The sequence below is a fragment of the Macrosteles quadrilineatus genome, unplaced genomic scaffold, assembly GCF_028750875.1.
Source record: "Macrosteles quadrilineatus isolate MER2022 unplaced genomic scaffold, UCM_ALF_1.0 Scaffold_1__1_contigs__length_201487025, whole genome shotgun sequence".
Lineage (NCBI taxonomy): Eukaryota > Metazoa > Arthropoda > Insecta > Hemiptera > Cicadellidae > Macrosteles > Macrosteles quadrilineatus.
Genome location: NW_026542594.1, coordinates 41,553,631 through 41,801,875, shown reverse-complemented (window position 1 = coordinate 41,801,875; position 248,245 = coordinate 41,553,631). Strand labels below are relative to the sequence as shown.

General features: G+C 34.8%; 1 protein-coding gene across 7 annotated transcripts; it reads right to left on the bottom strand.

Annotated features, from left to right (window-relative positions):
- Window positions 1-34,797: 34,797 nt before the first annotated feature.
- On the bottom strand, window positions 34,798-226,650 carry LOC128982824 (TRPL translocation defect protein 14-like). 7 transcript variants are annotated; one of them, XM_054401846.1, is made up of 12 exons: window positions 226,407-226,649; window positions 206,440-206,507; window positions 192,893-192,930; window positions 168,009-168,046; window positions 107,739-107,795; window positions 94,139-94,267; window positions 81,405-81,541; window positions 74,417-74,557; window positions 73,430-73,625; window positions 58,222-58,447; window positions 43,388-43,625; window positions 34,798-34,973 (listed from the first exon to the last, which is right to left on the bottom strand). In XM_054401846.1, exons 1-11 carry the CDS (start codon window positions 226,450-226,452, stop codon window positions 43,409-43,411), a joined length of 1,293 nt encoding a protein of 430 aa, XP_054257821.1. In that variant the 5' UTR covers window positions 226,453-226,649; the 3' UTR covers window positions 34,798-34,973; window positions 43,388-43,408. The 7 variants fall into 7 exon arrangements, with proteins under 7 accessions (XP_054257821.1, XP_054257816.1, XP_054257818.1 ...); XM_054401841.1 differs by having other exon boundaries at window positions 43,444-43,625; window positions 226,407-226,647; XM_054401843.1 differs by lacking the exon at window positions 107,739-107,795 and adding an exon at window positions 96,959-97,015 and having other exon boundaries at window positions 43,444-43,625; window positions 226,407-226,647.
- Between the last annotated feature and the right edge of the window lie 21,595 nt (window positions 226,651-248,245).

Below are 248,245 nucleotides of genomic sequence, written 5' to 3'. Positions count from 1 at the left end.
TTACTTTATCTTTAGAGTAAAGCATATAAAATATGGTATTTTTTTAAAGCTCTTTAAACGTTTTACAACCCTTTCTATAGGTTGTTTCTGATATATTGTATCAATAAAACGTTGTTAACAAAAATAACACCAAATTATTTTAAAATACGGGTTTTAGTAAAATTACAAAAAATGTACTAATTGTACAAGAAATGTCTAACGGTAAGAAAGATAGCATGTAAACTTATCTTTCAAACAAAAAAAAGTTTTATCCCAATCCGACAAATAGTATGCAAAATATATACTTTAAAAGAAATCCTTTGCAGCCATATTGATGACGTCATAGCCTGAAAACGTGGGGGGTAGGAGGTAAACAACCAGGTTTTTTTAACTCCCTAGACATTAAACTAAAAGGTTTTGCAAGAATATTTAGTATACACAAATTGAAATATAAATCTAAAAAATTATCAAAATCAGCATAACTAGCTTAAGTTCCAGTAAAATGGTTATTTAAAGTGTATGAGTTTGCCTGATCTTAAGACAATTTAAAATACAATAAATATGTGTGGAATTCACCATTTTTTAACCACTTTTCAGAGCCAGCAATACTACAATTTTAAATAACTCAAAGATAAAGCTAAAGAAAACAACACAAGGTAAGTGTTATGCTGTCACTTGTCAGCATAAACAAATAGAAAAAATACCTAAAAACAATGACTATTATCTTAAGTTAATCAACATTAAGATCAACAATATAAAAAATATATAAATTATATAATATATACTGTATATTGATTTGAATGAACAGTATTTTTTTTGCTTTTAGGACATCAAAAACAAAAAAAAGTAAAGTGTTCCCTGGTCCAGTTCTTACCCGCTCATTATTTTCCATATGGGAAATTCGCTAAAAGACATGGTTTTGCTGCTTGTTGTTTTGCCAGTCATACTAAACTCATTGAAGATTGAGCCTGTTATTTACAAGGCTCAATCATCTACCGTATTTATATTTATAAATAAAATTAGAGTTTTGTCTGTACATTGCTCAGAGTTATATATTTTTCTGGTTATTTTTAAGTTTTATACATTAAAGCCGAAAAAAAGTCTTATCTCAATTTCTGTCTTTCTGTCTGTCATGGCCCAGAAGGCATTTTATGCGGCCTACTCCAAGAAAACTAGAGTACCGATCATGATTCTAATAGTTCAATTGTATTTACAGGATTGGCGAGTGTCTTCAGCAACTAAAATATGGCCTCACTATTTTGGTAATAAAGTATTGGATGATCAAAACCCCAATTTTGTGTGATTTTTGTCAAGTTTTATCCCTATGCTTACTTTATACGTCATTTATGAAATACTAATCATCTGTTTAGAGAATACGTCATCTATGAAATTACGGAATACTGTTTGGATAAAGATTTTTTTCTAGCTGTCACTGATATGTTTTCATTAAATGTTGTTTATGAATACTGTGTAACAATTTCCGATGATGTTTGTAAGAAAATCCAAAATTTAAGGGAGATTAATAAACGTGTGGCTTACATAATGGTTTGATTGATCGCAAGTATAATAATATGTAACTGTAAATAAAACTAAATAACTAGCCTTCATCGAGGTCGGGAAGCGGAGATTCTGTGTGTATCAAGTTGTAAGCCTACTGGAGTTTGGATAACCAGGGAAAAGACTGTGAATCAGTGTTGTACAGGACTGGGAAACTTACATTTTTTAAATTATCGTTGCCAAAAGCCTACAATCAAGGTTTCCACTCATTAACTGCGTTTCAATTACACTGGGTGATCGTGGATGTTGCTGCGATCTAGGAAGATCTTTGCGATTTTGTTTTGATTATAACAATCACTTTTCCAATATGTCACTTTTGGTTTCGACCCACCGCTATCGCTGGACCATACCACTCTAGTGTCTACTCTTCCTTCTAGTCTTTACCTTCATGTCTGTTATTTATTAATAACTAAACATTTTACATATGTTGAATTATTATTGTTAATTTTAGCGAATTTCCCATATAGGGAATAAGCTATTACCGTGGTACTCATGGTAAGACCTGGACTCAGGACCGATTTTTTTCCCTTTTGAGGTCCCTAGAGGCCAAAAACACCATCCATTCAAATTCATATTTATATTTTAGCGAATTTCCTATATAAGGAATAAGCTATTACCGTAGTACTCATGGTAAGACCTGGACCCGAGACCGATCTAATTTTTCATTTTGAGGTCCCTAGAGGCCAAAAACACCATCCGTTCAAATTCATATATATATATATATATATATATTTATATATATATATATATATATATATTTATATATATATATATATATGTGTCCGTTAGCGCGATAACTCGAGCAAAAATGATCCGATTTTGATGAAATTTGGTACAAACGTGTAAACCTACGTTTATTTGAACGAGTTTGCGATCCAGCATAATCGGACCATGGGAACGGGGGTTTATGGGGGGTTTTATGGGGTAAAAATGGGTTTTTCCCATTTTTCAACATAAAAACAAAAAATTTTGCGATTTCTTTCTAAACCGTTTTGTAGAGCTTAAAAAAAGAAATAATTTAGTATATTGAAGCGCTGTTGTATGCCTAACGGTCACGGAGAAAATTCAAAAATAGTGTAATTAAAAATTCCCATGTTATTCTTATGGAGAACATGAAAATTGTTGTAGTTTACTTGTTTATGGGTATATATTGATAAAATTTGGCAAATTTATTTATTTCATCCTATACTATTGACGTATGGTCAAAAAACACTTTTTACCTTCCCCGTAGCAGCAAACCTAAGCACTCGTTAAATCTAATGTTACAGTATTTAAATAGGGAATAATATGTCTTATTTATGGAAATATTTTAGTAAAAATGTAATCAGACGAGTTGAAATTCGCTTAGTCTGCAGGTTTGCTGCGGCGGGGGTATTTATATGTTTATTTATTTATATATATATATATATATATATATGTGTTCGTTAGCACGATAACTCGAGCAAAGATGATCTGATTTTGATGAAATTTGGTACAAACGTGCAAACCTTTATTCGAACGAGTTCGCCATCCAGCTTGATCGGACCATGGGAACGGGGGTTTACGGGGGGTTTTATGGGGTAAAAATAGGTTTTTCCCATTTTTGACCCAAAAAACATAAAATTTAGCAATTTTTTTCCAAACCACTTTGTAGAGCTTAAAAAAACAAATTATTAGTATATTGAAGCGTTATTATGCGCCTAATGGTTACGGAGAAAATTCCAAAAAATTGTAAATTTAAAACTCCCATGTTATTCTTATGGAGAATAAGTCAACTGTTGTAGTTTGCTTGTTTATGAACGTATTTTGATCAAATTTGGAAAATATTTTTATTTCTTACTAACTATTAACATTTTACAAAAAAAAACAGTTTCACCCTCCCTGATGCAGCAAACCTAAGTACTTGTTAAACTAATTCTATTTAAATAGGGAATTAATGTTATATTTTTAAGTAGACATTTCAGTGTAAATCCAATCAGTCAAATGGAAATTCGCTTAGTCTGCAGGTTTGCTGCGGCGGGGGTATTTGTTTTTATAAACATTCCAGTTTTTACATTGTTTTTAATAAAACTTTTAATTCCATTCAACTATTGATTTTTATCATTTACTTCATTGGTGACCCCTTATAAGACAACATGAACATTAATGAAGATTTGGATACCCAAGAAATAGCCAACTTGTCTATAAAAGTTCCTCAATTTTGGAAACCTGACCCAAAAATTTGGTTCGTTCAAATTGAAGCTCAATTTCGAAGATCACGAATCGTCTCAGATCAAGCCAAGTTCGACACGGTGGTAAGTTCTATTGACGCTGATATTCTATCTCAAGTCTCTGAGATTGTCACGGATCCACCAGCAGAGAACAAATACATAGCTATAAATACCCCGCCGCAGCAAACCTGCAGACTAAGCGAATTTCCATTTGACTGATTTGATTTACACTGAAATGTCTACTTAAAAATATAACGTTTATTCCCGATTATAATAGAATTAGTTTAACAAATACTTAGGTTTGCTGCATCAGGGAGGGTAAAACTTTTTTTTTGTAAAATGTTAATAGTTAGTAAGAAATTTTCCAAATTTGATCAAAATATGAGTAGGGTAAAAATGAGAGAGCTAGCACCACCGTGTTATTAAACGGCTGAGAGAACTGGCACGGGGAGAACGTACATGGGTGAGAGAGCTGGCACGGTGAGAGAGCTGGCACACGGTGTCGAAAGTTTCCGTCGGCGTGTCGGGGTGGACGGTTGAGAGAGCTGGCACCGCGGAGGCTGGCACACGGGAAAGGTGTCGGAGGTGTGTCGGTTTGGAAGGGTGTTTGTTACCTGATGTCGGGCGTACGACAAGATGTATTATAAATATTTTTATTTAAAACTCGATTTTTAAGGTGGTAACGTTTGACTGACAAACGCTTCTCGCTTCTGCCATTTAGTGTTGAGTGTAGATAGTTTTCCAAATGTGTGGAGTAAATAGAATGTTAAATTGTTAGCCTTATGTAAGAAATAATGGATAAATAATAATATCTTAATAAATTAATTTAAAAACACTTATGGTGGACTTAAAAGCGCTTTTATGGCATGTCATTTAACGATGACGTTGTTTACCATGAAAACAATTTGTTTAATAAGGATATTTGTACATTTATATCTGAAATTCATTTATATCATAAAACTACTGTTTGTATATTTAAATAAATATTTAGCGCTGAGCTGATAATTATCCTTGATGATGCAAGGCTTATCGTGGCGTGCAAAAACTCTTGATAGGGATTATCATGGATGCAGCATTAGTTTATCAAAACATAATAATTTGCGTAACCATTACAAAGTGCAGCGTTGCAGCGTGTGTGTTTAATGACTTCCGACTGATAACGTAAATACCACGTGTGGAGGTTAAGGTCAAAGACGTCATATCTTATCAGTATATATATAGATATATAATTCGCGCACACAAAATCATTATCATCATGTCTTCCTCCAACGCGCTGACCACACCCTCCACCTGGGACGTTTCCATCGTCGAGGGATCAGGCCTGGAGAGTCTTGAAGACCTCTACATTATCTTGAAGGCAGTGTTCCCTCAACCTAATGTTCAGGTAGGAAAAAAATAAAAATATTATTGATAAAAAACTTTAGATTTATAAACGTTATACTTTATATCTTTAAAATGTTTTCAACCAAATTCACCTAAGATTCAATAGTGATGATATGTTATATCACTATCTGATAAATACACTGTATATTAAACTTATTTGCAAGTAATAATACCCTAAATTAAATAATCATACTTATGAATTAAATTATCAATGTCAATTTCTATTTTTATATCTACATTTTGAATTATGATTATTTCAAAAATGATTGCCCAAAAACTAAATTGTCATTGTATGGAACAAGAAGGCTTTAATTTATCGTTTCATGTTCATCATTATTTTCTTTGTTAATTAATGTTTAGGTTGATTAATTATTTTTTTTACCTATAAATTAAACTTATGACTAAACCTATAACTAAACTTTGATATATTTCTAGATAAGGTACAGAAGATAACAGCACTTAATTTATTTTAACACACGTTTAAAAAAATATTATAAATTAATTTTATTTTACATGTTTGTTTAAGTTTGAACGGAGGGATGACCAAACATACAGAGTACGGCTGCCGTATTGTGTGAAGCTCACATCGCTCCAGGCCAGGTTTGGGGAGTATGCTGGGGCAGTGACAATAATCTCCGCGGCGGCAGACCTCACGTTGGCTCAAACCAGACGCCTGGCTGAGCTGCGCTCGAAGATCATCAATAGTAAGAGATAGTGAAAAACCATCAATTACTATAGTACAATACATTGTAGGGACTAGCCAATTATAGAAAAATACATTTTATAATTTGAATAAGAAATACTCCATATCATTGTCAAATATAAATTACTATTCTATTGTAATCTGTTAACGATGCAAAACTATCTTGCAACGATTAAACTCAAATTTTGTAAACCATGTAATACGTGGTACAGAGAATCTGACAATCACCCTGCAAGTAACACTCATTTAAAAAATACATTGGGCTATTTGCCAATTATTGAGACCGAGTCTGCTGCAAAATGTAGGCTTAAAACCTATTACTTAACAAATGGTGAAGGATACATCGATATAGGTAATTTTTTAAAATATCACACGAAACCTTTGATTATTTCAAAAATTCAAGAACACCTTCTTAAGTCGAAAACTCTGAAATGTAATATTATTTTAAAATGTATCTATGCAAGAACTGAAGGAGAAGAAGATGAAATCAAAGAACTGTCATTTAAGACTGCAAACGAGCCCATACTACTAGGTACAGATCTAAACACGTATTGTAAAAACGCTTTTGATAAACTTTTAACAGAACAATCAGAACACCAAGGTAAAGGTTCAGGATGGAGTCTAAAGAGTATTATAGGGCTGGAACTAAGAATTAATAAATACTATCCATTAAGAGGATGTAAACATATATCCTTACCAGCTTTCATTGCAAACAAGAAAGCTGTTGTAAATGTAAAGAATCAGGATGATTATTGCTTCAAGTATAGTATATGGGCGAAAAATGTACCTCGTAATCCACAAAGAGTCCGCAATTATATTGATAATGCAGAAATGAATGCAGCGTATGACTGGGACTGTATTAACTATCCTGTAAAACTTAAGTCAATACCTAAATTTGAACAGATAAACAATATGTCTATAAATATATTTGGAATAGAAAAGAAACACAATAGTGAGGAATATATTGTATATCCTATTAAAGTAACAAAACAAGAAAAAGATGATCACCGTGATTTATTACTATTGAAAAATGAAACAACATCTCACTATGTGTGGATTAAAAACTTTGATAAATTAGTAAGCGCGCAAACCTCTAACCACAACGGAAGAAAATTTGTTTGTAAATCATGTTTAATCCATTTTAATGATAAACCTACCTTCGATGTACATAAACAGCTATGTAACAATCATGAACCTGTTGCTGTAGAAATGCCTAATGAAGATAATTGTAAACTTAAATTTAAAAATTTCAAACACCAACAACAAGTCCCGTACATTGTATATGCTGATTTTGAAAGTATATTAATACAAAAAAGTCCATGTAATAATTGCAATTCTTTTACCTGTAAAAATCCCAATGAATGTTGTATTAACTGTTTCCGAGTCAACTGTAAAAATTTGAATCAATGCTGTTTGAACTGTAAAAGACCGAATTGTAAGAACTCCCACACCTGCAAAACTAAACATGCTACGCAAAATCAATCTACCTCTTCAACTGTTGACTATCAAAAGCACTACCCATCAAGTTTTTGTTATTATGTTGTTTCAAGTAATGGTGAAAAATCAGAACCAGTCCTTTTTCGCGGAGAAAATGCTGTGAAGGTATTTTGCCAAAAGATCAGAGATGAAGCTCTTAAAGTGTACGAGACGTACAAAAATAAGTTGCCTATGGAGTTAACGGATGAAGAAGTGGACATGTTTGAACGTTCATCTTGCTGTCACATATGTGAAGAACAGTTTACTGCCGATAATTTAAGGGTTAGAGATCACGACCCTAATACAGGGAAATTTAGAGGTGCAAGTCATTCAAATTGTAACTTGTCATATCAAAATCCACACTTTTTGCCCGTAGTCTTGCACAATATGTCAAATTATGACCTCCATTTTATTATTAAAAGTCTCGATTATGATGAAATGGAAATAAAGGTAATCCCTAATACAGAAGAACGGTATATCTCTTTATCAAAGAAAGTTGCTGCTAGATTTGAAATTCGTTTTCTTGATTCGTACAAATTTATGTCTAGAAGTCTTGATGAACTAGTCAAAAATCTTGACAAAAATCAATTCAATGAAACACTTTCTTATTTCGGTTATGATAAACTTAATATTGTTACAAAAAAAGGCTGTTTTCCCTACGAATACATAGATGGCTGGGAAAAATTTAATGAGACTAGCTTGCCTTCTATTGATCAGTTTTACAGCTCTCTAAATAAGTCAGAAGTTGCTGTAGAAGATTATAATAGGGCTGTTGAGGTTTGGAACAAATTTAACTGTCAAACCTTAGGAGAATTTTCTGATATCTACCTTAAGACTGATGTGTTACTATTAAGCGATGTATTTGAAAATTTCCGAAAAGTTTGTAAATCCAATTATGGTTTGGACCCAGGTTGGTATTTCACAGCTCCTGGCCTTTCGTTCGACGCGTGTCTTAAATTGACTAAAGTTGAAATCGATTTGTTAACAAGCTATGAACAGTACATGTTCATAGAAGCTGGTATTCGTGGTGGTATTTCTATGTGCACTAAACGTTACTGCGAGGCATCAAATAAGTATTTAGTTTCAGAAACAAATCTTGACTCGGAATCACAACCTGGTGTCAAACCTATGGATCAGGGACTCTGGACAGTTGATAATTCAAACTTTATATTATTCCTAGATATAAATAACCTTTATGGGGCTGCAATGGGAGAAAGTTTACCGTTAAAGGACTTTAAATGGTTAACCCCTGTTGAAATTGATGAAGTAAAAAATAAAATTAATGATATTGGTGAAAATGATGAAGTAGGGTTTATACTTGAGGTAGATCTAGATTATCCGGCACATCTACATGAACAACACAACGACTTACCATTTTGCGCCCAAAGAAAAGTACCACCAGGTAGTAAACATTCAAAATTGTTAACAACTTTAGAACCTAAACGTAATTACATAATTCACAGCCAAGCGTTAAAACAGGCCGTAGAGCATGGATTGGTTTTGGTTAAAATCCATAGAGGTATGAAATTTGTTCAGTCTAAGTGGTTGTATGGATACATCGAAAAAAACACAACATTTAGAAAAAATGCGCAAAATGAGTTTGAAAAGGAGTTTTTCAAACTCATGAACAATTCGGTTTATGGCAAATGTATGGAAAACGTAAGAAACAGAATGAATATGGAAATAGTTTGTAGCACTAAAAGGCTCGATAAGCTTATTGCTAAGCCTAATTTTCGTGATAGAACTATATTTACAGAAAAACTGATAGCAGTTCATCTAAATAAAACTAAAGTAAATTTTAACAAACCCATTGCAGTAGGTATGGCTATTCTTGAACTAAGCAAAATCGTAATGTATAGATATTTTTATGATATTTTTCCTCGTGTATTTGGTCAAGGAAATGTAGAACTATTATATACAGATACGGATAGTTACCTTATAAATGTAAACTCAGTTGACGTATATGAGCAAATCAAGGAGAATATACATTACTTTGACACTAGTGAGTACCCAATAACACACGCTTGTTTCTCTCTCGATAATAAGAAAAGACTTGGTGTTATGAAAGATGAAACTTTATCAGTTCCCCTAAAGAAATTCATTGGTCTTAGGACAAAGCTATATACTACTCTTAGTAAGAATTATGATTGTAAGAAACGTGCTAAGGGTGTAAAGAAAAGTGTTGTTAAAAATGAAATAACTTTTCAGGACTACGAGAGAGCTTTGTTTTGTAATCAAAACCAGTACAAAGAAATGAATATAATTAGGAGTAGGAAACATGATGTATACACAACGAAAGTACGAAAACTAGCGTTATCGTCTCATGATGATAAAAGATTTGTATTAAATGATAATATCCATACCATGGCATATGGCCATTACAAACTAATTGAGAATAAAAAAAGGAAAATTGATTTACACAAAGAACTGATTGCAAAAAAAGCTAAAATGACCAATGATTCTTGTTAAGCTCAAATTATTTGTTAGATTTGTATGTAAGTTAATTTAGTTTTTTACTTTTCAGATAATGTTTTTTTGGAAACTGTACCGGTCAGGTACGAACAACTTTCTGTTGACGAGGGCTTCCTTAATATGCCTGAATACGAGAACATGGGTCGGGTTGCTATACCTCTGCACGCATTTTTCCCTTCCTGTATTTACACTATAACCTTAAATCCTGGAGAAAGAAAAACCATATCTGCGGGTATAAAAATTAGAATACCTGAAGGTTATGAAGGACAAATTCGACCGGTAGCATGGCAAGCGGAAACTTTCGGGGTGACAGTTTTAGACTCTCCAGCGTCTATTGACTCCAACCATACAGACGTAGTCAGGGTTAACCTAATAAATCATGGAAACGAGCCGTTCAGCATTAATTACTGTAGTCACATCGCAGATCTTGTCCTAATAAAGGTTGCTAGGGTGTGTTGGGTCTTAAACGGTGGTTCCGAAGATCACGATGATCCGGACTGTAAATTAGAGGAAATAATTGTTGACAATCATGTGTCTGTCATTGTAAGAAGGGACATTATCTAGTTACAAATAAATCAAGTAATTTGAGCTTTACAGTAAATTTATGTAAATAGTGGAATAATAGAAAGTATTATGACTGTAATGAAAAAAACTGTAAACTTAACTTATCTATTTAGTTTGATTGTTTATGTTTTTAATTACTGTAACCATTGAATCTTCAAATTAATACATAGATTTTTTTTCATAATTTTGTAAGTGTAACAATTATATTTGACATTTGTTATGTATATTTGTAATTTTGATATGTTTGTAAATAAATATAAATTATTTTGACATACAATCTGTGTTCAGTGTTATTTATTACCTACCTTGTTTCAGATTAATTTATCTCCCTTTCATTTATCTGATATAAATATATATTTATACACAATTAAATATTACGTCATGAATAAAAACATAGTTATATCAATCAAAATAAGAGAATAGCATCATTTGATGTTTGACTTTCAAGACGATGAAACCAAGTATCGACAAGTTTGGAGGTTATATAGGTTTTACTTCCAAAGAAAACGTTGTAGTAGGACCTTCAGGAATAGGTTTCAAGCTAACTGATAAACAAAATTTTAATATTGAAAACAAAAGGTTAACAAACGTAGGGGAAGCTGTCGATTCTAGTGATGCCGTTACTTTAAATTATATTTCATCAAAATGTCTATTGTTAGAGGATAAACAAGTTAATTTAAGAAAGAGAAAAATTGTTAATGTCAATGATCCTGAATCAGACATGGATGTTGTTAATAAGAGGTACTTTCAAAATAGTATGGACAAAGAACTACGAGATACTATTAAGTTTGATAGAAAGAAATTTATTATTGATTGCGAAAATCATAATATTAAAAATATATCAAACCCTGTAGATGGAAAAGATGCAATATCTCTCGATTATTTCAAAAGCAATACTTTAATGTATGAAAATGGCAATTTTAATGCTAAAAGAATGAGAATTAACAATATTGGAGATCCTACCGAGTTAACGGATGTAGTTTCTAAACAATACATCGAAAAATATGTTAATTCACAGATTAATTTAAAATGTGTGACTTTTGGTATCAATGATGAAATTAATATGAAGAATAAACGATTGAGCTTTTTTAAAATTGAAAAAGATCCAACCGATGACTCTGATGCAATAAATAAACTTTATCTAGATAAAGAATTAGTTAGGGTAAATCAAATAATTAGCAAGACGGTGGAATCCTTCATTAAACCAGAAAAAGGAGAATTAAACTTTAAAAAGTTTATAATTAATATAAATGAAGCCATAAATAATTATTCTCCCATTACTTTAGGTCAGGCAAGAACACTCATGCAGAAGTATTTATACATTGATGACAAAAGTGAAGTAAATATCAATAATTCAATAATAACAAATGTCAAAAAGCCAATTGAAAGACATGATGTTGCAAACAAAGAATATGTAGATGAAACAGTACGAAGCAACAATACAACTTTAGTTGAAGTGGTACTGAGGGAAATGATAAAGGATTATATTAAACCTGATATGAATGGTGTCATAGATTTAAAAAAGTATAATATTCAATTGGTTGTCAAAGCGAGCGAGAATGAAAATTCACCTGTGACTCGTAAACAATTAGATGCTTTCAAAAACAGGATAAACTCTGATATGTCACGTATTGATGAAAAGCTTAAGGTTTTTTATCCAGCTTCTTCGTTGACTGCAAGGTCCCGAAATAGAGAAGGTAAGCCCATATCAGATGTCATGAGTGCAATGATAAATGACTTAGCTTATCTTAGGTCTGAAATAAAAACCTTGAAAGAAAGTAAATCAACAGAAGATGATGATAAAGACGACTTTTGGGATAGGGTAGGTAAGTTGAATAGCAAGTAGGACTGGTCATCAGTATGGTTCTGAGCTTCAAACGAGGTGGAGGTCTAATTAATAAGCTTATTGATAACCTACCTTTTGAGGCACATCTGTTGGGTGGATACCAATTTTGTGGGGCTGGTACTAAATTGGAGAAACGTCTGGCAAGGGGCGACAAAGGGATCAATCCACTTGATAGTTACTGCAAGGAACACGATATAGCATACGCTCAGAACAAGGATTTAACGAGTAGACACAAAGCTGACAGGCTGCTGGCCGATAGGGCGTGGACGAGAGTATCGGCTCCGGACGCTAAACTCGGTGAAAAGGTAAACGCTTTTTTAGTAACGAACGCTATGAAAGCAAAACTTAAACTCGGTGCTGGTATGAAGAAATCGAAGTCAGAAAGTGTTACAAAGAAAAGGCAGAAAAGGAGTCCGAAACATGACAGTAAGAATGGAAATACACAGAAGAAACACCTCAAGGATGCTATACTGGCGGCTAAAAACGAACTTAAAAAGAGTAAAAGCAAAGAACTTAAGGTATTGGTTCCTGCAGCGTTGAAAGCTGCAAGAAATGCGATGAGGGGTGGTAAAAAGGATCAAATAAAAAAACCTAGAATCATACCCATACCCAAATCTGGAGGAGCGTTACCGTTCCTGTTGCCATTATTTGCCGGACTGTCTGCCATCGGAAGTCTGGCCGGCGGAGCTACCTCAGTGTATAAAGCCATAAACGAAGTTAACAGAGCAAGAAAGGAAAATGTAAGTGACGTTAAGATTAAAACAGGAAAAGGATTGTATTTGAGACCATACAAACAAGGGATGGGTATTTTTTTAGATCAAACGCACTAACCAATCTGGATTTGGAAAGGTATGCTAAACGATTGAAAATACCTTACTTTAGAGGAGTATTCTCTAAGGATAAACTGCCTTTGCATCCATGGAATAAAGAAGCGATAATCATAAACTTAGACGATGATGATGGGCCCGGGACTCATTGGGTCGCTTTACGTAAAGATGGATCACATGCAAAGTATTACGACAGTTTTGGGAACCTCAAACCACCAATGGAAGTTATACATTATTTAAAAAACTGTATTATTTTGTATAACTATGTTAGGGATCAAAATTTTAACACTGAAATATGTGGACAGTTGTGTTTGAAATTTCTGTCTGATTGTAATTAAAATATTCTCCAATAACTATCTCAGTCATTATTTGACCATCGTACAAGCAACATGTCTCACCTATTTGTAATTTCGGGAAATAGTTCACTCTTAAGCTGTGAAATATTCCCCAAAATTGAACTAGAAAATGATCGAGATTACGTGTTAGGGTTCATCAATTTTGAAACATTTAATTCAATTCCAAATGTTGAGGAAGGGTGTAATATGTTTTATTATCTTACCGATAAAAATGAAGAGGTGGGTATAGAAATACCTACTGGATCATATGAAGTTAAAGATTTGCAAAAGTATTTACGAAAGGTTCTTGGAGATAAGAGAGGTGAAACAGAAACTGACATCGATACTAGCTTATCATACAAAAATGCGTATCCCATTAATCATGATGTACTGATAACAATTCAACCAAACAATAATACGTTAAAAAGTGAGATAAAGTGTTCCAAAGACATCGACTTCACTCCTTCAGACTCAATAGGTCCTTTATTAGGTTTCAAAAATAGAAAATTAAACAAGTTTTTCACTCATGTGTCGGATGGAACGGTAAACGTCTTAAAAGTCAATACTATAAACGTGGAGTGTAATATAATTACGTCTTCGTTTGTAAATAGTAATCCAAGTCATGTGATACATACATTCTTTCCCACTGTTCCACCAGGATTTAAAATAGTTGAAACTCCCGCCAATATAATCTATCTTCCAATCAACACAAGGACGATTGATAACATATCCCTTAAAATAACTGATCAAAATGGTAAACCTATCAATTTCCGTGAAGAAACCATCACAGTAACATTACATCTTAAACGTTTGTAATCATGCCTATGATCTTCACCCCAGTTAAGAACATACCGTATTTGAAAACCGTGAACATTTCTACACCGGACACCGTGAAGAGAGGTTCTCTTTCTAAGAGTAATAGAGACTTTTTAGTATCATTAGGCTTAAAAATTAAACATGGCTGGTAGTATATTACAAGTAAGAGAGCAAATTTACTTTGACGAATCGATAAATAAAATAGAAGTACACGCACATCAACCATATGCTAATTCTTCATTCAACAATAATGATGAAATTAGAATACCAATCCAACATCAAGATATCTATACGTATCCCTGCAACAGTACTCTCTACATCGAGGGGGTGATTAAATCAACAAATACAAAATTCATTAATAACGGATATGCTTATTTATTTGATGAAATACGATACGAAATCGGTGGAGTTGAAATAGATAGGGTGAAAAACGTTGGAATTACAAGTACAATGAAAGGTTATCTGTCTTTTAATGATAGTGACATTAAAATGTTAACTAATGCAGGCTGGACGAGTGAAAAAGGTAGTTTATTGACTCTCAAAGAAGACAGTACAAATAAAGGTACTTTCTATTTTAATGTCTGCATTCCTCTTAAGATTTTAATTGGGTTCGCTGAGGATTATAATAAAATTATATTAAACGTTAAACAGGAACTTATACTTATAAGATCAAGAACTGACCTAAATGCTATGCTTGGTGAGGTTAAGACTGAAACAGGAGCTGCAGGTACAAGTACAAGTATCGAGCCAACGATGGACATTAACATCAAGAAAATTCAATGGAGAGTTCCCTACGTATTCCCATCAGATCAAGAAAAACTATCTTTACTCAAAGTTATTGAAAAAAATCAATCAATTTTCATCAATTTTAGAACATGGGAGCTTTATGAATATCCTTTATTACCACAATCAAATAGACAGACATGGAATGTAAAAACATCAACTCAGTTGGAAAAACCACGATATGTTGTATTAGCATTTCAAACGGACAGATCAAACAATATCAAAAAAAATGTCAGCGAATTTGATATATGTGACGTTTCAAATGTAAAACTTTATTTGAATTCAGAGTGTTACCCGTATGACGATATGAACCTTGATCAGTCCAAGAATCAGCTAGCGATTCTTTATGAAATGTATGTAAAATTTCAAGAAAACTACTATTTTAAAAAGGGCGAACCCCTATTCACATATAGTGAATTTGTAACACATGCTCCGTTAATTGTAATCGATTGTTCCAGACAAAACGAATCCATAAAATCAGGACCAGTGGATATAAGATTAGAGTTTGAATCGAAAAGTACAATCGCAGCTAAAACTACAGCATATTGTTTAATATTACACGATCGTGTCGTTGAATACAACCCGATGACAAGTTTGGTAAAAAAGTTAGTATGAGGTGAAAAAAGGAAAACAAAAGGTCAGGAACAAGGTCAAGGGTTAGTAGGTTGAGATTAAACAAGTTGTAACGTGATAATTCACAATTTTTATTCCAGTTGCTAACAAGATGTCGAACAGAACAGTCGTATGTGATATCCAAGGGTTCCGTGGACTAAAAAATGAGTTCATCGTGAAGGAAGCAGCTTTTCTCACAACTTCAGGTAGTAAAGTGCAATCGATTATTTTCAAACCACCTTTTCCATATACAGCGTTACCTGAAACACAACAAAAGGTTGCAACATGGGTTAAGCAATTCTGTCATGGAATTGACTGGAATGACGGTTACACTCCATATTTCGAAATGAAGAATATTTTTAACAGGATATTAGGATCTTACGATGTTGTATTAGTCAAAGGTATGGAAAAAAAGATTTTTATTGAAAATACTTTATCGAATAAAACTGTGTCCGTGCGGGATATGGATGAAATTTGTTGTCCAAGAATCAACGATCTGAGAAAACAGATGAGCTTTAGAAAGTGTTTTTACCATTCTCGAACGACTGATCAATGTGCAAGTGAAAATGTTAGACTGTTGTTACACTGGTATATAAACAAGGTTGAAAAGAAATCCACATTATTGGAGATCGAAGACAAAACAGTTGACAAGATTGGAGAAATTATTGATAAATTCAATACGCTTGATAAATACGGTAACAGAACTTTAGCCAATTTAAAAATACAAGAAATATCTTACCTACCGAAAGAGTATTTTGTACATCACGTGTCCCCGAGTGACCTATGGCACGTGTGGGACCTTCTCCCAGATCACAAAAAAGATAAGCTAAAGGATATAATTTACTGCTATGAACATTACAACTCCTCAGGTGCGGGTACAGATCACATCGACGGAAAACCTCAGAGAAAAGAAAATTGTGCAAGATGTACGCAATCGAATTAGAGCTTTTTATTCAAAGTAATCCACAAATCGTTCAACATTTTAACGGAATATTTCACGCTGAAGGTAGAATACCTTCATACATCAACTATCCCTCATCATATATATTCAATACTGGAGACCGATGGGTAGCCGTTTACATTGACGAATTTCATCGGGGTGAATATTTTGATAGTTTCGGTTTACCTCCACCTTACAAAATATTTCTCTTCATTCAAAATGCTACTGAAAAATGGAGTTACAATCGACATCGAATACAGAGTGAATCATCAGACTACAGTGGATACTACACTTTGATGTATCTGATCCATCGATCTTCTGGGCAAGACATTGAGGGGTTTACATCATTATTTTCAGACTGCACAGACGAGGAGAAAGATAAGCGTATCGGTGATCTGTTTTCAAAAAGCTTTAATAGTTCAAAAATTAAGTCAGTAAAACTTGCTGTAGAAAAAATGAAATCTTTATATCATAGGATGGAAAATAGAACCATGTGGAAATAAAATAGTTTTCATTTATATTTTTTCGTTTATTATTTATATTCCCTTGTGTACTACTTATAAGATTACATAAGAATTTAAGAATGCCGATCAATCTCATTTCTGCATAGAACGTGGTAAGAGAAGGTTATCTCATAATAATGAAGGTGATTAATCAAAAACAAAAATTAAACATTGAAAGTTTTGATTTAAAACCGGTTGATAATAGACGAAGACATAGTGGGCTCCTTCCAAATCAAATCAGATGTTTAATTACAGGACCATCATCTTGTGGGAAAACTGCTGTGATGTTAAGCCTAATTACAGATCCTAATGGATTAAAATTTGAAAACATATATGTTTACTCAAAGTCCTTATATCAACCAAAATACCAGTTTTTGGAAAACGTTTTAAAAAATGTAAAAGGAATTGGTTATTATAAATTCTCTGAAAATGAAGAAGTAATTCAACCTTCTGAGGCTAAGAAACACTCGGTGTTTGTGTTTGATGATATAATATGTGATAAGCAAAACAACGTAAGTGCATTTTTTAGTATGGGTCGACACAAAGACGTGGATTGTTTTTATCTTTGTCAATCTTATTCCAGAATTCCGAAGCAGTTAATTAGAGATAATGCTAATATGATAATTGTTTTTAAACAGGATAATAATAATCTTAAACATGTTTATAACAATCATATTAATCCCGACTTAACATTTACGGAATTTGTAGATATGTGTCAAATTTGTTGGAATAAAAAATTTGGATTTTTCGTAATCGATAAAGAAAGTGATCTGAACAATGGTAGATATCGCAATGGGTTCGATAAATTTTTTATAAGGTAATATTGTATGTGATACCACACAGTCTTCATCCAACTTCGAAAGGAAATGGATGTTAAAAAGGAGTTAATCAAAACAAGTAATACGGTAAGAAAAAAATATTTAGCACTGAAACGAGGTATTGTGGATGAAGAAGAAATATTCAAAAAGAAATTTAAACCTATCGTCGATCCTATTAGTGAAATAGTAAAAAATATTGAAGAGAAAAAGAAAAAAAAGAGTGACAAGAATTCATCAATTCTTGATAGTGAACAAACTCCGTCGTCATCACTTAAAGTTATGAATGAAAGCAAACCTTCACAAATTCAAACCAATGAATCATTATCAGAAGAATCGGATTCCAATAGTGAACATGATGAAAACGAAGAAAATTTTAACGATTATATCAATAAATCTATTAACGATAGTAAAAATGAAATGGATCATACGTATGGTGTATATTTAGGTGATAATGATGAATGGATGATTGGAAATAGTAAAATTAACTACGATCCATCTGATAGTTTCATTAAAATAAAAGGTCAAAAATTTAAACCAACAATTGGTTTGTTGGAACTTATGTTTAAGAAGAAACCAAATAAGACACTTATCACTAAAGATGATCTGAATTCTTTTAAAGATATATTACTGCTTACAAATGCTCATTTAGTGAGACATTCTGATGGAGAGAAGGTTCAAGCTACAAATACATTTAAATACAGAAACTATATAAAAAATATTTTTGAGAAAGGGAGTGGGTTAAAAACTCCCTATTTAAAATTGGATACTTATCCATGTGCTCCAGACTATGTGCATTATGATAATATAAATGAAATTGTGGACAGGCTGCGATTATTGAAATTATCAGAGATTTCAGGTAATACTAGTCACAATAACGAAGTTATAAATATAATATCAGAGCTCAGAGATAAAGGAGTTATAGAGTAACTAATATTATGGGTATAAAAGAAGATATTGCTAACGAGTTACATAAGTCGGTAAGAAAGAATTTTCCTCGACGAAAGGTAGTTGTGAAAGGGTTTGACGACCTTTGGCAGTGTGATTTAATTGATATGACAAAATATTACAAGGTCAATAAGGGATTCAAGTATATAATCACAGTAATTGACGTTTTTTCAAAATATGCTTGGTCAAGACCTCTCAAAACTAAAACCAGTAAAGAGGTTACTTTTGCAATGGAAAACATATTAAAACAGGGAAGGGTTCCAAAAAATTTACAATCCGATTTAGGAACAGAATTCTACAATTCCGAGTTTAAAAAGTTGATGGGTGATTATAAAATTAACCACTATTCTACCTACAGCATTTTAAAGTCGAGCGTGGCAGAAAGATTTAATCGCACGTTAAAAAATTTTATGTGGAAAAAATTTACAATTAATGGTACTTACAATTGGATCGACATACTAGACCAACTAATGGACTTCTACAATACAAAGAAACATTCGACTATAAAAATGAAGCCGTGTGACGTATCAAAGAAGAATGAAATGGAATTACTAAAGACCATTTATTCATATAAACAACCCAAACTACGAATGATACCTAAGTTTGAAATTAACGACTACGTCCGCATTAGCAAATATAAAGGGGAATTCGCCAAGGGATATACTCCGAATTATTCCACAGAAATATTTCGCATCACGCAAGTAGTTCCGACAGAACCCGTCACTTACAAGTTGGTAGATGCCGAGAACCAACCCATTGCCGGAGGATTCTATCAAGAAGAGCTAACTAAGGTTAAACATAAAGACGTTTACTTAGTCGAAAAGATTCTCAAGAAGAAGGATGATAAAGTGTTTGTAAAATGGCTTGGTTTTCCTTCGTCCAAAAACTCCTGGATTCAAAAAGATAATATTGTTTAACATGATATATAATAGACATTTTTTATACTGTAGTACTACTGCTTATTGTGAATAAATATATACTAAACTCAAAAACATTTCTTTTATTACATATATAAATTACAATTAAATATAGTAAAAATAAATTATCCTAATATACTTACCTTCGTCAGTCCCGAACCCGGTCCCGTGGCGTCGAAGCCCGAGACGATAACCGCTCGTCAACCTGAAACATGACCTACACAACCTACCTCGTATCGATATCAGTATAAAGACTTGCTTCAGATTGTAAACAAATAATTGGTATATAAATTAGACATCTTATCTGTTGTTTGACTCAAATGAATTGATGATGCACTCGCAGTTATCACTATCGCATGTTTTCTGCAACGTCACGATAAGCCACGATGCAAATCCATTAAGCGCTTATCTAAATACTATACAATCTGTAAATTGTTTAACTTATTTTAAAATACAACATATGTCAGTCCTAAGATTTTTTAAACAGATGAAACTAATATTTTATATATATATTTTTTTTTAATCACATGGTAGTTTTTAAAATATAAGTTTCGAACACAAATTCCCAAACAAAATATGTCACATATTTGTGGAAACAACCTCAACGTTAAATGATATACGAGCGCATGCCATAAAATCGCTTGCGATTCCACCATAATCGTTTTTAAATTAATCTATATAAACATATTATTTATCCATTATTCCTTACATCAGGCTAACAATTAAACACTCTATTTACTCCACGCATTTGGAAAACTATCTACACTCAACACTAATTGACAAAAGCGACAAGCGTTTGCGAGTTAATCATCACCACCTTAAAAATCAAAATGTTAATTTAAATATTTATAATACATCTTGTCACACCTGTACCCTCCACGGTGTCAGCTCTCTCGTCCGTCCACCACGACACACCACCGACACCTTTCCCGTGTGCCAGCCTCCGCGGTGCCAGCTCTCTCAACCGTCCACCCCGACACGCCGACAGAAACTTTCGACACCGTGTGCCAGCTCTCTCACCGTGCCAGCTCTCTCACCCATGTACGTTCTCCCCGTGCCAGTTCTCTCAGCCGTTTAATAACACGGTGGTGCTAGCTCTCTCATTTTTACCCTACTAATATGTTCATAAACAAGCAAACCACAACAGTTTACTTATTCTCCATAAGAATAACATGGGAGTTTTAAATTTACAATTTTTTGGAATTTTCTCCGTAACCATTAGGCGCATAATAACGCTTCAATATACTAAATTATTTGTTTTTTTAAGCTCTACAAAATGGTTTGGAAAGAAATTGCTAAATGTTATGTTTTTTGGGTCAAAAATGGGAAAAACCTATTTTTACCCAATAAAACCCCCCGCAAACCCCCGTTCCCATGGTCCGATCATGCTGGATCGCGAACTCGTTCGAATAAACGTAGGTTTACACGTTTGTACCAAATTTCATAAAAATCGGATCATTTTTGCTCGAGTTATCGTGCTAACGGACACACATATATATATATATATATATTAATAAATGAAATAAATAAATAATTAAACATTTAGTACCCTTTTTTTAAGTTATTAATTTATTGAATAAACTTACATGTTTCGGCTCTTAGGCCATGATCACAGTTATGAACAAATAGTAAATAAATAGAAATGTAAATAATAAATAAGTAAATTATCATATGATTTTGGAATTTTGTCTAGTATATAGGTTGGCTTAAGTGTTGTTTTCTTTTGATTTATTGTATAAGATTTTTTCATATATTATGTTTTCTTTTTGAATTTGCATTGTATTAAGTATGTTTTCAGGATCTTTTTTATGGTTTCTATATATGTGGAATTCTTCTTTAATGAATAATTTGGCTTTGTTTGGTTCAAATTGAATTATTGATAAATTATTTTCTATATTTTGATGTTTATGATTAGTTTTTATTAGGTGTTCTGCGTAGTTTGATTTCATACTTGTTGAATTTTTAGATTTAAATGCCTGTATATGTTCTTGGAATCTACATTTGAAGCTTCTACTAGTTTGGCCAATATAATACTTGTTACAGTCTGTACAGGAAATTTTGTAAATACCGCTTTTTTTAAATTTTGATGATTCTTCAGTTATTTGTTCATGTTTGGACACTTTTGAATTTATAATCTTGAAGACGTTGTTTTTTGTTCTACTGTATATGTTGCTTTGTAATTTGTTTTAGATAAGGTTTTCCTTATTGCTTTATTTAATTTAGAGTTATGAGGGAGACATATGTATTCTTTTTTCAATTTCTCTTCTTTTTTCTTTTGTTTCTTAATTTTGTTTTTTTATCATATTATCAATAAGATTGTCCTTATATCCATTTTCGGCTGCAATATATTTTATTATCTTCTTTTCTTTTTCAAAATTTGTTTTGTTTAGGGGCAATGTTATTAGTCTGTAAATCATGGAGTGAAATGCTGCCATTTTTTGCTGCCAAGGATGGTTTGATGATTTAGGTATTATTAATTTAGAAGTGGTTGTTTTTCTAAAAATATCAAATGAGTGTTTTTCGTCAATTTTTGAGATTGTTAAGTCCAGATAATTGATTTTTTCTTTTTGAGCATCTTTGGTAAACTTGATATTCTTAGATATAGAATTTATGTATGTTAGAAGTGTGTCACTCTCAGTTTCGGATCCTTCAAATAAGCAAAATATATATATGAATTTGAACGGATGGTGTTTTTGGCCTCTAGGGACCTCAAAACGAAAAAAAAAATCGGTCCCGCGTCCAGGTCTTACCATGAGTACTACGGTAATAGCTTATTCCCTATATGGGAAATTCGCTAATATTCCCTATATGGGAAATTCGCTAAAACAAAATTAATATCCTTGTATGAAGAAAGTGATACAAAGAAAATACAAACCCTTCTGACAGGTATGTAACTTAGGGACCAAAAACCCTCGCAGCTTCTGAGTAGAATGAGGTCACTGGCTCTGAATAAGGTGAGTGACGATTTGCTAAAGGCACTTTGGTTGAAACAACTACCAATCAATGCTCAAACTACTCTTTCAATTTGTGATGAAAACTTATCTAAACTTTCGGAGATGGCTGACAAAATTATTGACATCACAACTAATCATCTAAATTCCACTACCTCTGTTTCTTCCATAGAAACACAGGATTCACGTATAACTAATCTTCAAAAACAAGTATCAGAATTGTCTAATGAAATTCAATCCATCTACAAAAACAATCTAAGTCAATCCAAATGTGTTTCTCACAAGACAGACACAAAGAAATCTTCTCCACAACAGTCTTTGTGTTACTATCACTTTAATTTTGGTGGTCATGCTCGCAAATGCACACCTCCCTGTTTGTTATCTCAGTTACCTTTGGAACGGGAAAACTCCAGCCCCCAGGTTCTTCGGCGACACGACCGAAGGAGGCAGAAGTGAGTCGCCTATTTGTTCATGGTAGACAATCATTGTCCAAATTTCACGTGGACACTGGAGCTGATTTTTCTGTGATTCCAGCTACCGTTAAGGATAAAAATCAACATATGTAAAATATTTAGTTAATAATAAATAACAGACATGAAGGTAAAGACCAGAAGGAAGAGTAGACACTACAGTTTGAAAGTCAACTTTTTCAATCCTTAGGAAAGTATTTTGGATTTAAACATGCTAGTACCTCAGATTATTATTTTGCTTATTATTTCTGTTATTTATTATTCACTGTTTCACGTGTTTAGTAAAAAATAAATAAATAAATAAATAAAAAAAATAAATAAAATACAAATTTTGTTAGGAGATTCATGCAGTTTACTTCATGCATTGAGTTGTGTGAGTGGTTGCATGTGTGTGTGTATGTGTCAGTGATCACGATGTTTGTGTGCCTGCCGTGGCGCTGTGACCCGTAGACCCAGGATAGCTAGTCCACGTCTTCATAGTGCTCGTCGCACCGGCCGGCTTATCACTCCCCTCTCACCCCCCTCCCAGCACCAACTATCAACTGCCGACTATCTCTCTCGCTCCTTATCTCCTTACCCCAAGAAACTAAAGGCGGCACACATCAACGCCCAGTCACTGCACTCCCATATTGATGAGGTTAGGGAGATATTCAAATACAGGGATTTTGATTTGATAGCTGTTTCGGAATCTTGGTTGAAGCCGAGTATTTCATCTCATGAGGTGAACCTCCCTGGCTATATTCTGCAGCGTAATGATAGAACCGGCAAACAGGGTGGAGGCGTTGCAGTTTATATCAGGGAGGGAATCAATTTTAAAGTTATTAACTCCTCACTTTCTGAGTACTCGGCAAAACCAGAATTAATTATTATAGAAATTGGTCTAGCTGGGGCTGACGACCTGTTATTGTGTGTGTGTAAATTTTTTGGATTTTGAAAATGCACTATTAAACTCTTTGTTTAGATACAGTCATGCCTTGATCATGGGGGATTTCAATACTGACCTACTCTCAACAAATCAAAATTATGAATACAGACAACTGACTACATTGTTTAATCAATCAAATTAATCAATCAATCAATAAAATCTTTATTCAGAACGTACAGATACATCGTACATGAATGCGTCATTATGTTATTTTTAAATAACATAAATATACGTGAATACGTGTTATTACATAAAGTTAAAAGATTTATATAACAGCAGTTTTTAGATAAAATAATCTATATATTTAATACACAGTAGTTGTAACACTGTTTTCTCAGTAATTACTGGACCGATCCACAAGATTTATGTCTCAAATTAAAGGGGATAGTGTGTAGATTTGCCGAACTTCATTAGAATTTACGTTTTTTCTAAGGGCTACGACCTACAGCCCTTCAAAGGTCGAGTCAATACAATTCTTATTGAAGAATATAATACACAGTTTATAAATTATTTGTCAGCTGTTTAACGTTTGTCAGATATTTGTTATTATTTTTATAACCTCGTATGTAATTATTAATCTAGGAGTTCCTGTTTATAAACACACAATTTTGATCCAGGAAAAGTGTATTTGTTAGCTTTTTATACCACAATGTATTATTTATAATTGTATTTGAACATTATTTGTATGTTTTGGTGTACATTTTGTATTTTTGAAATGTTTTCATTAGTTTTCCTGCGAAGTGATCTGAAGGAAAGTGGTAATTGAGTTTAAGTTTGAGTATGGAATGTGAAATAATACCCTTAGTAGGGATGGAAACTTATTGTTTTGATCAATATAATTTATTCTCTATTGCCACCAGAACAATCATAGGGAAATGCACGTACAAGTTGTACAGATAATTGTTAATGAGTGGGAAACATACAAACCTTTTATCTTAAGTGATTTATCTTACTCAATATCAGGGTTTGACGTTTAGCAGTACCAAATTTTACCTTCACACACTGACATACGCTGAGATGGTGGTGGTGGTGGTGGTGTGAGTACGCTGGGATACGTGGAACTACAATTTATCAGTGAACTACCCTAAATATTTTTTTTTAGTACACAGGGAAGTTGCTTGAGAAACTGTGACACTTACGATTTCGGGTCTGGCGAAGAAGTATGACTTTATGTTTAATGGCAATGTTGACTCGGGTCATTATAGCGTTATAAAGCTTTATCATTAACTCCAGGGTGTGAAAAGTACAAAAAGAAAAAGAAAAGGTAATCCTTAACCGGGCGTAAAGAGACATACAACACGAAAAAAAAACATGTAGAGAACCATCGAACCAAACAAGTAAAGAGCAGTAATGTTGTTAAATATGCTCTGGAAGTCCTTACAAAAAAACACCAACTCTTTTGAATTGGGTTAGTTAAATTGGATTCGTCACTACACTACAGCAAATCTATGAATTTAGAGTCAGATCAGACTAACAGGGACACAAATATATTCTCATTATGTTGTCACAAGGGGAAGGTAAAATGAGCTCCTTAATCAACATTTTGAGTTTAAGGAAAAGCTTATCAATGGGGCTACAGCGAATGTAAATAAAGTAGTGAGGGTCAAAAGAAAAAACAACTATTTGAATAATATACTATCCCACAACTCTGCAGTTGAAATGGTGAGTTCTGAGTCTCATTTGTATAAACATCTTTCTGGTAGGTAATGGTAGTCTATATAATTTTAAGATCCGGGTCTCCCTTTACCATCGGAATGGACCGTTAATACTCTAACATTGAACCAAAGTATGCCCAACTTTATATACCTATACGACGTAAACACAGCTGTTACTCACAGAATGGGTCAGCGGTTCATGAAATGCTACCAACTGCTGATGCGTGATTTACATGTAAGTGACTATATTTATTCCATACAACAAATGTAATAAACAAAAACCAGTTTAAAGTGTAACTCGAATTAATATAAAAGATTAATTTGGTTAAACTTATATATTAGTTTGATTAACATAAAGCAGTTTATACAGGCCAACTATCAGTTCTATTTCATGTAAAAACTTAAGCAACCCCTAAATAAAATACAAAGATAAACAGTATTTGTTAATTGTTATGTCTTTTATTGCTGACAATATTCCCGTGGCGGAGCACGGGCGGTTAACTAGTCTATATATTTAATACACAGTTGTAACACTGTTTTCTCAGTAATTACTGGACCGTTCTACAAGATTTATGTCTCAAATTAAAGGGGATAGTGTGTAGATTTGCGGAACTTCCTTAGAATTTACGTTTTTTCTAAGGGCTACGACCTACAGCCCTTTAAAGGTCGAGTCAATACAATTCTTATTGAAGAATATAATACACAGTTTATAAATTATTCGTCAGCTGTTTAATGTTTGTCAGACATTTGTTATTATTTTTATAACCTCACTTTTAGTATGCAATTATTAAACTTGGAGTTTCTGTTTATAAACACACGATTTTGATCAAGGAAAGTGTATTTTCCCACAGTCACCCGACAAAGTTGGCTTCCTTGTACTGTTTATAGTACAGAAAGCTGCTAATTGCTGCATATTTATACTTTTCCGTACGGTTTATACTTTGTCGTACGGTTTATACTTTGTCGTACGGTTTATACTTTACCGCACAGCAGGATTCCAACGAAACAACACAAAACAGCGTGGTTCTATTATGCACGTAATCCGTGTACGCTTGGAAATAGGTTGGCAACACTTAAAGATAATAATATACTATGAGCAGCTGATTGACTATTATAACTAAGATTTAACCTGTCATTTCGTGTTTATAGTTTCGGTATTTCTTAACTTTCTGGACTTTTCTTTTAAACGTTTTTAAAACATTCCTACGATCTTAATAAACAAGAAAATACCTTTAAAGCATTTTTTTAAGTGGCGTAAACCACTTTAAATTACAAAAACATACGGAACTATATTCTCAAAACACGGAGCACATTTCTTGCCGAGGAAAAATAGCGGAGTGATACGGACCGCGGGTAATGAAAAATGATTTATTTAGTCAGGCAAAGGTACTACTTTCTCTAAGGCACCATTTGTGTTGCCAGCTGAACCTAAAAACGTGTTGTATAGTGTTTGAAAGACTAATTATTTATATGCTTTATAGTGACTATAGGAAAAATATAATGTGTAACACGAGTGAAAAAGGCCTTTGCTGCACTCGAGATCATTCCACACTCGCCTGCGGCTCGTGCGTAAACATTGCTCTCGTGTGCAGCAAAGTGCCACTTTCACCACTAGTTACACAAATAACTATTGTTAACTTATTTTTGAAATGTTTTAGTTTTCCTGCAAAGTGATCTGAAGGAAAGTGGTAATTGAGTTTAAGTTTGAGTATGGAATGTGAAATAATACCCATAGTAGGGAACGGAAACTTATTGTTTTGATCAATATAATTTATTCTCTACGGCCACCAGAATAATCATGGGGAAATCCGTTTGCAAGTTGTACATATAATTGCTAATGAGTAGGAAACATACAAACATTTTATAGTAGGTGACGAATCTTACTCAAGATCAGTGTTAGACGTTCAGTGGTACCAAACTTTAAACCTTCTCGAGATGGCGAGTACGCTGGGATACGTGGAACTACAATATATCAGTGAACTATACCCTAACTATATTTTTTCGAGTAGGCCTACACAGGGAAGTTGCTTGAGAAACTGTGACTTACGATTTCGGTTCTGGCGAAGAAGTATCTGACTTGATGTTTAATGGCAATGTTGACTCGGGTCATTATAGCGCTATACAACTTTATCATTAACCCCAGGATGTGAAAAGTACAAAAAGAAAAAGAAAAGGTACTCCCTACTCACTACCAACTCCAAAGAGGTACTTTGGAACTCCCTAAATTAACCGGGCGTAAAGAGACATACAGAACGAAAAAAACATGCAGAGAACCATCGAACTAAAAAGGCAAAGAGCAGTGGTGGTGTTAAATGTGCTCTGAAAGTCCCTTCTAAAAAATACCAATTTTTTTGAATTGGGGTCGTTAGATTGGATTTGTCAGTACTGCAAATCTACGAATTTTGAGTCAGAACAGACTAACTGGGACACAAATATTTTTTCCTTATGTTGCCACAAGCGGAAGGTAAAATGAAATCCTTATCAACATTTTGAGTTTATGGAAAATCTTATCAACAGCGACTACAAAAAAAGTATTAAGGGTCAAAAGAGACAAAAAACTATTTGAGTAAAATATAATACAAATCTGCATTTGAAATGGCCAGTTCTAAGTCTCACTTGAATCAACATCTTTCTGGTAGTGGTAGTCTACATAGTTTTAAAATCCACGACCCAACATTTTGAGTTTAAGGAAAAGCTTATCAATGGGGCTACAGCGAATGTAAATAAAGTAGTGAGGGTCAAAAGAAAAAACAACTATTTGAATAATATACTATCCCACAACTCTGCAGTTGAAATGGCGAGTTCTGAGTCTCATTTGTATAAACATCTTTCTGGTAGGTAATGGTAGTCTATATAATTTTAAGATCCGGGTCTCCCTTTTCCATCGGAATGGACCGTTAATACCCTCTAACATTGAACAAAGTATGCCCAACTTTATATATATACGACGTAAACATAGCTGTTACTCACAGAATGGGTCAGCGGTTCATGAAATGCGACCAACTGCTGATGCGTGATTTACATGTAGGCTAAGTGACTATCTTTATTCCATACAAAAAATGTAATGAAAAAAAAACCACGAATATAGGAATATACTTGAGCAAATTATCTAAATAGCATAAATAGCTGCTTATTAGGTTATCAGCATTGCCCAGTTCGTATACTATTTATTTTTCAAATGAAACTCAAATTAATATAAAACATTCATTTGGTTAAAATAATATACCTATCGGTTTGATTAACATAAAATAGTTCATACAGGCAAACTATCAGTTCTACTTCATGTAAAAAAATAAACAACCCCTAAATAAAATACAAAGATAAACAGTATTTGTTAATTATTATTTCTTTTATTGCTGACAATATTCCCGTGGCGGAGTACGGGCGGTTAACTAGTACATTACTTAAAGTTAGATAAAATAAATGCATTACGGTACTTGAAGATAAAAAAATCATCCAGTCTGTAAAAAGAACTTCCTATTAAAAATTGTTTCAGTTTCTTTTTAAATTTAATTGTGCATTGATCCTTCCTTATGCCATCTGGGAGTTGATGGATAAATTTAATGCCAATATACTGAGGACTCTTGCAACTTAGATATACTTCCACTCGACCTTACACATCATGCTGCCGAGTCTGACACTCTCCTAGACTTGATAGTGGTGTCGGATGCTGCAGACAATATGCATCATGGGCAACTTGCAGTTCCAGCAGTATCCAAGCATGATCTCATATTTTGTGTGTTTTCAATTAAGGCTCCTAAGCCCAAGACTAAATTTCTAAAATACAGAGATTTTAAGAACATGAATGTAGTTGACTTTATGCAGACATTTATGAAACACCATGGCACTTTCCGAAACTTACCATCAGTTGATGAAATTGTGAATGAGTTAAACACTACAATTATTAATCTTTTTGACAAACATGCTCCAACAGTAACTAAACGTTTGACTAAAACACGTCCGGCACCATGGATAACCCCAGAAATCCGCAGATTAATGGCTAGACGTGATTGTATTTTTAGGAAAGCTAAACGTTCTCAAAACCAAACAGAAATGGAACAATACTGTTATCTTCGAAATAGAGTGAAACAGCTTTTGAGAAATTCAAAATTAAGACACATTTTGAAAATAAAAACCAATCCTCTAGGGTTTTATGGTGCAATGTAAAAAGTCTTGGGCTTGGGAAGCAGTCTGAACCACAGAGAATAAATGTCCCACTCAATGAATTAAGGGGGTTCCCTACCTCGAACTGTTTTCAATTTTCTGCGACCCTGGTGAGTTTAGTTGGAACTACAAGACGACAAAATATTCCCTAGGATTGCTGTCTGCTGGTCGTGTCGCCTCCGCAGTGGAAGTAGGCCCATCCTAGTAAACCCGCCCCAGCAGTGCACTCACTTTCACTTTCTCCCCTAGTTCCCTCTCTCTGATTTACAACCCTCGGCGACTGGTGACAACGAGCTTACCTCCCTGAACCTATTCACGCCGTTCATTCAACCCTTTTTACAACCCTTCACTACATTTCTAGGGAATTCCTCTGCCGCGCCGCGCCTGCCGCCCTAGGATCACACCACAGCGCGTCGTCGCACAGGTTTTGCATTTGGCAAGGTTGAAAAACGCTACAGCTTGGAACTTATTTGCTCCAGTTCTAAGATTAATTTATTCAAATGAAATATTAATTTGAAACGTTTTTGTTTCACAAGTATGCTACAACCTATATGACTGAACGTTTTTATATTATCAACAGGTTCTTGGCTGTATTTATTTATACTGCTTAACTGGTTTATAATAATTAATATAATGTTATTATGTGTCATGGATAAATCTTGGGGGAAATATTATGAATGATGAGGAATGTGTAAAATTTGTATCCCTCCGTGAGACAGTAGTTTCGATAAAGGCCGCTAGAGTCCGTCAGAATCATAGCACTTTTCGCCGTGCAAGGTTTTACGCGCTTTCATTTTGCACATACAAAAAATAATCTTTTCTTGAAACTAAAAGTGACTTGATATTTTTAGTTAAATTTCGCACTAATATTGCTTTATAAATCGATAATTTCATAAAAAGATATTATTTAACTGTAAAGTTCACTAACTTTGACAAGTCGTTGCCCTTGATTGCGTAAGCATAGACATTTTTTAAAAAGCAAACTTAGTAGAACCACTCTTTATATACAAAATGGTGTTTGGTTCACAATTTAAATGTTAAAACTAGAATTGCTATATGATACCGCACGAAGCGGTTTTCTGACGTTTTTCGGCGGGGGTAGGGAACCCTCTTAAACGCTTTCTTCTCTTCATATGGTCAAAGTATCGACCAACAACATGTTGTAAATTACATCAACGAATTCAGAAACCCCCCTGATCAGGACCTAAGACATCCTAAGTTTACTTTCAGACCTGTAGTGCAGTCAGATGTTCTTAACGCAATTTGTCGGATCGGATGGCATTCCAATTCGTTTTATAAAAGACATTCTCTTTGCTATACTCCCAACTGTCACATGCATTTTCAACACATCTCTAAGGCAAAGCGTTTTCCTTATTTCTTGGAAGTCTGCCCTTATTCGTCCATTAAATAAGATCCCAGCCACGGCATCTTGCCAGGATTTCAGGCCGATCAGTATATTGCCCGCATTATCAAAAGGCCTTGAAAGAATTGTGCACTGCCAAATGACGGAATTTCTGACTGACAACAACATACTTTGCAGCTTTCAGTCTGATTTTCAAACGACTCACAGCACAGAAACAGCACTATTACGTGTGACGGACATTAGACGAGCAATGGAACGTCGGCAGGGTACAATTCTAACACTATTTGATTTTTCGAAAGCTTTTGACTGCGTAAATCATAATCTTCTTCTGGAAAAGTTAAGGGCCATAGGGTTTTCAAATGGTGTATTGGACTCGCTGGGATCCTATCTGTCAGGCAGGCGGCAATGTGTTGTGGTTGATGACGTAAGATCTGACTGGGAGACAGTTACTTGTGGTGTGCCTCAGGGGTCAATCCTTGGCCCTCTGCTGTTTGTATTGTCTCACATTGTCTCACTCTAATTACTTTGTCTCACTCCAGATTTGCAACGTGAAGGCACGAAATAGTAAGCGCGTAACATGCAGACAAGGTCGTATGCGCGCGAAATACGTTGGCAGCACTGGCCGTAAATCAGCTGGTCAGCTGTTGTACTGTTGTTGATCGTGTTGATCATTAAATGTCATATTAAAAGTTCACTTCTGTGTAAAAATATGTCACGTTTCTTTAATAATTTATTTGTTTTATTGTAACTGTAGGAAAAATATAATGTGCAACTCGAGTGCAAAGTGCAATTGCCTCACTCGAGAAATCATTCCTCACTCGCCTAAGCCTCATGAGTAAGGATTTCTCTCGAGTGAGTCAATTGCTCACTTTGCTCACTAGTTGCACAAATAACTATTGTATCAATAAATCTGAATTCTGATAAAATACCTTTCAGACTCTATTAACCATTTGAATATGTCGCCAATGTAACAAACAGAACAAACAGACAGTTTCTTCTACCAATGAAGTGGAGATAAATGGTATTGGTTTATGAAACAGCTAATCTTAGTCAGTAACGAAGCTACACAGATAATCTCACTCCATTGTACACTCACATTGCGTTAATACTTTGATACTTTTAATGTAAATGGCGACCATACAAAGTAGGTATTTTAAGCCAACTATGAATTAAGATGAGTGGTACGATCTTGTAGTCTTGTTAGTGACTAAGGCTGACATATTCCTTAGACACAGCTGTTTATTAATAGCCCATACAGCCAATGGAAAATATGGGACCTACGTTTTATAGTGGAATCCGAACCAAATTTTGCCTTGGTATTAACGAATTGGTCTAATTATCTGGATAGTACTGCGGATAGTCGTAGTACTCACTAGTGCGGACGTTATTCCACAGCAGGGAGCATCGCATCCACAGTGCATTCCTACAAATACCCACAATTTGTGACCTCCTAGTAGCTGGATTACACGACGACCATATTTAGCTTAAAATATGCACAAGTGTGCGTCACTGTCTCAAAGAATTGATAATTGATAGTTATCATCATTTCTGTATACTTTTTCAGCACTTTGTTGAGTAGATACTGTATTGCACATCACACTAATACTTGTTGAGAACTGGCAAGAACAACTTGTAAGAACACAACTAAACAATTTTTTACACTGTTATAAACATATTCTTGAGTGCGGCAGATTGCGTGAAAATATAATAATAATATCTGTGGTTCTTGCCGTCAATGCAATCAGGGGTAATATTCCACTACGGCCGTTTCGGAGATGACTCCATCATCAGGTGCGTGTTGGTACACTAAACTAGAGTCTTGTCACATTTAACACGAACTTTCTTCATTTGCATTGCGTCAGGGGTTGAATAAATAATACACATATAAGCACAGGACGTACACACGAATACACGAAAACATTGTGTGTGCACAGCTTGAAAACCGACGACCATAAACATAAACTTATTTCAATGAGCAATATCTTTAATTATGATTATTGTTAGAAGTATATTGCCGTGAGCATTGTAGATAGGAATGAAGAATCTGATTCTTTAATCACATATTGAAACTGAGATACTACTTATTATCAATAGATCTGGACAAAGACAAAGTAAATATGTAGATTCTTTGCTAGAGTATTTAAACATAAAAACGTGAGTCACACCACTAGAGGCTAGTGGTATTAATCCAACAGTACCGGTAATTATTGTTGACAGTGCTGAGGGAAGGTTCTTGTGTGCATGTGTATCCTGCGTACCTCTCTTGTCTCTTACTCTAATTGAAACCATCTATGTAGGTAATTTATTGTTGACAGTGCTGAGGGAAGGTTCTTGTGTGCATGTGTATCCTGCGTACCTCTCTTGTCTCTTACTCTAATTGAAACCATCTACAGTAGACCCCCTCTTAACCGACCTCGTATTAACCGATAATCGGATTATCCGCCTTCGATCGTAAAATAATACAGTTTGTTTTAACCGACCTTGCTTTGAGAGCAGCTCGGTTTAACCGCCGCTTTCTAGGAATCTCGGCATTTCCGCTCCCACGCTGGGCGATGAGAACTGAACCATACGCTTATCTCCACAGGATATGACTAAGAATAAGTTATTTTGTGTTGATCACAAAAAATATAGAACAGCCTATTGTCAGTTTGTCATCATCGTTCGTAGTTCGAGCGCATCTGATCTGTTTGTTATCTGTGCGGCAAATTTATAACATCATTAAGTGCGTTACGATTTTGAGAACTGATTATCTTATCGCTGGAGTAAACAAACAACGCAACTTGTAGGGAAGGCAGGGAAGGGGGGTTAACAACTCCAAGGTCAAGATAGTTTTTGTGCCTCGAGCCTCCAGTGAGAGGCTATAAATAAACGTCCTGTCTTGTAACAATATGGTTGCTTGTATCTTTTGAAAAAAAAGGTTCTGTACTGTTTTACGATGGATTTGGAAAGCATCAATTAATAAATTACAGTACCTACTAAAGTTATTAAAATAGGAATTTGATTGACTCTTGCCTAGTATTACATTATATTCCACTGAAAGTAGGCCTATTTGACTTAACCGTGTTTTGTGTTTATTTGTGACCTTTCTATCAATACGAAAAAAGAGATAAGAGTAGTTAATTTTTTAAATAATGCAAGTATGATTTCAAAATAATGATTATATAATTCGAAATCAATAGCACTTAATTATGTTATGATTTTAGGGATTGTTTGTTTTATCCGACCTTTTAGGTATCCGACCTAGGTCCGGTCCCATTAGGGTCGGTTAAGAGGGGGTCTACTGTATGTAGGTAATTATTGTTGACAGTGCTGAGGGAAGGTTCTTGTGTGCATGTGTATCCTGCGTACCTCTCTTGTCTGTTACTCTAATTGACACCATCTATGTAGGTAATTATTGTTGACAGTGCTGAGGGAAGGTTCTTGTGTGCATGTGTATCCTGTGTACCTCTCTTGTCTCTTACTCTAATTGACACCATCTATGTAGGTAATTACTGTTGACAGTGCTGAGGGAAGGTTCTTGTGTGCATGTGTATCCTGCGTACCTCTCTTGTCTCTTACTCTAATTGACACCATCTATGTAGGTAATTAAATAAATGCAAACAGATTTTAGTTGAAACATAATTTGGTGTGTTTATTAAGTAGATAAGGTTCAGTCACAGCTCTAAGTACCAGGTTAGAGTCCTCCATTGACTGTTGACTCTGACGATTTTCCATTTACATGACTTGCTAAAGGAGCACTGCTCTCATTGTTGTTTATCTTGATTTTCTCCTTTTCATCACCTGTAGGTAAAATTTACATATACAAACAATACATCAACCATTAAACCCCCAACCAACTAAAACAGCAGTGATTTGACGAGTTATTTAATTTCTACTTGTGCCAAAATATCAGATTATGATTACATTACATTAGATCGTCTCGAGATTGAAAAATATTTAATATTTTGACAACCTTTAATTTTAACAGAAATTAAATTTATTAAATATTTTTTTTATTACTGGTTTTTTTTGTTTTTACCAAAAATTGTAGTTCCTGGGTATGCAATAAATATATTGCAATTTAGAAAATTACCATAAAAAGGGATTATGATGTTACATCTTAGGTCATGAATTTCCCTATGTCGAAATAAGAGATCACCGAAATGAAGGCTAGTAAGATTAACAGATTACATTTTAAACATCTAAGTGTTTTATTTATTTTACAATTAACTAAACCAACTAGTACACATAGTTTACTAAAATTATGATTTGACCTGGGCAAAATTGCTTGTTGCTTCATAAGCCATTGAAGTGGTATTCGACTCAACAAATGTTACTTTACAACATATCCAAAATCCGACCATGGAAAAGTGTCTAAAAATAAATTTTATAATGGCGGCTATTTTTCTTAAGAGTCATTTATTTTAAAACACCAATAGTCAGATGAATATGGGATATGGCCTTAAAACAATGCAAGAAAACATTGTATGGTTTTTTTTGGTATAGTGTTGAGTGTGCAGAGTGACGTACTAAAAGTTGCCAAAAATCTATCTACAGGAAACCCCCTCAAATGACGATTAAAAAATGGCGGTTATCCCCAACACTGGACACATAAAAAAAGATGCATTTTTATGCATATTTTTGAGATATTCACTTAAGATTACCACCGATATTTATTGTGTGTTAGTCCTTTATTTTGATAGGGAACGCATTTTGGCCACCATCTTGGATCTGCCATATTGGATCCGCCATATTGAAGATATATTCAAACGAAAATTCTTCCTCATACATTTCTTATGGACGTTACGTAGTTTGAACATTTTTTAAGAGAATTTTTCTTTTATCTCCAGTTATTACTAACGCTTGCAGTTTGTTCTAGCCTTAAAATATTCGGTGATAAAAGTGTTTTCATTTGAGCTATTGATCATTAAAATCGGACGTGTTATAGACGAGCTACAAACCCTAACACAATATTAAATTTAACTTTTTAGATACAAGTTTTTATTAAAAGATGTATGTCTCGGGTTGCTAATGTCACCAAGTTCTTTCTTGTCTCAAATTACTCAGTGGATGTTTGGCTTTAATTTTATGTATCACTTAATAACATCTGACAAATTTAAAATGAGTCATAAATCTTTATTTAACAATAAATTATTTCTTTTACAAAATTTGTCTTTAGTTTACGACATTTATCCCCAATTCTAATAACTCCCAAAAAGTAATCCATAGCTAAAACAAAAGTCTATAATGTTACTATTTATTTAAGACTGTAAAGATTTTTGGGAGTTATTTAGAATTGGAGATATATGTCTAAAACTAAAGACAAATTTTGAAAAACAAATAATCTACTTTTAAATAAAGATTCATGACTGAATTAAAATTCATCAGATTTTATTAAATGGTTAATAAAATTAAAGCCAAAGATTCCCTGAATAATTTGAGACTAGAATGAACTTGGTGACATATTAACAACCCGAGATATACATCTTTTAATAAAAACTTGTATCTAAAAAGTAAAATTTAATATTGTGATAGGGTTCGTAGCTCGTTTCTAAATCATCCGATTTTAATGATCAATAGCTCAAATGTAAACCCATTTATCACAGAATATTTTAAGGCTAGAACAAACTGCAAGCGCTAGTAAAACTGGAGATATAAGAAAAAATTTTCTTAAAAAATGATCAAACTACGAAACGTCCATAAGAAATGTATGGTGGTACGACTTTTTGTTTTGTAGTCTTTTTGCATTGCCTGCTTTGATATGTTTACTGTTTCATACTATAGTATTCATGTTTACTGTTTCCTATAATAGTTAATTTTTCACATATTTGTTCAAACGTCTAAGAATAATGTCCTTCTTGGTGAAAAACTCGTACTACCGTACAGTATCTGATATACCGCCAACCCTAGAGTGATTATTGAAAATGGTCCATTCTTCTTTTATGACCCATTGCGCAACTGTGGTGTAAACAGAACGGACTGTCTTGTTCTGCTTCTTGAGGGGAGTGCCAGATCAATGAATGTAAGAACATTGAAACAAAATGATAACAGTTATTCAAATGAATAGTTTGTCCAAGAAAACTTATTAAATTTAGTTATTTTTTAGTAACCATGGAAACTAAAATGTACATACAAAAATGCCATTGTCGTTTTAATTAGTCTATTCTTCCTATTTATTTGATATTTCAACATCCAATCTGATATTTAATTTATGTAAATGTGCTTTCCCACTATCCCATACCGCCAAAAGTCTTAAAACAAATGTCACAACAATTTGAAATGTTGCCGCCATTTTGAATTAGATTTTTTAGTAATTTCCCATGGTCGGATTTTGGATATGTTATAAAGCATCATTTTCTGTGTTGATTACCACTTAATCGCTTTTGAAGCAATTTTGCCCAGATTTAAGGGTAATTTGGCTTAGTTTGACTGGACTAACAAGATAAGTCATAAATAAATATTCTTTTAAGGTCTTAAGCAGCATCAAGATTCAATAAGTTTAAAACATGTGATGGATTGTGTCATGATTGATGAAAATGCTTCAAATGATAACTACTAACAACTAATAGCAAATTCTACTGATTACTGCAATATGGCATTGCAGCCTTGATAAATCAAATCCTAATGAACAGTAAAATATTGATCAATCAATTTTTTTATAGTCTGAGTTTTAAATTGCAGATGAGAAAATAAGTATAATAAGAGAAAATTGTACAGTTGAACCTCGTTTGTACGAACCTCGATAAGACAAATTTTTTTAATCCCCTTGACATTTTCATATAGGTCAATGCTAAAAACACCTCTATACAACGTAGTAATTAAGTTAATAACCTCCATAAGACGAATTTGTTTGTGACATGGGCTAGGACTGATTAACCTCTATACAACGAATATTCTTAGCACAAAACCTCTACAAGACGAACGTGACCTCTATAAGACGAATTTATCATAATCTTAACCTCCATAGTACGTAGTTTTCAAAACAAACAGAAGCTTGTCTCAACATGAAAAACCCACCCATCCCTCCTCCTTCCTCAGTCATTGTTTGGAGAAACCTTGGAGCGAGGAGAAACCTCTATAAGAAGAATAACAGCAGCATTAAACCTCGATAAAACGACCCTCTTTATTAACAATACCTCTATAGTATGAATTTTTCCTGTACCCCTTGAAATTCGTCTTATAGAGGTTCAACTGTATAAATGATTTCTTATGTGACAATTTTTAATATGATGTAAATCTAATATATAAAATTCTCGTGTCACAGTGTTTGTCTGCAAACTCCTCCGGAACGACTTCACCGATCGTTATGAAATTTGGTGTGTAAATTCTGTAGGTATGCGAATCGGCCGTAAACTATTTCCCGTTTCGAAATTCTTAAAAGGGCTCCGCCCCAGTGGCTCTGGAGTTTCCCATGTTAACCTTATGAGAAATGGAATTAATGAATCTTAACAGCTGTTTCAATTAAACAAGTTGGTTCTGTTCTATGATGTTCAATAGCATTAAAGTTACAAGGATTACCAACAGGGTGCAGCACTATTATTTCTTTTACATTTATGACAACAGCTAATTTGCAACCAAAAGGTGAGTGAGCGTAGCGAACGAACTTCAACCTGGAGGCGAGTGAGCGTAGTGAACGAACTTCAACCAGGACGTGATTGAGCGATGCGAACGAGATCATCTTGAAAATTAAACGTAACGGTACTTCTTTCCATCGGTCTGTCTTAGGGGAAACCTATAACTTAGGCGATACGAAGTTCGCCGGGTCAGCTAGTATGTATATAAAATTAATGCATTCGATTAAGTTTTTGCCAAAAAAAATTTATCATGCATTTTTTGCTTTTTGTTTTTTAAGATGTTGACATGTCACCCGTTTTACCAGCTGTGACAGGGAGGAAAATATATTGTGACGAATTAAGAATCTGAATCTGAAGTAAACTCTTAAGTTTTAATGAATTTGTTTCACAATCTGTAAACAATAAAAATGTACAACTGAAACTTATAAAGCGTGTACTTTAATAATTTGAAAAATTAAAAATACCCCCGCCGCAGCAAACCTGCAGACTAAGCGAATTTCAATTTGATTTACACTGAAATGTCTACTTAAAAATATAACATTTATTCCCGATTGAAATAGAATTAGTTTAACAAGTACTTAGGTTTCCTGCATCAGGGAGGTAAAACTGTTTTTTTTTTAATGTTAATAGTTAGTAAGAAATAAAAACATTTTTCAAATTTGATCAAAATATGTCCATAAACAAGCAAACTACAACAGTTTACTTATTCTCCATAAGAATAACATGGGAATTTTAAGATTACAATTTTTTGGAATTTTCTCCGTAACCATTAGGCGCATAATAACGCTTCAATATACTAAATTATTTGTTTTTTTAAGCTCTACAAAATGGTTTGGAAAGAAATTGCTAAATTTTATGTTTTTTTGGGTCAAAAATGCGAAAAACCTATTTTTACCCCATAAAACCCCCCGTAAACCCCCGTTCCCATGGTCCGATCATGCTGGATCGCGAACTCGTTCGAATAAACGTAGGTTTACACGTTTGTACCGAATTTCATCAAAATCGGATCATTTTTGCTCGAGTTATCGTGCTAACGGACACATATATATATATATAAAGGGTGCGCCAAAAAAACCTGACGGTTTCTGTTTTGTAATAAGTCAGCTGTTATACTAGCTAGAGACCTCATTGTTGTAGTGAACGATTGCTTAGGTTATGCCATTTTTAGGTTATGTTTGGTAAAACATCACGTCGTCAAAAGAAAGTTACTGTCTAGTGTGGTGCAGTGTGGTGTGGCACTGTTTGTAGTCATCGGACCATATGTTTTTGAGGACGAAAGTGGGAACACCCCCCTGTCACTGTGAACTCGGAACGCTATTTGGAAATACTGAGGGGGTTTTTGGTTCCACAACTGCGGATGTTATGAGGTATAGACATGACTAACACGTGGTTTCAACAGGACGGCGCAACTTGTCATACAGCCAATTATTCAATGTCAGTTTTGCGTGAACTCTTTGCCGGTAAAGTGATCTCATGGTTGGGTGATGTGCTGTGGCCAGCTCGATCCCCAGACTTAATTTTGTGTGACTGTTAGCTGTGGGGATACTTAAAAAGCAAAATGTTTGTTTCGAAATTTCAAACCATCCCTGAACTCAAGCAGTGTATCAGGGAAGAGATTGCTTCTATTCATCAGGCGAAGGTGACTGCAAATATACAAAAAAATGGGATGCCTGTGTTTAGCAGAAGGCGATATAAACTGAGTGATATAATTTTTCATAAATGAAAATGGCATAGTAGTGCGTACAATATAACGTTATTTAATACATGAAATTGTAGTTTGTTCTTGAGTTATTTAGTATTAAAAACCGTCAAGTTATTTTGGCGCACCCTTTATATATATATATATATATATAAATATATAAATATATAAATATATATATATAAATGAATTTGAACGGATGGTGTTTTTGGTCTCTAGGGACCTCGAAACGAAAAAAAAAATCGGTCCCGCGTCCAGGTCTTACCATGAGAACTACGGTAATAGCTTATTCCCTATATGGGAAAATTCGCTAAAAGGTAGTAATAAATAGTTTATGTGTAGGAAATTGTGTGGCTTAAAACATATAACAAAACAAGTTATGGGCAAGAAAGAAAACTGTAAATTACACTGTCTAGATATTCTTTCTTCTCCTGTTAGCGAATTTCGCATATAGGGAATAAGCTATTACCGTAGGTCTCATGGTAATACCTAGGCCCGGGACCAATTTGATTTTTAGTTTTGATGTCCCCAGAGGCTAAAATTACCATCCATTCAAATTCATAAATTTATATATACATACAGAATGTTCATAAAGGGGTGTCACAAACTTCAGGGACTGATACTACAGTGGAGTCCTGATAATCCGAACTTTGGTAATCCGAAAGTCCGCTTAATCCGAAACAAAAAAATACATTTTTTATATTTTTTTTATAAAAAAAATTAAATTTTTTTAAAATTATTTTTTTTTTATTTAACTTTTAACACACTTAGCTGTACCTTGTCAAAGTATTCTGTAGCGGCCGGGCGAGATAGACTTTTTTGTAGAGTATTTTAGTAAACATTTCACCATTTTTGTTATTAACATTTTTTATTTTCGTCCTCTAAATCACAAATGGATTTTATGAAGTGATAATGCTGCATCCACTAGGTCTAGCCTAAGACGAAAAAAATTTTAAAAATTAAAATTTTTTTTTATTAAAAAAAAACTTTTAATACGAAATATTCGGTAATCCGAAATGGGCCCGGTCCAAACCATTTCGGACTAACGGGATGCTACTGTACTAATCAATCTAAACAATAAAGTTCATATAAACATAGGTTGAAAAAAATTCAAATAGCCGCTAGCCACCATTTTGTATTTTTTACAAAACACTTTAATTATATCTCATGAATTATTCAGACTACGGAAACCAAACTTTGCATATAGGCCTACATTTATTGTGTCAAGAGGCAATAAAAAAAATAATGACAGCATGTAATCGTCTTTTAATTTAACGAATTGGCCGCCATTTAAAACTTTGAAACTTAAATTACTAAAATATGGCTGATTTTATGAAAAAATGTCAAGAACACTTAGCATTTTGAATTCCCTATTAAACATTGAATAGCACATCATTATTTGAAGGTACAAAACAGTTGTAAGTAAGAAAAAATAAGCTTGTTATTTAGATTTATTGAAGTTTGATTGATCAAGATTAAGATTCCATTGTAAGAAGTTGATAAAAAAAAAAGGAAATACTAATAAATGTGACATGAAGGACTAATGGATATGAAAATGAGATTATGAACTATGTTTTGCGCTAAAACAATCTGGGTTTTGAATGTTGGCAACAGTTAAGTATGTTTAATTTTCTTGTTGATTTTAAGTTTAGCCAAAAAGCCAAATTTTTGTAGACAAATATTTTAATTTGAAATAACAATTTACTCATTGTAGCAAATTAAATATTTTTATTTTGCAATTTACTAAGTAAATTGGGGTTTTGATGAATAGGGTGGTTGTTAGGTCAACTATTGCATGGATGTTCCAAAAACATGATCCATATTCCAACAACATGTAGCGAATCGCAATTAAGTAATTTGACATATGTTTAAAAGAGTGTTGCACACCCATATTCACTATTTATCTTGCGCAGAGCAACTAATGACTGGGAAATCAATATTTTTAAATATTATTTTCATCCTGTGTGAGTATGGTCAGATACTTCACATTGCAACTGATTCACCCTCATTGGATCTACATGTAGGCCAACCACATGTATTATCCAGCCTAGCAAAAAGAGGACCAGGATGATTGTTTATAATAGTATTTAACAAGATATCAATTGAAATAAGAAGTATTTTAAGATGAGGAAGGTTTTACAACAAGATTTTAAAATATTTTTAAGATGCCTTACTACTCTGTGAGAGTTTTTTAATGATTGGGCCAACAACAAAATTACGACCACAGCACAACAGTGCTTCCTGCAGGAGACTTCCAATTATCAAGTAAGTACTTACTCATACTTATCATTATCAAGCAACACGCTACTAACACATCTATACGCTTGTTTTGATATTGATTAATAGCCGAGTGGCTCCTGTTGAGTTAAATCTCCAATTAAAAGAGATGTTTACGACTCAAAATATTTTCAGTTGCAAAAATAGTGTTGGCACAGCATTGCCAAGGACTTCCCCGTTACAATGTGATCCCTTCTATTGTTACAGGGTTTCAAGAGATGGGTTTAAAAGCTCAAAAACAATTATTTATTGTTAAATATGCTCAAAAGTTAATGAAATAAAGGAATTAACTATTAAAAGCAGCATTCTCCTGGATGGGAGGGGTTCATGACACTGCCTATCTTCGACTTTATCACGGACCTGATCTGTGATATGTCATCATAGAAGTTTCATCAACTGGGTATGGTTCAGGTACATAACTTAAGATTTAATTCATTTAATTCCAAAGCTATTATAAAAAAATAAGAAAAAAAGATAGTGTACTCCTGTCATTCATTCAATAATGGAACTATAATAATTTCTGTAATCTCCAACTTCTAAGATGTAAAAAAGGCTAGTTTAATCTACAAATCATAACCACCATGCGATGACCAGATGATGCTCGCCAATAGCCGTACAATGATCGGACTCCCCGAGCAAGCAGTCGTACGTTGTATCACGTATACCTGGTCAACAGTTGTTCACTTCTAACGCCAGTTCTTACACACGTCCCTGTGGATACCTTGGAAAGCTCTGCAGAACTTGGTGGTGGTGTCCCAGTCCTCGCGGAGGGAGAGGTTAAACATAGAGTATGCTGGGTTGCCAGTCACCTCCTCTACAAGAGACAGGAACTTGGGCAGACACTTCTCCAACGCTCCGTTGTCTAGTGCAGAGTATGTTTCTAGCAGGATCAGACCCTTACACCTGCACACAACAAATATGTCTCTGTATGAGAATGATGTTAAACATGGAGTATGCTGGGTTGCCAGTCACCTCCTCTACAAGAGACAGGAACTTGAGCAAACACTTCTCAACCGCTCCGTTGTCTAGTGTAGAGTTTGTCTCTAGCAGGATCAGACCCTTACACCTGCACACAACAAATATGTCTCTGTATGAGAATGACGTTGATCATGGAGTACACAGGAACTTGGGCCGACACTTCTCCAACACTCCGTTGTCTAGTGCAGAGTATGTCTTTAGCAGGATCAGCCCCTTACACCTGCACACAACAAATATGTCTCTGTATGAGAATGATGTTGACCATGGAGTACACAGGAACTTGGGCATACACTTCTCCAACGCTCCGTTGTCTAGTGTAGAGTTTGTCTCTAGCAGGATCAGACCCTTACACCTGCACACAACAAATATGTCTCTGTATGAGAATGATGTTGACCATGGAGTACACAGGAACTTGGGCATACACTTCTCCAACACTCCGTTGTCTAGTGTAGAGTTTGTCTCTAGCAGGATCAGACCCTTACACCTGCACACAACAAATATGTCTCTGTATGAGAATGATGTTGACCATGGAGTACACAGGAACTTGAGCAGACACTTCTCCAATGCTCCGTTGTCTAGTGCAGAGTATGTCTCTAGCAGGATCAGCCCCTTACACTTGCACACAACAAATATGTCTCTGTATGAGAATGATGTTGACCATGGAGTACACAGGAACTTGGGCATACACTTCTCCAACGCTCCGTTGTCTAGTGCAGAGTATGTTTCTAGCAGGATCAGACCCTTACACCTGCACACAACAAATATGTCTCTGTATGAGAATGATGTTAAACATGGAGTATGCAGGGTTGCCAGTAACCTCCTCAACAAGAGACAGGAACTTGAGCAGACACTTCTCCAACGCCCCGTTGTCTAGTGCATAGTATGTCTCTAGCAGGATCAGACCCTTACACCTGCACACAACAAATATATCTCTGCATGAGAATGATGTTAAACATCGAGTATGCAGGGTTGCCAGTCACCTCCTCAACAAGAGACAGGAACTTGAGTAGACACTTCTCCAACGCCCCGTTGTCTAGTGCATAGTATGTCTCTAGCAGGATCAGACCCTTACACCTGCACACAACAAATATATCTCTGCATGAGAATGATGTTAAACATGGAGTATGCAGGGTTGCCAGTCACCTCCTCAACAAGAGACAGGAACTTGAGTAGACACTTCTCCAACGCCCCGTTGTCTAGTGCATAGTATGTCTCTAGCAGGATCAGACCCTTACACCTGCACACAACAAATATATCTCTGCATGAGAATGATGTTAAACATGGAGTATGCAGGGTTGCCAGTCACCTCCTCAACAAGAGACAGGAACTTGAGTAGACACTTCTCCAACGCCCCGTTGTCTAGTGCATAGTATGTCTCTAGCAGGATCAGACCCTTACACCTGCACACAACAAATATATCTCTGCGTGAGAATGATGTTAAACATGGAGCATGCAGGGTTGCCAGTCACCTCCTCTACAAGAGACAGGAACTTGAGCAGTCACTTCTCCAACGCTCCGTTGTCTAGTGTAGTTTGTTCCAAGCAAGATCAGACCTTTAAATAAATATCTCTTTACTGTCACATTAATGTTAGTCATAATTGTAGCTACTAAACAGGTATAATTGTCAGTCCAGTCAAAATTGCACAGTTACAAGAATCACTACATAGAGGAAACAAGTCATAACGTCACAAAATAATAAATAGTCATTACGTCACCAGTTGAACCTTTACACCAAGAAATAATGGTTTTGTGAGAGAGGTTTTCTATTTTAAGTACATAGATTGTAAAGACATGTGTAGACTTAGCATTTCCATTATGAACGAGTTAATTTTAGATTTGGATGGTTTTTAAGGAAAGAAGACTACTTTTAAAATAACACTGAATATAATACAATTTGAATTTGGGTCAAAATAAAGAGAAAATCAGGAGTCATTTTGTATTTTTAAGATAAACATTTTTTCTTTGAATTTTTCCAACCGATCTCTATGGAACTGTAGAAGAGACCCTTGTTAGAATAAAATTTCATCATGATTAAACTTAAATTTCAAAATGGCGGCCATTTTAATTTTTAAACTTAAATTACTACAAAATGGCTGATTTTATGAAAAAAATTATTGAACACTTTTATTTAGTATTTTTAATTCCCTATTAACTGTTATACCATGGTCAAAAAGATCAAGAAATAGCCGAAATATTGCAACTTTTAGTTGTAAAATGGGGTAGAAATAGTCTAAGCTAGTCAGGTTTTCCCCAGTATACAACTAAAAATTAATATTTCAGCTTATTATTATTTGATCATTTTGAACTTGGTATCGTTTCATATGGAATTAAAAATCTATACTATTATATAAAAATCTAATGGTGTCTGTCTGTATGTGTATTACTAATAGGTGCAAAAACTACTGAACCAACTGAGCTAAAATTTTACAAAAATATAGTTACCATACCAAGGACCATTATAGGAATATTCACATTTTGATACTGACTGTAGGCTTTGCCCCTTTGGCTTTAAAAGTTCTGATGTGAAGAATTTAAAAGTAAATATTGATTGGTCTCCATGGCTGTGATGAGAACACTAACAATGTTTGCTTTGACATTTAAATGTAAACAAGAAGAACTGCTAAACTGCATATTTCACAACTTCAGACAGCTGATACAAAGAAATTAAATATAATATTTTCCATAACTATGAGGTAGGTTTATTTTAATCTAACCTTTTATCATGGATTATTTATTCTAAAACTATGTCAATGATTATATAAAAAAAAGATTCTATAACCGTTGCTGTATCAACTCCTGGTATCAACTCCGGCTCTGCTTTGGATTATTTAAAGCGTCTAAGTTATGAAAATAATATTATTTATATCATTTCATAGAAACAGTATGAAAATTACAATGTATAGATGTTTTATATGAATTTGGAGGCTACTTTAAATAAATTCTAACTGCTTAACATGTGTTAGATTAACTTAACATAACTTGCACATCACATTGTTTTTTTTCTATATATATATATACAGGGTTAGAAAAAGTGTGGAGACCCCCTGTTATTTTTTTAACGGCCCATACTAGAAAGATTAAACTCGACACATCTTTATGACATGTTATGAAGTACCTTTTGGGCATAACCGTCACTTGGTGTACATCCCCAAAATGGGGGATTTTGGGGGAAACTAAAAAATTTCAAATATAAAGACCCATCGAGTGACCCCTCATTTTGAAGGTCCTGGTAAAAGAAACCCAACAACGCATACTAGAGGTCTTTATCTCAATCCAGTAAAAAATGGCAGCCGATCAAAATTCTCAAAAGTTAAAATTAACTTACAGCTTTCCAAGTCTGGAGACCCTCTGTAAATTTTGTAGCGGCTCACACTAGGAAAACTAAACTCTACACACCTTTTTGGCATGTTATGAAGTATTTTTTAAGCCTAATAGCCACTTGCTTACCAAACCCAAAATGGGGGATTTTGGGGGAAACTCAAAAGTTTTAAATAATAAGTCCCATCGAGTGACCCCTCATTTTGAAGGTCCTGATAAAAGAAAACTAACAACGCAAACTAGAGGTTTCTATCTCAATCCAGTAAAAAATGGAAGCTGATTGAAATTTTTAGAAATCGGAAATAACTTGCAATTTTATATTTAATTGGCTGCCATATTTTACTGTGTTAAGATAGAGACCTCTAGTTTGCGTTGTTAGTTTTCTTTTATTATGACCTTCAAAATGAGGGGTCACTCGATGGGGCTTATCGTTTGAAATTTTTTAGTTTCCCCCCAAATCCCCCATTTTGGGTTTGGGAACTTATGAGAATTTCAATTGGCTGCCATTTTTTTACTGAACTGCGATAGAGACCTCTAATTTGCGTTGTTGGTTTTCTTTTACCAGGACCTTCAAAATGAGGGGTCACTCGATGGGTCTGTGTTTGAAATTTTTGAGTTTCCCCCAAAATCCCTCATTTTGGGGATGAACACCAAGTGGCGGTTATCCCCAAAAAGTACTTCATAACATGCCATAATGGTTGCCGAGTTTAGTTTTTCTAGTATGGGCCGTTAAAAAAATAACAGGGGGTCTCCACACTTTTTACTAAGCCTGTATATATATATATATGGTAAATTAAGTTATTGTGTTTTGCTAAACCTATGATTAAATTAAACTAAAGAATATCATCAATAACTAAATTGTACGTCGTTGATTTTTGTTTTTAAAATCTGTTGTATATAGGCTACTGTATTGTGTAACTATAATTAATTTTCAAATGGTAATACAAAAAACTCTTATTTTATCTTAACATAGCTTTCAGGCTTTCAGTTCACATTTACTTTATTTGATAAATTTATTATTTGTGTTTTGCCACACCACTGATTAAATTAAACCAAGGAAAATATCATAAAACTAAGCAGTGCACTGTGTTCCTTTGTTTCTAAAATCAATGAAATATCTGTAACTATGTTTACTTAATGGTAAGTGTGCAATATGTAAAGGCAATGGACGATGGAACTGATTAAAATACCCCCGCCGCAGCAAACCTGCCGTCTAAGCGAATTTCCATTTGGCCGAATTGATTTTCAATTGATCTATTTAAATAACATTATTAGGTTTAACGAGTACCTAGGTTTGCTGCTACAAGGAAACTAATAAAGTAGTGTGTTTTTAGTAAAATATTGATAGCTTACTATAAAATAAATAAATTTGCCAAGTTTGATCAAAATATATCCATAAACAAACAAACTACAACATTTTACAATATTATCCATAAGAATAACATGGGAATTTTAAATTTACCATTTTTTTAGTTTTCTCCGTAACCAATAACCGTACAAAAACACTTTTATATACTGAATTGTTTGTTTTTTTAAGCTCTTTAAGAAGGTTTAGAGAAAAATTGGGAAATGTTGTGTTTTGAGGGTAAGAAGTGAGAAAAACCAATTTTTACCCCATAAAACCCCCCATAAACCCCTGTTCCCATGGTCCGATCATGCTGGATCGCGAACTCATTCAAGTTTATCCCGCCTTACACATTCAAACCAAATTTCATCAAAATCGGATACAAATTACTCAAGTTATCGTGTTCACGGACACATATATATGTGATGACTTGACATCAAAAATGACTTGACAATGGACTTAGTTCCGAAACATGTCGTCATGAAAAATAAAATAATTACTAAAAGGGTACTTTGTTATATATGTTTTAATTTTAATATACATATATAAAAATTTGAACGAATGGTGTTTTTGGCCTCTGGGGACATTAAAATGAAAAAGTAAATCGGTCCCGGGCCTAAGTCTTACCATGAGACCTACGGTAATAGCTACTTCCTTATAGGGAAATTCGCTAAAAACTGGTTTGTATATTAAGTTGTTTGTTGATATTTTTGTAGAGTAGAATCAGAGATGCAGTGAAACATATACTGTATTTTCTGTTACATTTTTTAGTCCTTGATGTTTTTATAATCATATTAGTTTTGTCTACTGTCTTTAATGCTAAATTATTTGTATAAAATTTTTTATAGTACCTATAGATATACTTTCTTTAATATTTCAAAAAACTGTATTGTCTTTAATGCTAAATTATTTGTTTAAAATTTGTTATAGTACCTATAGATATAGTTTCTTTAATATTTCAAAAAACTGTATTGGTAAGGCACAGCAATATTTCTAAAGTTTATAATAGCTGACTTAGTTTTGCTAATGATTTATTGTGAGTGAAGATACTGAAGATGGAAGGATTTGTGATTTAATATAAAGAAGAGTGAAACAAAAAAAAAATGTTCATTTAAATTTAATAATTAGTAATAACTTCAAAATTGAAATTTAAAATGTCAATAATAAAAAAAAGATATGTAATTAAGGGAGATGAAATGGTGGTACCCACTACTTACCAGATTTAAAGTCATAACTTAGACGTTTCTATTAAGGCCATAAAAGTTGAATTTCGTTTCTAAAAGCGTTGGCGGATGTGTAACTATTATATGCAACAGATGTAAAGATTAAAATGTTTCTATTTTGTGTCCTCTTCCCGTTGCAAAGCACGGGTACAACAGCTAGTACTAAATAAAAGTGTTCTTGACATTTTTTCATAAAATCAGCTATTTTGTAGTAATTTAAGCTTAAAAAATTGAAATGGTCGCCATTTTGAACTGTTGAGTTCAATCAAGATGCCTTTTTTTTCTACAAAGGTTCTCTTCTACTTTAACACACATACCAAGTTTCATAAGAATTTGTTGAAAAAATACAAAGGTAAAAATGTTTAGCCTATGTTAAAAATACAAAATGTCAGATATTTGGTTAACCCTAGCAGTGGCCAATGTTAGAAGTGGGGAATGGCCAACCCATTTTGGCGATTTTGCAGACCTCTTTTTGAAAATTCGTAAAAAATTCAACCGTACAAGTAAACCTAGCCAACCTCATATTCATTTTGTTCGGAAAGAACAGGAGAATCTAGAAATACTAATATCATAATGATTTAGACAGTGTATTTTATCGGTTAAGTGAAAAAAATAAAAAAAATAGAATTTTTTTTTGAAATTTCAAAAGCGGCCTCGGTATTTTTTTTTCTACGGATTTTTTATGGGAAATTCATTATATACATTTTGTAGACAATCTAATTCCCTACATAGAAATATATAACATGTTAGGAAAATATTTTTTTTTTTATAAGTTTTTGGGGCGAAATATATTCGCGAAATATATACAAACGGAGAACCGAAAAAATTGAAAACCGTACAGTGTTAGTTTATGTTGTAAAAAGTTCTATAATATATGTGAATACTAATAATGATATATACATGTTTGTAAAGCTAATGAAGTAAGGAATCAAAAAAGTCATAAAGTTTATGGTAAAAATAAGTTTTTACCTATAAACATACGTATATAAAATAATGTTTTTATATTTTAGCGATTTCTCAAGAAAAAAAATTCACAGTATTTAGTATACAACTTTTGTACCAAATTTTTTTACTTCAAACCAACATAATAATCTTGTAGTGTATTCAATTACCTACATAAAAATGTATAACATGTTAGAAATATTTTTTTTTTGAAGGTACGTAATAGGGACATAATAATACAATAACAGCAAAACCGCAAATAAGTGTAAACTATAGCCTACAGTGTTTGTTTGTGTTGTGAAACATTATGTAGGCTGATGATATGTAGCCTACATATTTGTAAAGCTAATGAAGTAAGGAATCCAAAAAAGTCATAAGTATGATGGTAAAAAGTTATTTTCACCTATGATTATGTATCAATTTGAGAACGTTTTGAATTTTTTGCGCATTTCGAGAAAATGGAGTGTACAGTATTTAGTAGCCTATATAATTTTGTTACAAAATTTTTTACACCCAAACCAATATAAACATGTTGTAGTGTATTAATTTACCTTTATAAAAATGTATAACACCTTGGGTAAATCATTATATAGCATATATAGCACCTCTGAATGTCAGAATCGTCATTTTTGGACATGATGCTAACAAAATACAGTATTTAGTATAGGCTATAACTTTTGTACAAAATTTTTTACCCCCAAACCATTATAAACATGTTGTAGTGTATTCATTTACCATTATAAAAATGTATAACACCTTGGGTATATCATTATATAGCATATATAGCATGGCAAACTAAGGTCCGTCTCGTACAACAATCTCTGAATGTCAGAATCGTCATTTTAGGACATGATGCTAACAAAATACAACCTTTTATGAACACTATTTCACACAATTCAGTAATATTTATGCATGAAGATTACTGTTACACACACACACAAACTTCACTAACACTAACACTACGAACTAATAACGTATTTAGTAATAAATCGCGGATAACACGAGAACGAACACTATTACCGGCAACAACACAAACAAACAATGGCGAATACAAGACAGCTGACAGACTGTAGCAGTAATGACTCACTTCCGTCGTCTACATGCAAGCATACAGAAATAACCCTGAGTGCAGGGCTACCACTCTCTGAATCTATATTTCTTCCTCTTCAAAATGACATACTATATGACTAGTAATAATAAATTACACTGTATGTAATTTGTATTTTCCACATCGTCACCTGACGACCATTGGCCATTTTTAAAAATTTCGAAAACAGCTATTTACATAAAATTGTACCGGTTGTGCAATCAATATTTCGTTCTAAATATTACCACCACAATGAAGATAAAATCAATGGCTATCCAGTGGTACCACTCGCAACATCCCACGACGAAAATTACCCAAGCAGGGTAATGCCAAACAAGACGTGTTTTGCCAGTTCCCAAGTGTCGGCTGCAAAAGTCGTGCCGCGTAAAAAATTCATTTGATTTCTAATCGTCGTGACATTGTTATATACCTGCTACAGGGTTTGTTTATTAATAAAATGAAAGTTCAGAATGTGATCTTTCGAATGGTATATATATTATTCTCATCTGAGTTGATTATACGTGTTTTTTTTACCGCTAACAAAATTTCGGCCCACATCGTCACCAGGCGACTATGGCCATTCTAAGCATCAACGTCAGATCGTCACCAGACGACGATCGGCCACTGCTAGGGTTAACGAAGCGATTTTGGAACAAAATTTGAGACATGATTTTCTCTTTATTTTGACCAAAGGAATCACTAGGTAAAATATTTACCCACCTTTTTTGAACACTCTGTATATGTGTCTGTGAACACGATAACTTGAGTAACCTGTCCTTTTTTAGTTGTAAAATGGGGTAGAATAAGGCAGAAGCTAGTCAGGTTTGCCCCATTTTACAATTAAATACCCCCGCCGCAGCAAACCTGCCGACTAAGCGAATTTCCAGTTGCCTGAATTGATTTTCAATTAAATGTCTTTAATTAACATTAATTGTTATGAGTACATAGGCTTGCTGCTACAGGGAGGGTAAAAAAGTGTGTTTTTTAGTGAAATATTAATAACTTAGTATAAAATGAATAAATTTACCAAGTTTGATCAAAATATATCCATAAACAAGCAGACTACAACATTTTACAATATTCCTTATAAGAATAACATGGGAATTTTAAAATAACAATTATTAGAATTTTCTCCGTAACTAATAATAGTACAAAAACACTTTGATATATTAAATTATTTGTTTTTTTAAGCTCTTTAAGAAGGTCTGAAGAGAAATTGGGAAATTTTGCGTTTAGAGGGTCAAAAATTAGAAAAACCAATTTTTACCCCATAAAACCCCGTTCCCATGGTCCAATCATGCTGGTTCGCAAACTCATTCAAGTTTATCCCGCCTTACACCTTCAAACAAAATTTCATCAAAATCGGATAAAAATTACTCAAGTTATCGTGTTCATGGACACACATATATATAAATCTATATATATATATATATATACATATATAAAAATTTAAACGAATGGTGTTTTTGGCCTCTGGGGACATCAAAATGAAAAAGTAAATCGGTCCCGGGCCTAGGTCTTACCATGCCACCTACGGTAATAGCTACTTCCCTAATAGGGAAATTCGCTAAAATCATAATATTTCAGCTATTTCTTATTCGATTTTTTGAACTTGGTATCGTTTAAAAGGAAATTAAAAATGCTAAATTTAATTTGTTAAAAAGTTAATAAGTTAATTGTAAGTTTTCCAAAAAAATTTTTCATAATTTAGCTATTTTTGAGTACCGGGTAATTTCAATTAATAAATCAAAATGGCCGCTATTTTGAAATATTAAGTTGAATCAAAATTGGTTTAACGGTGTAAGGAGGGATAAGTTAAACATAATTGAGTTGGCGAACCAGAATGGTCGGACCATGGGAACAGGGTTTTACAGGAGGTTTTATGGGGTAAAAATTGGGTTTTTGGAGAATTTCCAATATAGGGAATAAGCTATTACCGTAGGTCTCATGGTAAGACCTGGACTCGGGACGATTTACTTTTTCGTTTTGAGGTCCCCAGAGGCCAAAAACACCATCCGTTCAAATTCATATATAGCCTATATATAAACAGGGTGTTCAAAAAAGGTGGGGACATATTTTACCTAATGATTCCTTGGGTCAAAATAAAGAGAAAATCAAGAATAAAATCTTTTACAAACTCGCTTTGTTAACCAGATATCCGCCATTTTGTTTTTTTACATAAACATTTTTATCTTTTAATATTTTCAACCAATCTTTATGAGACTTGGTATGTATATTAAGGTAGAAGAGACCCGTGTTAAAAAAAGTTCATCTCAATTCAACTTAAAATTTAAAAATGGCGGCCATTTAAAGTTTTTAAACTTAAATTACTCAAAAATCTCTGGTTTTATGAACAAATTTCAGGAGCACTTTTATTTAGCATTTTTTTCATCTATCAAACGATACCAAGTTCAAAAAGATTGAATAAGAAATAGCTGAAATACAACGATTTTTGGTTGTAAAATGGGGTAGATTAAGGCAGAAGCTAGTCAGGTTTGCCCCATTTGAGGTCCCCAGAGGCCAAAAACACCATCCATTTGAATTCATATACAGGGTGATTGAAAAGTCTGGGTACGGCTTAATATTTTAAAATATAATGCAGATTGAGCTACAATACTTGGTACAAAGTTACAGGGCATAAAACTCTATTTTAACACATATTCAGTGATTCAATAACCCTTCAGGAGGACGGCCCACAAGGAGTCGGAAGAAAATCTTAAATGGAAGCATAGGTCAATATGCACATCAAATTAAAGGTCTTTTTTAGTAGAATACAATGCCGCAAACCGTACTTCAAAAGGTTGATCCTGCGCAAAATGGCAGATGTTCAAAGATTTCTTGAATCCGCCATTTTGAATCTTTGAACGACTGTCATTTTTTACTCATGCATTCTTTTGAGCTTGAATTTACGGCATCGTAATCTACTAGTGAAGACCTTTAATTTGATGTGCATATCGACCTATGCTTAAGTTAACAATTTTCTTCCGATTCCTAGGGCTGTGCTCTCTGAGGAGTAAGCGTATAATAGCAATGTAAATTAAATGAATCTTTGAACAACTGTCATTTTGCGCAGGATCAACCTTTTGAAGTGCGGTTTGCGGCATTGTATCCTACTAAAAAGACCTTTAATTTGATGTGCATATTGACTTATGCTTCTATTTAAGATTTTCTTCCGACTCCTTGTGAGCCGTCCCCCTGAGGAGTTATTGGATCACTGAATATGTGTTAAAATAGAGTTTTATGCCCTGTAACTTTGTACCAAGTATTGTAGCTCAATCTGCAATATATTTTAAAATATTTAACCGTACCCAGACTTTTCAATCACCCTGTATATAAATATATACTAGCAGAGTACCCGTCCTTCGTACGGGGTTGGCATATAAGTATAAAATGCTCATTGCAGTTATACTCAAGCTTTGCGTTTGCAATGGGAGAGGACACAGTTTGATTATTTCCTTCATTAAATTTACGGCATACCATATTCAGGGCTAGAGATATACATTAGCCCTGTATATATATGTATCCCTGTACCATAGTATTACATATCTAGCAAACCTGCAGACTAAGGGAATTTCCATTTGCCTGATTTGGATTTACACTAAAATATATCACATTTATTCCCTATTTAAATAGAATTAGTTTAACGAGTACTTAGGTTTGCTGCAACAAGGAGGGTAAAAAAGTGTTTTTTGTTGTAAAATGTTAAAAGTTTAGTAAGAAAATTAATGTATTTTCCAAATTCCATCAAAATATGTTCATTAACAAGCAAACTACAACAGTTGACTTATTCCCCATAAGAATAACATGGGAATTTTAAATTTACATTTACAATTTTTTTGGAATTTTCTCCGTAACCATTAGGCGCACAATAATGCTTCAATATACTAAATTATTTGTTTTTTTAAGCTCTACAAAATGGTTTGGAAAGAAATTGTGAAATTTTGTGTTTTTAGGGTCGAAAATGGGAAAAACCTATTTTTACCCCATAAAACCCCGTTCCCATAGTCCGATCGTGCTGGTTCGCGAACTCGTTCAAATAAATGTAGGTTTACACATTTATACCAAATTTCATCAAAATTGGATCGTTTTTGCTTGAGTTATTGTGCTAACGGACACATTATATAAGTTATGAATTTGAACGGATGGTGTTTTTGGCCTCTAGGGACCTCAAAACGAAAAAGAAAATCGGTCCCGGGTCCAGGTCTTACCATGAGTACTACGGTACTCACCATAGAACGGTGAACTACGGTGAACTACGTAGCTTACGGGGAACTACGGTAATAGCTTATTCCCTATATGGGAAATTCGCTAAAACTATTAAAAGTTTGCAAAATACCACAAATTATTCATGAAATTAAAAACATAAACTTAACTGTAAACAATCCTATATTGACAGTTATCTATATATCTAATTCCTTAAGCCCAAAATTTTACAATGAAACTGTGAGCGAACGGGAGGCCGTAGAAAGCTGGGAGAGGTCTCATTTTAAAGGTCTGGGCATGAAATTTTGGGGAAAATTATTAATTTTTCTTAATTATGCACCAAAAGGTTGTTAGGAAATGAAATAATTTACATTCATATAGCACGGGAATCCAATTTTATGTCTTTTTATTTAGTCTAAACACAGCTGTCAATTGAAAAAATGATAACCACACCTGAATGTGCATTATTTTGTTATTGTAAGAAGTAGTAAATAACACAAAGTGAAAATTAGATAGGGCCTAAAATATTTTGAACAAAGAATTTGATACTTTCAAACTTAATACTTAAAAATGGATTGTTCTTTTGCACAGTATTAATGTATAATGTCAGAAGACCACCACGCAGAGGTAGGCCGCCACGCAGAGGTATTGTTCCTCGAAATGAGAACAACAGGCGCCAGATTTGGCGTGATATTGGAAGAACAATAAATGATCTATGGATGAACATTAATTTATTCCTGTGTATTGATTGCTGTATCACTTATAAATGAGATTGCATTATACAGCCTAGGACCAATTAACAATGGGTGCATTCGTGGTGCATTGTCCAATTTGATTTGGTGACATTGTGGCGCAAGGCCGAACCTTCACAAAAGTGGGCATTTGAAAAACCCAGTGTTTACCCATGGTCAACTCTATGTCGCTTTTAACTGGCAAAGCGGCCAGATATGATGTTAAAATAGTACTAGAACCAAATCAAGACCAAGGACTCGACCAAAATGGATACTATACAACAAATGTCGTTTTCAGCGAGATTTTGTTATAAAATTAACATTTTAAAATTTGGATGATGACAGATGACATTATCTCTATGCGTTTTTCTAAGTTAATTTGTCTATATTTATAGAAATCTATATAGATTTAATTAATAGTCATGAAAATTGTTATTGGAAAATGTTCTTTAGTTGTACTGTATTATAATTAGAAAGTTTATATTTAGGGATGGACGAGATTGGATTTTTAATTTGAGACGAGACGAGACGAGATTTTTTATTTCTCTTAAAATTTCGAGACGAGATCGAGACGGGACTTCCCTTCTCATACACAACGGGAAATGCACGTTCAAAATTTTTACCTGATTTAGTAACATTGTTAGATGACTGTTTAAATACAAAAATAATAATAATAGGCAAGAATATTTACAATCTTTTATTAAAAAACATCAGCATAACATTTTTCACGTCTAACTTATTAAAAATGCCTACGATTAGGAAATATAGTGATATCAGTTAGGATAGAGTTCAACTTATCCTAAAATAAAATAAATCATAAAATAAAAGCAATATTAATTTTTATAAAATAGTTACTTGTTTTGACTTTTTATAGTAATAAAACATTGATCACACTGCTTACACTTAACAAAACTTCTCAAATGTTATTAAAGTAATATTATTAAAATAATTAAAGTAGTATTTACATTTAAAGAATTAATTAAATAAGAACGCCTTTGCAAAGGAAACGCAACTACAACACGCTCCTGTATTGCAGGTATTGCATTGACTTTCTGCAGGCGTTTTTAATTTTTTTTAATTTTTTTTAATTTTTTTTTCTCGTCTCGATAAAAATCTCGGCCAAAAAGAAATCTCGTCTCGTGTAACGAGATTTAAAATTTCCCGAAATTTTGAACTTGACCATCCCTATTTATATTATAAACACACCGCATGTCCTTTGGAATTTTTATTTTAAACAGAGCAGACATCAAAATGCATTGTGCAGGTATGTAATAACTATATTATACATATCATAATATACAAAAGTGTTAAATGATAATTCAAATTAGGGTAACCCATGAGACTCATAATTTGTACAATATAATTACTAGAATATATATAGGGGCTATTGCCCCTACAAGCCACTAGTCATTGTGTATCACAGTTTTTTGTTGCTGCTTATAGTTATAAGCTGTTGTTATATAAATGCAAAAAAAAAAAATAATAGTGCTGCACCCTGTTGGTAAATCTTATAACATTTTAATTATTTTGCATATCATAGAACCAACTTTTTTAGTTGAAACAGCTGTCTATGTTCTTTAATTCCCTTTAAATATGAATACTCATAAGATATTTATACTCTTTATTTTATTTTTATTACTACAGTATTCCTACTTTTCACGTGAAAACATACCTAGGATGGCAAGGTTCTCTGTAGATGTCTAATTGGAAATACTGGTTGTTATCAAGAAAACAGCGGCGTCGCTTGAAGATGGTGAAGTGGGAGTCGTCCCTCTGCGCCAACATGTTGATGTAGTCTCGGTGTGTGAGCTGCGTCTTGACCTCAACTACTTGGCCTCGCAGCTTGGGCTTGCGTATGGTGTGGATGTAGGACCAGTGGCCTGCCAACCCAGTACTGTCTGACTCCCACACAGTATGTTAGTGACTCACGCAACAACAACAATAACAACAACAACAACACACCAGTACAACACATCAGCTGATACAATATCTTAGTGTTATTATGTACCCCGTTAATGGTATGCCATTAACCGCCATTAAGGCCGTTAATGCCTTTTCTTCAACGTACATGAAGAAAAGGCATTTGAAGTTCAACCTATGGCCACATAAAGAGGCTTCCTGACAATAGACTTACAAAAAGAATAGGAAAATGTATACAAATTGTTAGACAAATTGAAATTAGCAAAAGTTATTAATAAAGTCAATTTTTTGTAGAAATAATTTTAGAACGAAAATTGAAAAATGGAAAGTTAAACCGGAGACAAAAGCTTTAAAGGCAAAAAAATAGTGATGTAAGAAAAGTGGAATTTTTACTGCTAATGAATAAATGACAGGAAAGAAGCTCCAGAAACCAGCCACAATCATTCAATTTCTTCAAATTTGGAAGCTTTATGTCCAATTTTAATAATGTAAATTAGAATTAAATCACAGACCAAATTCAAATAATACTTTTTGAAGAGGCTTCAAAGGATCTCTAAAATAATAATGTTCTTATTTGATTGACGTAAAAACCCCACTCTCAATCAAACTGCATCAGCTGGTGAGTTTCAACTAAAGCAATGAAGCTTGTGATGCTGACAAAACAGTGCAAACTAACTGTACATACAAGCAAGGCCCCACTACAAAAACAGGCCATGCTACAGCATGAGCAGCGCAACACTACGTCACAGTGGTGGATAGTTGTACTAAACTCTTACCATTAAAATCTTACAAACAGCCAGCTTGTTTATTTACCTAAAACATATGGGAATGGCGATAACAATGAATTTATCAATTAAATCTATCCACTAGTGTGACATCAAGGATCCTGCAGCATGGCCTGTTTTTCTAGTGGGGCCTTGATACAAGTGTCCCAAACTATATTTCAATACAAAACAGAGAAAAACTGGTACAGTAGAGTCCCGCAAACTCGGCGTAATGTGGACTGGAAGGGTGCTGATTTTGTGAAATGCCAGGTTATCGGGAACTAGGGTTAAAAATAAGAACAATACAATTTTTAAGCTTTTTAACCACCTTTTTTATTTATGTTTATAGTAAAAGTCAGTATTAGTCAGTATTACATCATCAGATATACTACAACAAATCCTTAGTACAAGTTGCGAATAATTTGACTTAAGCTGGCTTGAGTCTATGATTGACTCGGACTCAAAAAGTCACTAATTTTCCGAGCCAGGAGATGGCCGAGTTATCCAGACTGCCGGGTTATCGAGTGCCAAGTTTGCGGGACTTTACTGTATATGACAGAAACTAGACGCAAGATGGTGAAAAAACATTAACAAACTAATTTCTACAATACAATAAATGTAGGTTTATTATAGTAACTCAAAAACTGTAATAATATCACAATCAAACCAAACTGTAGGAAAAAATTTAAAAAAACAAAAAAATAATATTATCATTATTTGTTTGGGTAAATGTAGAGCCTAATTAGAAAAAGAAATGAATAAAAAAACATTTTTTTTTAAATTAACTGACCCATTTGTGGTTAGAGATAATATCCTTCCCATTAGAATAATCTAGCAACTAATTTTCAACTACATCATAGCTTGAAAAGACCAAATATACATATTTCTGCCGTTAAAAATTTTTGATCAACTACAAACTACATTCTTTCAGAAGAGACAAGACTTCAATTTTCATTTGTTCTTTGAGTCAAAATCCTCTATCCAACTAAAAGTACAGTTTTATATATTAAATATGGCCAGATAACATTCTAAAACTTGTTATATAAAGTTTAACTTTTATAGTATTCATTCTAATAGCCCCTGGACTACGTATAAATGACTTTATAGTAGTTTGGGCGGATCCAAATATCGGACTACCAGATCAGTGGTGGCGATAGCGGCTAGCTAGCTAGGGGGGCCCGTGAGCCTTGACCGGGATTTTCGGTAAATTTTACCGGCACACGGGCCCGCGATAGTTTGACAGGCTCAGCCACACGGGTCCCCTATCATAAAAATATTTATATGAGAATTAAAATACGTTTTTTATGATGAAAATTTGTTCAAACCAATAGTTCAAGTAGTTTACAACAGCTACACTAACACTATTACTTGACCGATCTATATAAATGATCTACCAACCTAAGTAAAAGAAATATAGTCATACGGGTTGTATGACATTAACTGTCCTCGTGGATTGTATGAAGGCGCAGTCAAAATTGGTTGCATAATAATAGGGCCAAATTTATAACCAATGTGGCCTCTGGCCTAGGAAGATAAAACATTAATGTTAATCATCCCTAGCCCCCAGCGGGTGACACCATAGAGGTTCCTCTATGCTGATTCTACTAAATAAACTTGACAATTTTGTTACGACCAAATCGGCAAATTAACCTAGGTGGCTAGGGCACTAGCTAATAAATAATTCCATTCTTTCATTGATGCTAAAGAAGGATTTTCATTTCATTTCATGTCTTACTATTGGGAGGCTGCCCTTTAGATTTGTTTACTTCACACTTTAGATGTGTTTACATCGAGTCGGGTAAAAATGTTACTTACCTAAGGGCCTCCGGCCAAATCAGATAGGTTCAAAATCGGGCTGCTTTGGAAACGGTTGATTTTTATAATAGGCCTATAATTTCGATTTTCGAGCCGAGCAAAGCCTGGACTACAAGCTCGAGAGATCAAGCACAAAGTCAGAAAATCAAGCTCGAGCCGATTTTCTCAGTATTCAATACAATAATGCACAATTAAAAGTAAAAGCTTTTATATCCGTAAGGATCACGCTCACGAAATTGAAAGATTAGGCCTACGCTTTTGCCGCGATCGCGGATATCAACGAGAACATTTCCCCGCGGGTGACGATGACGATGTCTCCTCGGCCGCAGTTGTTCAATATTTTTCCGCGATTGCAGAAGACGATAATGACGTTTTTTTAGCGAGAAATATATCTAGGATTTAGCCACAATTACGGAAAAATGATTTATCCGTCACCACCGACGGGTCGCGGGGAGATATTAGCCCGTGATATTAGATTGGGCCGTGAACACGGGAGACAATGATGCTGCTATCTAATGATGTCAAAGGTTTGGTTGCATTTGCAATCACGGTAAACTATGATAATGTTTCTTTCATGACTTATGACTACGGGAAGTATTTACGATTTTGCCGCGATCATGGAAGACGATAATGACGCCTCGGGAGATGCCTTGTTAAGTTTACTGCAAAATTGCAAGTTTAGGCGGTAATACATGGGAAAATGTTTTTAAAGATCATTGGGAGAGGGGGGCCCGGCGAACAAACTTGCGGGGGGGCCCGCGGGTTCTTATCACCGCCACAATACCGGATCCGCCGGATCTGAGCTAGAACCGACACCCAATCGGATCCACAAAAAATTGGATTATTATTTTTTTATTCTATCAACACAAAACGTAGTTATTATGTACAATTCACATATAAGAACAAGCGTTTTGTCATAGTGATGTATTTTAAAATAGAATTAATAGTGACTATCTGTGTCCATGTACAAGACTATCCTGTGTCCATATGTAAGACAATCTGTGTCCATGTACAAGACTATATGTGTCCATGAACTGAACATGTACAAGCCTATCAGAGTCCATGTACAAGACTATATGTATCCATGTACAAGACTATCAGAGTCCATGTACAAGACTATCTATGTACATGTACAAGACTGTCTGTGTCCATATACAAGACTATCTGTGTCCATATACAAAACTATCTGTGTCCAATGCAAGACAATCTGTGTCCAAAGATAGTACATGGACACAGACAGTCTTTGACATTACCTAGAAAAATGAATTTTTGATATCAACAAATACTTTGAAATTGCCTAGGCATATTAGTTATTTTTAAAAACCCGCCCTTGGAAAAAAAGAAAAAATCTTATATGGATCCGGATCTGGTGCCGACATTTTCTTGGATCCGCCCATCACTAATAGGCTTACCTCCATCAGCCTCCACATTCCTTACCTCCGCTTACCTACCCGTCAGTAGTCCAAATTGTATCTAACTTCAAATAATTAAGTTGTTCAAAGCTGACATGTTTCGTTGCAATGCAACATCGTCAGAGCTTTACGTCAAAAACCTCAAAATAATTTTTCACATACAGTACATACACATGACACAGGACACAGGACATTTAGACACGAAATAACAATCCGACGATGTTGAATTGCAACGAAACATGTCAGCTTAGAACAACTTTATTATAGACACAATTTGGACTACTAACGGAGGTAAGCCTATAAAGTCGTTTAACTTTTATTAAGCACTGAGAAATTATATTAGTCCATCATTCTTTTTTAATTTTTTTTTTTTTTTTATGTACCGGTTGGTCCATAATAACCACTAACATTTTATTTTGTGAAAGCTCAGCTAATTAATAGGTTAGAGAGATGATTTTTGTGTTGAATAGTTCCTTAACAATTAGCAGTTTTTGTAAGTGTAAGTTGTTCAAACTACTCAACTTTCCTAATGGAGGTGGTATAAAAGTAAATAATGTTTGAAATCTATACAATGTTTTTTTTTTTTGAGGGTGTGAAGTAATAAAGAAAACAAAGCTGTGTGAAATCAAAATTACAGTTTATTAAAATCCAAAGAAATATTATAAAAAAAATCCCATAGCTAAACCAGTTTTACTCATGGAATATGGCATCCCTCACATGATGTACACCAACATCCAAGCAAATTTCCAACCTTTTTTGAAAAATCTACATCACCTGTCGTATCATGGACATTAATATTGCAGCAATTTTATTACTGTTGTGGTTCTTCAGATCTGCAATAGTTTGGAGTTTCGTGGTGAAAACTTAGCTCTTCAAGCAGCCCCACAACCAGAAATCACAAGGCATTAGGTCTGGAGACCAGGCAGCTGCAACCGGGTGATGGCGAGTTTCCAAAAAAGATTGGAAACATGCTTGGATGTCAGTGGACATCATCATTGATGTCATATTCAATAAGTAAAAATGCTTTAGCTATATAAATATTTTGTAAAGATTTCTTTGGGTTTTAATAAACTGTAATGAATTGTTATTTTACACAGCGTTGTTTTATTTTTTACTTCACACCCGAAAAACATCGCATGGATTTCACACATTATTTATTTTTTATGCCACCTCCACTAGAAAAGATTAGTAGTTTAAACAACTTATAATTACAAAAGATGCTATTAATTAAGGAACCATTCAACACAAAAACCATCTCTCTAACGCTAACCTATGAATTAGCTAAGCTGACACAAAACAAAATGTTAGCGGTTGTTATGGACCACCCGTTACTAGTATATACAAAGAAGTATATCCGATCCAAACATATGAGCAAACATAAACTAAGTGAATGGTTTCTTGGGGCTTTTAGATAAAAACTTACATCACTCTTGGCACTACAAAACCACTTTAACTATAGAGAAAGCTACTTCCCTGGTTGGAAAATACACATTACTTTGTTTAATTTGAAGGTGGATTTTCAGAGTTTTAGAGACAGTCTTTAAGAAATAACTTCAAACAAAAGTAAGATAAAATATAAAAAATAATAAAATCAAAACCAAACAAAATACCTGAACAAGTGTTTTAAAAATTAAACAGTATTCTCAAGACTATATGCTGGTTAGTTTGGAAGCAGTAGTATTGTGACATTACAAATCATACAATTAATTAAATAAAACTAGTCAGCTACTACTGTAGAGGACAGACCTCATCACACACAAGGACAAAAACAACTTACTTGGGCAAAAGATTCTTGCTGCTGGTTGTTCCAAGTATGCTTGGATATAAGTTTGAGCATGGGCAGAGGCGAAGGTTGTTATTAAGGAGTAAGAGGGATTTTTTTTATGGATCCTCTTTTAGAAAATAGGACATTTGTTGAAAAAAAGCCACAAAAAATGGTGATTACCGCCTCTAAAAAACTGTTTTTTAGTTTAGACGTGTAAAAAGAAAACTGCCTAACAATATTTTGACTATCCTACATAAAATCTGCTCATGTACGTTGTTAACTCATAACTCATTCTTATGATTTTTTTACTGACTGATAATTTCAGAACAAACTCTTCCATTTGTGCAGAGTTAACCAGGCAATTTTTTCTTGTTCCAACAGAGCCTTTTGATATAGGAAGGGTGTAAAAAACTGTATTTGAGATAGTGAAATAAACAAATGATTGTAAACCTATAAGGAGTGTCCTGTTCAAATACAATTTTTTTGTAACTGTATTATATTGTAAACTAATAGAAGTTTTATATTTGTAAAAAAGTGTTTATATGAATAAATGCATGCTTAAGAACCCTAAACAAAACAAGAACTTTGTAAAATTCAAACAGTGAGAGTGCTAAAGAACCATTATAAGGACTGGAAAAATATCAAAAGTTTTTTGCTCAGATGTGTCTGCCTTCAAATGCCAATCAAATTTTATTTAAAAAATACACAGTTTTTACTTTCTTCCCTCTATACACAGTATATGGTGAAAGAATTGCTTTTGTCAAAGTTTTTGAGTTTGAGTTTTGGGTGGATATATCTGTTTTCAGTTCTCCAGAGCTACAGACCACAGCTGTTGTCTGCTTTCGATAAAACTTGGTAAGAGGGTACTAATCTATGGTTTATCCAGGCTTGTATTTCATATTTTTAAAATTTTTATTTTTAGTGGTAATTTTTCCATAAAATAACAGGAGATCAATTTTTTAAACGGCCCAAACAATTTTAACTAAAATTTAGTATGCTGTAAAATATTGTATGCTTTAGCTCTAAGCAAAATTGTACAACCCCATTGCTATTAGGTTAACAATTTATTGAAACGTTTGAGACTTTTCCATAAAAAAAGGGATCAACCGGATTTTATTAAAATTAATATGTTATTGTCATTTCAACTCTAAACAAAATGGTGTAATCTAGATTGATGTAAAAATGATGGTTCAAATTACAGTATTTCCAACTTGTTTATTTAAATATTGAATTTAAAGATTTATTTATACAATAGGAAAGGAAGTACATTATAAATATGTCAAAGACAAAGGAATGAGACAAATATATATATGTGGTGCAATGCAACTTGTGCCAAACTAATCCCTTAAAATATGTATATCAAATACAATAAACAAACTTATTTATCTTTTTTTTAAAGTTAGGCAATCTGTTGAAAATTATTATAAAATTATACCCCAGTCTACTCTTGGTAATTCAAATACTCGATGAATCAAAACGTTTGATAATTCAAAATAAAAGCTCAGTCCGTAGAGAATCTCTTACAATTTGTATTTCAAAGTCCAAGCATAGGGCAGGCCGATTTGGAATACACATTTATTCAAAGTTTCATCGGCAAAAGACTCAATAATTCGAAGGGAGAGGATTCATACTGTTAGCGCAGTGGTCCGTCTTAGGGGCATTGATGGTGAAAGAATCAACGTCAAAAAAACTATCAAAACAAACTGATTTTATTGTAAATAACTAAAAAATAAGCGGTTTGATTGTAAAATTATGTTCTGTACCTTACATAATACAGTATTTTTTTTAAATGAGCTCTTTGTAATTTGAATGGTTTAAGATCTCCCCATAAATTATTTAAACTCTTGATAATTGAAATTTATTTGCTTGGCCCACTCGTCAGTGTAACACCTTAGCCAACTTAGCTACCATGCCACCGTCGGCTGGGCGTGACAAGTGTCGCAATAAGCACACTAGTACTCGTAGGAAAGATTCAACGCTACACTCGTCAGTGTAACACCTTAGCCAACTTAGCTACCATGCCACCGTCGGCTGGGCGTGACAAGTGTCGCAATAAGCACACTAGTACTCGTGGGAAAGATTCAACGCTACACTCGTCAGTGTAACACCTTAGCCAACTTAGCTACCATGCCACCGTCGGCTGGGCGTGACAAGTGTCGCAATAAGCACACTAGTACTCGTGGGAAAGATTCAACGCTACACTCGTCAGTGTAACACCTTAGCCAACTTAGCTACCATGCCACCGTCGGCTGGGCGTGACAAGTGTCGCAATAAGCACACTAGTACTCGTGGGAAAGATTCAACGCTACACTCGTCAGTGTAACACCTTAGCCAACTTAGCTACCATGCCACCGTCGGCTGGGCGTGACAAGTGTCGCAATAAGCACACTAGTACTCGTGGGAAAGATTCAACGCTACACTCGTCAGTGTAACACCTTAGCCAACTTAGCTACCATGCCACCGTCGGCTGGGCGTGACAAGTGTCGCAATAAGCACACTAGTACTCGTGGGAAAGATTCAACGCTACACTCGTCAGTGTAACACCTTAGCCAACTTAGCTACCATGCCACCGTCGGCTGGGCGTGACAAGTGTCGCAATAAGCACACTAGTACTTCATCTTGTGTATTGCCTTCCGGATTACTTCATGAATTGTATACAAGAGGTTAAGTTACCTTGATTCTGTCCAAGTAATCCTTAAGTCGTCATTAGTGCGACCGGTTTCGATGTCTATGGCATCATTGTCAAGCTGAACGTAAAAATCGCTCCTAGGAGGTCGTCATGAGTCTTGAAACACACGTAACACGTAACATATAACACGTACACAAACAAAAAACGATAAAATGCATGGCCACACAACTAATTTACAACACAGCGGCGGGTACAGGGTGTAGGTCTAGACTGACGCCGTGTCTTCCTCTCCCCACCTTCCCCCTCGAGTTATCAGCTGTTGATAATATTTCGTCGATGTTTAAAGCTGTCTCATAAATTATATTGGATTCAAATGAGGATTTATCATTTAGGATGTGTTGGGGGTGTTTTTTGCCGGCCTTGTAAATTTCGTATTCCTCAATAGTATCTAATAACCTTCCTCTTCCTTTATGGGATCGTAGAACTTCTAGATTGGTGTTAAAATCTGTATATTCATGGTTGTTATTAATTAAATGTTCAGCAAATGCGGAGTTAGGTTGGTTAACAGATGGTTTCGGGAGATGTTCTTTAAAACGTGTTTTAAATGACCGTGAAGTCTGACCAATATAAAAGCTTGGACAACTGTCACAATTCAGTTTGTATACACCTGAATTTTCTGTTTGGTCGACGAAACATCGACGAAATATTATCAACAGCTGATAACTCGAGGGGGAAGGTGGGGAGAGGAAGACACGGCGTCAGTCTAGACCTACACCCTGTACCCGCCGCTGTGTTGTAAATTAGTTGTGTGGCCATGCATTTTATCGTTTTTTGTTTGTGTACGTGTTATATGTTACGTGTTACGTGTGTTTCAAGACTCATGACGACCTCCTAGGAGCGATTTTTACGTTCAGCTTGACAATGATGCCATAGACATCGAAACCGGTCGCACTAATGACGACTTAAGGATTACTTGGACAGAATCAAGGTAACTTAACCTCTTGTATACAATTCATGAAGTAATCCGGAAGGCAATACACAAGATGAAGTTAGAAGCTAGTCAAGCATCTCTTGCCTATAAATACAAAGACGTAAAACTGAAAGTCTTGAAAACTAACGAAAACATCAAGTTTAACAAAAAATGTTTAGAATGTGGCCTGATACCAAAATACATATCAGTCAAACTAAAATCTAAATCTTTTGCTGCATTGAAAGCCAAAGCAATAGCCGAAAAAGCTTGGTTGAAACATGAAATTAAATTCTTACATGCTAAGAAAGACATGTTAAATAAATTACTATTTAACATACATTTGAAATTAATAAGCACATTACATGCTAGCCAAAGAGATGACATCATCTACAACTTAGATTCACAGATTAACAGAAAAATTGTAGCTAAAAAGAGAACACAAAGTAAAAAAATCAAAGATCTCTCAGACACCCAAATACAGAAAGAGATGATTAAATGTAATCACAAATTTCACCCTGTAGTATTGAACCATACAAACATCGAATTTAATGATGACGAAATTGCTCTACTAAATAAAGGACTTAATTTTAATTTTTCTAATGGCAGAAAAAAGTCCCTGGTTTCTGAAATTTTACATTCTGAATCCGCTATAAAAATGTTAAAAGACGAAAATTCCAGAACATTAGCTCGAGCCACAATTGTTAAAAAAGCCAGGAATGTAGCAGGTAGTCAATTTGACAGGGCTGAACATGTCAAACATAGGTCACTGAGGAAAGTAGCTACACGCATTAGAGATAAGGTCGCGGAGAACCATGCCGTGATTTGCAAAGCTGATAAAGGAAACTCGATAGTTATTCTTCCCAAGCGTGACTACTTAAACAAAGTTTACGCATTTTTCGAGGCTAACGACATAAACCAAATGAGCAAAGACCCGACAGCTAAATATTCTAAAGAAATTAATAAACAAATTAATGCTAGCACAAAGCTACTGACAAAAACTGAGATGAAAAGTCTAAAAGTAACCAACCCACAGGCTCCTATTTTTAGAGGGTTGCCAAAAATTCATAAGCCGGACATACCCATAAGGCCACTTGTAAATTTCATTCCATCCCCAGGATACAAAGTTGCAAAGAAATTGGACTCCATAATACGACGCGAGGTCAAGTTTGACAAAAGTTCTAGTCTAAAAAATAGTATTGATCTTGTAAATATGATAAATCATGTCACACTAAAAGATAGTTACATTCTAGCATCATTCGATGTAGTTAATCTGTACACAAATGTACCAGTAAATGAATCCCTTTCAATACTCGAAAAGAACTTATTAACAAACTCATCTTTATGCAAAGAAGCAATAACCAACCTCATAAGACTCACCGAAACTATTATGAAACAGAATTATTTCCAGTTTGAAGACAAAATATTTTTACAAAAAGAAGGGTTAGCGATGGGTTCTCCACTATCATCCATATTAGCAGAGATATATTTAAACGACCTTGAGAATAAACATTTATGGTCTGATAAAAACCGCCTGAGAGAAAAAATGGTATTTTATCATCGTTATGTAGACGACACTATTGTCCTGTTTAATGGCACAAAGCGACAGTTGGGAATGCTACTAACTTACATGAACAGCTTACATAAAAACATAAAGTTTACTCTCGAAACCGAAAGTAATAAAACACTGAATTTTCTAGACCTTAGTATCTCAAGATGTTCTGATGAAAACAAACTCGTTTTTAAAATCTATAGAAAACCTACAACCACACACCAGACCATCCATAACAGTTCACATCATCCACAAAACCAGAAATTGGCAGCTTATCACAGTTTTGTTAATAGATTACTATCAATCCCGATGTCTGAAGAAAACTACAACGAAGAGGTCAATACCATTAAATATATTGCAATAGCTAACGGTTACAGGAGCAATATCATCGACAAACTAATCTTGAAACATAAGAACAAAAATAGCCGCATAAAAACAACCTTAGACAGACCGAAATACGTTTCCACCGAATTTGGCAGCTATCTCAACCATACATTAAGCAGAGAAATGTCTAAAAACCAAGTTATCGTCTCATTTAAAACTTCAAATAAACTTTCATCAGTATTAAAAGATAAGAAAACAAAACGTGACGACCAAACAGAAAATTCAGGTGTATACAAACTGAATTGTGACAGTTGTCCAAGCTTTTATATTGGTCAGACTTCACGGTCATTTAAAACACGTTTTAAAGAACATCTCCCGAAACCATCTGTTAACCAACCTAACTCCGCATTTGCTGAACATTTAATTAATAACAACCATGAATATACAGATTTTAACACCAATCTAGAAGTTCTACGATCCCATAAAGGAAGAGGAAGGTTATTAGATACTATTGAGGAATACGAAATTTACAAGGCCGGCAAAAAACACCCCCAACACATCCTAAATGATAAATCCTCATTTGAATCCAATATAATTTATGAGACAGCTTTAAACATCGACGAAATATTATCAACAGCTGATAACTCGAGGGGGAAGGTGGGGAGAGGAAGACACGGCGTCAGTCTAGACCTACACCCTGTACCCGCCGCTGTGTTGTAAATTAGTTGTGTGGCCATGCATTTTATCGTTTTTTGTTTGTGTACGTGTTATATGTTACGTGTTACGTGTGTTTCAAGACTCATGACGACCTCCTAGGAGCGATTTTTACGTTCAGCTTGACAATGATGCCATAGACATCGAAACCGGTCGCACTAATGACGACTTAAGGATTACTTGGACAGAATCAAGGTAACTTAACCTCTTGTATACAACACTAGTACTCGTGGGAAAGATTCAACGCTACACTCGTCAGTGTAACACCTTAGCCAACTTAGCTACCATGCCACCGTCGGCTGGGCGTGACAAGTGTCGCAATAAGCACACTAGTACTCGTGGGAAAGATTCAACGCTACACTCGTCAGTGTAACACCTTAGCCAACTTAGCTACCATGCCACCGTCGGCTGGGCGTGACAAGTGTCGCAATAAGCACACTAGTACTCGTAGGAAAGATTCAACGCTACACTCGTCAGTGTAACACCTTAGCCAACTTAGCTACCATGCCACCGTCGGCTGGGCGTGACAAGTGTCGCAATAAGCACACTAGTACTCGTGGGAAAGATTCAACGCTACACTCGTCAGTGTAACACCTTAGCCAACTTAGCTACCATGCCACCGTCGGCTGGGCGTGACAAGTGTCGCAATAAGCACACTAGTACTCGTAGGAAAGATTCAACGCTACACTCGTCAGTGTAACACCTTAGCCAACTTAGCTACCATGCCACCGTCGGCTGGGCGTGACAAGTGTCGCAATAAGCACACTAGTACTCGTAGGAAAGATTCAACGCTACACTCGTCAGTGTAACACCTTAGCCAACTTAGCTACCATGCCACCGTCGGCTGGGCGTGACAAGTGTCGCAATAAGCACACTAGTACTCGTGGGAAAGATTCAACGCTACACTCGTCAGTGTAACACCTTAGCCAACTTAGCTACCATGCCACCGTCGGCTGGGCGTGACAAGTGTCGCAATAAGCACACTAGTACTCGTAGGAAAGATTCAACGCTACACTCGTCAGTGTAACACCTTAGCCAACTTAGCTACCATGCCACCGTCGGCTGGGCGTGACAAGTGTCGCAATAAGCACACTAGTACTCGTAGGAAAGATTCAACGCTACACTCGTCAGTGTAACACCTTAGCCAACTTAGCTACCATGCCACCGTCGGCTGGGCGTGACAAGTGTCGCAATAAGCACACTAGTACTCGTGGGAAACTCGAGCTATACTCTGGCTTAGGTTTTAAAGTGTTAAATATTATCTCTCTCTTAAATGAAGTTAACAAGATTTATAATACTTTTGTCACTTCTAACAGAACAGAAGGTTGAAAAGGTTCCCATATTAAGATATTCTTATCATTAAAATGGTTTCAACAGTGGACAATATTTATTGGTGTTGTAGATTCAGTTTTAAACTATAGATATGGCTTACTATCAAAAAAGAAATGATTAATAGCAATACAAATGCCACCTTATCAGCTATATCAGTAATATATTTATCACAAACTTATCTTAACTGGGCCAAATATTAAGTTTATATTCTTACACACTTGATTTAATATGTTACGTAATTTAATGCGTAAAAGGAACAAAATGATATCTTAACTTAGAAAAATCTATTTTCTCGTGAAAACGAACAATTTTTATGAAGCGTAATACAGAGTATATACAGTTTCATAAACAAATAATATTCCCTTGTCTGTTTAGTATTTAGTCGCTTCTTCTTTAAAAACACATTGACTTTAAATTAGGTATTTGACTGAAAAAAACTTTAAATCACTATCTTTGTGGTGAGGTTTAAAAATTTGCTTCCTTTCGTATACACACAAGACTATTCATATGCAAATAAATAAATATATAAAATAAAGGTGTTTAGGACAAATCCATCAAATTACGAAATTGTATTTTCAAAATATTGACATTTTGCAGCAGACAAATCTTGAGCATATAAATTAGTTGTCACAATAAGATGAATGAGTAGAAATTCCTAAAGAATACAAATGTTGATCTTAAGATAAATCCTTAGGGTGATGAACTGTCGACAGTATATTTGTCATTTAGTGTAGTTGGTTACTCTGCCTTTGAAGAGAGATTATTGTTAAATGTAGTGCAATTGTTATTTCAATGTTATACCACTTGGTAACTAAAATAAGGAAGAGATACATGTTTGTACAATGCACAATATTGGTAGAATTAAAGTGAACCAACTGATATTAGCTTCGTATGAATGATTTAAGAGTGGAAATAACTATCCATGTGCTTTAATAACAGTTGTCTAATTATGATGGTAAGAGGACCAAGGAATAGGTGGGACTAACAGTTGCAACACTATGTAGCTTTTATAGACATTAACCACGGTATAAAACCTATTGATAAAAAAAATAGCAGAGATTGATTGATAATATTGTACTATCAAACTAAACAGTTTAAATAGCCACAAAATAAAAATTCTCAAATTAACTTTAAAAGTTTATTTACACAATACAAACCAACTTTAAAACAATATTTATTAAATCTCGACTTTCATTACAATAAATAATTATTACTTGAAAACAAATAAAAAGAACAAATCTATTTTTTTAAGACTCAACTGCTCTATTGATGTAATCTGATTATAACTAACATATAATCAGATAAAATAATAAGAGAAAACAATAAAAGGATTTCGTCAATTGATAAGAAATGAGATTAATATAGCATTATTAAACCTTAGTATTGTAAAGAGTGGAAATAGATTCTCTTCATGTTCTAACAGAACTAAATTACTCATGGCTGTTTGATAAAATTAACATAAAATCGTTGATGTTGACGGCCTAATTAACGTTGGGCTTACTGTACAATATTTTTTTTTTTAATTAGCTAAAATTTTTATGAATGTATTTTCTACCTTTTCAGTGTGTGTTATATTCCTATTATCAAATAAAATTAAATAAAAATGCCAACACTTATCCGCAGTAAGGAAAATGATTTATTCTACAACAACATTTAGAGGCTATAAAATCCCTCTCTTCTTACTACCTTTCTGACCACGTTTCCGGAGTCGCGCCTGCATGTTGGGGGTTGACGTCTGAAGGTAATTGTGGACTACGTCAAAGTCTTGGAACGGTGGGAATATCGAGTCGTCTGACAGCGGACCTCGGACAAGGAACTTGCGTTTGCGAGAGTTGGTCGTGAGGCGGTCTCCAGTGTCAATGCCTAACTTCTGGCAAACGCTCTGTGGAACAACAAGTAGTATAGTAAGGATTTATGTCTACTTAATAAAATGTCTACTGTTGAAAGTCGCAACTAGTTCATGATTTTTATAAAGGGGTTTTTTTTACATCCTAGGTTTGACAGTTTATATTACAAATATGGTTTTGTTACAATTATTTCATGTTATTATTATTATCTATATAACTAAATCTATCTATATATATTTGTATATTAGAAATGTTAAAATTATAAACATCGGCTTTGCTCTGGAAGTAATAAGTCCTGCAGTCTGGGGTTAACATTAAGAACTAATTCATACCATGTCCATATGTTTAGTTTTAAACAAAGTGAATTGAGTTTGATCCAATGTCGACGAATAGCGCCACCGTCCCGAAACTTTAGCCCTTAACTGTACTTAAATTATGCCTTTTCTTATTATTCTGAGACGTATTTGCACATCTACGTGAAAATATCTTTAATTTGACACCTGAAACGTTAGAATCCGTCGAGCCGCTATCGAGTTTTAACTGTGAAAAGAAAACTGCTTGCGTATTAATATATAGATAATACTCTTTATGCAACAAAATGTTTACAACATCTGTTGACAACAAGTATTTTGATATATTTTTACAACAAGACCAAGATTAAAATCAATGGTAAAACCTATACAAGCTGTTGAAAATTACAAAATACTATGAAACCCCCTGCATTAGCACATGCTGCTAGATTGACCAACCAGTGCATTAGGACAGCAAGTAGAGGCATTTGATATAAGGTTTAAGTAAAAGTTCAATTTGCTACTGTGCTACGTACTGCGATCATCCTGCAGATCTTGGTCTCAAAGTCTGTAGAGTTGTCAATGACATCGAAGTACGGATGACCGACCCAAGCAGCCGCAGCATTGTAATCCAGCTCCCGAGCCAGGACCACTCCTTCACTGCGACACGCGTGGTCCTGCGCACACAACACGACAATGACATCTGGCGATAGGGTGTGAGGACCAAAGCAATGTTTATTTTTTGTTTCAAAATTATGAATTAATCAGAATTTTAAATATTAGTTTCAAGCGGTGTGAGAAATATTATGGGAATCATTGGAAATTTAAGCTTAAGAAATTATTTAATTATATTGTCTATTGTAAGTGTACATGAACATTTAAAAACAACTGATTCAAAATTAAAATTTAAAGGTCACAGAAACTATCATTTTAAACAAGCTTACGGCCTATTCTTGCAGGGATAAGGTGAGGAATTAATTTTTTGAGGGGAGAGGTGTACTGTTTTTTTTTTCAGTTTAAAATGTGCTTATTTTGCATGTTAACAAACATGCAAACGATTGGGGATAAGACTTAGGGTAAAAACACACATACAGCGATTCAGAGCAGAGCAGGATCCAGAGCGGAGCAGGATCCAGAGCGAGCTGTAGATTATAGCGAAAGCGACACGAACGGGAGCTCCATCATTTCCAAGATATCACATAGCAAGTTCGCAGCAATTTGCAGCACAGCAAAAAGGCAGCGGCCTTCGAAGTGGCAACATCGCAAGCAGGGTTGTAACAGCTGTTTTGTTTTGGAGGCAGCTAATAGTATTTGTGTATTTTTTAAGAATATGAAAGCTTGGTTACTGGGCTATGAAAATATGGACTACACTGTAAATGTACAAAAATAGATTTTCAATTTTTATATCTTGTTTTGGTTTTCAATTCTCTTTGTTTTATTTTCAATCTTTGAATACATTTATGTTCATAAATTTAAATTTAAATGGATAACATGCGAATTAATGAGCTGGTGTCATCTGTTTGCCATGTTATCTTATGGGATGTCTGGGGCTAGACAAGTTAAAGGTGGCCGTGGCAAAAACATTTGGCTAAAAACATTAGGCCTACGAAGTGACTATTCGCACATCAAAATGATGTCACAACCCGTTCCTGTTCCAGTATTACAAAATAATGAAAAGGGAGCAGTCACTCTAGACCCCATTATGAATTACTTACTCGCTCATATTAAATTTCTGTGAAGATGGAGGTTCTCTTAACATTTTTCTATTTTGAAGGGAAAGACGAGCATAATCAGTTAAGGATTGAGCATTCTAGAACAGTCGATTAAGCGCGAAAGCCATTTCTGCTATCAAAAAGAATTTTTGAAATGTTACAGAAAGTTTGGTTAGGTTAGGTTAGTTAAGAGTAGTTTAATTTCAGAATTCTACTATCAAGCGGTATTTTGAAATGTTACAGCAAGTTTGGTTAGGTTAGGTAATAGTTTAGAGCAGTTTAATTTCATAATCAATATTATAGTTGCGGGCAGATAAAGTGAAGTTGATTCCACCCATTTTGGCTAATGAGTTAAGAGACACTACCGTTCCTATACTAGGTTTTCTTTGAGTGCAACCTGTTATGAAAGAGTTTTAAAAGTAACTGGATTAGGAACGTATAATGTGGCGTCATTTGGAACAGACATGTGTGGTAGGAGACGTAGGTATTGGCTAACTCAGGAACCCGCTAACTCGGTCGTGTGTCGGAACTGGCTAACTCTGGAACTGGCTAACCGTCTCAGTCAGGAATTGGCTAACTCCGGAACCCGCTAACTCGATTTTGTCTCGTGGCGGAATTCGCTAACTCTGGGAGTCGCTAACCCGGCCGCGCCTACTGCTCGGAGCGTTGCCAAACTTGTACGACAAAATAATCGTACACTGCCGTATTTTAAAATGTCAGTGTCTATAAAGATACAGTAAATGTTATTGTTTTTTGTTATCAATTCCACTTTTAACAGATAACTAGCCCAAAGTAATTAAAAGACAATTAAAAAATCATGAAAAAGTGTTTATTTATTAAACTGTACAATGGCTAGTTAAATGTTTATGATTTCGATCTTAAATATAAATGCCATCAATATAAAAAAAATATAGGAATATGAAAAATATTCAAAATTTAGTTTAGTTGGTACTAAATAATTAAACCTCTACGAAATTAAGCTAAAATACACGCAAGTTCTTAAACACGGAAAACAGATTTAATTGTAATGTCGTAATAAACCAAAACCATTAATTAATACAGTCATCAACCATCGTAACTTTCGCAACTAATTCATAGATTTTAAATTAAATGTTCGTCGTTGAACCGTCCAACTTACGTGTACAGATATGATGACATAGACTAAGTTTTTATCTAGGCCTATTAGTTTGAACCAAAGCATTGTAGGCCTACTAGTAAATAGTTGCCTAATTCTAAAATGTGTTGAATTTTTTAGCAATTACATGTTTTAAAACCGTTTTTAGATTGTACACCTAAGCACCACTAGTAAAAAATAGGAGAAGATATAATATTCATATAATAAAACGTGATAGGGTTATTTTAATTCACGATTCTTATTAATAAACGAATTGACGAATTTTCCTGATTTGAGTGTTGGGTTTCCTTTATATTGCTTTCACAATCGATATAAACTATACCAAGCCATTGCTCGGTTCACCGTTCCCCAGTACTGAGCTACACAATAGACAATAGCTTTGTTTTGGGATAAGATCAAGTAATTTTAGCTATGGCCACCATTCATAAGAATTGTAACAAACAAGAACGCCTGGGTCCATTTAGAACCAGCCTGGAGAAAAACTCCAGACTTTTAAAAAGTAGGCCTACTGAAAGACGTAAAATTAATATTAATTCAACAAAATTAAGAGGATGACCCGGGTTCTACACTAATAGCCTACGATAAAAGAAATTTACAAGTTGTATTTATGCATAGACTAACTTTTAATGCAGTCCATGAATACATTAGGCCTACCACTTTATAATGTATTGATAAATATTTATTTAAATTCAATAGCTCTATTTAAAAATACATTACCACTAAAATGTAATTCTGTAATGATGTTTAACGTGTAAATTTTATTATTTCTACATCACATTCATTTAAATCATTTATTTCTAATCACAACTAATAACAAGTCCCCTAGTTATATGACCAAACGGTAAAGAACAAATCATGAAGTTAACTATAAAATAATAGAAACACAATTTTGTCGACACTGACGATCAGTGTCACCGGACATGAACTAGACACGAAAAACGAGCTTCAAAGTTTACAATGGGATGTAAAGTTTACTTGTGTTGGTTAGTCTATGTTAAGACTATAATGCATTTTCCACCCTAATAATCATAAGAATAATGAAGGCTAAGAAGTTCTGTCCTTTACCGGGAAATAAAATAAATCTACAAAAACGTTGATAAAGCACTTTTAAAACACAAACCCCGATTTACCATGAAAACTGTAGCAGTATAGTAACCTTCTCTCTAGGCATCCAAGCCCAAAACAGAAGAGTAACCAAACCTAGGTGCGACTCCGCCATTTTGTTTTTGGATTCTTATAATGAATCATAAGAATTTCAAAAAAGGCTCTAGGTCAGATATCAACAATTACCGTCCAATATCAGTTTTAAGCAATTTTTCTAAAGTCTTTGAAAAAGTTATAAATAACCAATTAGTTTGTTTCTTTGAACATAATAATCTGTTTTATCAAAATCAATTTGGTTTCAGGAAAAACCTTGGAACAAATACAGCTCTTGTACACTTTATTAATGAGGTATCGGAGGCTTTGGATGGGTCAAGGAATGCAGCTGGTGTCTTCTGTGATCTATCCAAGGCCTTTGATTGTGTTGATCATTCGCTTTTGCTTCAAAAACTACATGACTATGGAATTTCAGGAAGTTGTCTTTCCCTAATTAGATCATACCTTTCAGATCGGAAACAAAGAACTGTAATTTCTGATGAAGGAACTAGGCATTTCTCACATTGGAAATGTATAAAGCTTGGGGTGCCTCAAGGCTCCATTTTAGGTCCCCTTTTCTTTTTAATCTACATAAATGACCTCCCTAAAGCTATTAATAGAGATTTGATTCTGTTTGCTGACGATACTACTGCAATCATTAAAGAAAATAGTAGAGAAGAGCTTCTTACATCTCTCACAGAAGTTATGAAAGAAATGGAAAATTGGTTTAAAATAAATGGCCTTAAACTAAATGTGGATAAAACCCAAATTATAAAATGTTCAGCCAGAAATGAAAGAGAATTAAATAGTTTTACCAATATAGTCCATACAAATACATTCCTAGGCATTCATCTAGATGAAAATATTAACTGGAAGGTGCATCTAGATGCTATAAAGAAAAAAATTAGATCTGCATCATCTGTCTTTGTCCACTTGAGAGAATGTGTCACCATTGAAGTACTTAAAATGGTTTATCATGCCTATGTAGAATCCATCTTGAGGTATGGTGTGATTTTGTGGGGACAGGCAACTGATGCAAAAACTATTTTCAGACTTCAGAAAAGAATCATCCGAATTATGACTAATTCCCACCCCAGAAGTCCTTGTAAATTACATTTTCAAAATTTAAAAATCCAAACACTCACAGGACTATACATATTTGAATTATTAAACTACATACACAATATAAAAAATAACCTCCCGGATTCATTCAAATTCACACACAACTATAGTACAAGAAACGAAACAATTTTCAGATCACCGTTTGACCTTATTTGAAAAAAGTCCTTTGTATGCAGGTTTAAAAATGTATAATAAACTACCGATATATTATAAAATAATGAGTTCAAACAAGTTTCAAGAAACATTGAAAAATGGACTCCTTGAACGTGCGTTTTATAAAATAGAAGAATTTTATAACCATCCCTTGAGTTAATTTTTTGTTTTTAATTTGCTTAACTACTGTACTGTATTAACATTATTTGGCTAGGTATTTTTTCCTGTTACTTTGTACTTTGTATTTTTCTAGTCTAGGCTCAATTTTGACAATGCACCTGTTCTATATGTTATCACATCTAAAAGAATGTTATGTGCAAATAAATAATGTCTAATGTCTAATGTCTAATGTTAAACATACTTCTAAATATATTTATTTTATCGACTACGTTGCTCTTAATCCTAATTAATCGTAGGATACGACATTATGGTACTGATACGATATAGGTACTACACTTTTGGCAACACTGGCCAAAAATATTCGTGCTTGGCTCCCATTGGACGGCCCGCGAGGCTTCTGATTGGGAGTTAGCGATTTCCGCCGAGGGACCGAGTTAGCGACTTCCGTACGAGGACGGAATTCGCTAACCCGGCTCTAGAGCGGGTTAGCAGGTTCCGGAGTTAGCCAATTCCGAAATCGAACCAGTTAGCGAGTTCCTCTCATCGACCAAATTTGAAGATAGGGCGTTTAACATGGGGTTAGCGAGTTCCAGAGTTAGCCAATTCCGCGGACCCTGTGGTAGTGGCGCACGTCTGATGTGCGAATAGCCTCAGCCAAAACATAAATTTTGCGTGCTTCAAACTGATCGGAGTGGTTGCATGGAGTAATGAAGGAAGGGAGGTACATGGTGAATATCACCATTTGTTCCCAGTTCTTAAGAAGCATTAATCGTGATTTATGCAATAACTGTCTACCTGGACCTTTGAATGCTTTCTTTCAAAAAGAGAAGGTTCTAGAACGCTCTGGGTATGTTCCGTTTAGGGTAGAATGGGCATACAGAGCAGCCTACTGGAGAAAGTGGAACTAAAAATGTCCACAAAATCGTTGCCCGCTCCGCTCCCAAACACTAGAAAAACAAACGAGATTGTTCTAAAGTTAACCGCTCTGCTCCGCTATGCTCGCAACAGCGATTTGTGTGCGTGTTACTACTTGATTGTACACGTTTGATTTTGTCACTCCAAATCGCGCTGTTCCGCTTCGTTCCCAGTCGCTGTATGTGTCTTTCTACCCTTACTAACAGGTAAAAAATTGTAAGTTAAGAGTTGTGCCATTCAATTAGATATTTAAAAAAAGTCTTGAATGTCAGATTCAAGAGATATTCAATTCTACAGGAGAGGAAAGAGGAACAGGAGATATGGATTATTAAAATAATTAAAATCACGAGTGTGGATTGTGGCATCAAAACAATTTCCCTCAGAGAACTTAGTAGTTTATACTTTTTAGAAATTGGACAAAGCTGTATGATTATTTAACAAATCAAACCTGGTATAATTAGTATTTTACAAGTACAGTAGAAACCTTGCATTTATCAGGAATGAGTCCTGTAATTATATGATAGCCAAAATTTCAGTTTTATTACTACTAGTGTGATGAGACTTTTAGATTCAATCTGTCACACTATCTTCAGTGATTCTTCACAATGTAGAACCTATTCATTAAACCAACCTTCTTCATTCTTTAATGTTCATTCAAATTGAAGGAATTTTCCTCTTCTTCTTAAAACACCCCTTCGATTACATCTGAAACTATGGCTAAAATAATGCATTACTGTGTCTTTTAAAACAGTTTATAGTTCCATGTATGACGGAATCAAGTTATTCCTAAGGTGAACCTAAATAAAAAAAAAAATTTGAGATATAACTTGGATATATTCTTAAATGTGTGCAATATTTCCCTCACTCTATAATGAATTTTATAATTTATTGTTTGTTTGCTTGGATTAACTGTTGTGATACCTAACTCTTAACATTAATATTGTTGTTAACATGTAATGAAGATATTAAGTTCAAAACCCTTAACTAGATCATAGGCTCAACATTTTATAGTAAACTGGACTATTTTTTGTTTTGAATGAGGACCAAAGTGTAACATAGTTTATTTGTTTTGATTTCTAGCATTCTATATTATATGATATCGGATCCTAGTGTTGTAAAACAATAATGAAACCACAGTTTGGATAGTAAAAATCGTTTAACCATCAAAATCTAACAAAATCAAATAAATATAACATAAAATAAATTTACCATAATCATCATTAGACTAACCTCAGTGCTGTAGAAGTCCTCTGCTCCGTTGGCAGCGGACACTAGATGTACAATCTGGTTGTACCGGTTGTCTCTCAGCTCTACAGAGTTCCAACCATTGGCTGACATCATACGCTCCCACTTGTCTCGAGAAATGACTGTAAGTATCACTCATAAATGTTGGAAACATTAGTAATTGGAGTCTTTATCAAAGTAAATCTTTTATCATTCAGGTAAATTCATGTGACTTCCAAAAGTAAGATGATGGGCAACCACTTTGTTTCACACAATCTTCGCTTGTCCAAGCATAATTTCAACATACTTTTTATTTCTATACAACTGTTCCCTCTCTTTGCTTTTTAACAACTTGTTTCTACATAAACTGTTTTATTATTTCCTCATTTCTTCTGAAATTATTGTGCTTTCTCCTACTATATATTTATAAAGCATACAGTTTGTTAAGGTACCAGATAAACCAGTGACTGGCTCCAAACTACAGAAGACCCCCTCTTATCCGGCCTCCACGGGACCGAGCCCCTAGCCCGGATAATGTTTTGGCTGGCTAAACCAAACTGTTATAAAAACGATAATTTGCATCTAATAACAACTTGTGATTAGTCAAAAGTAGTGTTTAAGTCTCTTTTGGGATTGTAAAAAAAAAAAATACAAATCTTTACAACCAATATAATATTTATTGATAAGTCAAGTGTTAAAATAATTGACAAAAAAAATGTTGAACTTAGATAACATTAATTATTGATTTTAAATAAAGATAGAGGAATAAATTACTCACAAAATATGACTTTGATGATTACTAGACCTTAAAAAGTCTGTTATTTTCTGTTAAACAATTTTGTCCGTTGTTGTTTTTTTTTTTTTTTTTTTTTTTTAAGCATAGTCTCTTCACTTTTTAAATAACACCAAGTCAACATATGTTAAAACGTCTTGTTGCTCTATATAGGCCAGAGATGTCTGAAGGGCATTCCTCTCCTACTCGTGGCTTATTTGATCTTACTTGGATTCTTGGAGAATTCCCACTGGTATCGCATCAGCGACGTGGTCGTCAGGTTTTTATACATTTCTTGATATTAATTTATATAGATGGATTCATTTCCTCTTCAGGGATGTACATGGCCTAGACATATATTTCATCAACACTGTAGTAGGCCGCTTGACTTAAGAATGTTTTTAGCAGGTTGTTGAATTTGTTGATAGAGGGCTCTTGCGTTATGTACTGAGGCAATTTATTGTAAATTTTTATACTATTGAAGTAAGGGCTCTTGCTTGCAAGGGTGGAATTTACTTGAGGTACATGTGGATTTGTTGCTCTTCTTGTATTGTAATTGGGGACCATGCTGTTTGTTACAAAAATATTGGGATTCTTCTTAACAAGCAATGCGGATTCCAATATAAAGAGGGACGGAAGTGTGAGAATGTTCAGTTCTTGGAACAAAGGTTTACAGTGTGTCCGTCTATGGACTCCACATATTCTTCTAATTGCACGCTTTTGAAAGATGAAGATGCGTTTTGCCTCACTGCAACCACCCCAAAATACCGAACCATATGAAATTATGCTATGAAAACAGCCATAATAAACCTTAAGGAGAATCTCGATGTCAACCAGCTTTTGTAGTCTAAACAGCAGGTAGGTGACAGATGACAGTCTGGGCGCTATTGCATCGACATGTGTTCCCAATTAAGGTTCTCCGTAATGTGTAGGCCCAAGTATTTGGTTTTTTCTACAGGTTTCAAGTGGCACCCCGTCCAAGGTCAATATCGGAGGTGGTTCAGGCTTCTTCCTGTTATAAAATTCCATTAATTTGGTTTAACTAGAATTTAGGACCAGATGATTTTTGCTACACCAAGTTGACATTTCAAGCAAGCCAGTTTGGGCGTTTTCAATCGTGATGTTTTGATTTGGGCTTGGGACTAGGTGACAGGCGTCATCGGCAAAAAGCCATAAATTTCCAAAGGATATGGAGCCAGGCAAGTCATTCACGTATAACAGGAATAGGATGGGCCCAAGGTTTGATCCCTGGGGGACACTGATGTTCAGAGCTGGTGATGGAGACGATTTATATGTCCGGAGGATGTTGTCAGGGCCTCTGTACTTCAAGGATACAATCATGTGCCGATCTTTAAGATACGATGAAATCCATCGCAGTGGGTTTCCAGAAATGCCAAGCATTCGCAGCTTATCCAGAAGGATCCTGTGGTCAAGAAGATCAAAAGCCTTTGTCATGTCGTAAAAGAGACATAGTAAGCTGTCAGATATGTCAAGGTAGTTATATACTTCCTTTAAAAGGGCGAAAATGGCATCACAGGTAGACATGTTTTTTCTGAACCCAATTTGGTTATTTGACAAGATGTTATTTGTTTCAATAAAACTTAGCAATATTTTAAGAAAAATAATCTCAAAGATTTTACCAATACAAGGCTGGACAGAAATAGGCCGGTAGTTACTTGCGTTAAGAGGATCATTATTCTTAAATACAGGGACAACCTTTGAAGTTTTCAACGAATCAGGAAAGCAACCAGTTTCAAACGAATTGTTAATAGCGCAGGCCAATGCTTCAAAGATGTTTTCATTGCAAAGTTTGAGAAGGCTGCATGGGACTTCATCAATGCCAGAACTTTTTTTGATCCTATTAATAAGACGACTTCACGAACCTCAGACACAGAAGTAGGAGACAGTACAAAGCGGCCCGCTTCGAGATAAATGGGCAACACAGGGGCTACATTATCTTTAGCCAATGTACATATTTCCTGGTGAAAAGATTTACAGAAATAGTCTACTATTGTCTGAGGATTTTTGACTTCCACGTCATCGATCATAAGAATCAGGTTTGATTGGGTCTGATACTTTTCATCGCACAGTGTACGGACCACTGCCCAAGATTCCTTGCTTGTGTTTTTGGAATTTAATATTTTGTTACAAAAAAGGCCTTTTTTGTTTTGTTAACAAGTGCAGAGTGGTGACGTTTAGCTGCGCGATAAGCATTTTTTCCGTCGACAGAACAGTGAGGCGACCTAGTATTCCAGTACAGATCCAAAGAGTGCTTCATGCGACTGCGATACCTCATGACTGACCCAAGAAGAGCTATGTTCATTCTTTGTATTTGAAGTAGACACAGGGAAACTTACATTAAAAACATACATGAACAAATCGTAGAAATGGTCAAATAAATCATTAGAGGTAATATTTCTTAAATAATTAGGTTCTGGCATCCAAGCTTCATTGCTAGATAAAATTTTGAAGGCTTCAAAAGTCGAGGCCGTAAATTTCCTCTTCACTGTCTTATTTACATTTCCCTCTCCAAAACGTTCACACAACAAGTGTACTGATAGCAAATGGTGGTCAGAAAAAAAAACAGGTTTGGCACTGGGGGCACGAAACATATGTGCAACACACGAGTCAACAATAAAATAGTCAAGCTGAGTTATACAGTCAGGTGTTACTCTCGTTGGTCCTTTAAATATAATGTTCAGGTTATTACATTCTAACAAATCCTGAAGCAGCTGACTTTCCCAGGATCTCTCAAGATTGTTTATATTTAAGTCAGGGCAAATAAGAAGCGGGATATTAAACTTATCTCTGAGGGTAGAAACCAACAAGTCGAAACGATCAATAAAATCGATCACATCAGCGCTGTTGGCAGTCCCAGGCCGATACAATACCACAACAATAATTTGGAATTTGTCTAGCTGCATTAGTCCCAAACAGAACTCAAATACACCTTCAGAACAAATGTCTTCGTCAATAGATAATGTCATAGGCTTAAATTTAAGCCTAGAGTCAGTTTTAAGCAACTGAGCAACTCCACCCCCTACTCGGTTAGGTCTAGAATATTCAGAAATGGTTTTGAATCCATTTACTTTAAAACAATTCAGCTTAGATTCATTAAGCCACGTTTCAGCAACACACAATACTTCAGGGTTTTCATTATGTAACAAAACTTCTAGGTCTTCTATCTAAAATTTACATATGAGTATTCCCTCAGGCCAGAGATTACTATCCAACAGCTTGTCAATAGAGTCAGAAGGTACACCTACCTTAAAAGATAAGTAACCCTGGTACTTAGTGGGAAGTTGTTCACACTGGATTTGCGAGTGTTCAATAGGGCACAAGTTCCTTATATACTCCACTAGGCTTTCAGGTTTCACACATGGGTCAAATCTTGATAAAAACACCCAGGATTTCCTCTGTGCCACAACAAGAGGTCCAGTTTGTTTGGCTTTGCCAATTATAGCTCGGTATCGTTGCACTTTAGATTGAGGACGTACTGAATTTGACTTCTCTCTGTCACCGCAACTATTTACATTAATCCTTTTCTTCCTAGTCACTTGATTCCAATTGCCATCAGCACCAGGAGACATACATAACTGAGGCGATACCACAACACTGGTATACATATTGGAAGTGTTTTTACCACGTTCCAGTACCTCACTATAACATTCACTTAGCAAAATTACTAATAACGTCAGCGTCATCACCACGGCCATCTTGATGAGGCGTGACGTCATCGTCAGTGCTGCCAGTCTTACAGCAATTATTAAAACTAAGTTCATCATCTCCATGCAGTGGAGAGTACGTCACAGAATTATTTCAATTACTTCCAACTACTTGAGTCAAAGTAGAGTCAGAAACAGCATTATGTACTTCGTCATTGACTTGAACTTCCGGTGGGCTCACATTGCTTTTTAACCTACAAACGTCACTGGAAATATTATCTAGCTTTGCTTTAATCAAACAATTGTCGGCATATCTTCTTGCATATCTTCTTTTGAAGTGTAATCATCCGATTTTTATGCTTCTTCATTTTCTATATAGGTTAATTATGAGTCATCGTCAGAGTTGTTGGCAGTATGTTACTAGTATTACTAGGCCCTAATGTCTCCCAAATGCAAATTGAGCCAGTCTAAGGAAGTATTAACCTGCAATCGATACTGATTATCTATGCCTATCGAGTTTTACATTTTTTTTCTTTTTTGGCTGTTCTTGATAATATTTGTCAAATGACAGGAGATACAGGGTCCATAATCGTTGTCAAGATGAAACCTTCGTGTTAGACGAGCATTGTTGGTAATTGAACAGTACAACATTCTGCAGGATTTTTTCATCACTCAAGTACTCGTTTTCTAAATCATCATCACCAGTTAGTTAACCACTTCTAAGATTTTGTCACCGGCAGTTTATGCTTACTTTGTCAGTTCATTTAAGAGTTCTACATTACAGTTATCTGTGTGTTCATCTGTTACCTAGATCAAATCCTTATTCACTGAGCCGTTGACTAATTTTTCAATATCTAAACCTTCTAGACCTCCCTCCAAGACTTGCCACTGTATGATTCGGCAGTCATGTAGATCGTTTATGTTAATTTCTTTCAGAGCCGAGACAAGATCCACAAAATCAGTGTCCATTTTCCCTTAATCTCTGACAAAAGTTTGTGCTGCCATCGCCTTTTAAAACATTCTATTACACCCTGATCCATAGGTAGGATAAGACTTGAGACCTTGGTAGGCAGAAAGAGCAATTTTATTCTTCTCTCTTGCAAGAACTACAGCCACAAAGCATCATCAACCATCTCTTTTAAAGATTTGTGTAAGTAACATCTTGTTAACAAGTTATTCAGATAAAACCTTTCAGGTTCGATTTAAGTACAAAAGTCCATCAAAGTTTTTCGATTACGACACCAGTCATTAATCGTGCTTGTCTCCAAATTTAATTCATGACATATTTTTTCCACAGATTCACCTTTATCAACGTTTTTGATTGTGTTTAGTTTTTCTTCCACCGTCCCCACATTTTGTTTTCGTTTTGACACACTCATTTTTTTTATTGAATAACACAGTACACATCACTTAACAAAACAACACAATGATTATACTGTACTAACCACACTGAAAATAATCAACTAACTGTTTACAGGTTGAACCTACTAGCTCAACTAAGTAACCCGAGTAATCGGAGTGAACCCGATAAAAATGTATACAATCAGGAAACAGATAAACCGTGAGAACGTTCAAATCATAGAAACTACAAGTACAGCCAAGGGAAATATTTTTGCTATCGATTCCAGGAAGGAACCAGATACACCATGGACTGGAAAATCCGAGGCCAGATATAACGGGTTCTACTTTAGTTGTTTCGTCATAATTTTTGAGAAAAAAATTCTTCTCTTTTTTCGTTTCTAGGTAATTGGACAGAGCATTTTCTCAGGTCAAAAGATAAGAAGACAAAGGGAAGATGAGTGAAACAATATAACTGATCGATCATAAGATTATTATATTTGTGTACAATTATTTGATTTGTCTTAATTTGTTTAAACTGGAAATAAAATACCTACAGTAGAACCTCTTTAATCTGAACCCCTGTAATCCAAACGTTTACTATTCCGAACGCCTCATTGCTGTACTCTATACACAGTACAGTAATTTTTATTGTATACTGTATTTAATGTACAGTACTGTTTATTCACTATGTTTACTACTGTATTAAATAAACACTGTTGATTGATTCAGAGAATGGTATTAGTATGGGAATAAAATATGATTGAGAGAGTGATGAGAAAAGAGAATAATGGAGATAGTGAGATTAAAATGAGAAAGAGTAATGGTAAATATTTTGAAGGACCAGAGGGGTAATATGTAGAGAGATAGAGATATTGAGATTAATGAATATGAGAGAGAGAAAATGAACACACTTATAAGGTTTACAAGAGGACAAGAACACTGTTTTATTTACATTTTTAATACAACATATGTTAACAATATAATAAAAAGGAATAATTTAATATGGCATCAAACACATGTTGCTAAGAAGAGAGTTAGTTTTAAGTAAAACAAAGAGGACGAAATAAAATGTTCAAGTTTACTGAACATACCGGGGGCCTTGAATCCCCAGTGGATTCAACAAAACAGTTCACAAATCCACAACTGGTATAAATAGTGAAACTATGTTTTTGAACGAAGAACAACAGTAGTTCATGATCTGTGTTACTAAGTGGACAGAGCAGAGTTCCAGTCGTGGGAGAGTCACCTTCTTCAGAGTGGAAACTCTAGTTTTGGATAAAACCAGGCGTATAATCACTTCTCCTTTGGGTTGAGGACATCTTATGTAGACAAAAGCTGGAACTTCATGATCAGAGGTATCTGAGAAGCAGTGAAGCTCAAAACTAGAACTTTGGAGAGAGAAATTCTTAGAGATGTTCAACGCTCGAGGGATTTGGATATCTGCAATAGCTGACGTTGATGAGATGAAGTTACTACAAATAGCACTGAGTTCTTGAGGGAGAAGTTCATCCCACTGTAGACTGGTCGTCCAGAGAAGTTGAATAAAACATTTGGCTGTCATAGTACATGGGCTAAGAAATCCACATGGATGATATATTTTAGTGACTAGACTGAGAACGTGATGTTTGGTTAGTGAATTTGGTGGTAGATTGAGATGAAATGAAAAATTGTCCGAGTCTGGAGACAAGAGTAGGCCAAGAATTGAGAAATGGGGATCAGGTGTATTTTCTCTTTGTGAGTGTCTGGAAGAATCTCGGGAGAATTTGAAGTCCATTTTCGAAGTTCAAAGTGGCCACGGTTGAGTAGTTTAATAATCTGATTTTGAAGGTTCTTTGCTTCATCTACCGTGTCTGCCCCAGTTACGATGTCGTGTACGCGAGTCTGAGTGCGCGAGACGTTTTCTGCTCCAGGGAAGACTTTACCTTCGTCTTCAGCTAAGTGGTGGAGGGTACGGATTGCTAGGTAGGGTAGGCTATTTAATACAAAAGGCTTTTGAGTGAGTAGGTATGTACATAAATCTTGAGAGGGGTTGTCTCGCAATGAGATGAGTGGGGAGAGTTGATCCGAAGGTTTAATTGAGGTTTGAAGATACATTTGGTGAATGTTGCTATTGGAAACTATGTTGTGTGTTCTTGAGTGCAACGATACATCACAAACGTTAGTCTGCAATTTAGGACTAGCCATGAGAGAATCATTGAGAGGGTGTTGTGATTCAGTGACGATTGAAACGTTTTTATTGAGATGGCTGTTTGAGTTGAATAAGCTGGTGGAACTTCCCCAACTTGCATGAGAGTCATCAAAAATGAGGTCTAATTCTGGGAGTCTTACAGAGGATGAGGTTAAAATGTCACTTATCCGTGTTGAGTTTTCATTTTCCTCTGGAACATCCTGAGGCTGCTGTTCCAGTCGAACTTCAATGCGGAATTTTGCCTCGATGAAGAGCAATCATAGTTTATGTTCATTATCACTTACTTAATCAAAATCCAAGTCCTCTGGGAAAAGTTCTAAAGCTGTTTCCAGGTTTTCTTCATAGGTTTTGTCTCCCTGGTTTAACTCGTTGAGAAGTTAGTTAAAGTCTTGATTTGTGTCACAGAGAGAAGGGAGGGTGAATGGCTTTCCAGCTCTTGGACTGATTTAAGAATATTTTCAAAGGACTTTTGGATGACTAGAATAGATTTTTCAAAGTTCGGAAGTGTAATTGGTTTGTTGGCCATGTTGGACGAAATAAAGGAAGAGAAAAGAGAAAAATTGTGTTAAGAATGAAAGAGAGTTTGGTTAACTGTGAGAGTGAGCAAAAACAATAGGAAATTAATTGGTAAAAATAAGAAAATTCGATAGCTTGAGAGGGTGTAAGAGAAATAATTAATAAACAGGGAGCAAATGCGAAATAAGAGGTGTGAGAGTGGATGGAATCTAAGGACTGATATTCAATATCCGGCTCGAAGGACCAATGATTAATTAAGAGAATGGTATTAGTATGGGAATAAAATATGATTGAGAGAGTGATGAGACAAGAGAATAATTGAGATAGTGAGAGTAAAATGAGAAAGAGTAATGGTAAATATTTCGAAGGACCAGAGGGGTAATATGTAGAGAGATAGAGATATTGAGATTAATGAATATGAGAGAGAGAGAAAATGAACACACTTATAAGGTTTACAAGAGGACAAGAACACTGTTATATTTACATTTTTAATACAACATATGTTAACAATATAATAAAAAGGAATAATTTAAATGGCATCAAACACATGTTGCTAAGAAGAGAGTTAGTTTTAAGTAAAACAAAGAGGACGAAATAAAATGTTCAAGTTTACTGAACAACTGTATTTTATTTTATAAAGCATTTTTTCACTTTCCCGAAATAATTACGATCAATTTTAGCCATGTTTTAGCTAGGTACCGGTATTTTTATGTAAAAACAACAATATGTTCTGTAATCTGAACTATTCAATAGTTCGAACTATCCCCGGTCCCAATTAGTTCAGATTAAAGAGGTTCTACAGTATCCCTTTTACTGTTTGGTAAATAATTAGGTTTCTATGTACAATTTCAATACAAGAGTAAATTTGTACCCAAAAAACAATCCACATCCTGCTTGATCTGTCACGGATTATTGACTTTCTGTGTATTGTTTTTTTTTTAATTACATTGAATTTTAGCCTCCTGGTCAAAATTTAAATAGGCATCTATAAATTTGTGTAAATACCTGCATTTATGCGATTCAGTTTGTAGCTGATTTGCTACCGGTCCCAACTCACATAGGAGTCATCTTCAGGCTATTAAAGATGTCTTCTCGCTTCATTCGAAGGTCGTCAATTGATAATAAATAAATAAACAAAACACGAACATGTACACAAACATTTAGGATTAAAAATACTGAAACGGTAGGCCTACCGGACACGACAAGATCGGACGGGAGTTATGTCTAGACTGCCAGTCAGGATCAACGTAGTCAGTGATGACGTCGTGACAGATTTCCTGATCAGCTGACAATTTCATTCACAAATGTCATTCGCTTTAGTATCTTAATTTCAGTGTCGTATATGTAATTTGATTTGAACAAAATCTTGTCGTTGATGATGTTTTGGCTGTCAAATTTAACGGCCGTAATAGATTTTGAATTCTTCCAATATGTTTCTATTGAATCAGTCGTTTGATAGGTCCAGGATTTTCATATTAATATCAATTACATATTGTAATTGTGGTTGAGAGAAACCAGATGTTCTGCGAAGGTTGAAGTTTGTGCAGCTGTAGTTTTTTTTTGTAGATGTTCTTTAAACCTTTTATTAAAAGAACGGGATGTTTTGCCTATGTAATATTTTGGACAATCACTATAATTGAATGGTGCACACTTTTTTTAAGGTTGCAGTAGGTATCTAGGGAGGTTTTTTTTTAGCAAAGATCCAGGTTTATTATCAGTTTTGATTGAGACTGTTATTCTACAGGGTTATTTCAACAGAATGGTGCAAAACTAAACGGTTGGTTTGTCTGTTTCCGTGATTCAAACAGATGATTGTTGCAACAATGGAAAGGGGGTATTTACAAGTTTATTTTGACAAGGTTATGTTTGTTATCAGTTGCTTAGTTGAGTACCATGGCTACTACAAAACTTAGCCTCGAATCTCTTCACAGCGCCTGGTAGGGTCTGAGGACGGCCCAAACTCTTCCTAGCACACAAACATCCAGTTGTGTTGAATTGCCTCACCCAATGAGCTATGCAGTTCCGATGAGGAGCCTCCTTCTTAATTTGTGTCAGAACGTTCGGCTGGACACAAACAATTTGTACAAATGTGCATTTGTACGAGAAACTCTAAAACATAAAATGCGTTTTCTTTTTGTAGTATCTATTTGTGGACAGGTTTCATGATACTTAACTAAGCAACTGAGACAAACTTAGAAACACACCTTTTCCATTGTTGTAAAAATTAGCTATTAAAAATAACAGAAATAGACGTACCAATCGTTTATGTTTTGCAACATTCTTATTGAATAACTCTGTATTGTTATCCATTATGTTTTTAAATTTGGTGCTGAGGAATAAACCATACTTCGCAGAAACATAGGTTTTTTTCTCTTTGGTTTTAGCTTTTTTATTTTTATGTTTAGAAATAAATTTGTCAATCAAGTTGCTTTGGAAACCATTAGAAGCAGCTACCTATATGTTTAATTGTATTGAGTTCTTCTGTGAAATCTATCAAATTCATTGGTACGGAGTCTGTGAATGAAACTGTTGTAACTGCTAATTTTTTTGGATGATGGGAATTGAATCTTATGTGAGTTGAAACCGGTAGCAACTTATCTACAAACTAGGTTGCATAAATGCAGGTATTTACACCAATTTATAATATTATTTTTTTATTACATCACATTATAGTTAATGTAAACAAACTAATTCAAATAGTGAAATAATTTTAATTGTAATTATACTATTTATAGCCATGGTCTGACAAATCAACCAACAGAAAAAGCAAATAAAGCGATTCTTAACAGAAAAAGAATTCAATATGATCAAGACATGTGGCAAATGAAATAGCTGTGGCTCTTCACACTTGTGAAAAATAAATATATCTTGTAAGGTGTTATCAATTAATTGTCTAGTTTATGTTTCTTATTTTAGAAATTTATTTTCAGCAGGCAAGATAACAAATTTAGTTTTGAAATATTTATTGGTCAACAATCTTTTGATGATATTGTTAGAGAATATTGAGGTGGGGGAGGGTGTTGCATAATGTTCAACAATAAATTAGGGAGTCTCATAAGTACAAATCACATAAAACTAAGATTCTATTTTTTGATGTTTTAAGATGCTCTTTATTTGTTTAGTTCTATAACACATAAATTGTAATTATTATTGTAAGTTAAAAGAATAAAAAAGAATGACAAAAACCAAAAATCCAGAAAGGTCCCAGCTGATAATGTTCAAAGAACAGTTGTGAGAGACACAAATCTAGGACATAACAAAATTCACTCAAAATGTTAATGATAATTTATCAATGTATTTGTTTATATATATCCCGATGAAATTTTGTAACCAGATATTTTATTAGGGATAGCAATTATGTAAAAAATAAATAAAAGATACCAAGTGAAGGACTACTCATATGCAGATGCGTCCATGGTCCCTTGGTCACATGTTGTAAAAGATGACAAGTTGAAGGACTACTCATTTGCAGATGCGTCCATGGTCCCTCGGTCACATGTTGTAAAAGATACCAAGTTGAAGGACTACTCACATGCAGATGCGTCCATGATCACTCGTCACATATTGTAAAAGATACCAAGTTGAAGGACTACTCACATGCAGATGCGTCCATGATCACTCGTCACATATTGTAAAAGATACCAAGTTGAAGGACTACTCACATGCAGATGCGTCCATGGTCCCTCGGTCACATGTTGTAAAAGATACCAAGTTGAAGGACTACTCACATGCAGATGCGTCCATGGTCCCTCGGTCACATGTTGTAAAAGATACCAAGTTGAAGGACTACTCACATGCAGATGCGTCCATGGTCCCTCGGTCACATGTTGTAAAAGATACCAAGTTGAAGGACTACTCACATGCAGATGCGTCCATGGTCCCTCGGTCACATGTTGTAAAAGATACCAAGTTGAAGGACTACTCACATGCAGATGCGTCCCCATGGTCCCTCGGTCACATGTTGTAAAAGATACCAAGTTGAAGGACTACTCACATGCAGATGCGTCCATGGTCCCTCGGTCACATGTTGTAAAAGATACCAAGTTGAAGGACTACTCACATGCAGATGCGTCCATGGCCCCTCGGTCACATGTTGTAAAAGATACCAAGTTGAAGGACTACTCACATGCAGATGCGTCCATGGTCCCTCGGTCACATGTTGTAAAAGATACCAAGTTGAAGGACTACTCACATGCAGATGCGTCCATGGTCCCTCGGTCACATGTTGTAAAAGATACCAAGTTGAAGGACTACTCACATGCAGATGCGTCCATGGCCCCTCGGTCACATATTATGAGACAATCTCTGTTGCAGCTCTCTCCCAGCTCAAAGAATGTGTTCTCTATCTGTAACATTGTCTTGAGGAGGTTCTCTTGAAACTTGTAACCTGCAACAAACCACCAAAGTCACCTCAATCAACTGACATTCCCATTTTTAACTGCTTCCTGTCAAAACAATAATGAGATATTATAACTATGATATCAACAATGAAAAATACTTCAAATACATATAGACTTCCATATTAATCATAGGCAAAGAGTTGTGAGTTTATACTGATTCTGAGCTGTATGAAAAATCAAGTTTTGCTACATAATAATAAATGTTTTGTGTAGCCAAAATGATTATGATGAATAAATATGAAGATTTTTTTAAATAATTGGGTTTGACTCAGAAATATATTTAGGTTAATATATAAAATATTTTATGATGGTATAGGCTCGAACCTCTCATATATGGCTGTGAAGATGGCATGCATTTACAAAACAATACCAGTAAAACCCGACAAGGACTCATCTGCATTCAAACCATTCTTATAATAATAATAATGTCTATTTATATTTACCCGTGTAACTGATGTATTAGTTGGACATAGACACAATACATTCCACCTTTTTAATGCTAAATGTTAAGGAATTTATTTTCCCGATTCAATCTCATGACAAATCTTTATATTAACCTCGTTCGTATAATGAATTAATTAATTTATGACCTAAAGCTAATTATAAGTTAAAACTGATAAATGAAAATAGTAAGAGGTTTAAGGTAATTTAAATGGTTAATCAATGTTGTCTACTGAGCATTCCATATACAACTTTCCAGTCAAAATAACATTAATACAATGTAAAATTATTTTTTTTAAATTTGAAACACCATGTAGAATATTGATTAAGGTAAATAAAAACATTTGAGTAATTATACATGCAATGAATTTCACCCAGAATGTGAAACCTTTATTTATCATAACAATATTTTGGTCTTTATTATAGCTATCAATCTCCAATATAATTATCAACTTTGAAGGATTTAAGAAAGGTTTCCATGAATATTTTAACTAACCTTATGGTTTTGATGTACAGTACATGTTTTGGTTGCCCATTTATTTAAGGTAATAATAAATATCGACACACAACACCTCCAGAATCAGTTTACACAGATAAGATTACATGAGCTACTACTTTGTAAAAAATGAACCAAATTTATGAGTGCAACAAAAAATACTATCTGACATTACTAGTCCAAAAGATAGGCATTTACCCAACGACTGTGGTTTTCCTGGTGCGAGACAAAATCAAATGAGGGATTACTATAGGTGTACATTGAACACGTGTCGAAAGAGTGACCTACAATATTTTTTCCAATTACTGAGGTAAAAGTAAATTTACTACTGATTAAATCAATCCAGTTGATCATCCCGTTGGCTTTAAGAGATATGTATGACATCACACAAGTGAGCTGCCAACCTTTGGTTTGTAGGAAGAGTAGATGTAATACGTGAATAACCTTTTTGTACTATGCCATTTATGTACTATAGGGTTAGATTAATTATAATGCACATCATAAAAATAAATCAAACCCTGTCCATATTGGGTATTGAAGTTATAAAATACAAACACCAGAAGTAGAACTTGATTAAATTACATGTAGGTAAGGTAGACCAGAAATATCAAGATTAAATAGAGGTAGAAACTACTTAAAGCTTTTTACTTTGATATTATAACAACTTTAGCACAAAACAAACATAAAATATAAATTGATACAACTAACAACAGTACTTTATCGGTAATGTGCACCTAAAAGGTGTATTTATAGGAGTAACATAGTCTGTGCGATGTAAGGGGAGAAAGTACTTTCAAATAATTACTAGTGAAAATAGAGATGCAAAAGAACAACATAATATATGATTGGTATAGTTTGTTTGTTTTGATTTTTCTCACAAATACTTTATTGTTATAAATTATGTATAATATATGTTTTCTAGTTGTAAAAATAAAATGATTGCCATATTTAACTTAAGAAACCATTTACATAGCACTATGTTTTAGTTACAATTAATTGAATTAATTTGTAATTTGCAAAGAATTATTTTTTTAGTGTTGCTACCTTTGATTATAAATCAATATCATTATAAGGTTTTGCATATACAAAATAATAATCTTAAATTTGAGCCGACATGTTTTGAATTGTGAGATGATGAAAAGCCTCTGAAAGATAAGTGGATCAGTTGTTTCAAGAAACCCCTAATTTTCAACACCAACTACAAAACAATTGACTCGACCAATAGTGAAAAGTAGGTAGAAGACTGTGACACCTACCTACAGAAGATTTGGTGCTACTGGGGCGAGTTCCTAAAGTGTTGTTTAAGGAGTGTTATTGACAGAAGCTATAGGAGAAAGGTTTGTCCTAGAACTGACAACCATTGACAAGAGGGGAAATGAAAACCATTGAAAATGTCAACCTATAATTTCTCCTCACAGGTTCTGAAAACATTTTTCACTCTATTTACTGTCAAATTTCAATGATGGTTAGAAATTATTAGCCTTGAAATAAAAGTAAAACTTGAAAAGTAAGGCATTTCAACAGAGCTTGTATAATTTAACTTAAAATCAAATAAATGTATTATAAAACTTGTTACAAAGAAGATAGGATTATTACTATAAATATGTAATAATTGAAACATTATTTAGATGCATTGCACTTCTAGTTTTTTTTTTATCTTCTCGTGTGGCAACAGTATGAGGATAGAGTTAGTTGCCAGTTCCAGGGTGGGAGTGTTAGCAACGTTGCACCCTCTACTCACCCTCACTGAGTACATGGCATCGAGCACACGCATGACTGTCTTTAACCATCTCCGAGACTACAACAAACACATCTTGAGCAAGGAAAATGCCACCCCATAATGTGTGACAAAGAAACATTTTACACTCATCTCACTTGGGTTTTAATGATGCAGTAGAAACTGAATTGAACCAAAAAGAACACGACTAACAGTGTGAATCCTCCAAAAATGTTTAAGTTGAAGTCACTAATAGTTTTTAAAAATCTGAAGGTTATCTTAGAAAAAATTAATTCGGCCAAGGGACTGCGATTATGTGGTTATTACAGAATGATGGCTTTTAATACTTCTATCTACTGTCAATTAATGTTTTTCTTTAGACAAATATTCAAGCTTAAAATCTTGGTATTATTAAAATGACGCAAACAGGTCTTATTGGTTCTATTGAATGTAGTCCATTATCTAATTTTATAAAAAATTCTTCTTTAGCTGCTAACCTTTTTAAGGGTGATTCTTCTTTAACTACTAACATATTAAAATCAGGAGATTGTCATTAATAACGTTTCACTGTGATTGTCCTAGAAGAACACAATGTCAGCTAGGAATGTATGGAATTGTGCCAGATAAATGTACTGCCCCGCCTGACTGTCATTTGTATGGTTAGGTCACCGCCGATCACAGCTCAGGCAGCAGTTATAATTTATGATAAATGGGGAAAGAAAAGATAATCTGACGTAAACAAGGGGGCTGGTGCGCAAATTACACTTTGTAATATGTTTTTGAATATTATTGTATTCTGTATGGATTTCATGTTTTAGTTGATTTACTACAGAAAACAAGGAAAACAAAATACTGAAGAAAAAAACACTGTGAAATAAGATAAATTATAATAATTGCTGCAGACAAGGCATTAATGGATTTTGTAGCTAAATTGTATGAATTTGTACATTTGTATATTTTGGAATAAATTTAAATTGAAAATAGGGTTAAAAACTCATATCCAAGCATTACAAATAATTTAACCCCTTTTTAATCGTTAAAAATTTCTTCTTATTTGAAAACAATTGACATTGAAGAAAAAATGTTATCATTAAGATGATACGTTTGTTGATGGCAAAACTACTAATTTAAAGTATTACAATCTATGATGCCCTGCCTCCTATGATGTCATCCCGACCAATGGTGTTAGTGAAGTTTCAAGTGCTATGGGCAATAATGTGAATGTGAGTGTCAGTGTGAGTGTGACTGGTGATGATCAACCTAGTTTTTTAGGATAACAAATTATGTAAAATGTGATTCAACAATGATACAAAATCACAACATTTAAAAAACCTTTTAGTAAAACCTCCAATCTCAGTATTTTTCACCAAAATGTTCAACATCTAGAATCATGGATCGGTGTTTTAGAAATTCTATTAGAGCACATAAAAACTTATGTGTTAGTTCTTACAGAGCACAAAATGAAAGATTAGGAAATTGATAGGTTAAATATAAAAAAAAATCTTAATGTTAGTTCTTTCTATTCTCGCCATTCAACTTCAGGTGGTGGAGTTTTAATTTTAGCCAAACCTGAATTGCAAATTAAAGAAATGTGTGTACCTGCTGTTAATGACTTAATAATGGATTAAGAATTTGAATGTGCGCTTGTTGAAATTAAAACACAAAAATTAACTTTAGTTCTTGCTTTAGTTTCTAACTTTAGTCTATAGGACTCTGCAACAATGTTTCACACATACTTTCCTGGACAAGTTAAACACTTTACAGTTACTTGAAATTCTAAACAAAATGTATCCCCATGTTGTTGTTGCTGGGGATATAAATATCAATGTTTTAGAAAGTAATAGTACAAGCAATAGACTAAAAAATATGTACTGTTCTGTGAATTTCCCTACGAGAGTGTGTGACAGACACCAAAGAAAGTTCAATTGATCAATTTATAACAAATATTAATAAAAATTAAATTCTTGTTACAGGACTTATGCTGTTATGTTATGTTACAGGATCGGGCGTATGCTGAGACGCACGTGTGTATGTGTGTGGGACATGCGTGGGCCGGCATGTCACAGTTTTCGAAGCATGCGACACAACTTGGGTGCAAGCACGAAACACAATATAGATGAACCGATTCCTCAATTTCCTTGTCGGACTCGGAGTAGTAGGTACTTTCATCCATCTTGACAACTAACCAGCTGTGCTCTCTGCAACTAAATGCTTGTGTTGCGTGGCATGTATCAGTTTGTAGCACAGACACAGATTTTCAGACACACTCAACATAGCTCGTGTGAAATATGACAACAAACAAACGAGTGTCGATTGAGTTCCAATGTGAATTATCTGTGGTGTACGAAGTAAACCATGCAGTTTTGAAACGTCATGATAGGACTATCGGAACGGAGCTTTATAATTTAAAAATATTGTTATTTCCATGTTTGAATCCACACAGCACATTGCACTTGTTCTTAAAATCCTGTTTAGAGCTGAAAATCCAAATCAAAGGTTCATAAACTAAACTTAATAACTACGGAGAAAATAATAGAAAAAATACTCCTGCTGCAGCAAACCTGTAGACTAAGCAAATTTCCATTTTCCTAGTTGGATATTCACTAAAATATATCCTTAAACAGGTTATATTTTTTCACTATTTAAATTGCATTAGGTATAACGAGCACTTAGGTTTGCTGCTAAAGGGAAGGTAAAGATAAAGTGTGTCAGATAAAGTGTTTTTAGTAACATATTCATAGCTTATAGTATACAATAAAAAAATCAACCAAGTTTGAGTCCATAACCAAGCAAACAGTAACTTATTCTCAATAATAACATAATATTTGGAATTTACAGCTTTTTGAATTTTTTTTGTGGCTAGTAAAAAATATCCCCGCCGCAGCAAACCTACAGACTAAGCGAATTTCCATTTGCTTGATTGGATTTATACTTATGTCTCCTTAAATCACATTTGAATAGGAGTAGTTTAAAGAGTACTTTACTGCAACAGGGATGGTAAATGTGTTTTTTTAGCGAATTTCCCATATAGGGAAGCTATTACCGTAGTATTCCTGGACCCGGGACCGATTTAATTTTTCGTTTTGAGGACCCTAGAGGCCAAAAACACCATTCGTTCAAATTCATATAAATATATATATTTTAATTTAGGTGTTCATGTAATAGGGCTGCTGATATATTAAATTATTATAGTAAACAAATGGACTTATGTCCGAAACATGTCACTTCTTTTAGCAAATTTCCCTATAGGGAAGAAGCTATTACCGTAGGTCTCATGGTAAGACCTAAGCCCGGGACCGATTTACTTTTTCATTTTGATGTCCCCAGAGGCCAAAAACACCATTCGTTCAAATTTTTATATATCTAAATATAGAAATATATATATATATATACTAGCTGACCCGGCGAACTTCGAATCGCCTAAGTTATAGGTTTCCCCTAAGACAGACCGATGGAAAGAAAGTACCGTTACATTTAATTTTCAAGATGATCTCGTTCGCATCGCTCAATCACGTCCTGGTTGAAGTTCATTCGCTACGCTCACTCACCTTTGGGTTGGAGCTCGTTCGCTACGCTCACTCACCTTTAGGTTGGAGCTCGTTCGCTGCGCTCACTTGCCTTCAGGTTAGCTCGTTCGCTACGCTCACTCACCTTTTGGTTGCAAATTAGCTGTTGTCATAAATGTAAAAGAAATAATAGTGCTGCACCCTGTTGGTAATCCTTGTAACTTTAATGCTATTGAACATCATAGAACAGAACCAACTTGTTTAATTGAAACAGCTGTTAAGATTCATTAATTCCATTTCTCATAAGGTTAACATGGGAAACTCCAGAGCCACTGGGGCGGAGCCCTTTTAAGAATTTCGAAACGGGAAATAGTTTACGTCCGATTCCCATACCTACAGAATTTACACACCAAATTTCATAACGATCGGTGAAGTCGTTCCGGAGGAGTTTGCAGACAAACACTGTGACACGAGAATTTTATATATTAGATATATATTGTGTCCATCCGCAAGATAACTTGAGTAATTTTTGTCCGATTTTCATAACATTTGGTTTGAAGGTGTAAGGCGGGATAAACTTGAATGAGTTCGCGAACCAGCATGATCGGACTATGGGAACGAGGGTTTATGGGGGGTTTTATGGGGTAAAAATAGGTTTTTCCCATTTTTGACCCTAAAAACACAGAATTTCACAATTTCTTTTTAAACCATTTTGTAGAGCTTAAAAAAACAAATAATTTAGTGTATTGAAGCGTTATTATGCGCCTAATTGTTACGGAGAAAATTCAAAAAAATTTTAATTTTAAAATTCCCATGTTATTCTTATGGAGAATAAGTCAACTGTTGTAGTTTGCTTGTTTATGAACATATTTTGATTTATTTTGGAAAATACTTTTATTTCTTACTAAACTATTATCATTTTATAAAAAAAACTTTTTTACCCTCCCTGTTGCAGCAAACCTAAGTACTCGTTAAACTAATTCTATTGAAGTAGGAAATAAATGTGCTATTTTTATGGAGGCATTTTAGTGTAAATCCAATCAGGTTAATGGAAATTCGCTTAGTCTGCAGGTTTGCTGCGGCGGGGGTATATTATTTAAAAATATAATATTCAGGGTGCTCAGTTGTACTTATTTACTACAATAATTTAACATATATATGTATATATATATATGTATATATATGCATATGTATAAATATGCATATATATGTATATATATGTATATATATATGTATATCTATATATGTATATATATATATGTCCATTAGTGCGATAACTTGAGCAAAAATGATCCGATTTTGATAAAATTTAGTACAAACGTGTAAACCTGCGTTTATTCGAACGAGTTCGCGAACCAACATAATCGGACCATGCGAGCGGGGGCTTATGGGGGGTTTTATGGGTTAAAAATGGATTTTTCCCATTTTTGACCCTAAAAACAAAAAAATTTGTAATTTCTATTCAAACCATTTTGTAGAGCTTAAAAAAAGAAATAATTTAGTATATTGAAGCGCTCTTGTATGCCTAACAGTCACGGAGAAAATTCAAAAATAGTGTAATTTAAAATTCCCATGTTATTCTTATGGAGAAAATTAAAATTGTAGTTTACTTGTTTATGGATATATATTGATAAAATTTGGCAAATTTATTTATTTCTTCCTATACTATTGACTTATGGTCAAAAAACACTTTTAGCGAATTTCCCATATAGGAAATAAGCTATTACCGTAGTACTCATGGTAAGACCTGGACGCGGGACCGATTTTTTTTTTCATTTTGAGGTCCCTAGAGGCCAAAAACACCATCCGTTCAAATTCATATATATATATATATTTATATATTTATATATTTATATATTTATATATATATATATGTGTCCGTCAGCACGATAACTCGAGCAAAAATGATCCGATTTGGATGAAATTTGGTACAAACGTGTAAACGTACGTTTATTCGAACGAGTTCGCGATCCAGCATGATCGGACCATGGGAAGGGGGTTTACGGGGGGTTTTATGGGGTAAAAATAGGTTTTTCCTATTTTTGACCCAAAAAACATAAAATTTAGCAATTACTTTCCAAACCATTTTGTAGAGCTTAAAAAAACAAATAATTTAGTATATTGAAGCGTTATTATGCGCTTAATAGTTATGGAGAAAATTCCAAAAAATTGAAAATTTAAAATTCCCATGTTATTCTTATGGAGAATAAGTAAACTGTTGTAGTTTGCTTGTTTGTGAACATATTTTGATCAAATTTGGAAAATGTTTTTATTTCTCACTACCTATTCACATTTTACAAAAAAAAAAGTTTTACCCTCCCTGATGCAGCAAACCTAAGTACTTGTTAAACTAATTCCATTTAAATCAAGAATAAATGTTATATTTTTAAGTAGACATTTCAGTGTAAATCCAATCAGTCAAATGGAAATTCGCTTAGTCTGCAGGTTTGCTGCGGCGGGGGTATTTACCTTTCCCGTAGCAGCAAACCTAAGCACTTGTTAAATCTTATGTTATTTAAATAGGGAATAAATATGTCTTATTTATGGAAATAGTTTAGTAAAATGTAATCAGACAAGTTGAAATTCGCTTAGTTTGCAGGTTTGCTGCGGTGGGGGTATTTATGTTAATAGTTTAGTAAGAAATAAATGCATTTTCCAAATTTGATCAAATACTGTCCATAAACAATCAAACTACAAACAACAGTTTACTTATTCTTAATAAGAATAACATGAAAGTTTTAAATTTACAATATTTGGAATTTTCCCCGTAACCATTAGGTGCATAATAGCGCTTTAACACATTCGCTACTGAGAGTCGCATATATGCGACACCGCGGTCATTGTCACAGACCGAGGTATACATTTGAATTTTACACATAGACCGGCTGTCACTTGGTTAACAGTACACACAGACCACGGACGAATACCTGTAAAACAGTGATCATTTACATCGTAATACGCTACAATCGTGTTTGTAAATAATTTATTCTTGTTTTTTTGTATTTTTTATAACCTTTTGTAATGTCGCATATTTGCGACGCCCGGTCTACAGCAAAGACAATAGTGAAAATTATCATAGTTTTCTTGAAATAGACCAAACGTCGCATATATGCGACAGTTCATTTTTGTTTGTGTTTTGAGGTTAAAGTAAGTAAAAAAATACAGATTATTCAAGAACAGTTTATAACTGAACAAATATAAAAGCTACATAGGATAATGCAGCATACATACTGCATACATACATAGAGTGATGCAGAAAAGTAAAGACCAGTTTTCCAACTATCATATGACGTCACCAATCATCATATCCACAGACCAAGCGACGCAGTTGTGCGTCAGACATCTCTGTAGACCACAGCAGGGAATTCAGTGCCTTCAAATAGACCGTTACAAAGATATAAGCATTTTAATAACATTAGAACCATGACGCAAATATGCGACGGCAGTCTATTTTAATGTGACTAGCCGTTGCATATATGCGACGCCAGTCTATGGGTGGAAACCGGCCGTCGCATATGTGCGTCGCGAGTCCATTTGAATGAAAAATTTTGTACTATTGCAGTAGCGAACGTGTTAATATACTTTTTTTTTTAATCTCTACAAAATGGTTGGGAAATAAAATGCTAAATTTTATGTTTTTTAGGTCAAAAATGGTGAAAACTAATTTTTACCCCATAAACCCCCATTTCCGTGGTCCGATCATGCTGGTTCGCAAACTCTTTCGAATAAATGTAGTTTTAGACGTTTGTATCAAATTTCATAAAAATCGGATCATTTTTGCTCGAGTTATTGTGCTAACGGACACACACATATATTAGGCTATCAATTTGAACGGATGGTGTTTTTGGCCTCTAGGAACCTCAAAAACGAAGATGTACAACTCGTCAGGTATAGCATGACCGGTGGCCTCGGAGCCCACTGCCCTCCCTCTAACGCACCCCACCGGTCATGCTATACCTGACGAGTTATAAATCGGTCCCGGGTCCAGGTCTTACACTTAATTTTTTACAATACATTAAAAATATTGATTCCATTGATTTAAAAGTGGCCCCCATTTGCCTAAATTGGCAACTAACTTTAAAATTGAAACACTCTGTATTTTAAGGTATTTATAGATGATATTTTAAGTACCAGGGTGTATCTAATCTTTGCATTTCCTCTCAAAACTTACTCGTTTAGGAGGTACAGGAGCAGAATGCCCTTTTTTCTTAGGTGCAACCACAGACAATAGACCACCATTAATTGTATATTGTCTGTAGTGCACGCATGCTGTTACTCCTAAACGAGTAGCTTTAAAAAAAAAATTAAGATTAAAAACTTGTATAAATTACATTAATTTATTTTCTAAAACAACAGATTGTAAAAAAAAAAAATTGTCGGCCACATTTAACCAAAATATATTGGATTGTATAATTATAACTGGTGAAACACATCTTAAATTGAAGTAAGAATTTGAAAATGAATCAAATTATGTTTTTCGGTCAAATAATACAGTAGGTAAATATATGCTGATGCATTTACTTCAATTGTCGATGCTTGATGTGAAATATTTGTGTGTATGCCTTCAATTTAAGACCTCAATCATGACCATCGGTCGGGTAGAAGAGCCAAACGCACTCGGCAAAGAGAAACCAAATTTAAGTCCCATAAGAAATACATGGGGAGCAAATTTTGTTTACGTATATGCCGAGTGGGATTAAAGATACATTTATGCTGATTCTTGATGGCAAATCTGTGTGTGCAAACCTTCAATTCGAGACCTCAGTTATGAAAATCGGTCGGGTAGAAGAGCCAAACGAACTCGGAAAAGAAAAACCTAATTTAACTCCCATAAGAAATACATGGGGAGCAAATTTCGTTTACGTATATGTCGAGTGAGGCTATAGATAATTATATGCCGATGCTTGATGGCAAATCTGTGCGTGCATACCTTCAATTTGAGACCTCAATCATGAAAATCGGTCGGGTAGAAGAGCCAAACGAACTCGGAAAAGAAAAACCAATTTTTTTAATATATAAGATTTTCCTGAACTGTTTTGTCCCTTTTCGTTTACGATCTGACTGGGGTTAAAAATTCAACTGAAGACTATCAGCTGTCAAATTAAAACTCTACAGAAAGTCAATAGCTGCACTGGACCTTTGGTAACACTCTCTAGAAATAAATTAAAGTCTAGGAGGCAATCCTTGCACTATATCATAAGTTTGAAAATGACACTTTAATCGTAACAATCGGTTTAGTAGATCAAGTGAAAAAGGGATTTTACAGAAAAAAAACTTTAATGTATTAAATAGAATAATAGAAGACTAAAAAAATTTTGATCTGTAATTTTTCTAGTTGCCAGTTGGTATTTGTTTTATTTCAAAGATGAACTGAGAAACATTTAAAAAGATTATTCTTAGGAAATTTGCCAAAACATATTTTAAAATTTAATTTAGAGCCTTTCTAATTGAAGGCTGAGTTTTCCATCCTACAACCAAACAAAACCAACATTCTACTTGCTCAATAACACTGCAAATTATCTCATTGATAAATCAAGGCTTTAACCAAACAACACTTAAGATATTTTAAACATTTGAACAATAAATATGACACAAAGCATTGGTTTTTGTTTTGTTCATTAATTTTTTTAGGACCTTGAGGGTAGTCTAAAATATTAAATACTAGCTGTAACCCGCGGGCTGGCCTTTAAAAAAATGTATTTTGTTAAAATTGTGTCTCCAATGACATGATAAAGGCAAGATTTAGTGGCTTTAATCCCGGCCTCCTAGATTCCACCAAAGTGAGGTGCTAAGGTTGGATTCAAGTGCCAAGTTATTCCTTTGTTACTTAGTTGATTAGTGACTTAGTACACAAACTCAGAACCACAAAAGTTGGTAAAGATCATCAATAACAATTTTGCTCCTACCAGGAGTGGCTCTATCAGAGTACCGGTACACATCAGTGCAAATGTACCTCTTTGTGCGATGAATCGATCAAATGCAGCGAGAAAGGCATCTGTCGAAAGATATGATGAAGGATGTTCGAGATGAAGGTCTTTAGTCGTATAAATAACATATAAATAAACAGAAATAGGCTTTCTTAACTTGGGATTTTCAGCCTTAATTAAGAAGGGTTCTCCACAGTCAATACCAACTTTTAGAAAAGGCCTGTAAGCGTTGACTCGATAAGCAGGAAATCTGACATACTTAGCTTTCATTCTTGTACATGTTATGCATCTTAAGATTCTTTTTCTTATAGTACTGTGGGAAGATAAAATCCAAACAGATTTTTGAAGAAGCCACTGTAGTGTTCAGGGTCCTGCGTGGTAAGGGTCATCGAAAAAGGTGTCCGGGATTTCATATTTTACAGGAATACCAAGCGAGTTATCTGTATGAAATAAAAGTGAAAATGTGTAGTAACTCTCAGAGTTTTAGTGTCACTCTGGGTAATAACCTTTCAGCTCATTTGACTTGTGTGCCTATGCGCATTTGTACTTCAGGCTCCGCGCTTACAGCGATGACTGCTACTAGCAGTAGTGTAGTGGCAGTCATGGCTACTGTACAACAGAAGGCGCAGTGTGTTTTATGGTATGCGGAATTAAAATGAGTCGTGTTAGTGCAGCGGCGTTTTCGTTTAACTTATGGATATTTAAGCAATATTGTCCCTGATGCTCTGAACATCAGATTCCCTGGCCGTTGGATTGGGAGGAATGGCGCCATTTTGTGGCCACCTAGAAGTCCGGACTTAATGCCGTTGGACTTTTTTTATGGGGTTACCTTAAGAATATGCAACTTTAAGTCATATTCATTAACATGTCTTAAACCTGTCACTGCTTGGTGCCTTAGGTTCATTAACAAATTGTAAACTTAAAATCAAATCAACATATTTAAGGTCCCTTATCTCCCCAAGAACTGAACAAAACCCTCTATGCATTAAATTAGTTCAAGATCAAAGTTTCAGAAATGAAAAATCAAACATATTTTATCCAGTTACTTGGGGTTGCTTATTAGCTCGTAGGTAAAGGTGTATCACTAGACAAACTTAAAATTACAATTAAATGTTAACATTTATATTCTATTGTAAGTGCCCAGACAAGACAATATTAACACTAGTACATAATCCAAAGACATAATATTCCACAAAATACATGCAAATTACACTGATTTTCACAGTTCATTCCAGTGGGATACAAAAAGTATGTTCCCAATATGTCTTGCATCCTCGAAATATTTTAAAATCCATGTAGTAAGTTGTTGCTTGTCCCAACGTTAGCCCCGGACGGACACGTGCGGCCGTGCGCTTGTGGTACACTACTCACCTTGTCGGTGGTTACAGATGCCAACACAGCGCTTACGACACTGACACTCTTGTGCTTCTACAACACAACATGACTCTGAGCACAATGATAATGAATAAGTATAATGATGGATAACAAAAGTCAATTGAATCACATGGACCGAGTGTGAGGTAACACTAAACCACCAGGTAACTCAATCACTGAGAATATTACTCAATTTTCAATAACTATTAGGGCTGTCTTGAGAAGTCCATCTCCTTAATGTATATGTATATCAACTATCAACAATTATACCTTACATTCAAAACACAGATGATCAAATAATAGTAGTTATAATACTGTAGTATCACCATTCATACCAGATCTCTTGAAGAAAATACCAGAACTAAACAATGTAAAATGTAAGAACCATTAATGCCATTGATTGATTGCTATTAATTTTACAAAACATTCACACTAACCTTTGTATACCTTTATGTACATGATATTATTTAGGAGATATGTATAGCTAATCATTCTTATGTCTAAAAACTCTCAAACAACAAAGTTCAAACTCCTTCATGAGCATTATTATCATTGTGCAAGAAATGCATCAACAGTCATAAAGATGCACTACCTTAGTTACAAACAAGTAAGTTTTCAAGCTGACCATAACTAGCCTACCTTAAGATATAGACCAAAACAAACAAAAAAAGTTGTAATAGCTTCAACACTAAACACATTGAATCAGACTCATAAAATACATGGTTGGTCAAACCGAGGTAAAATATTTAAACTAAAAATATTTTGGCTTAGTAAGTTACAAGATCATTGCAAGAGAAAGAAAGTATTATTGATTTTAACAAAGTATGTGCTCTAAAGTGAATCATAAACATTTCTTTTCATAACATTTTTGTAAACATAAAAACCACTTATATGAAATACAAATTGCCATATATGAAGATAGCTAAAAGTAATCGTTCTTTCCATAATTATCTTAAACAAAGAGATTTCATTATTATGTCTTGATTTACAAGGTACAAGATAAATCTTTTATCCTCTATTAAAGATTCGGTTGCCAGATTACGGATAATTTTACCCAATGATAACCCCGTGATTTCATGGTGGCACTTTTCAGAGTATTTAACTGTACAGTATCAGCAAATTGGTAAGTCATTTCCAGGAATAAGCCAAGTGCATGGTTGGTTAGGCCTACTCATTGCTGTCCACTACTTGGACAGAAAAGAGGTTTTTGCAATGACCCATGGGAACTACAAGGAAAAGTTACATTCTGATATTTTAAATAACAAATGGTTTAGTTTCATTCATGTTATAGTTCCAACAAAGTAATATTATAGTTTGCAAAGTTGCCACCAAGGTCTAAGTAAATGGGATTGCCCCTCCGACAGTGGCAGTCTGAGTCATACAAGGTTTCCCTGCCCTTACACAACTGTGGTTTACTTTCCCTTGCTCCACAAGCAGCTTGTGTCCTATACTATGTATGACAAAAATGTAAAATTAGAATCCGATTGTTATAAACTGATATGAAAATACCTCTGCCGCAGCAAACCTGCAGACTAAGCGAATTTCTATTTGCCTGATTGTATTTACACTAAAATGTATTCATTTTTGCAGAGAAGGCAATAAATAATAATAACATTCCTACAGCTGTTAGTTAAAACCATTTAAATGAAGCTACAGACAGTTTCTTCATGAAACAGTTGCTTCATATTGATTAATAAACTATTTCTTGCCATGGAGCCTAAATAAGTTACATTGAAAAAATGCATTTTGTTTTGGTTACTATAAAAAAGGTATTTAAACGTTTGACCTGATTTGTGTATGATTCTGTTTTGAGTATTGAATGTTCTGACTTATAAAAACATAGTGAATAGCTGTATGATATTGACAATTTAAGGTGTATTGTGAAAACCAAAGCATTCGTAAAAGAGGTCCAAATATAAATTAGACGCAATTATTCCTGAAACGACATAAGAGGTGTGAGATTGCATAATCTTCAATCGTCTTAAAAGTGTTAAATATTTTAATTACTAAACGTGCATTTGAAGATGTGGAATGTTTATTAATATTCTTCACTGTCAATAATATTATGCCTGCTTCGGAAATGGGAAGCTGATTTGCAATTTCGACTACATCTTGAGCAAACAAAACCACCTACCTCTTACACCACTTTTAGCTGAACCAATCTTTCATGTACGTATTTTTCAAAGGTAATATACGTGACAACAACCGATTTTCTACTTTTAAGAGATTTTTTAGTGCTGGTAGCTGAGGAATAACTTTCTTATTGTTCCAAAAGGCTTGAGACCTTACTGTATTTAGTTTTATAATGTAGAAGTACACCAATTGCAGGAAACGAAGATTTCTGGCATTTCAATGTCTCTAGGAAAGACATTTAGTTTTTCATTAGGCCTAATGTAATGGACAACTCTTTGTTTTTTTGTTTTTTTAAGGAAAATCCAAAAATGTTAATTTTTATACCCATTGGTTATTTAACCTGAACAGGTGACTCGAGCAGTTTAAAAATAATGATTATTCTGTGGCACTTTTGATTGTTTCAAACAGTTTTGCTTATCAAAAAACTTCAAGTAATTAATATATAACAAATTATACAGTCACTAAAAATCATGAAATAATTTATTTTTGTAAAAAAATACAACCGACTTCAAATGCTCTAAAAAGAATGAAATAATTTCAATAAAGTAAACTTTTGTATTAGTCAAGCTCACGTATTTAAATCGCGCACGGCTCTAACTGCAAATACGAATAAAATAAAAGATATTGAGAGTGTATTTTGAAAATCAATAAATTGTAGCTGGATAACATAAATATATAAAAAAACATACTGAACTGTTTTGTTTATATATCAAAGGAAGTATTTTCTTGTATTTTATGTTTACTTCAGAATGATTGCATAGTGAAAATAACACACACAAATGTTCTATATAATAAGGAAAATAATTTTTTTTTATATTATGATAGGGAAAAGAAGCTAGTTTAAAATTAAAACGTTACTTTTCCAAGTTAGAAACATGTAAATACATTATAATCTTTTTAAAGATATTCGTTAATACCACTATAAGATTATAATCACCTTTAGTTATAGATAGTCACCTGCAATGTGGACATCCTCTTTAAATTTTGTATCAAAAATCATCATAGAGCCGCGACTTAAAATACGCGAGCTTGACTAATACAAAAGTTTACTTTATTGAAATTATTTCATTCTTTTTAGAGCATTTGAAGTCGGTTGTATTTTTTTACAAAAATAAATTATAAGGTGTTGTATTGCTAGTTCTATCGCCATTATTGAATAAATCCCGCAGTCGTACTGTTAATCTGATTCTGACAGTCTATAGCTAGAAGTTCTGGTGTCAGCTTGGTCACTTCGAGATAAGCTGTTATTTTCTGTAAAACGGCATTTGCATGGTCAACATTATGGTTAATTAAAGAGTCATAGTGAAAGAATTTTTTCGCCTCCTTGTCAAAAAATAAAACACTCCAGTGTGATCCTTCAAAATCATTCAGATGGTTTGCATCGTTTATTGGCATTATAAAAAAGTTCTCAACAAGGTTTCTCTACATTACAAACATTTTAAGTATATGGTTCATGGGGGTGTGACTTGTAGTTTTCTCAAAAGTTCATGGATACTTTGGGATTATATGGATTTATCTTGTCTTGGACAAATATATAGTTTTTTAAATCGTTAATCTAGTGGTTTTATATATTGATTTCGTCTTAATTCTTTGATATTTTCAAAATTAAGGATTTCAAAATTATATATTATTAAAATTAAATATATATTATTTTGAGAGCAGTCAACTTCTGGCCGATTCAAAGAGCATATTCAAGCAGTAAAATACAACAACATAACAACTCAAAAATCAATGTACGCTGAACACGTTTTATAATACAACCACAACCATAATAATGGGAAAATTTAAATTTATTAAAATTTAAATGGGAGTGTCAAAATTCTACGGTATGAACAAAAAGGAGAAAGGATGAATGTAAAAGAAAAATTACATAGGCCTATATATCTAGCAAGAAACAATTAAAGCAACTTCCTAAACATAATGCAACCACAAAATTTAAACCAAATATATTTAAAGATCAAAGATTAAGACTAAATCAGTAAATAAAACCATTGGCTTGATTTTTAAAATTATATATTTTTCCGAGACAGGATAAATTCAGTTGAAAATTCCCACAAAGTTTAGGTTTTTTTTTTAGGTTTATCATTGTCAATGTTTTTGAATAGCAATTTTTTGGGATCGAATACTAAAAAACAGTACCTTTTTTGAAGTTACCAATTTACTATAAGGCTTATGCAGTTTTGTATTGTAAATTCATGTATTGTGCCAAGTAATAAATAAAAATAAAATACTGAACTGGCTCACTGGGTTAGCATCTAGGAACTGCATCCATATTAAAATATATAGTAATTATAAAATATTTAGTGTTTTTTCAGACATTTAGTGTTGTTGTTGATAAGACCTTTGACTATTAATACAACAATACTTCTGTATCCAATAGTCAATGATAAGACTTAACTGACATAAGTTGAAGACAAAGATAAGGTGTTATCAAGAGCTGCCTGCAGTCTGCACTGAGGTGAAGGTTAGATAAGACACCTGCCAAGGCCAGCTGGTGATGTGAGATCTGGCCATCAAGTCTAGGAAATGTTGATAAAAGTGTAAACAAGACAAAGTCTTTGTGTCAGCAGCTATAGCCTAAGAGATAGGAGTACTGAGCACTGGGCAGACTTTTAGTGGTAGCTACAATGGGGATAGCTAAGCTCAAATAAATTAAACAAAATTTAATAAATGGTACAACAGAAGCTAGACATTAAGCAAGCTTAACAAACTTACAGTCCTAGGTTTGGTTTGCCACTAGCAACAGATTTCTTAACACTGGCATAATCTGATTCAGGCATGGGTTTATTTGGAAGGCAGCAAATATTGAACAGTGTATACAATGCAACAAAATATATTTAGGGATATTTTAGTTTGTGATAAAAAATACAATTTAGTAACATTTTAGCGAATTTCCCATAAAGGGAATAAGCTATTACCGTAGTACTCATAGTAAGACCTGGACACGGGACCGATTTTTTTTTTCGTTTAGTGGTCCCTAGAGGCCAAAAACACCACCTGTTCAAATCCATATATATATATGTGTGTGTGTGTGTCCGTTAGCACGATAACTCGAGCAAAACTGATCCGATTTTGATTAAATTTGGTATAAACGTGTAAACCTACATTTATTCAAACGAGTTCGCGAAACTGCATGATCGGACTATGGGAACGGGGGTTTACGGGGGGTTTTATGAGGAAAAATAGGTTTTACCCATTTTTGAGCCAAAAAACATAAAATTTAGCAATTTCTTTCCAAACCATTTTGTAGAGCTTAAAAAAACAAATAATTTTGTATAGTGAAGAGTTATTATGCGCCTAATGGTTACGGAGAAAATTCCAAAAAATTGTAAATTTATAATTCAAATGTTATTCTTATGGAGAATAAGTTTGCTTGTTTATAGACATATTTTGATCAAATTTGGAAAATGTTTTTATTTCTTACTAACTATTAACATAAAAAAAAAACAGTTTTACCCTCCCTGATGCAGCAAACCTAAGTACTTGTTAAACTAATTCTATTTAAATAGGGAATAAATGTTATATTTTTAAGTAGACATTTTAGTGTAAGTCCAATCAGACAAATGGAAATTCGCTTAGTCTGCAGGTTTGCTGCGGCGGGGGTATTTATAATGATTGTAAAGGTTTATGAGAGGCTGACTGTGGTTGTTGGGATTGGCATCAGATATTTTGTAATAACCTACAAGAACATTCATCAGTCCTTGTGGTGACCATGGCAGACAGTGAGTAGGCTACATCACCTCAGTTTTGCTACTACATTCTCCACACTGACGACAGAGCAGAGCCTATGTTCTCTTATCATTGTGTTACTAAAACCTAAAACCTTATATTGAACAAGATATCCCTTAAACAAGGAGATACTCAAATGCTTTCAAATGTTAATCATAATTATTGAGACAGAAGCAACGAGTGGCCATGACTTTGCATTGAGCTCTACGCCTAATTAAATCATACTGGATAGAAACTGGTTCTGCACACTTTGAATCTAGTTCTGTTTGGTGGGTACAATAATGAAACTGGTTGTATTTGTTACTAACAAGCCTACCCAACTTATCCAAACTTATACCAACTTATCACTGAGCTCTCATGTCTGCAGTAGCAAAATTAGCAGATGGAAGTTTTGATAGATAATAATAAACAGAAACTAAAATAACTGTCTGCATCCAAAATAATCTAGGGGTCTTGCAGGTAGAGTACAGAGTCGCTTGAAACATCCGACTTGAAATCGCCTCAGTACATCACGCAAGAGCCTTCTATCAACAATTTCAAGAACATGCTAAAAACATATTTAAGTCAAGTGGCCAACTACAGTGTTGATGAAAAATATGTCTAGGCCGCGTGCATCCCTGAAGAGGAAATGAATCCATACATATATTAATAGCAAGAAAAGTACAAAACCTGATAACCACGTCGCTGATGCGATACCAGTGGGAATACTTCAAGTATCCAAGTAAGTAAATATCCAAGTACAGTAAGCAATTTGATCTGTGAGCGGGTCGTGAGGGAAGAAAGGGGGTCTTCTCCCCACCTTTAAAAAGGTAAAAATAAAACATGATGGATGAATAATATATTGATTATTTCTTTATGACTGCAATAGGTACCGTATTTTATTGTCTTGCATTTACTTTAACTTAATTTTAGTGTTATTATCAGAAGAAAATATCTATATATAGTTAATTTGCTAGGGGACATTTTGTGAGTGAACATAAACCTTTATTGACGTGTTTGGTGATATTTTTAAGAGCTCACTCTTGATTTATATTTCTAAAAAAAATTAGCTCAAAGTGTGTTAAGGGTTTCCTTATTGACTCTCAATGTTGTCACGTTAATCTCATGGAATGTTATTCATTTGTATATTTTTAATTTGAAGTGTTTACTTTCACTTGTTATTTTTTTAAGCCCTAACCAACTTAAAACAAATCGAGGGAAAATAAGTTAGTAAAAATAAAAATGCTAGACACCATAACAAGTAGGCCACACATTTTTGAACATACTTATTTTTACATGAATAAAAAAATTTGCCTATCTAACATTTGAAATTTGGGAATGCATTTTTGTAACACCCTGTGTGATCACTACTGCAGATCAAGTTACTGAAACGTTATACAGAGTGAGTTTTAAATGAGTTCCCCCCCCCCCTTATTGTTTCTACATTTCTTAAAAAATCATCTCCGGACAGGACCACGTCAGATCATTATGGAGTAGTAAGTACTTAATTTTGTCTGGGTATAAATTTTTGGCCGCCATCTTGGATCCGCCATATTGGATACAACGTTTTTTTTTCTAATGTAAAGGTTGGGTTGTGACCCATCGTTTCAAGCTAGATTTTTAGGCTGAATATGATGCTTCAATCCATTAAAAAAAATCTTGATCCATTCTAAAGTTCGAAGTTTGAAGTTAGAAACTAAGACCATAATCGCAAAATAGTGCTAGATAAAGATAAGTATACACCACCAGTCATTGTCAACCTATTTTAACCTGGTTATGACGGATGTATCCATCTTGGATCCGCCATTTTGAAATGAGATAGATTATTTTAAGTATGAAGGTGGAGTTGTGACCATAGAACTACAACAAGTTGTTGTACAGTAGTTATATGGTTGAGACCCATCATTTTGAATTACTTGTTTATACTGAACTCAATGCTGCAATCCGTTTTTTTTATATCAAGCTTTCTTGATAAAATATGACAATTATTTTATTTAAAATGTCAATATTTCAAAAACAAAATATGAAGATGAAAAATGGATTGCGGCATTAAGTTCAGCATAAAAAACTAATTCAAAATTATGGGTCACAACACCACCTTCATATCCACCGAGTGTCCATAGTTTAGGCCTTAATGTCCGCCTATTTTTGGCACATTTGCAAGGTTTTATTAAAACGGATCTGAGAAGCTTAAAACAATGTTAATTCTACTGTTCTATATACCATTTTGTTTCGAAAAATAATGGGCTTCAATATCATACATAAAACATAAGGAATATTTGTTCCAAAAAAATTTTTTAGGTAAAAAAAAATTATTTTGGAAAAATTAAAAAAAAATAAGTTTGTGCTCAATGAGATTGTATAAATTATAGGCCTATAAATATTTAAAAATAGTCACTTTGTTCTAAATTTTATGAGGATTACAAATAGATAATAATATAAGGAAGTAGAATTGCAAATAAATGAGTTATGGGCAAAAAACAGATTTCAGGACATAGCGTTTAGCTAAGAATGCATAGCCTAACCATAGTTAGGAATCTGGCTGATAATTAACATCAATATCTCTACCTACTTCTTCAGGATCATCAACCAGCCCTTCAAAATCACTTAAATCTTCTTATAATGCACCACGTATATCACTACTTTTGATTTTTAACACTAAAACAATGATAAACGTAATAAAACACATCAGTCATCGGTCCGAGGTTAACCAAGCTGTTTACAAATACGCACGTCAGCTGTCTGCTACAATATTCTCGGAACTAAAATGAATAGCGCTTAGAAACAGACCTCTGGAGAAAGCTTAGAATCTAACAAAAAGAACGATACCTAACTCGATCCAGTTCAATCCGATTCAGTCAGTCATAGAGCCTTCGCCGTAAACGATGTTCGTGTGTCGAAAAATCGACAAGTGACACTACACAAAGTGTGTCGTGAGTCGATTTTTCAACAAGTGACGCTCGGAGGGTTAAAATAATTTATCTCATTTCAAAATGGCGGATCCAAGATAGCGGCCGAAAAAATACATCCGTCATAACCAAGTTAAAATAGATTGACAATGACTGGTGGTGTATACTTATCTTTATCTGGCACTATTTTGCGATTATGGTCTTAGTTTCTAAATGCACAATTTTAAATGGGCTAAAAATTAAGTTATAAAAAGTTCTCATAACTTAAGAATGGATCAAGATTTTTAAAAAACGGATTGCAGCATCGTATTCAGCGTAAAAATGTAGTTTAAAACGATGGGTCACAACCCTACCTTTACATTTGAAAAAAAAAAACGTATCCAATATGGTGGATCCAAGATGGCGGCCAAAAATTTATACCCAGTCAAAATGAAGTACTTACTACTCTACAATGATCTGACGTGGTCCGGAGTTGATATCTTAAGAAATGTAGAAAAAACTTGGGGGGGGGGGCTCATTCAAAACTCACCCTGTAATAGTTGATAGAATGCTGGATATCAGCCAGCCTATGACAAGTAAAACCTTCATAATAAAACTGCTATCCTTTTCTGACCCTAGATGTTTACTCTTGTTTTAAAAAACGTAGCTACATCTCTACATTTGGTTTGGATTGGTACAAAGTCTAAAATCAAAAGCTAGGCTATAACCAAATATGATGAATTGGCTATTGTTTGGTAGAGATAAGGATTGCACTATGGCACAGCCTGGAGCGAGCGTTGAGCGCGTGCCTCTTATCAACAGACCGAGATAAACATTGAGCTGGCTGGGGTGTGAACGTGTTCATGATTCATGTAGCGTTTACAAGCAAATAATTACCAAGTATTCATTATTATTGCTATTATGGTTGTCTGAATATTTTCAAATACGGTTGGAAAAGCTGTCCAGCCTTTAAAATCATAAATTTGTAGCTGCCTATAAGACAACAGGTCGGTTTGAAAGGCTATAAACCGTGACTAAGTGACAACGAACAGTGGTTTCTGTTTTAGATGTACAGTAGATTTTCTGTTTGACCCTCGTTATCGCCTCCTAGTCGCCGAAATTGTGACCACGTATGGCCTATCCCTTGACCACAGTGTGATCGATTTCATCCAGATTCAGGCACCGTTATTTCATACGCGAGAGGTCTTGAGGTATGGGCGAGACGGTGTCAGATAACAGCCAGATTAGTTTACAGTGAACGATTGTCAAAGATTGTACAGTAGCTGTAGCGCTGAAGCGATAAAAGCGTCCACGAAAAAAAAAACATGAGAGACTGCGATGTTTTAAAACCTGGTTGATATGATAACAAATTAACAAAGGCACGCGATCTTCGTAGATCTCCACACACAGAAAACCAGCGCGGTAAGTAATAATAAGTAAGGCACCCGAGAAGACAAATTTATTTAATTGTAAGTAAATAAGTTTGACAACATTTGTAGGAAAGGACAATACTTTTTTTATCACTAAACGATAAGGCGCAGTAGTTGAGAGCCCACCACAGTCGACGTTACTGTAGGCCTATTCCAGTTGTGCTCTCTGTCCAGTCTATGTTATGTATAATTCAGCGACAAAATTTGAAGTAGATTTGGAAATTAAATTGATTATTTACATAGCATTACAAACAAAGTTGTATATCAAAAGAAACGGCGTTAATCCGAGTAAACGGCGATTTACGGTTCCAACGATTGCTCTAGATAAAACACTTGGCTTGGCCTCAACTGGCCGATGTAGTGAACACGACAAAGGGTGACAAAGTCGCCGGTTGCCGGCGCCGGCAAACCGGCAGCTTGCTCCTCGTGCTTATAAGCGCGGCAAAAGCTTGAAGCCGTACATAAAGAAAGCTGGTAACAAGCGCGACAAGTCAGTTCACTTTGAGCAGTGTCCTTCGTCTAGTGATGACGTGTTTATGGCGGAGAGTGTTCATGTAAAATTATTGCAAAGGAGGAAAGTCGGTGTTCATGTTATTAATAGACATAGGAAGAAACTTGGTGAATACCATCACTTGTTTCCGCAACTAAAAGGTGACCCACAACGGTTCTACACATACATGAGAATGGAGCTAGCGACTTTCGATTACATATTAAGAAAAATTGAAGGGCGTTTGCTTAAAAAGTGGTCAAACTGGCATAAACAACCAATAGAACCAGAAGAGAAGTACCAATAGAACAACAACAACCAATAGAACCATATACTCTGTTCGCGTGCAACTTCTCCCGTTTATCCCAAATCGCCTTATTTTGATAAACTTTGGAAATTAAATCATCTGTATCAACCATCGCGCTATGACACCCACCAACTGCACAGTACAGAGACCACTCGCGGACTGAGCCCGAGCCGGTTGCCGGAACCGGCTTAATGTTCTCTTCATACTTGTTTGCCGGTTGACGCCGGCAGCTCGCGCTTGTTGCGCTTGTTGAGCCGGCACCGGCGTTTACTGTGTACGGGCACACTTGAAACCATGTTCTTCTCGAGCCGGGACGCGCTTACAGCGGCCGGTTTGCCGGCGCCGGCAACCGGCGTTCTTTGTGTACGCACCCACAGCCGCCCCCGCCTGCTCGTCAAGAGAAACTTTATAAGTTGTAAATATTATCACATCTAATTTTTGGAATGTAATTACTGGTTCTATAAGATAAAAATAATGCGTTTTTAGCGAATTTCCCTATAGGGAAGGGCCGTAGGTGGCACGGTAAGACCTGGAGCGATATACTGTTGCATTTTGATGTCCCTAGAGGCCGAAAACACTATTCGTTTAAATGTATATACACCAATAACCGTACAAAATTGGCATGATACATTATTTGTTTTAAGCTCTTTAAAACGGTTTAGAGAGAAATTGGGAAATTTTGTGTTTTGAAGGTAAAAAATGAGAAACCCCTATTTTCATACTTTGTGGTTGGCTGACCAGGATTTGCTTTTTAAATAATATAAGTCTAAGACTTACCGTCTTGAAGCAATCCAATTTTTGTACTCAGTGTACAGCTGTTTCGGCTTTATAAAGCCATCTTCAGCACATTTTCTAGAGGTCAATTCATTATAAATATGCAAACATTCTGGTTCTAGTCAACTTTTTACAACACATTTTACACAACACAAAAGACGAAAACATAAACTTTGGTAGGCCTACCCTACTTGTATGTCGCGACATAACCTCACTTTTGACATGTGCTCAACTGACAGACAACAGACGACAGGCAATTTTGATTTTTTCTAGTTGCTGGAGCATCAATGCCTTCATGATCATTTTTTTGTGTCTTCATCCGTTCTGACTATTTTTCATATATTACGTTAGCTGTAAAATTGGATTGGACATTGATGAGGTTTTGGTTGTCATATTTGTGAGCGCGATATATTTCCACTTCCTCTAACCTGTCAAGCCTATATGATTTGTTGCATGTGTGCAGAACCTCTAAACAATCTTCAACTGGTTTATAATCATGCATTGAATCCTTGATGTGTGCCGCAAAGTTGGATCTTTGAAGGCTGGGCTTGGAACCAATTGCTTTTATGTGCTCCTTGTACCTTAACTTGAATAATTTACGCCCTGTTTGGCCTATATAGAAGGAATCACAACTGCCACATCTTAGCTTATCTTAAAAACAAGGAGTTTATAAGCTAAGATGTGGCAGTTATGTTTTCGTCTTTTGTGTTGTGTAAAATGTATTATAAAAAGTTGACAAGAACCAGAATGTTTGCATATTTATAATGAATTGACCTCTAGAAGAATGTGCTGAAGATGGCTTTATAAAGCCGAAACAGCTGTACACTGAGTACAAAAATTGGATTGCTTCAAGACGGTAAGTCTTAGATTTACCCTATTTTCACCCCATAAAACCCTATTGCCATATAGTGCAGGCTCATTTGTAATAAAATAAAGATTCGTGTTTTTTTTTTTTTTTTAAAGGCAAAAACTTAATATATTTGGAAAGAAGATATAGTAATCTCCAAAAAAAATTAGGGTGTCATTTTTTCCAATCCAAGATGGCGTCCAAAATGGCCGCTGTTAGGTACCATTTTTAGGGTTTTCCTAAATATCTCGAAAACTTTCAACATTTTGTATACTATACTAAATTAAGAAATTAAAGAAGATTAAATTTCCTACAAGTAAAGTATATGATGTAACTATTTCCGTTCAACCATTTACAAGATATAATAAATAACTTATTCAAATACTCCTTCCATAAGAAATACATGTAAATTTGTATGTATAATAAATGCTAAACGTGGCAAAACCTATCCACCTAAGGTCAATATAACCGATATTCTTGAAATATTGACAAATTTTCCAGCAATTTGACACTTTAATAATAAAAATTTCATCAAAATCTGACAAAAATTACTCAAGTTATCGCGTTCACGGACGTATATTATATATATATATATATACGTATGTATACATAGATTGAATAAAAAAAATCTAAATCTATAAGTATAAAAGAGGATGTTTGTATATATATATGTATATGTATATATATATATATATATATATATATATATATATATATGTTTGGCAGTGATAAACTCAGACACCGCTGAACCGATTGCCACGAAACTTGGTACGGTACATACGTGTAGAATTTCATGGAATAGGTTTATACACCATCAATTTCGTGATCCGTCCAATCGGCTCCGCCCCAGTGGCTATGGAGTTACCTATGTTAACCTTATGAGAAATGGAATTAATGAATCTTAACAGCTGTTTCAATTAAACAAGTTGGTTCTGTTCTATGATGTTCAATAGCAATTTAGTTACAAGGATTACCAACAGGGTGCAGCACTATTATTTCTTTTACATTTATGACAACAGCTAATTTGCAACCGAAAGGTGAGTGAGCATAGCGAACGAACTTCAACCTGGAGGCGAGTTAGAGTAGTGAACGAGCTAACCTGATGGCAAGTGAGCGTAGCGAACGAGCTAAACTGAAGGCAAGTGAGTGCAGCGAACGAGCTCCGACCTAAAGGTGAGTGAGCGTAGCGAACGAGCTCTAACCTAAAGGTGAGTGAGCGTAGCGAACGAACTTCAACCAGGACGTGATTGAGCCGAATAGAAAGACCAAAAATATTGTCTACCCACTAGCATTAATATAAGTATAAGAGCAATAATAAAGAATCGGTTATCCTTTGTACTATATGTGTTTCATTAGTTGTCGTAAGTATTTTAATTTAGTTATAAGCACTTCATATATAATAATACAATTAAACGTTACGGTACTTAAATTATAAATAGTCAAAGGCAAGACAACGTCTGCCGGGTTCAGCTAGTTATAAAAAAATATATCCTGGAGATACCATGGATTAGTACCTACATACCAAATTTCATCAAAATTGGACTACAGGTGTGGTCTGTAACTCTGTACACATCCACACACACACACAGAAATCACTTCGAAAACCACTTTTTTGGATTTAAGGGGACCCAAAATGGATATATCCACTCAAAACTCAAACTTTTTGACGAAAACAATGCTTTTACCATAATATGTAGGCCTATAGAGGGAGAAAGTAAAAAGCAAATTTAAAATTCCCATGTTATTCTTATGGATAATACTGAAACATGTTGTAGTATGTTCATGGAAATATTTTGATCAAACTTAGCAAATGTATCTATTTTATGCTAAGCTACTAATATTTTACTAAAACACACTTAATAAGCCACCATGTAGCAGCAAACCTAGGTACTCGTTAAAAATAATGTTATTTAAATATATTTAGGTCTAATTGTAAATCAATTCAGGCAAATGGAAATTCGCTTAGTCTGCAGGTTTGCTGCGGCGGGGATATTTTATATTTGTCAACTTAGATTTATATCGACTTCTATGACGTTAAGAGGATATCTATACAAAACTAACCAACACACGCCCGCATTTGCTGATTTCACAAAAGTAGGCTAATCGAGTGTAATCCATATATAAATCCCATAAGTACCCATGAACTTTTGAGAAAACTAAAAGTCACACCCCCCATAAACCATTGTCGTAAACCATATACTTAAAATGTTCGTCATGACGTACGTAATTCCTTTCTAAAGGGAACTTTCCATTATGTTAAAAATACCTCAGCTGTACTTATTTGTTTGTGTTACTGTATTCTGCCTTTTTTTATCCAAGCCTTAACCAAACAATAGTTTTATCAAAGACTAGCTGTTGTACCCGTGCTTTGCAACGGGAAGAGGACACAAAATAGATACATTTTAATCTTTACATCTGTTGCATATAATAGTTACACATCCGCCAATGCTTTTGGAAACAAAATTCAACTTTTATGGCCTTAATAGAAACGTTTAAGTTATGACTTTTAAATCTGGTAAGTAGTGCATACCACCATTTTGGTTTAGATTAATTTTAAATCTTGTGTAGGCTGGTATGAGAAAAACTGACCAAATCTTCGAATAAAACTTTGACATACATGATTTACCTTCATCTCCCTTAGTTACATATCTTTTAATTTATTATTGACATTTTAAATTTCAATTTTGAAGTTGCAAAAATACTAATTATTAAATGTAAATTACATTTTTTTATTTTACTCTTCTTTATATTAAATCACAAATCCTTCCATCTTCAGTTTCTTCACTCACAATAAATCATTAGCAAAACTAAGTCAGCTGTTATAAACTTTAGAAATATTGCTGTGCCTTATCAATACAGTCTTTTGAAATATTAAATAAACTATATTTATAGGTACTATAACAATTTTTAAACAAATAATTTAGCATTAGAGACGGCAGACAAAACTAATATGATTTTAAAGCATCAAGGACTAAAAAATGTGGGTGAGGTTCATAATGTCCAAATTTCACAAACTCCAACGTCTAAAATATTAAATAAACAGTGCGTTTCATAACCTCCAAACTTCATAAACTCCAAAACTATAACTTTCAAATAAGCACAGTTTCACAATGTCCAAATTCCACAAACTCCAACTTTTAAATATCAAATAAACAGAGCGGTTCATAACCTCCAAGTTTCATAAGCTCCAACGGTACAGTCTCTGCCAGAAGTCGCTGCAGAGGTTGCCGTGGTTCGGTATGTAGGCGCTACACGTTCTACTGTTGTAGCGGCGCGACACGAAGCATCATTGTTGCTCCGTAATTGTTTTCTTAAGAGTCTAAAGTTGTGGTATTAATACCCTTTCCGCAGCAAACCTGCAGACTAATCGAATTTCCATTTTCCTTATTTGATTTACACTATCAATGAAGTTATTAGTTTAAATATTGTAACATGGATAATCGTTAATATAACCGTACTTCCTAACTGATATTATAAATGTGAAAGTTTGTGTGTTTTTTTCTGTTTGAAGTCCAATAACGCATTAACTACTCGCGAGATAGGTCTTAAATTTGGCATGATGATAGCACATATAACCAATTATCATAACGACATATTCTTATCACAAAAATCCTTTCAGGCTGGCTGTGGAGATTCCCACGTAAACATGATGGGTATTCATGTTTAAAGAGTAATAAAATAATTTCCAGCTAATACAGATAAACAAGTTGGTTAAATTATATTTAACAAGTTTATTTAGTGTGGCGTTGATTTAACTAGTAGCTTGTAGGGACATAAGTCCCTAAACAGCAAAACAAACAAATTAACCAAATTAACTTTAATTAAACAAATTATTGTAATATATAAATTAACTCGTAATCAAATTATGTATGTGTAAAGATATATATTCCTGCACACTACTTTTGTGTACCTTTTGTTTGAAAAACAGTTTCGTTAATTGTTATTATTGATGTTAATTTCAATAAATAATATTCAGAGGGTTAACTTTGCTAAAGGCTGCAAACCAAATTTTTTTTTGTAAATAAATACTGGTTTACTTAGGTTATCTTAGCCCAGTGGTTTCAAAATGATACTATAAATGCTTCCCCGATTGTAATTTCGGATATTGTCTTGGTGAAATATGAAAAGGCATATCAAGATATGGAGATAATTTAAGTTCTTGGTAAACCTCACTAAATTAGCGACCTGACCCAGTTATTATTTCTACTTTCATACTCCTTTCGTTAAGGTAAACTAAATTGGTGTAAATGCATCCCTTTGACTAAACTTTACCCTAGATTTGGTTCTGGTCAAAATAATATAAACAAAAATAGAAACTACTCTTATTCTAAGTTTATGTGGTGAAATTCCTGCTAAAAGTGCGATTGACTTTACATTCTATCGAAATAGGCCTATTTAAAACGTTCAGCGGGTTCATATTTGAGACCATATTAAAGTACCTATTTATTTGCTTCTTCATCCTCTTTAGCCATTTAGTTGTTAAATAGTATTACATGTTATATCCAATGGATATGTTATGATTTTATTTTAAAACATTTAACAAGTTTATATTCATCTATATTTGAAAAAGCTAATCAACGGCTCACGTCTAACATTTTTGCCACTGCAGTGCATGGTTAGGGTTTGATTGCCCATTTGTCGAAACCAATCACGAAATTACGTTTCTCCACCATTGACATGCATATAAAGAAAATGAAACTACCTCAAAATATTACCGTTATAGGTTTTCCCTGTACTTTATTCATACTATGCATGCTAGTCTATATGATTTTAACCCATTTTCCTTTGAGAAACAGAATGTACCTGGTACCTGGAATGTACCTTCTCCAAACAAAATTAATAAATCCCGCTCATTGGAACTTGTCATAGTAATTGCTTAATAGTGAAAAAATATATTGTCTCGACGAATTTTTTTTTAATTCTCATGTTAGTTCCAGAGTAGCCGTTGAGGTCGTACCACTTTAAACAAAATATTGATTAAACACTAAAGTAAGCGTCAAATGTTTACAGAAACGTTTAGAATATATAATCTCATTATAATGTTTTTGAAATAAAAACAAAGCAGGAGTTTTCCATTTAATATTGAATCCATAATTAATTAGTGAAAGTGGTTATTGATCGTTAAACATTCCTTCAACATAATAATACGCTTGAGATATGAAGACATGTAAACAAAGTAAAATACCCCGCCTTATAAAACATATTTATATGTTTTAAAATTTGTCATCAGTAAAAAAATCTCTCACGATATTTGTAATGTAATAATTGGCTTTTTAATTGAGAAACGGAACAGTTAAGAAACTCAGCTGAAAGCTTGAATTAAAGCTATTAAAAATATAAAAATGTAAATTTGATTTGCACATGGTGTGCTAACACATATTTGAGTCACACAGATGAGTGTTCTTCAATCATAAAATGCACGTATAATCAGTAGTTGAGCGCTGGCGAACGGTGCCTGCTATCTGACTGTGGCAACCACTGTAGAGACTTCTGGCCCAGAGTGTACCGTTGGAGGTTATGCAATTTGGACATTATGAACCGCACTGTTTATTTGGTATCTTAGGCCGGTATTACACTATCATAGTTCTATGACATATTATATTATCAAATATATGATAATATGTTCTCTCAAGGAGAACATATTATCATAGTTCAAAACCATTATAATAGTTGGTACATTACACTGTAATAATTTTCATCAAAGACATATGATAATAGATATATGTCATAGAACTATGATAGTGTAATACGGGCCTTAACGTTGGAGTTTGTGAAATTTGGACATTGTGAATCAGTGATTATTTGAATTATATAGATTTGGAGCTTATGGAATTTGGAGGTTATGAACCGCTCTGTTTATTTAATATTTTATGCGTTGGAGTTTGTGAAATTTGGAGTTTATGAAACGCTCCCATAAATTTAATAGCAAATACAGTATAGGTTTCATTGCATCTCTGATTCTACTCTACAAAAATATCAACAAACAAATTAAAATACAAACCAGTTCTTTTAATCAGTTCCATCGTCCATTGCCTTTACATTTTCACACCATTAAGTAAACATAGTAACAGATATTTCATTGATTTTAGAAACAAAAGAACACTGTGTACTGCTTAGTTTTATGATATTTTCCTTGGTTTGATTTAATCAGTGGTGTGGCAACACACAAATAATAAATGTATCAAATAAAGCAAATGTGAACTGAAAGCTATGTTAAGATAAAATAAGAGTATTTTGTATTACCATTTGATAATTAAATATAGTTACACATATACAACAGATTTTAGAAAACAAAAATCAACGACGTACAATTTAGTTATTGATTATATTCTTTAGTTTAATTTAAGCTTAGGTTTAGCAAAACACAATAACCTAATTTACCTAAATATACATATAAAAAACAATGTGATGTGCAAGTTATGTTAAGTTAATCTAACAAATGTTAAGCAGTTAGAATTTATTTAAAGTAGCCTCCAAATTCATACAAAACATCTATACATTGTAATTTTCATACTGTTTCCATGAAAACATATCAATAACATTATTTTCATAACTTAGACGCTTTAAAAAATCCAAAGCAGAGCCGGAGTTGATACAGCAACGGTTATAGAATCTTTTTTTCTATAATCATTGACATAGTTTTAGAATAAATAATCCATGATAAAAGGTTAGATTAAAATAAACCTACATCATAGTTATGGAAAATATTATATGTAATTTCTTTGTATCAGCTGTCTGAAATTGTGAAATATGCAGTTTAGCAGTTCTTCTTGTTTACATTTAAATGTCAAAGCAAATGTAAACAAACATTGTTAGTGTTCTCAGTTCTCATCGCAGCCATGGAAACCAATCAATATTTACTTTTAAAATGTTCACCTCAGAACTTTTAAAGCCAAAGGGGCAAAGCCTACGGTAAGTATCGAAATGTGAATAGTCCTATAATGGTCCTTGGTATGGTAGCTATATTTTTGTAAAATTTAAGCCCAGTTGGTTCAGTAGTTTTTGCACCTATTAGTAACACACATACAGACAGACACCATTTGGTTTTATTAATACTTATGAAGTCAAACGGGGTGAAGCCCGTCTAGTCTGTAACAGCTAGTAATTGTTTAACGTCACCTATCTGTATTGCCTCAATTCATCACTCATGGGTATTGATATACAGTACAGTACTTATCCCGAGGTGTGTATACTCATACTCAATGATATAACTAACGCCACGCGAGCTGAATAGTGTGATGTGGCCATTCTGCCGTTACTCATCAGTTGTCTGTCTGGGGTTACGTCACTGTACGTGTATTAGGCTATTATAGATGTAACATTACATTAACACACAAGACGTCGCGTCGTATCCTTATCAGCTCGTAGTTAGGGACTGTCTCTATGTACGTTGCAACTATAGGAGTCAACTTGTCTGTTATTTATTATTTCGATAAAGACTAGAGTTGTTGTTTATATCGAGTGTCGTCACGTCTTGATCGCGGTGCACGGTGAGATGGCGAACGTCACACACAAGGCGCCTTATCAGCGGCTGGCGACTGGCGGCTGGCGGGCGTGGCGATGTTTTATCAATACTGAGATACGGTAGTGAGAGTGAGAAACAACTGCCTACACAGATACAGATCATCATCATCGCCGATATCTCCGTCTCCACGTGTTGTAAAATAAATACTGTAGGCCCTACTTAGGTTGTTAGGCATACTCTGTTATGCAATAATTTACATTTTCCATCCGGGACCTCTTCCGTTATAACTTCGACTGTTTTCATGTTGATCAGTTTAAAATAACATAATTATCCATTTATTCTATTTAGGGTTAGGTTAGGTTATGTAATGACCGAGACATAACCTAAACGTCAAGTTGAAATGTTATCTAAACGCAATTTATAGCCGAATATCTAATTCTTGTACTATAATTAAACGTGCAAGTCTACATTGGATAGGTGTGCAGTGTACACAGATGTTGGTGAATAATTGACTTTTGTTCGGTTGTTGAAGTTTGCAGAACAACATTACACTTGGTAGATTTAACTTTGCCGGCGTAAAATCGCGTCTTTTTTAACTGAATAACCGATAACATAGGTAAATCCAGACAATGATGACTTGGAAAATTCCATACTAAAACAATTCCTGAGTATCTACAATGAATAAGGTTTGTATTCATTGGTATCTATACTTATAAAAGGCAAAGCCCTCACTGACACACTCACTCACTCATCACTAATTCTCCCACTTCCCATTTACCTAGGAGGCTGAAATTTGGTAAACCGATTCTTTAGGCATTAAAAAGGAAAACTAAGTTGTTTTTATTCTGATCGGACTCTCGGGCTCCGCCCCAGTGGCTCTGGAGTTTCCCATGTTAACCTTATGATTTTTCATATTCAAAAGGAATTAATGAATCTTATCAGCTGTTTCAATTAAACAGGTTGGTACTGTTCTATGATATTCAATAGCATTAAATCTACAAGGATTACCAACAGGGTGCAGCACTATTATTATTATTTATGACAACAGCTAAATTTGCAACCAAAAGGTGAGTGAGCGTAGCGAACGAGCTAACCTGAAGACAAGTGAGCGCAGCGAACGAGCTGCAACCTAAAGGTGAGTGAGCGTAGCGAACAAACTTCAACCAGGACGTGATTGAGCCATGTGAATGAGCTCATCTTAAAAATTAAGAAGTTTAACGGGGCAAAGCCCGCGGGTGCAGCTAGTCTGTTATAAGCGTAAAACATTATTGTGATTGTATATTGCTATATCTCAATTTTCGCAATTCAGAACCGACAAATTACTTAAAAACAGATTTTCATTTGCATGGACCACGATGACAATGTTTCAAAGACGCGCAATCTTGCCTGCAGCATTCCGCAAATAGACGCAAGAGAGACAAAGCAAGTTGGCGTCGGCCCAACCAAACCTGTGATCTACAAGTGGATTTTCATTTTCACATAGCCGTACTTCGCTTCTGTATTTCATTATATAAAAGTGGAGTTTGATTATTTTAAGTTTTATGATTGTCCATGTACAATTGGAGTTCGTGCCTTGTCAGTAGGACTACGCAAGGTGTGACTCAAACAAGGAAAACTTAGTTCTTATCAATTAGCTCTATGTAGATTCAAGGTCTCTATGTAGGAAATGATATGCCATAGGACATTTTGTCGTATGCGAAAATTATATACATTTTTAGTTTGGGTAGATTAAACGCAATTGAATATTCCTGATTTTCAGAAAGATTATTTGTCATATTTTCACTAAATATATATGTTAAAGCCAGAGTACCTTACACTAACTTAAAGGGAATTCTACGTAATATTTCTAAAAACGCATATGAATTTATATACTTGGTGGATTTTTTGTAGTAGATCTCGGGACCACCACACAAATACTGTAACAATGTATTCCTTTATAGCGTAGATTTTATTATTTAACTTAACAAATGAGTGAACTTATTTTTAGCGTTTTCCTTGAAACTTACTCTCCATTTTCATGTACCAAAAACACTATTTGTTATACTATACATACAGCCAATATATTCACTCTCCCAAAGAAGTCATAATGTGAATGTAAAAACCCCTTAAAAAAGATCTAGGAAAACCTTACTTTTCTATGTGGGTTTTTAGTGAATGAAGGTGGCACGGAAAACCCTAGGCCAGGGACTTGGTTACTTTTTCTGGCATGAAATTTGGCAAACATGTAGGGCTGTAACTTGAATAAGTTCACAAACCAGCAAGATCAAGTCATAGAAATGGGATGTTGTGGGGGGTTTATTTTTTTTAAAATTTTAACCCTTAAAATGAAATAAAATCCAAACTTCAATAACATAAGATTTAACGAGTGCTTAGGTTTGCTGCTACGGGGAAGGTAAAAAGTGTTTTTTGACCATACGTCAATAGTATAGGATGAAAGAAATAAATTTGCCAAATTTTATCAATATATAATCCCAATTCAAGGCTTTTCAAATCAACACAATCGCTGTTTCATTGTAAAATTATCGGACCTAAAATGCATATCGTATTGGCCTATGATAGGATGAAAGAAATAGGTGGTCACGTGATTGTTTACAAGATGATTTTCCCTATTAAAACTGTCACAATTTTCCTCTATGCGTTAAAACTAGCTGTTTTGAATTATACCCAGTTTTAATCGACTACTTGATTCCCGTACGTAGGACGGGCCAACAGCTAGTAAGAATAACATGGGAATTTTAAATTAAACTATTTTTGAATTTTCTCCGTGACCGTTAGGCATACAACTGCGCTTCAATATACTAAATTATTTCTTTTTTAAGTTCTACAAAACGGTTTGGACAGAAATTGCAAAATTTTTGGTTGATAGGGTCAAAAATGGGAAAAACCTATTTTACCCCATAAACCCCGTTCCCATGGTCGGATTCTACTGGATTGCGAACTCGTTCGAATAAACGTAGGTTTACAAGTTTGTACCAAATTTCATCAAAATCGGATCATTTTTGCTCAAGTTATCGCGCTAACGTACACATATATACATACACACATATATACATATATGAATTTGAACGGATGGCGTTTTTGGCCTCTAGGGACCTCAAAATGAAAAATTAAACGGTCCCGGGTCCAGGTCTTACCATAAGTACTACGGTTATAGCTTATTCCCTAAATGGGAAATTCGGTAAAATGTTACTAAATTGTATTTTGTTTTCCCTTCCTCGTAGCAGCAAACCTAAGTAGGCTACTCGTTTAATGCAATTTGATTTAAATAGGGCTTGTTTGTTCATGGAAATATTTGAGTAAAAATCCAATCAGACTGATTTAAATTAACTTAGTCCGCTGGTTTGCTCTGGCAGGGTATTTTATTACTTATGAACATTTTTCAGCACTAACAATTGCGTGTCTCAGTTTTATGATGTAGCCTAATGAGAATGACATTATTCAACGTGAACGTCGCGTGACCTCAGCTACAATTGATGACAGACTGACTCTACAATGAACATAATAGTTATTGTGCCTGTCCCTAGTAAAACCTTTATATAAAGAAAGATTGTTTCAATTTCCATTGTACTCTATGTCTACTGTACGTCAATACAGATTGTCATTGCAATGTTACTTTGCAATAATGATAACTAATAAAGTGTGTTTTAATTAAAATATTAATAGCTTAGTATAAAATAAATAAATCCACCAAGTTTGATCCAAGTTTTGACCAAGTTTGATTGGCATAAACAAGCCAACTACAACATATTATAATACAGTATTCTCCATAAGAATAAAATGGGAATTTTAAATTAAATTTTTTTTTAATTTTCTCAGTAACCAATCACTGTACAAAAACACTTTCAGATACTAAATTATTTGTTTTTTTAAGCTCTTTAAAAAGGTCTGGATAAAAATGGATAAATTATGTGTTTCAAGTTTATTCCGCCTTACACCTTCAAAACAAATTTTATCAAAATCTGACAAAAAGTTATCGTGCGGATGGACACATATAAATATAGATATAATATATGGATATATATAACAATTTTAACGAATGGTGTTTTTGGCCTATGGGGACATCAAAATGAAAAAGTAAATCGGTCCCGGGCCTAGGGCTTCCCATGAGACCTACGGTAATAGCTACTTCAGTATAGGGAAATTCGCTAAAACCAATAATTTTTATAGATGGCAAAAATTGGTTTTCTTTGATTAAATGTTGTTGTTAATAATTTTCATTTGTGTTTAAAGTGTGTTCCTTATGTTAAGTGTGTGATTCTAATGTTAAGTTTGTGATTCTAATGTTATGTGCTTAATCTTTACCATTAATATTAGTGAGTAAAGTGGTGTATGAATTTCATAACCATTATTTTACTAGAGACCGTTGGGTTCTGTTGCTAGTTGCATATAAAAGTTGAAATTTAGTTACTGTTATTTTATTCACTATACATTACTCAACAATTGAACAAAAGCATACATCTGTACAAGATGTAATGATAGATGATAGAAAACATGGCGATAGTCAGGACAATATTTCACAACAAATTTGTGGTTAGTATGTATGACATTTCAACCATATTATTTTTTGTGTGTACTGTAAAAGTATTTGTAATTTTTTTTATCAGAGGGAACTATTTTTTGTACAGGTATTGACTATAAAATGCATTTAAATTCACATGTATTATAATTTAAAGAAAACATTCTTTTAATTTGTATTAGTTTAAATTAGTAGTTTAGTAAAATTGTCACGAGTTCCAATATTGTCTATTTGAAATCACTAAATTTTTATGGAAGTTTTCAATAACTTTGAGCAAAAATAAATTAATGGGGTAGTTTTAATTTTTCAACTACTGTAGTAACTTCTTTCAGAAAGATCTTATAAAAATAGGCTATAGAATACTAGCTGTTTGGCCCGCTCTTCGTTCGGGCAATAAAAAAAATATTAGCAATACAGGTGTAAAAACTTTGTGTAGATTCTTATACAGTACAATCTCGTGTATGGATTTATTTCTGTCAAAATTGCTCCCATTTCCTACAAAATCGTGTGATCTAACTCATTAGAGTGGCTCATTTATGTTGGAGCTCGATCGCTACGTTAACTCGCCTCCAGGTTGAATTTTGTTCGCTACGCTCACTCACCTTTAGGTTGCAAATTAGCTGTTGTCATAAATTTAAAAAAATAATAGTGCTGCACCCTGTTGGTTAATCTTGTAACCTTTTAATGCTATTGAACATCACAGAATCAAATTGTTTAGTTGAACCAGCTGTTAAGATTCTTTAATTCCATTTGATTTAAATATACAGTAATTACTCATAAGGTTAACATGGGGAACTACAGAGCCACTGGGGCGGAGCCCGGAAGGACTTTTGATATAAGAATATGCCTAAATGTTAATCAGGAATGTGAGCTATCATCATGCTAAATTTCAGCCTAATCCGTGCCGTAGTTTATGCGTGATTGAGCAACACACATACACACAAACTCACCAACTTTCAGATTTATAATATTAGTAGGATAATAATTTAAAAACAAAATTAGGGGTTTTCATTACTTTTTATAATGATACAAATATGTATTGCAAGTTAAAGGAATTAAACCTGAAAATATAAATTAAAAGTGAAAGCAGTAGCAAAATGACAGCTTGCGTTTAAAAAGAGCAAAGTGTGGTGACACAGAACTAAGTTAATGCTGATGCAAATTGAGCTAGATACTTGGAAGGTGTTGTCAGCAAAAACTAATAGGACAGTGTTATTCCGCGATCTAATGAAAAAGCAGAATGTTAAAAGCTTGACAAACTAATAATTCGGCCTTTGAATCCAGTAACCTATGCTTACATACAAGATTTTCTTCTGACTCCTAGCAAGCTGTCCCTCTGTGTGGGTAGCGTAGAACTGAATAATGTGTTAAAATGGTTTTAATGACAATAACTTAATACCAAGTTTTGTAGTTATAATGATAAGTTTTTTTGTTTTTTTTTTATATTTAACTGTTCTTGGACTATTTGTCCACTCTGAATATATATCATTATAATTTTACTGCTCCCTTTGCAGAATAGTTATTTGTGTAACTAGTGGGCGAAATGAGTGCAGCAAAGGCAGTTTGCACTCGGGTTACACATTATATTTTTCCTACAGTTACTATAATACGTATAAATAATTAGTCTTTCAAACACTGTACAACACGTTTTCAGGTTAGGTTAAATCCAAACATTGAACGAAACAGGAAACCACCAGCTGATCGTAGTCGTAATATCTTAAAGTGTTGCCAACTTATTTCCAAGCATGCACGTATTACGTGCCTAATAAAAGCACGCTATTTTGTGTCGTTTGGTTGGAATACTGTTGTGCTAAAAAAAAAGTTTGCGGAAAAAGTAAGTAGATGCAGCAGTTAGCAGCTTTCTGTGCTATAATCAGTGCAAAGAAGGACACTTTGTCAGGTGACTGTAGGAAAAAAATATTGTTTTAGTTTTGTCATGTTTTTTTATTTTTACACTAAATATTTAATTACCTTTAATTACTGTACAAACATATTGAAACTAACGTCCAAAATACAAATTGTTATTTAAGCTGTGAGAGAGTAAAGTATTGTACAGTATCAACATCACAATCACTCTAACCATTGACTCACTCATATATGGCACAGCTTTACTTTTTCCATTCATTTGCAGGTATTGAAATGTACTTCTCCCATCCATAGCAATCACTTCATATTTTGTTTTTTGTTTTTACTGTAGAATCTATTTAAATCAAGCCTACATAATTGTTCACTTTGGTAATCAAATGTTGGCACTCATTCAACTGGGTAAGCCAGAGTTGAGTTCTTCAGTGTTGACACATATTTGAAGAATAAAACTCTCAAAACCTGCCAAATCTAAAGAAAAATAGTATGCGTTCCCCCTTACACCTACAATAGTAATAGTTCCTTCAATTAAGTTTCAGTAATATTGTTGTATCATTGTTTCTCTACAGGGTACAAATAAGAAGTTTTGTGTTACCCACACAGTTTATCTCTGAGGTCAAATGAACATTTGTTACTGCGCCTTGAACCAAACTTTAATTCCAAATTGAGATAGACTCTGATTATTATTAATAACTATCACAGAATTTTCTGTTCTATTTCTTCAATGATAGGTAACTGTAATTTTATTTTATCACTAATAGACTCTGATTATTATTAATAATTATCACAGCATTTTCTTTTCTATTTCTTCAATGATAGGTAACTGTAATTTTATTTTATCACTAACATCTATTTAAAAAAATTACCAATTCATATTTTATTGGCAAAAAAATAAGTCTTCTTTTAAGCTTGCCAAAAATGTCTTGACTTACAAATGCAGTAGGCTAATTTCAAAATTAAATAGATGGACAACAATCCCATAAAAACCTTTCAAAGATATAAGGCATTGTGACTAGATTTTAATTTTGGCGATATCTACATATCTATCACTGTAACAGGGGACATGTCTCTAGTAATGTCAACCATTGCTTATTGCTTCATAACAAATGTTTTTTTTGCAGTAGGCAATAGGCGTTTTATTTCAAACACCATTGAAATTTTTTCTAAAGAGCTTTGACAAAGTAAGTTGTCCTTATGAAATAAGTATCTTTTTTGATAATACCATAGTTGTTTTTATGTCATACACTAATGAAATTTTTGTCTAAGAGCTTTGATTGAATAAGTTGTCCTTGTACAAAATGATTAGGTATTTTCATTAGACCATGTAGGCCTACGTGTTTTTATGTCATACAATATTAAAATTTGTTTTATAATATACGATAGTAGGCCTACTATATTAGTACAACAAATAAGTCTTTTTTTCCACAACACTTACGTAATTTTATTTTTTATTATAACATTTTCTATTTGATATACAACTGTGTTTAGGATGGGCATTGTAAGATTATTATATTGGTCTGCCAATTAGCCAATTGGTATGTGACGGTTTTTTTAAATAACTTGATTTTGGGTAATTGATGTAATCAACCTTATTTCAATTTAAGGGAATTTCTCAAACAAAGAAGAGCCTATTTATATACTTGTTACAATTACAATTTTGACGTTTGGATTCATTTTTATTATGTTAATTATGATTTTGTGTATAAATTCTTATAAAAGCTAGTTTTTTATTCCAATACATAACTTAAAATGTACTCCTTCTAGTAAATACTAAGCATAAAAACCCCGCCACAGCAAACCTGCAGTCTTAGCGTATTTCCATTTACCTGGCAGGATTTCTACTAAAATATTCTCTTGAAAGTGTCAGATTTATTTTCTAATAGATGTTGTACCCGTGCTTTGCAATGGGAAGAGGACACGAAATAGAAAAATTTTTATCTTCACAACTGTTGTATAAAATAGTAACACATGCGCCAAAAAAAATTAGAACAAAATTAGAAACAAAATTCAACCTTAATGACCTTTATAAAAACGTTTGTGGCTTTTTAATTTGGCAAGTAGTGGAAACCATCATTTTGGATTTGATTCATTTAAAATCTTGTGTAGACTGGTATGAAGTAAATTTACCAAATTTATCAAGGTCAAAAAATGTAGTATAGTAAATACAGTATAATGTTTCATTCTATATTTGATTCTACTCTACAAAAGCATCAACGAACAACAATATAAAACCCAGTTCTTTTAATTAGTTCCATAGTCCATTCATTGTCTTTACATTTTCACACTTACCAATAAGTAAACATAGTAAGAGATATTTCATTGATTTTAAAAACAAAAGAACACTGTGTAATGCTTAGTTATGATATTTTACTTGGTTTAATTTGATCAGAAGTAAACACAAATAATAAATTTATCGAAATGCAATAAAGTAAATGTGAACTACAAGCTATGTTAAGATAAAATAAGAGTATGCCTATTTTGTATTACCATTTAATAATTAAATATAGTTACACGTATTCCACAGATTTTAGAACACAAAAATCAACGGTACAATTTAGTTATTTATGATATTCTTTAGTTTAATTTAGGCATAGGTGTAGCAATAACTAATTGGCACAATTACTAAAATTTGCCTAAATATAAAAAAGGTCTATGTGAAGTGCAAGTTATGTTAGGCTAATCCAACACATGTTAAGCAGTTCGAGTTTATTAAAAACTAGCTGTAACCCGCGGGCTTTGCCCCGTTTAACTTCTTAATTTTCAAGATGATCACGTTCGCATGGCTCAATCACGTCCTGGTTGAAGTTCGTTCGCTACGCTCACTCACCTTTAGGTTGGAGCTCGTTCGCTACGCTCACTCACCTTAAAGCACGGGTCACACTAGGCTATTCGCCAGCCGCTGGTGATCAGCAGCTGGCACCAGCATCACCGGCTCACCAATCCAGGCTGAGTCAGCTCAGTGTCAGCTGCGAATTTTGTGGTCACATTAAGCTGACAGTCGCGGCTTCTTTCAATTCGCCGCTGATGCCAGCCTAGTGTGACCCGTGCTTTAGGTTGGAGCTCGTTCGCTGCGCTCACTTGCCTCCAGGTTAGCTCGTTCGCTGCGCTCACTTGCCTTCAGGTTAGCTCGTTCGCTACGCTAACTGGCCTCCAGGTTGAAGTTCGTTCGCTACGCTCACTCACCTTTTGGTTGCAAATTAGCTGTTGTCATAAATGTAAAAGAAATAATAGTGCTGCACCCTGTTGGTAATCCTTGTAACTAAAATGCTATTGAACATCATAGAACAGAAACAACTTGTTTAATTGAAACAGCTGTTAAGATTCATTAATTCAATTTCTCATAAGGTTAACATGGGAAACTCCAGGGCCACTGGGGCGGAGCCGATTGGACAGATCACGAAATTTATGGTGTATAAACCTATTCCATGAAATTCTACACGTATGTACCAAGTTTCGTGGCAATCGGTTCAGCGGTGTCTGAGTTTATCACTGCCAAACATATTATATATATATATGCAAACATCCTCTTTTATACTTATAGATAGCCTCCAAATTCATACAAAACCTCTATACATTGTAATTTTCACACAAATTCCATAAAAATATATCAATAAAATTATTTTCATAATTTAAAGAAACTTAAAATAATCAAAACCTGAGTTGATACTGCAACGGTTATAGAATCTTTTTTTTTATTCCTATAATCATTGACATAGTTTTAGAATAAATAATCTATGATAAAGCTTTAATTAAATAAACCTACCACATAGTTGTGTAAAATATTATATTTAATTTCTTTGGATCAGCTGTCCAAAATTGTGAAATATCCAATTTGGCAGTTCTTATTTACATTGAAATGTCAGAGCAAATGTAAACATTGTGAGTATTCTCATTGCAGCCTTGGAGAACAATCAATATTTACTTTTTGAATCCTCACCTCAGAACTTTTAAACCAAATGGGAAAAGCTCAAGGTCAGTAAAGAAGTGTGAATAGTCCCATGACCATTCTTGGTATGGTAGCTATATTTTAGTAAGACTTAAGCCCAGTCAGTTCAGTAGTTTTTGTGCCTATTACTAATACACATACAGACAGCCACCATTAGATTTTCGTGAATTTCCCTATAGGGAAGTAGCTATTACCGTAGGTGGCACGGTGAGACCTAGGCCCGGGAACGATTTACTTTTTCATTTCGATGTCCCCAGAGGCCAAAAACACCATTCGTTCAAATTTTATATATGTATACCTACGTCCGTGAAAGCGATAACTTGAGTACTTTTTGTCCGATTTTGATGAAATTTGGTTTAAAGGTGTAATGCGGGATAAACTTGAATGAGTTTGCGAACCAGCATGACCAAACCATGGGAATGGGATTTTACGGTGGGTTTTATGGGGTAAAAAATCCCAACTTTCCTCTAGGACTTTTTAAAGAGCTTAAAAAACAAATAATTTTGTATATCAAAGTGTTTTTGTACGGTTATTGGTAACGGAGAAAATTCAAAAAATTGTAAATTTAAAATTCCCATGTTATTCTTATGGAGGATATTGTAAAATGTTGTTGTTTGCTTGTTTATGGATATATTTTGATCAAACTTGGCAAATGTATTTATTTCATACTAAGATATTAATATTTTACTAAAAAATACATTTTATTAGTTTCCTTATAGCAGCAAACCTAGGTACTCATTAAACCTTATGTTATTTAAATAAATTTTATTGAAAATCAATTCAGACAAATGGAAATTTGCTTAGTCGGCAGGTTTGCTGCGGCGGGAGTATATATATAATAGTATAGATATTTTAATAAAATTTAAGCCCAGTCAGTTCAGTAGTTTTTGCGCTTATTAGTCGCCTACATATCCAGACAGACACCATTCGATTTTTAGCGAATGTCCCATACAGGGAATAAGCTATTTCCGTAGATCTCCATGGTAAGACTTGAACCCGGGACGGATTTACTTTTTCATTTTAATGTCCCTAGAAGCCAAAAACACCATCCATTCAAATTCATACATATACAGGGTGTCCCGGAACTCTCTACCAATATTTTAGGGCATTGCTCCTGGGTAAGAAACATAACTAAATATCATATTTAAACTGTCCAGAAGTCCTTAGTTACTCACACAGCCGCCATTTTGTTTTTTTTCAGTTATTAATTTTTTTCTAAAGAATGGTTAAACTTACGAAATGGAAACTTTGCACAAACATTTATGACAACTAGACAAAGCTACCAAAAAATTATCACGATTTTTCAAATTCATAAAACAAAAAGGCGGCCATTTAAAACTTTTTTTAAATCAATGGTTTTTGAGTTAGTATTTAAGAATGAAAATTTTAAATATCCGCCATTTTGTTTTATGAATTTGAAAAATCTTCATAATTTTTTTGTAGCTTTGTATAGTTGTCATAAATGTTCGTACAAAGTTTCCATTTCGTATGTTTAACCGTTCTTTAGAAAAAAATTAATAACTGAAAAAAACAAAATGGCGGCTGTGTGAGTAACTAAGGACTTCCGGACAATTTAAATATGATATTTAGGTACGTTTCTTACCCAGGATCAATGCCCTAAAATATTGGTAGAGAGTTCCGGGACACCCTGTATACAGAGGGGTGCAAAAGTAGGTATACATTACAAACAGGCAAACAATTTCAACACACAAGGAAGTAGGTGTTTTTGTCAAGTACAGCCATTTTATGAGTTGATTTAGGTGTCTTAATACTCTTCAAATGAATTGTAAAAGTTTGGTTTTTGTATGAATGAATATATTTTTTTCTAAAAAATGTTTCATAGCTGTATACCTACTTTTGCATCCCTCTGTATATTAATTACATAAGCCGATTCTTTGCGTCAAAATTGTGGGCGACTGGGAAATAGTAGAATGACGGCAGAAGGCTCACAATAAAGGTGACTGGCCAGAAACACTTCCATTCAAATACAGGGTGTTTTTTTTAAAAACTTGCATCTTTATTTATGTAAAAACTGCAATAGATAGAAATATGAAGTTTGCGGGAATCATCTATTGTTGTAGGGGGCCCAATTATTTTGATTTCAACGTTACATTCACATTCCCCCCCTTCCCCCCCTGCCACCAACTTAATGTTTTTAAATAGCAAGGTACCCCTTGTGACATATCAAATGAAAGAGCATTAAAAGAGAAAATGTTTGATGAAAAAAAAATTGAAAATCGGTTCATAAATTTGTGAGATACTCCCCCCCCTCCCTCCCCAGAACTTAATTTTTTTTAATAGCAAGGTACCCCTTGTGACATATCAAATGAAAGAGCATGAAAAAATAAAATGTTTGGTGAAATTTATTTTTCATTTTGATATGTCACAAGGGGTTCCTTGCTATTAAAAAAAGGGTTATGGGTAGGGGAAAAGGGGGGGGAATATCTCACAAATTTATGAACCGATTTTCAATTTTTTTTTCATCAAACATTTTATTTTTTCATGCTCTTTTATTTGATATGTCACAAAGGGTACCTTGCTATTTAAAAAAAATTAAGTTGGGGGCAGGGGGGAAAGTGAATGTAACGTTAAATTCAAAAAAAATTGGGCCCCCTACGTCAATAGATGATTCCCGCAAACTGCATATTTCTATCTATTGCGGTTTTTACATAAATAAAGATGCAAGTTTAAAAAAAAAACACCCTGTATATGCCTGTTAGCACAATAACTAAGGTAAAAACAATCCAATGCTCATTATATTTGGCAATGACAAGTGATCCAATGTTTATTTGAGCTAGTTTTAGGAACCACGGTGACTGGCATGAGACCATGGTATTATAGGGTAAAAATTGGGTTTTCCGGTTTTTGAGCCTCAAAACATTTTGCAATTACTGTGCTTATGAAACTATTCTGTAGATCTTAAAAATAAAATAAAACTGTAGGCCTACATTTTTATCTCTCTTGTTATTCTTGTGGAGAATAAGTCAACTGTACAGTAGTTTGCTTGTTTAGACAGAAATGTGGCTAGAATTTTGAAAATGTATTATTTTATTTTATATTATGTTAACTTACTGTATTAACAATTGAGCAAAAAATCACTTTATTACCACTTATATTACTTTTCCTGAAGCAGAGGACTTAATTACTAGTTAATCTTAATGTTATTTGAATAGGAAATAAACTAGACATGTTTGAGAAATATTTTAATGAAAACCCCAATCAGACACATTGATATTTGCTTAGAATGCAGATTTGCAGCAGCAGAGGTATATCTTACAAATATATTTAAACAAATTTAACACATTCAATCATCATTAGGAATGCTATAACAAGAAGTCAAACAAAGTTCACCACAACAAAAGATTTATCAAATCCCACACCAGCCTAGACAATTTTTATAATTAGTAAGAGTAGTATCATGAGCTAAGAAAGGCCAACAAAAAGGTTAACCGAATGATAACCTTTTTGTAGTGTACTACATTATACAACACAAATTCAAAGAATAAAGCACCAATTCCTGTGTTAACAATAACTGTTATCATGTCAAATGATTGCAAACTTCATGATCATTTAATGTAAATGAATGCTATTAAAATGTTTTCACCACACTATGATGTTTTTAGCATTTTAGCTGTTTTACATACGTTAATTGGTGGCTGAAAATTACGTTTTGCTGGCCATGCCAGCTGTCAAAAGCGCAAAATCACCTGTACGCTTACTTTCTTAAAACATGAATGTATATTAAATACACAATCAGTATCCATAGCATTGCAATAGAATTGTTTTATTGTGACCGCTGCCTAGCAACTATTTTTTTTTCTGATTCCTCAAATTAGTTCTTCACATAACCTTAAAACTGTAGTTTTGTTGACTGTTAGTGTACATTCTTATTGTGGTGAAAAATAGCGTTCGTACCACGGACCGAAATGGTTTTGCAGTTCTCGATCGTTTTAAGTTCTCGACTTCATTTAGAACTTAAAAACTATCTCAAACCAGCAAAACCTAATTTTTAGCGAATTTCCCTATAGGGAAGTAGCTATTACCGTAGGTCTCATGGTAAGACCTAGGCCCGGGACCGATTTACTTTTTCATTTTGATGTCCCCAGAGGCCAAAAACACCATTCGTTCAAATTCTTTTATATGTGTCCGTCCGGATGATAACTTGAGTAATTTTTGTCAGATTTAGATGAAATATGGTTTTAAGGAGTAAGGCGGGATAAACTTGAACGAGTTCGCGAACCAGCATGATCGGACCATGGGAACGGGGTTTAACGGGGGGTTTTATGGGGTGATAATTGGTTTTTCTCATTTTTGACACTCAAAACAAAAACTTTCCCAATTAAAAAAATAATAATTAAGTATATCAAAATGTTTTTGTACGGTTATTGGTTACGGAGAACCCATGTTATTCTTATGGAGAATATTGTAAAATGTTGTAGTTTGCTGATTTATGGATATATTTTGATCAAACTTGACAAATTTATTGATTTTATACTAAGCTATAATTATTTTACTGAAAAACACACTTTATAGTTTCCTTGTAACAGCAAACCTAGGTACTCATTAAACCTAATGTTATAAAAATAGATTAATTGAAAATCAATTCAGGCAAATGGAAATTCACTTAGTCGGCAGGTTTGCTGTGGCTGGGGTATTATTTTGGCTCTAGGTACAAAATATACTATATCACCACACTATGATGTTTTTAGCTGTTTTACATACGTTAATTGGTGGCTGAAAGTTACATTTTGCTGGCCATGCCAGCTGTCATTGTCATTTGGGGACCGAGCAGGTTTTTACATCCTTAGGGCCGCAAAATCAGCTGCCCGCTTACTTTCTTAAAACATGAATGCATATTAATTACACAGTATCCATAGCATTGCAAAAGAACTGTTTTTTTTTGTCACCGCTGCCTAGCAACTATTTAGTATTATTTTTGCTGATTCTTTAAATTATTTCTTCACACAACCTTAAAGTTGTAGTTGTGTTGACTATCAGTGTGCATTATTAATGTGGTGAATAGTGGTAATAGAATATAGTGTGGTGAAAAATTGCGTTCGTACCACCAAAATGGTTTTGCAGCTCTCGATCGTTTTAAGTCTCGATCGTCTCAAACTTAAAAACTATCTTGAGCAAAACCTCATTTTCAGCCCTAGGTACAAAATATACTATTTCACCACACTAAAATGTTTTTAGCCGTTTCGCAAACGTTTATTGGAGGCCGTTAGCTACGTATTGCTGTCCATGCCAGCTATCATCGTTATTCTGTACTACTATATACAACTATATACTGTAATTTTTTCTGATATTTCACAAAATTATACATAAACCTTAAAGTTATAGTTGTGTTGACTGTTAGTAATAATTATTATTGTGGTGAATAGTGGTAATAGAGTATAGCCTAATGAAAAAATGAAATGAAAAATTGTTTATTTTTTCAGGCAATGTTAGGGCCACATGGCTCTTTCTTACACTTAACCTGACATTCATAAATAAAAATTTAAGTAGATTTCTCAGAAAAAAAAGAAGAAAACCAAGCAAATTAAAAAAAAAAAACATACACACTCTTGCATAAACGCATCAGCAAACGCGCAAAGAAACAGTAGCCCTAGGACACGCGAGCCAAACATCTTCTCAAAGTAGAACTTCAGAGCCGCCACAAACTGGGAACTTTTTTCAAATGTCTTAATCTGCAAAGGTAGACGACAAGCGATAACAACAAAAGCCCTGCCATAAGCCGTGGTCACATGATGAGGTATACGCAATGTAATCAAAGAGAACGAGATATTCGTGAACTACCCTGAGACACAAATTTAAAATCGGATTTGAAATATTTTGGGGAGCTTGTTTTCAAAATTGAAAAAAACCAATGACAAAATGTTTATTAACCTTTGATAATTTAATTTCAGGATGTGTGCCTCAAGGTAGTATGGCGTGATATGCTCCATACGTAGCATACCATAGACAAATCTCAAACAGTAATGGAAGCTGCCCATGATGAATGATATCTTATTATTGGACACAACTAGGGCCCTTTCACACGAGGCTACTGGTGGCCGCCACCGGTGGCCGCCACTGTTGGCCCGCCACAGCTTTAACATTATTTTAAATGGGACCTTTCACACGCAGCCACTCTAGTTGCCCGCCACTACACAGTGGCCGAGCAGTGTCTCCTCGCGCAACTGCTAGTCGGCAACCGCCGGCAACTGCAGTGGCGGCAACTCGTCGCGGGGCATTGAATTAAATGGGAGCTTTCACACGTAGCAACCAGTGGCCGCCACCGTTGATGAGCGCGCAGCTACTATTTTGAATCAGTTCACGTGCAGACTGCAAAGACAAACGCACTATGGTAGTTGTTGAGTGTTTTCGTGTTGACTTGTTTGTTTGTGAAAATTAGAGATTAGAAGAAAAATAAAGAGGACGTTGCTGAAAAAGAAAAAGACAAAGGAAAACAACAGAATAAGAGAATAAACAAAATAATAAAGATATAAACCGGTGTTTCTGTTAAGTAGGCCTACTAGTAAAAAATATGTACTACACCATCTAACAATAAAAGCATCATAGTCTCCGACTCCAGTCTGAATGTTGATGTAATAAAACAATTCTATTAATATTGTTGAAAGCCATATGGAGGCCTAGCTTCTGAAATCGTTTACAAAATGAAAAACGTTTTTCATGGTAACTATTCAAAGAAAATAAATTATTTAGTCAGTATGCCTTCAAAATGAAAACTTCAAATTTTGTTGTCGCCACTAGCTAATGGTTTCCTCAGGTAGACTAAAACATAATATTCCTATTGAAAATTGAAAATTAATTTTTTTTTGAACAAATTGTTGGATGTTAGTCTCTACAAATCCCAAAGTGGTCTCTACAAATATTTAAGTGGCAATAAGTTAGTTCTACTGCATTACCATTCTTGGTATAGTAGCTATATTTTTAAAATTTAAGCCCAGTCTGTCTAGTAGATTTTACTATTTGTAAAACACACATATACAGACACCATGAGATTGTTATATAATAGTATAGATTATCAAATAAACAACGGAAATATGTAAAGTTCATCTATTTCCACATTCATCATTTTTACGATAAATGCAACCAAAAACATTATGTTTGTATTTTTATTTTGACGTATTGCGGTATGTTGCAATTTTCAACTAGATAAAAACCCTAGATTCTACTTTGTCTATTTTACCATACCCTAAAATCCACTAAAATATGTAATTTAAATACTTTCATTCATTGATACAGAGCTGCAATACTCTCATTGATGTTTATAGCCTAGCACGAGTGCTGGACCCAGGCGGCGGGTGAGTGCGGCGTTGCCAGTTCGAACGTCGCGGCCTTGTATTAGAGGTGGCTGTGGCGGTACACACTCAGTATGGTGTGGTGAAATAGTATATTTCGTACCTAGGGCCGAAAATGAGGATTTACCGACCCAAGATCGGGTTTTAAGTTCAAGACAAAGTCGAGAATTTTTTTCCCTGTTTGTAAGATTTTATGCTTTATGTGTGCCATGAACAAACTCACTAACCACACAGAATTAATGTGGGTGTTTTGAATGCTAATGTTACGACAAAGGTCAAACTCAAGGAAGAGTGCAGCCAAAATCTATAAAGTTTTGGCTCTGGTGTTGACAACTTGACTGCTCCCGTAAGCAGGTGTGCAAATCTTTCCACTTTGGAACTATATGCGGCATCATAGTACGTTGTGTTGGTTTAGGAAATGTTACCTCTACACTCTTATGTTCTATTCTTATTTTTTTTAAAGCTTACGCCTATAGATTTCCTTAAATGTTCATCTTTATTTTCCTTCACTATAGATGTTTTTCAAACGCTAAAACTGAGAAAGGTTTTGAACAAAATTATCCTACTTTTAGATTTATGTAACATTTACAGTAATATAGTAAAAATAAGTTTGCCAAGCACAGGGCTTGTAACAGTTCTTGAGGTAAAAATAAATAAAAAAAATAACCAAAATTATAAAAAAAATAACCAAAAAATAACCTTCAATAAACCCAAAATGTCGAAAAAATTAAAAAACCGGCATTTTATTGGGATATTAAAAATATGTAGGCAATAAAAATGACATAGGATAATTTTGAACTAGGTAAGTGATAATCTACTAAGGCAATAATAATAAAAAAATGAAAAAATATAAAAAAGTCCTCCCATTCTCCCCTTTCTTTTTTTGATTTTTTCCTTTTTAAACATTTATTTAGACAAAAAATACAAAAACAAATATAATTAATATCCTAATACTAACATTTTTTACTTAGATAAATGTTAACGTCAAATTAAATAATTTATAAATAAAAAACTTTTTTTAAAACAAAACGTTTTTAAATGCACTAAAAAGTAGAAAATAATTTATAAATATGTGGAGAGTATAAATACTTGTAAGATTTAAAACGAAAAACGTGGGGTGCCTGCAATAGATAATTTACAATTACCTTGAACTGTATTATTATCAATTGCATGCACCCCACGTTTTTTGTTTTAAATCTTACAAGTATTTATACTCTCCACATATTTATAAATTATTTTCTACTTTTTAGTGCATTTAAAAACGTTTATATGAATAAACGTTAATAAACGTTAATATGATGTTTTAAAAAAGTTTTTTATTTATAAATTATTTTCTACTTTTTAGTTTTTAATGTGTGTGGATGTTAAATCTATTTCATGCATCTATATGAGATTAGGACAAAGGCATGTGGGAAATCTAAGGTTTATTTGAGTTTCTTTTCATATAATTATGTATTAGATTGGATGTACGGCCTACCTACTAACTATAAATATATCAATCTATTTAATTATTGTTTACTTTATAGAATATTAAATAAATAACAAATGACATTATTAACAAACACCTTTATATCTGCAATCAGATTGTTTATCTTTATTTTTAAATATTTGTTTGTATAAAGAATCTCTTGGGAGCAGAACCTGTACCTCTTAACCTCTGCTTTTTGAACTGTCAAATTTAAGTATTTACAGCTGACTTTAATTAATTGATATATTTACAATCTTTTAAAATGTAAACATGAAAAATTTGGAAGCCAGTGGGGCGTAGCCCAAGGGAAATATGAAAATTAAATGCTATAATATTGCATGGTCATCCACTTGTGAGCTATGTTTCAAATTTCAAGTCTCTAGCTCATCGGGAACTTCGTTTAAAATTGATATCAAAATTTGTAGGAAAGTGAGCTAATAAAAACAAGCCCATGGGGCGTAGCCCAAGGGAAATATGAAAATTAAATGATATAATATTGCATTGTTGTCCATTTGTGAGCTATGTTTCAAGTTTCAAGTCTCTAGCTCATCGGGAAGTATCAAAATTTTCAAGAAAGCGAGTTAATAAAAACAAGCCCGTGGGGCGTAGCCCAAGGGAAATATAAAAATTAAATGATATAATATTGCATTGTCTTCCATTTGTGAGCTATGTTTCAAGTTTCAAGTCTCTAGCTCATCGGGAAGTTAGTATAAAATTGATTGCAAAATTTGTACCGGACAAGAAAGCGAGCTAATAAAAACGTTTTAAAATATATATTGAATAAAACATCGAAGTCAAACATAACTCTTCATTATTAGGTTTATTATAGGTTCTTTACAAACTATAGAAGTACAAGCGAATTCACACTGCTTGAAATAGCAATAAATCATTATATACATTTGAACTTAATGTCGCGATCTTGTAAATCTCTTACTCTTTATACAGAGAACGAGAGAGTTACAAAATATTAAAACACTTTGATATTGTTAAGTTGGTTAACCAGCCAGAAAATCTACTTAATTCATTCATTAATTGTTGAAACTGGCTAGTTTGACGCTAACTACAAATCTGTAATAAACGGATTGGAGCGGGAAATTTCCCTCTCAGTTCAGGTTGACAAGTATCATAAACCAAATAAAACAGGTATTAATTATTTTAACAAATTGTTTTACGAGCTTCATCAAAATTGATAAATAAAAACCTAATTGCCCTAAAAAATTAAAAAATAACCAAGAGCCAAAAAAATAACAAAAAAATTAAAAAAATAACCTGTTACAAGCCCTGCAAGCAGAACGCTGAAAAGTGTGGGGAGTGAGTTTCCATAAGGATAACATGATGGGGCAAATTTTAGGGAAATTGGAAAGGGATTGTTATTTTCGTAAAAATAACTAGGCCTATTTTGAAGAAATGCAGTTCTAGTCAGAAAAATATAGGACATGATCTTACAAAATTGCATGAAAACGTTTTGTGGTTTTATTTTGTAGCTTGTTGGGTGTGCAGGGTGACATACTAAAAGTTGCAAAAAATTGGTCCACGGGAAAACCCTTAAAATTAATAATACCCCCGCTCCAGCAAACCTGCCGACTAAGCAAATTTCCATTTGCTTAGATTGATTTTAAATTATTCGATTAAATTAACATTTATGTTTAACGAGTACCTAGGTTAGCTGTTACAGGGAAACTAATAAAGTGTGTTTTTTTTATATCAATGGCTTAGTATGAAATAAATAAATACGCCAAGTTTGATCAAAATATATTGATAAAGAAGCCAACTACAACATTTTACAATATTCTCCATAAGAATAACATGGGAATTTTAAATTATCAAATTTTTTTGGTGGGTAGTACTTCAATTTCGATAGGGAACGTGTTTTTGGCCGCCATCTTGGATCTGCCATTTGATAAATACAATTTTGATAATGTAATGATAGCATTGTGATATATGTATATATACTAGGTGAAACCCGTTGAAATCGACGGTTACTTTCAAGGCTTACGCTAATTCATCTAACTATTTTGAGCATTTAGCATTGTTATTTGTTTAAAGAGTAATAAGTGTAAAAACAAAAATGATATATTAATTGCATTACTTACCATATATGGTTGATCATTCAATGAATAAAATATTTCCCATACCGTACGTCATCGGAGTTATTATTAGTATGCTATCTGGTATCTCTTCCTTTGGAAAAACCTTTAAATAGTATTAAAATTGTATTGGTGGATTTTTTGTAGCTAAACACCGTGATTTCATCAGTGTAATGCAGATTAATCTATGATTTTATTTAATTAGATGACTTTATTTAAATAATGATTTTATTTATTATTAGATGACACGGTCTAACTTCAAAGGGAGGTATATCCGTTACAGTGTAAGTTGGATTTTTCCTTCGTCACGTCGCGTCAGTTCATATCGTACTATTGTGCCAATGAATAACCATCTATCATAGTTATGAGAAATTGGTTGTGGAGTTACAAAAGCTAGAATTCATTGACATGGGGGATGTCAGTTAGTTGTCTCAGCCTTATCAATTAGATAAAGTTGTCAATATAATCTCTCTACGGAATGTTAGGTGTACCGGTAGTGGAATATACTTGAAGTGAAGTTGGCTTTTATTGTTGAACTGGGGCCTCCTCATTTATATGGTCGTTTTGCTTCATTGGCAACAAATAATGTAAATGACATAGCAATGTGGCATAGGCATTTCCAAAAAGCATCAATTACTGTAAATTGGCTGTTACGTAAATATTGACTTTTACACGCATTTTTAATCAACATATCTTATAAAGGATGATGTAATCTAGTTTGAAAGAAATATGACCTTTCTGTCATGAGAGTAGCTGCTTAAATAGTATTATTCATTGTGATATTTTTTATAGCCTAAAATGTCGTGTTATTTTCAATAATGTTACCAACCCAGTGGGCCATGGTCCGTAATATAGGCCACTGCAAATAATTTGTCAAGATAGGTACTGTTTTAGGCAAGGTTTCTGTATTTGGATGTTATTAGACACGGTAAGAGCACAATAAGCTTCTTCTGAAGATGAAATATCTGTTGGAGAAATATAAGCCGAATTATAAATGTCACAATGCAATTTTGAGCATTTTGTAACTATATGGGTAAGTTACAGAGATTTTTTTAGGCTGCTGCTCAGTGCACTTTAAGAATATATTATTTAGGGATAAATTAAATGGTTTTTGTTGCTGAGTAGCGCTAGTGAGCCTGCACAGCCCTTTTTGTTAGTCTTATAACATTCAAAGGCTCTTTAAGAACTCAAGTTCTAATTTGTATACATATCTATATTATGTTTTAACTAAGCTGAATGAATACATTGAAGTAACCTCTCTGAAAAGTCTGCAGTATATTGCAGTTTTCCAGCTTAATGACTTTCTAAATGATACACATATTTCTACACAAATATTGTAAAATGTTTGTAACATGTATGACAATAAAATATAGTCATGAATAGTCATGAACCTATGATGATCTGTCTACAATAATATGATAAAATACAGGCAAAAGTGGTGAAAAAGGCAGACACCAACCCGTAAAATAAATATAAGATAGTTCAAATAATTGAAATAATAAGAAATAATTGTAACGGTTACTGTGATAAAAGGATTTTCCACTGATATCGTAATGGAACGTTATAATGCAAAACATTACATGATACAAAAGAAAATAAATTTTAAAATCAGAAAATAACATTGCAAAACTACTTTTGGACAATTCAGTAACTCCTAATAAATGTGTGTTGTTTAAATTACAATTTAAAAATTAACAGCTGTTTCATTAAAAAGTATTATCCACATGGCCAAAATGTAAACAAATCAGCGGAGGGATCTTTAACGGCTTCTGGGGCAGAGCCCTAAGGGAATTTACTTAGTTTTTCTTTTGATAAATCATCTACAGACCAAGACCTTTCTTTGGACACCTCTACCAAGTTTCTCCGCCCAGCCGTTTTCTCAGATTAGTGGAGACAAAGTTTCCAATTAAATATTTAGATTCCCCCATGTTAATCTTATGGGAGAAAACCCAACTTTGATTGAAGATCCTGCCCAAACTAATAAAGATTTCAAAAAACGAAAAAGACTTTGCAAAACTACAGATCAGGGCCATTTTTTGACACTTCAAAATCGGTCCAAAAATGAGGGAGGAGTTCTGTTCACAAAAATCGGCTTAGCGTATTATATATATATAGATATATATGTGTCCGTTAGCATGATAACTCGACTAAAAATTATCCGATTTTGATGAAATTTGGTACAAACGTGTAAACCTACATTTATTCAAACGAGTTCGCGAACCAGCATGATCGGACCATGGAAACGGGGGTTTTATGGGGTAAAAAATTGTTTTTTCTATTTTTGACCCTAAAAACATAATATTTTGCAATTTATTTCCAAGAAACCATTTTGTATAACTAAAAAAACCAACAATTTAGTATATTGAAGCAATGTTACGCGCCTAATAGTTACGACCTAATAGTTGTATACTAATAGTTACCACCAGTACCAAGAACCTATGCAGTAACGGATGATTTTGAAGGGCTACATTTGAGATGGACCGTGCGTAGGCCTATTGGCGGTGATGACACTGGATAAGCGATCTTAGCAGCTCCGTGAATCACTGTTACGATCACAACGAAATTGTTAAGATCATGCGAGATCGCAGCAACATTCATGAACACCCAGTGCAGATCTAAATTTTTACTTGACACAAATGCCGTTGAATGAATGGAAGCCTTGATTGTAGGCTATAGGCAACGATTATTTAAAAATGTCAGTTTCTCAGTCCTAAACGAAACTGATTCACAGTCTTTTTCTCGGTTATCAAAACTCAAGTACAGTTAAATAATAATTTGGCCAAATTTGTGTTGATGTTTTCATGTTCGTAAAAGTGTTAATTGACGAATCTTCACGGCCTCAGAGATGAAGATGATCCCCTTTAGGTTCGAAACCTTGGTGGCTGTCTGAAAAAACAGATCACAGACAACAGTACAACAGATATTTAACCGTTTTATTTACTTTTTTATTTTAATGTCCCCAGAGGTCAAAACAGTAGGCCTACTCTTTCAAAAAGTTGTTGCCTATATCTATACTGTATACATAATCACATATATATGTCCTTATCTGTGAACACTACTACAACACGAGTAATTATGATCCGATTTTGATAAAATTTGGCATGAATGTGTAGAGCTAGATAAACTTGAATTAAATTGCAAACCGGCTAGATTGGGTTACGGGAGAACAGGGGGTTATGACGTTTTGAAGTTAATAAAAAATTGGTTTTTAAATCATTTTTACCCTTAAAACATGGAAATTCCTAATTTTCATTACAGTCATATCATGTAGAGCTTAAAACCAAACAATTTTGCATATTGAAGCATTGTTTTTTTTTCAATTTTAAGTTAGTCTACAGAGAAAATTCGAAAAACCGTACATTTAAAATTCCTATGTTATTCTTATAGAGGACAAGAAAACTGTTGTAGTTTGGTTGTAAGTATAGGCTATATTGATATATCTTCATCAAATTTGGTACCTAAATTTATTTTTTTGTCTTATACATACTACTAAAGTTGTATCAAAATAGGCATACAGTAATCAGAAATCTGAGGGATACTTTCCCATTAGCTAATCAACAATCTTTATCATGGGATTAATTACAAATTTTATGGGAAAATCACATAAGTTGCAATAACTTTTAAGTCGTAATTTTTAAGGCAATGGGGGTTGTACCTTTTTTTTTATTAAAAGGAACGTTTTGTTTAAAATTAAGTTTAGTAATATACTAAACTTAAATCAAAATCGGTAGAGCGTTTTTTTTTTTTTTTGTTCAAAAATCTTATTGTTTTCTTGTACTGTTTTGTTAAGAGTTAAAAGGACTATAACATACTAAATTTCAATCAAAATCATTTGGGCCATTTTTAAGAAAATTAGGCCTAGATTTTCTGTTATTTTGGAAAAAAATGTACATTTAAATCAAAATATCAAAAAAATAAAAGACACCTGGAGATATTATAGGTTAGTACCTACATACCAAATTTTATCAAAATCAAACCACAGGTATAGTCTGTAGCTCTGTACACACACACCCACTCAGACATCACTTCAAAAACCGCTTATTTGGGTTCAGTAGGACCCACAACGTATATATCATCCAAAATTGAAACTCAGAAATGTTCGGTGAAAGGTTTGCTGTGGCGAGGGTATATTTATATATATTACGGAAAGTAAATAAAGATAAGTCTTATAACACTTAAAACATATATTTACGCTTACTGTTATTCACAAGACAGTAAATATACAAAAGATGGTAAGTGGGGATTGATTTCGATTGGACACTCCAATCATCATCAGACCCAATAGGCGAATTGGGTCCCAATATAGGTGGGGGGTCCCACCACTTACCATCTTTTGTATATTTACCGTCATGTGAATAACAGTATAAGCGTAAATATATGTTTTTTAAGTGTTATAAGACGTATCTTTATTTACTTTCCGTAAATTTAATAACACGTACAATGCTGATCAAGAAGTTATTTATATATATTGTAAAATATATCTTGAAAATGAAGTATGAAGGCCCATAAACCCATTTTGTTTGGTATCAATTATCTTTAATTAGGCCTATACCTCTATAGGTACATTATATTTTACATAGAATTTTACATGACTATTGTATCGATTTATTTATACTGAATTTTGAAAATAGATTGAAACAATTCACATTTTTTTCTGATGAGACATGGATTAAATCATCAAATAAAGTTAATTTTACGGGCGCACAATTTGACCAGTAACATTTTTTACTTTCTCCCCCTATACCATAGTATATGGAGAAAGTATTGTTTTCGTCAAAAATTTTGAGTTTGAGTTTTGAGTGGATATATCCGTTTTGGGTCCCCCTGCACCCAACAAAGTGGTTTTCGAAGTGATGTCTGTGTGTGTCTGCGTGTGTGTGTGTGTGTGTGTGTGTGTGTATGTGTGTGTCTGTCTGTGTGTTTGTATTCACCGAATAGTGGCATCCTTCACAGGCACACGGCCGTACTGTGGCACCTTCAAAATTTGTGGCACCTTTTTCAGGGTGCCACAGCTAATTTGATCATTTTTGAGGTTTTCCAGCATTATTACGTCGTTTAAACATCACATGCCACAATTGAGTATTTTTGAACTCGTTGATGTGAGTTTAAGTAGCGCAGGTACACGCCGAATTGTGGAACACGAAACCATACAGGTAGCTAGCGCGCCTCGCGCCGTCCGCCGGAACTATAACTTTCCTAATGCTACGTTGCCAATTCTCGCGCCAGCCTACACTCTAAATAGTGGCACCATGCCGCAATTCAGTATATATCAACAGTGTGTGGACAGGATGCCACTTAATGAGTTGTAGCGCTTGAGCAGTGTGTAGAACAGTGCAAATAAACGGTATCAGCATTCTGACACATACTTTCTCCCATAAGTTTGTCAACAACCTTTATCATGTTTAAGCGGTGAGAGTAAATATACGGAAATGGGATTTGTAAGATTTTCTTCAGAATTTAAAGGACTATAACATAATAATTTTTATCAAAATCGTTCGAGCCAATATTGGGAAAATATGATTTTCCGTTATATTATGGGGTTTTTATGGGGAAATAACATAATTTACAATAACTTTTGAACCGTAATTTTTACAGAGATGGGATTTGTACTATTTTGTTCAGAATATAAAGGACATACTAAATTTTTATCGAAATCGTTCAGGCCATTTTTGGGAAAATCTTTTTTTTCCGTCATTTTATGAGGTTTTATGGGAAAATACCCATTAAAAATAAAAATTTCTAAGAAATGAGAAAAACTATCAAAATTGTAAAGATCATAACATACTATGTTAAATAAAAACGGATTTTTTTGGTCTAAAATTCTATTTTTCGTTATTTTATGGGATTTTTATGGGAAAATAACATAATTTACCATAACTTTTGAACCGTAATTTTTACAGAAATGGGATTTGTACCATTTTGTTCAGAATTTAAAGGGCTACAACATACTAAATTTTTATCAAAATCGTTCGGGCCATTTTTGAGAAAATCCGATTTTTCCGGTTTTTTATGGGTTTTTATGGGAAAATCCCCATTAAAAATCAAAATTTCTAAAAAATGAAAAAAACGCCTGGAGATGCCATGGATTAAAACCTACATACCAAATTTCATCGAAATCGGACCACAGGTGTAGTCTCTAGCTCTGTACACATCCAGACACACAGACACACACACACACACACACACACACACACAGACATCACTTCGAAAACCACTTTTTTGGGTCCAGGGGGACCCAAAACGAATATATCCACTCAAAACTCAAACTCGAAAATTTTGACGAAAACAATACTTTCTCCATATACTATGGTATAGGGGGAGAAAGTAAAAGCAACTAATAAACTAATAATACTGTACTGCCACGTACTATAAAACAATTTAAGTACCATAAATAACATACTTTTGCTCCGAGTGGTGAAAAATGTTTTACATTAAAAATAATTTGTGTGGTAAATAATTTTTTTTAATTGTTTTATGCCACCATTTAAAAAAAATGTTTTTGTTTACAAACATAAATTGGTAACGTAGTTACTTTGTATCAATTGAATTTTTACATTGAAACAATAACAATGTTCAAGGTTAGAACACTATATAAGTTGTCCTATGCTGCAATTTTTTATCTTACAAACTATTTCGTGCTGACATCTATTTTATTAACATTCTTGTCATGTTGACAAAATATTTTACAATTACATTTCTGAATCACTCAGTAAAGGTAAATTTCGATGCAACATTGCTGAAAGTTATGTTTTGCTTCTCACTCTCAGAGTATTCCAAAAACATCTAATGTTTCAATCCATGTTCAAATGTTATATGAGGTAAACATATAACCGAATCAATTTAAGTACGGTACTTAAATTAAAATACATATTATTACTAGGGTTGCTTTCAGAGAGGTGAAAGCCAGTTGAGCGGAAAAAACGTGATTTGATATTTGTATAAGTAACTAAATGTAAAAAAGTCAATAGATGTACTAATGCTGGTTTTATTGGTTAAAATTATAATAATTCAAATTTGTTTTACTACATCTTGTTATGCAGATACCTCTTCCAGAAGTGCATTATGGTAGTTTTGACCAAGAAAATATTACAGTAGTTGGAATCTGATATTAACATCCAAAAAGGGCATTAGAGTATAAAAAAGAGAAAGGAAATTTAACATCCAAATTCAACTGTAGCCTACAACAAAAATACTGGGCTTCATTTTTCACCCTTACAATCGGTTAAAGTATTGAAGTATAAAAAAACAGTAATTATTAAAAAAACGAGTATTAGAGTATAACAACAGGAGGGGAAATTTGACATTTAAATAAACTGTGCAACATAAACATTGGTCTTCATTTCAACCCTTGCAATCGGTTAAGCTCAGCTTTCTTTGCTGGAAATAATTTATGATTGTTAATACCAAGTATTCTTGATATGATGGAGGATATTATTGTAATGTAACTGGAATGTAGGTCTTCTACCATTATTAGGACGATTTAGATACAGCATTTTAATATTGTCCTTAATAATGGCCATTGGTTACAGAAGATTTTGATGAAAAAGCTGGCTACAAATTTAACATGGGGATGGAATGTCTGTAAGTTGTATTGATAGTCAAAGATAAAACATAGGCCTACGAAAAATGTAGGGCTATTTTAATGTAAGACTCAAATGTAAAACACCTTTAAAAGACTAAAATGAACTGAATTATCAATTATATATTTCAATGTGTAAAAACGTGAAAAATGCAAAAAGACATACTTAGTGAACGATAAAATAAGATGGCTGAAATGTAGGCCTAAACATAAGTAATAAGTAAACATCGCGTTCAGCTGATTTAAGTGAAAACAGAATAACAATAAGAAGGGAAGACATGCCTTAAAAATACAATGTAGATAATATGATTAGAAATTCGTAGCCTACTTCTGGACATGCCTAGACAGTTATCCATACCGTGGTTAAAAGTGTACTTCTATAAGCCCAGGTAATTAATTATTTACTTAATACGGTTGTAACTGGACGTATGTATAGTCCGTGACTTGGCAATCAAATAACAGTATTTATATAGGATAGGCTACTGTTGTAAACTTTTGAAATTACTGAATTGTTACCAAATTACTGTTTCACAAAATACAGATTCCATTTTCAGCCGAGCCATTAAAATGAGGATTTGCCGAACAATTATTAATATTACAGAATAGTATTTAATGATATACAACTTTTCACATTTCATCAATTATATGTTAGTTTTGATATGGTCTAAGGTCCAAATCCAACTGTTCTTTTCATTTGGTTTTTATGCAGTAATTTGCTAGAATCATTGACTTTATGTAAAGTCAATGCTAGAATACTGTAGATGGCTTGTTAAGACCATAATGCAAGCATTTTTCAAATCGTTTCCCCGTTTATCCAACTATTCCAAAGTTATAACAATTATATAACACGAATAAACAACCCGATCACCTATCTATAACCTACACTTTACCTCCCTAATCTAAAATGTAGTCACGAATACTCATAAACCCCGACCTACCTTCCCCACATGCCTAAATTTGATCAGTGTTCAATCTGCGTTTTATTAATAAGTGCAATAACTTACTGCACCGTCGATGTAATTCAACATCGAACTCTAGTTTTAATAACTCTAGTCTTGATAACTCTAAGACTTCACTTGAAACTGTAAATGGCCTAACCTTAAAAGTTGTGGAGAAAAAATCCTGGCTATTTGTCTCAAGAGTACAGCCAGATGTTAATGTTGAATCCTTTTCGGACTTTATGAAAAAGGGTGGTATAGAAGACGTTGTGTGTGAAAAACTATCTACGAGGTATCCCTCGTATGCCTCTTTTAAGGTAGGTGTCTCATCCAGTGACTACGATAAGGTATGGAAGGCTGACTTCTGGCCCAAAGGGACCTTTGTGAGTCAATTTATTCCAAAACGGCCTATTAGTTCTAACACAAAGACTTTTTTAGGGAATCAAAACCAATAAAATCAGGGGCCTTTGGTGATTCTCACAAACTCTTATTCTGTAATATACGTAGCCTTGACAAGAAATCTGATGAACTTGAAGTTGCTTTGGTGAGTAATCCACACGACTTCATCTGCTTATCTGAACATTGGTTGAGTGAAGTTAGTCTAGGTGTTAAGCGGATTAAAGGCTTTTCCCCTGTTAGTTCCTTTTGTCGCTCAGATCATAAAGGAGGTGGAGTTGCGCTGTATGTGTCTGATCAACTCTTAAATAGTGTTAAGGTTATTGACGTTACACAATTTTGCCTTGAAATGCATCATGAGTTTGCATGTGTAGCACTTGTAGCGCTTAAACTGCTTGTTGTAGGTGTTTACCAACCTCCAGCTGGCAATATGGATGCTTTTATCTCTGCCTTGGAAATGCTTGTCCTTAGCCTTGCAAACTTAAGGAGTAAGTATAACCTCATTGTGGGAGGTGATTTTAACATTGATGTGCTGGACCTTGCAAATCCTAGGACTGTGCGGTTTTGTGATGTTTTAAGATCTTTAAACCTGTATTGCACAAATTTTCAACCTACTAGGTATGATGCATGCTTAGATAACGTAGCCACAGACTTGAGTCATGGACGCTTTGGAGTTGACGTGCTTTCCTGGGCGGTAAGTGATCATGATCCTGTATCTTAATATTAAGTTACCAGTACGGTAGAGGGAGTTGTTTTTTTTATAGGAGGTTAAGGATCACAGCTAAGGCTGTGGTTTCCTAGACGCGTAATAGATGCGCTGCGTGTGCGCATCTAAGACGCAGCACACTTGTCTTATGGAGTTTCGTTTAAGCGGTTTCCAAGGCTGCGTATCTAATACGCGCGCACCAATAGCTGCGTATTTGACCGACTGCTTTCAGAGCAGTCAAATCTGAGTTACACTGCGTTTTAGACATGTCTTGTGCAATGGATTCGGATGTAAATGTTGTACAGAAGGCAAAATTCTGCAACAACAACGGAAAATTGATTGAATTTGTCTCTTCTAATTACATATTATGGAAGTACTTTGTTCATACAATTAAAATGTTATAGTATTATATTTCATATCATTCGTTATGTAGTGTTAATTTCCCCGTGTAATTTTAATATTCAATTCCCTTGTTAAATGTTCCCTACAATTAATTAATTTGTCCTCACATATTTTCTTATTGTTGTTATTAGTAAATAAACCTAATCTTGACAAATATTCTTTTCAAGTCAGCACAACACCAACTCCGAAATATAAGAGCCCCCATAATTATTTTAAGAACTCCTGAACATCTTAGTAATAAGCCTATACTGTATTAATTACTATCATTGTACCCAAACTTCTTACGGGGTTGGCATATACGTATGATTATTGCAGTTATACTTGTAAAAGGTATTTTCATCGATTCGGTAAATACCGAATAGGTAAATATAATAACAGTAAAAGCAAAGTTGGATAGGGTAAATTAAGATTTATTGTTTGCATTTTAAATTGACATGTTTACTTTAACAGTACAGTTAAAATATCCACGAGGGCCACGTACAGTTCCTAATCATGTACTTTTTACTGCTTACGCTTCTCAAAAGCTTTTAATACCAAAATATCCATGTAATTATCTAAATCATCGTATAACATCATAGTAGCCACTAGTTATCTCTCCCATGACCTACGCACCAACCGTGTGTATTGTACGCAGTCTAGGAAACCACTCACGGCAGCTGCGTTTTTGGACCTTGATAAAAGACGCAGCGCATCTAAACCGCTGCGCATCTATTACGCGTCTAGGAAACCACAGCCTAAGGGGTCGTCCACATATTATTATGTAACACGTTTTTGCCATTTTTAAACCCCTCCCTCCCTTCCTGAGGCTGCACAATGCAAGCCTAAATCCCTCCTCCCACCTCTGTAAGAAATTTTCTTAAACCAGGTTGTGGGGTATGAAATCTTAAATCTATGAAATTTTCTCTTACACAGTAGTAAAATTTTTTTTAATTGTTTTAATGAACGTTATCAATTAAAAAAAAATAAATTATAACAAACTTAACACTTTATATGAACACAATATCTAAACAGATGATTTGTTGTGAAATTTGGTACAATCCATTAAATTTCCAAGCGTGTTTTTTTTAAATATTTTTTAAAACTTATTTTTAATGGTGATTTTCCCATAAAATAACGGAAAATCAGATTTTCTCAAAAACGGCCAGAACGATTTTGATAAAAATTTAGTATGTTATAGTCTTTTAAATTCTAAACAAAATGGCACAAATACCATTTCTGTAAAAATTACGGTTCCAAAGTTATTGTAACTTATTTATTTTCCATAAAACCCCCATAAAACAAAAAAATTGATTTTATAAAAAAGGCCGGTTTGATTAATTAGTAGCCTACCTATATTATGGTCCTTAAAATTTTGAACCAAATGGTACAGAACCCATTTCCGTAAAAAGTACGGACCAAAAGTTATGTCTTATTTTTTATTACCTTATGTTAGCCTATTTCTCATAAAAACCCCAAAAAATAAAAAAATATCATATTTTAGGAAAAAGCCGGGTTTGATTGAAATTAATGTGTTATGGTCCTTATAATTCTAAACAAAAATATAGTTCAACCCCCCATTGTAGTTGTTTGCTGATACCGTTTAATTTAATGATTCATTACACTCATATTCTGAAAACTAATGTTTTATTATTAAAAATGAAATGTAGCAAAAAAGTAGTTTGCTACAATTTGATTGTAGTTGTAGCTGTAGCAAGCTACATTTTGTAAAAATGTAGAAGTAGCAAAAGCAAGCTACATTTAGAGAATTGTAGTTGTAGCAGTAGCAAGCTACATTTAAAAAGTAGTTTACCCAACACTGAGAGAAACAAACTATTGTTGCACCCTTAACTCAAGCAAGAGTGTTTGATTTTACTGAGCAATTCAGCCGGGTGAACTGGCACAATTTGTTGACGTACTCAGATGCTGAGAAAAACTTTAATACATTCTTTAATGTATTTTTAAATATTTTTAACCTTTGTTTTCCTGTAAAGTGTGTTGTTAAACCCCAAGTAAGCCAAAAGAAGAAGTCTAATTCTCAGTGGATCACCCCTGAAATCTTAGCAAAGAAAAAGTGGGTGATCACGGCTTATGATGTGTATAAAGTAAAAAGAACACAGCAAGCAAAGACTACTTATAACAACTTGAAAAAGGAGTATAGACTAGAACTGCAGGCAGCTAAGCAGAACTTCTATGGTTTACAAATTCAAACAGCTACCAATCCTTGTTCGGCTGCTTGGAGGATCATTCGTTCCCAGACTAAGCCCTTAACTACCAGGTCGACTAACGTTTCTCCGGATACGTTTAATAACTTCTTCCTAGACTCTGTCCAAGCGGTAAGAGATGACTTTGGTACTCCAGAGGTTACTGCAGTTCAGCTGATGAGCCAATCTCCCCAGGTGCAGACCCAACTTAAATGGAGGCTAGTGGGGTGTGATGACGTCATAAATGTGGTCCGTAGTATGAAAAATACTAAGAGTAAGGATGTTCATAATATCTCTAGTGAATTCTTAAAATGCATTATTACTACCATTGCCTGGCCTTTAACGTAGGCCTATTGTTTTAATCATTGTATGTTACAAGGTGTTTTTCCAGCTTGCCTGAAGAAATCGAAGGTCGTGCCTGTCTATAAGAAAGGTGCGTGGGACGAGCCCGGGAGTTTCAGGCCTATCTCTCTTGTTCCAATCCTGTCTAAAGTGTTCGAGTCCTTGTTGAAAACACAGTTGTGTTCACATTTTGAAGTCAACGGGTTGTTCTCTGCCTCCCAGTATGGTTTCCGGGCCGGTCTATCCACTGTGGATGCGGTGGACAGCCTGATTCAGCATGTCTTGAGCTCCTTTGAGTCGGGTGGCTTTGCTGGGGCCACCTTGTGTGACCTCAGTAAAGCTTTCGATACTGTGGATCATGACGTGCTGCTCTGTAAGTTAAATCATTACGGAATCGGAGGTGTCGAACTGCAACTGCTCCGGTCATACTTGGGGGGACGTGAGCAGCTGGTTGTTGTGAATGGCCAGTGCTCTCGGTCTCGTCCTGTTGCCCATGGTGTTCCGCAGGGGTCTGTCCTCGGGCCTCTGCTATTTATAATAATGATGAATGATTTGCCCAGTCATGTTGAAGGTGGTGTTGTCTGTTATGCAGATGACACTACACTGGTTCATAGCTCAAAAAATTTTCAAAATCTTGAGGAACTCATGGAGCAATCCCTTGTACAGGCCTCGGTTTGGTTCCATGCTAACTTTTTGTCTCTCAATGAAACCAAAACACAATCTTTGGTCTTTACGCTGAAAAACATTAAACAAGATGTGACCTCTGTTAAGCTCCTGGGTATTTGCATTGATACAAAACTGACTTGGAGCCCTCATATAACCTTGGTTTGCAGTAAACTTTCCAGAGTTATCTTCCTTTTGAGAAGTCTAAGTAGTTGTCTAAATAAATACTGTTTAAAAAAAGCCTATGTAGCTTTTTTTCAAGGAGTTCTTTTGTATGGACTCAGACTCTGGGGTGGGTCTGCTGAAATTAATGAGGTATTGCTAATACAAAAAAGAGCTGTAAGAATCCTAGCAAACGCTGAGTATGATGCCCCTTGCAGACCTCTCTTTGTAAATGAGGAAATCATGACTGTATGTAGTTTGTATGTTTTTGTTTCAGTTGTGCATGTAAAAAATTATCTCCAGTCACTTAGTCGTAGGGGTGATTATCATATGTACAATACCAGAAATAAGAACAATATTGATGTACCTTATGTTAGGTTAAGCAAAACAAAAAGAAATTCCAGTCAGTTAAGCATAAGGCTTCTTAACCACATTTCTTGTACAGCTTGGAACCAAACCAACAGAAAATTCAAAAACAATCTCCGGGCACTTTTATTGGCTTTCCCACTCTATAAAACCAGCGATTTCTTCGACATTCCCAAGGAGACTGTGAGAGAGTTTTTCCTATGTACGTAAGTAACAGATTGTTTTGTTTTGTCTTGACAGTAGTTTTGTGCATGGTTTGTTTTTGGTTTTGTTTGCTGTGTGATTTTTGCATTTTAGTTCTAATTTTTTATGAAAATTGTATATTGTTATTTGTTCTGACGATGCCTATTGCATTTCATGCCTAATGGAAAATAAAGCATTTCATTTCATTACATAATATAACCTGTGAGGTATTATCGGATTAAATATCGATTTCCATGTGGTTCGATATATCGCTTATTAAATCCTGATTTCTAACATTGGCTGTTTCTAATCAGCTGGCAACACAAATAGGTTCCCAAGAAAGTAGTCACCGGTCCGTATCCCTCCGCTCCTTGTTAATGCTCCGTGCATTGAGAAAGTAGTTCCATATATTTTCTCAATTTTCAGTGAATTCCGCGCCTTAAAAAAATGTTTTAACGGCATTTTCATGTTTATTAAAATCATAGGAATGGTTTAATAACGTTTAAAAGAAAGTCTAGAAAGTTCAGAAATACCTTATGATTCTCTTGTTTATATTTTTATTGTAAACAAAAAAAACTGTCATGGATACTTTAGTCCCATAAGCCTAATGTTAAAAATTGGAAATTTTAAGTTCGATTTAAATTGCATTAGCATTATCTAATTGAAATTTGTTTGTTTAAAAACCATCTCACTATTAGTCTAAGTAATTTTGATAAGTTTGGCTGAAATGCGTTCAGCCTTTATTGAGTGATGTTTCTCTATTTGTTGCATTGAAGTTGATCCCAAAGAGCTTCGCTTGCTCCGCATTGACAGTAGCCGCTTAAATAGTATTTTCTCTTTGTAAAATTTTGTACAGCCAAAATGTCGTGTTATTTTCAATAATGTTACCAAACCAGTGCGCCAAAGTCCTTAATATAGGCAGGTGCAAATAATTTGTCAAGATGGGTACCATTTTAGACAAAGTTTCTATGTTAGGATTTTATTAGACACGATAAGAGCAGATATTTCTACATAAATATTTGATATGTGTGGTATAATATGATAAAATATAGGCAAAAGTGGTGAAAAAGGCAGACACCAACCCGTACAAGTGATATAAGATAGTTCAATAAGAAATAATTTGAGAATTGCTGTGATAAAAGGACTTTCCACTGATTTCGTAATGGGACGTTATATTGCAAAACATGACATGATAAAGAAGAAAATCAATTTTAAAATCCGAAAATAACATTGCAAATACTTATTTGGTAGAATTCAGTAACCCCAATAAATGTGTGTTGTTTGAAATACAATTTAAAAATGAACAGCTGTTTCATTAAAAAGTATTATTCACATGGCCAAAATTTAAACAATTCTGTGGAGGGATCTTTAAAGGCTTCTGGGGCAGAGTCCTAAGTGATTATGATTAGTTTTTCTTTTGATAACTCATCTATAAGACGTTTCTTTCGACACCTCTACCAAGTTTCTACGCCCAGCCGTTCTCTCACATTAGTGGGGACAAAGTTTCCTATTAAATATTTAGATTCCCATGGTAATCTTATGGGAGAAACTCCAACTTTGATGGCCTGTGGGGCAAAGCCCGAGGATTTTTATTACAGGAATTGGTGAAAGGGGGTGTCTACACAAAAAATACTTTATTTTGACACGTCGTTTGTAAAAATCCGTCCATTATTAAGGAGGAGTGTAGTGTTTCGTAGAAATCGCCTTCACGTATTATATATAAGGATAACACGTAGAAATAACCAAACACTTCATGACTCTACGCAATGTACAGACAAAACAGTAAAGACTTCATAATCTTATAATTAACTATAGTGTTTCTGCCCGTGCTTCGCAACGGGGTGAGAATCTTTGGGTCTCTAAATCCACCGTAAAAAATGGTATATTTCGTACCTAGGGCCGAAAGTGAGGTTTTGCCGACTCGAGATAGGGTTTTAAGTTCGAGACGAATTCGAGAACGTGAAACAATCGAGAGCTGCAAACCCATTTTGGCTCGTGGTACGAACGCTATTTTTCACCCAAGTATGTTTTGCAATATAACGTCCCTCTTATTTATCTGAAATATTTTGAGGAATCAGCCAAATCAAAAATAACAATAAATAGTTGTCTAGGCAGCTGTGACAAAAAAACAAGTCTATTGCAATGCCATGGATACAGCTTGTGCATTTAATATACATTATTGTTTTAAGTAAATAAGCGAACAATTGATTTTGCGGCCCTAGGGATGTAAACCCCTGCTCGGCCCCTATATGACGATGACAGCTGGCATGACCAGCAAAACGTAACTTTAAGCCCCCAATTAACGTATGTAAAACAGCTAAAAACATCATAGTGTGGTGAAAAATTTGTTATGCATACTTTTACATTACTATGAATTAATTCTATGCGTAAAGAAAAAACTTGTTACAGAGTCATACTTATTGCGTATTTTAATGTAAATTTCTTGTATATTCCCATGAAACTGATAATTTACCCAGCAAATTAAGGCCTTTAATCCAAGTATCTAAGTTCGTAAACCATACATACAATGTGACGATAAAATATCAACGACATAGCATGTAGTTTTATGTAATCCTCACAACATTTCATTTGGTCCATTGACTTTAAATCCAATAATTGACAAAATTATTGGAGCTTGGAAAAACTGTATGTAAAAAAATCGTTACACTAATAAAAGACGACGTGATGAGCGCGGGCAATGAGCTACAGCGGCTAGGGCATAGCCACATGAATACAGAACGGAATGAAGGAACTAGAACGGAGAACTGGCAACAGCGCACGCGAAAAGTAGGGGGGGCAAACACACCGCTCAAGCGCTACAACGCATTAGTGGCATCCTGTCCACACACTGTTGATATATACCGATTTGTGGCAAGGTGCCACAATTAAAAACAGGAATGTTAGATGTTAAAATGGAGTGTTCATTAAAAATATCAATGCACACATGTTTCTACCACTTTCCTTCATCCACTGGTGGCCGCAGTTTGAAAGATGCCACAATTAGGTGTTTGCGAGTATTCGGTAAAACCCCGTATGTGTGTCTGGATGTGTAAAGAGCTACAGACCACACCTGTAGTCCGATTTTGGCAAAATTTGGTGTGTAGGTACTAGCCCATGATATCCCCAGGTGTTTTTTTCATTTTTTTTTATTTTAATTTTTAATGGGGATTTTCCCATAAAAACCCATAAAATAACGAAAAAATCGAATTTTCTCAAAAATGGCCCAAAACGATTTTCATGAAAATTTTGTATGTTGTAGCCCTTTAAATTCCAAACAACATAGTGCAACCCCCAATGCTGTAAAAATTGTGGTTCAAAAGTTATTGTAACTTATGTTATTTTCCCATAAAACACCAATTTAAAAACGGAAAAATTGATTTTTTGAAACAAAAACCGATTTTGATTGAAACTCTTCTGTTATAATTCCAAACAAAATAGTGCATCCCTTCATTCCTGTTAAAAATTACTGTTCAAAAGTTAATGAAACTTTTGTGATTTTATCTATTAAATATCTTAGTTCCTCCCATCGTTTACCCATGATAAAGGTTGTTGACGGGCTAATGGGAGAAAGTATGTGTCAGATTAGGGCCATGTCATACGAGCGCTATTGCCGTCGAGCAGATGCCGTCGAGATAGTGCCGGAAAAAGTACATGTCATACGTGACGGCAAATGCGTTGCGTTGATGCCGTCCCGCCAACGCCAGGTAGGCGTCATACGTAGCGTCTTCCGGGCGCATTTGCCGTCGCGGCAATTATGTTATTACCAAGATGGACACCATCCAGTTAGGTTGTATCAGCTTTTTGCACATTTTAGATACATATGAAGAGTATTATCGCAAGAATCCAAGACGATGGGGAACCCATCCTGTGCTTTCTTCTCGTTTGTCGACAGGACGGATTCATCTGATGTTCCAGGAACACAGGAAGTATGAAGATCAATTTTTTAGTTACTATCATCATGACTACTGTCATCTGATTCCAGTTTTCGTGCATGGCCTCCTCAACCTCGTTCCAGCACTGTGCCTTCAGTTGCCTGTTGCTGTAATCACTCGACTTTACATCGTACAGACAGTGGCAGTTTTTCAACTAAATAAATAAATTTTTCCGTATTAAACATCGTATCAAATATCGTAATGATCACTCCAAAGGTATTCCAGTTTTTCTGACAGTGCTCACGCGGCAAATGCGTCCCGCTGGCGCTAGCGCTCAGTATGACAGGGTCCGGCTAACGCGGACTCGCCGACGGCAATAGCGCTCGTATGACATGGCCCTTACTGATAACGTTTATTAAGCTTATTACAGTACTGTATCTAGGCTACTTACTGGTATGTAATCTTATTGATTACATAGATTTAATTTTTTTATAAATAAGCACAAAATATGTGAACATTCAAATATGAAACCTAATTGGCTTTATAGATCTCAGTTTCTGTAAAAATTACTACTTTCAGTCAGATAATCATATCTGGTTAAGTATTACATCTAGTCCCTGGCAAGCCCTCAGATCTGGTGCTCCAGAATGCCAGATGCTACTAGTAGTGCCTCTTACAGGATGATAGGTGGGGGAGAGGGAGTACATAGAATACGCCCTCAGTTTCTAGATTCAGCATACACAAGTTGTTGTACAAAGAGTTTGGACCTACGGGTACTCTGGATACACCCAGAGAATATTTTCTAACCAAAGAGACCAGCAGGAAAATTCACACTTTACTAACTTATGTCTACTGAACAAAGGTCTTGATAAAAAGCATATTGGTAATTTATATACCTGTTACAGCTATTTACAGTTAAGTTTGTAAACTACACTAAAAACAAAGATGGAGGTTCTTTTGTGTTATAGTACAAACCTATATCATTTGGCAAACAAATGCCATTGAGTACAATACTTTAACTCAAATGATTGTTTGACAAACAGATCATGTCTATACAGACAACAACTAAAATGAAAAGATTAGTGCAAAAAGTTACATTCCTAACTACACAGACACTATTAGATTAACACTATAATATCAAACTATCAACAATGCTCAAATCTTTAATGTAACATCTATAAATAGTATGAAAGAATCACACAAACTAAAACATCAACACTTTTAGTAAAACAAAACAACAAACCAAACTTACCTTCTTCCTCTGACAGGTCTGAGAATTTTATTCCACCACTGAAAAAATAAAAAAATCATATTTAAATAAGTTTTTAGAGGAAAATTAAAATTTATAGGAATATTATAATAGGCTATACTTATTTCGTTATTCAGTCATAGAATTAGTACAGTAATTAAAAGATCTATAGGCTACTATAGATAAGTTGACCATTAACATGTCAACTTTATTATCTATATATTAATTTGAAACTGTTTTTCTTTGTGACAGCTAATTTGAGAGAACGGCTGGGCGTAGAAACTCGGTAGAGGTGTCTAAAGAAAGGGCTTGGTCAGTAGACGAGCCATCAAAAGAGAAACGTGGTAAATTCCCTTGGGGCTCTGCCCCAGTGGCCTTTAAATCCCATCCTATGTTATTCTTATGGGGGAAAGCGGGTTTTTGTCACATCTAATTTCAGAGAACGGCTGGGCGTAGAAACTTGGTAGGGGTCTCTAAAGAAAGGTCTTGGTCTGTAGATGAGCCATCAAAAGAGAAACAAGGCAAATTCCCTTGGGGCTCTGCCCCAGAGGCCTTTAAAGTTCCCTCAGCAGATTTGTTTACATATGTATAATTTTACACTACTTTTGAATGAAACAACTGTAAATATTTAAATTGTGATTTACTGAATTTGTCAAAATGAAGTATTTGCAAAGGTTTTTTCTGATTTTAAAACCGATTTTCTTCTGCATCGTGTCATGTTTTGCAATATAATGTTGTAATGTTATAATGTGTAATCCAAATCAGTGGAAAATCCTAATATCACAGTAACTCTTAAAATTATTTCTTATGGAGTTAACTTATGTCTATTGTATGGTTTGGTTTCTGCCTTTTTTTACCACTTCTTGGAGATTGTACGTAGGCGTGTTACACGTAGATGATATTCTTTGGCGTATTGCATCTGTAGACGATACTTGGGTTGGTGTATGTAATTATTACAATGGAAAAAATCCTGGACAATTTGATATAGGCCTAATAATAAAACTGTAAAAATAAAACTGAATTAGAAGAAATAGAAATAATGTTTTTTTTTTCATTTATAATCGTTATTATAGAGAACCTAATGCGGCTATGAGTGGGAACCATTTGTAGAAAACTCTAAAAAACAAGATCAGCTTTTGAAAAAAGATAAGATATTTACAAACAATTTCGATTATATCTAACTGTTGTGTACATCGTGAGTATTTCCATAATCTTTGAGTCGACTTTTATAAAGTCATCGGAAATTATGACCATTATTCGTTTTAAAATAACACCTGTAATTCTTCGCAATTGCTCGAATTCAAGCAACAGGTCCACTAGTTGTTATTTAAAATTGAATAACCTTATGGCAGCAAACCTGCTGACTCGGGAATGGATTTCCAATGAAATATTCTCTTCAACATGTTAGATTTATTCCCCATTTAAATAACATTAGGTTTAGTGACTACTTAAGTTTGCTGCTACAACAAGGAATGTCATAAAGTGTGTTTTATCGAATTTCCCTATAGGAAAGTAGCTATTACCTTAAAGCTATTACCATGGTAAGACCTAGGCCCGGGACCGATTTACTTTTTCATTTTTATGTCCCCAGAGGCCAAAAACACCATTCGTTAAAATTTTTATATATCTATATAAATAAAATTAGAGTTTCGTCTGTGCGTTGCTCAGAATGGCGTTGTCCTGTAATCCAGCTACTAGGAGGTCACTAGTTGTGGATATTTATAGGCATGCACTGTGGATGCGATACTCTCTGGTGTGGATTAACGTCTGCACGAGTGAGTACTACGACTATCCGCAGTACTATCCTGATAGTTAGACCAATTCCTATATACCAAGGTAAAAATGTGGTTCGGATTCTTTTACCTAGAATACATGGCCTACCTACTTAGGAAATAAATTTAAAACGTTCAAAAACCCAACATTGTGTGATTTTTTCACATTTCCTTCTAATGTTTACTAGGCATACCAAACATGGTTTATAGAATACGTCGTCTTCATTTAAATAACAGCAAGTTGTTGGGATAAGGTTGTTTTTCAAACTGTCACCGATATGTTTACATTAAAATTTGTTTACAAATAATGCAATTAATGGGAAATAACTTTGATTTTCAATAACTTTTTGTGAGAAAATCCAAAACCAAGAGAGATCAATAACCTCGGGACTTGATTTACGCATTTAGTTGGTCGGATGTACTATAGTTCTTAACTGTAAACCTTGGTTTTTCGTACTGGTTGTTTTCCTTAGAAACTGTGCTAGCAGCGAGAATCATTTTTACGTATTAACACATCACTATTTACAAATTAGTTATCGTTGGTGTTGCACCTTATTTATTACAGTCGTATTCAATTTAAATTGAAGTCATACTGTAAAAGTTTTGCTTTTTCTGTCTGGATTCCAAAATGTAAGTTTGTGCTAAGAAAATGACAACGCATTTGTGTAAAACATTTATTGAGCAAACCATCATGAATTGTTTACACTTTACGTTGTTTATGTATCAATAGTTCGTAGCCTTTGTGTTGTAAATTAAGCCTTCTAAACTAAATTGTATTTAGTAATTCATTTCATACATTAAGCCGTCATTTCGACATCATTTTGTATCATATGAGGTTATGAATTGTGGATATTTATAGGCATGCACTGTGGATGCGATACTCCCTGGTGTGGATTAACGTCCGCACGAGTGAGTACTACGACTATCCGCAGTACTATCCTGAAAATTAGACCAATTCGTATATACCAAGGCAAAAATGTGGTTCGGATTCCACTATAAATTGTAGGTCCCTTAGTTGCCATTAGCTGTATGGGATATTAATTAACAGCTGTGTCTAAGGAATAAGTCGGCCTTAGTCACTGACAAGACTACAAGATCGCGCCACTCATCATACACTCATCTCCATTACTTGGCTTAAAATACGTACTTAGTATGGTCGCCATTTCATTGAAAAAGTATAAGAAAAAGTATCTTCGGATTAAGCAAATATAAATTGTTAAAGTTTGGTGACACTAAAGTATATGTACTTCGCTTTGGTTAAAGCGTAGCAAATTCCCTAATTAAATTCTGTATTTTTGTGTGTATGTCTGTTGGTAGTGCATATTTCTAAGTGTTCCATACGGTCAGGACAAGAGCACTGGTCGCCTTACTAACCAGCTCAGACTTATTAACTAGACTACCTTTGTTTCGTCCACACACGGGAAGAATGAGCGTGCACCTAGAAGTTTGGCCAGCATATTTGAAAATATGTAAACCAACTGCTGTTTTTTATATAGGCCCTAAGGTTTTAACTTACTACTATAGGATCCCCGTGCGTAGAACAAGCACACAGCTAGTATATATATATATATATATATATACACACACACACATAGCTAGTGTATATATATATATATATGTCTGTGAACACGATAACTTGAGTAATTATTGTCCGATTTTGACTTGAATGAGTTCGCGAACCAGCATAATCCGATCATATATATCATGGGAACAGGGTTTTATGGGGGGGGGGGGGTTTATGGGGTAAAAATTTGTTTTTCTCATTTTTGACCCCTCAAAACACAAAATTTCCAAATTTCCCTCTATACCTTGTTTGCTTGTTTATGGATATATTTTGATCAAACTTGGCAAATTTATTTATTTTATACTAAGCAATTAATATTTTACTAAAAAATAAACTTTATTAGTTACCTTGTAGCAACAAACCTAGGTACTCGTTAAACCTAATGTTATTTAAATAGATTTAATTGAAAATCAATTCACATAAATGGAAATTCGCTTAGACGGCAGGTTTGCTGCGGTGGGGGCATTTGCTGCGGTGGGGCATTTTATTTAAATGTTATTGAGTGGAGCAAATGAAGATCTTATCAGTTTCATATGAAATAGATAAATTTACCAAGTTTGATCAAAATATAGGATATCCGTAAGCAAGTAAACTACAACAGTTTACTTATCATCCATAAGCCCTCTTTCAGACCAGTGCGTTGACATACCAATAAACCATCCAGTACCGGACAAAGCTGTTTAGACTATTGAATCGTATGAGAGCTTTCACACCAGTGCGGTTCGCCCGGACAGGCCCCTGTCCGGGTGCAAAAATCGCTCAGACAAACCTAAACTTCCGATACAGGACGGGATCGAATGGCTAGATTTAGAACATTGGCTTTTATGTACTCTTTCACAATTGTGCGTTCCAGGCTGGTTTTGCTTGGATATAAATAAGTAGTTTAAGGCGGCGTCCTAGCTGAGCGGCAAAAATTTGTTGGGCAGTGCGGTGTGGCGGGGACGTTGGAGCCCTGTCTCAGTTACACTTCAGCAGTGAGTGGATAAAAAAGTATGTGGTCATGCCATTCCAGGGGAAAAGGTGAAGAAAAAGCTTATTTTGCTTAATAGTTTGTCACTGACCTAAAGAAAACTCTATTGTAGAGGAATTTTTTGTACACTAGAACACCTAATAATGAAATTTTACAGAAAGGCATTAATTTGGTGAATTCTACCATATCTACTGTAATCTAGGGTTTACCCTGAATTATACAAAAATACTCAAGGATGTCAATTGAAACCTACGATCACGTAGTCTGTGAATTACCATCGCATCGCACGGGCAGCTAGGACACTCTCCTGTCTTTCCGTGCATTTGAAGTCCATGAGTGGTTTAGTGTGGTTGATTTTCTAATACTGTACTCTTGTTAACACAATAGGGAAGTTTGTTGTTTTCAATGTGGATGAAGAAATTGATATCAAGCACTTGATAAGTATTATATTTTGGTTTGGTTTGAAGGCAAATGATGTGGGACAATAAACCCTGCTGAAGCAAACAATTTTTCATTTTCATTATATTTTTATAATACTAAAATGTTTTATTATACTTGTCTGATTTATTTCATGTATTCAAATAAAATTAGGTTTTACGAACACTTAAGTTTGCTTCTATAGAAAACTTGTTGTTTTTTTTGTTTCTTTGAAGTGTTGTTTTAGCTAAAGCCTCATAATTTTACATGAATAAAATATACATTTTATTTAAAAATTTGAACTAACTTTTTTCTCTTATGGGGCCATAAAAAATCGGCCCAGATCTGAATATTATTATGCCACCTGCAAAGAAATCTTCTTCCCAATAGGGAAGAATCTGCTAAACTGTTGAAGCATACCATAGTTCATGCCGTAGACATTCTGCAACTTTTGAAAATACAATCCATTGCCTTTTTACACACACTGCTTTAATCATCCTAATGACGTCTTTAACACATGAGCAGTGTTTGTTTTTTTTTTTAGCGAATTTCCCTATAGGGAAGTAGCTATTACCGTAGGTGGCACGGTAAGACCTAGACCCGGGACCGATTTACTTTTTCATTTTGATGTCCCCAGAGGCCAAAAACACCATTCGTTCAAATTTTTATATATGTATATATATATATATATATATATATATATACGTCCGTGAACGCGATAACTTGAGTAATTTTTGTCCGATTTTGATGAAATTTGGTTTAAAGGTGTAAAGCGGGATAAACTTGAATGAGTTCGCGAACCAGCACGATCGGACCATGGGAACGGGGCTTTACGGGGGGTTTTTTGGAGTAAATATTGGTTTTTCTCACTTTTGACCCTCAAAACACAAAATTTCCCGATTTCTCTTTAAACCTTTTTAAAGAGCTTAAAAAAACAAATAATTTAGTATATAAAAGTATTTTTGTTCGATTATTAGTAACAGAGAAAATTAAAAAAATTGTAAATTTAAAATTCCCATGTTATTCTTATGGAGAATATTGTCAAATGTTGTAGTTTGCTTGTTTATGGATATATTTTGATCAAACTTGACAAATTTATTTATTTTGTACTAAGCTATCAATATTTTACTCAAAAACACACTTTATTAGTTTCCTTGTAGCAGCAAACCTAGGTACTCGTTAAATCTAATGTTATTAAAATATATTTAACTGAAAATCAATTCAGACAAATGGAAATTCGCTTAGTCGGCAGGTTTGCTGCGGCGGGGGTATATTTTAGAATACAACTAGGAAAGTATGATTTCTTTTCTTTCATTCATTTCAATCTTAAATACACCCAAATATCACAAAATTTCAGCCTGAAAACACCTGAATCTGGGCACCTAGTGTGAAACGGCCTTCCAGTAAAACCTAGTTCCACTAGTCCATTCATGCTGGTTCGTGAATTCGTTTAAATAAGTGTGTGTGTGTGTGTGTGTTTATATATATATATATGAAATTTTAATTTATTTATAATTACCGGTACGTAAACAGGGTGGTTCACACAAGGTGTCTCAAATTGATTTTAGACAAGCCATTGGTGCTACAATGATGAAATAAATTTATTTACCACTTAATCGAGCCCAAGGAAATATTTTAATATAGGGTGTTCGAAAGCCAGAGGGTCACTAGTTCTAATCTCGTAAATATTTAATTCAAACATATATCATATTATACATAATTTTAAAGCCCTATTAAAAAGAAACATTTTGGTGAAAGCAGAACTAAATTATCTTTGGCAGTTTCAAAATGGCAGCCACTTTTTGTTACAAAATAACCTGTATTTTCTGGTATCCAATATTATAACAATATATTAAAAACAAAAAAATGGTTACCAGTATCAAATTTGTTTTAAAAAATATTTACATAGCCAAAACTCTCTAATAGCATCATAGCATCATGTGTCAAACAGCACATCATTTTATAGGTCTTGCTATTGCAAGCAAATTTAAACCATATTATACCCATGTTTTAGGTTTTGAGTTATCAACAAACAACATACATTTCCCATATAAAACGCAACTTAATTGTTAACAGAGGCCACAATAATCTATATATTAATTTGAAACTGTTTTTCTTTGTCATAGCTAAATTGAGAGAACGGCTGGGCGTAGAAACTCGGTAGAGGTGTCTAAAGAAAGGTCTTGGTCTGTAGATGAGCCATCAAAAGAGAAACGTGGTAAATTCCCTTGGGGCTCTGCCCCAGTGGCCTTTGAATTCCCATCCCATGTTATTCTTATGGAGGAAAAACTGGGTTTTTGTCCCAGCTAATTTGAGAGAACGGCTGGGCGTAGAAACTTGGTAGGGGTCTCTAAAGAAAGGTCTTGGTCTATAGATGAGCCATCAAAAGAGGAACGAGGTTAATTCCCTTGAGGCTCTGCCCCAGAAGCCTTTAAAGTTGCCTCTTCAGATTTGTTTACATTACGACCATATGCATAATTCTACACTACCTTTTAATGAAACAGCTGTTAATATTTAAATTGTGATTTATTGAATTTTTCAAAATGAAGTACAGGATTTGCAATGGGTTTTCTTGATTTTAAAATCGATTTTATTCTGCATCTTGTCATGTTTTGCAATATAATGTTCTATTACCAAATCAGTGGAAAATCCTAACATCACAGTAACTCTTAAAATTATTTGTTATGGAGTTAACTTATATCTATTGTATGGCTTGGATTCTGCCTTTTTTACCACTTCTTGGAGATTGCACGTAGGTGACATTCTTTGGCGTATTGCATCTGTAGACGAAACTTGGGTTGGTGAAATTATTACAATAGAAAAAAGCGAGAAATCCTGGACAATTTGATATAGGCTAAAAATAAAACTGAATTAACAATATGCTACATTTCTTGAGCAATCATTAAAATAACCGATTTGCAAACAATGGAAACATAGAAAAAGTCATAGAACACAACCAAGTAGAAGAAAAGAAATAATGTTTTTTTTTTAATTACAATCGTTATTATAGACCTAATGCCCTAATGCAGCTATGAGAGGGAAAAATTTGTAGAAACACTAAAAAACAAGATCAGCTTTTTGAAAAAAAGATAAGATATTTACAAAAGATTTTGATTTTATCTAACTGTTGTGTAGATCGTGAGTATTTCCATAATCTTTGAGTCGCCTGTAATGCTTCGCAATTACTCGAATTCGAGCAACAGGTACACTAGTAGTACTCTATTTAGCAACAACCAGACTTTTTAGGTGATGTACGATATCTAAGAGAAAATAATTTATAAATAAAAAACTTTTTTAAAACAAAACGTTTTTAAATGCACTAAAAAGTAGAAAATAATTTATTAATATGTGAAGAGTATAAATACTTGTAAAATTTAAAACAAAAAACGTGGGGTGCATGCAATTGATTATAATACATTGGTTCAATAGGTGAAGGTAATTGTAAAATCAGGTGATATCTAATATATCACCTAATTTTTTTCAGTTGTCAAGCATCAATGATGCTATTTGAATTATTTTGTTTTTAAGATTATATTATAATATTGGATAACAGAATTAAGATTAGCTCATAAGAAATGCAATATTTGAATCAGGGTAAAGATATCTGCAATTTCAAGAAAAATACAGTTTATTCTGTAAATACCCCCGCCGCAGCAAACCTACGGACTAAGCGAATTTCCATTAGCCTGATAAGATTTCACATTAAAATTTGTCCTAAAAAATATCATATTTATTCCCTACTAGCTGTTGTACCCGTGCTTTGCAACGGAAAGAGGACACAAAATAGAAACAATTTAATCTTTACATCTGTTGCATATAATAGTTACACATCCGCCAACGCTTTTAGAAACAAAATTCAACTTTTATGGCCTTAAGAGAAACGTTTAAGTTATGACTTTTAAATCTGGTAAGTAGTGGATACCACCATTTTGGTTTTGATTAATTTTAAATCTTGTGTAGGCTGATATAAGAAAAACTGACCAATCCTTCAAATAAAACTTTGACATACATGATTTACCTTAATCTCCCTTAATTAGGCTACATATCTTTTAATTTATTATTGACATTTTAAATTACAATTTTGAAGCTGCAAAAATACTAATAATTAATTTAAATGAACATTTATTTTTATTTCACTCTTTATATTAAATCACAAATCCTTCCATCTTCAGTTTCTTATAAGCGTCTAGGCAGCCAACTCCGAGGATCGTGGATCAGATCGGAAAACCCCCCACCACCGCTCCGTGCCGATGGCGTAACGACAACCATTACCGCAACGATACGGAGTTGAGTCATGAGCCTTGGTGGTGTAGTGGATAGCGTGCCGGGCTGATAATCTGTAGGTGCTGGGTTCAAATCCCTTGGTGGCACTAACTTTTTGTCAACAATTTTTTCATATTAGCGAGTTTGGTTGGTTTGGTTAGGTTATGACAGTTTAATTTTATTAAAAAAATATCAAATTGAATTCAAGATATTTATAATTTTATTTTTAGAAGATAACTATTTTTTTCGATTAGTAAACCTTAATTCGAGTTTTCATTATCAGCAAGTTTGGTTAGTTTGGTTAGGTTATGACAGTTTAATTATATTTAATTTAAATTTAACCTACAAACGATACGTTTTGACAGCGACAGTGATAGAGATAACAATTTTCGGTGAACAGTTAGGCTATGCTGATGCGCCGGTATGATTCGGAAGCGTACGACATGGTGCGGTGGGTGCGGTGGTGGGGGTGTTCTGATCCACGATCCTCGAAGTTGCACTGGCTGCCTAGACGCTTGTCAGTTTCTTCACTCACAATAATAATAAATCATTACCAAAACTAAGTCAGCTGTTATAAACTTTAGAAAATATTGCTGTGCCTAATCAATACAGTCTTTTGAAATATTAAAGAAATTATATCTATGGGTACTATAAAAAAAAAATTATTTAGCATTAAAGACAGCAGACAAAACTAATATGATTATCAAAGCATCAAGGACTACAAAATGTAATAGCAAATACAGTATATGTTTCATTGCATCTCTGATTCTACTATACAAAAATATCAACAAACAACTTATACAAACCAGTTCTTTTAATCAGATCCATCCTATTGCCTTTACAATTTCACACTTACCATTAAGTAAACATAGTGACAGATATTTCATTGATTTTAGAAACAAAAGAACACTGTGTACTGCTTAGTTTTATGATATTTTACTTGGTTTAAATTAATCAGTGGTGTGGCAAAACACAAATAATAAATGTATCAAATAAAGTAAATGTGAACTGAAAGCTATGTTAAGATAAAATAAGAGTATTTTGTATTACCATTTGATAATTAAATATAGTTACACATATACAACAGATTTTAGAAAACAAAAATCAACAACGTACAATTTAGTCATTGATGGTATTCTTTAGTTACTTACATATCCATATAAAAACAATGTGATGTGCAAGTTATGTTAAGTTCATCTAACACATTAGCAGTTAGAATTTATTTAAAGTAAAATCCAAACTCATACAAAACATCTAAACATTGTAAATTTCATACTGTTTCCATGAAAACATATCAATAACATTATTTTCATAACTTAGACTCTTTAAAAAATCCAAAGCAGAGCCGGAGTTGATACAGCAACGGTTATAGAATCTTTTTTTCTATAATCATTGACAAAGTTTTAGAATAAATAATCCATGATAAAACCTTAGATTAAAATAAACCTACCTCATAGTTATGGAAAATATTATAATTAATTTCTTTGTATCAGCTGTCTGAAATTGTGAAATATGCAGTTTAGCAGTTCTTGTTTACATTTAAATGTAAAAGCAAATGTAAACAAACATTGTTAGTGTTCTCATCGCAGCTATGGAGACCAATCAATATTTACTTTTAAAATGTTCACCTCAGAACTTTTAAAGCCAAAGGAGCAAAGCCTACGGTCAGTATCGAAATGTGAATAGTCCTATAATGGTCCTTGGTATGGTAGCTATATTTTTGTAAAATTTAAGCCCAGTTGGTTCAGTAGTTTTTGCACCTATTAGTAACACACATACAGACAGACACCATTAGATTTTTATATAATAGTATAGATATAGATTTAAATATAACTAGTGTACATGTTGCTCGAATTCAAGCGATTGTAGAGTATTACAGAAGTTATTTTAAAACGAAGAACAGTCATATTTACAATGAGTTTAAAACAGTCAACTCAAAGATTACCGGTATGTAGCTCATGGAAATACTCACGATGTATATAACAGTTGCACTGCATATTTACATGTATATTTATCATATATATGTATATTTATCATATTTATGTATATTTGCATGTATATTTGCAGCATACTGTAATCAAAATTTCCTGTAAATATTTTATCTTGTTTCATAATCTGATAAAAAATGTAATAACTTATAAAACTTATGCCATTAAACACAAACAACATCCAAAACTATACACATTTTTAATGCAACATAGATAGTTTATACATTGACTGTTTACAATTAACATATGTTCTTCTTCTCACTTTTAATTTCTGACAACAGCTGCTGGAGTTTAATAACAATTTTTGTTTCCCATGTTAATCTTATGGAGAAATACGAAACTTCAAAGGGCCCCAGGGCCTCACTCTCTAATTATTTCCTTAAAAATAAAGTTTCCTGCACAACTTCAAGTTAAGCTCTTTCCAATGACACCAAAAATATATAAATCGGTTCAGTAGTTTCGGAGGAGTAATTGTCACAAAAAACCTGCTTGCGTATTAAATAAGTATAGATTAGTTTAACAAGTACTTAGGTTTGCTGCAACAGGGAGGGTAAAAAGGTGGTTATTTTTTTTTATAGTTTAGTAAGAAATGAATATATTTTCCAAATTCGATCAAAATATGTTCATAAACAAGTAAACTAACAGTTGACTTATTCTCCAATAACATGGGGATTTTAAATTTACAATTTTTTTTAATTTTCTCCGTAACCATAAGGCGCACAATAACGCTTCAATATACTAAATTATTTTTTTTTTTAAGCTCTACAAAATGGTTTGGAAATGAATTGTAAAATTTTGTGTTTTTCGGGTCAAAAATGGGAAAAACTTATTTTTACCCCATAAAACCCCCCATAAACCCGTTCCCATAGTCCGATTATGCTGGTTCGCGAACTCGTTTGAATAAATGTAGGTTTACACGTTTGTACCAAATTTCATGAAAATCGGATCATTTTTGCTCGAGTTATCATACTAACGGACATATATATATATATATATATATACAGTGTGTAAATTAAGTATGGAAACAAATCTGTATTTTTAAAACCGAAATAGATAGAAATATTCTATTTGTGGCAATAATAGTTAACAAAGATTCCACAATTTTTCACATGAAAAATATTTTTTTACCCCCCTAACAGGGTAGGTGGTAGGGGGTGACTTATTTTTTTCAAATAGCAACCCCTATTGAGTGACCCCTCATTTTGAAGGGTTTGTCAAAAGAAACACAATGACGCAAATCCGAGGTGAATATCTCACTCCTAGCTAACATGGCGGATATTCCAAAATGGGCTTTTTTTACAAAAATTAAATTTTTCATTACCCACCATTTAGGCTAGGGGTGAAATATCTACCTCGGGTTTGCGTCATTCTTTTTCTTTTAACAAACCCTTCAAAATGAGGGGTCACTCAATAGGGGTTGTTGTTGAAAAAAATAAGTCACTCCCACCCCCTACCCTGTTAAAGGGGTTGAAAAAATATTGTTGATTAAAAAAATTGCGGAACCTATGTCAACAATCAATTCCACAAACAGAATATTTCTATCTATTTCGGTTTTAAAAATACAGATTTCTTTCCATTATTTGTGAAATTGGTGCTTTTCACGTACAATAAATCAAATTTTGGAATATCCGCCATTTGGGCTAGGAGTGAGATATTCACCTCGGATTTGCGTCATTGTGTTTCTTTTGACAAACTCTTCAAAATGAGGGGTCACTCAATAGGGGTTGCTATTTGAAAAAAATAAGTCACCCCCTACCACCTACCCTGTTAGGGGGGTAAAAAAATATTTTTCATGTGAAAAATTGCGGAATCTTTGTTAACTATTATTGCCACAAATAGAATATTTCTATCTATTTCGGTTTTAAAAATACAGATTTGTTTCCATACTTAATTTACACACTGTATATATATATACCCCCATCACAGCAAACCTGCAGACTAAGCGAATTTCAACTTGTCTGATTACATTTTGACTCAAATACTTCCATAGATAAGACATATTTATTCCCTACTAGTGTACATGTTGCTTGAATTTCGAGCAATTCCAAAGAAGTACAGGAGTTATTTTTATAAACAAATAACTTGTTTAAAAACTAATAACAGTCATAATTTCCGATGATTTTAAAAGAGTCAACTAAAAGATTTATAACTAATGGAAATACTCGCAATTTACATAACAGTCCTATTCCAGTTTAGAGGGTTAATTTTTAACAATCAAACTGTCCATGGACGGGAAAAGGTAAGTTTACAATTTAAGTCAACGTAAAAAGGCTGTAATCTTTTATAAAGTACCGTACCTAAGTTATTTAGCCAATTTGTAGACAATAAGGTGTAGGCTACTTTAAAATCTAAGGGTCAGAGTTAGGCAAAACCTGGCAGAGCTCTGAAATGGTGTTATTTATCATAGGGTTACTCATATGCCAAATCCTTAAAATAAAAATTCAATAACTAATAACTTATATCATTAAACACACACCACATCCAAAACTATACACATTTTTAATACAACATGGATAATTTACACATTGACTGTTTACAATTAACATATGCTCTTCTTCTCACTATTAATTTTTGCTTCGCAACGGGAAAAATCTGTTTCATAATTATTCAAATAGATTTATAATAAATAATCTATCATAAAGTTTAAGATTAAATAAACCCAATGCCCTACCACTACCACATCAAGGCCTTGACACCTTGCTAAATAGGCATTTGACAGTTCTGTTTGTTTACAAATAAATGTCAAATCAAAATGTAAACATTGTGAATTTTCTCATGCTTCCATGGAGACCAAATTAATAATATTTAATTTCTGACAACAGCTGGAGTTTCATAACAATTTTTGTTTCCTATGTTAATCTTATGGAGAAATACGAAACTTTAAAGGGCCACAGGGCCTCACTCTCTAATTATTTACCTAAAAAGAAAGTTTCCTGCACAACTTAACGTTACGCTCTTTCCAATGACACCAAAAACATGTCAATCGGTTCAGTAGTTTCGGAGGAGTAATTGTCACAAAAATCCTGCTTGCGTATTTAATAAGTATAGATAGATTTAAATAACAATTTAACGAGTGCTTAGGTTTGCTGCTACTGGGAAGGTAAAAAGTGTTTTTTGACCATACGTCAATAGTATAGGATGAAATAAATAAATTTGCCAAATATTATCAATATTATATCCATAAACAAGTAAACTACAACAATTTTCATTTTCTCCATAAAAATAACATGGGAATTTTAAATTACACTATTTTTGAATTTTCTATTTGACTGTTAGTCATACAACAACGCTTCAATATACTAAATTATTTCTTTTTTTAAGCTCTACGAAACGATTTCAAAAGAAATTGCAAAATTTTTTGTTTTTAGGGTCAAAAATGGGAAAACCCCATTTTTACCCCATAAAACCCCCCATAAACCCCTGTTCCCATGGTCTGATTATGCTGGATTGCGAACTCGTTCAAATAAACGTAGGTTTACACGTCTGTACCAAATTTCATCAAAATCGGATCATTTTTGCTCGAGTTATCGCGCTAACGGACACACATATTTGAACGGATGGTGTTTTTAGCCTATAGGGACCTCAAAATGACAAATACAATCGGTCCCGGGTCCAGGTCTTACCATGAGTACTACGGTAATAGCTTATTCCCTATATGGGAAATTCGCTAATATATATATATACAGTAGACTCTCTCTTATCCGGATACCTTTTAACCGGACATCGGATTAACCAGACTACACTCGGCGGAAATGACATCTGTTTAACCGGACAATTTTTATCAGCCACATTGGTTTAACCAGACTAGATCGGCAGGAAGTGGGCAGTACTGAAACGACTGTTCTCGTGGGAAAGATTTGAGACCAGTGATCACGTGTCTAAATACAATGCTCTCCTAAATTTAAGTCGAAAATCACAGTAAACAGTCCGTTTTAATGAGTTTTTGGGGACGTCGGTTTAACCGGAAAACCCGTTATCCGGATAAGAGGAAGTCTACTGTATATGAATTTGAACGGATGGTGTTTTTGGCCTCTAGGGACCTCAAAACAAAAAAATAAAAAAAGTGGCCGCCATTTTGCAATGGTTAAACAAGATAATTAAGTTCTGTTTTCACCAAAATATTTCTTTTTATAAGACTTTAAAATGATGTTTCATATGATATATGTTTGTATTTGATATTTCCGGGATTCACACTAGTGACCCTCTGGTTTTTGAATACATGTATTAAAAAAACATTAAAAATATTTTTAAGTTACTATTCCTTGAGGTCGATTTGATGAGAAATAAATTTATTTCATTATCGTAAGACCAACGGTTTGTCTGAAATCAATTTGAGACACCTTACGTGAACCACCTTGTAGTTATCTATTAATACTTATATAATAAAATAAGGGTTTTTAGCTGTAACATCCCTTTTCCAGCCATCCTACTTAACCGATTTCTAAAATTGATGTGTCACTTTTGAAGCAGTGCACTCTGTGAATGGTAATTAAAAACAAAATATCTTTTAGGGCTTTGCCTTCCTAGAGTTTTATTTATTTCTATTTCTAGAGATGCTTTCAATGATCCAGTGATACTGACCAACTTTCTTTACAACAGTTAAATGCTAGTTGTATAACAACTGATGCTTCAGTTGAATGTTTAACAGTCAGATTGTAAACAAAAGACAAAGTAAGATTATAAATTCGGTTTTTTAATAGGTTACTTTTTTGATAAATCTAGCCTGAATGAGGTAAGCAAAATCACTCTATACGGTGTAAATCAAAAATTAACAAATATAAATTTGTAGTTTTATTCACCTAATAACGATCTTAGTTAAACATAATCTATGAAAAGATATGGTATTGCTATTGCATTATTTGATTGCAAACAAGAGTTTTTTAAACCCTATTGAAATGCGCAATTTGCGCATGGGTCCCCTCGTCTATTATATTACATAAATATACCCCCTGAGGCCAAAAACACTATCCACAGACACAACTAATTAAAGATATTATATTATATTAAATATATATTTTTATTTAATTGTGTCTGTGAATGGTGTTTTTGGCCTCAGGGGGCATCAAAACAAAAATATTCAAGTGGTTCCGGGTCTAGGTCATACCATGAGACCTTCGGTAATAACTTATTCCTTATACGAGAATTCACTAGAAAGAGGTTCTAAAAATTATCAGACTAGAAATATCCATCTACTTGGTAGGGATATATTACTTCTAAAAATATTTTCAGGTGGATTTCGGGATCATAATTGAACCTTTGCCGGACTATAGGCGGATATATATATCCTCTAGCATTTTGTGCATAGCGGAAGGTAGGTGCATATATATCTGCCTACCTAATTTGGCGTGGCACGGCACATATTATTACCGTACGACATCTATTGTTATGGTTGATTATATATAACAACATTAATCTTTGTTAAAATGTTCTTTTATTCAATTATATCTTTAACCATCGTACTAGGAATGTTTTTCTAGAAGAATAGAAAAATTTAACAAAAACTTTATTTTTTTTTAAATAACAAGAAATATTTTGGACAAAAGTGCTGCATAGATTAACTATTTTCAACACTCTATAAATTACAAATGTAAAAAAAAATTTTTGTTAGATTTTTTTTAAATATATTTTGCTGTCTGTATACATATTATAGGCCGTCCGGGAAGGGTTAGAACAGTATAAAAATAGTCTGGTTTAAACTGTTTCTTTTAAAAATATAGAATATAAATATATAGGAGAGTCTAGCTATTCTGAACCCATATATATATATATAAATTCTGCAGACTCCAAACATAAGTCTAAAATTTCTGATATTTTTGTATAGCGTATTGTTAGCTTGCAGCTTACTATGTCATTGATGCTAGCAAAGCCAGAAAAGCTCGCAATCTTGCTGCAAACCTTGAAAAAGGAAGCATTATTGCCACGAACTTCACCAATGCTGGCAATCACTGAAGTCAGCGATATAGATGTGCAGTTTTGGCAATGATAGCCATAATGCCGGAAAATATTGAGGATTGTAGCGATGATTTAGCAAATAAATGTCAGCAAGGCTACCTATATTGTGGCGTCTGTTGGTCTTACTTAGGAATGTTGCCTGAATTTCCTCGAATCAAGTGTTATGATGTCGTGAACATCAAAAAGGCTAGCAATATCTCCAAGAACAGTGGCGAATTCAGCAATAGGCTTACCACAAATGTCAGAAAAATTTTGAATGATAGAATCTGATGATAATACCACAAATGTCGGTGAAGGTATTAATATAACATCGAACATTGGTGAAGTTAAAACTACACCTTTTCTAATTTTATTTCAGAAAGTGTCAAAAATATTTCAGAAAGCATCAATTGTATTTCAGAATTATAATTTTTATTTCAGAAAGTATCATTTGCATTCCTGAATAGTAACTTTTATTTCAGAAAACATCAATTGATTTTCAGAAGTAGTCATAGGTATTTAAGAAATTGTCACATATACTTGAGCGTAGTCAGATGTATTTCAGACAAAGTCAATTGTATTTCAGAAACGATTGATTAGACAATTTTGCACAGTCGTAGCGGATCTGATTCAAATTTTATTTATAAGGAGCCCAGGGAGGGTTAAGTTTAAGCCTTGAAAATTCAGCCGTCACGATTTTTTCTGATTTGACCAGGCCTAATGAGATATTTTTTCCAAGTTGAATCACATCCTATGATACCAAAATTATACTAACTAAACGTTTTTTTTTTTTTTTTGCTCATAATGAATTCATATCATAACTCATTCCTAATAGTCCTGCAGCTGGCTATACTTTAGTGTGCAAACTTGCGTATACTCAATGTTCTTGCATAACGTTTTAGTTTGATGTCTAGGAAGTTAAAAAAACCTGGGTGTTTACCTCCTACCCCCCACGTTTTCCGGCTATGACGTCATCAAAATGGCGGCCATTGATTTTTTTAAAGCGTATATTTCGCAAACTATTTGTCGGATCAGAATGAACTTTTTTTGTTTGAAAGATAAGTTTAAATCCTATCTGTTTTACATTTACACATTTGTTGTATATCTAGTACATTTTTCGTAATTTTGCAAAAACCTGTATTTTTAAATATTTTTGTGCTTTTTTTTGTATGTAACGTTTTATTGATACAATATATCAAAAACCACCAATGAAAAAAGTTTTAAAACGTTTAAAAAGCTTTACAAAAATGCCAAAATCGATATGTTTTACCATAGATAAAACAAACTCCCTTAGTAGATTTGTCATCCTTATAGAACAGCTGAAACCAATTTTATTGTTAGTTCTGTACGTCCAACTGTAGAGGTTATGTTTTGTTTACAATTTGTTTCTTGATATTTCAGTCATTTAAAACATCGTTTAACCAAATAAAACTGCATAATCATAAACAATAACTGGTCTTCTACATAACCAAAGTAGTCATATAACCAAATAGTAAAGAACAAATCATGAAAATAACCCTAAAATAATAGAAACAAAATTTTGTCTACACTAGCGATCTGTGTGGACGTACATGAACTAGACACAAAAAACAAGCTTCAAAATGTACAATGGGATGAGGAGTCTTCTTGTGTTGATTAGTCTAAGGTTTTACTCAAAAGATTACATCAAAAAAGTAGATAAATCTCATAAAAACACATATTTTGGGGCAAAAATGTCTATTAGTCCAACCTCTAGGGCCGTGCGCGAGTCTTATATAGACAGTTTTACTATTCAATGTTGATGTATGTGTCTAAAGAAGTGTTTTCAACTCGGGTGTCATGTCTGCACCCACTGCAGTTTCCGATTATGACGTCATCAAAATGGCAGAAAGGTCTAAATTAAAAATGGATATATTTTACTTGACTTTTTATGACTTACTTTTAAATAACTTTGTATATGTATCAGATCAGAATGAACTTTGTTTTAAAGACAAGTTTACATGCTATCTTTCTTACATTTACATTTCTGTTGTATGTTTAGTACATTTTTCGTAATTTTGCAAAAACCTATATTTTTAAACATTTTTGTGTTATTTTTGTTGATAACGTTTTATTGATACAATATATTAGAAATAACTTAAGGAGAAGATTGTAGCACGTTAAAAGGGCTTTACAAAAATACCAAATTCGATATGCTTTACTCAAAGGATCACGTCAAGAAACTAGAAAAATCGTACAAAACAACCTAATTTGGTGCAAAAACGCATATAAATCCGACATCGATGGCTGTGTACGAGTCATATATAGACAGTTTTACCATTCAATGTTGATGTATGTGTCTAAATAAGTGTTTTCAACTCGGGTGTCACGTCTGGACCCACTGCAGTTTCCGGTTATGATGTCTATGACGGCTACATGTTACAATTTCACCAACTATTTTACTTAAAATAAGACCATTACCCCTTTTATGCAAATAAAAGCACAACAAATCAATGTAATTAGTCCATAGGAATGTTCCCACTATATAAATACCCTCGGTGCAGCAATCCTGACGACTAAGCGAATTTCCATTTGCCTGGATTGATTTTCAATTAATCTATTAATATTGTAAAAAGGTTAAAATACCTTTAACTGCCTTGTGATTCCTCTGTTTCTATACTGGACTACGCACGTTTCAATGCATTCGCATCATCATCAGGTCACAAACTTGAAGAACTTAAACCATTCTCGAATTGGTCGCGTCAAAGTTTACAAAAATAACACAAAACATTTAAACATAAAAAAAACAGGGACAAAAACTGTAGGCCTACAAACACTGGTGTACACATGACGGGTGTAATCTATTAAATTAATATTCTTTAAAAGTACCTAGGTTTGCTGCTAAAGGGAAACTAATAAAGTGGATTTTTTATTAAAATATTAATGGCTTAGTATTAGATAAATAAATCTGCCAAGTTTTATCAAAATGTATCCATAAACAAGCAAACTACTACATTTACAATATTGTCCATAAGAATAACATTGGAATTTTAAATTAAACATGTTTTTAATTTCTCCGTAACCAATAACTGTGCAAAACACTTTTACATACTACATTATTTGTTTTTTTAAGCTCTTTCAAAAGGTTCAAAGAACAATTGATAAAGTTCTAAGGGTAAAAAAATAAAAAAAATCCCATTTTAATCCCATAAAACCCTTCGTTGAACTCCGTTCCCATGGTCCGATCATGCTGGTTTGCGAAATTATTCAAATTTATCCCGCCTTGCACCTTCAAACCAAATTACATCAAAATCGGACTCAAGTCAAAAGTAATTCAAGTTATCGTCTCTACGGACACACAGCGTTTATAGAGTTCCCTTTTTCGCCGTATTTTTAATACAGAGATCAATACTGTAAGTCTTAGTTATTCACATACTAACCAGGAGTACATACTCCTCCAGGTATATCCATAAATAAGCAAACTGCAACAATTTTATTTTTCTCCATAAGAATAACATGTGAATTTTAAATGTAATACAAAATTTTATTATTTATCTCAATAACTGTTAGAGATAGAGCAAACCTTGTAATATAAAAAAGATGTATTTTTAGACGGTCTTTAACTTTTGTATTTACAAAAATTCTCTAATACCAATATATACAGTTTGTGAAATATTGTCAAAAAAATTAAAATTGGCCGCCATTTTCCAAGATGGCAGCTGAAGCAAAGCCGGGATTTATGGGGACTTAAGAAATTTTATTTATTTAGGCTTACTAAACAACTGTGCAAAGTTTCCACTTAGTCCAAATTTGTTAAGTCGAATGGCTTTTTTATTCCTAAAATTCTTGGACTAAGTGTGTTTTTACGAATAGTGATAGAACAATATATTATATGCCTAATATCTTGATTTTAATCCTAAGCTTACCTATTAGCAAGCAATACCACTATTGGCCAATTAAGTTAAGTTGTAACTTATTTAATTGGTATGTTACTTGAGTATCAAACAAGTTAAAAAATACCCCCGCCGCAGCAAACCTGCCTACTAAGCGAATTTCCATTTGTCTGAATTGATTTTCAGTTAAATGTATATTTTAATAACATTAGGTTTAACGAGTACCTAGGTTTGCTGCTACAAGGAAACTAATAAAGTGTGTTTTTGAGTAAAATATTGATAGCTTAGTAGAAAATAAATAAATTTGCCAAGTTTGATCAAAATATATCCATAAACAAGCAAACTACAACATTTGACAATATTCTCCATAAGAATAACATGGGAATTTTAAATTTACAATTTTTTTAATTTTCTCCGTTACTAATAATCGAAAAAATAATTATTTTATATACTAAATTATTTGTTTTTTTAAGCTCTTTAAAAAGGTCTAAAGAGAAATCGGGAAATTTTGTGTTTTGAGGGTCAAAAGTGAGAAAACCCAATTTTTACCCCATAAAACCCCCTGTAAAGCCCCGTTCCCATGGTCCGATCGTGCTGGTTCGCAAACTCATTCAAGTTTATCCCGCTTCACACCTTTAAACCAAATTTCATCAAAATCGGACAAAAATTACTCAAGTTATCGCGTTCACGGACGTATATATATATATATCTATATATATAAAAGGCAAAGCCCTCACTGACTGACTGACTGACTGACTGACTCACTCACTCATCACTAATTCTCCCACTTCCCACTTACCTAGGAGGCTGAAATTTGGTACACTGATTCTTTAGGCATTAAATAGGAAAACTAAGTGGTTTTTATTCTAATCGGACTCTCGGGCTCCGCCCCAGTGGCTCTGGAGTTTCCCATGTAAACCTAATGAGTACCCATATTTAAATGGAATTAATGAATCATAACAGCTGTTTCAATTAAACAAGTTGGTTCTGTTCTATGATTTTCAATAGTATTAAAGTTACAAGGATTACCAACAGAGTGCAGCACTATTATTTTTTTTTTTTTTATATATTTGACAACAGCTAATTTGAAACCAGAAGGTGAGTGAGCGTAGCGAACGAACTTCAACCCGGAGGCGAGGTAGCGTAGCGAACGAGCTAACCTGAAGGCAAGTGAGCGCAGCGAACGAGCTCCAACCGTAAAGGTGAGTGAGCGTAGCGAACGAACTTCAACCAGGACGTGATTGAGCCATGCGAACGAGCTCACATATGAAGTTAAACGGGGCAAAGCCCGCGGGTACAGCTAGTATATATATAAGTCTATATGTATATACATATATAAAAATTTGAATGAATGGTGTTTTTGGCCTCTGGGGACATCAAAATTAAAAAGTAAATCGGTCCCGGGTCTAGGTCTTACCGTGCCACCTACGGTAATAGCTACTTCCCTATAGGGAAATTCGCTAAAAAAAAAATCAGGACAGTTATCAATTTAGTTGTACTTGATATGTATTCAACAATGTGTATTGTTTACAGTCCATTGGTTGTGTGATAAGAAAATACTTTTGACTTTAAAAAAAAAGCTGTTCATTTAGTTAATTTGATTAATTTATTTGCGACAGAAACAAGTACTTTTGCAGTCGGACACAAATGGCGAAAGGCAGTTAAGTGATTTTCTAAAGCACATTTTTAGCGAATTTTCCACATTTGAAAGTAGCTATTATCACAAGCGTCATGGTAAGACCTAGGTCTGGGACCGATTTTATTTTTTATTTTGATGTCCCTAGAGACCAAAAACACTGTTTGTTCAAAATGTTAAATTGTTTGATAAAATTTGGTCTGAAGGTGTAAGGCGGGATAAATTTGAATAATTTCACAAACCAGCATGATCGGACCATGGGAATGGAGTTCAACGAGGGGTTTTATGGGATTAAATGGGGTTTTTTAAACTTTTTTGCCTTTAGAACACAAAATCTATCAATTGTTCTCTGAACCTTTTGAAAGAGCTTAAAAAAACAAATAATGTAGTATGTAAAAGTGTTTTGCACAGTTATTGGTTACGGAGAAATTAAAAACATGTTTCATTTAAAATTCCAATGTTATTCTTATGGACAATATTGTAAAAAATGTAGTAGTTTGCTTGTTTATGGATACATTTTGATAAAACTTGGCAGATTTATTTATCTAATACTAAGCCATTAATATTTTAATAAAAAATCCACTTTATTAGTTTCCCTTTAGCAGCAAACCTAGGTACTTTTAAAGAATATTAATTTAATAGATTACACCCGTCATGTGTACACCAGTGTTTGTAGGCCTACAGTTTTTGTCCCTGTTTTTTTTATGTTTAAATGTTTTGTGTTATTTTTGTAAACTTTGACGCGACCAATTCGAGAATGGTTTAAGTTCTTCAAGTTTGTGACCTGATGATGATGCGAATGCATTGAAACGTGCGTAGTCCAGTATAGAAACAGAGGAATCACAAGGCAGTTAAAGGTATTTTAACCTTTTTACAATATTAATAGATTAATTGAAAATCAATCCAGGCAAATGGAAATTCGCTTAGTCGTCAGGATTGCTGCACCGAGGGTATTTATATAGTGGGAACATTCCTATGGACTAATTACATTGATTTGTTGTGCTTTTATTTGCATAAAAGGGGGTAATGGTCTTATTTTAAGTAAAATAGTTGGTGAAATTGTAACATGTAGCAATTTTAAAGACATCATAACCGGAAACTGCAGTGGGTGCAGACGTGACACCCGAGTTGAAAACACTTATTTAGACACATACATCAACATTGAATGGTAATACTGTCTATATAAGACTTGCACACTGCCCTAGAGGCCGGACTAATAGGCATTTTTGCCCCAAAATATGTGTTTTTATGAGATTTATCTAGTTTTTTGACGTAATCTTTTGAGTAAAACATATTGAATTTTGTATTTTTGTAAAGCTTTTTAAACGTTTTAAAACTTTTTTCATTGGTGGTTTTTTTATATATTGTATCAATAAAACGTTACATACAAAAAAAACACAAAAATATTTTAAAATACAAGTTTTAGCAAAGTTACGAAAAATGTACTAGATATACAACAAATGTGTAAATGTAAAACAGATAGGATTTAAACTTATCTTTCAAACAAAAAAAGTTCATTCCGATCCGACAAATAGTTTGCGAAATATACGCTTTAAAAAAATCAATGGCCGCCATTTTGATGACGTCATAGCCGGAAAACGTAGCTCACGGGGGGTAGGAGGTAAACACCCAGGTTTTTTTAACTCCCTAGAAATCAAACTACAACGTTATGCAAGAATATTGAGTATACGCAAGTTTGCACACTAAAGTATAGCCAGCTGCTGGACTATAATGCTGATGACAAAGTTGTTTACACAAATTATTTCTGAAATACAACTGATATCTTCTGAAATGCAAATAATTATTTATGGAATAAATTATCATTTCTGAAATAAAAGTTATGATTTCTGAAATTAAAATTACTATTCTGAAATACAATTGACGCTTCCAAAAATTAAAATCTTACATCTGAAATACAAATTGCCATTTCTAAAATACAAATGACTATTCTGAAATACAATTGACCCTTTCTGAAAAAAAAGTGGAAAAGGTGTAGAATTGTCTCCGTGAACAATAAAGCTTTCATTACACTAAAATGTCACAGCAACATTAACTTCTGTGATTACAACGACGTTGTTATTGTCTCCTACATATGCTGCAACATCATTACCATCCCTCGTGATCGTGGCCATAATGCCAGTGGTGTAGTGGTGCGGGAACGCCGTTCCAAAGAACCTATATATTGGTAAGCGACCTGTATTTATTCTGTATTTTTCTGTGAAAATGTTGAGCATTCCCACACCGGAAAATGTTAATCACCACTGCATAATGCCAACATTTTTCATAATCACGACTACACAATTGTCAACCTTGACAATTTGGCCACCGTTATGTTGATATTATTAATGAAATACATTAATTATGAATTCCCACTAATCTATACAGGGTTTGGTCTCAGTTAGTTTGGAATAGCAGGGCTCTACTGTATTCTAACATTTTCAATTATATTTATTTAACTTAATAAATATCATCAGAAATGTACTCAGTAGGCCTACCTGAGTAGCACTGTGGCAGTCTCCGGCACTCGAAACACCTGCAAACAAGCAATAGAGCATACCAACAGTGCAACAAAATATTCAGCAACAAATACAATGCTACAGACAAGGCTTAAATTGTGATTTAAAAGAACGTTTTTGTTACAATCAATTTATTTTGGTGTTAAATTTGAAAGTACCTAAGGCACTTCATACACCTAATGACAGAACTCAATTATTTAGGGATGGATACCCAACTAAAGCACACTCACAGGCAAGTTGGTTTGAATGGTTGTTGTCAATTTAATTGTAGGACATTTTTGGGTTTTCTAAAGTTGTAACCGAGAGCCTAGATACAACTTGTTAATTGCAGTAGCCTACATAATTCTCAGTTTATTTCTGGTGAAACTTAGATAGTGTTAGTAAGTAGGGTACTTAATAAATGTCAGGGTGTGGAGTGACTTGCAATGTATAGACCAGCAACTCTAATAGAAGTTAGACTGCACAGCATAAAAATCTTAATATTCTCCACTTAATGAAGATGGCTAAAAACAACTCGGAATTTAAAATCCTTCATCAACACCAGAAATAAGAAAGGGGTTTTAAAAGCAATCTGAAATTTAAATTTATTATAACTATCAAACAAGCTATTTAGGGAATTTCCCCTACATGGATGAAGCTTAAGTTTATCATGAAAAACATATAATAATTTATTTTTGTAAAAAAATACAACCGACTTCAAACGTTCTAAAAAGAATGAAATAATTTCAATAAAGTAAACTTTTGTATTAGTCAAGCTCACGTATTTTAAGTCAGCGCGGCTCTATGATGATTTTTGATACAAAATTTAAAGAGAATGTCCACATTGCAGGTGACTATCTATAACTAAAGGTGTTCATCTGCATGTCTTTTTCATAGTTATGCGTGGGGTGTTATTTTATTACTGTAACCCATCATCGGCAGATACCATCATAACTTTTTTTTTAATAAGATAATAAATTATAATCTTATAGTGGTATTAACAAGTATCTTTAAAAATATTTTAATGCATTTAAATGTTTCTAGCTTAGAAAAGTAACATATATTAAACTAGCTTCTTTTCCCTATCATAATATCAAATTACGTTATTTTCCTATTAATTTGTGTGTGTTATTTTCATAATGCATTCATTCTGAAGTAAACATAAAATACAAGAAAATACTTCCTTTGATATATAAACAAAACAGTACAGTTTATGTTATCCAGCTACAATTTATTGATTTTCAAAATAAACTCTCAATCTTTTATTTTATTCATATTTGCAGTTAGAGCCGACATGAAACACGTGAGCTTGACTAATACAAAAGTTTACTTTATTGAAATTATTTCATTCTTTTTAGAGCGTTTGAAGTCGGTTGTATTTTTTTACAAAAATAAATTATTTTATGATTTTTAGTGACTGTAAATTACTTGAGGTTTTTTGATAAACAAAACTGTTTGAAAAAATCAAAAGTTCCACAGAACAATCATTATTTTAAAACTGCTTGAGTCACCTGTTCAGGTTACATAATCAATGGGTATACAAATTAACATTTTTAGATTTTCCTAAAAAAAAACAAAGAGTTGACCATTACATTAGGCCTAATGAAAAACTAAATGTCTTTCCTAAAGACATTGAAATGCCAGACATCATCGTTTCCTGCAATCGGTGTACTTTTACATTATAAAAAGAAATACAGTAACGTCTCGAACCTTTTGGAACAATATGAAAGTTATTCCTCAGCCACCAGCGCTAAAAAATCTCTCAAAAGTAGAAAATTGGTTGTTATCACGTATAGTACCTTTGGAAAACATTTATATGAAAGATTGGTTCAGCTAAATTTGGTGTAAGGGGTATGTGGTTTAGTTTGCTCAAGATGTAGTCGATATTGCAAATCAGCTTCCTCTAGGACTTTCCAAAGCAGGTATTGACATCATATAGTACATGGGTGGAGAATATTAATAAACATTCCACATCTACAAATGCATATTTAGTAATTAAAATATTTAACACTTTTAAGACGATTGACGATTATGCACTCTCACACTTCTTAGGTCGTGTAAGGAATATTGCATTTAATTTATATTCGGACTTCTTTTACGAATGCTTTGGTTTTCATAATACCTTTATTTGTCAATATCATAGAGCTATTCATTATTTTTTTATAAGTCAGAATATTCAATACTCAAAACAGAATTATACACAAATCAGGTTAAACATTGAAATACATTTTTTATAATAACCAAAACAAAATGCATTTTTCGATGTAATTTATTTAGGCTCCATGGCAAGAAATAGTTTATTAATCAATATGAAGCAACTGTTTCATGAAATAGTTTCAACTAAAGCCGGGTTTACACGATGCCAGTTGGCGAGACAATTGTCATGAGACAACTGACTGGCTTGAAATTACTGGCTTCGTGTAAACACTTCAGGCCAATTGGCAAGCCAATTGGCCCGCCAATTGTCCCGAAATTCAGTTGTCTCCGGGAGTAGACTGAGGACAATGAGCTGGGCCCAGCGAGGCCCCCCACCCCTCGAAAATCCAGTTGTCGCCCCAATTGGCGCCGTGTAGACGGTGTAGGCCAGTCCAGTAGCGCTGTCTTGCCTCCTTACCTGGCAGTAGTACATGTAGTTAGTACACTAGATCCCTTGCGTCACTTGAAGCGTGTGTTGTGTTGTTGTTTTGTTTCTTACTAGCAAAAATGGGACCAAAGTGGAATGATGACATGAATTTAAAATCATCCAACTATCCAAAGAACAAAGGTGTCTGTGGGACCAACAAGATGAATTATACAGAGACAAAAATGCTCGACAGACGGCACACACCACAATTTCGGAAAATTTAAACGTCCAAGGATTTGGTGTAGCTGAGGTAAAAGCAAAAATCAAGGCTTTTCACGGTACGTTTAACATTGAGATGGGTAAACTGAAAAAAGTGCCAAGTCCGGATGTGGATCAGCTGATGTATATGTGATAACCCTCAATTGCCTAGGCAATTGTCGGCCACGTGTGAACAGGTCCGCGTTCAACTGGACTGGCCTACGACAATTCCAAAACCACGTGATGCCAATTGGTAAAGACAATTGTCTCGCCAACTGGCATCGTGTAAACCCGGCTTAACAGCTGTAGGAATATGATTATTATTTATTGCCTTCTCTGCACAAATAAACAAAATAATTGTTGAATTTTTGTGGATTTCAGCATTTTTCACCGAAACAAATATTACACTTAAACATAATGCTATATATGGTGCCAAATAGAAACTCTCCTGGTTATTTTGGTGGTGGAACCACCCTGATCGGTAAAAAAATTTGTGAACACAGAGAAATTGGTGAACATACATAGAAAAAAAAACAATGCCACAAAAAAATTGAGAACTTCCTCCTTTTGTTGGTAGTGGGGAAGTCGGTTAAAAAGATAAAGAAATGCTTAAAAAAATATGCAATAAACTAAAATTCTGGATTTATGTTATTTTTTCTAAATATTAAGAAATAAAAGAACATTTAATTACATTGTTTAATATGAAACATCATTGAGAGTTAAATGAAGGAAGCAGCTGGCTTATCTAGCTTACCCCGCCGTGGCTTCGCTCACAAAAATTTAAGTTAAACACATGTGACCACTTAATTAAATCAAGAGAGAACTTCTTCATTCACAACATTAACTGTCCTCCTACCAGGAGCTTCGGACTGCTCACTCTGAAATCCCCTACATAATATTTTGGCCAGAAAACTATTCCCGATGTAGGTATCTGCTTTTACATAGGTTTACTGGTTTACATGCTATAGACAATAGACAATAGACAAGTTCTTTATTAAAATATTCCTAGAGAACATTCATGCGTCAGGAACAAATATTAAAATCCTTTGCAATTACAATTAGCTTATTTTTTAATAGTAACTTATTGTTTAGGAATTTATCCTCTGAGTAGAATGGCCGGTCCATAAGCCATGTTGTCAGGTGCTTCTTGAACAGACTGGGTTGTTCTCTCTTAAGGTGCTCAGGTAGGTTGTTAAAGTAGACAGCACCTTTGTAGAATGGTTTCTGCTCATACAGACTCAGGTGGTGTTGTGGGAGGGTGAAAATTGGTGGCATGTCATGTGTTGTGCTGGTGTATGTCTCTGTGTCTTGGCTGGGCTGTTGTCTAGGCACAAATTATTTTAAATAATGCCATATTTTCATCTGTGTATGCTCTTTTACTTATTGTAATTTTTTTAACATTACTGGTATTGTTTAAACGAGACGACATTAACAATTGGGCATCATGATCTGAGAGACTTGTAATAATACCTTCAACATGAATTTTACTTTTGTCAATATTGGAAACAAAATTATCAATTGCTGTAGCTGTTGACTCGGTAACTCTAGTGGGAAAATTAACATAATATTTGCAACCAAATCTTTTTAGTAAATTAAAAAATTCATTTCTCATTAACTGATCTTTAGCATCCTCTAAGACATTAATGTTAAAATCTCCTGCTACAATTATGTAAGGACAAATCCCAGTAATAATTTCTAGAGCATTATTGATTTTTTCCAAAAACACCTAATCACTAGCTGCAGGTGATCTGTAGATCCCCATCAGTGCAATTTTATCTTTCCCATTTTTAATTGATACAGAGCAACATTCAAATATTTAATCTATACATAAGTCTGTTATGCTTGGTATATTAAGGTTTTGCCACTTCACACTGCCATTCGCCATTATCACCACCCCACCATTGGATGTATATCTAGAGTAAAAAGAACACATTTTATATCCATTGACATTTATTTTATCAAATTCGTCATGTTTTAAGTTATGCTCTGTTAATACCAAAAATGCTGGATCAATTTCTTCAAGTATTATTTCCAATGACTCGATTTTATGTATCAAACCTCTTATATTTTGATTTAATATTGTTATGTATTTCTTGGGTGCATTACAAACTATCCTGGGTTTGTGATTATGGCGGTATGGGAGTTTAAAGTGTTGGAATTTACACTGCTATCTACATGATGGATATTGGTATTTATAAAACAATTTACAAGATTATTAACAGCACCATTTACAACAGCATTTTAACTTGTAATAGTATGCTCAGCAAGAGATGACAACCAGGCACTCACATCACTTACACCCCCACTAACTGCACTTTGCTCTGCTTTCAAACCCCCCTTGTCACATGACACGGCAGCGGCTTCTGCGTAGGAGTGGTGTCCAGGTGTGACTCTAGGTTGGCTGGGGCTGGGGTAGGTCTGATGTGATGTGTTGAGGCTTGTCTCCACCGAACCACCTGGTGATGAAGGGCCATGATGAGTAGCTGATGACGGAATATGCTGTGTTGAATTTGTAATGTCCGATTTTGGTTGGGTTGCCTTTTCTATGCCCTTGTTAGATTTTTTAAAGTCTAGAGAATTGATAAATGATGTTTTTTGTTGATGTTGGTTGGCAATTATTAGGCGTAATAGTTTGACAAAATATTTGTGTGTCATACTATTCCACAATATTCTTGATGATGTTTAATTGTAGCTAACAATGTCCACTGTTGCACCATTAAAGGTGTGGAAGTCATATAACTTTTCAACAAAGTGGTGGGGTGATCTCCCTGACACAACCCATTGCCGAACAGACTAGCTTTTTGAACCCTTTAGCTTTGAAATCCTTCTTTAGCTTTGTAAATGCTGTGTCGTAGTCTATGATAGTAGGTTTGCCATTATATGTTGCCTTAGTAATTAAGCTGTAAATAATTGCTCCTCCTGTCGTCTTTTGGCATTCCAGGTGGTTGTTTATACGATCTTTGGCCTTCGGTCGTCCAAACATTTTCCTAAATGACACAGCAACACCGCCACTCATGTTTCTTGAGCTATCCAGGTCTGCGGATATGGTATGAACAAAACCTACGCCCTTGTCACTTTGATACTTAATTATAGCATCTGTCATATTCATTTCAATATTTCAGCTAACTCATCCGGTTGGGTGATGTCTGGAGATGGTTTGGTTGTGATGTCTGTCAGGCAGGGGTGTTTGTGTTCCAAGCTCCAAAGAATTTCCGGCAGGCTGTGTAGCATGTAATGAGTTGCTACTTCTAGATTCCTCATGTTGTTTTTGTCTTCCCACTTCACTTGTCGGTGTAGTAAAAAGAGCTGCAAGGCAGTTAGGTGTTTCCTTCAAAGCTAGATTTTCTATAGACACATCTGTTTCTCTTTCAGCTAAAGGAGTGCTGATGGTGATGGTGACGGTGCTGATGGTGATTGTGAGTGGTGATCCACTTCACAAACTTCTTGCCGAGAAGTAGGTTGATTTGCCTTTCCAGATTTTTCCTTGATTTCTTCCTGATGTTTTGGGGGATGAAGATGATGTTGAAGACAGTGTAAATGTTGCTACCTGCTCTATATTGTCAGGTTTTGATGCTTCATTTTGGACTCATTTTGCTGGTATTGTCCTTTAGTTCCTTTAGGAAGCAGTCATGAGATATACCTCGTCTCAGATTTCTTTGAGACTCTTGGTTGTACGATACAATACAGACTTTAGCTTTAGTCGGTTTTATATACTCTTATGCGAATTTATGCGTTTTGATTCAAAAACTTGACAGAGGTTGGAATTCATTTTTCTTAAGATCAACATACTAAGTAGGTAGTTGTCTTCCATGACATTATAGTCAAGAACACTAAGAGCTTGTTCATTTTTATTAAACTCATTTAAAAATGATCTGAGGTTTTTGATAGATTTTTCAGTAATATTGGGCAAATCGACATTTTTACTGAGGTGGACAGAGATTAGCCTACGCTTCGAGTGGTATCTTTCCCGTAAAGCATTATAGGCTACTGTATAGTTGCCAAACGAGATCGGTAGGGATTTGATTAAGTGTAAGGCTTCGCCTTCAAGTGAACTTATCAAGTACAGGTGTTTTTCAACAAGAGATAAGCTACTATTGTTGTGGATAGTGGTATCAAAAAGGTTAATGTAGGATATCCATGTTTTAGTATCACCATTGAAGGTTGTTATATCTAAGAAATTTATCTTCTTTTCTTGTGTCTCCATCGTAAATTTAACTGTTGGGGAGATAGAATTTCTAGCGGATAGACACACTAAAACAAATCATTCTAGTAAAAGGTCATTTAATTTACAGAGAATAGTTAAGTAGCGTAATCCACTAGATTCAAATCAGAAAAACTGTTGTTAAAAACTGTTGTTACCTAGGTTGCTAGGATAACAAAAAATAAACAAATGATTAAAGTAAATACAGAACACATGGTTATTGTGTTAGACAGTTTAGTGGCACCACATTAGCCCCCTGCGGAGTCTGGAAGACCGGGCACTTTAAATTTCACAGTACGACCAGATCGGGTCACGTAAGGCTTGGGTTGGCTTGAGAGTAGGGTCTTGAGTGGGAACACTGTGGAGGGTGGATTTCTGGAATGTTTATTATGGATGGGTGTATGTGTTGAAGGAGTAAGATCTTGCAATAGATACGCGGGCTTTACTCTGTCCAACGTCACCTTCACACGTTTACCACGATGGATTATAGTCATAGTTTTATCATCACGAGATACCACGGGAAACGGTCCAGTATAAGGTGGTTGTAGTGATCGTCTAACAGAGTCATCTCGCAAAAATATGTGAGTACACCGTTTTAACTCCTGAAAAACGAAGGTCTTTGGTTTATCATGCCAAGATGTGGGCACAGGTCTTAAATTTGACATGTGTCGACGTAAGCGAACTACATAGTCAGCCGGGTCCTCCTCACGAGTTGTGTCTTGAGGGAGGTCTAGAAGTTCTCCAGGTAGACGGAGTTGGTGGCCAAAAACTAATTCGGCAGTAGATGCCTGAAGGTCTTCACGATATGCGCTGCGAATGCCGAGTAGTACGATGGGAAGTGCTTCAAGCCATGTTGAATCATTGTGGCACATGAGAGCTGCCTTAAACTGCCGATGGAATCTCTCGACTAAACCATTAGCACAAGGGTGATAGCCGCAAGTTCTGATTCGCTCTACACCGAAGATCTTTCCAAGGGCACGAAATAATGCTGACTCAAATTGGCGTCCTTGATCAGTTGTGATGCGCAAGGGTGAGCCGTAACGGGAAATCCAGCACATCACCAGAGCCTCAGCTACTTCTTCTGCAGTGATGGTTTTCAATGGATGAACTTCTGGCCATCTGGTGTAGCGGTCGATAGCTGTTAGGCAATATTTGTATGGTCCGGATGGTGGAAGTGGTCCAATGATGTCAATGTGAACATGATCAAATCTTGATGATGGGAGTGAAAACGATCCATGGGGTGTAAATACATGACGGGAGATCTTAGCACGTTGACATTTCTCACAAGCTCGGGCCCAGATTCGACAGTCTTGTTGAATTCGGGGCCAAACAAAGCGATTAGAAACAAGTTTTGCCGAAGCTTTGATGCCAGGGTGACTTAGATTGTGTATAGAATTAAAAACTGAGCGTCTAAGGGGCTCAGGGACAAAGGGTCGTTGTACTGAAGTTGTTGTGTCACAGTATACATCAAGGTCTGTTCCAGGAATTTTGACAAGCTTCAAATTAAGAGATGTCTCTCCCTTAAGGATCTCTTGTAGCTCAGGGTCAGAGTCTTGATGATGTGCCAAAGTTTTGGCATCTACAATGCTGGGAGCCGTAGTTGACAATGAATCTACACGAGAAAATGCGTCAGCTACTAGGTTGGCCGATCCAGAAACATGTCTTATGTCTGTAGTGAATTGTGAAATGAATGTTAGTTGGTTTTGCTGAACAGGAGGTAGTTTTTCACGTTTTTGACTGAAGGCAAATGTTATTGGCTTGTGGTCTGTGAAAACTATGCAATGATTTGCCTCAAGGTAGTGACGAAAGTGACGAATGGCGGCATATACAGCGAAAAGCTCACGGTAATAGGCTGGCCAAAGGGATTGTTTTGGTGTCAGTTTCTGTGAAAAGAAAGAGAGAGGTTCCCATGTTTTATTGTCAACCATCTGCTGGAGAGCAGCTCCTACATGGGTACTCGAGGCATCACAGAACAATGCGAGAGGGGCCTTGTGGTCAGGGTGAACAAGCAAGGTAGCATTGGAGAGATGTTCTTTGCAGGATAAGAATGCAGCATCCAATTCAGGAGTCCAATTTACAGGTTGGTTTCCACGTAGAGATGAGAGGGCATCATGGAGAGCTGCTTGTTGCTTGGCTGCTGAAGGAATGAATCTGCGGTAGAAATTCAACATGCCGAGAAAACGACGCAAACCTTTTGCAGTAGAGGGACGGGTGAATTGTTGCAGAGCCTCAACACGTTCAGGAAGTGGTCGAGTACCAGCAGATGATACCTCATATCCTAGGAAGGTAACCTTTGGAGCTTTCAAAACAGTCTTATTTACGTTAACGAGTATGCCATAATCAGAAAACCGATTGAATAGAGTTCGTAGATGGGCTTCATGTTCAGTCTCATCCTTAGAGAAAACTAAGACGTCATCTATATAAGGAAAGCAGAAGTCTAAACCAAAAACTACTTCATCGATGAAACGCTGAAAAGTTTGTCCTGCGTTGCGGAGGCCAAAGGACATGAAGGGGAATTCAAACAATCCAAAGGGGGTTGTAATGGCTGTCTTCGGGATGTCTTCAGGGTTGACAGGGATTTGTGTGTAGGCCTTCACTAGGTCGATCACAGAGAAATACTTGCAACCTCTGAGAGAATGGGTGAAATCGTGGATATGTCTAACAGGATATCTGTCAGGAATAGTCCTAGCGTTGAGAGCACGGTAGTCTCCACAGGGGCGCCATCCATCAGGTTTCTTAGGGACCATGTGAAGGGGTGATGACCAAGGTCCATCAGATCGACGTGCAGTACCATCGGTGAGCATGGCATCAAACTCGGCTTTGGCTATAACAAGCCGATCAGGAGCGAGTCGACGTGGACGAGATGAAACTGGGGGGCCAGGGGTCGTTTTGATGAAATGCAAGGTTGAATGGAGCACTTTTCTTGGTGTACCAGAGGGTCGGGTAATCATGGGAAATTCTGCCAGTATTGATGAAGTTGGAGAATTGGGTGTGATAGTTTTTATGCTGAAATGAGGGATTGAGGTACATTGACAAAGAACAGAAAGGTTTGTTACACTGTCAATCAATCGTTGATTACGACAGTCAGGAAGCAATCCAAAGTGTGCTAAAAAGTCAGAGCCTATAATCGCTGTATTAACATCAGCAATGACAAAATTCCATGTAAAAGCTCGTCTCAGCCCTAAGTTTAATGTTAATGTCATCATACCGTAGGTGTGAATGGCAGAGTTGTTTGCTGCACGAAGTTCATATTCAATACGCTTTTGGTTCTTACAAACAAATGATTTAGGGAGACAGCATATGTCAGATCCAGTGTCAATTAAAAATTTTGTATTGGTAGTCCGGTCGACGATTCGTAGGCGGCGCCCTCCAGCTTGGCAGTCAGCTGACGCCATCACTGGCTGCCTTTGGAGTTTGTCGGAGAAGTGAAATTACATGGTGGAATGCACTTCTCAGCTTGATAGCCAAAACGCTTGTGGTACCAGCATAGATTGGTTTGCTCTAAAGTGTCAGAGGAGCTACCTGCGTGATAACGGTTACTTGACAAACTCCTCTGACGTGACCTAGGTCGCCTTTTACGTAGGGAATCAACATCATTACGCATATTTTTCATTTGTAACTCCAAAGTAGATAATTTTGACAAAACTTCAGTTAATTTTGAGTCATCAGAAATTGAAGATTTAGGACTTGGTGAATTAACGGCATTCAAAGATGTAGGCCTACTAGTTGGAGAATGACAAAAAGATGCGTTAGGTTGGACTTCTAGAATTTTGTCGGCAGTAATTGCAAGTGTGTCAGTTTGGGCACTTGTTTGCACTTGCAAAATACTCTGTACATGAGCAGGAAGTCTCTGCATCCAAATAGTTTTCAGTAAACTATCTTGGATTGTGGTCGAACCTACAAGTGATCGAAGGTGGCGTAGGAACTGAGAAGGAGTTTTGTCACCTAGTTCCTCCTCCATCAATAGCTGACGAATGCGTTGCTCCTCAGATAGAGACAACCGCCTGATTATTTCAGACTTAAGAGTAGAGTAAGGAGTTTCAACAGGTGGATCTATTATAAGATCCTCCACTTCATTAGCATAGCGCTCATCAAGATGTGAAATTACATACGAGTATTTAGTTGTTTCACTCGTGATGTGAGCCAGTGTAAACTGAGCCTCAACTTGGGCAAACCAGAGCCTTGGTTTCTCTTTCCAGAATGGTGGAAGTTTTATGCTTACCCGGTGGATGTGATGATCTTCATGTCGTTCGTCGGAATGGGCTGTATGATCTGGCTGATGCTGTGGTAGAACTGGTGGAAGATCAGGTAGGTTGGCTTCTTGAGGATGTACAGAAATGTGATTTTGTTCTTGTCTTCCATTCAAATCTTGAAGTTGTCTTTGTAGGTTGGCATTCTCACTCTCTAATTGAGCTAGGCGCTCCAAAAGTTCTTGGTCCATGGCGTAAAACGATAATTTGGGGAAAGGTGAAAAATAAATGAAGTTTTGGTAGAAGGTTGAAATTTAATGTAGGAAAAACATCAATTTAGTTTGAAATAATTTACTTGTTAGTCGGGGTCACCATTTCTAGCGGATAGACACACTAAAACAAATCATTCTAGTAAAAGGTCATTTAATTTACAGAGAATAGTTAAGTAGCGTAATCCACTAGATTCAAATCAGAAAAACTGTTGTTAAAAACTGTTGTTACCTAGGTTGCTAGGATAACAAAAAATAAACAAATGATTAAAGTAAATACAGAACACATGGTTATTGTGTTAGACAGTTTAGTGGCACCACAAATTTAAACATTTCAAAAAATCTTGATATGAGTCTTTATTGCCGTTGTATAAGCATAATATATCATCGACATATCTATACCAATAGATTATATCTTTTTTAAACGGATTTTCGTCGTTTATGATTTTTGATGATTCTAGATGGAGACACAAGAAAAGAAGATAAATTTCTTAGATATAACAATTACTAAAGAAAACAATCGACATAATTTCAATATATATAGGAAACCTACCCAAACTGACCTAATCATTCCATTTGAGTCAAACCATCCTTGGCAACACAAAATTTCTACATTCAATTCAATGGTATTTAGACTACTTAACATACCAATGTCTAAAGACAACTTTGAACAGAAAAGAAAACTATAAAAAGAATTGCAGAAACAAATGAATACAAAGAAAAAATGATTGAAAAATTAATAAAAAATGAAAAAACGAAAAGAATGAAAGTAGAAGAACAAGAAAACGTAAAGAAAGAATTTATATATATTCCATTCAGCTCATCCTTAAACAAAACCTTAAGAAAGACATTACCGAACTCAAAATTTAAACTAAGTTTTAAAACAAGGAATAACGCTTTTAACATAATTCAAAAAAGAACAAATCCGAGACCCAACCCCCCAAATGTATGTAAGAAATCGGGAATTTACAAATTATCATGTAACAACAGTGAAAAGTACTATATTGGTCAAACAGGTCGAACATTCGAAGTCAGGTACAAAGAACATATACAGGCAATAAGATCAAACAACATGACAACACAAAAATCCTCATACGCCGAACATATACTTCAGACCGACCATACATACTCAGAAATTAATAAAAATATGCACATTCTGGATGTTGAAAATAAAGGTGAAAAAATGAATGCAAAAGAAGACTTTTATATTTATACTCATCATATTAATGACAAAGACAATTTACTAAACTTGACACAAATTCAAAATCAAAACGTAATATTCAATGAAATTATAAATCTTAAAGAAAACACCTCCTTCCCTTAACATAAAAATTATCACCTGTTCTTTAACAAGAAATGTCTAATAATGTTTGTAAATAAAAGAAACTAATACGTTATGTACTATACTGTGATCATGGCATTAATGTCCGAAACATGTAAGTAATATAAAATAAAATGTTTTTAGGGTACTGTGGTATTTTGATTTACTTAGTAACATTTAAAGTAGCCCTCATTAATGTATACAATAACAAAATAAATATATATATATATATATGAATTTGAACGGTTGGTGTTTTTGGCCTCTAGGGACCTCAAAACGAAAAAGTAAATCGGTCCCGGGTCCAAGTCTTACCATGAGTACTACGGTAATAGCTTATTCCCTATATGGGAAATTCGCTAAAAATAAGTCTTTTTTTCCACAACACTTACGCAATTTTATTTTTTATTATAACATTTTCTATTTGATATACAACTTAAGTAATAGTGTAATAACTCATAAAAAATGTTTTTCTTACAGTTTTATTGCTATTAAAATGTTTTTTAATCATCATTGTATAGTTTTTGTACTCCCGGAGGTAACTTCCGTGAGCGCCCTTTGGTATTTGAAAATCAATGCGCCCTACAGAAGATTAATAGCCTAGGTTAACTAAAATTGAATTTTAACAAATTTAATCAACAATAGGTTATCTATGAAGTACAAAAATGTTAAAATAAAATAACATCAATCAACAAACATATAAGGAATGTAGGAATAAGATTAGGCTATAGAAAAAATGTTTACTCACTTTCCATCCTAAGTTCTCAAAGAACGTGCACAGCCTTGATTGGCCAGTTGTTTTTCCACCGCAAGGACCTAGAAAACAAACATACAGAAACTAAATTAGTTACAAATCATAAAAGACATTCAAACAAAAATGTGACTCAATGTGTCTCAAAATACATGACATAGGTAAGCCTAAAAAAAACCTGTTTGTCAATGGGATTGTTTTAAAACTGAACTAGGCCCATAGGTATTTTTAAACTCATTCAATGTCTACCTACCATAGCGGTAGTGAAAATACAATCCCAATTGTAGGCTGCTTTCACATTTAGGCCTATTAGGGAATAACCAATACATCACCCCAATATAAAAAATATTTTGCTCCCTTCATAACTGTGACTTCTTAATTGGACCTCAAGATTTTTAAAATATTACAATCATTATAGTGGTCTTTACATTGTGGAGTGCTGAGAGCATTTTGATTTATATAGCATAGTAACACTGGAAGGTTTTTGAATACTATTAGGAAAATTAAATATATGAAATCTTTATGAAAGCGTGGGTAAAGCAAATCATTAGTTATAGCAAATTTCTCAATTACTGTAGTCCAGTCAATCTGGGGATTTTAGACCAAAAAAATACTACAGGCTGGATTTATTCCCATTGACTACTGTCATGTTGACAAGTCTCTAGCCAAAAGTCGCCACCCCTACCCACCTTGCTTTGTCCCCTACTTGTTTGTCTAAAGTTTTTAAGGGCGGATAAATGCAGTACTCTGCAAAATCACTTATATTTTAGTTACTATTTGAGAAAGACCTTACATCTTGCTGTTTTTAGATTCCTAGAATTACGGTCTAAGAAATAATTATCTAGGTTTTGGGATTATTTTACTAGTTTGTTCGGTATTTCCATGTTTCATCAAAAATACCCCCGTCGCAGCAAACCTGCCAACTAAGCGAATTTCCATTTGTTTAAATTGATTTTCAATGCAACATATATTTAAATATCATTATGTTTAACGAGTACCTAGGTTTGCTGCTACAAGGAAACTAATAAAGTGTGTTGTTTGGTAAAATATTAATAGCTTAGTATAAAATAAATAAATTTGCCAAGTTTGATCAAAATATATCCATAAACAAGCAAACTACAACATTTTACAATATTCTCCATAAAAATAACATGGGAATTTTAAATTTACATTTTTTTCTGTTACCAATAGCGGTACAAAAATACTTTTATATACCAGTACTAAATTATATATTTTTTAAGCTCTTAAGAAAGGTCTAAAGAGAAATTGGGACATTTTGTGTTTTGAGGGTCAAAAGTGAGAAAAACCAATATTTACCCCATAAAACCCCCTGTAAAGCCCCGGTACCATGATCCGGTCATGCTGGTTCATGAACTCATTCAAGTTTATCCCGCTTTACACCTTTTAACTAAATTTCATCAAAATCAGACAAAAATTAAGCTTCAAGTTATCGCATTCACGGACATCATACTAATATTATAAATGTGAAAGTTTGTGTGTTTGTTTGTTTGTTTGTTTGTTTGTTTGTTTGAAGTTCAATCACGTATTAACTACTGGTCGGATTGTTTTGAAATTTGGTATGACGATAGCTCACATTCCCGATTAACATATAGACATATTCTTACCTCAAAAATCCTTTCGGGCTCCGCCCCAGCGGCTCTAGAGTTTTCCATGTTAACCTTATGATTATTCATATTTGTAAGGAATTAAATAATTTTGCCAGCTGTTTCAACCACACAATTTGTTTCTATGATATTCAATAGCATTAAAAGGTTATACGGTTTACCAACGGGGTGCAGCACCATTAGTTTTTTATACATTTATGACAACAGCTAATTTGAACCAAGCAGCAACAAAAACCTGTGTGAGAACTTTACTTCTTTCTATTGTTTAGGTGAAGTGGTAGAACATTATGGCTATGGTAGATATTTTATATACTATAGTATACCGTAGATTATAGTTAACCAAATTTTCTCAAAACGTGTCCTCTCTCATTGCAAATGCAAAGCACGAGTATTTAACTACAATAAGCATTGTATACCACCCCCGTACGAAGGACGGGTACTCAGCTAGTATATATATATATTAAAGAATGCATACTAACTCAGTACCCTGAAATTATTATTTTTTTTTTTTAAACTCTACACGTTTTGACTTTAGGCCATTTACAAGAGTAACATATTTAACCTCACTTTAAACTCAACAAATTGACTAATCCTATACTCTAATACGAGCAATGTTTGCTTGTATGTATGCTTGCTTGCTTGCAGAAAGATCTCGAAAACGGCTCCGACGATTTTCTTCAAATCTTGTAAATAGTTTATTTTTGGCCTAAAAATGAGTTGCATGCAGTTAGAACTGCCAACAAAAATCTAATTACATAGAAAAACGAAACTGAAAGTCAATTTTTTTTAACATTTAGGCTTATGGGTTGCTAAGTAACCATGTTGGTTGAATTAAATAACAAGGAAAAAGTAAACAAAAGACTTGAAGTTGTAGCATGTGTTCATAATAAGCCAACTACCCACAGTATAATAGCAAATTACAAATACAGTACAAAAGGGAAAGCATCACTTGTTACTATTGAGCAAAGATTATACTGAAGATTGCTCGATACATTGTAGGCCTAGTATAAAGGCAAGCAGTACGAAGTGTGGGATCTGTTTATGACGATAAGATTAGGGTATCTGCAATCCTAAAAAGCTATGGGAAGGGAGGGAAACAGGTCCGCGACGTAGGAAGTGGTGAAGGAAGTAGTCAAGGCGAGTAGTCCGGAGTGTGGGAACTGTTTATGACGATTAGATAAGGGTATTGGCAATACTAAAATGCTATGGGAAGGGAGCGAAACAGGTCCGCGACGTAGGAAGTGGTGAAGGAAGTAGTCAAGGCGAGCTGTCTGGAGTGTGAGAACTGTTTATGACGATTAGATTATGGTATTTGCAATCCTAAAATTTCATAATTAATTTCATCATTAATTTCATAATGCAATTCTAAAAAATAGTATGGATCTAGTAAATAAAATCAAAGACATAAAACCTAATGACAGACACACTCTAGCCTCTTTAGATATCTCCAACCTATATACTAATGTACCCGTCCTAGAAACTTTAAAAATACTACAGAAAAATCTGACCAAAAATTCTAATTTGAACCAAGATGAAATAAATGAATTGATGCTTTTACTGAGAACAGTACTCCAACAAAATTATTTCAGTTTCAATAATGAATATTTTACACAGAAAGAAGGGCTCGCCATGGGGTCACCTTTATCAGGAATATTAGCAGAAATATTCCTGAATGAAATGGAGAATCAGCATTTATGGACAGACAATACCAACAAATACAAGTACCGTATCATTTTCTACCATAGATATGTTGACGATATCATCATCATGTATAATGGCAACAATAGACAAATCCAGCTTTTTAACAATTATTTAAACAACATTCATCCACAGCTAAAATTTACAATAGAATTTGAAGAAAACGAAAAACTCAATTTCTTAGACCTAACACTAACAAAAACAAAAGATAAGATTGTATTCAGCATCTACAGGAAACCTACAGCCACCGATACCACCATTCATGAAACTTCCCATCACCCCTTCCAACACAAGATAGCAGCATACAATAGTTTCATTCATAGAATGCTCACCGTCCCCCTAAACCCTGATGATTATGAAAAAGAGATAAACATAATTAAATACATCGCCGTCTCAAATGGATACAGCCCTAAATTGATCGATAATTTGACCAATAAACAAATAATCAAGAAAAAAGCCATTACTAGCACTGATAACAATAAAGAGCGAATGGAGTATGTATCAGTTGAATTTGGAACCAACCTCTCCCATACACTGAAAAACCAGATGAAAAAGCATGGCAAAATTGTAGCCTTCAAAACATCTAACAAACTCCAAAATCTCCTTTCCGTAAAAAATACACCACAGGATTTTTGTCAAAAAACAGGAGTTTATAAAATAACCTGTAATGACTGTGATAAGTTTTACATTGGCCAAACTGGAAGGCCCTTTGTAAAGAGATTTAAAGAACATCTTCCTAAGAAAACCATCATTCAAAAATCAAATTTCGCCGACCATTTGGTAGCCAGTAACAATAGTTATACTGATATAACAACAAATTTGCAGCCTTTACATATTTGCCAAAAAGGCCGAACAATGACGGCATTGGAACAGTTCGAAATTTACAGAGCCTCTAAAATTGAAACAAACAACCTGTTAAACGACAAAAACACCCTGCAATCCAACATTCTTTTTGAAACCTTAATACAAATGAATAATAGCCGAAACAATGCACTAGCTACGTCACCACGACAAAGGTCAGATCACAACCAACTACCGTCTTCAGTCGAGTCTCGACACACGTCTGGCGCGCCTCCATATCCTGCCCGTGCACGCGTAGCAAAAGTTAAAAATGTTAATTAACGGTCGACCGGTTTTTATATGTGTTTTGTGTTGTGGACATCTTACGCACCTCTTCAGGGAAGTTTAGTGTAAACAGTTCTTATATGGATCCGACGATGGCGCTCGCGCCGAAATGTACATAATCCACTAGGACAATACTAGGACCACAAGGCGACAAGCAGGTATTTTAACCTTTTATTTATTAATCCTAAAATGCTATGGGAAGGGAGGAAAACAGGTCCGTGACGTTGGAAGGGGTGAAGGAAGTAGTAAATGCGAGTAGTCCGGAGTGTGGGAACTGTTTATGGCGATTAGATTAAGGCATCTACAATCATAAATGCTATGGGAAGGGAGGGAAACAGGTCCGCGATGTAGGAAGTGGTGAAGGAAGTAGTCAAGGCGAGTAGTCCGGAGTGTGGGAACTGTTTATGACGATTAGATTAAGGTATTTGCAATCCTAAAATGCTATGGGAAGGGAGGAAAACAGGTCCGCGAAGTAGGAAGTGGTGAAGGAAGAAGTCAAGGCGAGCTGGCCAGAGTGTGGGAACTATTTATGACGATTTGATTAAGGTATTTCCAATCCTAAAATGCTATGGGAAGGGAGGGAAACAGGTCCGTGACGTAGGAAGTGGTGAAGGAAGTAGTCAAGGCGAGCTGTCCGGAGTGTGGGAACTGTTTATGACGATTAGATTAAGGTATCTGCAATCTTTAAATGCAATGAGAAGGGAGGAAAACAGGTCCGCTTCGTAGGAAGTGGTGATGGAAGTTGTAAGGCTAGCAGTGCAGAGTGTGGGAACTGCCTGTGGCAATTACATTAATGTATCTGCAATCCTAACAAGCAATGGGAAGGGCGAGAAAAAGGTCCACGACGTAGGGAGTGCTGAAGGAAGTAGTAAAGGCGAGCAGTGTGCAGTTTGGGAATGGATTTATGTATCTGCCATACTAAGACTGCTTTCAGAGTAAACTTAAGATTTTTCCCGAGCAAAGCTCGGTCCCCAGGTACTCTTAATAATATTATAAATGTGAAAGTTTGTGTGTTTGTTTGTTTGTTTGAAGGTCAATCACGCTTTAACTAATGGTCGGATTGGGCTGAAATTTAGTACCTATGATGATAGCTTACATTCCCGATTAACATATAGACATATTCTTATCTCAAAAATCCTTTCGGGCTCCACCCCAGTGGCTCTGGAGTTTCCCATGTTAACCTTATGAGTACCGGTATTCATATTTAAAAGGGGTTTTGTCAGCTGTTTCAATTACACAAGTTGTTCTATGATATTCAATATTATTACAAGTTTTGAGGTTTACCAACAGGGTGCAGCACTATTATTTTTTTTATGACAACATAGCTAATTTCAACCAAGCCGTAACAAAAAGCTGTGATTAATGAGAACTGTAGAAGTAGGATTGTTTACAGTTAAGTTTATGTTTTTAATTTATAGGTAAATGATGTTTTGATATTGTGTGAATATTCGATAATTTACTTTTTTTATTGTTTATGTGTAGAGGTAGAACATTATTGCTATGGTACATGTGTTATACTATAGCTTCCGTAAATTAAAAGAACCAAATTTTCTCAAACTGTGTCCTCTTCCGTTGCAAACACAAAGCATGAGAATAACTGCAATAAGCATTTTATTCTTATACATTGTACATTGTGCATTGTACATTGTGTATTCTTATACATTGTTCTTATACATTGCTCGATACATTGTAGGCCTAGTATAAAGGCAAGCAGTACGAAGTGTGGGATCTGTTTATGACGATAAGATTAGGGTATCTGCAATCCTAAAAAGCTATGGGAAGGGAGGGAAACAGGTCCGCGACGTAGGAAGTGGTGAAGGAAGTAGTCAAGGCGAGTAGTCCGGAGTGTGGGAACTGTTTATGACGATTAGATAAGGGTATTGGCAATACTAAAATGCTATGGGAAGGGAGCGAAACAGGTCCGCGACGTAGGAAGTGGTGAAGGAAGTAGTCAAGGCGAGCTGTCTGGAGTGTGAGAACTGTTTATGACGATTAGATTATGGTATTTGCAATCCTAAAATTTCATAATTAATTTCATCATTAATTTCATAATGCAATTCTAAAAAATAGTATGGATCTAGTAAATAAAATCAAAGACATAAAACCTAATGACAGACACACTCTAGCCTCTTTAGATATCTCCAACCTATATACTAATGTACCCGTCCTAGAAACTTTAAAAATACTACAGAAAAATCTGACCAAAAATTCTAATTTGAACCAAGATGAAATAAATGAATTGATGCTTTTACTGAGAACAGTACTCCAACAAAATTATTTCAGTTTCAATAATGAATATTTTACACAGAAAGAAGGGCTCGCCATGGGGTCACCTTTATCAGGAATATTAGCAGAAATATTCCTGAATGAAATGGAGAATCAGCATTTATGGACAGACAATACCAACAAATACAAGTACCGTATCATTTTCTACCATAGATATGTTGACGATATCATCATCATGTATAATGGCAACAATAGACAAATCCAGCTTTTTAACAATTATTTAAACAACATTCATCCACAGCTAAAATTTACAATAGAATTTGAAGAAAACGAAAAACTCAATTTCTTAGACCTAACACTAACAAAAACAAAAGATAAGATTGTATTCAGCATCTACAGGAAACCTACAGCCACCGATACCACCATTCATGAAACTTCCCATCACCCCTTCCAACACAAGATAGCAGCATACAATAGTTTCATTCATAGAATGCTCACCGTCCCCCTAAACCCTGATGATTATGAAAAAGAGATAAACATAATTAAATACATCGCCGTCTCAAATGGATACAGCCCTAAATTGATCGATAATTTGACCAATAAACAAATAATCAAGAAAAAAGCCATTACTAGCACTGATAACAATAAAGAGCGAATGGAGTATGTATCAGTTGAATTTGGAACCAACCTCTCCCATACACTGAAAAACCAGATGAAAAAGCATGGCAAAATTGTAGCCTTCAAAACATCTAACAAACTCCAAAATCTCCTTTCCGTAAAAAATACACCACAGGATTTTTGTCAAAAAACAGGAGTTTATAAAATAACCTGTAATGACTGTGATAAGTTTTACATTGGCCAAACTGGAAGGCCCTTTGTAAAGAGATTTAAAGAACATCTTCCTAAGAAAACCATCATTCAAAAATCAAATTTCGCCGACCATTTGGTAGCCAGTAACAATAGTTATACTGATATAACAACAAATTTGCAGCCTTTACATATTTGCCAAAAAGGCCGAACAATGACGGCATTGGAACAGTTCGAAATTTACAGAGCCTCTAAAATTGAAACAAACAACCTGTTAAACGACAAAAACACCCTGCAATCCAACATTCTTTTTGAAACCTTAATACAAATGAATAATAGCCGAAACAATGCACTAGCTACGTCACCACGACAAAGGTCAGATCACAACCAACTACCGTCTTCAGTCGAGTCTCGACACACGTCTGGCGCGCCTCCATATCCTGCCCGTGCACGCGTAGCAAAAGTTAAAAATGTTAATTAACGGTCGACCGGTTTTTATATGTGTTTTGTGTTGTGACATCTTACGCACCTCTTCAGGGAAGTTTAGTGTAAACAGTTCTTATATGGATCCGACGATGGCGCTCGCGCCGAAATGTACATAATCCACTAGACAATACTAGGACCACAAGGCGACAAGCAGGTATTTTAACCTTTTATTTATTAATCCTAAAATGCTATGGGAAGGGAGGAAAACAGGTCCGTGACGTTGGAAGGGGTGAAGGAAGTAGTAAATGCGAGTAGTCCGGAGTGTGGGAACTGTTTATGGCGATTAGATTAAGGCATCTACAATCATAATGCTATGGGAAGGGAGGGAAACAGGTCCGCGATGTAGGAAGTGGTGAAGGAAGTAGTCAAGGCGAGTAGTCCGGAGTGTGGGAACTGTTTATGACGATTAGATTAAGGTATTTGCAATCCTAAAATGCTATGGGAAGGGAGGAAAACAGGTCCGCGAAGTAGGAAGTGGTGAAGGAAGAAGTCAAGGCGAGCTGGCCAGAGTGTGGGAACTATTTATGACGATTTGATTAAGGTATTTCCAATCCTAAAATGCTATGGGAAGGGAGGGAAACAGGTCCGTGACGTAGGAAGTGGTGAAGGAAGTAGTCAAGGCGAGCTGTCCGGAGTGTGGAACTGTTTATGACGATTAGATTAAGGTATCTGCAATCTTTAAATGCAATGAGAAGGGAGGAAAACAGGTCCGCTTCGTAGGAAGTGGTGATGGAAGTTGTAAGGCTAGCAGTGCAGAGTGTGGGAACTGCCTGTGGCAATTACATTAATGTATCTGCAATCCTAACAAGCAATGGGAAGGGCGAGAAAAAGGTCCACGACGTAGGGAGTGCTGAAGGAAGTAGTAAAGGCGAGCAGTGTGCAGTTTGGGAATGGATTTATGTATCTGCCATACTAAGACTGCTTTCAGAGTAAACTTAAGATTTTTCCCGAGCAAAGCTCGGTCCCCAGGTACTCTTAATAATATTATAAATGTGAAAGTTTGTGTGTTTGTTTGTTTGTTTGAAGGTCAATCACGCTTTAACTAATGGTCGGATTGGGCTGAAATTTAGTACCTATGATGATAGCTTACATTCCCGATTAACATATAGACATATTCTTATCTCAAAAATCCTTTCGGGCTCCACCCCAGTGGCTCTGAGTTTCCCATGTTAACCTTATGAGTACCGGTATTCATATTTAAAAGGGGTTTTGTCAGCTGTTTCAATTACACAAGTTGTTCTATGATATTCAATATTATTACAAGTTTTGAGGTTTACCAACAGGGTGCAGCACTATTATTTTTTTATGACAACATAGCTAATTTCAACCAAGCCGTAACAAAAAGCTGTGATTAATGAGAACTGTAGAAGTAGGATTGTTTACAGTTAAGTTTATGTTTTTAATTTATAGGTAAATGATGTTTTGATATTGTGTGAATATTCGATAATTTACTTTTTTTATTGTTTATGTGTAGAGGTAGAACATTATTGCTATGGTACATGTGTTATACTATAGCTTCCGTAAATTAAAAGAACCAAATTTTCTCAAACTGTGTCCTCTTCCGTTGCAAACACAAAGCATGAGAATAACTGCAATAAGCATTTTATTCTTATACGCCAACCCGTACGAAGGACAGTATTGAGCTAGTAATAGCATAGACAAAAGAAATACCATTATAGTAATTCAATAACCATAATAGTAAATTCAATAGAGCAATCAGGAAAACATTCAAAATTCTAAATTAAATGTAAGTTACAGAACCAGACAACGCATTAGAAGTAATTAATAAAAGAGCCAAAAAAGATAACAACCAAGCTGTAACATCAAAATATGAGAACTCTGGTGTTATTATGATATATATATAAGTTACCGTATATTTTTAACACAATATTTTTTTATTAAGTTTACTTAAAATGAGTTTTATAAATTAATTATTCTATATTGGCATCTATGTTGTAAAAATAAAGTTATATAAGTTACAATGTGCGTGTATTTTAATAGTACGGTCACAACACTTTTTGGCGACAAGTAAAAACCGAAATAATGACATTTTACACGTTCAAATAATCTGTAATTATTATTCAATCTGTTTCAATCATTCAACCTACACTACTTTCATCACATTTGACTGAACACAATGGATGCTAACCAATTCAAGGAATTCCTACAAGTTTTTCAACAGCAACAACAAGAACAGTTTCAACAATTATTCTCACATTTCACAAGGCATGAGAAGTCGGAGGTATCAGTAAGTCTTACAAATGCTCCATTTGAAAATTTCGAACCTAGACGTGAAACGTTTTGTAATTATCTAGAACGTTTTGAAAATTACTCAAAAGGAAAGTATTGCTCAAATCTTATGTGTATCTATTGGTCAGTACATTGCAATGCCCTATCAGCTTTTCTAGGCCCAGAGAAACCAATAAAAAACTTACCTTATGATGATCTTGTCAAAGTTCTAACTCAATTGCTTGTTCCTAAGAAAAATGTAGTCGTTTCTCAACATTACTTTTTGAACATTTATCAAAAGAATGGTCAGTCAATATCAGATTTCGTAGCCTCACTTCAGCGAGACTTGGTCGATTGTGAGTTTACAATTAAATGTGAATGCGAGAAAACAAATTCAATCTCTGATGTATTTTTACGAGCCCAGTTCATCCGTGGCCTTCGAGATGATTGGCTTAAAGAACAGATTTTACAATCAAATCTCTCTAGTTTTGACGAAATACTCAACAAGGCTATTGCTTTAGAGGCATCAAAACTTGACAGCAAAGAACTTTCTAAACCTAATCAGACATTAACAACAACTTTTAACAAATTTTAACATTTTACTTCTACCGAATCTACTAATGTGATTTCCAGCAGTTACAGAACTTCTAGAGACCGTTCGAAAGATCCAGGAAACAGAAGATTTAATTAAAACAACAGATCTTCACCTGAAAACTACAAGTCTAGATCGTCTAGATCTGTCTCCCGAAAAAGGTACATCGACTTCAAGGCCTTGGGAATTGAAAACGTATGTTTGCGATGTGGTAGAAATAGTCACAAGGCAAGTAACTGTAGAGTAGATTATAAGACGCTCTCGTGTAATAACTGCAAAAGGAAAGGTCATGTATCAAAAGTTTGCATTCAATCACTACTCAAAATTCAAAAGTAGATTCAGTTGAACCGTATTGAAATTCAGATACTAATAGTGAACAGTTCAATCAACCTTTTCATGACCCAACATACGGCATTCATAGCATGAATTGTACTGTAGTAGACCTTTTTGAAATGACTCCTGACCTCGACAAATACCTCATTGATGTAGAATTAAACGGCAAACGTCAACGTTTTGAAGTCGATTCCGGTGCAAAATTTTCCCTACTTTCAGAAAGTGATTTCAAGAAACTCAAGCTTGGCCTTCCCTACAGAATTCTAATGTTTGCTTTCGTTCATACACAGGTAACATCATTAAACCTGTTGGGAAGGTATCTGTTACTGTATCTTACAATGGTAAACAGATAGATGGTGAACTAGAGGTCGTGCGGAACGAGGTGAAGCCTGAGATTTTCGGCGGGAACGGTCTAAAGCGGGGAAATCCATGGTGGGGGTAGGAGACGAGCCGATTGTCGCCTCGCATAGCGACACTTCCCCCGCCACACCACTATTCCCCTCCAAGCTTCACCTCGTTCCGTACGACCTCTACACATCGTACCTGCAGGACATGACGCTTTGTTAGGTAGACAGTGGATTAGAGGGTTAGAAATCGAGCTTCGACAGGTGTATGAGGAAATGTTTCAGAGACCTTCAAACCACGTTCTGATTCACAGTGTAAATTCAATAACGAAATTTTAAGTAATTTTGCCCCATTTTGAAGAAAAAGTAGGATGCGTTCCGAACTTTAAAGTCTCCCTGCAACTTCGAGAAGGCGCAAAACCGATCTTTAAGAGGGAAAGAGATGTGCCATATGCACTACGAGAACAAGTTGAAAAGGAACTAGATACACTTGAAGCTGAAGGAATAATTTCCAAAGTCACAACTTCGGATTGGGGATCACCTCTTGTTGTAATACCCAAACCTAACGGCGGAATCCGCCTATGCGTTGACTACAAATGTGGGGTTAACGACAGATTAGTACAAGCAAATCATCCAATACGTCGCATCGATGACGTGCTCAACAGCCTGAGAAACTCTAAGTACTTTTGTAAGCTTGATTTATTTAAAGCTTATTTACACCTGCAAGTTGATGAAGATAGTAGTCAAATTCAAACTATTCGACACACAGAGGTACATACAGGATCCACAGACTCAGTTTTGGAATAAAAACTGCTCCAGCCAAATTCAATCGGATCATATCTAATCATATCAAATCCTCATGGGACTAAAGAAAACAGAAGCCTATTTTGACGATATCATTGTTCATGGAAACACATTCGATGAGTGCCTTCAAAACCTACAAGCATGTCTTCAACGACTGTCCGACTACAACTTGCATGTAAACAGAAATAAATGCACTTTTATGACTGAAAAAGTGGAATACCTTGGTCATGTTGTTCAACATAACAAAATCAGCAAGTCTCCATCCAAACTTCAAGCGATTCAAGATATGCCACGTCCACACAATGTCGAGGAACTCAAAAGATTTTTGGGTTGGTTACATACTACTCAAGATTTGTACCAGATTTTTCTACAATGACATTTCCACTTAGATGTCTACTGAAGAAATTAGAACCATGGATGTGTACAGCTACTTGTGAATCTGCATTTCTAAAACTCAAATCGGAACTCTGCAGTGACAGAGTGATAATTCCATTCGACCCTAACCTAAACCTCATCCTGACAACTGATGCTAGTCCTACAGGTGTCGCAGCTGTACTAAGTCATGAAATCGAAGGAGTAGAACGTCCGATAGCATACGCGTCTCGTTCTTCGAATCCGAGTGAAATGAACTATAGTCAACTTGATCGAGAGGCATTGGCGATAATCTTTGGTGTGAACCATTTCTATAACTACCTACTTGGCAAGAAGTTCATTTTAGTTACAGACAATGAACCATTGACAAGGATTTTTCACCAAAATAAAGCTCTACCACAGATGACGTCAGTTCGCCTGCTGCGATACGCTTCATTCCTCTCCGGATTTGATTACATTGTTCGATTCAAGAAGGGGAGTAGCAATCAAAATGTAGATTGTTTATCAAGATCTCCAGTCAAAACATGCAGTAGTTCAACAGATCAAGAAATCGGGGAAGAAGTGAACCAGCTTTATTCTCAATCACTTTTTCAAGTATCCAACTGTGAAATAACTTCAAAGACAATCAAAGAAGAAACCGCAAACGACCATGAAATGAATGGAATAGTTCAAACCCTGAAAATAAAATTCTACTGACTCAGAATACACCCTACTTGACGGTATATTGTTTCAAAAAGACAGAATTGTAATTCCAACATCTTTACGCTCCAAAATACTCAGTGAACTTCATGAAACTCATCTGGGAATAACCAAAATGAAGCAACTCGCTCGACGCTATGTTTACTGGTCAGGAATTGACGGTGAAATCGAAAGACTAGTTAAAGGATGTAAAAGTTGTGCCCTAGTGAAAGCAAGTCCACCTAAAGTGTCAGTACATCCGTGGAACCTACCTGAAAATAACTGGGACCGCATACATATAGATTATGCCGGCCCTTATGAAAATCACTACTTTCTTGTTTGTATTGATTGACGCAAGATCCAAATGGGCTGAAATCGAAGTGTTGAAGGAAGCTCCCACATTTTCAAACACAATCAATCTGTTAAACAAGATATTTGCTACACATGGGTATCCGAAAGAATGCGTTTCTGATAATGCTACAATATTTACAAGTGAAGAATTCAGAGCTTACTGCAAGATCAACAGCATTTTCCAAAAGTTCATCGCCCCTGGGCATCCAGCGACAAATGGCCTTGCAGAACGCAACGTACAAACCCTGAAGAACAAATTAAAGTCAGCTTCTGAAGAACCTGGAACCCTGACAGACAAAGTGAGAAGAATCTTATTCCGTTATAGAGCTACTCCATTAGCTAGCAACCAAACCCCTGCTGAACTCTACCTCAATAGAAAACTAAGGATTCGACTGGATGCCATATTTCCTTATCAACACCCTAAATCAAATATCCAGCCTGTTTTAAAACCTGTCAGATCGATTCAAGAGGGGGAGAGAGTGCAAGTTCAAATGTACAGTAACAACAGACAAGTTTCGCAGTTTGGAGTAATAAAGAAGAAGCTAGGAAAAAGACATTACATAGTAACATTCGATAGTGGAAGAAATATCAAGAGACACATTAACCAGCTTAGACCAACTCTAGTAATGAAAGAAAAGATGGTAACATTTGGACCTAAGCAATCATTCGATGTACCTTACCAAGACTTCCAAACCAAACTCCATCTTATCCTGATCAAAGACCCGAACATATTGAACCAGAACCAGACCAACCTACAGAAGTTAACATTCCAGTTCGCTCTCCACGACCAATAAGACAACGACGACAGCCACCTTGGTTACGAGACTTTATCGTTCAAAAATAGTTTATGTTCTTCTCAATAAGTGAGGGAGAGTGTCATAATCTTTATTCTATATAGTCAGCTGTTGATAAATATTAAATAGAAAACACTTGTTATTGTTACTTTTAAAAAACATTACATTACAAAAACATCTATGTTGTAAAAATAAAGTTATATAAGTTACAATGTGCGTGTATTTTAATAGTACGGTCACAACATCTGGTATCTACAAAATTAAATGTTCAGATTGTGAAAAGTACATTGGACAGACAGGAAAGTCATTTAACTGTAGATATAAAGAACATGTACAAGCGTTTAAATCAAAGAATGTAACTAGTATGAAAAGTAATGTCGCAGAGCACATGCTTAATGAGAATCATAAATTCACTAAAATTGAAACAGATATGACAGTTTTGGACTACGGATCAAAAGGAAATAAATTAGATACAAAAGAAGAATATCATATATACTGCAGCTACAAGGAAGATCCAACGAATATAGGCCTAATCAATACGATTAAAGTAAAGAAACAAAATACTATATACCTTTGACAAAATTTTAAAATCAAAGAATATTTAACACGAACGTCAAGAGAAAGATAAATAAAAAAAAACCATAATCAAATATATGTATCTAATATATAAAATTCTCGTGTCACAGTGCTTGTCTGCAAACTCCTCCGGAACGACTTCACCGATCGTTATGAAATTTGGTGTGTAAATTCTGTAGGTATGCGAATCGGACGTAAACTATTTCCCGTTTCGAAATTCTTAAAAGGGCTCCGCCCCAGTGGCTCTGGAGTTTCCCATGTTAACCTTATGAGAAATGGAATTAATGAATCTTAACAGCTGTTTCAATTAAACAAGTTGGTTCTGTTCTATGATGTTCAATAGCATTAAAGTTACAAGGATTACCAACAGGGTGCAGCACTATTATTTCTTTTACATTTATGACAACAGCTAATTTGCAACCAAAAGGTGAGTGAGTGTAGCGAACGAACTTCAACCTGGAGGCGAGTGAGCGTAGCGAACGAGCTAACCTGAAGGCAAGTGAGCGCAGCGAACGAGCTCCAACCTAAAGGTGAGTGAGCGTAGCGAACGAGCTCCAACCCAAAGGTGAGTGAGCGCAGCGAACGAACTTCAACCCAAAGGTGAGTGAGCGCAGCGAACGAACTTCAACCAGGACGTGATTGAGCGATGCGAACGAGATCATCTTGAAAATTAAACGTAACGGTACTTTCTTTCCATCGGTCTGTCTTAGGGGAAACCTATAACTTAGGCGATACGAAGTTCGCCGGGTCAGCTAGTATATATGTATATATATATACAAAATGAATTTCAGGGTACTCTGGTTTTTATTATTTTGCTTATTAATTGAAAAAGTAGCCCTAAAAAGTGAACAGAACTATCAATATATATATATACAGTATGATAAAATTTCATGACCAAAGATTATCCTAACCATAAATATTAAGAAAAAGAAAAATCATATGTCAAGATCATCAAATCGTCAAATGACGTTTATTTATTACTATTTGTCAATTTGTTGTGTTTAAAGTGAGGTTAAATATGTTACTCTTGTAAATGGCCTAAAGGTCGAAACATGTAGAGTTTTAAAAAATAAAAAATAATTTCAGGGTACTGAGTTAGTATGCTTTCTTTAATATATACCTTAGGTATAATATATATAGGTATATATATACAGGTAGTTACAGCTAAGTTGGCACTTGGGCCTGGCGCGCCACGGCGTGGCCGTGTAGACGGGGGGTGGGTGGAAGCTAGGCAAAGATCTTTCTGCAAACATTCCACCGCTGACTCACGGGGTTGGCGCATCCAAACGATGACTAACATCATTCTAATACTAATAGGATGACTAATACGATGTGGTATTGTTATGAAAACCCAGGGGAATTCCTAAACACTCTGCTTTATTAGTCAGTCGTCAGCTTTGCTAGTGGAGTGTCGCATCGCAGTGGTTTTAGATGTGTGTATTTTAATGTAAAGAATATATTACATTTCATTTATTTTTATTTAAACTTAGTTATGCCACCTAATATTTTTTCACGTAGCCATTCATTTCACAATTTTAATTTTTTTTTTCTTGTAACTCCATCACATCATTTTTTCACCTCATCATTTCTCCTGTCATTTATTTATTTATTGCATTTGATAAATAATGTATGTTTGGAAGCAACTGCAGTCGACGCACAGGCTCGCTGCCCATGTCGGCTTATTCCCTATTAACATGTAAGTTTTTTTTTTTTACCATAGATGTAATGTAAAGGTTTATTTAATTTTATTCTTTTAAATTCACTTATGTTTTTGTTCTTCCTTTAAATATTTGTGTACATATTTTGTAAATACCGTAATTTGTTGGAATAAAGAAATAATTCATTCATTCATTCATTCATTTATTTGTAATTAAAAATGGCAGACTTGAAATCTAAGTTAGGGACTGGGGGAAAAGTGTTAACTAGCCAAAGTAGGGAAATAGTGTCTAAAGTGTACAAATTCATGAGAGAAGAGGGCGCCAATGGAGTGACCATACCATTGCAGAAGGCGAGAGACCGGACCGCCGTAGCTACAGGAGTGTCTCAACGCACTATTTCGCGGATTAACAAGGAATTGGACGCCATTTGAGTAAGTGAAGATGATAACAAATCTTTTATGACCCCTAATAAGAACAGAAACAGACAGAAACCCATCACCGGATTGGACAATTTTGATGAATGTGTTGTTCAGAGACTAGTGTATGAATTTTATATCACCGAAAAAAGACTGCCAACCGCAAAACTTCTGAGGGCCGCACTGAGGGTTCTCGACTACTTTTGAAAAAAAATCTTTAATGCATATTGTTACTCAATTCTTAGTACAAAATCAAGGTATGGTAAGCGGCTATTAATAAGCAATAAGCACAGAGTAAGATTATTGTATTTTCATTTGCAAAGTTAATATCGACACATAGCAATCATTAGTTGTTTATCTTAGGCTCAATTACATTTTCTTAATATATTTCACAGCTCTTTCAAGAATCAAAATACCCAGGCCTAGACCTAATTATTTAGGAGGGCATATATAAACTGAGTAACAAACAATGAGGTTATAATAGCATCAAAGTCACTATCATCATTGTAGTTCATAAGATTTTGATTGCTTAAAGCATACAACTCAATAAATAAATATATGGGAAACAAAAAACATTGAAACCTGGATAGCCAACAATATAAGACAAAGATACAGAAAATGCAACGACATAATTTGAAACCAAGCAGGCCTACATAGTGATAAAACATTAATGCAAACAACAATTGTGGTTTTGTCAATTGAAAGATAAAATATCTATAAAAAAGGGTTTAACTTACAAAATAAGACTGTAGATTATTTAAATGTTTAATATGAAACCATAAACAGTTTTATGGCACTAGGCACTGGCCGCGGCAAATTGATCTTCAAGCCAAAGTACAAGTAAGAAGTGAAATTTAAAAGCCATTATAAAGCTATTATTTTCACGATAAAATAGGTTTGAGATCTAATAATAATCACCCTAGTAATAAAAAAAGAAGTTGTAAAGGAATAAAAGTGATACAACTTTTATGAGCTAGCTGCTGAATCAACAGTTCTTGGAAGTACTTGACTTGACACTTGATTGTGGTGATAAAATATTAATGGGTTTGAGATTGTTAATGGGATTTTTATTGCATAATTACTCTAGTAATAAATTATGAAAATGTAAACAAACGTCTGATAAACCTTTTATGTGCTCCTAACCAACTAGCGATCAATAAAATTATGGCCAATTAAAAATTTAAGGACATAGTCTGGCATTTAAGGACACAATTCCCGTACATTTCATGGCCAGTAAAAATTTAAGTACAATTCCCGGTTTCCCCGGTTGGTAGACACCCTGCTCAGTATATTTCAATTTGACTGATTGGATGTTAGTTAAATGTGTATAAATAAAATTAGGTTTATCAAGTAGCCTACACCAAAGGTTTGCTGCCACACCTAGAGGATTAGAGAGGGGGAAGGAAGGGGGATGTGAGGGACATTCAGACCCAGCGATTACCTGTGTTAGGACGTGTTGGTGTTTGTGTACAGTGATTTTGCCGAATCCGAAACGTAATTTGCGTTGTGCTATAGTGGGTTCTAGTGAAGTTCCCTGGAGTATTCAGTTATTTATTCTTAATAAGTTAGAGTTTACTATTATTCAGAGCATTTATTTAGCGGTTAACCCTCTCTTTAATCAGTTTATCTGTAAAAATCCTTTATTGGGTGATAGAACCTGTTTAAATCCATGTTAGCGTATGCTAGGGCTTGTACGGGTTTTGATAAATATACACGGATAAATATATCGTTTAGGATTGTGTTTACAATATAGATACAAGGGAGAAAGGGTTTCTCAAATAAATTGACGACATTCTGTTGGTGGTAAGCCGCTGCGGGCAGAGTTGAACCCATCCAGGCAGGTCGGGTGAGCCAAGGCCCCACTAGAAAAAACAGGCCATGCTGCAGCAGGGGCAGCGCAACACTACGTCACAGTGGTGGATAGTTGTAAGTTACTAAAATCTTACCATTAAAATCTTACAAACAGCCAGCTTGTTTATTTACCTAAAACATATGGGAATGGTGATGGCAATGAATTTATCAATGAAATCCATCCACTAGTGTGACGTCATGAATCCTGCAGCGCAGCATGGCCTTGTTTTTCTAGTGGGGCCTTGGGTGAGCACGCCAGCATTAAGTTAGAGCTAATAACTTTTGAGGGTAACAAAACCGGAAAAATAGTTTATTTTAGAATTGAATTTGTTGTTTTTATTTGTAATATTATTTCAGTAATTTTAAACAAATTATAAGTCAATTTAATGTTTGCATTGGAAAAAAATAAACAATGTTTTGTAATCAATAGCCTATACTTATTGAATTGGTTAAATATCGTTATTGATCCAATTGACGGCTGCACTTTACTTGACGTCCTACATTCATTCGAATGAAAATATCGATCAATATATCGATTAATCGATTGCTTCATTCGATATATCGTTTGGTTAGTTAGGTAAGGTTAACCTAACCTAACTAACCAAACGATATATCGAATGAAACAATCGAATGAAAATAGGCTATCGAATCGAAAAAAACAATCGAATGAGTGTAGGACGTCAAGTAAAGTGCAGCCCAATTGACTAAGTTGGAGAATAACTTAATGTAATGCCATTGTACTGTAAATAATATGTAGGGGCTTAACCTTTTAGTTAAAAGCCTTGTGCTGACTAATCGGGGAAGGTTATGTTTGAATAAAAAATTGTATGATTTTTAAATGTTTTGTAGAACTAAATAACGTGTAAACATACAATTTTAGTTAGCGTATTAATAGCATAAGTAGTTGAAGGGACAGATCAGTGAGAAAGGTCATGATGTAAGTTTAGGCCTACCTTAAACAGGCTAGATATCTACCCTAATATATACAAGTTAAATTACCTCCGGTCAGAACAACCTTATAAAGCCTCTTCTGTTTGCTTTCCATTGTTCTTACTGCTACATAAAAATACGAATCAACATTGTTGAGGAGTCCATGTTGACTTAAAATACGAATCACTTACTAGCAGCACAAACCACGCACCACTCATCACGACCATGTTGAATGAAAGAAAAGCAGACAGCAGAAGAAAGGTAAGGTTGTCTGATGTTGGTTGGCTGGCTCTACTTTGAATGTGCGCGAGCGCCAGTGGTTTTTTTTAAGTATGAAGGTATGACCAACCTATATAACAATACCGGAGTATGTTTTATCATAGATAATGACCACGGCCGCCTTTACTCACATAATCTGGTACATAGGGTACATATCGAAAAATATCGAACTTTTGAAACTTGTCCAATTGTTAATACTTATCGACTTTCGATATGAATCCGGATGATTTTACCTGTATTTTCCTTCCACCATGGAATTTACCTGTCTGAATTAATTTTAAACTGTACTTTCGTTGCTTATTATCGTAAAGTGAACCCCAGTCCTAAGTTGAATAATAGGCTACCAACGATATCGGAAGTAAAACCGAAAGTGATATAAAGACTAACCACCACCATGTAACCAACCAACACAAGGGATAATATTTAATCTATGGTATTATATTATTTATCACTTTATCAGTATTAGGAATATAGTATACATTCTGAGTATTAGCTGACTATTGGATACAGAAGTTGTATTAATAGTCAAAGGTATCAGCAATAATTTGTCAGGCTGAAGTCCATAATCATAGATTAACACTTAACAATTTTAACACTTATTACTTGTTAATTGTTATTCATTCTATTATGTTCTTGCTGTTACCACTTTACTGTACTACTTTTACTGTACTGTACCACTTTTACTGTTGCATGAATTTTGCCATCCTACAACATTGTATCCATTCTTGTAAACTGGTGTAAACCGTTGGGAAATCCTACTATAATAATATAAATGAGAAAGTTTGGATGTATGGATGTATAGATGTATGGATGTATGTTTGTGACAAGTGAACGCGAAAAATACTGTTTGGATTGGGCTGAAATTTAGCATGATGATAGCTCACATTCCCGATTATCATATAGGCATATTCTTATTTCAAAAATCCTTTCGGGCTCCGCCCCGTGGCTCTGGAGTTTCCCATGTTAACCTTATGAGAAATGGAATTATTGAATCTTAACAGCTGTTTCAACTAAACAAGTTGGTTCTGTTGTTCTATGATGTTCAATAGCATTAAAGTTACAAGGATTACCAACAGGGTGCAGCACTATTTATTATTTCTTTTACATTTATGACAACATCTAATTTGCAACCAAAAGGTGAGTGAGCGTAGCGAACGAACTTCAACCTTGAAATAAGAATATGCCTATATGTTAATCGGGAATGTGAGCTATCATCATGCTAAATTTCAGCCCAATCCAAACAGTATTTTTCGCGTTCACTTGTCACAAACATACATCCATACATCCAAACTTGGAGTATGTTTAATCTATGGTACTATCCATCCTTTCCTAATCGATGTAATCATAAACTGCTTCACAGTTTTACAATGGGCTGCAGCTAGAGTAGGCTAAAAAAGAGATACTAGCCAATAAGGCTATGATTATACTTTCAAGGATTTAATTTCCTTTTTTCCAGAGGCACACAAATAATGTCGCATCGATGTGGGTTTTGCATCCCAGACAGCACAGGATGTTTTACAAATATTTTTTTTAATCTTTAAAGTATATTTTATAAATGCATACACCCCCAATGTATCTTAAAAATATGTTAATAAAATATTTTGTATTAATATTTTATAAATGTTATTACAAAATATTATTTAAAAAAGGATTTAAATATTTTAAATAATAAAGATTTAGTATGAAAAGCATAATTATTAGTTGAGTAAATTGATTAAATAGTTCATAAAAACAAATTTTAATAAAAAAAAACTAGAACAAAAAAGTGAAATGAACCAAGTTGCCCGACACCTAAAGAATTGCTTGTTGTGAAAGGATGTTCTAAGAAACTGCAAATTAAGGCCATTCCGAGTAACGTGCAAGAGGCCTAACAGACTTCTTTGTACGTTGTTCATTAGTATTTTTCTCAACCTTTTCAAGTAGGCTACTATAAACTGTTCATGGGTTAGCTTAAATTCACAAAGGTTAAAACTTTGACAAACCGTGAAATACTTTGTAGGCCTACCAGATACCTGCAATTAAATTTTACAATAGGTATTTTGTCCACCTTTGCCAGTAATAGCTGTTCATAATTTGTTACCGAATGAACAATAATTCATATTATGTTTGAATGAACAGAAATGAAATACATTAACTTCTTTTCACGGTCATATTAAATTACGTTGAAAAGAGTGACGTGAACAAAACCATTCCATTCTTCGCGTAGCATAGTTATTGTATACAAACTAGTTTAGCTTAGTTATTATAAAAAAAGGCCTATGTGCAGTAATCAAAAGGTAAGTATTTCAAATGTATATAACTAAGCCGAATTCACTGCTTGCGACTCCTCTTGAAAACAAAGTTTGTTAAGGTTAACAGTAACAGCTGTTTTGTTTGGAAGCAGCTAATGGTATTTTTGTATTTTACGAAATTGATTACTGGACTATGAGAATATTGACTCCTCTTAAAAATGTACAGATACAGATTTTTAATTCTTATTGTTTCGGTTTTCAATTCTGTATCATATCAAATCAAATCAATCGATCTTTATTCCGAGACAACAATGTACAAAAATCATACAATGCTGTATAGGCTGCGTCAATATGTAAATTAATCAAACATTTCAAAGGTCAAAGCAATTGTCAAAATATTCATCTAAGTCATAAAAACAGTATTTCAATAACAAATTCTTAACAGCTATTTTAAATTTATCTAATGGTAACTCTTGAATATAATCTGGTAGATGATTGAATAACTTAATCGAGGAATATTTAAAGCTTTTTTGAGTAATACTATAAGTACAGTAATAGTTTCTTAGTTTAGCACAGTTTCTGGTCTTATAACTATGGACATCACAGTGGGAAGACAAAGTGTTTAAGTTCTTTTTACAATACATAAGACAGTGAAAAATATATACAAATAAGAGGCATGACAGATAAACAACTAAAAATGGGCTTACAATGAGTTTTCGGTGGAACACCAGCAATTAATCTAAGAGCTCTCTTCTGCAACACAAATAAAGATTTTACATAACCACAATTAGCCAAAAGAATGGTCCCATAGGTAAGATGACAGTGTATGTAGCTATAGTAAACAGTAAGCAGAACTTCCATTGAAACAACATTTTTTAGTTTTCTTAATAGGTATAAACATACCTTTGGATATTTTAACAGCTACAAATTCTATATGTGATCCCACTTCAAGTTGCTCTGAATTAAGATACCTAAAAATTTAACAAGTTGTTGATGAGAATCTGTGTTAGCATAAGAAATTTTCAGGTCTTGCGTTTTATTTAAATTTAAGGATAGTTTGTTAACATTACACCAGTCTACCATTGTATTAACAGAGCCAACAGTGATTCCATTCTGTAAGTCCTTATATGTGTTTTAAAATTTAGACACACATCATCAGCATACATATAACAAGAAACACATTCATTCTGTAAATTATAAGGCATATCATTAACATAAATAATAAACAACAAAGGTCCTAAGATCGACCCTTGCGGAACACCATGATGAGTCTCCACTAAATCCGACAGAACACCGTCAAAGAACACTGCCTGACTTCTACCACATAGATATGATCCCATCAATGCAACTGCGCTATCACTAAAACCTAAAAATCTTAATTTTCTAAACAACAATTGATGTGACACAGTGTCAAAAGTCCTTGAGAGATCAAAGAACTTGGAGCAAACACTCTTTTTCAACTCCATCGCATCCAAAGTATCTTGAATGTACATTAACACTGCATCTGTGGTTGACTGGCCTTTTCGAAAGCCAAACTGAACACCAGACAAAAGACTGTTAGATTCTAAAAAATGGATGATCTGCCACGAAAGTAATCTCTCAAGGACCTTTGACACTGTGGGAACCAAACCAATGCTACTGGTCTGTAATTCCCAGGAATGCTTCTGTTCCCGAACAACCTTTGACTCTTTAAACTTATCTGGAAAAATATTACTGGAAATGCATGAATTAAAGATATGAGCCAAAACTTCACAGATATAAGCACTACTTATTTTAAGCATCTGAGAAGAAAGACCAAAGATGTCTAGGCTGGTACTGTTACTGAAATTATTAATAGCATCAAAAACAATTTCAAAAACTTGGAAAATTAGTTATTTGATACTTAGTCATTGATATTTTACTAAAAAAACACACTATAATAACCTACCTGTAGCAGCAAACCTGTTGAACCTAATTTTATCTATATACATTTAATAAAACATCCAATCAAATGGAAAATTGCTGAGTCTGCAGGTTTGCTGAGGCGGAGTTGTTTTACTCATAAGATAAAGTTAAATTTTAAGATTTTATAGTATCACACTATTTAACTAAATGGGATGAATTATCCTAAACCTTGAAAGGAACTGTCAATTTCCATGTGTTTAACCTATTTTTGATAAATAGAAAAAACTAAATATACTTAATCACAAATAACTCAAAAACCGTTGGGTTTAGAGAAAGATGATAAATGGACTATTTATCTAAATGGATTTTTATAAATGGAAATTTATAAATGGATTTTAGATGGACTACATTTTGTATACTTAGCTTTTTCCTGTATCTCTAATAATAAAGTCACTATAGCGAAAAATACAGAAATTTGCCGCCATTTTCCAATATGGCGGCCGTAGCACAGCTTCAATTTTAGAGGACTTTTAGTATGTTTAAAAGGAAGGTACACCCAACATCTGTACCAAATTCCCTGGTTGTGCTATTTTTTTTTTTTAGGTTTATGGCATTTTTCTCTTATTTTTACTGCACTAAACATAGGAGTAGCCTAAATTTGACAAAAATGCAAAAAATTAGGGGTTTGAACAAAACTTATTTTAATTCAAAAGTAGTGAGGCCATATTTTAATGGCTTAAGTTACTCGTGTCAATCCACCGAATCCAAAAATACTATTTAAATCGAATCACGATCGATGCTCTAGTTTTTGAGAAGAAGGCCACGTAAAATGCCTTCTGGGCCTTGACAGACAAGTCAGAAATTGAGATAAAGACTTGTTTTGGCTTCTTTAATGTATGAAGCGTAAAAATTACCAAAAAATATATAATTTTAAGCAATGTTCATACTAAACTCTAATTTCAGTAGTAAGACTTTCCTCCTCCTAGAGGTAACATCATGGTATGTTAACAATAAAAGTGATCTAGCGCGGAGACTGCGATCTCGTGTGTTGCAGTGGCCGCGAACCGGTGCGGCGACCTTGTGTAGTCAGTGGGTTAGCGGGTCCGTTGTGTAATGTCAAGTGCAGTTGCAATGCGGTTATTAGTCCAAGGTTTGTGCAGTTCAAGGTAACCGAAAACTGCAATTTGGGTTATGGCCGGTGAGTGGAGCCGATAGTATAAAGACTAAGTACTCCAAACTCAACATCAGTTTCAAACATGATCTTCAACGTCTTGTTTGAGTTCGAGTCCATCGCCGAGGGGAGAGAAGCTCTGGCGAAGCTTCGACGCCACTTCGAGGTTGTACCATCAAAGACGTACGAAGTGGTAGAAGACGTCACCAGCTATTCACCAGGTAAATAAGGTGGTGGAATAATAACAAATGTCTGTTAATATGTGTATATATTTTTTTCTCATTGAAAAATTACAACATTTGGAGAGCGGTTGGTGACGCCGGTACATTTTACTTTGTACGTCCCGTTAGCCAGCGTATCTACATCCGATTGGGACAGAGTTTGTCCGAACCGTTTTGGTAGAAACACCATCCTCACAATGTTGTCCACTAATATCTCTAGAATAACGCTAATCCCGTATTGTGCGTGGCTGTGTAATCGTGCCGCTGTGATTATGTAGCCAGCAGGGTTGGTAAGCTCGGTCGGTCATTGCAATTCTAGAGGGTCCCTTGACAACCTCCAGCTTGTTCAGTTTTGTACGGAGATCAGCAGACATGGTTCTGAAACATATAATCCTGTTAGTGCCACGATCGTGTCACTTGCCACTGCTTTGTGTTAGGAGACCGGGGTTTATTTATCTAGTACGAATGCTAAATGAGCTTTTTACCACACTATGATGTTTTTGGCTGTATTACATACGGGCTGAAAGTTACGTTTTGCTGGCCATGCCAGCTGTCATGTAATTTGGGGACCGAGCAGGTTTTTATAGGCCGGGGGCGGCAAAATCAGCTGTCCGCTTACTTAAAACATGAATGCATTTAGACACAATCAAAATCCATAGCATTTCAATAGAATTGTGTTACTATCACCGTTGCATAGCAACTATTTATTTCTATTTTTGCTGATTCCTGAAATTATTTCTTCACATAACCAGTTGTCGTTGTGTTGACTATAGTCGTGAATAGTGGTAATAGGGTGCTGGTGAAAAATAGCGTTCGTACCACGGACCGAAATGGTTTTGCAGCACTCGATCGATTTCTCGACTTTGTCTCAAACTTAAAAATATCTCGAGCCGGCAAAACCTAATTTTGGCCCTAGGTATGAAACATACTATTGTAGTATTGTCCGAATAACACTTGAGCAGTTGAAGATTAACAAACGTAGTCAAAGTAAATACGAGAAAATAACAACCTTCCTAAGAAACCAATACAGCCTGCGATCCAGCACTACGGTAAACTCGCTCTTAACAGCATGAATGACAGTAGTAATAAATCTGATAATGTTACAAGGCGTAACTACTCTATATTTTCCCACCGACTGTCAAAACTCCGATACCAGCCAAAACCACAAAAGTATTTGATGTTAAAAACACTCTGTAACAACTAGGCAGTGAACGGTATTCTTTGTAAACCAGATAAACTATTTTGTCAATGTTATAGTTGATGTTAAAACTCATACAACACTTGTAAACAAAGACACACCAATATCCACAGTAATAAAAACACCGATTTGATAAACTGTACTCTAAACTAAACAACCTGTTACAGCTGGAAGAATGGCGGCAGCTATGCGCCACGAATCTCTGATTCGATACCGTGGGGGAAAGAGACCGACAGAGGGACAAGGCCCGCCTCCAAAAAAACAGTGTACAACGCTCTGTTCTATACTCACTTCCCCCCCGCTGCAGCCACGCCCAGACACGTCTGAGCCGTCAACCTCTACCGTACCACCACAAGCCATACGACCTGCACCATCATCACCAATCATCATATCTGATGATGATGATGATGATGATGAACTGCCAGAGGAGTTGGACCAAATGATATCAACACTTTCATCGTCGGGGTACAGCTCACTGGATGATGATGAAATAATCGATTTATTCAAATAAAAATAAATGTACAGTTGTTTACTGTTATTGTTACTTTTACAACCCAAAAGTAGTGTAGTGTAACTAGAAAACAGTAAACAAGAGGTCTGTAAACCAAATAAAGTTTAGCATGCATCATAAAAGTACAATGGTCAAACTCACAAAACCCGTACACGCTTCAACTTTTGTTTATAAAAAACGTATGTATACACAAAACCACGCTGAAACCTACAAATAAAACCGAGCCGCGCAGTAAACATGATAAATATCGTAGGCAGTAATTGGAAAAATGTCTCCTACAACTGCTAGCACAATTTGCAAAAGACTGTGGCAGTTCATAAAACTACCAACTATCGTTAATTCTTACGAAAACCTTTTTTATTTAAAAAATAGAGCTGAAATGAAGTAGTAATTAGTAATCAAGAGAGACAAACAACTGCTACTCACCAGCGTGTGGAAGGTTCGTTGAGTACGAGTACCAAGAGTAGAATGAGTACTCCCAGTAATCCTCAACGGGTTTATATGCACACCTCGAGGTCTAGGAAGTTGATCCACTAATAGGTCGAGGACACAAAAGGGGGTTGAGGGAGCAACCCTCAAAATGGGTCAATGGCAATGTACGATTCAGGTTAAGGACGACCATGTGTCAAGGGTACACCCCCGACATAAATACCCTCAGCACTCTGTGATCAGCACTCATTCGCTCAGTGCTCAGAGTAGCAGTAACAACTGTGTGCTCGGTGTTTGTGTGTGTGAATCAGTGTGTTAAATGTTCTTTTATGATGGAGTTCATAGAATGTTCCAATTGTCATGAAGCATATTTTATATCAGTGAAAGCGTTAGCGAGACACCAGCAAATGGGTCTTGCTACTAAAGTGTATTCAAAAAAATTCAGCAAGGGTAGGAAACATACTCCTACCCAACATTCAACCACTCTCATTCCTCACTATTAAATTAACAAACCAGAAAGACCACTTATATATAACATAAAATAACAAAGTATCTGGTATCTGGTGGTGGAGTAGTATCTGGTCTGGAATCAGTACGGAGACTATCAATACTGCTGCGAGTTTGATTGCGTCTATCTACATCGTCTTCTGATGAGGACGTTGCTCATCCGGAAACGTCTTCTAGAGGAAAGAAGCTACGGAACAGCAGCCCACCACTTGCCGAGAGATTCGAGGAGGCTGCAGCCCTTCAAGTGTCTCCAACCTCCCGACTACAAACTCCAGAAACGTCTACAAACGTCCAACTACATACGACTCGACAGAGCGCCACCACATCACAGCAGTCTGGAACAGCCCACACACCACCTCGACTAAAATTGTATATGAAAAGAGGTCTACTAAGTTGTCGGGATTTTATCATTGACAGTCCCAACGATTACTACCGTGACACGAAAGCGTTCCTGAGTGTTGCACTTCCAGTTGCTGAGAAACTGCTTCGAGAAGAGTTTAAAACATCGCCCAGTCTCAAATACAACATGGTGGTGTTGTCAGTCTTCAACCATCAACATGAAGGAACGCAAGAAGAATTCAACTTCAAAACATCTACCAGGACAGTCTACGGCGGCAGCGATGATCTCCAAGACATTCTCGCCCAAGACGGTGCCAAGCTACTCACCGAGGAGTCTGAATTTGAAGGGAAGGGGTCTGGATGGACCTTGGACCATCCGTCAACACTAACGCTTAGAGTAAGTAGGTTTACTTTTAAGAAACCCGCTGGGAAAGCATACACAGTACTGCCAAAACGTACAACACAAAGGAAAAGCCACAATCAATGTTCGTTATACAGACTCTAAATGTTTTAAATATAGTGTACTAGTGAAACACCTCCCGAACGTAGATGTAAATTCAGTCTTGACTGAAGAATCGTTCGTTGACTATGAGCACGTATACAACTTTGAGGGAATAAAATTTCCTGTGACAGTGTCGTCAATCGCAAAGTTTGAATTGAATAATCCCAATACCTCGGTAAATGTTTTCGAAACAGCTCCAGGCTGTGATATAACACCACTACGGGTAGTTGATGAGAAACAGGACCACATAGATTTATTATTGTATCGCGAGTCAGCCGAAAACGCTCACTATGTTTATATATCTAATTTTTCCAAACTGATACGTCCACAAGTGGCTGCCGGACACAATCAGATCGTAATTTGCAAACGGTGTTCGACGCACCGTGAGGTTCGAAAATGTAAACCGGATCCAAAGTCATGGCTCGAAGAGCACCTACGACTTTGTAAAAAATTTAAATTTGCAAACACTCGCCTACCAAAGGAAGGTGAAAACCTATTAAAATACGAGGAGTTTGAAAATCAAATCCCGGTGCCGGTCATTGTTATTGCCGACTTTGAAGCTACTCTTGTACCAATAGTAGGCTCTGATCGTTCATTTGAATGTCACGAACCCAATTCCTATGCTACCTTAGTAAAGTCAACACTACCTGACGAGAAATTGCACGAAGTAAAAATCAGTACGGAGCCGCAGGTACACCGTAGTCCCAATGCTGCTCAATCGTTTGTTTCATATGCAACAAATTGCAGCGAGTGTCGAACAACTTTATACGCGTTTCGAACCGGTCAAACCACTAACAGCTCAAGAGAATGAGCGCTTCGAATCAACCATGGCTTGCGAGCTGTGTGATCGTGCTTTCAATGACAGCACCTGTGTCAAGGTCTTAGACCACTGTCATATCTCGGGTAACATGAGACACGTGATCTGCAGTAAATGCAATTTACGTAGCTCTACCATAAACTACATCCCGGTGTATTGTCACAACATGTCGAATTATGATGGTAATTTTATCATAAAAAGCTTATCATCAGTCCCAGACTGTGAAGTAAAGGTTATCCCTTGTACAAACGATAAGTACATATCGATATCAGTCCGAGTGGGTCGTATGTGGCTGCGCTTCCTTGATTCCTTTAGATTGATGTCTTTGAGTCTGGCAAAACTGGCCGACACCTTGTCAGAAAATGAACTCGTAGAATCGTCGAAACTCGTACCCACTGAACATTTAAATCTCATCCGACGTAAAGGGGTTTTACCCTTATAGTTATGTAACGTCAGCAAAAGTATTTGATGAAACAAGCTTACCAAACCGTGATGCATTTTATGACAAACTCAATAACGAACCGTGTTCGGTGGAAGATTACACATTTGCGATGGAAGTTTGGGAAAAATTAAAAATGAAAACCTTTGGAGATTTCCATGATTTTTACTTGAAACTTGACGTCTGCCTTCTTGCAGACGTTCTGACATCATTTAGGAAAACGTGTTTGGACTTGCCTACAAAGCGATGCTGCGTATGACACGTGTAACCCTTGAGTTACTTACCGATCCTGATATGTTACTGATGATTGAGAGTGGCATAAGAGGTGGGTTAGTCCAATGTGTGACCCGCTATGCCAAAGCAAACAACCCTCATTTAATCAATACTGCTGACTACGATCCCAATGAAAAGCAGAGCTGACTTCTTATGCTTGATGCCATGAACTTATATGGCGCATCCCAAAGCAAATATCTTCCAACTGGACACTTTCAGTTTGTAGAGTCACCCGAAAACCTAGACTGGTCCAGTGTCCCTTCGGATAATCCAACCGGATACATACTAGAGTGTGATCTTAAAGTCCCTGATAATGTTCACGATCGTTTGAAGTACCTTCCGCCATTGCCTGAGCTAGAAGCACCCCCGGGAAGTAAGGACAAAAAGCTGCTTGCGACTCTAAAAGATAAAACGAAATATGTAGCTCATTATTCCGTGTTTCAACAGGCCGTTAAACTGGGATTGATCGTAACAAAGGTCCACAGAGCAATCTCGTTTTCACAATCACCCTTCATGAAAAAGTTTGTAGACTTTAACGCGGAAATGAGAGCCAAGTCGACAAACGAGTTCTACAAAAGCATATTTAAATTGATGAATAATGCGAACTACGGAAGGTTGCTTATGAACAAGCGTAACCACCGTGACGTCCGAATTGTAACTGAAGACAGTACATTGCAAAAGCTTATTCGGAACCCTCAATTCGTGGAACATGTTATAATCGACCAAAACATCGTAATCGTGTACATGCAAAGAAAAACGGTGACCCTCAACGCTCCTATCTATGCGGGAATGTGTGTGCTTGACTTGTCCAAAGTACACATGTATCAGTTCTACTACGACGTACTTTGTAACCACTTTACAGACAAAGAGTTAAGGCTGCAGTACACAGACACAGATAGTTATCTGCTGCACTTGACCACTGATCGCGATCTTTTCCAAGTATTAAAACAGCCCACACTTGCTGCATACTTGGATATGTCAGTATATCCTGTAGGACATCCGCTCAAAGACGACAAAAACAAGGGTAAAATCGGTTGTTTCAAAGACGAATCGCGTTTAGGAAAACAAATTCAAGAGTACGTCGGTCTACGTTTTAAGATGTACATTTACCGCTAAGGGTCGGATGAAAGTGAAATAGAGTTCACTTCCAAAAAAGCAAAGGGTATAAAATCATCCTACGTGAAACGTTACCTATCGTTTGAAGACTATAAAAGAACATTGTTCGAAGGATTTGAACCGGAAAAGCCGAATTCAATCTAATCCAAAGCCGGCTATTCAGGATTACAACGAAAACAGTAGTTAAACGATCTCTGTCCGCTTCAGACAACAAGAGAGTAATTACTAATGACCGAATCAATACGCTACCCTACGGGCATTATAAACTTAGGACGATCGCGGAAGAACCTACTGCTGAGGAGGACAGCAATGAAAACAACGACAATGACTTTATATGATTTAACTCTTACGTCTACTTGTCTAGCCATAGATAGTATAAATAATATAGATAGTATCGATGAATTAGAAATACTATCGATAGTGCCAAATTCAATAAAACGTGATGTTTGTAAGAGACTCAAACACATTTGGATGTCCCAGAGATATTGTCTTCCAGTTAGTCGCACTCAATTTCAATGCCGATACTTGAATTTCAACTAACTAGACAAGTATGAATTTCTTATGTTGACTCATCATCACAGTAGGGTTCACCCTGAGTTTTGGCCATCGTATTCAGATAAAGGCCATGTATTATTTGAATACTACGAGCATGATATAGGTAACACTAGTACGTACCGTTTATGCAAAAGGTGTTTTATAAAAACGTGTGAACCCTCCGATCCACTTGACGATTATGAAGAACACTGGCAGTCCTTGAATTGGCGATTCTTTAGTACAGTACATCACTTTGGTGTCGATCCCAGTGGGTTCGTAAGAGATATTCTAAGGCAAGAAAGCAGTTGGTGCGATTATTGCGTACTATCACCGTTGTTCCAGTTGTACAGTTTGGATTCATGTACAGAACATACCCATGCACACGACTGGGACAACGACAGTGATGGTGACGAATCAATTGTCGACTCTTTCGAGCGAGTTGAAATTTACAGACCTTATTAGATTTATGATCACACGGTTGACAACCTGTGGATCGATGTTTGTCTTCTCCGAGGGTTTTATTAATTTTGTATTCTAAGTATTTTTGCAAAGAATACAATGGATTAACTTGAATATTGTATCTGCAACTATATGTTAAATGCTGAACTGTTGGTTCTGTCAACTTTATATGACCTTTGTATATATACATCTGTACTAATATTTTAAATAAAAAAGAAAGAAAGAATTCTCTTGTACTTTAATACACCTTACTTAGTGGGTCTTGACAGTAAAACACAGGCTTACGTCTTGCGTCATACACATAAATAATTAGATCTTGACCAGCTGAGTGTTCAAGTAAAGTAATCGTTGTTAACAAAATCAATGAGTGTTTTACCACTGTATACCTGACTCATCAAGTAAATTGACATCTATTATATTGTTGTTGTACCTTAGCTAAAGGTAAAGGAGATAAATAAAGGAACAAAAGTTTACAGTAAAGATTTATTACAATAAGATACATTCAATACAGCAATTTTATATTTACCATTTTGACAAATATTTCATGTTCTCCAATACAGCCTCTATAATGTTTGCTACACAAAATCGACGAACCTCACTATCTATCCACGCCATCATCGATGTTCTAAGTGCCGTCCGTTCATACCAAAAATCTTGAGTCTCTGCAGGCAACCTTCTTTCATTCAAGTCAGAAAGTAATCGTGGCAAATCACTTGTAATGTGGCGAACGAGTTGTTTGTCCAATGACATTGAAGCCAAGTCATTTGTAGTGTTTGAAGAAAGTAGAGCCATTACCTTATAGTGTTTGGTAAAATACCGTGTGTAACGAGAGATCAGAAACTGCACAGTTGGGTTTATTTCAAGTAGGATGTTAAAGTAGCTCTCAAGGGATGGGAACAACCGTTTTAAAGAGATCCATCCATCATTTTGAAGAACGACTCTGGGAGTCTGTCGAATGATATGAGATTCACTTGAAGGTCTTGAAAGTGTTACAGAATTCAAATTGTGATTAACCGGCTTGTTTCTCAGACGATAGTTACAAAATGATACTAATCCATTTGGTCTATGTTCCAATATGACTGTATGTAGATATAACGGATTGAATGGAGTTTCATCGGAGTAAAATTTGTCGATAGAGTGGTGAACTGTAGAGCTTTGCAGACTCAAAAGATCTTAAAATGTCAATTCAATTGCGGTTTGATTATTTACCAAACAAATAGAAGGAGAAAAGTCTTTAATTGAATCGAGACCAACAGCTGCATGAGCCTGGTTTGCAAGTTTATAAAAAGTAAAAGATGTGGTTCCTATGAGTTAGGCTGCTGATCAGAACGCACAGCTGCTTTGTGTGGCTGGTGTATACTATGAGAGTGACTCACCACAGATGTTATCGGTGCTGACGACGAAGACGTATATGACACTGAAGACGACGTTGAGGGTAGTAATGAAGATAACTTAGCTGTTGATGTATTCTGTAATAGTTGTTGCGAATGTTGAGGTGGCGGCGGCGGCGGCATTTGTGGCAGAATTGAGGTATGTAGATTACCTTGATGATCTTTCTGGCGAAAAACCTGGCTCAACCTAGCACGTGTGGCAGATTTTGTTGTTTACGAGTTGGATGGTGTTTTCTGAATTGACGGTTGTTCTGGCCGGTACTCTTCCACATCCTTTGAACCGTAATCCTCTTCCACTGCGTTGACATTTTGACTGCAAACTTTAGAACACTCGCGGGTATAGTAATTTGTTTCGACCGCACCTGCTGTTGTGTGTACGGAATCAGATACGTCTTGTAGAGTCTCACCAGTTAAAGATGCAAGAAGCTGATCAATGTCCATAGTATTTACATCAGAGTATATAACATTATGCACTGGAGGAGGAGCTTTAGTACGTTTACGTTTCACTCGCGAAAGATCTTTACGCGGAACTGGTGCCGACCGCTTCACTGACGCTTCCATACTGACTAAGCCAGCAAACCAGTTCTAGGTTTTATACGCAGTGCTTATACAGGTCTGGACAGATACGGTCGTCAACCTGGCGAGGCAGATGGCGAGCGTTAAGGACAAATCCATTGAACTGAAAACAAGTCTAGACAGGTCGCGCGCACATGCTGGATATTTTAAGAGGAAGATAATCCTGTTGTTGTAAGTAATACAGTATGCTTTGCACCAATAGATGTAAGAAATTTTAAAGTTTTGATATCTGATTCATCCAACGTGTTTAACCTTCTATCATAGCTTCCTAATAATTTTGATGTTTTCTCATCTGATTCTTGCAGTTTCTTTATCTCTTCATCCAAAGATATAACGATTCAGATGTTTTCCCATCTGATTCATGTAGCTTTTTGATTTTTTTATCCAAAGATATCAAACGTGTAGACGTTTTCTCATCCGAGTCTTTCAGCTTCTTGAGCTTATCATCCAAAGATACTAAAGATGTAGACGTTTTTATCCGAGTTTTGTAGCGTCTTGAGCTTATCATCCAACGCTGTAATTAATTAAGATGATTTCTTATCCAATTCTTGTAAGTTGTTTAGTCTATCGTGATAGGATACCTGTTTTTCCTTTATGTCGTTTAGGTCGGTCTTAATATATTCCTCTATGGAGACTATTGATTTGTTTACATCCTTAACTGCTTGATGGAGCTCTTCGAGGCTAACAGCAAAGGTCTTTAACTTTCCTTCTACCTCTTTCAAATCGTTTTTGTTCACATAGAAACGATTTAAATAACATTTACACACCTTTTGTCGTGATACATCAGGATCCACTGCAGCTCTGAACCTCTTGGTTCCATCATCACTCAACACATATGCATCGTCGTCTTCATCATCAGATAAGTGACGCTTCTGTTCTTGATACAAAGCGTGTCCAAACTTGTCTATAACGTGTCTTCTAATCATAGCTTGTACAATATATGTTTATCATAACAATATCCAAACCAGAATGGTGAAACGAACATGTTATTAGCCTATTTAAACCTACTAAGGAAAAACCAAGGCGTTTGACATAAATCTTGATCCTGTCAGACGTCCTTGCTAGTTTGTGTAGCTCGTTTTACTATACCCAAGAGTTGAACCGAGATGGAAATCCCAACCACTTTACGTATATTTTGTTTCCTTTACGTCTGAGTACTTTTTCAACAAGAAATGTGTCGGGATAGTTAGTTTTTTGTAGTTCAGGCTCGTAAAATGCGCCCTTTATATCGTTTCCTTCTTCGTCTTGTAAGTAGTATACAGGGGGAGATGACTGACGTACACGAACGACTTTAAAAAGCTCGGTACTCCAATTTGGAGTGTAGCCTTTTTCAAACAACGTTTTATATTTTGAGATCCTCACTTTGTGTCATTTACTTTAAACTTGGCAACACTACTAGTCTTAGACATATTTAACTTTTTTACCAAAAACTGTTCATTTTGTTTGGGGACGTCTTTTGGTTTCATACCTATCGATCTGTGCACCCTAAAATTGTACTTTTTAATCAATTTAGGAAGTAATTCTAGCCACTTGTAGTTACCCTGTACGCTAAATTCTTTATACATCCAGTTCTTTATCGTTTTGTTCAGCCTTTCAACGATTGAGGCCTTTAATGGACTATACGTACTATAGTGGTTGATACCATGTTATTTCATTAGTGTTTTAACCTCTTTATTGTAAAAGTCAGTGCCGAGATCACTTTGAATGTTGCGTGGTATCCGACCGCTTCCTTCAATCACACTTTCCAATGCTGATGCAACCGTTTTTCCAGCTTTGTTATTTAACGCCACTGCCCATGCATATTTTGATAACGCATCTATCACCATCAAAACATACTTTTCCCTCCATTTATCCTAGCATAAGGAATCATTTCTATCAGGTCGGCTTGCCACAAATCATCTATACCACGTACAAAAACCTTTCTTCTAACGAATTTCTTTCCAGCTTGTCTATGCAGCTCGTTGACAATTCCTCTCTTGGATGCCGACAAAGACTCCTCGGTTGGTCTGTCACTCATTGTGTCAAGCTATTATTCCGTTTAATTGTAACAAACCTATTATGTATTGTATTTCTTCACTGTGAGCTGTGTGACCTGCTTCTTTCGAGAGAATTAAGGTTTTAAGTCGTTTTACCAGTAGATTGGCATTGTTTTTATACTGTTCAATGTTTTCCACGGTTATTCCACTCCCAGAGGGTGATGCTGATGTTGCCACACTGTACTTTGGTGGAAACATCACTGAAATAACAGTCGAGTACTTTTTACCTCTGTTGCTATTTATAGGTTTTTCTGCGGAATACATTTGACGATGAGCGTTGGAAGCTTGCAGTACCTCCTTATAAGACTGTAGGTCTTGTTGTGTAATGGAACCTTTGTCGGGAACTTGCATGAAAAGAAGTTCCAGGAGTCCTGGTGTGGCCTCATAGCTACGGTCTTTTACAACCGCATGCGAGTTGGTAAACTTTATCCTTAAACTGCCAATGGTCATATTACCTCTCCCATCGAGTTTAACTCCATATGTGGAGTCTATTTTGTCCTTATATGAGGGACCGGAAAGCCGTTTAAGGTATTTTTGTACTTGACTAGGTGTAGGTGTTTGTGTAGACTTGTCCATTGACTTATCCACTTCACATTCTTCGTTTTGTATCTTTTCCATTGAAATGTTTTCTTTTTTTACATCTTCCGGTTCTTCCTTCTTTATGTATCTATAAGGGTCGTTCAGACGTGTTTCTAAAGTCTCTTGTAGGGGTTTTAAAAGCGGTTTAGCTTGGGCTTCCAACAATTTTTCTACAAACTCAGCATTGTTCCTTAGTTGTCTGTACTTCTTTCAAACGGAATCGGTCAACCTCAGCTGTTCTCGTTTGATCGCCTGCTCTCTACTCGGTGGTTGTTGGTGGGTTTTCAAGTTAAGCTTGGATTTTTTACCAACCTTCTTCCTAGGGCGTTTTCTTGTCGGGACACTAGTGTATACGTCCATTCTCTTGGCCAATCTGATACTGTTATAACATGTGAAGACAAGCAGTCGACCTTATATATCAGTAATAAACGTGTCCATGCCACACCTATAACGACCTTTGTTTATTTCACAGTCCTTATTGATGGTTACAAATCCGTACTTTTGCTTTTGCCAGCAAGCTCTACAAAGCGTTTTAAATTTTTCAAACGTCATATCGGTGTTTACGTGATCTTTGTAGACATGATGTAAGTTGAGCTCATCCTGTTTAAACAGAATTATGAGATTGGCATTATCTCTAATTAGATGTTTTGGCAAGCGGGTGTAGGTTTGTATGAGATAGAATGTGTCTACATTTCTATGTCTACCCATACTAAAGTATGCTCTCATGTTATCCTGCTTGTCACAAGCCACGTCGTCAAAAATCATTATCGAGTCCTGTTTTGCCTCTCCTGGATCCGGTACCTCTTCACTGTTGTTACATGTAAAGTACCCAATATATGGAAGATTACTAATTATTTGTTCTAGCAGCTTGTACTTTGGTTGCATTAGTGATTTACTAAACACATATATATTGGCATATTTTAGTCCATTCGGTTCAGTTAGAAGGCTGAACATTAAGTTGGTTTTACCACAGTTTGTCGGTCCACACACAATAGACCTAATGGACCGAGGAAGAAGGCTGCCATGTTTCTCAACTTCACTGTCAGTGGTGATCAGTTTGTCCACTGAGTTGTCCACAGTGAACGTGTCACGTTGCTTTTGAAATTTCATCCTTACACCACAAGCGTCACACACAAAGTGCTGCTGTGATATATATAAGGATTCAGTAATATATCACTAGCTCAGTATGTTCAGAATCTCGAGAGGTCGAGGACTACTTAATCGCGGGATAGACTCTTTGCCTGTCGAACTTCACTTGCCCGGCTATCAGTACTGTGGTCCCGGGTCAGATTTGAAGAAGCGACTGGAGCGTGGGGATCAAGGAATTAACTTGTTAGATCGTGCATGTAAAGAACACGACATAGCTTATAGCAAGAATAAAGATCTTCCTAGTGGTCAAGCTGCAGACAGAGTTCTTGCTGACAAAGCTTGGACACGTTTTAGCTCTAAGGGTGTACCGTTTGGTGAGAAGCTCGCCTCCTGGGTTGTCGCCAGTGCAATGAATGCAAAGTTTAAGCTCGGTGCGGGTACGGTGAAGAGAGGGAGGAGAGCTCGCAAAGCCACGTCTGGAATGGGCACAACCACTAAACGTAGAGGGACCGTTTGCAGAAAGAAGAGGAGAAGTGCTACTAAGAAACTAACCTCCAAACCGTTTACCTTTTCCGACATATTGAAACGAGCAAGGGATGCTGTACAGGGTTCTGGGTTGAAATTTTACAAGGAAAGTGGAGATGGAGGTGGACGTCGTTTAAAAAAGGCCGCCACGTCTGCTCTACAAGCTATCAAGACCATGCGAAGAGGAAAGCGTGCTGCGTTTGACCATTTGCGTCGTAGAGAACGCATCCTCGCATTACCCAAGTCAGGAGGTGTGTTGCCATTATTGCCGATTTTCGCGGGTTTGAGTGCACTGGGTAGCTTGGCAGGTGGGGCTGCTGGTGTGGCTAAAGCAATAACTGAAGCCAAAGATGCTAAGAAACGCCTGGGAGAGCTACAGAGACATAACGAAACCATGGAAGCTATCGCTTTACGCAATGGAAAGGGTTTCTTTTTTAGACCTTACAAAAAGGGACTCGGAATTTACATGGCCCCATACCAGAAGCAACCAAAAAACTTGTTAACTTCTTGCCCAAATGCGCTTTATACGATTGGGCAAGGAAATTAAAGATTCCACACTTTAGAGGGGTATTTATGCGGGATGAACTACCACAAAGCCCGTGGAAAAATGAGTCTGCAATAGTGAACTTGGACGACAGCACTGGTCACGGCACACATTGGGTCTGCTACAAGAAGAATGGGAAGTTTGTTAGGTACTTTGACAGCTACGGAGATCTTACACCACCATTGGAACTTCACGAATATCTGAAGGGGAATTATGTGTCCTACAACAAGACTGCTTATCAAGATGTAGACAATAAGAGTGAAAACTGTGGGCATTTGTGTTTATATTTTTTGTTTACAACCTAATAAATATCTGTTATAAATAAGATGTTTTAGTCCCTTCCCGTCCAGTCATGTCTCTGACGTTTGTGCTTTCGGGTAGGAGTTCAACACTCTCTGTTGACTACTTTCCTCCGGTTGAGTTTTATCCAAATTGTGAGTACGGGATTGGCCTTCTCAGCTTTGAGACTTACAACTCGATACCTAATATTGATGAAACTAATAATATGTTTCATTTCGACAATAGGAAAGTGATTAAAATCCCTACCGGCACTTATGAGGTACAGGATATTGAGAGCTTTATAAGGGAGAAGTTTAAGCTATTACCACAGTCGTCTGAGAAGAAGTATTGGATACGCCTAGGGACTAACAATAATACTTTACAGACCTCTATGAAGAGCACTGTACAGGTGGATTTCTCTCAAACCAAACTCTGTAGGATCTCTTTTGGGTTTCCAAAAGGAAGTTGCAGTGCCAGGGAATGAAATTTACTCGAAGAACGTAGTAGATATCTTTAAAATAAACACAATAAGACTGGAGTGCAATATATCGAGTGGATCCTACGTAAATAATCGACAAGCGCACACCATCTATCAGTTTTTTCCCTCTGTACCTCCCGGATATAAGCTGGTTGAAGTTCCAAACTCCATCATTTACCTGCCGATCACCACTAAGGTCATTAGTAACATTACGCTTAAGATTGTTGATCAGGACGAAAGACTGGTGGATTTCAGAGGTGAACGTATAACAACCTGTTTACATATTAGAAGAGTCACAGGATTGAAATAGACATCACAATGGGTTATGTTTATATCCCGCCCACACCTTCAAAGTGTGTTTCTAATCTGCAGAAAGAGAACAAAGGCTATTTATTGGACACCCGCAGGCCAAGGGTAAACAGTGTTAGTCAACCACCCAAGCGGTTAACACGTACTAATCAACGGTTTTTACGCTAGTTGGGATTTCAAGTACTTCAGTAATGGATATATTAAACAATTGGGAAGTGTTCCATTTGATGATACAATATCACACATGGAATACCACACTCATTTCCCATATGCTTTTAGCACACTTGAGAACAACGATGAAATTAGAATACCTATACAACAACAAGATCTGTGTGTTCTCCCTTCAATGAGCTATTTGTACATCGAGGGAAAGCTTCTTACTAAAGACGAAGCTAAGCCTACAAGAACTGGATTTACAACAAACGCTTTTGCCTTTTTGTTCGATGAAATTCGGTATGAAATCAATGGTGTAGAGATCGATCGCGTAAAGAATCCTGGTATAACATCTACACTTAAAGGTTACGCTTCATTAAACGAGACCGTGTTGAAGGGATTAGGAAATTCAGGCTGGCCATCTACAGTTGACCGATTGTCATCAACACTAGAATCACATGTAGTGGATTCCGAAGGAAATTTCAGTTTTTGCATACCACTGAGTAAACTTTTAGGGTTTGCAGAAGATTACAGAAAAGTAATTGTCAACTGTCGTCATGAACTGGTTCTGATCAGGTCCGCAGGTGATAAGAATGCAGTTTTGTGGACTGCTGCCAGTGCCACTGACACAACTCCTGAAGATGTTAAGGTCAAACTTGAAAAACTGTGTTGGAGAGTCCCATACGTTACAATGAGTGACAAACAATGGATCGCCTTGCTTCGCCATTTGGAACGGGGTACAAACATTCCTGTAAAGTTTAGAAGCTGGGAACTCTATGAGTATCCCTCACTACCTTTGTCTGATAAACAGTCATGGTCAGTAAAGCAAGAACAACATCAAGAAGTCAGCAGCATGTTTTGATCACTGTAAAATATCCAATCTTAAGCTTCATCTTTATTCCATAAATTATCCTTATGATGACTTAAAACTAAATATTAGTAAGAACCGGTACGCAATCTTGTACGATATGTACATTCGTTTCCAGGAATCATACTACAATGTTCCTTCACAGCCGCTTTTGAACGTCAGCAGTTTCAT

Excerpts from the sequence above, each read along its gene's own strand:
- LOC128982824 (XM_054401841.1), bottom strand. The coding sequence starts at position 226,452 with ATGGAAAGCAAACAGAAGAGGCTTTATAAGGTTGTTCTGACCGGAG. Across the intron at positions 206,508-226,406 it reads TAAGGTTGTTCTGACCGGAG|GTCCTTGCGGTGGAAAAACA; the intron begins GTAATTTAACTT and ends TTTGTTTTCTAG. Across the intron at positions 73,626-74,416 it reads AGATCTGCAGGATGATCGCA|AGCGTTTGCCAGAAGTTAGG; the intron begins GTACGTAGCACA and ends GTTGTTCCACAG.